The sequence below is a fragment of the Myodes glareolus genome, chromosome 16 (assembly GCF_982192425.1).
Source record: "Myodes glareolus chromosome 16, mMyoGla1.1, whole genome shotgun sequence".
Lineage (NCBI taxonomy): Eukaryota > Metazoa > Chordata > Mammalia > Rodentia > Cricetidae > Myodes > Myodes glareolus.
In genome coordinates this window covers 32,753,556-32,984,955 of record NC_142041.1, presented here as the reverse complement: position 1 = coordinate 32,984,955, position 231,400 = coordinate 32,753,556, and the positions used below count along the sequence as shown (strand labels likewise).

The window sequence follows — 231,400 nt, the reverse complement described above, 5'->3', positions numbered from 1 at the left end:
GAGTGCAGAAATTGAATGTCACATATTTTGTAGATACATAGGAAATATTTTTGGGCTGCCTGGGACAAAACAGAGAGGTGGGAAACAGGTGGATAATCAGGTTACTAGCACTTGTGCCTTGCTGTTTAACCTGGCCTGTCCCCCACAGTAATGAGCCTTGTCATCATGGTTGAGGTAGAGAAGGAAAGAAGCCAAGTTCATGGGCTCTGCCTCTCACCCACGGTAAGCAAACTTAGTGTTGCCATTTCTTCCTGTTGACTCTCTCCACAATGCCACTGTAGGACCCTGAGGCGCAAAAGTTGGGTCTCAGCCTTCTTTTGCCTTGCTACTAGGGCTCAAGGAATGCTGAGGCAGGTGTTAGATCGCGAGCCTGTCCAGAAGCCGTTAGCAGCTGGGTTCATGTGGATTTTATTAGAGGATTGTTGCCCAGTGAGGCACAGAAGATTGGAGGGGAAGGGGCGTTGGCAAAGGTCAAGGCGGATTACCAGAGTCAAGAACCAAGGAAGGAGAGCAGAGTCACCCGGTCTTAAGCAGCCTTCCAGATGTTTCCAGTCACGGACTCTCTGTGCAGACAGGGCAGAAGCAGAAGCCCTAGTGAACAGATCCTGGAGCACAGCCAAGGACCTAAATGGCTTTGTTCCTCGCCCCTCTGAACAGCACTCTCCAAAGGAGGCCTGCTGCAGGAAGTTTTTGGAGCTTAATGTTCTCTTCCAGGCCAGCAGGGACCACATCCCACTGATTTAATAAATGCCTGCTGGGCAGTGGTGCCAAACCACAGACAGGCTGCCTCCTAACAAGGACTGGCCAGTTCGCCCTGTGCTCTTAGAAGAGACCAGAATCTGAACATTCTAAAACCTCATACATCGAAGTTGGAAGGGACTGAAAATGACCTGATTATGCTGTTTATTTTCATTTCAGGGGAAATTTATGATGCCTGGCGTGGCGTCAAATGCTTGTAACCTCAGCACTTTAGAGGCTGAGGCAGGAGGATTGCTGAAAGTTCGAGGTCAGACTGAGCTACAAGAAACAAAAATGGGCTGGGGAGATGGGGAGTGGTTAAGGGCATTGCCTGCTTTTCCAGGGGATGGGTTTGATTCCTAGCACCCACGTGGTGACCTATTACCATCTGTAACTCCAGTACTAAAGAATCCAATTTCCTCTTCTGGTCATGGCATGCATATGGTACCCAGACATTCATGCAAGCAAAATGCCCATACATATAAGATAATTTTTTTAATCTAAAAAAATAAACCGGGCGGTGGTGGCGCATGCCTTTAATCCCAGCACTCGGGAGGCAGAAGCAGGCGGATCTCTGTGAGTTCGAGGCCAGCCTGGTCTACAGAGCTAGTTCCAGGACAGGCTCCAAAGTCACAGAGAAACCCTGTCTCGAAAAATAAATAAATAAATAAATAAATAAATAAATAAATAAATAAATAAATACAGCAGAAAGAGCAAGGAGAAAGTGGGGGAAAGGAAGAAAGGAAATAGCCCTTGGTCCTGGAAATTGTCCATATGTGGGAAGCTTTGAAAATAAGATGGCACAGTTAGATTCTCTAGAATATCTTACATAGAGGCCAGTGAGGTGGCTCAGTGGGTTAAAGTGTTCACTGTGCAAGCCTGACAACCTGAGTTTGATCTCCAGATCCCACAGGGAAGGAGAGAACCAATTCCTCAGACTTGCCCTCTGAGCCCTTCACACATGTCCACACTCATACACATCACCACCGTCAATTAGAATATCTTCCAGTCTTGGAATCATTCTTCCGGTCCTTACAGAGTGTACCATTAACACTGTAATGTAGCTCTCTGTAGATACGGAGGGTTGGAGAGATGGTTAAGTGTGCTTGTTGCTCTTGCAAAGGACCTGGGTTTCATTCTCAGCACCTCCGTGGTGGCTCATAACCACCTGCAGCTGCAGTTCCAGGGGATCTGATGCCCTCTTCTGACTTCCATGGGCCCCAGGCACACATGTGGTATGCACAGGTACACATGCATACATGCACGCCAAACACTCATATACATAAAAAATAAACTACAAACCAGTCCTGGCAACATGCATTTATAATCTCCAATGGCGTCTCCCGGCTTCTTACAGTGTGCCAAGCTTCAGCTGCTCTTCACGACTCCTTCATAGCCTTAAAACCCGTGTGCTGACCCCAAGGAGACAATTCTCAGATTTGCCTCAACGTTGGTGTTTTCTTAAACACAACAGGTTCTTCAGCACAAACTGACCAGAACCACAGATTCTTAATTCAGAATAGCTCATAGCCTCCATAGAGTCTTTGAGGAACTTTCAAACTTCCCTCTGACACTTCATGAGTCAGACCTCCACCACCTGCCCTGCTCTTAGTATTGTCTTCCACGTTACTGTCGCTGTGATGAAAGACCATGACCAAAAGCAAGCTGGGGAGGAGAGGGTTTATTTGCCTGACTCTTCCTCGTTGTAGTCCATCACTGAAGGAAGCTGGGACAGGCATAGTGCACAGACATACATGCAGACGTGAAAATAAACAAACCTTTAAAAAAGAAAAAAAGAGGGGCTGGAGAGAGGGCTCAGAGGTTAAGAGCATTGCCTGCTCTTCCAAAGGTCCTGAGTTCAATTCCCAGCAACCATATAGTGGCTCACAACCATCTGTAATGAGGTCTGGTGCCCTCTTCTGGCCTGCAGGCATACACACAGACAGAATATTGTATACACAATAAAAAATATTTGAAAAAAAGAAGGGAATGGTTTCTGGGTTTATTAGCAGGCAGGATAACTATATCTGGTAACAGTATTTTTCTCTCTTTTTAATATATCATCATTATTAATTACTCCTACTACCTGAGACAGGGTCTCAGATCCCAGCTGTCCTCAAGCTCATTGTAGCTAAGTGTGATTATTTTTTTTTGAAACAAGATCTCACTATGTAGCTTTTTGAATAGCCTGGAATGTGCAATGTACGCCTGACTGGACTTGAACTCAGAGATCTACCTGGATCTGCCTCCAGTGTTGGGATTAACCGGTTATTTGCCCAGTGTATGTGGTGCCAGCACTCTCAACAGAGCTTTACCCCACCCCCGTGTAGGGTATTTTCCAAAAACATTAAGAGAATGAACATTAAGTGTTGCAAAAAATGGCAACAAGGTGAAATGTATGTTAATTAGCTGGGATAAAGCATTACACAATTTGTGTGTGTGTGTGTGTGTGTGTGTGCATGCATGTATGTGTGCATGTGTGTTTGTGTGTGTGTGTGTGTCACACACACACAGAATATTGTATACATAATAAATAAATATTTTTTTAAAAAAGATTTGTTTATTTATTATGTATACAACATTCTGCCTCTATGTATGCCCACATGCCAGAGGAGGGTGCCAGATTCATTACAGATGGTTGTGAGCCACCATGTGGTTGCTGGGAATTGACCTCAAGACCTCTGGAAGAAGAGTCAGTGCTCTTAACCACTGAGCCATCTCTTCAACCCCAAAGGCTTGTTTTATTTACTTTAGTTTTTATTCTTGACTTTTTAAAAGAATACAAATTAAATTTTTTAAAGATGTATGTGTTTTTATTTCCTGTGTGAAGTGTTTTGCCAGAATGCATGTGTGTACCACCTGTGTGCAGTGCCCAAAAAGGCCAGACGAGGGCAGTGGATGCCTTGGAAGTGGCACTCAGAAGGTTGTGTGCTGAGTGTGGGTGCTAGGAATTGAACCTGGGTCCTCTGGAACAACCACTGCTCTTAACCACTGAGCATCTATCTCTCCAGCTCGTTTTTTAGCATTTTGAGACAAATCTCTTAACTATGTAGCCCAAGTTGTCCTCAAACACACAGTCCTCCTACCTCAGCTTGCTTGGCACTGTGAGTACAGGCATGTAATACCACACAAACTTAAAAGGTGTGTTCTTGAGAAGAGAGGTTGTTCCTGTAAGAAACAGAACTGGTTTGGGTATGAGCAGAAAATGTTCAAAGTATGGCAAATTGTTTATGAGCAGATATAATTTTTCTAAGTATGAAGCTTTGGGGGTTGGAGAGGTGGCTCAGAGGCTAAAAGCACTGGCTGCTCTTCCAGAGGTCCATTCCTGAGTTCAATTTCCAGTAACCACATGGTGACTCACAATCATCTGTAATGAGATCTGATGCTCTCTTCTGGCGTGAGGACATACATGCAGGCAGAAAATTGTATACATAATAAATAAATAAATCTTTTTTAAAAGATGTATGAAGCGGGGGCTGGAGAGATGGCTCAGAGGTTAAGAGCACTGACTGCTCTTCCAGAGGTCCTGAGTTCAATTCCCAGCAACCACATGGTGGCTCACAGCCATCTGTAATGAGATCTGGTGCCCTCTTCTGGCGTGCAGGCATACATGGACAGAATGTTGTATACATAATAAATAAATAAATAACCTTAAAAAAATGTATGAAGCTTCAAAGGGCAGAGAAAGAGGAAAAGAAGGATCAACGACAATGGAAATTTCTTTCAATTAGAAAGGGACATTCAAATTAGTTATTCCTTTCCCAGCATCAGATCAAGCTTCATGCAGAAACAAACGAAGGGTGAAATGTGTTGCTATAAGGCTAAAATAGTAATAGGTGGGAAGGCTAGCACCAGAACTCTAGTTTCTGTTTATTCTAGAATGAACAGTCTCCTCTGTTCCAGGCTGACCTGACACTCACACGTAGTCCAGGTGATCCTCCTGCCTTGGTATCCCTAGTGCTGGGGTTCATGGCATATGCCACCATACCTGGATTGGAGGCTTTAAAAAAAATTGAGACATAATTTACATATATGAGTTTTCAATTTTTTTTGTGAGATATAGAGGGTCTTATTACAAAGCCTTGGGTTGCCTGGAACTCACTTGTAGACTAGGCTGGTCTTGAACTCACAGAGATCCACCTACCTCTACCTTCCAAGTGCTGGGGTTAAAAGCTTGTACCATGACCCTGGGCAGTACATCATTTTGAAAAGTATAACTTAGTGTTTTTCTTTATTCACACGGCTGTGTAATTATCATCACCACTACCTAATTTTAGAAGATTCTCAACACTCAAAAAAAAAGAAACTATCATACCTCTGAGGAAGCATCCTCGTGTTTTCCCTGCCACCACTTACCCTACTTCCTGCCTGTAGATTTCCCTATACTCAGCATTTCATAGAAGTGGAATCCTGCAGCCAAGTATGGTGGTGCACACCTGTAACCCCAGCGCTTGAGGGTACAGGAAGAAGGAGCAGGAGTTCACGGTCATCTCAGCAGCTAGCAAGCCTAAGGCCAGCCTGGGCTACTTGAGACCCCTCCCCAAAAAACAATATGTAAGTACATAAGGTGAATCACATAATTTGTGGTTTTTGTATCTTGCTTTTTTTTTACTTAACATGTTTTCAGGGTTTACTCGTGTTATAATAATGTTACCTCATTCCACTTTTATGATCATAGTTTTGCTGAAATGTAATTCATACACCATCTGAAACACCCATTTTAAAGTGTACACACTGAAGGGTTTTAATGTACTAATTGAGTTGTGGAATTACAATTTTAGGTAGGTTTTTTTTTTTTGACTGTTCTGAAATCACTTTGTAGACCAGAATGACCTTGTACTCACAGAGATCCACATGCCTCTCTCTCCTGAGTGCTGGGATTAAAGATGTTAGTCACCACCACCAGCAACAATTTAGAGCATTTTAATCACCTTTTGAAATACAAAAAAGCAAAAAACCCATAGCCATCAGCAATCAAGTTGTTTCTCCCAAACCTTAGGCAAGCACAAATCTACTTTAAGTCCCTTACAGATTTCCCTATTTTAGATACGCTATGTAGTAGATTTACACAATTTGTAGTCCTTTATGACTAGTATTTTCAGGGGTCATTTTGTAGCATGCATTAATGCTTCATATTCCATAGTTTTTTTGTTCCTTATTTAAGCGACCCAATTTGAGTTGTTCCTTTATTTTTAGCTATCATTTTATTTATTGTTTTTATTTATTTATTTATTATGTATACAATATTCTGTCTGTGTGTATGTCTGTAGGCCAGAAGAGGGCACCAGATCTCATTACAGATGGTTGTGAGCCACCATATGGTTGCTGGGAATTGAACTCAGGACCTTTGGAAGAGCAGGCAATGCTCTTAACCGCTGAGCCATCTCTCCAGCCCCTATTTATTGGTTTTTTGAGATAGGGTTTCTCTGTGTAACAGTTCTGGCTGTCCTGGAACTTGCTTTGTAGATCAGGCTGGCCCCGAACTCCCTGAGATCCGCCTGCCTCTGCCTCCCAAGTGCTGGGATTAAAGGTGTGTGCCACCACCGCCTGGCTTTTTAAGCCATTATTAAAAATGCTACAAGTTCTGTGAATAAAATTTTATTTCTTTGGGTATAGCTAAATGTAGAATTGTAGTATCAGGAGGTAGCTATGTCTAGCCTTTGAGTACTTCCAGACTAGTTTTAAAGTGGCTGTGCTTCTTACAAGCCCACCAGTGATGTCTGAGGACTGGGATATCTACAGAGCCTCTCCAATATCTTTTCTGTTTTATTCAGTGTTCAGTTGCTGTGAGGAGACACCATGACTACAGCAACTCTTGCAAAGGAAAACATTTAATTGGGGCTGGCTTACAGTTCAGAGGTTTAGTCCATTATTGTCATGGTGAGAAGCATAGTGGCACACCAGCAGACATGGTGCTGGAGAGGTAGCCGAGAGTTCTACATCTGAATCAGCAGGCAGCAGGAAGAGACAGGGAGCCACCAGTCCTGGCTTGAGCTTCTGAAACCTCAAAGCCCACCTCCTAGTGACACAATTCCTCCAGCAAGGCCACACCTCTCTAACAAGGCCACATGTCCTAACCATTTCAAATAATGCCACTCCCTATGAGCCTTTTGGAGATTTACATATATGTTTTCTTTCCAGTCCTAGGGATTGAATCCAGGACCTCATGTGTGCTGAGATGCTCTGCCACTGAGATACATGCCCAGCCCTCCTTTTATTTTGTGTTGGAGGAAAGGTCTCACTAAATTGTCCAGGCTGGCTATGAACCCACTTTAACCATGCAGGCCTTCATGTGTGAGTCCACTATTTCCTCCTGAGTGGCTGGGATTGCAGAACTTCATCACCAGTACCAGCTCTTCTAGGAGTTTAAAGCTTTAGTTGTGTTTGGGCCTGTAACGCATTTTGAACTTTTTACGTGATAAGAAGTAGAGGATCCAGCACCAATCATACTTTGTATGTGAGTATTCTGCTATCTTGGCACTATTGCTAAAAAAAAAAAAAAAAAAAAAAAAAAAAAAAGATTCCTGATCTTGCCAGTGCTCTGAAGGCATAAGCAGGTGGATATCTGGGAGTTTGAGGCCAGCATGGTCTACAGAGAAAGTTCCAGGACAGCCAGGGATGTTTAATAAAAAGACTCTTATTTTAAATAGAAAAAAGAGATTCCTGAGCAACGTATGTTCTAGTTACTGGTCCGCTCACTGTTCCCTTTCACAACACTAAACTATTCGCTAAGAAAGGAAAAGAAAAGGATCTACAGGGCATGGTGGTACATATCTTTAATCCCAGTGCTGGGGAGGCATAGGCAGGCAGATGTCTATTTGAGGCCAGCCTGGCCTACAAAATGATTAGGGTCACACAGTGAGACTTTGTCCCAAACCAAAGGAACAGATCTATTTTCATTGTATATATTGTATGTATTTACATGTTTGTCTGTATGTATGAGTGCATGCCATGTGTATGCAGGTGTTAGCAGAGGTCAGAAGAGGACATCAGAGCCCTTGGAGCTGGAATTACAGCAGTTATGAGCCACATGACAAGGGCGCTGGGAACCAAACCCATCTTTGGGAAGAGCAGCAAGTACTCTTAACTGCTGAGCTACCTCTCCAGGCTGCCTTCCCCAAACTATTATTTGAAAAAAAAAAGTTGATTCCTGAACTGGAAGTGGAGTTTAATAGTTCAATGGTTGAATGTTTGCTTAGCATACAAGAGACCTACTAACACACACACACACACACACACACACACACACACACACACACACACACACCACACATTGTTTGACCATAAATATGAGGGTTTATTTCTAGATTCTCAAACCCATTCCACTGAACTCATCCAACTGAACTATATTTTTTCTTAGTTTTAAAGCTATCTTGGGTTTTGCCTACATGTGGACCTGTGCACCAGGTGGGCACTTAGTATCTCTAGAGCCAGAAGAAGCCGTCAGATCCCTGGAGTGACAGACAGTTGTAAGTCATCATGTGGCTGCTGGGAATTGAACCCAGGTCTTATGGAAGAGCAGCTGTTGCTCTTTGTCACCGAATCATCATCCTAGCTCCTCATTTTTCAATTTTTAAATTCTAACGTGGTTGTGTTACGCAGGGTATGCAGGGTGGGCACTGGGGGTTGCACATGGACCACAGTGCACACACAGAGGTCAGAGGACTATTGTGGAATCAGATCTTTCCTTCCACCTTTATGTGGGCTCTAGGGATTGAACTCAGTCTATCAGGCACACACCCACGCAGTGAGAAGATAGCTCACCTTCCCTAGATGATATATCTCTTTTTGTTTTGGTTTGATTGTTTTGTTTTTCTAGACAGGGTCTCAGGGCTCTTGCTGTCCTGGAACTCACTATGTAGATCAGAGATCTGCCTACCTCTGCTGCCTGTGTGCTGGGATTAAAGGCATGCACCGCCATGTCTGATAATATATATGTCTATCTTAATACTAGTGCTAGTATCACATTGTCTTTAATATTATAGGTTTATAATAAGCATTGAAATTGAAAAGTGTGAATCCTTCAGCTTTGTTCTTTTTCAAAATTGCCTTGGTTATTCTGGGCTCCCTACATTTCCCTATGTATTTTATCTATTTATTCATTTGTTTATTTTTGATATAGGATCTCACTTTGTAGCTCTGGTTGGCCTGGAATTTACAAGGTTGGCCTTGACCTCACAGAGATCTACTTACCTCGGCCTCTCAAATACTGGGACTAGATTAAGGAGTAACCACAACATCTGGCTTCCTATGAATTTTAGATCAGCTTGTTGATTTCCACAAATAATTTAGCTGGGATTTTGGTAAGAATTGTACTGAATCTGTAGGTCAGTGGAGTGTTGCGATCTTCACAGTAGTAAATATTACACTATATGCCCATGTCTTCACTTCTATGTTACCTTTAATGTCTTTCAACAATGCATAGTTGCCAATGTATAGCCTTACATTTCTTTTGCTTATTCCTTTAAAAATATTTTAAGTCAGGCATAGAGGCTGATGCTAAGTCAGGCTCATGCCTCCAGTTCTGGTACTTGGGAGGCTGAAGCAGGAGAATGACTTCAATTTCAAGGCTAAGACAGACTATATAGTGAGTTAGAGGTAAGCTTGTGGTACAGTATGAGAACCCGCCTTTAAATAGCCAAATATAGGTTCCAGGACAGGCTCCAAAGCTATACAGAGAAACCCTGTCTCGAAAAGTCAAATTCATCGACAAGCTAGTTCCAGGTCATTCTGCAGTGAATCTGAGACCTGTCTGGACTACAGGAGACTGTCTCAAAAACCTAAGTAAGTGAATTATGATCACTGAATAGCAATTTTAATTGAAAATAAGTTGAGTTTTGCTTCTGATTTTTCTCAGAAACTTATACAAAAAAGTACAATTTGCTAAGACAGTATTTTGAGGTAGGCACTTTAAACCTAACCCTACAGGGACCATAAAGTTATAGTTTAGTTTCCAAGCTATGGCTGGAAAATGTAGGGCCAAGGCAGAGTCGTCAGTGGTCAGTGTAAGTCCCAAGTCCCAGTCTCTGGCCTCCATCTTTGGAGATACTGTCCCTGTGCCTGCCAAGCCTTGACCCCTCCCCGGAGGAGGGTCAAGACAGCCCACCAAAATCTTGACCAAACCTGAGTATTTTTTATTTGGCTTATTGTGATTTGGCTTGATTGGAATTTTTGCATCGGCAGAGAGCTCACATTAGGAAAATTTCTGACATCTTTGTTACATGAGGGCCGGCTTGTTGGGGTATCTGTCCCGCCCAGTACCCCACAGCAGGCAGGCCCCAAAGAAAATCACACATAGGACTCCATAAGGTTATAAACTGATTGGCCCATTAGGTCAGGCTCCTTATTAGTCCTTGTAACTTACATTAATCCATTATCATTATCTATGTTAGCACATGGCTCCATACCTTTCTCAGCTGGGCAAGTTACATGCTGCCTCTTCGGTGGTCTGCGCAGGAGTGCCTGAGGGAGCTTCTGCTTCCAGAATACTCCCAGTCTCTTTGCTCCACCCCTACTTCCTGTTTGGCTTTCCCGCCAATACTGCCTGCCTGGCCAATCAGCGTTTTATTAAAATATGATTGACAGAATACAGACAATTCTCCCGCATCACATCTTGGAGGTCCCACTGGGTAGGGTGACCTTTTCGTGTGGCCAAAGGCCACGTGTCAAAAGCCCCCTAGTCCACAATCTGAGCTCTCCACGCTACGCTAAAACCGGCTCCTGGGCTACAGTGGCTGCGTCTTGGTCAGTCTCTTTTCCTTTTTTTTTTTCTCACTATTTTATAATGTCTTTATTCCTTTTTTTTCTCAGTTTTTTCTTTTTTTTTCTTTTTCTCTGCTCCCCTCTGTGCCTCTCCCCTCCCTGCTTCAATCCTCTCCCAAGGTCCCCATGCTCCCAATTTACTCAGGATATCTTGTCTTTTTCTACTTTCTACTTCCCATGTAGATTAGATCTATGTAAGTCTCTCTTAGTGTCCTCGTTATTGTTTAACTTCTCTGGGATTGTGGTTTGTAGGCTGGCTTTCTTTGCTTTATGTTTAAAAACCACTTATGAGTGAGTTCATGTGATAATCGTCTTTTTGTGTCTGGGTTACCTCACTCAAAATAATGTTTTCTAGCTCCATCTATTTTCCTGCAAAATTCAAGCTGTCGTTATTTTTTTCTGCTGTGTAGTATTCCACTGTGTAAATGTACCACATTTTCCTTATCCATTCTTCAGTTGAGAGGCATTTATGTTGTTTCCAGGTTCTGGCTATGACAAACAAAGCTGCTATGAATATAGTTGAGCACATGTCCTTGTGGCACGATTGAGCATCCTTTGGATATATACCCAAACATGGTATTACTGGGTCTTGAGGACGGTTGTTTCCTAATTTTCTGAGAAATTGCCACATTGACATCCAAAGGGGTTGTACCAGCTTGCATTCCCACCAGCAATGCAGAAGTGTTCCCTTTTCCTTACAACCTCTCCAGCATAAGTTGTCATCAGTGTTTTTGATCTTGGCCATTCTTACAGGTATAAGATGGAATCTCAGAGTTGTTTTGATTTGCATTTCTCTGATGGCTAAGGATATTGAGCATTTCCTTGTGTCTTTCAGCCATTTTAGATTCCTCTGTTGAGAGTTCTCTGTTTAAGTCTGTGCTCCATTTTTTTTTATTGGATTATGTGATCTTTTGGTGTCCAATTTCTTGAGTTCTTTATATATTTTGGAGATCAAACCTCTGTCTGATGTGGGGTTAGTGAAGACTTTTTCCCATTCTGTAGGCTGTCGTTTTGTCTTGTTCACCGTATCCTTTGCTTTACAGAAGCTTTTCAGTTTCAGGAGGTCCCATTTATTGATTGTTTCTCTCAGTGTTTGTGCTGCTGGAGTTATATTTGAGAAGTGGTTCCCTGTGCCAATGTGTTCAAGTGTACTTCCCACTTTCTCTTCTATAAGGTTCAGTGTGGCTGACTTTATGTTAAGGTCTTTGATCCATTTGGACTTGAGTTTTGTGCATGGTGATAGATATGAATCTATTTTCATTCTTCTATATGTTGATATCCAGTTATGCTAGCACCACTTGTTAAATATGCTTTCTTTTTCTATTTGATATTTTTTGCTTCTTTATCAAAGATCAGTTGTTTGAAGATGTGTGGACTGATATCCGGGTCTTCTCCTCGGTTCCATTGGTCCTCCTGTCTGTTCTTATGCCAGTACCAGGCTGTTTTCAGTACTGTAGCTTTGTAGTAGAGTTTGAAGTCAGGGATTGTGATGCCTCCAGAAGTTCTTTTATTGTACAGGATTGTTTTGGCTATCCTGGGTTTTTTGCTTTTCCATATGAAGTCGAATATCGTTCTTTCGAGGTCTTTGAAGAATTTTGTTGGGATTTTGATGGGCATTGTGTTGAATGTGTGAGTCCCTTTTTCTTGTCTATGCTATAGGGTTTTTTGGGGACCCATTTGTACCTACTTTTGTAGATTATAAGACTCTTGTGGATGCCGCGGGTATAATGGATTATTAAAAATTGCTGAGGATCCCTGGCAGCAGCAGGCAGCAGGCAGCAGGCAGCAGGCAGCAGGCAGCAGGCAGCAGGCAGCAGGCAGCAGGCAGCAGGCCCTGAGAGCAGCCGGTCCCAGACAGGGAGGGTGCATGAGACCACGCGGCAGGTCTCTGAAGGTGGCTGGTCCCCAGCAGCGAGCCATGTGGCAGCAGCAGAGGGCAAGAGACAGATGGATAAGAACACCATGAAGAATGAGGTTGGATATTTATTTAGTGGTTATGGAAGGGAAGGGAGCAGGGGAGAAGAACAGAGAGGCAGAAAGAGAGAGAGAGAGAGAGAGAGAGAGAGAGAGAGAGAGAGAGAGAGAGGAGAGACCAAAGCTGCCCCTCTGAGAGCCGGAAAAGAGAGAGAGACTAAGCCTGCAAGCAGGAAGGAAGACCTGCCTGCCTCAGCAGATGGCGGAGGGAGTGGGCGTGGCTTGTCTCTTAAAGAGACAGAACAATCATTACAGTGGACCCGCATCAAGAGTTTGATCTTAGCTCAGTGACTAGACCGGTCTAGCTGAGATGAACTTTGATTGCTTTAGGGACGCCTAGCATTCAATTTCCATGATCCCGTTAGGCCTAAGAGCTATTTTAGCAGATGCGCTGTAATACTTAGGCCATGTGGTTGGGCATAGACTTTAAAATAGGCACTTGCAGTTCAAAGCCAGATTCGCTGTCACCCCTAGGATGCTTCTTACAAAATCTTTATAAATTGGGGCTGTCCAATACAAATGGACAGAGCTTACATATGTCCATGGTTTGGGGCTCTGCACTCTCGCCCTTCCCTTAGTAGCCGGTGTCTTGCAGCACTGGTCTTGGTAGCTAAGGTCGCAACGCCTCCAAATTCCCGGTCATCTGGGAATTGGGACCCTGACAATTCCAGCTGGACCATGCAGTCAGAGGCACTGACCCCTCCCTTGGACTTCCTCTGTGCACTGGGCTAGCCCCTTCCCAACCCTCACCAGTCTCCTCCCATACCAGATCCCACCATAGCGCCGCCCTTCTCTGCCCTCTCCGGGAGGTGGCAGGAGTCAATGGCATTATGAAAGTTCATGTTCCCTTTTCTCTTCCAGATCTCTTTCAGATAGAAAAGTGGCTAGGTTCCTTTCCTACTAATCCTTCTGCTTATATCAAAGAGTTTTGTTATTTGTCCCAGACCTACGATCTAACCTGGCATACTATTACGTCATCGAAGCTTCTACTTTCACTCTTGAGGAGTGCAATACGTAGCAGCGAGGCAGTATGCAGACCAGACTCATCTGGTAGACAATACGGTTCCTGTGGGAGAAGTGGCTGTGCCGGCCACAGAACCACATTGGGACTGCCAACCTGGCCAAAGCAACCAACAGAGGCGGGGCATCATGGTTTGTTGTCTCCTTCAGGGTATGGAAATGGTCTCAGAAAAAGTAGTCAATTTTGACAAATTCCGAGAGGTTACACAGCTAGCAGATGAAAATCCAGCTGTTTTTTTAAAATCAGTTACAAGAGACCATGGCCCAATATACCAGACTGGACCTAGCCTCCCCAGCAGGAGTCACGGTCCTGGCTACCCATTTTATTTCTCAGGCGGCACCAGATATTAGGAAAAAGCTAAGAAAGGTTGAGGATGGTCCCCAAACCCCTATACGGGAATTGGTGAAAATGGCCTTTAAAGTTTTTAAAGCCCAAGAGGAATCAGCTGAGTCTTCCCAACAGACAAGGCTACGACAAGCAGTTAACCTATAGGCCCAGGCCTTAGCAGCTGCCCTAAGGTCACAGGAAGGGGGACGAGGGAAGCCAACCACAAGGCTCTACCCTGGTGGAGCCCAGCCTAAGTCAACCTCACAAGCAAGCTATTTCGAGTGTGGCCTAAATGGTCATGTGGCACAATATTGCACTACGCCTCCTTCGAGATTATGCCCTATCTGCCAGCAATGTGGACACTGGAAAACACAATGCCCCCATGCAGGCTTGTCCTCTATGCCATGCCACAGAGGTCCAGGCTCACCAACATCGGCAAGTGAAACTGTGCCAGCCTTCAAACTTCTCAGCCTTGAGGATTGATGCTGCCCAGACGTGGTATATCCTGTAACCCTATCCAAGCCTAAGGTAAAGCTGCAGGTAGCGGGTAATTCCATTACTTTTACTTTGGACATGGGAGCTACCTATTCTGTTCTAACATCTCACTTGGACCTTATGTTCCCCTCACCAGTTTCAGTTATGGGGGTAGACGGTACCCGTTCCTCTCCACTTAAAACTTTGCCACTGCCCTGTATTCTTGCAGGACAATTTTTCTCTCATTCTTTCTTAGTGATACCTGCTTGCCCAGCACCTTTACTGGGTGGAGATATCCTTAGCCACTTCTCCAAAGCTTTGTTCCGATTCTTGGAGCTCCTTTTTGACCCCACCCATCTCTGAGATTCTATTTTACAGGTTCGCTTCTCTTGTCAGATGTGTGCCCAGGCCAATCCACAAGGGGCTCTCCACAAAGGTCAGTCTTTACACCAGCTTCATGGATACCAACCAGGTGAAAACTGGCAGGTTGACTTCACTCATATGGCTACTCATAAAAAACTCCATTATCTCTTAACACTTGTGGACACTTTTACAGGATGGATAGAAGTGTTTCCAGCCTCTAGGAAAACGGCAGATGTGGTGGTGCAGGGTCATGAAGCTTGTGTCAGAAGCTCTCAACATCTCCAGGAAATTCCACACCCTCTACAATCCACAATCCTCAGGAAAGGTGGAGAGGGCCAATGGACTCATCAAACAACAACTAACCAAGCTCTCTATTGAACTCAGGTTATCTTGGCCCTCCCTTCTCCCCATTGCCCTTACTAACCTCAGGGCCACCCCATAATCCCCTATGGGCCTGAGCCCCTTTGAGCTGCTTTATGGCAGGCCATTTCTCCTTAACCATCACCTCCCAGTACAAACTCCTCCACTGGCGGGGTACTTACCCTGCCTCTCCCTTTTAAGGTCCCTTCTCTGTTCACACGCTGACAGTTGTCTACCTGCCCCCACACCAGTGGACCCTAATGCCCCTGAACCTGCTCCTCTCTCCCCAGGGGACAGAGTACTCCTCAAACAGCTAACTCCTAGGTCTCTCGAACCTTGATGGACAGTGTTAGGAATATTTTCTAACGCGAGCTCTCTGCCGACGCAAAATAATCCCAATCAAGCCAAATCAAAACAAGCCAAATTAAAAAATATCCAGGTTTATTCTGTGCTCTCGGGTGGCCCTGGGGGGAACCAGGAGGCCTCAAACGCAACCACCAGGAGGAAGGAAAAGAGACCACGTGTTCGGTTTTTTTTTTTTGGGAATTCATTTAAATACTCTGTGGGAGTGGTCCTGACCCCCCCCCTTCCAGGGAGGGGTCAGGACCTGGCCTGCTGGAATTTGGAGTCCAGACCAATACAACTCTTAGGCCTGGGGGCTGGGATAGATACGAGGGGCTGGGGTCTATGCTCCCAACTTAAGAGACAGGACCTCACACAGTAATCCTCACCACCCACTTCAGCTGCCAAGCTCTTTGGACACCCATGCTGGTACCATCTCTCCAGGCTCAAGCGGGCACCTACTCAGGACACTTGGTCTGTCCAGCAGACAGAACCTTCCACCCTCCGGTTTTCCAGGATGTCACAATGAAGGGCCTACCTGCTCCTCATCCTGGCACACTCATCTTGGGTGATAACAATATTTTTTCCTAGACACCTGCCTTCTCACCTCCCCCAAGGAACAGATGCCTGTCATCTCCGGGATGACAGTTCACAGGATGCCTTTCCAGCCACACCTCTCGCTGAGCATGGACCCACCAACACCCAGCTCTCCCCTTCCCCACGGCGTCCCATGCCCGCAGGAAGTAGCCAGACTTGAGTCAATGCCCCTTTTTCCTAAGAGAGCCTAAATGTTAGTCAAAATATCACCTCAGCTGTTATCACCTGGTATCACCTGTTACCTCTTATACAAACAGTTTGAAATGTAAGTACCAAGTCCGGGTCTCTGGCCTCCATCTTTGGAGGCCTGTTTCTGTGCCCACCAAGCCTTGACGCCTCCCCGGGGAGTGTCAAGACAGCCTGCCAAAATCTTGACCACTCCCCAGTCTGTTTAAACTGCTTCCCCAGAAATTTCCCACGTGCCCCCCACCACCCCCCGCCTTGTGTTAGCTCCCGGTTCCCCCTCAGGGCCACCTAAGAGCACAGAACTCCCATTAAACCTGGATATTTTTTAATTTGGCTTGTTGTGATTTGGCTTCATTGGGATCTTTTGTGTAGGCAGAGAGCTTGTGTTAGGAAAATACCTAACAGTCAGGGCTGGGGCACAAGTCAGTGAAGTAGTTAAGAGTAGAGTTTGTGGGTACCCAAAGTAGAGCAGACTAAACCCTCAGACCCGGACAAACCGAGCCAGCTAGGGCCTGGCCCATAAAGACAGTGAGGTTTAGAAAGTGACCATTATCTCTTCATATCTCAGGCACAAAGAAGGATGTTCACGGATGGCACGCCTTTTCTCGGGGCCTGCGGGGTAGACACCGGCTAGCTGACTGGAGAAAGGTGGCTCACCACCTTGATTTTAGATGTGGTTTTACCCATCAAAGGACAGGCAGGTGGGAAAGCTTCAATGTCTTCTTCAGTCTGGGGCTTTTCAAAACCCAAATCCACTTCTCCTGGAAGCTTTCCCAATAACCAGTTAAAATAATCCTGTTTCCTGCCAGTACCTAGAGGTGTTCTTTCTGGAACCCCCTTGTTTCCCCACTCCCACCTCCTCCACCTAGGGTGAAGAAGCAATCGTTGGACTTAACCGGACAAGGAAGGTGTAAGTTGTCCTGTCCTAGGGCATGGAGGCTCTAGGAAGTCAGAAAGCCCTCTTGACCATGAGAACAGGACTTCTGTCTTCATAGAAGGCGCTTGTCTGCCGGACTGATGACCTTAAGTGGTGAAGTACAATACAAATCCCGTGGCAGCCATGGTGCAGCCCTCACGTCATCCATGTTGAACTCCTGTCATCTCAGCCTTTGGTCTGACCCAGTTCTTTACTAACTTGAGGACGGGAGGGTGGTGCCAACTTCCTCCGGCTGCCCCCTTGGGGCTGTATGTAGGTAGGCAGTCAGAACTTTCCATAACCCTCATTCCACTCGGTGTTGTGTAATCTAGAGTGGGCAAGGCACCCGGGAGGGAAACGCAGTCCAAAGACACAGAGCATGACGTCACAACTTTTCACATCCTTTGGCCTGAGCACCCCAGGGACAGGGTGGCCTTCCGAGTCCTTCCCACACCTCCTCCAATGCTACCCAGGGCTTGCCACCCAAAGCTGAATAGCTCCCCTCTTATCAAGCTGCTGGAAAGATCCTTGGGCTTGCTGAAGTAAATGATTAGCTCGAAGATTAAAAAAACAGCCTGTGCCTTGGAGCTGGGGTGCACCCTGTGGGGGTTGTGCGCAGAAGCCCTGGGAGCCAAACAATGGAAGGAAAGGAAACCACCCAGTGGCCACTGCATTTTCCTTCAAGGCTAAGTCTGAGCAGACCTCTCCTGGCAAGGGATAGTTGTGCAGTTGTCCCCAGGATAGGAGGCAGTGTTTCTCCAAATGCTTCTCAAACTATACTTACAGATCCCTGAGATTTTGGACAAAACAGAGGTGTGAGAAAGAGCAGATCTTAGAAGGCTTGAACACCAACCAGAGCTTGGACTCCCTCCGCCCCACAAGGGACATGACTGAACTTTGGATAGCTCTCCTTGACTGCTGAGTGGATTGGATGAGATCAGACATGTTGGGGTGGTATGGTTGTAGACTTTGTGTGGGTTTGACTGGAAGGCCTACCAGCAGAATGTCGCGATAAGGCCTGAAGTGGGGAATGTCGCTGAAATCCTAGAGGTCAGACTCTAGGGATCCTGATAAATCTGACTCCAAAACAGAGAAACAGTGAAAAGCAGGAAAGAAATTTCCATCAGCATAACTATACTAGGAAGACAAGGCGGGCAAGGTCTTCAGCCCTGGCATTAGAGGTGCTCCTGGATTACGTAGGAAAGGGACAGAATCCAGAGCAAGAGGCGTGCAGTTAATCAAGCCAGGTCCGGCTTGGTCTGGTTGATCATTATCTCAGGGTTGGTGTGACAGGCCTTGTTCAGTTGCCTGGGGTAGGGGTGGTTTGTTCCTGGTCACAGATGTTTATGGGGGCTGTGTTCCTGGAATCCACCAGACTTGTGAGAGAATGACTGGGTGCAAAGGACACAAGTGCACAATGGGGGCATCGACCAAACTTTTCCTTCTGCCTTTTTAATTAACCCATTGCGCACCTGGAGGGCCAAGGGAAGAGTCAATGCTTTTAGCAAACCATCCTTTAAGCCTTTGTTCAACAGGGGCCAGAGGATGGAGAGGCCAGTCTCACCCTGGATTTGGGGAAGAAGGGTCCTGGGTGCTTGTGGAGGAGAACCGGCAGAACGCTTGCTCTGGATTCAGAGCAGGGATCAGAGACACTTTACTCAGAAGTGGGGAACGATGGCCAAAATTCTCTTAGAAAACCCACTTGGCTAAGGCTTAACCCATTCATAACCTATTCCAAAGCCCCCTTCTGTGGCCATTCAGGTTCTCCCCATTACCTCTAGAGAAGGGGGTTCCAGATTACTGTATGTCACCCCCCACTGACACGCAAACAACAACCTAGGTGCAGGGAGACCAGCAAGTACAAGGCCTTGTGGAGCAACGTTAGGTTTTCAGAACCAATGTACAGGGAGAGAGACTAATTTGGACTGCACAAGAGGTGCTGGCAGGGGTGGGGGGACAGGACAAGGCCAGAAGGGGCTGGAGAGGTGGTTCAGCAGTTAAGAGCATTTGTTGCTCTTACAGAGAACCTGAGTTCGATTCCCGGCACCCACATGATGGTTCACAACCATCCATAGTGCTAGTTCCAGAGGATCTGTTGCTCTTTTCTCACCTCTGCAAGCAGCAGGCGTGCGCATGGCACATGCAGACAAAACACTCATATGCATAAAATAAGTCTTTAAAAATCCCAGCTGGGCGGTGGTGGCGCATGCCTTTAATCCCAGCCCTTGGGAAGCAGAAGCAGGTGGATCTCTGTGAGTTCGAGGCTAGCCTGGTTTACAGAGTGAGTTCCACGACAGGCTCTAAAGCTACACAGAGAAACCCTGTCTCGAAAAACCAAAATAAATAAATAATAAATAAAAACCCAAAGAACTCTTGTTTGTAAACAAGAAAACAACAAGCACCACAAGAGCCATCTTTTATTGAGCACCCGCTTTGTGCCAGGCACTTGCCGTATATCTGTGCTTATTATTAAAGTGGCCTCGGAGGTAGGCATTATCGTCATTGTCACTTTTACAGAGGCTCAGTGGGGTTAAACAGCTTATTCAAGGCCACCCAGCTGACTGGCCAGTAAAGACCAGCTGGGGAAGCAGCTCACGGAAGAGAGCTTGCTTAGTATGCTTGGGGCTCTGGGCTCTGTCTTCAACACCGCCAATGAAAAGAAACAAAAGCATTGGCACTGGAGAAGGACGTCTGTGGGAACCCTGAAGCGCAGGGCTTTCCACACAGGCACAGGCGCTATTGTCAGAGCCACTGAGGGAAGCTGAGAGGTGGTCCTCGTGGCCCACCTTCTCTGGCAAGTCACTCCTCCAGACGTAGCCAGCATCAGGAAAACGCTCCCTGGTTGGAGTTGATCTTAGGACAGGAGAATTTCTGAGATGAAAGACCTTCCTGATACATGTGTTGGCAGGAGTCAGTATGTAATGCCCAATTCATGTGCCAAACACATCTACCGGAGTAAGAACATGGTTCCCTTTTAGGTCACACTTGAGCATGTGTGCAGTGAGACAGCTACGTAATCTTTTTCTTCTTCTTCTTTGAAACAGGGTTTCTCTGTCGTAGCCCTGACTGTCCTGGAACTTGCTCTGTAGGCCAGGCTGCCTCTGCCTCCTGAGTGCTGGGATTAAAGGCGTGCGCTACCACCGCCCGGCTAACAGTTAAGTAATTTTAAAGGACTGTATATTTCCTACCGTTCTCTCCTTTCACAACATGACCTAGGGATTGAACTCAGATTGTCAGGCTCACAGAAAGTGCCTTCACCTACTGAGTCACCTCCTCAGGCCTGCTCTAGTGTTTTGAACCCTTAAACTTGGTTGGCGTCCTCCTAGGGAAACCATCTGGGAAGGGCTAGCTCAACAATCAAAGTCTTGAGTTTGCCCCTGGATCCTCCTCTCTCTAGGCTTGTCCAGCCTCAGGGACATTCCGCTCATTCTGTGGATTAGAGACCCGTGGTGGCTCTCCCCCCCCCTCTCTCTCACGCACGCACGCACGCACGCACGCACACACACACACACACACACACACACAGACTCTCTCTCACACAGATATAAGTATGTGTACACAGATACATAGACACAGGTTCTTGAATTAAGGCATTGAGTTCGCCCGCATGGCCCCGCAAATCTGCCCATTAGGCACTTCCGGCCCAGGGCTGGGTCCAAGGTTGAGTTCTGAATATACACAAATAGGTTAGTGCAGTGTTATGAGTCTGTTCACAGAGACAATTAGTTCAGGCTGAGCCCAGCTCTCCTATTGCCTGGGAAGAGACCTTTTGCTTCCTTGTTAGCTGGCCAAACCAAACATCTGTATCTTTTCTTCCCCAGATGGAGTAGGACCAGGTCAATCACTGTCCAGGTGTATGTTAGCAACTCAGGGCCTAGCTGCTGTCATCAAGAAGATACACTTTGTTTGTTTGTTTGTTTCAAGACAGGGTTTCTCTGTGTAGCCCTGGCTTGTCCTGGAACTCATTCTGTAGAACAGGATGGCCTTTAACTCAGAGATCCGCCTACCTCTGCTTCCCAAGTGCCAGGATTAAAGGCAGGCGCCACCACCGCCCAGCTAAAGGTATACTTTCTAAATATGGTGGGAAACTATTTGGGAACTTTTGAAGAGAATTGGTTCCTCATTTCAGAGGTCAAAGATGGCTACAAAGGCCAGGGGGAGAGGAGGTTTCTCTGTGTGCTTTTAAAACCAGACCCTGTGTAACAGAAGAACAGACCTTTGTCCTGAGTTCTTTGGCCTCTAACCCAGGGAAGAGGTTTCTGAAGACTGGAGTCAATATCTGGGGTGGGGTGGGGATGTTAGGATTGTGCACTGGGGCAGGGGGTTGTTTCAGTACTTCCAGTTGTTGGCTGGAGCACTTTTAAGTCAGTGTCCATTTCCTAGGAGGAACAGAGGTGGGAACTTCCTGAGGGTGCACCATTTAGGTATGGTAAAGGATTAAAACTCTGCATGAAGGCTGGGATTAGGGCTGTGAGATTCCTACTAGATCTCGAAGTGGGTCAGGACGCCCAGGTGAAATAGGCGACCTCGTCCAGGTCGACCGGGTAATCCGTGAGCAGCACCGGCGTCTTGTCAAAAAGCTCACCCTTGTAGCTGCGCCACTTGCCGGCCGGTAGATAGACGTCACGCTCCTGCTTACCAGGCTCCAGCACCGGCGCCACCAGCAGCGTATCCCCGATAAGGAACTGCGAGTCGACGCGGTGAGCGGTTTCATCCCCCGGGGCGATCCACCACAGGGGGCGCACGATGGGGTCGCCAGTGTCGGTGACCTCACCAGCGAGCTCGAGCAGCAGAGGTGCCACGAGCGAGGCGCGCAGAGCGGCGAACTTGTGTGCGATGGCTACCACTTCTGCGTCGTACTGCCAGGGCGGGATTGAAAACTGCATGGCAGGCATGAAGGCCGCCACTTCCAGCCAGCGCACGTAGAGCTCGCGCTCCGGCTCCGGCCCATCTTGGCCGCTGTCTGTGCGCCCTGGCACCGCGTTGCCACCCACCATATCGGGCAGGATGAACGGATAGCCCAGCATACTGACAGTGAGCACGGCAGGGATAAGAGAGCGCAGCCCCAGGTCGTAGCCCCATACCGAGTCGCGGTCCACCAGGCGGAAGAAACAGGAGATGTTTTGTGACTGGTACCCGACGCGGACCTCGGCTAGCGAGAAGAAGGGCAGCGCCATCTCGGTGTATCGCCGGCTCCACACACTGGGGTCGGGCAGAGGCCTGTAGGTGCTGAAGTCCCGGGGCAGGTAGCTGACCTCACCCGCGTCGAACTTAAAGGATTCCACGTTGTAGCGTGAGCGCAGGCGCCGTAGATGTCCCTGGAACCAGTCTCGGGCCTCTGGGCGTGTGAAGTCCAGCACTGCACCAATGCCGTTCCACCAGCGCACCAGCGCTGGCAGCCGGCCCGTGGGCTCGCGCACGAACAGCTCACGCTCCACGCCCTCGCCGAAGCGCGACGAATTGTAGTTGACAAACGGATGCACCCAAAGTGTGACGCGGAAGCCAGCCTCTCGCAGGCGGTGGAACATGTCAGTGGCATTGGGGAACTTGCCCTCGTCGAAATCGAAGTCGCCATAGGCGGGTGTGTACATGTCGTCGATTTCCAGGTGGCTGCTGTTGAAGCGGTGCTGGCGGATCTGCTGGGCGAATTGCAGCACCTTGTTCTGGTCCACGGCGCGCCCATACAGCGCCCACGTGGACCAAATGGGGTCTCGGAAGGCCTCTGATGCTGGTACCCTGGATGGCTTGTTGAAGTAACGCCGAACCATGTACTTATGGATGGAGGTGACATCTGAGCCCACGCACACGCGATAGCTGAGCTCTGGCGCTGCAGTACGGCCAGCTGGTGGCTTGTAAGACGTGTCGTGGTAGCGTGCCTGCAGCCTCATCGAACGCTCTGTGCTGTTCCAACCCAGGTGGAAGGGCACGGAGTCATTAACTTTGATAGCGGCCGCGCGTGAAGATAACCAGTAGCGCTCGAGGATGCCCCCGAAGGCGGCGTCAGAAGAGTAGACGTCGCTCGTGACAAATGGCTGCGGCTCCTGCTGGCCATCCAGGCGGATAGGCCAGTGTTGCGTCCTCATCTCTGCGCCGCCATACCAGTGCGCAGCAGCATCCCCCAGAAACATGGCGTGCTCCACAGCACGCAACGGTGTAGCTTCCTCCCAGCGCACGCGATAGCACATGACCGTGTCCTTGGGTCTTACAGTCTGGATGAAGAAGTGCAACGGACGCCCATCGGCCGTTCGGGAGCAGCCAAGCCGGGCACCCTCCCGGTTACAGGAGTCCAGGTCCAGCTCACCCGAACGGAAGGCCAAGCGGAAGACTTGCTCACCCTTCTGGTTACGGATAGAGAAGCCGCCAGGATTCAGGTCCAGCAGCTCTGCGCGCAGGCGTTCGGCTTTGCGTAGCGAGGCGCTGTAGTAACACCAGGCCACAACCGCCGCCAGCACCAGCAGCAGTCCCAACAACACCGAGCCCAGCAGAGGCCTCAGTTCTTTGGTGGGCTTGGGTTTGGCAGGTGAAAAATTGTCAGGCAGGAAAGTATACATGGCTGCTGCTGGGGTGACTTTGAGGCTTTTAGGGCCTGCGTTGCTACTAGGTCGGTGTCGCGGGTAGGCCTGGTTCTTCTCCCCAAGGTTCTGGGACATTAGTCCCCAGCTAAGGAAGGAACCACCGCGCCAAGCCCATCTGAATCTGGCCTGCTGGAGTCTGCAAAGGGGAGAGAGAGGACACTGAGCTTTCTCTTCCAGTGTATTTCCATTTCTGCAGCCTAGTAGAGGGGCCTAAGAGCTTGACAAATGGCAAAGGCAGGGTCTTGTCCAGGACAGTCGGTGTCTTACCCTCCTTCCTCTCAGGCCCCACTGCTTGCCAAATCGGTGAGAAGTCTGTGAATGGGGAGAACCGTGTGAATTAGAGCATGCTTCTTCTGCCTTTTCCCCGGAGAAGCGAGGCACTGTCCAGGATCACAGCGGAAGCAGGCAGCCCCCGAAGAAGGAGCACTGAAGAAGCCCTGGCTAAGAAGTGGGCCATGGTAAGAGAGGGCAGATGGTCCAGCCAATCCCTCGAGACCTTTAACAGGGCAGTCAGTATGCTGGCTTTGTCTCTAGGGAAGCAATGATAAGAGGAAAAGGGACAGCTCTGTCATGGAATTTGATCTCGAGTCCAGCTAGATGGCTATCTGGGAATTAAAGAGAGCACTCAAAGCCACATTCAGTCACAGAGACTGGTTTGGAGGAGGGTGGGACTGGGGTCCAGTATTAGGACTGGAGCAGCAGCTTGGCGAAGGATCTTGCTTCTCTGATCGGCCCCTCTTTGCCCACAAACTCTGCCTGGCTCTAAGCCATTAACCATCCAGCCCATTTCTCTGCTCGTCTTTCTTCTCTGCTCCCAGGAGGGAAGCTGCAAGCTTTGTAGTCAAAGCTCAAGACCTGATGTGGTTCCAGTTACATTTCTATGCAGCCCAGATGAGTGGCCCTGACTGTGGGATCCTCCTGCCCTAACTTCTGGACAGCTGGAATTACAAGCACACATCACCGCATTTGAGCTCAGTTCCTCTCGGACTCCATGTCCAGCCAGGCCTACCCCAAGCCTACCAAGCTCATTCCCTAGCCTAAACCCTCAAGTCACCTGCTTTGGGAGATTTCAGCCATCTAGCCTGATAACCTCTCCTTAGCCTATCAGCTCTTCAGGGAACAAGTACCCACCATCACACATATAAATGTTCACACGAGGGGCTGGAGAGATGGCTCAGTGGTTAAGAGCACTGACTACTCTTCCAGACGACCCGGGTTCAATTCCCAGCACCCACATGGCAGTTCACAACTATCTGAAGATTCAGTTCCAGGGGATCTGACACCTTCACACCAATGTACATAAAATAAACTTAAATAAACCATAAAAATATTTTAAAAAATAAATGTTCACATGATATGTCTGCAGGAAAACTTAGGCTTGGGGGACGGTTTGTCTCACCCTTCTGCTAAGGCCACTAACTCTTCCTGTCTCAACCCTCAAGGGCAGAGTCCAACAAAGAAACAGCACCTGCCACATGCAAACACAGGCAGACAGACATGCTACCAGCCAGTGGGTTGCCGAACTCCCCAATGGGGGGGGAAGGGGAGAGACTGGCAGATGGTAATTAGCCGCTTCCCAGATGCTAGTGTCTGTCTGTCTGTCTGTCTCCAGTGACTTTCAAGGTGAGAAACTATCCAGCCTTTTCTACTTGTCCAGCTCTCCCATGCAGAATCTGTCAGTGCCAGGGGCAGGGGAGTACTTAACTTCCAGAGGACCCAGGGTTCGAATCCCAACACCCACACAGCTGCTCACGACTGTCTGTAACTCCAGTCCCAGGGGATCCAATGCCCTTTTCTGGCTTCGGCAGACATGGTGCACATACAGCCAGGCAAATACCCATACACATACAATAAAAACAAATGAGTCTTAAAAAAAAAAAAAGCCAGGTGCAGAGCAGAATTGTTGACCCTGGAAGACAATACTCAGCATCCCTCTTCTCTTTTATCATTTTCCTCTATTTCTTTCTTGTTTCTTTCGAGACAGGGTTTCTCTGTGTAACAGCGCTGGCTGTCCTGGAACTCTCTTTGGAGACCAGGCTGGCCTCAGAGGTGCAACTGCCTCAGCCTCCCTCTGCTGGGATTGCCTCCTCAGCCTCCCTCTGCTGGGATTGCTATTTTCATCTCTCCAATCACTGCCCAACCCCAGCCTGGAAGAGCCTCTTATTTCCTTTCTGCCTACACAAGTTAGAGCACCCTAGCCTCCCGGAGGTGGCACTGTCCTTTGCTGATCCTCTCACAGAGTTAAGTGGAACCAAGGCTACATTTTGGGCACTAAGGGATTAAAAGAGAGGGGCTGGTTCTAAACAGGAAAGTCTCCCTCCACTTCAAAACTTCCATATTAAGTTGGCCTTCTCTTATGACGCCTGGAGGCCTGAAAAGCTCACTTTGATGGCCTCAAAGGCCCTTTCAACACTTGGGTTCTGAGAAACAATGCTTAGAATTATTAGGTTCTTTGATAAAGGACAGGAGCCCACAGATTTAAGCACCCGCTTTGACAGGGCCTCACTGTGTTCTTTTAGAGGAACCATCAACACGGTGAGCTGTTGTGTCCCTTTTACAGACGGAGAAAACAGGGCTTGTCAGCAATCACCCAGATAATGAGTTTCCTGGAATCCGAAATCCTGCCACCACCTTCCATAATGACAGATGGGCGTGGACCAGTGAGGCCTGTCTTCTCAAGGGCTGCTGTAGCTTCTGCTTGCCGCAGGCAGATCAGGAAGATTTTAGGGGTGCGAAAGGGGCAATTTAATGGCATCTGGTATTGCAGCTGTCGGGGAGGAACTCTGTGGTTCCAGTCTTAGTGGCGTTCAAGACCCCTGTAATCTGTCGCATCTGCCATCTGGCCAAACACAGGCTAAAGCTAGCAGGTGGGATGGGCCTCTCTATAGGCTCAGCCTAAGAAGCCTCTTCCCGCTTGCTTCACACTCAACCTCAGACTTGACTGCAAGCCCTTAGCTTACAGTTTAAGGGCGAGGACCCAGCTCAGCCCAACTGAGCCACTTAAGGCCGAGTCCTTTGTCGGACATTATTGGGAGAGGAGTGGAAATGTCAAAGGTAATTCGATCCTGCCCATCTCCCTCCCCTGCTCAGGGACAGGATCCACAAGGATCAAGTGACTGCTAACACAGCCTGGAATACTTCACACCCACCCTTGGCGCCACACCCAACACGGCCCAAAGGGGCAGAGGAAGGTCAAAGGACCGGTCGCCCGCTGGGAACCCCTGGCCTAAGGAGGGGCTCAGGTGTCCGGGGTCGCTGTACCATAGAAGAGAAAGTTCAGGAACTGTGCTCTTTAGGCAGCTCAGCACCCCTCGGCCTCAAAGGCCTCCCACTGGGCTCACTCACCGTACTGACCACCACACGAAAGAAGGGGAAAGCGATCCACTGGCAGATTCTCTCTCCACAGAAGTTGAGCAGTCACGGACCCTGCGGGTTGCTGCTGGCTGGGCAACCTTGAGCCCCTCCTGCGTCCCGCCCTCGGGCCCCTCGGCCACGCCCAGTCGTCCAATGTGGCTTCAGGCCTGGGACTCCAGCTCCACCCCAACCGTCCGGCCCCTCCCCCACAGTCTCTTGAAGCTCCGAGTGCCTCGCCGGAACTTTCTTCTCACCGCCCTAGCTCTGCCCTTTGGGCCCGCCTTTAGATTGGTGCCTCGGGTTCCACCTCCCGCCTCAGGCACCGCCCAGCTATGAGCGGGCCACGGCTAGCCTGATTTATCCCCAGGCCTTATGGGAGATGTAGTTCTAAAGGAAGAAGGAGTTGCTGAATGTTGGGGTTCTTGCAACTCCAGACTAGGCTTGCTATGTGTATGAGAGCACCTCAAGGTGAGGGGCAGAGGTAGCTGTGGTGCTTTGAATAAGGATGACTCCCATAGGTCATGTATTTGAATGCTTAGGTACCTGGGCATGGGACTGTTTGAAAGAATTATAAGGCTTAGGGGGCGTGCTTTTGTTGGAGTAAGTATGACCTTATTGGAGGAAGTGTGCCACTCGGGGTGTGATTTAAGGTTTCAAAAGCCCATTCCAAGCCCAGAGTCTTTCTGACTGTAGATCAGAAAGTCTCATCAGAACTCTCAGCTACTTCTCCAGCACCATGTCTGCCTGTTGCCACGTTCCCCACAATGATGATAATGGACTAACCTCTGAAACTGTAAGCCAGCCTCCAATTAAATGCTTTCTTTAATAAGAGTTGCTGTGGTCATGGTGTCTCTTCCCAGCAACAGAACAGTGACTAAGAGGTCTTTGGGAATCCATTCCCTCTAGATTTGGGCAGCTGGATACTTTGACGAACTAGTGCAGGGCCGGAGGGATGGGAAGCAGGTAAAGGCACTTGCCACCGTCAATTGGCCCAAGTTCGATCCCCGGAGCCCACTGAGTGGAAGGAGAGAGTTGACTCCCACAAGTTGAGCTCTCATATCCACACAGCACATATAGTAAGTGTAAAAACAGGTATCACAATTCTGGGAGGACCTGTGCCCACTACTAACACCCCAGTCACAAGCTCCACAATGGGAACTTGTAGACCCAAACAGCATGTGTTCTAAGCCTTCAGTTCTCACGGGACCAGACCAACTATGTCCCTGTTTCTGCTCAGTGTGTGGCAATGCCCACTCTCTGACCCATAATGTGTAGCTCCTGCTCTTAATGACAACCTTAGTTAGAAATGTCTGTGCTGGCTGGGAGATAATGGCACACTCCTTTAATACCAGCACTCAGGAGGTAGAAACAGGTGGATGTCCGTGAGTTCAAGGCCAACCTGGTCTATAGAGAGAATTCTAGGATAGTTACACAGAGAAACCTGTCTTGAAAAACAAAACAAAACAAAACAAAATGCCTGTGCTGTGCCCATACCCCTTTCCCTAAAGCAAGCAGTGGTGCAAGAGAAGATTCTAGAACACCCCACCCACTGCTCCCTTGTAGGACAGGGAAACATCTGTTACACTGGGAAGCTTCTTGATCATGAGTCTTTCCAAAATGATGTTCTGTAGCTCTTAGACTGGGCAGGGGAGAGCGGCAAAGGTGTCTGAGCAGAGAGAGCCTTTGGGAGGTTTTGATGGGGACCTGGGATCTGAGATGTGAGCAGAATCTGTTTATGGGTACAGTGGGGAAAATGTTGGCTAGAGGGTCTTCACGTCGATGGAGCTGCATGCCTAGCCGGGCTCAAGCTCTGATGCAGTGATGGGGAGGAGGGCATCAGCTGGATTACTCCTGTACCAGGAGGGCACTTAGGGGTGTCCTGAGGTGACTGGAGAGGGAGGGTTCACATCCAGATCTTTCTAGGTAAGGACACAGGAAGCAGTCTTTGTGGTGAAGAGTTTATTGCTCCACCCTCTTCCTTGACCTGGCCAAAGCTTTACCAGGAATGGTAGACAGGATAGGTCTCAGACACAAACTCAGGATGGACAACATAGTTGTTTCTCTGGGGACCACCAGTTTTCTTGAAGTGACTTGTGTCCCATCTGCAAGGAGAGATGAACCTGACTCCAATTCTCGATATGAACCTTATCTCAACATTTCACCTCTGACACTGACCGCACGCTGACCACAGTTCTACTGTTGATTTTCTGATATCCAAGACATAACTTCTCAACCTTGACTTTTTCCTTTATATAAAACCCTGAACCCAGTTCCCTTGAGTCTAAGTCCACTGCCAACTCAAGCCCTCGTTGAGGTCTTCTGGTCTCTCGCAACCTTTGACTTCCCCATGGCACTAGCGCCCCCTGGCGTTAATTTCCTGTCTTGAGCACTCAACATGTATTTCCCACCCCAACTAGTCTCCTGGCTCACCCCCCCCCCATCACTAAAGGCACTGTCTCCAGTGTACAAGTGAATGCGCCAGACTTACCTAAGGTTGGGAAATGGGTAGTACGATGGCGGGGGAGTTGTAACAACACATTGCATTCCGGGCCGGTGAACGTAGGGCGAGACACTCCTAGTGAAGGAAGAAACAGCAGGAAGAGGTCGGGCTTTTTGATATCCTCATATCCCAGTATTCCAGACCAAGAACCTGGATACAGTATCAGTCCTGTGGCTCCTTCTTTGGCCCTTCATAAACCCATTACAGCAGGGCCCCTGAGAAGTTTCCAGGAAGTCCCCTCCGCACCAAGGCCTGGTTTTTGCTGCCAGGAGTCTGGAGAGGATCAGATACAGCCTTTGAGGATCCAGCATGCCCCCACCTTCCGTGAGACGGCGAGTTCTTCAACTCAAGTAGGTAGCGTTTCTAGGCCTTCTAGAGGCTGAGACACTCCCCATACCCACACCCTTCTGAGGGAAAAGATCCAATTTTTGACAATGAATCAGGCTTGAGGAGGGGTAGGAAATCATCATAGAATTAGGGACAGCGTTCGGGGCCTTTCTGTACAGCTCTAAACAGTCACAGGATGCAGTGCTCCTCTGTGCGCTTAGCCGTTAGCACTCAAGAAAGCCAGGAACCCTATGGGCAAGCAGTAACCACTTCCTTTCTCCCAATGATGAATCTGCCCACTGCTGATGGTGCTCCTAGACTCAGGCTAGAACCTCTGCCTCCAGTCCCAGGGGACCAATACCGGCCAGGGCCCATGAATGTGAAAAAGGTTGCGGCCGATGTGAAGGCTTTGGAATCCTCTTAAACTGTTTTGCAGGATCTCCAGAGTACAAACACTTATCAGGTTGACCTTGAGCACGCTAGGAAGAGACAGGATTGAGGACTTGGGGTAACCTTCACGCTGGTTTTCCGCCTTAGCTGTTCGCTTGTGCCCTGGGGATGGGGGCCTGGCGTGGAAACAACAGAGCCAGAATGAGGCAGACTGCGGGACTCTAGGGGGCAGGGCTCGTTTGTGGGTGGAGCCCGGCAAAAGCGGGCGGATCCCTGCGAACCTTACAGTCGGCTCCTCGGAACACAAAGGCCGCAGGCGGCGTTCTCTGCTTGGCTCCCCGGTGGTACAGTAGTCCATCCCGCGCAGACAATAGTGGCGGCCGGAGCAAGGACTTTCGTATCCTTGGAATGGCAGGCGGCCCGGCAGAGGGTCCACGCACCCGCAGCGGGGCGCAATTTGCGGCAGAGTCCGGTTCCGGGACAACGAGTTCAGCATGTTCACTACTACCTCGCGCTCTGTCCAGGATACCCAAAAACAGTGTCAGAGGGACAGGGGAAAAGCAGAATCAGCGTCCGAGGGAGAGACAAAAACAGGGACAGACACACAGCTACACCCTCTCTTGGTTCCCCATATCCCCTTCCCGCCATCTGGCTTTTTCCTTCGCACTCAGTAATCCTGCCCTCGCACTGCCCAATCCGCCGTTTACCGTAGGCGTTGAGGCGCTCCGGTTTAGGAGGGTACTCCAACGGCATTCCTCGCACTACCGTCTCCATCCCGGCATCCTGGAAGCAGTACACAGTCTACCTTAAACTCTGTCACAGACAGTTGCTCCTTTTTTTTGGAGGGGGGGGGGATGTCTTCCCTGAACGCCCAGACTGTCTTCAGGCGGCGCAGTCTCCCCTCCTCACCAAGTCCCCTATTCTTAGGGGTTGTTTGGAGTTGTTGCTGGGTAACGCATTTGCTCCGCCTACGCCGGCAAGGTGAAGGTGAAGGTGAGGATGCTAGCTAGAGTCAGGGGTGAGTGGTAGAGTTGCTTTTAGGCCTGGGACTCTGACAACTCTACTTTAACATTTGCCTATATGCCCTCTGTGTCTGTGCGTCTCTAAAATAGGGGGCTCTAGCTAATATTGCTTGTTCATCAGAATCTCTTGGGGAAACTTGCGGGGGTAAAATCCGATTCACGAGAAAGTTCTATTTCAGAAGGGTTCAGTCAGCTTTCAGCCTCCAATTAAGCTGGGCTGCTCTGGATTTCAGTTTGCCTTACATGGCTTGAATTAGGCCTGGAGACTCCATTTCCTTCTAACTCTCCTCTTTCGGTGAAGCAGTCTCGTCTTTCTCCCATCCTGTTCCCATCACAATGGAGGGGGAAAGTGGGGCAGGGAGGACCTAGTTCATTACTGACTCGAGGGGAGCACTGGCGTCACAGTAGCCAGACCAGATGAGGCAGGACTACTTGGCAAACTTCAAAACGGTCAAGGAGTGCACACTAGCCATACCGCCACCAAGCTGTGTCAGAGGCTGGAACCCAGGGGTCTATCCCAGGCCAACTCCTGGCTGCCATTGTCAGCTAAAAAATAAAAACCCTAATTTTACTGATGGAGACGGTGCGTGCGCGCATGTGTGTATGCGCATGCGTGTGTGTCCCAGCTCTTAGGTAGTTGTGGTCGGCACAGTAGGTACCTTAGGCAGTCGGGGAAGACAGGTGGTGTACTTGTTCCAGCAGCTGCTGTAAGGTCCTGTCCTCCATGTGTTGTAGCGGTCATTGTCCAGGTAGCTTGAACAGCATTTGTCCTCTTCGTGATGGGAGTGGAGATGTCAGGGTTACTTCTCAGTCCACCCAGAGCCCGGACTGTCTAGATGTTTCTGATCTCTCTCACAAAGCTGACCCTCGCTGACCCCGGTACCCAAGTCCAGATTCGCTACCGTTTGTTTATTCATTGTGGAGGCGGGATCTTACCAGGTAGCCTGGAATTCTGTGTAGCTCAGGCTAACCTCAGTCTGTCTATCCTTCCTCACCTTCCCTAGTCCTAGCGATGGGATTGCAGGCCTGGGACAGCATGCCGTTTTCTCTCACTTTTGTGTTTGTTTGTTTTTGTTTTGCCATTGAGCTAGAGATAATGTCTCACCTAAGGGACGCTTTGGAGCAAAGTTTGTATCCATTGGGCTACTATCCTTCAGCCAGACTGCACCCTCTTTGAATCAATCAGCCTGGAAACCGGACCTCCCCTCCCTCTAGCATGTCCAGGCCCCAAGGTCTGCCTATTCACCCTTAAAACTACTTGAATTTCTTCCCTCTTCCTCTATGATCTCACTCCTTTATCCTTGTGTTGCCTTCACCAGGAAACAAAACTAATGTCATGGTTAGCAGTACCGAGCGGTACAGCGCCTGGCTTCGAGTTTCAGCACGGCAGGGGAAAAAAAGCGCAGCATCTGTTGTGAAGTCTAGATGAGTTAATCTATACGAAAGTTTTAGAAAAATGCTGAACACGGTGGCTCCTGCCTGTAATTCCAACAGGCTGAGGCAGGAAAATTACTTTGAGTTCAAGGCCAACCTGGACTATTTGATAATATCCTGATTAAAAACACCAAAACAAAGAAACAAAAAGCCCGGACAATCCCAGGCCTGAGGTGGTGGAGGTAGGAAGATAAGAGTTTAAGGTTCTCCTGGGCTGCAGATGGAGTTTGTCAGCTCTGGGCTACCTGAGACCCTGTCTAAAGGGCAGCGGGGAATGAGGAGGAGGAAGAAAGAAGGAAAAGAATGCTCGGCACATAGAAAGCCCTTAGGGTTAGCCTATGTGTCTCCTCGCTCCAGCTTTGAAGTCCTACAACCTAACATCAGTGTAGAAGTTACAACCCTTTCCTCCAAGCGAAATTTAAAACAAGATACTATTTATTCTAGTCCAAGACTGTTTAGTCCTGCTTCATCTTTTAACCATGTCCTACAAGGCTCTCTATGGTCTGCCCCCGGCAAGTCTGAAGGACAGAGACGGATGAGGGGCAGGATGGATGGGAACTCGGGCCTGATGGCGCATTCCTGCAACCCCAGTGTTTGTGGGGCTTAGGTTGGAGGCTCACCAAGGGTTCGAGGCCTGCCTGGATGACACTGTATTTTAGGCTAGCCTGGGCTACAGAAAGAACCAATGAGTAAAGGTATTTGCTACCAAGCAATTGAACAATCTGAGTTCAATCCCTGGGACTCAAGTGGTAGAAGGAGAGAATGTGACGTGGCTTGTCCCCCATACACACATACGAAACTGATACATGTAATAAAAATACTTTTAAAGACTGAGTGTGGCGACACAGCTCTTAACCCTAGCACGCAGGAGGCAGAGGCAGGCAGATCGCTATGGGTTCCAGACAGCCTGGTCGACATATCCAGTTCTGCACCAGCCATGGGTACACAGTGGGACACTGCCTCAAAGCCGAACCAAACCAAAACCAAAACAACCCAAACCCTTCAAAGCCATAAAAGAAATTCAAGAACAGCTGCCTGCGGTGGGGAGGGGGAGTGTTCAATTTGCTATTCTAAACTGGGGGATTTGACATACTGAGTTTGAGGTGTTTGAACATCCAGGTCAAAGTGCAAGAGAGTGGGATACTGGTGGGATTTGTGATAATAGTAAAGCCATACATGGGCCGGCAGCGGGTGTGAGCACTGACTGCTCTTCCAGAGGACCCAGGTTCAATTTCCAGCACCTGCATGGCAGCTCATACCTGTCTGTAACTCCAGTTCCAGGGGATCTAACACCCTCACACAGACATACATGCAGGCAAAACATCAATGCCCAGAAAATAAAAATAAATAAATCATTAAAAAGGTAATTAAAGCATGTATGGATTGCATAAAATGGCCTCAGGGAAGACAATGGTGGGTAAAGATGCTTGTACAGCAAGCCTGGTTTGAACTCCACCCCTGGAACCCACTTAAGGTGAGAACAGATTCTGGTTGCCCTGACCGCCAGATGTGCCGTGGCATATTTCTCCGCTACCCGTGCCTGTAAGTCAAAGATGGCGGCTCTGGACAGCACCCCAAGGAAGCTCCCATTTTTACACTAGTGTGCTAGAGACAGGGAAGTTGAAGGAGGAGGTTATTTCAGGGAGATCGTGGTCAGAAGAGTGGAATGCAGGACCCGTCTCAGAGGCTAAGCACTGAAGGTTCCCACGGGTGTGATAATCTCACACGCAAGACAGTTTCAGTGTTCCAGGCTCCCAGCGTCAACTGGGAATTTTCAATTTATCCAACAAAGCTTGGAAACAAATGTACCGACAAAGTCCCACCATGGAGAGGGTACAGCTGTGAAGAAGACAACATTTTGTCCTTTTGAAATGGACAGGGAGACAGATCCTCAATATGTAGCCAGAGGAGAAAGGTGGTGTTTTAGAAACGATGTGAGTCTAGACTATGTCTCGGTGAAAGAAAAGAACAAGATAAAAAACTGCAGGTAGAAAGAAAATGCCCCGGGCTGTAGAGGGCTGGAAAACAGAGAGTTGGAGAAAGCCGTTGGAGAAGGCTGATTAAGGGGATGGAAGAGACGGGACTTGTAGGGGGCAAACCCTGTTCCCACCTTGCTGGGGGTGAGACCCAGGCCTTGCCAATGATGTTTTTCTTTCCAATGGTATCTGGCCGTGTTCAAGTTGGCCTCAATCTGCTAGGCTCAAGTGATTGTCCTGCCTCAACCTCCTGCGTGCTGAGACCGTAGCTATTTGCCACCATGCCTGGCTAGATTCCTGCTCTATTTTGAGACTGCAAACTCCCCCAAAATATGGGTTTGAGCCTTCTCTAGAGTCAAGGACTGGACTAGGTGACAGGGTATCAGGGGGCTGATTAGGGAACTGGTATAATTCATGAGTAAGAAGGTCAGGACGCAGATCAGGATCCAAACTGGGCTCAAGTTGAGGGTTATTGCTGGGGCAATGACCTAAGGTCAAAATCAGGAAAGAGGTTGAGAGCCTACTTTCGTCTTGAGACAGCCAGTATTTCTCAGGCAAGTAAGGGTGGCCTGAAATGGAGTTCTTATAGGTGTAGTCCTGCGCAGCACACTTGACCATCTTCTGAAGAGCCTCAGGATCCACATGGCGGTGCATAGTCTGAGTCAGACCCTGGCCGGAGGGAGAGAGGAGGAGACGTGCAGAGAGATCCCAAGCCTTGGAACCTCGCTGCAGTTAGAGCTAGCCTTTCCTGAGAAGTTCAGCCTGCCTGGATTCCCACCGCCCCCCAGTACAAGGCGGATGAATTCTTGCGTCTCACTAACCCTTCTGCAGAGACCTATTTTTGTTTTAATTTTATTTTATTTTTTTTAAAAAAAACCTTATTTATGATTTCTTGTGCATTTGGTACCTTGCTTGCATGTATGTCTGCATGAGGGTGTAGGCCCCCCTGGAATTGGAGTTACAGATAGTTGGGAGCTGACATGTAGGTGCTGGAAATTGGACCCAGATCCTCTGGAAGAGCAGCCAATGTTCTTAACTTCTGAGCCATCTCTCCAGCCCTTAATTTTAATTTTCTGTGTATGAGTGTTTTGCCTACATGTGTATACACGCATCACATAATGCAGGGCCTAAAGCGGCCAAAAGAGGGCACCAGAACTCCAAGAACTGGAGTTACAGACATTGGAGAGTCACCATGTGGATGCTGGGAACAGAAGGTTTGCTCCACAAGGGCAGCCAGCGCTCTTAACTGAGGAGCTGTTCCTCCGGCTTCCAGACCTGCTTCGGAATCCATATTTCTTGTTTGCTTTTTTCTCTTATCTAAAGCTGACCCTGGAACCGGGCTCTTGCCCCTAGCTGGGGTAGTCTTCTGACTTCATTTCTGCAGTTTCCTGGCTGGAAGAGAGGTCTGAAAGGATGAATTCGAGGCATGTGCGCCTACTCTCTTCTGGACTGCACCCACACCGGGAACGGGGCCAGTGGACACAACCTAGATGGAAGGCTGGCTTCCTGGGAACTGACCGCCTTATGCAGATTTCTGGGGCAGGGAGGACACCTGGCACCTTGAAGCCAAAGGATGGGTTTGGTGGGACACCTGCTTTAACGTTTAGCACCCTGTCTCTACAAGACGCAAACATTATCTATCCTTGATAGTTTCTTCTTCTTCTTCTTCTTCTTCTTCTTCTTCTTCTTCTTCTTCTTCTTCTTCTTCTTCTTCTTCTTCTTCTTCTTCTTCTTCTTCTTCTTCTTCTTCTTCTCTCTCCTCCTCCTCCTCCTCCTCCTCCTCCTCCTCCTCCTCCTCCTCCTCCTCCTCCTCCTCCTCCTCTTTTTTTTTTTTGGTGGGGGGGGTTTCGAGACAGGATTTCCCTGTAGCTTTGGAGCCTGTCCTGGAACTAGTTCTTGTAGTCGAGGCTGGCCTTGAACTCACAGAGATCCACCTTCCTCTGCCTCCCGAGTGTTGGGATTAAAGACGTGTGCCACCACCACCCGGCTATTTTTTTTTTTCAAGACTGGGTTTCTTTGTGCAATCCCTGACTGTCCTGGAACTGTAGACCTTGATCCACCTTGATCCGCCTGCTTCTGCCTCCCGAGTCCTGGACTTAATGGCCTACGCCACCACTGCTCCGGCTTTTTTCCTTTTCTTATTCTTGTCTCTGGGGTCTTCTACTTACTGAAGCTTACTTCACCTCAGCCCAGCACTCCTTGTTTGGATAGATCTATGAAAATCTAAGTGAAGATTTCCTTTTGGGGTCCTTTGTCTTCAACTGAGGGCAGAATTCCAAATAAGGCATAGGTCCCATGCCCTTAGAAGGACAGCCAGTCTGAAAAGCTAGCTGAGACCCTTGACCCTTTGAATGGGTGATTCCTGGTTGCTCCCAGAAATGTCCTTAGTTCGGGACCTTCTGGGATAACGTGTTCCTAGCTGATGATGTTCTGCCATATCTGTGGGTGGAAGCAGCTTTATGTGCAAGGGAGCTATAGTTCAGCGCTTCCCTGAGCTTTATATACATAGTCTGGCTGCTTTTAAACACACACGCAGATGTACATTCATATATACACATACTAAACACTCTCACTAAACCCTCAGACTCTCTCTCTCTCTCTCTCTCTGTCACACACACACACACACACACACACACACACACACACACACACAGACAGAGACAGAGAGAGAGAGACAGAGAGAGAAGCAGCCATTCTGGGCTGGATCAGTGAAGTGTCAGCTGGGCAAGCGTGGAGACCTGAGTTTGGATTGTAAAAAAACCAGGTGCAGTGAAGTATGCTTATTTTTTTTTTTTAGATTTTATTTATTTATTATGTATACAGTGTTTTGCCTCCATGTACGCCTGCATGCCAGAAGAGGGCACTAGATCTCATTGTAGATAATTGTGAGCCTCCATGAGGTTGCTAGAATTGAACTCAGGACCTCTGGAAGAGCAGCCAATGTTTTTAACCTCTGAACCATCTCTCCAGCCCGTGAAGGATGCTTATAACCTCCATGCTGAGAGCAGGGAGCAGAAATAGGCAGATCCCTGTAGCTCATTGACCAGTGAGACCAGCAGAGTCTTTGAGTTCGGTGTTCTGTGAAAGGCTCTGTCTCATATAAGATAGCTAGATGGAGGGTGCGAGAGAGATGGCTCAGTAGTCAAGATCCCTTGCTGTGTTTGCAGAACCCACATGGTGGTGGCTCAACGGGTGGAACTCCAGTTTCAAGGGATCTGATCCTCTCTTCTGCCCTCCAGGGACACGTGCACAGTGCACAGACATGCGTACAAGCAAAACACGCAGTAAAAAGAAGAAAAGATGGAGAACAGTTGAAGGAGACTCCCAGTGTCCACTTCAGGTCTCCACTGGTGCAACACACACACATGCACGCGCGTGCGCGCACACACCCACGCACATACACATGCACACACGCACACACAGAGCCATTTAGAAGAACTCACAGGCATCAACCATTTTTCTGTTAGAGGTTTTCCTAAGATGTCTGTGGTCTTTGCTCACGTTCATAAATAGAAAACTAAAAGAGCTTGTGTCTGAGGCCTTGAGCGATCTTGCCTGGGTAACTGGTGTGGCGCCTACCCCTAGTCCAGCTGGACTGTTGCCTGCAGAGTCTAACACCAGTGTTCCTCACACCTTTCCCCTTGTGGGAATGGGATTCTTTGGAAAGGCTCCTTTAATCTTTGGCGTAGTGAAAAGACCCAGCTGCCAGTGCAGAAGAGGGCTGCTGGGGGTTTTAACAGTCAATATATGGATGCTCATCTGCTTTCAAGATCCTTGCCAGGAAAAAGAGGACAGAAAAAAAAAAAAAAGCCTGTGACTTTTCTAGAGACAGAGTCAGGCAGTCACCCCGCAGCAAGGAATAAAAACCATTAGTAGGTTTAACTGCTTCTTAAATGACTTTCAAATATTCTTATTTTAGCCTTGGTCCTACTGCATCTTCAGTTCCAGAGAACCCCAATGGCCAGTTCCTGAGCCTTTCGGAATTCCATATCCTTAAGCTGAATGATGTCGGCTGTCCTACTCCTGGCTGTCTGCCCGCTTTCTCAGGCGTGCTACGCTAGGCCAGTTACTGCTCTCTGCCCGCTTTCTCGGGCGTGCTATGCTCGGCCGGTCACTGCTCTCTGTCAAACTTCCCGCTTGCCAGGTTTTCCTGCCATTGGCGTTTTCTCACCATCCTTGTGAACCTGGATCTCGAGGATCTGTTTACTGTAGTTTCAGGCAGGGGTCAGAAGGCATGTGTGTTCAATTTTAGCCCAGAGGATAATACTTCTTTATGTATTCTGTATACTAATCAGTTACATGTTGCAAATCTCTCAGTTTGTGGCTTTTTTTTCTTTAATGTGTTTTTGATGAACAGAAGTTCTTAATTTAAACCAGCTGAATTATTAATCTGTTTGATGGTTAATGCTTTTTATGGCGAAAGAAATCTAGCCATACCCTCAGATAATGGAAATAATGTTCTGTGTTTTCTTCTGAAAGCTATATGGTATTATTTTCCATATTTAATCTGACAGGACTTTCATTTTGGGTATGCTATTAGATATTAATTTTATTTCTATCCATATGAATAACTAGCTTTCTTACCACGCAGTCTATTTTTCTCCCATGAATTTGTCATACCATCCCAAACTCGATGAATCCTTTTCCATAGTTTGTCAACCATTTTTACTTAATATTGTTCCCATATATGTATGAGTCTATTCTTGATATATGCTCTTTTTTACTCATATATTTATGACTTTCTGTAACTTTTTAATTAATATGTGTGATTAATATCTATTTGTAATTTTAAAAAAGATTTTACTTATTCTGCCTGTATATACACATGTAGGCCAGAAGAGGGCACCAGATCTCTTCATAGATGGTTATGAGCAACATGTGGTTGCTGGGAATTGAACTCAGGACCCCTGTAAGAGCAGCCAGTGCTCTTAACCTGAACCATCTCTCCAGCCCTTGGAAAATTCATTATCATTTGTGTGTGTGTGTGCAACTGTGAATACATGGATGTTCGTGTGAAGGCCAAGGCGATGTCCAATGTCTTCCTTTATCAATTTCTGCCTTACTTTTGAGACAGGATCTCTCACTGGGCCCAGAGATCTAGTTGAGTGACTTGTCAAGGGCCCCAGGGGTCCTCCTGCTTCGACTTTTCCAGCCATGGGATTCTAGGCGTGAGTCGCTGCACCTGGCTTTTTACACTGGGTGTTGGGAATTAAATCGACATCCTCATGCCTGCACAGCAACCGCCTTACCAACACAGCCATCTCCCCAGTCCCGCTTATTCTTTATTCTTCCTTCCTTCCTTCCTTCCTTCCTTCCTTCCTTCCTTTTCTTTTTTTTTAATTTTTTTTTTCAAGACAGGGTTTCTCTGTAACTTTGGAACCTATCCTGGAACTCAATCTGTAGACCAGGCTGGCCTTGAACTCACAGAGATCTGCCTGCCTTTGCCACCCGAGTGCTGGGATTAAAGGTGTGTGCCATGATGTCTGGCCTAAAAAATATTTTGTTGTTCTTTATTTTGTGGTGTGTGTGTGTGTGTGTGTGTGTGTGTGTGTGTTTGTGTGTGTGCGCATGCACGTGTGTGGGTCCCAGAGATTAAACTCAGGTCACTCAGGGCCTTTACCTTCTAGAACCATTTGGCAGGCTTTTTTTTTTTTTTTAAGTATACAGAATACAAATAAAAGTTTATTGTACAGATAAGGCTTTATATTTTATAGCTCACTAAAGCTAAAGAAAAAGGTGATTCTAAACTTCACCTTCACTTCCAACCATTAAAAAGACAGTCTCACTATGTTGCCTCCTTCACCTTCAGCCTCCCAAGTGACCGAAACCGCAGGGAACACTTCGCCCGCATCCCACTTGTCTTCAATTTTACTAAAGCTGCTCAAGCCCTGTCTGTCTGTCTGTCTGTCTGTCTTTCTCTTTCTTTCTTTTCTTTCCTTCCTTCCTTCCTTCCTTCCTTCCTTCTTTTTTTCTTTCTTCTTTCTTTCTTTTTGTTTTTTGTTTTTGTTTTGTTTTTCAAGACAGGGTTTCTCTGTGTAACAGCTCTGGCTGTCCTGGAACTCACTTCATAGACCAGACTGACCCCGAACTCACAGTGATTCGCCTGTCTCTGTCTCCCAAGTGCTGGGATTAATGGTGCCCCCATCACCACCTGGCTCAGACCATTCCTTATATCTATTTTCTCTAGATCCTTGGTTAGAAGTGGTTTATACTTGTCTGTGTCTTATCTTTCTAGATTAATCTCTCTAGAGATTTGTCTGAGTCTTATCAAAAAACCAAAAACAACTGTTAACCTACTGTCAAATGTTGAACTCACAGAGATTCTCCTGCCTCTGCCTCCTGAGTGCCACCAGCACACCTTTCTTTATCTTTTTGGCAGTGTTGGGGGTGCAATCTAGGGCTTCAAGCATGCTAGGCAAGTGCTCTACCAACAAGCAGCACCGCCAGCCTTGGTTCGTCCTATATCTTATTATGAACTTACATTGATTTGGTGGAACTTTGGATACCTGAAGACCTGCAGTGAGGGTATTTTCTCCCATAGAAGTTATACAGTGGTGTGTGGTTGTGTGTGTGCATGCAGGTTTGTGTTGTGTGTGTATGCAGGTGTGAGTGTATATGCAGGTGTGAATGTATGTGCAGGTGTATATGCTAGCAACTGTGTGTGTGTGCATGGGTATGTGTGTGTGTGTGTGTGCATGGGTGTGTGTGCATGGGTATGTGTGTGTGTGTGTGTGTGTGTGAGAGAGAGAGAGAGAGAGAGAGAGAAAGAGAGAGAGAGAGAGAGAGAATGTGCAAAGGTTCAGAAACACTGAACCTTGAATTTCAGTCTGGAGCTCCCAGATTTAGTTCCTCTGCTTCCCCTAGTTAAACACACGCGTCTCACATGGTGCTGGTATTGGCATTTGTTATCAGGCAATCCTGTCTTTCTTATCACTATATTTATCACTCATGATTGTTCAAAATAGAATAAAAATTAAAAATTAACTTTATTTGAGACTTAGGGCTTTATACAGGTATCCATATGCAGCCCAATTTGGCTCAGTTTGCCACCTTCCAAGCTCCCCCTCCTCCTCATTTTTTTCAGAGCACATTTGGACAAAAATACTTTTAAAAATTCTATTCATGAATTTCTTTTGTCACCACAAGCTGTATTTCCCACACTCATTGTTCCTCTCCTGTGATGCCCACACCTAAGGACAGCCTCTTGGGCCTTTCAGGCTGTCTTACAGGTAGCCCAGGGCGTTTGCACTTTCTAGTCACTTGGAACTTTCAGCTCTTCTAACACGTCACCTGCTTCTCCCTTTTCTTTCCAGTTCCAGCTGAAGGTCACCTGGAGAGAAAGGCCCTCTGTGACCCGTGGGAGTGGGCTTCCTCCATTTCCATTATGATGTTTATTTGCTGAACAGCATTTTGGACAACTTAGAAATTTTGTGGTTTTATTCACGTTTATCATCACCCCCACCCCACTGTGGTTCCACGAGAACAGGGCCCTATACTATTTTCCACACTGCTGGATATACCTAGGAAAATGAATAAAATACAGAGAAGGAAGCTGGGAGCAGGCCTGTAATCTCAACTGCTGGAGGGCTGGCTGAGGCAGGAAGATTGCTTGGGAAACAGAGCGAGTTCAGGGGCGGCCTGAGTAAGTAAGTTACTGAGCCCTTATATCAAACTTTCAGAAGCTGGGGCAATGACTCAGTGATTAATAACACCTGCTGTGTAGGCATGAGGGCCTGAGTTTGAATTCCCAGTATTCATGTAAACAAAAAGGATGCAAACGAAAAATACTTTAAAAATTAAATTGAAAATTTAAGAGCTAGATTATAGTTCAGGGAGTAGAACCCTTGCTTAGCACACTTGACACCTGGATTTGATTTCCAGCACCACAAAATGAACCATGACAAAAAATAAATAAAGGTAGGTATGGTGATGCACACGCTACAATCCCAGCACTCGAGAGGCTGAGGCAGGAGGATGAGGAAAGTAAGGCAAGCCTATACTACAAGTTTAAGGCTTGACTGTGTTATTAGACTCTGTCTTAATAAATGCAAAGCAATCACAAAATGGCTAGGCATGGGTCATGCCTGAAATCCCAGCCAACTTGGGAGGTTGAAGTAGGAGCATTGTCACAAGTTGAAGGCCAGCATAGGCTATACAGTGAGGCCTTGTCTCAATAAATAAATACATAAATGAAAAAAAAACAAAAAATAACTACAAACACAGGGACAGCGGCATGCCAGTCACCCAGACACATGATAGTATAACCACCCCACCGAAACCTGTACTTACTGGGGTCACAAACTTGTTGGCTTCCCAGGCCCATAGAGGTGGGTCCTTGTAGACCTCCTTGATGGAGGTAGGAGCCCTGTAGGAGTCACTGTAGGTGCTGATGGGGGTCTTGGTCTTCCGGGAGAAGAGGAACATGGTGGAGTCTCAAGGATGCTGTAGTGGGCTCTGCCTATCAAGGACTCCTGATGGACATCAGTGACCACCCCTTCCCCGAGATAGCCCACACCTCCAGCCTGGAAGGTGCCCAGCTGCTGTGACCCCCTCCTTTTGGGGGACCTCTCAGTGTCCCTCCCCCTCAGCCTTCCTGCTTCTACTCCACCCAATTTCCTTTTAAGGATTGGCAGTGCCCATTGTGATATCACTTGCCTTGGCCTCATCCTTGCATAAGAGGCTTACTTTCCTCCCTATGCCAGCCCCTTCCTGTCTTGAACTCTTCAAAATCCTCCTTTCCCAAGAGTTCAGAAGGCCCCTAGAAAACTTGTAGGCCACCTCTGAAGACAGGCAGAGCTTAGGAGGGGCTTGATTGACTAGGGCCACACACCAGGAACAAGCAGAGGTAGAGGGACAACGTGCTTCCAGGGGGTCAGTTTTCTCCCCTCCTCAGCCCACACCCCAGGTAAGAAGCTCAGTCTGGCTTGTTTGATGCTTTTAATATCATTATTTGTGTTACACGATACACAACCAAGGATGATGGTCAATACTGCGATGGAAATGTTAAAAAAAATATTATACACGGCTCATGTCTTCCACACACCTTCTTGGAAATAAATTAGTGAGCTCGGAGAAACCTGGCTGGGTGGCAGCCACAGCCGAGGGTGGGGGAGTGTTAAGGCAGTATCTACAAGGGGTGGGGGGAGCAGGGGCAAGCTAAGGCCCTGGCTCTTCCCCTTCAACTTCCAGACAGGGAGGGAGGGCACCTTGGACTCTCCTTGGACACAGAAGCTGCTGGCTGCCAGCTTCTTATCCCTACCCGCTGTGTATGTACTATCTCAGTCTAAAGCCCTTGCTTGCTAATGAACTAGCCTGTCCCCTGGGGAGGGCGCTTTCCCGGATGGGACAGAATCCCACAGTTGGGCAGCAGCAGAGGCAGCAGTCTAAAAGAGGAGGTACCCATGTTCTAGCAGGTGAGCCAAAGAGCCCAGTGGGGTGGGGGCCGTAGGAGTTCTAGTTCTGGGGCCCAGACGATGGGTGGTGGGGATGCTAACCAGGTTGGGAGAGGGGGCCACTATGGGCCTCATGGCCCCGGCAGATACTTTCTCCGACTTGCCTCCTTTGGCATTTTCTCATTATCTAGTTAGGATCTCTGCTCTAGGGGAGGTAAGCTGGGCTGGAGGTGTGGGGAGTGGAGAGCTACACTCTGAAACTTTGGAGTGGCAGCCCCTGCGTGGCGTAGGAGAGGTGCTCTCCTTCCTAAGCCAACAGCCCCACTCCTCCCTCTCACCACGTCCACTCTAGCTCCCACCTCCCAGGACTGGCACCCAGAGCCTGGTGTGTGCGTAGTAGCCATGACAGCGGAAACACCAGCTGTCTGGGGTGTCAGCAGGAGGCCTGGAGACCACACTTTGGCTGCTTTGGCTAGGTGAGAGGAGGCTGGTAGGGCATAGACTTAGCAGTCTGAGGCTGGCTGTGTTTCCAGTTGTCTCCACACCAGGGCAGGTCTAAGTCTAACCGCCCAGCCAGCGGAGAGCCACCATCTCCTCTTCACTGAGTTCCATCCTCAGCTTTCCTTCCCCAGATCAGCAGGAGCAGCAGAAACAACAGTATGCATGACACCCTGGACAGCTTCTCTCTCTCTCTCTCTCTCTCTCTCTCTCTCTCTCTCTCTCTCTCTCTCTCTCACACACACACACACACACACACACTTTTCTGAACAAATTCACATGTGCTCCCATGTCTACACAGGCACACACTACAGGGCACCTCCTAGGTGCCCTCAAAGACAGATCTCATGGCTCTCTGCAGAAATTCCTTCAGATATGAAAAGACTGTCACTAATGTCAGCTATTTTTATTTTTCAGTTGAGAGAACTGAAGCCCTAGAGAAGCCTGGGAATTGCTTAAGAGTTCAGGGAGAGGGATCAGAATCCAGGCTTCTGACTGCCAGGCTATGCCTTCAGCTCACAGAATTCCCGAGCAGAGCTGCCTTTCACACAGTAAACAGATCAGAGCCATTTCCCCACCACAGACACTCGCCAGGTTGACCTGGACAGACAGGTTCAACCAACACACAGACACACAGACACACAGACACACAGACACACAGACACACAGACACACACACACACACACACACACTACCACATGCACACAGCCACTTGGTGCATTGTATTCTCGTAAGCTTGCTCTTGAAGAGCCTTTCTGGAAGACAGCCTCCTGGACCTTGGGCTAACGTGAAATGGGAACAGGGCACTCACTGGAGGCCAGCCTTATCTCCTGCTTCCAGCCTGGAACCAATAACCAGAAGACTGGGGGAGGGGAGAGAGACGGGCAGAGAGACAGATGCATTGGTTAGCAGCACTTGAGAACAGGTCATATCATCCCCAAACCTGGCCTCTCTCTAAGGCCCATCTTACCCTCCCAGTCCTCAGACAGCAGGAAGCAGGGAAATGTGACGGAGGAAGGGAGAAGGCAGTGATCTAATGCAAGTATTCCTTTGGGCAGCTTTGCCTGGCTTCCCATCTGGAGATGAGGGGGAAACACAAATAGGTACACGGGCTGGCACCGTGTTTGGGGAGAGGCGCTCTGAGGTGTTGAGAATTGTCCCCATTGCGTGGGACCTTTTCTTCTCCAACCCCTTCCCTTCCTTTCCAGGCTGGGGTTGGGAAATTCATGGCTTCGCTGGCATGGGGCCAAACCCCTGGCCTTGTGATCCCTTCACCCGACTGCTTACAGTTGGCCTCCTGGCCTTTAGTGCTGCCCCCTGACTGCAGCTCTGGGGAGAGGTGGCAGGGTGCTTGGGTGTGGTCTCCCCCAAGTAACTGAACAAACAGCATCCCCCCTCCTCAGCCCCGGGGCTGGAGACAGACCCGGTTTTGGTTTCTCCGGCTCCATGAACACACAGAGTACACGTCCTACCATAGGAGGAAGCAATGACTGTTACGAGGTTGGCGGCTGTAAGGAGCTCGGGGCTGTAAGGGGGACTGGTGGGCCAGCTAGGTTTAGGGGTCGGCCCCTGTCGCTTCCCACCTGGTCCGACTCGGCCCCGCCCCGTGCGCCGCGGCGACTCCGCCCGCTACTGAATATGGCAGGCGGTGGAGGAAGTGGCCTGGCAGCACATGCAGGTGGGGTTCACGGACTTGGGGGGGATGAGATCTAGGTCCTCGTCGTCGGGGATCTCGTCTAACCGGTAGCCATCCTTCAGCAGCTGGATGTTCAAATCTTGGTTGATCTGCTGTAGAAAAGTTTCGAGTCAGTTGGAAGGGCAAAACCCTGGGCTGGGGCCGCCGCTGCCACCCGGAGGCCACCATGACAGCCCCTTCTCATCTCAGATTTATTTCAAATTGCGGCGTGATTTGCGTCTCATTTCCTCCAGGCAAGTCTTCCTAAGGTGCGGGCCCTCAACAGCCAGCCGCCCCACCACCAGTCGAAGGTCAACTTCTCCCGTCTACGCTGGCCCTGTTCGGGATTTGCCCGATTTCAGGTCCACTCCTGCAAGGTGGTGCATGCATTTCACACCTGTTCTGCTTTGCAGCTCCGCTTTAATAACTCCAGGCTCACTGCAATTCTGGGTAGTGATTTCTTCCCAAGCTTCCCGAGTCCAGGCCCCGCCTCACACGGAGCCCCACCCCCCACATGGCTCGGCCCCACCCGCCTGCCTTCGGCACCTAAAGAGCCCCAGCCTTGCTGTCTGGCTCCCGTTGTCTGTGGATGTAAGGGGTGGAGCCTCACCTCCGCAGAGGAGTAGCCAGAGGAAGAGTACCTGGACATGTCGAAGTCATCATCGCTGGCCGTGGAGAAAAGAGGAGAGGAAGTGATTCAGAAAAATTAAATAGAAAATTCTCGGCATCTTTGCCATTCCCGCCGCCCCACAACAGTATGATTTAAATAATCCATGCTTATTATGCAAATATATGTTTGCAAAGACAGGTTTCCCAGTATGACCTTTAAATAAAGTGACTTCTTAAATCCTTCTGGATAGAACTGCTACCAATCTCTTTCTTTCCTCCTCGTCCTCTGTTTTTGTTTTGTTTTAACTTTTTTCTTCCTAGATTGAAATCATCCTGTTTGAATTTTCTCTAAGTCTCTGGCTAGCCAGATGCTCCCCTGAAACAGGGTTCTTCTCACTCTGTCCTCTCTACGCCCATTCCAAAAAAAAAAAAAAAAAACAAAAAAAAACCCAACCAAAAACCAAAAACCCCACCCCCTTGGGAAATTTCACCCATGGAGATTCCTGGCTGAAGACCATCCCACTCTGGCAAGATGGCACGTGTGGCTGTACAACCCCATCTGTGCGCACATAGGATCATGGCCTTGCCCAGCTGCCCCCAGACCCCATACACACCTGTCTGTGTCAAGAGCTACCAGTGGCTTCTCATCAGGGCTCTGGTCAAGCGAGGAGTAGCCTTTATTAGGGACAACCAGCCTGGGTAAAGAATTGGGGAGTTGGAGTGCCAGCTGGAGCATACAAACATGGCAGAGGATTTGATGGGGTCCCGTCCCCTTATTTTCCTTCCCCTCCCCCTGGATTCCCTGGAGGAGGGAGAGACTGGAGACCAGGTGTTGGCTGGTAGGGGCTCAGTGGGGCAGAAGGATGCCTACCTCGTCCGGGCCATGACATTGTTCTTCTTGGGTTGCTGGTTGACAGGGCTGCCCATGCTGCCATTCTTCAGGGATCCCTTCCGGGCCAGCTCCCGCTGCTTCTCTGCAGGAGAAAATGGGAAAGAAGCTGTGTCCTGCCCCAGGTCTACCAGGCCTTGCTGCCTGGCTGGTGGCCTGCTCCGGGCCTTTCTCGTACACATTTCCTTCTCCACCTGGCAGAGAGCCCATGGCCCTCCAGGCACCTGATGCTTATGGACATACACTTGACCTTGCATAACTTGAGGCTGAGAGCATTGGATGAAGAGAGGAGGCTGAGTCCTGCTTTGGGACCACAGTTCCTGTGTTAGGCAGTCAGTGTGTGCTTGGTATCTAGGAAAAGCTAGAGAGGAGATGTGCACAGATGGCTAGAGCCACCAGGGAGGCCTTTCTGGAGCGAGAAGGAAAGTATGACCCAGGCAGTGGTGGCGCATGTCTTTAATCCCAGCACCCAGAGGCAGGTGCAGATGGTTCTCTGAGTTCAAGGCCAGCCTGGTCTACAGAATGAGCTCCAGGACAGCCAGGGTGACACAGAGAAACCCTTTTTCAAGTCCCCACCCCCCGAAGAAGGAAAGCATGTACGAAAACAAATCAAGAAGTGAACATAACTGTGGATGGACTAGAGCAGTGAAGTTGGGAAAGTAACCAATTGTTAGGTAATTTTCATCCAACAAGCACCAGACTCGCCAGTTATGTACCAAGTACCCTAGCACAGGGACGGAAGGCTCCCAATGGCTATGAGCTCAGGCCTCACAGAGACACACCCCCATCGCAGAGAACAAAACAGCAAACCTCAGAGCACACAAGCCTTAACTGTGGGACCAAGGCGTTTGGGATTAAAGCAGATGGAAAGGAGTTCGCTGAGGGTCTCAGAGTGGTGGGGGCAGAAAGAGGTCAGCAGTTAGGGAAGGGGCAGGAGGCTGGAGGAGCCCCTTTGGCCTCTGAACAGCCTGGTCTACAGAGTGAGTTCCTGGACAGTCAGGGCTATACAGAAAAACCCTGCCACAATAAGCAAAACAAAACAGACAAAACAACAACAAAATATATAAATAAATTTTAAAAAAAAGCAAGAGCATAAGGATGGGAGGGCCATTACAGCACCCACGACTCACTTGAATTGTTCTCTGATTCCCACACCTCTGAAGCTCTCACGCCCTACTCCCTGACAGACTGTCTTTGCCTCTTCTTCTACACGGGATTTTTTCCAACCTCTCCAGCAGGCAGTACCGCCATTACTATATCCAGCCTCTAGAGGGTGCAATTTGCCATAAAGTTCTTGATTTTCTTTATTGCAAGTGAGACAGGTTGTGAATTTTCATGAGCTTTGGTGGTAATATAATGGTGAAGGAAAAAAGATGCTATTTTAAAAGCATGCTAAGTTTGCTTGAAATCATGAAAAAAGATGAAGACAATAAGCTGGCAAGGCTCAGACTACGGACTACTATGCAACCATTTAAAAGAACGAAGTCATTCTCCATAGGGGCTCCGAGACATTATGTAGAGGGAGGCAACACGGCTCACAAAATGTGTACAATGCAATGCCATTTGTGCTGAAGTACAAAGTGAAGCTCTGAGAACCTGGAATGGTTGCCTCTGCAGAGAATAGAGAACTTATATGCACTTAAAATACTTTCACTGTTGCATTAAACAACAGCAAACAAAACTGGCTGTACTCTGAATAGAACGTCCTAGGAAGACAAGCAATTCCACTGAGAGAACTGCTGTTCTACTTAGAAATCGGCCTGGATGTGGTCTAAAAGCAAAGAAGTAATGTCTGTTTTAGTTGTATTTTTTGAATAGTCTAAAAGAATAGGCCTTGTGGAAAGGAATCCTGGCTGCTGTTAAAGAGATAAGAGGCTCAGTCCTAACTGAGGAAGGTCCCAAGCTTTGGTGGCAGCTGGAGCCTGAGGTCTGAGAAAGACGGCTGGAAGGACAGAGAACTGAGGACAGCCATGCCCTGCATCCAGTCTCTCGTGTGTGACAGGCTATACTTTTTCCTCAGGAAGTCAAATTTTCAGTGGAAGTCTGCCATCTGTAGTAGCCTTGGGTCAGTGAGATTTTGGTCCACAAAGGGGAGGGGCAGTGTTCGGAAGAGAGGGGTAAGAACTGCAGCGAGGGGAGCTATGGGCGCTGTGGGAGCCGGGTGACTCCGAAGGAGGACGTGGAACCTACCCCAAGAGAAAGGTGATGAAATATCTGGGAAAGAGTGGGTTCTGAGGTTCACTAAGAAAAGACAATCTCCCCAGACAGAAGCTACCCAGGCCCCTCAAACATAGCAGCAGCTCTATCTTGGGAGGCAGGTTCCTTCTGGGTGGCCCTTCTGCGTCCTGTCCTGGGGTTCCATGCTTTACACTTGCAGCCACCCCTTGAACACCTGGGGCCTCTAGCCTCAGAGCCCTCTCCGGAGTTTCAGGACCCTGCTGCGAACATCACTGCCTTCTTTGTCTTGAAAGACATAAGGTGCCTGGGAGTGCCAGTGACTTACTTGGAGGTTTAGTCTTGGAACCATCTAGCCTGAGATACTTTAATTGTAGCACCTTGCTGTAAACTCAGCCCGAGAGCATCTTGTTCACTTCCCACATCGCCCTCCTCCCCCAGACACACTCACCCAGCTTCACTTGGAGCGGGGATGGTTTGTAATTCATGGCTACTGACTCACCCTCCCGGGCATCACAGTCTCCGTCTGAGATAGAGGTGGCGGCTGGGTCCTGTGGGAGAGAAGGCAGAGAGACAGGGAACTATTAACATGTGATCTGGGGGCGGGGATTGCCCTGAACCCCGAAGCAAACCTTCTCAGCTGCCCTCTGGGTTTCAGCAGCAGGCCAGTCTCCAGGGAGAGAGAGGTAGACTCATTTTCTACAACCTTAGTAAAAAAGCCAGGATGTACGTCCTTCCCACACACAGCTGCACCAGAAAGCCCTCCCTTCCCCAAACCCCAGGACTTCCTCTACAAGTTCACCTACAAGCTGTCTGGCTCGCAGGCTTTTCAACATATTTCTTAGGAAAAGGGTCAGTCTAGGTCCCTCTGGCTTAAGGGTAGATTAGGTCAGAGCAGGTCTTCTCTGAGAGGGCCCTTCTTTGTCTGTTTCCTCTTTGCAGGATCCAGACAACTGACCAATTCAGGTAAGACCTCAAGACTTGAGCCACTGACTAAGGAATAAGTCCTTCTGAAGTTCCCAGATGAGACCTACGGAGTGTGCCCTGGGGGCTGGCTGGGGATAGTGGATGAGAAAACAAATCAGCAGGTGGCCACATAGTTTTGTGCTGCCCTGAAAGCAGAACACAGGCTGCTGATGGCGAGGTAGGCAAGCACCCACTCTGGGTGTACAGCCGTTGCAATTGCCTTACATGAGATCTTACTAGCCTCCATGTCTGGACACACCCTGTGCTGCCCAAAGTCCTTAGCCATCTCTCCAAAGTGCCCTCCCTCTTACATGGGACTCAAGGCTCTGGCCCATCCTGTCTCATGTCATCTATATACAGAGAAGTTGATGACCAACTTCTGTTTCCATAGGGGAGATTTAAGATTTTATTCAGGTTAAGCAGTACTTGCATCGAGATTTGAGATGTTTCATTTAACAATCATTTCTCTATTATAGGCAATCTGAGTTTTGTTGTAATTTTTTTCTGGAACACACAAAGATGTTATCAATATTTTTTCATAATTGTCTGATTCATAATGGTCAAATTCACAATTTTAGAGGAAGCTAAAGATGAGCTTCTCTTGGGATGGCCAACTCTTATTTTAAAATGCTTTTATTCCCAGGCCTGTAGACGTGGCTCAGTGGGTAAGAGCATTTGCTCTTGCAGAGGATCTGGATTTGATTTCACCCACATGGAGGTTTACAACCTTCTGATCCCTCTGCTGACCTCTATGGCACAAAGCACACATGTAGTGTATACACATACATGTAGGTAAAATACCCACACAAGTAAAATCAAATAAATCTAAAAATGTTTTTATTCTTTGAGAATTTTATACAATGTATTTTGATCATATTCATCCCTACTCCTGCCAGATCTTCCCTTACCTCACCCCTCCCTCAACTTTGTGGTACCTGTCTTTCTTTCTTTCTTTCTTTCTTTCTTTCTTTCTTTCTTTCTTTCTTTCTTTCTTTTTTCCTCCTTCCTTCCTTCCTTCCTTTCTCTTTCTTTTTTAAGATTTATTTATTATGCATACAGTGTTCTGCCTGCATGTATGCCTACAGTGAGTCACCATGTGGGTGCTGGGAATTGAACTCAGGACCACTGGAAGAGCAGCCAGTGCTCTTAACCTCTGAGCTATCTCTTCAGCCCCATTTCCTTTCTTTTTTAATAACCCAGACATTCAATTTGTGCTGACCTTCTACTTTTGGGTGTGGGGCTGTCCACTGGAGCACAGTTGACCCATCAACAGCCACAGTCTTAAAAGAAAAGTGACTCTTTCTCCCCTTCCCAGAAGCCATAAGCAGCTTATGCACCCCACTTTAGGGGTGCAGTATCAAAAGCCCTCTCTACTCCCGCTAGACTATCAATGGGCTTGATCTGTGCAGACTTGTGCAGGTAACCACTGCTGCTGTGACTTCACGAGTCTGGAAGACACTGTTTTGATCTGGTCCTCCCTGATTTTTGGCTCTTATAATCTTTCTGTTCCCTCTTCCTCAATGGCCCTTGAACATTGTGGGGCTGTGATAAAGGGTTCCATTTGTGGCCACTGACACTTATTCTCTGCACTTTGGCTGATTGTGAGTTTCTGAATTACCAGGAGGATCAATGCAATCTGGATGCTGCCATCTTTAGCCAGGAATTAGAGTGGCCAAGTTAAGGTCTGAGAACTGCAGAGGATCCATGCTGCTTGCTCTGTCCCTGAAGGCACAGAAAACAGATAGAAGGTTCCAGGACTGGCCCCAGAATCAGGTCCAGGGACCTGTGTAGCTCCTGGTGACCTGTTTAAAATGAAGTGAGGTCTGGAGGAGTGGTTCAGTGGCTGAAGGGTTTGCTGTGCAAGCATGAGGACCTGGGTTCAAATCCCCAGAACTCGGGAAAAGCTGGGAGCATTGAGTGTCTGCAGTCCCAGGGTTCCTACAGAGTGAGATGGAGGCAGAGACAGGAGACTCTCTAGGAGCTCACAGTCTAGCTGGCCTGCTATGTGCAGCAGTGAAAATGAAAGGCAGTAGAATGCCAGGACTGATGCTCTGACCTTTGCATACATGCCAAGACGTGAGCACATCTGCTCTCACACACACGAGTGCATGCACACAAGCACATCATATATGCATGAAAACAAAATAAAAATGGGCAGTGGGCATGATTACTGATTTGTTACTACTGTGTGAAAGAAGAATCTAGATGTTTGGGAGGGAGATCTTGACCCGTCTGTTCCTGGGTGGGCTAAGTTGCCACGGAGGCTTTCAAGTTCCTAAGGGAAGAGCCTGGACCTCTGCCTCAGTCCCCACCCCTTAGCCATGGGCAAGGTGAGAGGGTGACAGGAGCCCTGGAGCAGGTAGGGTACAGCAGCACCCACATCTCAGAAGTGCTTGCATTTCAGATAACTTCCCAGGTGGCAAACCTTCCCAATCCTCATCCTCCTCGCTCTGCAGAGCTCCTTGGGACACTCCTTTCAAACTGCACTTTGGAAAAGCTGGCCTGCAGTGGCCCTTATCTCGGTTGCTACCCATAGAGGATACAGAGACTTGATGGCTGGACACCGCCATTACTCTAAGGCTGTAGGGTGAGCTCACCCCCCAGACATCCAGAGGGAGGAATTTTCAGGTGAAAAACCCTGTAAACCTGCAGGTGTTACCATGCCAGGGAAGATATGGCCCATTTCTAGGCTCCCTGATCACAGTCCTTCACTTTTCTGTAATCTTTGTCAGGAAGGACACAGCACACACATCCATTGGAACTGGCTTCCTCAGGAAGCTATGCTCCCGTGGTCTGTCTTTTGCCTCTGATCATTTCTGTGTCTATCCACACCTCTTTGTCTTCTCAGCAGGGCCCCACCCTCCTGACTCCATTTTCTCCTTGAAGAAACTTGATGCCTCCTGCAGTCTAGATTGACACTTTATGCTGATGGCTTCTAAATGAGATCTTTTAATCGCGTACCTGTTCCTTGACCCTCTCTCCTCGACCTGACACATGAGTGTTTGGTCTCACTGTGTTTTCCCTGAGGTTGATTTTAGAGAACACAAACCCCTAGGCAACTGAGGCCAAGGCATAGTACCCCAGCGCAGAGAGGTGCATCAATTTCTTCTCTGAGGTTGCAGGTATCAGAGGTAATATGTGAGGCAGAAAACATAGGCTGAGGACTGGGGAGCTGTTGAGCAACTCTGGTTGGTGACCCCATCATGGCTCTCAAGGCCCACGGGCAGTTCCTACTAGTATTTGATCCTGAGTGAAGCCATAGGATCAAAGCCTTGGGCTGAGAGGCTCCATGCCAAACTCCCCTACTCCAGCAGTGCCTCTGTCACTGTCCACGGTAGAAGGCCATTTAAGCGGCAACTACAAAGGTCTCTGGCACGGTGCCATCAAACGCTGGCGACTTTGAGTGTCTTCTCTGAGAAATGCAGGCAGTGCACCATGACCACTGCATAGAGATTAAATGTAAAATATTCATGAACAGTAGTAGAGAAGACTCAGGCAGAAGGAAGCGTCTGGCTCCAAGAATCAGAGAGAATTTAAAATGCCCCCTAAGGACTTCAGACAGGCGTTAGCTAGATCCGGGAACTAGAGTGGGGATTAACAAGATTATTAATAAACACTCAGCAGAGACAGACCTGGAAATGCATCTCTAACAGCAATCCATGTCTCTACAACCATTCAAACAAATCCTCCAAAGGCTGAAGAGAAGATTAATAGCTCGGGCTATAGGCTAATGACCAGCACAACATCAACACAGTCAGAGGAAGCAAAGGAGCCAGAAGCATCCTTAGAGTAAGTGTGGTCCAGCAATTTTCATTAGCCCGTATTCCCCGCACCCTGTGCTTTGGGTGGGGCTGGAATGTAAGTGGGGCTTACATGTGTAGGAATGGAAGGGATCACGGTGATTTACTTCTATATTGACCTTTTGCAAAATTTGAGCTAGCAGAATCATTTTGTTGCTTAAGAAAAACCCACAAACTACAACCCTGGGAGATGGCTCAGTAGGTGAAGATACATACCACTGAGGCTGACAATTCCTGGGATACACATGGTGGAAGGCGAGAACCAACACCTGCAAGCTGTTCTCTGACCTCCACATGTAAATAAATAAAATAAAAATAAAATATTAAAAGTTCATTGATTTAATCCAATCTAGTCTTTTAAAATTCTTCATGTTCAAAAAACAATGCTAGTGAGATCCTGGGTACCTATCTGTGCACATGTGTTTATGAGGGTGCATTCACTTATGCCTGTGTGCATAGAGAGGCTGAAGTGCATAGTCCATGCTGAGTGGCGGTTTCTACCACTTTATCACTGAATCTGGAGTTCTACAATTAGGCTAGATTGGCTGGTCATTGAGCCCAGAGATCTGCCTGTCTTCACCACTTTGTTTCCCCAGCACTGGGGTTACAGGAACACACGGTCACATCCAGCTTTTACATGGATGCTGGGATTTGAACTCAGGTACATACTCTGGCATAGCAAACATTTTGCCCATGAGCCATCTCCCCACCCTCTATCAGTTCTTTGTTTCTTAAAATAAGGAAAACTGAGCTGGACATAGTAGTGTGCTCTTTTAATCCCAGCACTCAGGAGGCAGAGGCAGGCAGATTTCTGAGTTGAGACCAGGCAGCCTGATCTACAGAGCAAGTTTCAGAACAGACAGGGACACACAGAATCTTGTCTCAAAAAACAAACAAACAAACAAACAAAACAAAAAAAATCCAAACCAAAGCCAAAAAAAATGAAACAAACAAACAAACTGGGCTGGGGAGATGGCTCAGCATTAAGAGCACAGCTGTTCTAGAGGACCTGAGTTCAGTTGCTAGCATCCACATTAGGCAGATCCAAGGATTCAATACCTTTTTCTTTCTCCATCCCACAATAAATGAGCAAATAAAGGACACCTGGGCCCTCAGAGCAGCTGAGGGAACCAACGGCCTTGCTCAAAAGGAAGATGCTAAGGAGAGACTGACCGAGACTGGGAACAAAGCCTCCACATGTGTATCACCTCTCTGGGGTTGTACTAACTCTTCAAGGCTCTCAGCTGCCTGACCTGGTCACAGCTGGGGTAGCACAGCAAATAAAAATGTATACTGCGACCCAAGAGACCTATGGTGATCTGAATAGATGTGGACAAGCAAACAGTGGGCACGAAGGAAGAAACTCTGTCTTCAAGGCTGGAGGGAGTGCTGTCCTGGATGATCATCTATAGCCTGCTCCGGAAGAACTCTGGATGGAAAAGAAAAGCATAAGAGACCTGTGCTGTAGTTTCTTGTGCAGGTTCATGAGCCCCTGAAACTCACAAGCACCCAGTAGACAGTGTGGCTGCCTCCTGGATATTCACACTCTATCCCTCTTCCACCGGGAAAAGGCTTGGGTGCTGTGACTATACTCTCAGTGCCAAGGGGATATCTGATGAAGGGAAGACGACCCACCCAATCCCACCCTTTGTCACACGGACTGACACAGAGATTGTGGTGGCAAGAGGTAGAGGCTGTGGGGCTAGTGAGATGGTTTAGCAGGAAAGTGCTAGCCAAGAAATTCTGACAACCTGAGTTCAAATCTTGGAGCCCACAGTGGAAGGAGAAGGAGAGAATCATCTACCAAAACTTGTCCTCTGACTTCCACATGAATACTATAGCATATATGTACTCTCTTTGTGTCTGTCTGTCTGTCTCTCTCTGTCTCTCTGTCTCTCTCTGTCTCTCTCTCTCTCTCTCTCTCTCTCTCTCACACACACACACACACACACACACACAGAACAAGACTCTGGAGGCACTACCCCTGGGCTTAGATCCCAGCTCAGCATTTACTAGTGGTATAATTTGATTTCTTCAAGACGTGTGAGGATTTACCAATCACTGCAGTAAATGCTGAGCACCACACCTGCATTAACTATAATGATGTTATCTGTAAAGCTCAGCGTGCTCTGGGAGTGTCTAGGAGCTCACGGCCAAAGCTCTGGCACCCCTCAGGTTGAGATGTGGCTTATGTGTGGAAGCCTCCATGGGAAGGACTGACTCCACAGGGTTGGGGAAGGCCTGAGTAGGGAGCACTCTGCCTTCTCTATATTTTCCTATTCATAACAACTCTGCAGGCATCATAGAGATAAACAGAAAATAGGCCCATCTTCAAGTGTCCGATAATTACCAATCAAGGTAAAAATGTGCATAAAAAGTAGAAGGTTTGGGTGTGGTGGCCTACGCCTTTAACCCCAGCACTGTGGAGGCAGAGCAGGCGGATATCTATGAGCTCCAGGGCAGTCTTGTCTACACAGGAAATTCCAGGCCAACCAGGACTACATAATGAGACCTTGCCTCAAACAGGCATAAAGAATAGGACAAAGGGCGAAATGGGAGTGACGTCAAAATACCAGCTTGGCAGTTCCTGGGACGAGCATTTAGGAACATTTGCGGAAGTTCAGAGCCTGCAGCTGGCAAGACGCTTTCCAGGAAGTCACTTCTGCGACAGCTGAATCCTAGAGGGCAGAAGTGAGGACAGTGGCTCAGATCACAGTGGAAGGTGGGTCTTGAGTTGGATTTTTTTCTTAGACAACAATGGGGAAAACAAAACTTAAGCACAGGAGCAACATGGACATACTTGACATGAAGAACCCTTTACAGCAGCTGTGTGGGAGACAGTGAGGGAATGAGACTGGAGGTAAGATGATTTGTGCAAAGGAAAGGCATCAGGACTTAAACTAAAAAGTAGAAGACATAACAATACTCTGAAGCCCAGTGTGTATGAGAAAGTGTCTATATGCCTCTAGTTTTCTGTCTGGAGTATATAGAAAAAATACTAATTACTCAGAAATGCAGGAGAGGGAGGGCACTGCCAGGGAAAACCAGGTTAGCTAATTTGGAGATACATTGTGTTTGGGGATATCTTTTGGGAAACATGATATCACTAGTCAGTAGGATTTGGGGTTTGGGAACTGGGGAGAAAGGCTGGTCATGACTGAGGCTTAAGGGAGGATAAATCTTCCTAGAGAGAATGGACAGAATGGAAAAGCTAAGAATCCAAGATGGAGCCTTAAGGAGCAGACAACCTCAGGAACATGTGGAAGAGACTGAGTTGGGGCAGCGAGATGAGGCAGGAATACAGTGGGGAGCTGTAAACTTTCAAGTGTCCCAAAGAGAAGCTTGATCCACAAGATACAGACAAAATTTAGAAACAAGGATGTCCAGGCACCCCTGGACACAGTTTCAGCTGAAGGACAGGAGCAGAGATCATGTTACAAGGGAGGAAACAGGGAAGTTGAGGCAATGGGTAGAATATATTTCAAGGAGCTGCATGGGAGAAGGAAGAGACAAGAATGGATGACAGCCTCAGAAAACGTCAAAGTTGTAGGACTTCTCTAGGGCTGGGGGACACATGGCCACTGTCCCACACTAAAAGGAATGGGGCATAAGAGGCATAAGAGGTTGTAATGGGGCATAGTGAGGAGTCTGGAGTAGACAGAGCCAGACCAGAAGAGAGAAGCTCTTTACAGAAAGGCCAAGGAAGTGCTGATGTAGGGGGATGCAGATAATTGGGTCAGAAAGGTCAGTGGAAAGTTGAGGGAGTTCATTCCAAAGGCCTTGCCTGGCACAGGAAGAGGCGAGCACCAAGAGGATGCTGGTGGCTGGTCAGAAAGGACGGTCTGCGGACACTTCACCTTTGAGTGGTGTAATCCAGCCTCGGGGATGAAAGGCGCTCTCCGAGGTGCTGAACAATGCTGCTTCTGTTTTGTGAACTGAGCCTCGTTGGTTCTGGTAGAGGAAGTATTCAACCTCTGTCTTCATTTCCAAGCAGCAGTTCTCAGGAAGAGGGGAACTGAGATGGACTTCGAATGAGGAGTGAAGTAAGATGTACATAGCAACATCATCTGAACTTTCTTCACAGCACATAATGAATTTTCCTCTAGTTTTAGGGGAAGCTGGAGAAGGAGGTTCTGAGTTGGGAATGCTAAATAGCCACCTCTGGAATAGAGTCATGTATCTCTGGGTGACATCAGAAAGGAAGAAAGACAAACTATCAGGACGTTGGGGTCAGCAAAGATAATGCTGATAAAAAATAGAAAAGCAGGGGAGGCCCTGGCTCAGGTCACTCTCTGATAAGGAGGTATATTGTGGGAAATGACCAGCTCGGTGATTGTCACAATTTTTTCAGAGATCAGTTCAACAGTCACCTGTGGCTTTAGCACTCTTGTTCAGTTCTACACACCTGTCCACTCAGACAACCCTTGGCAGTGGGTAGAATTAGAAATATTAAGATATGTTAGGCGGGAGAGTTAGCAAAAACACATTAGCTTCACTGGGTGTCCATCACTAGGGAGATGCCTTCTCTTGTTCTTGTACCCCATCTCCCCTCCAGAGCTAAGCAACCGGCTGGGACTTCTATCTTTCTGGGACATAGGAAGGACTTTAGGGATCCCATTTATAGGGAAAGACTTTTCATGGGTTAAGGTCTTTGAAGAAGAGCTGGAGGAGAAACCAGGGAAACACAAGGAAGATGATTTCTAATGTTGGGGGCTCTTACAAAGATGAGGGGAACAGAAAGGCTGGAGGCTTATAAAACCTGAGTCTGGGGTGAGGGCAGAATCCCTAGCTCAGGGAGGCTTCTCTTACTAATTTAAGTCCCCACTCTCCTGAGTTTTTCCTCTAATAAAACACTCAGTTCAAACAAAAATTAATACATTGTTCACACTCTTCAGTTGTGGGTTACACACTGGCAGGGGAATGCAGAAGGAAGTCAATACTACACATGTGCAGAGCACCTGGGGGTAAGGACACACATACACTCATGCACACATGCATATATGCATGCTCACAGGCACTCACAAAGGATTCTCATGTTAGATCTGAGGTCTAGGAACTCAGGTTGGTCATGGAAGTAAGAAGTGGGCTTTTTTTGTTTTGTTTTGTTTTTGAGACAGGGTTTCTCTGTGTAGCTTTGGAGCCTAACCTGGAACTAGCTCTGTAGACCATACTGGCCTCAAACTCACAGAGATCCTTCTGAGCATGGGGATTAAAAGCATGCACCACCATGCCTAGCTTTTAATTTAATTTAATTTTTTTTGAGACAGGTTCTCAAAGAAAACCTAGGTAGTTCTAACTTGGTATTGCTTGGTATTTCTGTGTATCCCAACCTGGTTTCAAATACCTAATAATCACCCTGCTTCAGCCTTCCAAGTACTGAGACTACAGGCATGTGCCACCATACAGACTGTCTCTTTCAACTGCCTAGTTCACTACCAAACACAAGCACCAGTAAACCGTGGTATCTTTAAGAAATACTTTAAAATTACACACACACACACACACACACACACACACACACACACACACACGTATGTGTATGCGCCAGCATGCTCAGGTCAGAGGATGACTTGCAGGAGTCAGTTCCTTCCTTATGGGTCCCAGGGATTGAACTCAGGTCATCCAGCTTGGTACCAGCAAGTACCTGTCCCAGCTGAGCAATCTTGTAGGCCCAGGACTTAGTATTTACGGTATCTGTCATTTGGAGCATCAAAATGGAGAGTGCTGCTGATCCCAAGCCTAAGTCTAGTAGCTGTGGCAAGTCCAAAGCAGCTTCCTCTTATAAAGTAATTAATGTGCATTTAAACTTTTCCTTCCTTTCTTCTGTCCTTCCTTCCTTCTTTCCTTATGTGGGCATGGATGTTTGGTCTGTACCTGAGTCTGTGAACCACATTTGTGCCTGATGTCTGCAGAAGCTAGAAGGAAGCATTGGATTCCCTAGGATCAGAGTTATAGACAGTTGCTGAGTCACCATGTGGGTTCTGGGAATCAAACCTGGTCCTCTGGAAGAGTAGCCAGTGCTTTTAAAAATCAGTGAGTCATCTCTCTAGGTCCCAATGCTTAGTTTTTAAAAATTGCATTTATCCCACCACTTTGATACAATATCTATTACCAGTCTAGCATACTGGTCTTTTGTGTACACTACAGCTCATAGCTCTCTGGAGTTTCTTCTTCTCTTCAAGCTGGAAGAGGGCACAGGATAGGCTGCTTCTGTGTAGTCCCACCTCTCTGGATATATTCTTGGATCAGACAGAGCCAGCCAGTTTCCTCGAGAACTGTGAAGTGGGATTAATGGGGAATACCTGTGGACAGGGACATACAGCAAAGCCCGTGTGAAGGGGAGACGGAAAGGGCTCCCAGGCCAGGCTCTGCTTCCACAGCTGCCTTACCCTTGAGCACTTCATGGCAAAACCATAGTGTTGGGGTGAGGGGTATTGCTTTGTGGTAGAGCACTTAGCAGGCACAAAATCCTGGGTTCAACTCCCAATACCACAAATAGAAGGAGGAAAAGGAAAGTCCTAAAGAAATTCTACTGTCTTTATAGACTGGTCTCTGGTTCTGGGTAAACTAGCTTCAGTTGAATTTTGTTTCTATAACCAAAAAGCACAAACTAACACACATGTATAGCACATTTAAAGAAAAGCAAGATGGGCTGGATTGCTCAGTGGTTAAGCATGTTTGCTGTTCTTGCAGAAGACCAGAGTTTGGTTCCCAGCACCCACATTCATTGGTGACTCACGAATGTCTGTAACTCCAGCTCCTGTGGATCCAACACCTCTTCCAGCCTGTACAGGTACATGCATGGCCATGCAGTACACGTTTTTAAAAAAAACTAAAAAGAAAAGCACATGGTATGTTCTATTCTGATTGCCGTTGTTACTATTGTTTTATTGAGACAGGCTGGCACTAAACTCAAACTTCTACCTCAGTTTCCAGCAGCAGCACTGTGCCAGGTCTATTCTGTATTTTATTTTATTTTATTTTGGTTATTCGTTTATTGAGACAGGCTATTTCTATGTAGCTTAGACTAGCCTGAGCTGTAGCCCAGGCTTGCCTCAAACTCATGATCCACCTATGTCTTCCTACAGCATGCTGGGATTACTGGCATGTATTGCTACACCTGGCCTATTTGGTATTTTAAACAATTAGTATCAGAGGGCTGGAGAGATGGTCCTGTGGGTGAAGTTCTTGCTGTGCAGGTATGAGGACCTAAGGTTGGATCCCCAGTACCCATATGAAAAGCAAGGCATGCGGCACATCCTGTAACTGAGTCCTGGGAAGGGAAGAAGGGTTCTGGGGGATTTTCTGGCCAAACAGTGAGCTCCAGGTTCAGTGAGAGTGAACGCTGTCTCAGAAATATGGTAATGAGTGACAGAAGACACCTAACATCAACCTCCAGCATCCACATGTTTGGTCATGCACACATGTATACTTATGTGTACACATACAGCACACACAGAGTAGTACTGCAACACAATTAATTCTCCATACTCTAGAATTGTTTTTGTTGCTATCTGGCTGTATAAGTATCCACAGGGAGAGGGACAATAACTTTGTAATCCTTTGGGTTGACATTCAGGATGTTTGCAATGTTTCACTATTGCAAATGATGCATCTGGAACCATTTCATAAATAAAGTAAAATTACAAAGTCAAAAGCATGAATGTTTTTAAGATTCTTGATATATATATATATTACAAACCACTTTCCCAAAGGATTGTTCCAATTTACAATGCTCCTAGTCATGAGTGAGAATATGGTTGCTTTTTAATATTTGATTTCACACTGTGTGCCAGGGAATTCCAGACCACCAAACCTATCCATCATCTTCTGAGAGCTTCAGCTCTCATTTTCCTGCTTCCCTCTGGGGAACCTTCTTTCAAAGAACAGAATTTCCCCTGGGGATCACCTGCCAGACAAAATATTCCTGAGGCTACTAGTGGGGAACAAATGGAGGGACAGGTCTGTCACACTGCAGTTTGGGGAGGCCTAAGTGGATCACCAGTATTGCCTGGTAGCTAATCATAACACTTATGCCTATTGGGTCCTTGTTTGTGTCAGAACACCAACTATGGGAACCATGGAGATGGCAGAGCCAGGAGGGAAACCTCATAAAGTGTCTCCTTTGCTTTCAGACTAGGGCTAGGAGAACTAAGCAGGCTGACCTAGAAGTTACTGAAGCTTGCGTGGCAGTTCCTATGTTAACATTAAAACAAGTATTGTGTATGTGCGTGTGTGATGTGTGATTGCACATACATGGAGGTCAGAAGACAACTTTGTGGAATTTCTTCTCTCTTCACCTTTATGTGGGTTCTGAGGATGAAAGTCAGGTCACGGGGCTCATGCACAAGTACCTTTACCCACTGAGTCTTCTCGTCTGCCACACTTTCCCTTTTTCTTCTCTTCCTTCTTTTCTTTTTTTAAACTCAAAAAACTATGTGTATGGATATTTTGCCTGTATGAGTGTCTGTGTACCACATATATGCCTGGTGCCCAGAGAGGCCAGAAGAAGGCAATAGACCCCCTGGATCTAGAATAACAGAGGATTGTGAGCAACTGTGTGGGTGCTGGGAACCAGACCTTGGTTCTCTGGAAGAGCAGCCATTGCTCTTAACCACTGAGCCATTTCTCTAGTCCCCTTCTTTCTTTTATTTTCTTCTTTTTTTTTTGAGACAGGTGCCATGTAGCCCATGCTGGTCTCAAATTCACTGTGCAGCTAAGAATGGCCTTGAACTTTGGAGGCTCATGCCTTCCCCTACCAAGTACTTGAATTACAGCCATGCACAACCATGCTCAGGTCTTTTACATATTAATTTTCAGCTCTAGGGTGGATACTTGAAACAAATGCAAAGTCTGGGGCCAGGGGGCTTACTTTTATTTATTTATTTTTGTGTGTATGTTTTCCACGCATGGATGTATGTATGTAGGCACACATACATGTGTAGGTGTGGGTACATATGTGTGCATACACATGTGGAGGCTAGAAGTTGACACTGGGTAACCACTTTTCACCTTATACATTGAGGAAGGGTCTTTGACTAAACCTATGGCTCACCAATTTGGCTTAGTTTAGGTAGTCAGATTTTGCTGGGAGTTGCTCTTTTTCCACCTCCTCAGTAATGGCATTACAGGCCTGCCTGTCATTCATGTGGGTGTTGGAGATGCAAACTCCGGATCTCATGCCTGTGCAGCAAGCACTTTACCTGCTGAGCCACCTCCTCAGCCAGTCGGTGTATTTTAAAGACCTAGCATCCTGTTCTTCATAGTTAGGCTGTGCATCTTCCAGATCGATTTCCAGATACTCATTCTCTCCTACCGGAGTGAAGCTGCCTCCTCCAGCTTGGGCATGAGCACCACGCTCTCAGAGCATCTGTGATGATCTTAACAAGACCCACAGGAGTGGAGGGAGTCTAGTAACGCTCTCATGAAGGGAGAAGGTGCCACCCCACCCCAAGATTCCAATTGCCGGTCTACGAGGAAACAACTGACAGGGATGGGATGCATTAGTGGTGCAGCTACCTGGGACTCATCCTTGGAATCCCAGTAAAGGCTCTGGCTCACCAAGTTAGATGTTGGTATGTCAGTAACTTCTCTAGCTGGGGTGTATAGACATTTGTGTCTCCCCAGGAAAGAAAATCATGCAACTCTCTCCAGAAACCTGGAACCAGGTGTCCTTGTTTGGGAGATGGAACAGCTGCTTGAGTTCAGCAGCTTTGGTCTGGGGAAATCTGGGTATAAAGGCCAGGAGGTAAGCGCCAGGAGCTCAGAGCTCTTGGCTCCTTCAGGGAAGCCTGGTTTGGCTTAGCCCTGCTCTTCAGTCCTGCCCATGTATTATGGAGGCTCCTTCCTTGCCCTGGACCAGGTTATGCTCTGCTGTGGTCTACAAGCTCTTTGAATACCATTTATTTCCCATCCACCCAATTTCAACCTCTTTAGAGAAAGGTCACCTCATTTAATTAAAGAAGTATAGACACAAAGTTCCTTTAAAAAGGATCAACAATGGATTAAAATGGTAAATGCTATGCCATGTACACACACACACACACACACACACACACACACACACACACACACACAAATCACCAGCAGGACCTAGGCAGGAGAATATGGTGTCAGGGTGGGCAGTAAAGCAATAAGTAGTCCCCCCTCTTTTTAAAATTCAGATTCAATCAACACAGATTTTGGGGGAATGAACCTTTTCATAGAAGAGAAATGATTCTAAGTGCAGAAGAGCTAGGGGGGACTTGGGGTTTGGAGATGAGGCCCATTTCCTTCCAGGATGTGGATTCCAGTTCTTCAAGGTAAGGCAAGAGACACACACAAAAGACACTGCCCAGAATTGGCACATGGGCGGGGTCTTGGTCTTGGTCTGGAGGTAATGAAGCTAGAGCAAGAGAAATGTTAGCAGACACTGGGGTGCCTGGGCAGAGTCACTTGAGGATCCTCCCTTGGATCTTGGCCCTAAATTTCACTAAAGGGGATTATTCCTTTCTCTCTCTCTCTCTTTCTTTCCCAGAGCTGAACCCAGGGCCTTACACTTGTTAGGCAAGCACACTAACACTGAGCTAAATCCCAAAACACTAAAGGGGATTTGTTGTTGCTGTTTACTAACTTTCTTTCTTTTCTTCTCTTCCTCCTCCTCGACAGTGTTTTACTGTGTAAGACTTGTCCTTGGACTCCTAGTTATTCTCCTGCCTCAGCTTCATGGGTGCTGAGATTATAGGCATGTGCCATCTTGCTTCAGATGGTCCAGTTACTTAAGAACTAAGCTTAGCCTGTTTTAGTTCATGAATCTTGTTCTGACTTCCAAGGACTAAAAGTAATAGTCTGATCGAATCCATGGAATTCCTGCTCAGAGCAGCCACCCTTGTCCCTTCCTGCAGCATCGGAAGAATAGGAGCTGCTTGTCTGCGATGAACAGTAAAGTTGGAAGGATGGTATCAATGGAGTCTCCCGCGGTACCTCCTAGCTCTGTCCTTGCTTTCCTTTATGCCTGTTCTAACTTTCTAATGCTCATTACACCTGCCACATAGATTCCATCTTTTACTCATAAAGCCAACTTACAGCTCTAAAGCTTAACTCTGGCCAAATGCTCTGTTGTTATTATTATTACCATTACTATTACTATTTCTCCTTTTCCTCTTCCTCCTCCTTCTCCTCTTCCTCCTCCTTCTTTTTCTTCTTCCATCCTTAAGAATGTGATATTTCCTGAACAACAGCAATGGGCAGGGCATGCTCTTTGCTGGGGTGATGAGACTGGGCCCTGGTTTTTGCCATGAAGATGATTTATTGGCTTATTCACTTCTTTCTGTTCACTCTTTCCTCTCCTCCTTCACTCCCTTCTCTGCTATCCTGTTTGGTGGTGCTTGGAATCAAATGCAGGACCTTGGACATGCTACCTCCGAGCACCATATTCCCACCAAGAATACGTTAGATGTGGGGTGAAAGTCAGGCATGGTGGTGCACACCTTTAATCCCAGCACAAGGAAGGCAGAGGCAGGGGGATCTCTGTGAGTTTAAGGCCAGCTTGGTCTACAGGGCTAGTTCTAAGACAGCCAGGGTTACACAATTAGTAGCTAGTTATGCAGCTCTCAAGGAAAATAACCAACTGCCTAAGTAGATTGTCCTGAGGTCTCTCAGACTCAAGGTGGATTGCAGCCTATTCTGGCTCACCCATCACTTCCTGGCTGATGTGACCCTGACTGAATAATTCAGGGGTGCAACCTCATGCCCAAGGCACCCACAGGGAAAGACTCTTGAAAGAAAAACAATGTGTGCAATCCCTAAGCCTCTGGACAGAAAACACACACCTCAGAGGATGTCTCTGCCCTGGCTGCAGTCCTCTACCATAGTCCCACCCACCTGTGCAGAATTTGCCTCTTCTAGATAGGTGTGGTACCCCCGTGCAGTCTACGTCCCTAGGCAGGCAACATGGATATGTGCACAGATCAGCTGGGAATTGGTGAGGAGCAGAGCCTGATTCAGTAACTATGGACTGCAGCCTGGGGTCCACATTTCATCCCAGAACCCAGGGGATGGCAATGTTAGTACAGGGTTATGCTTTTGAATGGTAGTGCTCTAGGTCAGGCCTCCCAATGTCCCCAGACAGTTTCACAGATTCCTGTATCCCAGTCTTAGCCTGGTTACATTTTTTTTTTTTTTTGGTGTGTGTGTGTGTTTTGAGACAGGGTTTCTCTGTATCCTGGAACTAGCTCTTGCAGACCAGGCTAGCTTTGAACTCAACAGAGATTCACCTGCCTCTGCCTCCTGAATGCTGGGATTAAAGGCATGCACCACCATTGCCCGGTCCCCTGGCTACATTCTTAGTGGTAAGAGGGGAAGAATCATTTACAGAACAGGGGGAGGAACTACTTAAGCTTGTATTGGGGAGGCAGCTTTCTGGTCAGGTCACGTACAGAGTTGTTCAGAACAATTTGTTCCAGGTATGACTACCTTAAAGTCAATGCATCCTTTAGTTAATAATACTACATTACTATATGGCTATATGTACAGCCATGGTGCTGTATCTGTACCTGTATTTCATGTAATCCCCCCTGAACTGAGTAAGACCAACCATACCCATTTTAAGAGTGACGATCCAGGTTGTATTAAGTGCTCATAGTCATGCCTAGAAGATGATTTGAACCTAATTTGTCCATTTTTTTCATACCTCAGTCTTTGCCTCCAGAGGAATCAGATAAGATTACACGATTAATGCCATGCCAGAACTTACAGGGCAGTGGGACTTATCTTCCAAAGCAGTTGCTTGGAAGGCTGGCACCTAGTCCAATCAGGTCTTTTACGCTCAACTGGCCTCTGAGGCCCTTCTTAGAAAATGACAGTGGATGCTTTTCATCACTAACTTCCTGCTGAGTGAATTCTCTACAGGAAGAAAATATTGCCACCACCAAAGCAGCCACTACCTCAAGACGAGGGTCAGGTGGGAGACAGTATGCAAGGGTAGGGCATAGGGGATGGGGAAAGATGAGCCCAGAGCAGAAAAGCAGAGGCAGTATAGGACAGGGCAGTGAAAGGGATGAAAAGGAGGCTAAGGGGATCCTTCGGCCCTGTCATATTGACATGGGCAGAACAGGGTGAGGAAATGGTAGAGGTGACTGAGCTGGAGCAGAGACCAGAGGAGCATCACAGGAGGTGCAAGAGCCTGAGCCTGGCATGTCCACAGGCTAAAGAGGGTGGAGGGGAGCTGCTGGGCTGACGGCTGATGGACGTGAGGATGAGGGTGAGGAGCTAGTTTCCTTGCTGACCTGGGTGAGTAAGAGAATTATAACGCCACTGGATAAGAGAAAGACAGAGACGGCTTGGTTTTGATGACTATGCAGGAGGGTGTACTTGTTTAAAGATTTGAAGGGCTAGAGGAAAGAAGCCACCAGAACACCAACATACAAGGGATGGACAAAAGAAGATCTGGAGCCATGGAGAGAGGGCAGAGACCAGGGAGAGGGTGGTGGCAAGGATGTTTGGGTTTTGAGAAGAATAACGGCAGAGAGAGAGGAGCCAGGACCAGAGGCTGTTGCCATAATGACAGGTCGAGTCTGGTAGAGAGGAGGGTCAGTCATCTGAAGACACCCAGAGAGAGAAATCATGACACACCATTCTAGGCTTGCTGTTATTTTCATGAAAACTTTATTTCATTCTCAATAATTATGGATCTGATCCCTGCAAGACTTCAAGGTTCCCACAGAGCGATGCCTTTCAGAAGGCACATTCAACCACGGCAGGTTCTGCTGTTTCTTAGGAAGCGTGATATAAAAGCAAGGGATGCTGGTCAGGATCTGGCCAATCTAGAGGTGAGAGCAAGTGGTGCAGGTGGACATTTGACTCAATTCTGGAAATTCCAGAGTTCCCTGATAGCTTCTGGCCATGCTCTCCAGACTATAGCAAAAAGCAGCCAGCAATGATCTGAACTTCTAGTTTTTGGGACAGGGAGCCGGTACAGACTCCAGGAGTGGCCTGGGCAGCCAGGACAAATAGAAACAGTAACTCAATTTTTCCAGAACATGGAACACCTGCTTCAGCAATTATAAACAGCCACACAGAGGTTCAGCCTGGGAACCTGTGCTCTGGAAAGTGGGTATCATAATTTCTTACTTTTCAAACCCTCAATAACATCCTTCTGTAAGCACAAAACAAACAACAAACAAATGTAAAAAACAATCATGACTTTATTAATTTGTCTTCAGATGTAGTGGATTCAGTAAGCAACATTTCCCCACCATCGCCAGAGAAATTTAGACCATGCAGCTAAAGCTAGGGGTACATCTTCGCCCTTCTGTCTCGTCATCTAGACACTGAATTCAACAGTGAGTGGGAAGGCACTAGGGTGAGGGAAGGCAGACCTGAGCTATGGCACAGGACCGGCAACCTCACTGAGGCTGAATTCTTCTCAAAACCTTGACCTTGAAGAGCAAATGCATTTGGGGAAATAATCATGTTCTAGACATGAAAAGCTTGCATTGCTATTTATGAAAACTGGCCTGAAAAATACTTCCCAAGCTGAATGAATGTATTATGACATTTGATGCATTTGAAATAACTCAATAATCTAAAGACTTTCTGCTATGAGAGGAATGCTTGCTCTGGAGAATTAAATCTTGGTTACAATCAGGAAGGAGACCCCAAGAGTTACTATGTTCCCTGGCAGGGAAACAATGCTTTTTTTTTTTTACTCACTCTACGACCTGGTTTTAGTGAGAACTCTGGTTATGAGACCTTCATATCTGGGCTTCAAGGAAGCATAGAATATTTATTTCTGGGACTACTTTGACTTTTAAACATACAAATATAAGTGTGGTACCCAGTACCTGGAATCCTGGCATCGGAGAGGCTGAGATAGGAGGATAGCAGCCTAGACTACAGAGTGAGACCCTGTCTCAAAAATACCACAAAAACAGGCTAGAGAGATTGCTGAGTGGTTAGAGCACTGGTTGACTCCCCCACCTCCACCCTCCGGAGGATCTGGGTTCAATTTCCAGTATCTATATGGTGCCTCACAATTATTTGTAACTCCAGATCTGGTGTTCTCTTCTGGCCTTGATGGGCACTGCATATACATGGTACACAGACATACACACAGGTAAAACATCCATAGAGATAAAATAAAAATTTAAAAATCTTTAAAAAGACCATAGGAGCTGATCTTTTACATATTACAGTTTCCACTCTTTCCTTGTCCCGTCCATCTTGACCCCAGAGGAAACCTTTTGAGCACACTGTCACGAGTGCCTTTGTGTGATTCAGCGTTTCAGAGAGCAATTTTCAGCTTGTTACATCTAGGTCCATTAAGGTAGCTTCTCTCTTTACAGATAGAAGAAATGATAATTTATGGAGAGAACCCCAAATGCCAGGTGCCTGCCCACAGTAGACTCCAGGGTGCTCTGGATTCTGAGACAGGTTTGCACCCCCACTCTGACTCCCTCTGGCCCTGCTCCAGCCGGCTGCAAATTGTGTGGATCCAGCTGCTTTGACAGGTTGATGCTATCAGTCTCGTGGTGCCTGGAACACACAGATAGGAACAGGCAATGGCGCCGTCTCACCGTACGTAGTAATGTAATTTAGTTTCTGAAATTCAAGTATAGACTCTTGAAAGCTGATGTTTTTTTTTTAAATCCTCCTCAGAAGGGAGTGGGCGTGGCATAGAAGTCCCAGAGGAGCCATCTAAGCAGCAAAATGGCTTCTGTTGTGTATTCATAAACAGTTCAAAGTGATGGAAAAAACATGCAGAGGGGATTTGCAGGGAAGGTAAGTGCCTGGTGTGTCTACCTCTTTCCTTCCTCAGCTGTGCTGCTATGGAGCCCACTCCACTGGAAGGCTTCCCAGGTTAGGACTAGGCCCTCTTCCACAGTCTGCCGTGCTGGCGCTGGAGCAGATGCTCACCTACCCCAGGATCCACACACAGCAGTGTGAGTAAAGGAATGACTCAGATAGGCTGAGAATGGTGGGGGGCTAAGGAGCAGAGCTGGCTTTCCTTTTAGGCTTCCCAGCCTTTGTATCATTCTTCCCTGGCTTGCTGTACTTTGTGTCACTAGTCTTGGTCCCGATGAGCCACCCCAATTGCTCCCACCTCATATTCCTCTTCTTGGATCTTTCGTCCTCAGCCTCCACTTACGTATGTTGTCTCTAGAAGCTTCCCATGGAAGCCAGGCTAGGTTAGACATTTCTGTAATATACTCACAATTCCCTCCCTCCTCATTTTCATGCACTTAACAAATGTTATTAAGTGATTATTCATACAAGTTATTTGTTTAATAAATGTTCCTGAAGGTGGGGACTGTGTCTTTCTCCATGGTGTCTTCCCAGTGCCTAGAATAGAGAAGTGTGCGCTACAATCTGACAGCAGACAATGCAAGGTAAGGCAAGAGTCTGTTTGTAAGACAGGTGACAAAGGCTGGTAGCTAGGCCTTGACGAGTGGTGACCCAGACAAATGTTGCAACAAATGTTGTGTATCCTCTTAGGGCTTTTCTTAGAGCTAAGAGAAAAACTGCTTCCCAGGAAGTTAATTCAGAAAATAATCCCAGCAGGAGTCCCCAAACACACACTCATCTGCAGGCTAGGCCTAGTTAAATCCCTCAGAAGGGGGCTGGGAGATTGCTCAGGGGTTAAGAACACTGACTATTTTTTCAGAGGACCTGAGTTCAATTCCCAGCAACCACAGGGTGGTTCACAACCATCTGTTACTCCAGGACCAGGAGATACCCACTCTGGCCTCCTGGGGCACCAGACACGCATATGGTATACAGAAACACATGCAGATAAAACACTTGTTACACATAAAATTTAAAAATTAAAAGCCCTTAAAAAGTTCAAGGCCAAGGTAGCAATTTAGCTCTAGACACGGACCAACTGAACAAGCCGAGACCTTTTTGCTGACCAAGGTCCAGCTCAGCTATTTATTTACAATTATTTACTCTCAGGAGCTAACAATGAAGGCTCTGTTTGTTTGCTTGAGGCAGGGTTTCATGTCGCCCAATCCTCCTGTCTCTACCTCCCAAGTGCTGGGATCACAGACTGTGCAGCCACAACCAGCTTGTCTCAGTTCTTGTTGGGTGTTAGAGGAATGGACAAGCAGCTTGAAAACAAAACCACTGAAACCCCTTGGAGGGAAACAGAGGTGGGCTGCTTTGATCTGTCCATTCACAGTGCTGTTGGATAACCCAGGGTTACAACCATGCTTATCAGCCAGACCCAGGACCTCTTGGGAGGTCAGGACAGGAAGACTAGCTAAGCAGACACCTGTGAGAAACCTCCAGGACAGTAAGTTCATCCTCCGGCTGTGGGTCCCAGCTTGCTGTGAGTAGCACCACCTGAGGTCTGACAGGGCTCTTCACCCCCCAACAGCCCAGGCCAGCTTGGCTTCTGGCCCAGGCTAGAGTTCCAGAAAGAGCCCCAGGTAGAGTAAATGAGTTGTCCCAGGTCAATGCCAGATGGCAGCCCTGGGATTAGAATTCATGGGCCCTTCTTTCCAGTCAGCTGCTCCCTCCCTTGAGTCCTGCACTGTTTCTTCTGAATGCTCAGGGTTGTATTTAATTTAGTGAGGTTTGTGGTCACATAATCACAGTTCCTAAATAAAACAATAAGTACAGAGCATTCGCCATGAGGAAGGAAAACACAGGGGGCCTTTGCCCCTGAGAACAGACGGAAAGCGAGCTCTGGCTGAGTTAGGATTGTTCTACTTGAACAAAACCCAATACAAACAAATCTCTTGGGACTGGGCAAAGCCCTCATCTGCTCTTATTTCTTCTCTGTGAATACTTGTTGAGAGAGCCTGTGCTCAGCCTCATGGTAAGAGCCTCTTGGAAACAGAAATGAGGTGTTTCCAAAAGCAAAATGGAGTAGGCTGTGGAACAGCTCAGGTCAGGGCATTGAACATTTTCTTTTTACCAATCATCAGTTACTGCCCCGCCAGAGGCTCCATCTGCAGGAGTGCTATCTGAAAGCACTTCAGCTGGGGTGAGAGTCGCCTTCGTCATCCCAGCCTAAACTCCACCAGGCCCACTCACGTTCTCAGTAAACAGCAAATGCTCTTTCCCTACCCTTCCTGTCTCACTGTGGCTGGTTGTGCTAGGAGTGCGAGCCAGCCTGCATGCATTTGGTTGTTGGGTAGGGAAAACCATTTCAATCATTCGGGCAGTTTCTTTGACCAGTACATTCATTGAAGTATAAGTTAGGCAGTGACTGTGGGGTGTAATGGATCCCTCACCAAAGGGACTCTGGAGGAAAGGGTCTGCACAAGGCCAGAGCATGACTGGTTGAGAGGAACGGCCCCAGAGCATCTTTGCTGGGCCTCAGTGCAGGTGCATTCGTGCTTTTACCTCCTTTGCTGGCTCATTCACTTGGCTGTGGGAGAGACAGGCAGGGGAACTTTCTACTAGAAAATCCAAGGCCCGTAAATGGCTGGGACTCTACTGCCCTCTCATGCCTTCACATCCCTCGGTATCACTTGGAGAATGGGAGAGGACCCTTCCCGTGATAATGGTCAATCAAAGTTCCACCTGTGGGCTCTGGGCCACATGCGTGGCTGGAGTCGGGGAGCCCCCAGACCCACTCGTTTCATTTCTGCTTCTATTTGCTAGATATGCTCCTCCCATTCATGCCAGTGTCCGTCCTCTAGAACAATGTCTTTACATCAAATGTGTCCTCACTGCCAGGCTGAAGCTACAGAGGTAGCCATGGAAGACTCTTCTCTGAAGCATGCTCGGTGTCTCTCTTAGTGTCCCTCCCTCATGCTCTGGTTAAAGAGGAGGGTACCAGGGACATTAAGAGACAGAGAACCTTTGTTCCTCTACTCCCACAGAGTCCTACAGCCATGAGGAATTTTGGTGTCAGATTCTGGCCATGGACAGCTCAGGAGATGGCATGATGTCTCTGAAACTTACTTCACTTTGAGAGAGATGGTGACCACAGGAGAGTTCAGTCAGGCTAGACGTGTGTTTGGGGAAGGTAGCAAAGGTGCTGATGTAGAGAGAGCCTTTGCACTCACAGGGAGAGTCTTGGAAAGAGAAGAGGCCAGGCCCTTGAAGTGAAAGGCTATTTGAGAAAGGCTATTCAAATTAGAATAAACACAGGGCCTTAATAATGTCGGTATCCCACTCGGGAGGCAGAGGCAGGTGAATCTCTGAGTTCAAGACCATCGTGGTCTGCAGAGTGAGTTCCAGGACAGCCAGGGTTACACATAGAAGTCCTGTCTCTAAAAAAAAAATCTAAATGAATGAATGAATGAATGAATGAACAAAATGGGTCTCCAGGCTTAGCCAGGAAAGGCAGGGTTTCTTTGGGAGCTATCCAGCGTTCTGAATCACCGCCGAACACGTGGGAGGATCTGGACAAGGCCTGCCTACTGTTAGTGGTGACCTTAAATGCCGCCAGTTCATCTTTGCCCACGGCTGACACCAGCTGCCTGCTTGCGTCCATGGCCTGTACGCCTGAAGTTGCTCCAGAATGACTCCAATCACTCATGGCTCCAGCCTGGGCTTCACGCCAGCAGCTTGACTCTCTAGCCAGATTTAATAAGGGGTGAGATTCAAAATCTTAGTGTGTATGTGAAAAAAATGTCCCCAGTCTCTATGAATGTTCAGGACCAAAAACCCTTGTCCAAGGGCAAGGTGACCATAAGGAAGGGAGAAAATTCTTTGTGTGGTACTCATTAGTTCCTCTCCTCACTCTCCCTTTCATGACTACCACACACACACACACACACACACACACACACACACACATGCACGCACGCACGCACACATGTGTACACACATATACAGACATAGCACACACGGACATGTACATTTCACACATGCATGCACACACGTGCACGCAAACATTTTACACATGTTTGCCCACGGCATTTCACACATGCACAACATGCATGTTTGAACATACATGTGCACACACATGTGCAACACACTGCACACACATGAACACACACATGCAACACATGCACACTCACACACACACGTGTACACACACACACACACACAGAGCATCAATTCTCCTTTCTGCCATTTCAGAGAAGATAGTCTTTCTCTGTGCTTGCTTTGTTCTTGTCTTAGATATTACAGGAAGTTGGTAGAAGTACCCAAGCTTAAATAATATGATATATTTTCCTAAATTCAAAAGGGATATAGTCACTTTAAAAGTCCAGGTAAGAAGAAAATAGAAAAACATTACACTTAATCACACCATCTAGAGTTGTGGTTCTCAACCTGTGGGTCTCAAACTCTTTGGGGTCAAACGACCCTTTTACAATTCATAACAGTAGCAAAATTATATTTATGAAATAGCAACAAAAATAGTCTTATGTTTGGGGGTCGCCACAACATGATGAACTGTATTAAAGGGTTGCAGCATTAGGAAGGTTGAAAACCACTGGTCTAGAGCTACCCACTGTTAGTGTCCTGGCACAGCTTGGGTCTGTGTGTGCGCATCAGGAGCAGGGTTATAGTGTAATGCTCAAAACAAATGGTTTTGAATTAAGTCCTACTCCTGCCATTTACTTATCTATGTGGCTTCCTTCACAGCTGCGGCTGAAGCCAGGGCCTGGTGCAGGCCAGGCAGGTGCTCTGCCATTGAGCTGCAGCTCTCCAAGTCCCACTGACATGAACTTCACCACGTTTCTAACCTCTCTGGCTCTTCATTTCACCTTTAACACGATGAACATCATAGCATCTGTCTCAACGTTGTGGGGAGGAGTGACGCTATTCATAACGTGTTTCCCATAGTCTCTGCCACAGGGTAGGTAGTTGAAAAAGCATGTGCATGGTAGGTGTGTGTTAATCACATAAACACGTGCACAGAGAAATCACACTGTATGCTGTTTAGTGCCCATTTCAAAACCAGATGATTCTCTATCTCAAGCACAAGCAGCACAGAAAATGGGTAAATCCACCCTACTTCACTTTCTGTCCGGTCCACAGGGGATGACCTGGGACTCAGGTAACAGACTAGACTCTCAACTAAGGAGCGAAAGAAATAGTCCTCAATGTATGGCCTCTAGCTTTTAGCCTGAGTTCGGTCAGGGCCAGGAGGCAGGGGCATCACCTCTTTTTGAGCTTTGGGGCCCAGGTCTTGGGCTCACTTGCTCTGGACACCATTTCTTGCCTCTCTATTTAGGAGTATCCATTCCTTCTTTCCCTAGGAGATTTTCTCCCCTTGAGACAGGGTTTCTCTGTGTAGCCCTGGCTGTTCTGGAACTCACTCTGTAGACCAGACTGGCCACAAACTCATAGAGATCCTCCTGCCTCTGCCTTCTGAGTGCTAGGATGTGCTACCATGCCTGGCTCCCAGGAACTTCCATGAGTCTATTTGCTTAGATTGGGCAAGTGCTTCTGCACTCTGCGTCCTGGCACCTTGACTCCTGTATTCACCTCCCCCATACCTCTCCTTGTCTTCTCTCACTTTTTTTTTACCTTTATTATTTTTAGTTATACACATGTGTGTATGTACATGTGAGTTCAGGTGCCTGTGGAGGCCAGAGGCCAGAGGCACTGGAGCTCCTTGGAGCTGGGGTATAGGCAGTTAAGAGGTGTCTGATGTGGGTGCTTGGAAATGAACTCAGGTCCTCCTTAAGTCGAACACTGTAAGCCATCTCTCTCTAGCCCTTCTGATAACTCTTGGGGCCAGTTCCAAGCTCCTGGTTAAAATTCCAGGGGCCCTTTCACTCCCGCCCACTGGATGTGAGAATTTATTACTGAACATGATTTGGGAGGGTATAGGGCAGCACAATGGACTCCTTGGGTGTGCAGGGCCTGCACTTGTCTAGAGGACGACAATTGGGAATATATGTGACTCCACAGTCATTAGGGATGAGCTGCTTTTCCGCTACTATGTCTTCAAGGTCATCTGGGTTAAACCTGAAGCAGGGCCTCAGTCACATGCTCCTTATTCTACAGTTTGGTGAAGATAGACATGGTGACCTGGCCAATGTGAACCCTGGCCACTGTGCCCTGGGCCTTCCCAAAGGCATCTGCACTCCAGTCTAAAGCCTGCACTGGGGAAAGCAAAGGGACTAGATACATGACTAGGCAACAGAAAATTATCTCCAAGGTCCCTTAGGCTGTGTGCACCCCCAAGGAGGCCGTGTCTGCAAACACTGCACACCGTGAGAAACAGCTTAATTTGCTACAAAGCCAACGGTCTTTTCCTAGGAGAATGTCTCCCACTTCAGAATCACTGGAAGTGCTGATTAGATCTTTTTAGAAACTCTATTTTCTCTTCAGTTTTTGTTTGTTTATGGGCTATGTAGCCCAGCTTGGCCTGGAGCCTGCTATATAGTCTTCATTTTCCCTTTAGCTATCCTCATCTTGTTAATGGCAGCCTTCTTTTCTAGCCAAATATACTAAAAAAAGGGTGGTGGTGATATTTTTAGCCTTATATTTTGGTTATGAGCCTAGCCTTTAACAGCTGAGTCATCTCTCCAGTCCATAAGTATGGTTATTTTGAAATAATTAAAAACGTTTTAAAATGATATTCATTTGTTTATGTGGGTGGGCAGTATGCTACAGTGCCCATGTGCAAGTCAGAGAACAACTTTCAGAAGCTGATTCGCGCCTTTCACCGTGTAAATCCTGGGGGTCAAACTCAACTCATCAATCAAGCTTGGCAGCAAGTGCCTTCCCCTGCTGAGCCATCTTCACCAGTCCTGAAATAATTCTATATTTATACATTGGGATAATTCAGAGAGTTCAGCATCTAGTTTCCCCTAATGGGAGTATCTCACGTAACTATGGTACACGATCAGCTCTAAGAGGTTAATACTTGAGCACTGCTATTAACTTAGCTACAGATTTGATGTGAAGTTTTCCAGGTTTTGTACTAGGTCCTTTTTCATTTTCAGCCTTTTCTTGACTTTTGAGGTCAAGAAAATGCTTGGTTAGGCATTTCCCAGAATGTCTTTTCAATTTGCCAAAAGTTTCTTTAAGAACTGTTTTATTTCATTCATTTGTGTCAGAGTGTATGCATGTGCCTAATGAGCATGCCGTGCCTGAGGAGGTCAGAAGAGGGTGCTGGGTCCCCTCGAGCTGGAGTTGTAGATGGCTATAAACCACCATGTTGGTGCTGGGAACTGAATCTGGGTCCTCAGTTAACTCATCCTAACTGCTGAGTCATCTCTCCAGCCCCTGTAACCAGTTCAGGTTATAGAGTCTGGAGGAGAATACATTGGAGGTGACATGTACTTGTGATGGTACACTGGGAAGTACACGTCTCATTACCAGGGAGATTAACCTTAATCACTTAGGGTGGTACTTGACAGATCTCTCTATTGTAAAATTACTATTTCTGTCATATTGTTTTCTCTTCATAAAAAACAAGTCTAGCCCATATATTCAAGGTGGAGAGAATTAAATTTTCTCTCCTAGAGAGAGGTGTGTCAAAGTGTGGATACATGTTTAAAACTGCCATAGTACCTAATAGTAAGAGTATCATATAACTATTCAAATATCTTGGTTCTCCTTAAAGGGTCACCCTCTAGATTTAGTAGTCAGTAAATCTTGACAGCAGCTATCATTACTATGATGTTTCGTGGTAATTTTATTTCCCTCATTATCTACAAACATAAAATTTTAGCTGGGCAGTGGTAGTGCGCACCTTTAATCCCAGCACCAGGGAGGCAGAGGCAGGTGGATCTCTGTGACTTCAAGGCCAGCCTGGTCTACAAGAGCTAGTTCCAGGACAGGCACCAAAGCTACAGAGAAACCTTGTCTCAAAAAAAAAAAAACTTTAATGAAATATATTTCATGAAATTATATATACATATATATGTATATATAACATATATAATTATAATTCTTCTAAAAGGAGTATTTGTACCTTCTCCTTTGTTTATTTAACCACGTACGTGTATCAGTGTGGATTAATATTTATCTTACTTGGGGGTTATAACCCAGTGCCATCACTATTATCTTACAGGTTGCTCCTGTCTCTCTTAGACCCAACTGTGGGTCGTCCTCTTTCTATTTAGACTTCTGGCAAATCAACTGGAAATGTAATGTAGCACTTTCTTCAAAATACTTAACATATATTTAAGGACAGGGACTTCCTGTGTAGCTCAGGCTGGTCTTGAACTTAAACTCTCCCTACTGTAGCCTCAAGTTCACCACCATGCTTGACTATATAAACATTTTTGTCTTTCTTTCTTTCTTCTCCAAGTCATCTTGTGCATTATTCTTTTTCAAAAAAGTAAGTGAAAAATGGATAAAGCTAAAAATAAACAAAAGTGTGTGTGTGTGTGTGTGTGTGTGTGCGTGCGTGCACACACATGTGAGAGCACATGTGCCATGGCATACATGTGGAAGTCAGAGGACAGCACCATGGAGTTGGTTCTTAGTTTCCATCTTTATGAATTCTGGGGGTTGGAAGCAGAACTCCAGGCTTCTCGTCCACATTCATTACTCCTAAACACTGTTCTGAGAATGTAACTACTGCTTTGCTCAAGACCCTCCAATGGCTCCCACCACTTAAAAACTCATTGACCTGACATTCAATAGTTTTAACAATACGGTCCCAATTTGCCAATCAGGCTGTTTCCCCAATTGCTTATCTTTCCAAATCCTCTGTTCTCTTTGCCCCAGCTGCCGACCTGTGTGGATGACTTCCAATGATTATTTCTAGTTTGGTTATATTACCTTAAGCCATTAAAAAGTCTGTATTGGTTTCCTTATCTCCAAAAAGCAAGGCACGTTCACTGGGGAAACAGGCAGAGGACATGAAGACAAGCTTGACTCCTTCCCCCTCCCTTCCCTGGCTTCAACATGTTTATATGTACAGATGTTTTAACTGTGTGCACTCTGTGCACTTCATACATGCCTGCTTGCCCTCAGAGACTAAAGAGGGTGTTGGATTCCCTGGAACTGGAGTTACATACAGTTGTGAGCTGCCATGTGGTTGCTGAGACTTTACCCTGGGTCCCCCGGAAGAGCAGCCAGTGCTCTTCATTGCTGAGCTATCTCTCCAGTCCTCTCAGATTGGTTTTAAGAAGTGATCTTTCAAGATTGTTCAGTATCTCTTGTCTTCCTATTAAACTGTTACTCCATAATAAGCAGATGTAGACGTATGTAGATATAAGAGCATAACACATAGCTGAAAAGATTACATCAAAAAATAGACGTTTATGTTTTTATTGCAACTTAGGTTTTCTCATTTAATCTCTGACAGTCATAAGACATAGAAGTAGTGTCTATTATTTATTATGTTTTGCAGAGAAAAAAAAAAAAGGCTGCACGTAGTCCCTGAGCCAGGAGTAGTTACGTTTTCTGGTCCCTTTCCTACTTTGCCACATAAAAAGGCTGCACTGAAAACACAAGCAGGAAGGAGAACTCCAAACATGTGATCATGGCTGTAGTTTGGGGGGCCTGAGACTAAACTCTCCTCCTCACCCCCTTTGCTGGTGAAGGTAAGGCAGGGAGTTAAGAGGCAAGAACATGTCTGTTCAGTGTTGAGCTTCTCATTTCCAAAGAAAAGCCTTGTCTCCTCACAGCCAGGCTCTGCAGTTTGGGAAGGCAGAGAGATGTAAACGGAGTGTGCTAGGTCAAAGCTGAGGGGCCCAGCAGGGACAAGATGGCTAGATGAGTAGGTGACAGGTAGGAGGTGACATTTCTGCCCTCAATGCATTTAGTCAACTTGTCCACACAATACCTGATTCTACACACACGCGAGTGATGGAGAACAGCTCTAGTGCCTGTGTAGGGAGGGCTAGGCTGGGGAAAGAGTGCACGTTTTAGCATTTGTTACACAGAAGAGAAAAAGGAATTATAAAAAATAAGTTGATTTCTCTTAGCAGATTCCAGTACAAAGGTGAATGAGGAAGGAAGTGAAAGTTCTCATATGATTAGAACTGTTGCTGCTCTATACTTTCAGACTTTAAAATGTATGGTTATACATACAGGCTTAAGCACAGATGGAATCAGACTACCCACATTTCATATGTATCTCATGGAGGCAATTTTATGTTATATCTTTTTTTTTAAATACTACGAAATCTTTGTGTTTTTTAAAATTTATTTAACTTGATTTTATGTGGATTGGTGTGAAGGTATCAGATCCCCAAAAACTGGAGTTAGAGACAGTTGTTAGCTGTCATGTAGGTGCTGGGAATTGAACCCAGGTCCTTTGGAAGAACAGCCAGTGTTCTTTACTGCTGAGTCATCTCTCCAGCCCCTGTTATATGCTTTTATGCCAAGGAAAAATCGCTTATAAATATCTTTTCATCTAAAAATTACTCACTATTAGTGTGTATGGTATGTGTGGACACATGTAGCACAGTACATATGAAGAGGTCAGAGGTTGACTGTAGAATCAGTTCTCTCTTTCCATCTTCACGTGGGCTCTGGGGATCAAACTGGAGCCACCAGGATTATATAGCAAGGGTCTTTACCTGTTGAGTCAGCTCATCTAGTTGGCTGGCCTTTATTTTGAATTTGTTATGTAGCCAAAGCTGGCCCTGAGCTCCTGATCCTCCTTCCTTGGTCTCCCAAGTGCTAGAGTTATAGGCATGAGCTTACCATGCCTGGCTCACCTCTCCCATGAGAAACTCCCTAGGTTTGCTGTGGGAAGGGTGTTCCATGATTTATTTAATCAGGCTCCAAGGCCAAAGGCTTAGGGTCTTTGTTTGTTTTTGGAGGGGGTAAATTGAGACAGAGTTTCAATAGCCCTGGCTGCCCTGGAGCTCACTATGTAGACCAGGCTGCCCTCAGAGTTCACAGAAATCCTCCTGCCTCTGCATCCCAAGTGCTAGGATAAAAGGTGTGCATCACCATGCCTAACCTCTTTGCTTTTTAAAATTTCCTCTTCTCACTGTGATAATGGTGCAGCTACTGTAGCTATTATGTTTATTGTAACTATTTTAATGCTACATCATAAAATTGTATACATACTTGTTTTAAGGCAGTGTCTCAGCACAGGGCTCACTCTGACTTTGAACTTGAGGTCCTCCAGCTTCAGTCTCCAGAGTTCCAGGGTTACAGGAATGGATCATCACAACTAGATATATTTATTTAAAAACAACTATAATGCCTAGTAAAGGGAAGTCTTTATACGTTTGCCTACTTTTCTAGTTTAACCACATCCCTAAAATAGGAATGAGGCTCCACTGTTAGTTGTCTATCCTCACCAACTCAGTTTGGGGATGCTCTGGTTTCAAAGTCAGGAAGACCAGTTGTTGTGCGACTTTTGGCAACTCCCTTTCCTAATGCCTCTTTCATTTTATGGATGCAGTATTAACTAGTTTGCAAGACTGGTGTTAGAATGAAGGCAATACTGAATACAGAATGTTTTACAGCATGCTTGGCATGGTCAACAAATGGGAGCTGGGTTTTATATTTATGTCACCTATTTCTCACTTTCATGTCCCCATCTAGTCTAAAGTATTCACCAGTTCCAATTTCCCTGCCACCAGAGAAGCCCTGGGATGCTGAATAACTTGAGCTTTGCTGTAATCAAGACTAAGAGGTATTGCCCTCTCACTGGGTCTGTATTTCCCAGGAATGTCTTAAAGCTAATTTCCAGAGTGCCGTCTTTAGTGACTAAATCACAAAGAGACAAACATTCCTTTTTCCCTCTCAATTATTTTTATTGGGATCTTAATCAGAACTGTTTACTCCCTGGACACAGCAAATCAGGCCGTTTAAACAGCTGGCTCTTCTTTTCTCTGAAGCAAGATGCTATATTACAGCCAGGAGGTGGCAAAGGGTCTATGGAAAACAAATGGGGCGACAGACCCTGAACTGCATGAGCCTAGAGCAGTAGCAGCCCAGGTTGAATCCCACCACCCATGTCCTTTCACAGCTGGGCTCCACAGCCAGTCTGCCAGCTGAAATTAACCAGGACCCAGTGGCAACTCTGTGACATGCCAAAAGGGGGCAGTGTGGTACTACGGTTAAGAGAATGGGCTATGAGGTTTGAACACCTGGGTTTGAAGTGGTTTGAAGTCAATTAGCTGAGTGACCTTAGGTCTTAGTCTCTTCTCTGTAGATGAAGAGGGGACTCCTTCACAGAGTGGTAAAGGTTAAGTAAAATGTTGCATGCATGGAAAACGCTCACCACTAGCAGGACACATATTAAATATGGTGGAATGACACCGGTTACTAGAAAAGGAGGTTCATCCCACCACTCATTTGTTCAACAGGTATTCAGGGAAAGAATACTATGTGTAGGAGCTGCAGCACTTTGCAGGGGAATGATGTAAAAACAGAAATGGTCTCTGCCCTATGGAACTTAAAGCCCTATAGCAATAGAACAATTATGCACACATTTCTCAAGTTACACCTGTGAAAAGTACAATAAGGAGAGATGGCCCCAAGGCAAGTTTAGGAGATGAGTTGGAGTCAGTCCAGACAACAAAACATTCCAAAAGCAAAATTAAGTGCAAAAGCCCTGAAACAAAAGGAAGCAGACCCCAGAGGAAAACCAGGGCAGGATGCAGTCAGTGGTGAAGGGAACGGAAGAGGTGAGCTGGACAGGAAGGCTGCAGTCAGATGACCTGAGGCCTTGCAGGAGCTGCAGCAGATGACCTGAGGCCTTGCAGGCCACTGAAGGACCCCAGTCTTTTTCTTTTGTTTTCAGACAAGCTTTCCTGCAGCCCAGACTGGCTGTGAATTTACTGTAGCTGAGGGTGACCTTGACTCCTGCCTCCACCTTCTAGGTGTTGAGACTACAGGTGCCCATTACCATTCCCTGCTCAGGGATTGAATCTTTACAGGTGGGAACAGAAGCTGGTGTGTAAGGGGTAACAGACTTCCCTGATACCTAGCAACACACTTTTCTCTTTGTGCTTTTTTAGGAAGTTTGGGAAGTTCAGGTAGATCAGGTTTTACTGTATGTTCCAGGTTCACCTTGGAACACTGTGTAGTCTTGGCTGACTTCAGACTTGAAGTAATTCTCTTGCTTCAGCCTCATCAGTATTGGGGATCACAAATGTGTGCCATCACATCTGGTTTTTGTTGATTGTTTCGTTATTTTGAGACGGAAGGTTTTGCTATGTGGATTAGGCTAGCCTTGAACTCACAATCCCACTTCAGCCTCCCAAATGCTGGGGTGGCAGATGCATGTCATTTCAGATCACTGACAATCTCTCCTCATGGGATGAAAGAGATTGGGTTTCACATAATTCTTGCTGGGACCATCCAGAAGAGGGGAGAAAATAATTAATCCATGGCAGGTCCTCTCGTGGAGCGGAATATGGCCCTTCAGGTTCTCACTGTTCGAGGAGGAGCCAGGCATATGGAAGAATGAGGGCGGGGCATCTAAGCTGCCTCTTATCAGAAATCCTAAAGTGCTGGCCCTGTGAATTTGTAAGTTCTGCATATGTTGATTCAACCAAGCTTCGATTGAAAATAGTAGGCAGAAAATATCTGTACTGAACATGTACACACTTTCCTCACTATTCCTTAAGCAATATAGTATAATAACCATTTATACACAGCACGGTGGCACACACTTTTAATCCCATCACTTAGGCAGAAGCAGTTAAATCTCTGAGTTTCAGGTTAGCAGAGCTACATAGTAAGACATTGTCTCAAAACCAAAACAAATCAAACCAAATCAACAAAATAACTATTTACATAACATGTACACTGTGTTAGTCATTGCAAGGAACCTTGGGAGGATTTCAAGTGTACAGACTGTATGTGCATTGTATGCCATCCTAAGCTTCTTCCAATTTTGGTTTTCTTTGAGACAGGGACTGCCTCTATTGTCCAGGCCAGTACTGAACTCAAGTACTTGAGCAATCCTTGAGACTCCAGGCACATGCCACCATGCTTGACTATCAAATAAGTAAGGGGCTTGCATATTCATGGGTTTTGGTGAAGGGTGGGGGCACTGGTCCTGGAACCACAGATACTGAGAAGTGACTGCACTGGACTCTGATACATTGGACATAGTGGCCAGAGGACTAAGAGCTGGGAGTAGAGTTGCAGGACTTGTGTGGGCAGGGGCAGGGTCTGTAAGCTCCCAGCTCTGAGTTTCCCAGTGAAAGTGGTACATCTGCTTTGTCTGGGGTGCACAAGCACACAAGACACAAGCACTATAGTGTCCATAGTCTCTCCTATGAGCAGAAGAACCCAACAGGAGCAGCAATCATGGGAGACAAAGGGATGCCAAAGTACCGGAGGATGGTAACTATTCAGGCCCTCATAGGCATCTACACTTGGCAGGAGAGAGAAAAGAACATGAGTGTTGGAGTTGCCCTTCCCATGCCTCCCTCAACCTCGCCCAGCCTGTAAACAGGAAGCCAGGCTTGGGTCCTTGCCAGGGCCCAGGCTTGGGCAGGAAGCTGAGGAAACAAGGGTGGAAGACTCTCCTCAGTACAGAAGAGGGCTCCTGAGAAATTCCTGAGAAGGGGAAATGAAGCCAGCTCCCTGCAGAATGCTCCCTCAGGAGGAACAGCCCAAGCTGCTCACACTCCCTTGGGTGGGTCAGTCAGGTCTCTAGCAGGATTCAGAGAGCTGCTGCAGTGAGAACAGACCCAAGTCAGGAGCCTCCCCTCAGGGAAGCACAGGCCCCCAGGGAAGCAGATGGAATCCACAGGCCTGAAGAGCTGTTGGGCATCTTGGGCTGATGAGAAAGGAAATGATGGTGTGGATTAAGGACAGTGTGGAGAGTGCAGATGCAAAGGAGAGGGGCTGGGGATACTAATGGGGATGAGGAAACTCCTAATGAAATAATGGACCAAGGCAATGACCATCAGGGACTGCTGAGAACATTAGGCAAACGGATGTTGAGGAACCTCTGTAATGGGTTGTAATCAGGCTAACTACCCCATCAATCAGTCTGAACACCACAAAAACCAGGACAACTGTGTTGAGGACGATGTGCACGATCACACCTCAGTGGGGAGAGGGGAAACGCACAGTGCATCTACCAAGAATTCTTCATGAAAGGTTGAATCTGAATCTGGTCTACTACTAGTTTACAGACATGTAGGAGAGAGAACAGGATTAAAACCACCACAGGAAGGCAATCAACAAAATCCAGAATGTAGGAAATGGTAACAACAAAAGATCACCAAACAGAGAAATTGTCAGAGAAGAAAAAGTAGAAGGAAGCTCTTTAGAGTAAAGAAAGGTCAGCCAGCACTAGGGAAAAGCCCATGATGCCCAAGCCTGACAAGCTGGGTTTGATCCTGGAGCCCAAACCCAAGTAAAGATGAAAGGACAGAACTGACTCCACAAAGTTATTCTGATCTCCATGTGCATGCAATAAACAATAAAACTTAAAAAAAAAAAAAAGGTCAGCTGGGCAGTGGTGGGCGTCTTTAATTTCAGCACTAGGGAGACAGAAGCAGGTGCACATCTCTGTGAGTTGGAGGCCAGCCTGGTCTACAGATCAAATTCCAGGACACCCAGGACTACACAGAGAAACCCTGTCTTAAAACAAAACAAAACAAAAAACAAAAACAAAACAAAATGAAAACCAAACCAAACAAAATAAGCAAGCAAGAAAGGTCAACTGAATGCAATGCATGGACTAATTTCAAACAAACCAACTAAAACTAAAACTTCATGATTTTAAAAGAACTATTCTCAGATAATGTGATAATATTATGATCTGTTATACCTGACTTTATAAGAGAAACACATGCTGATGCTAAGCAAGAAAGAATTATTTCTAATTATGTGTGGAGGCCTGGGTGAAGCAGTCTTGTGCTGGCAATTGTTGAAGCTGATGCGTACCTGAGGGTTCATCTTACTTTCTTCTCTACTGCATAAATGCTTGAAGGTTACTCTGACAAAATGTTGGGAAGAACTCAAAGTCAGCAGTCTGGGGCTGCCTCCTCCTTCAGCTCACTGACCCGGGGGAGGGGATTTTCCAATGTTTCCTGAGCACTGACCTTCGTAAACTGAGCTAGCAGCAGGATGAGGCCTGCCTTCATCAACAGTGAGCTCTCCAGGCCGGCGCCACTGTGACAGCGGGACTCAGACCTGGCACAGGGGAAGGGCAGGGTCTCGGCTCCCCTTCGCAGCTCCCCTTGCACCTGCCCTCTCACGGGATTCCCCTCTGAGAAGAAGGCTCTTTTGTCTCGAGGCTGGCCTCACCACAGCCCCCATCACCTCTTCACCCCATCCCACAGAAGTTGCCCTGGGAACCACTGATGGGAAAGGAGATCACCAACACCTTCATCACCATCAAACCCGGACCAGAAGCAATAGTGGGATTTGCTGTTCATCTACATGTGTGTGATCTTATCCACTTGATAAGCAGCCTGAAAGAGGCCAGCCAGAAGTCAAATTGCAGATATAGCTAGGATGCACCCAGGTGACTTCCTGGCACTGTTGGGCATACCTCCTGCTCCAAGGCCAGCGCCCCTCACTAGCTCCTTAGGGTCTCTCTATAATTAAAGATATTCAAACCAGTTCCTCCCAAGGATGCTTCCTGAGATTGCCTCATTGTTGTATCTCAGAACCTCCAGTCGACATGAGGTTCTGGCTGAAGCTGATGGAGAGGTTGATAAGTGGCCCACTTGTGTGCCGATGTCTTTGACTTTCTCACTTATCTCCCTTCCTGCTACCACCTAATTCTTCTTCCTCTTCCCTAAAACACTAGCCATACATCATAATCCCTGCTTGGCCTTTCTGAGCCTGTGATCCCTTCTAAGCCAGGGCTGGGATAGTAGACCACCTGAGAGCAAGGAAGGTTCTTCGGAAGCTCACATCTTCAGGGGACTGCTCTGGGATCCACAGGAAGCTCAGTAGAGGCTCCCCTCACCAGCTCTGCAATCTGCATGGAAGTGGCTGGTGGCTTTCCCATTAAGAGTCAGGCCTGCCTTAGACAGGATACCTGCCACATTTAGCTTCTGTGCTAAGACCATGAACCTGGCATGCTAAAGACAAGCTGTCCAGGATGGTATTCTTCCTTCCCTCTTCCCACCAGGACCTTGGGCCCCTTTTCCATCTCTAGTAGGATATAAGCGAGACAAACAATGCTGGACGACTCAGGTAAGGGCTCTTCATCAACAGTGCTCATTAAATATTAAATATCACCACACTATTAATAGCTCTCCCAGTACCACAACAGAGCTGGCAGTGTGGTTAAAGGTTCACTACCAATGGGAGCAGGGCTACACTGGCCGTCCCATGTGCCCATTCCTGAAAACTTATCCAGTGCTGTAAAGGGAGAGGATGGAGAAAGGCCAGTTTGGAAGGGACTCAGAGGGATGTCCCTGGCCTTCCAGGGAGCAAGAAGTCCCTCCCTATCAGAGCACTCATCCTGTAGCCTGAGCTCAGACAGCACTTCCTCACAGGCGACTCACCTGATACCCCATCTCACTGTTCTCATCCAAGTCACCTTTTCTTGTGTTTCTACAACTCACCTGCTTCTCACTGTGATTTTGGTTGCGTGCTTTAGCTGTTTAGGATCTGTTTCTCCCACTGGATAGACAGGTTTGCTTTCTTGATTACTCTATTCCCTACTTCTGGGGCAGTGTCTTGCATATGCTCAAGAGGATGTGCTTTGAATAATGAATGAATTCTTCAATCCATATATCCCACTGGAACTCCCACAATTCTTCAATATGTACATCTCTGCTCCCTGGCTCCCACCTACTCATTCCTCAGAATTCCCCAACTCCTGTCTGCTCTTACTCATCCTTGAAACAAGCCAGCTGTCTTCTGTAATTCCATTTCACAAGAACAGGTTTCTTCATTTCTGGACTGTCAAGCCCTGGGAGCAGAAGTTTTCTACCAGTGAGATAGAGGAGGAGCTGGGGGACAAGACTTGGGGACAGCACAGCTCACTGAAGTGGACACCCTGAGTCAGAATGTCATATATACCAATTTAGGTGCTAGACTAGATAGAGGTTAGAGGCCTTGAGACTAGATGACAGTTCACAAGAATAGCCAGGGAAGGCTTCTTGGAGAAGCAGAGTTGTTCTGATTTTGAAGAATAGATAAGAGTGAGTAGTCAAAGATGAGAGAGAGAGAGTTCTTAAGAGGAGAACATTCTCCAGGTACCAATAAAGAGAGGGAAGGGAGGGGCTGGCATGAATGGAAGAAATGAATAGCTTTGAGGGATGAAGCTGGTTTAGAGGCCTCATGTGGTGCTTGATGTAGAAAACTGAACTAGATCTCGAGTTGTAAAGGGGATACCCTGGGCCTGGGACCAGGTTCTGGCCAGGCTAATGCTAGGCTGTCCCTGGGGAACAGCCAAGCCTATTCTCTATCTTCAGACCCTGCATACAGGAGTACACAACGGATGGCAAGAACCCTCCCAACCCCTTCCCAGTGTGAGTCAAGTGCTCGGGAAATCCATTTCTTCTCTCTTAAAAAAGAATTTAGGGGGGCTGAAGAGATGGCTCAGAGGTTAAGAGCCCTGGCTGCTCTTCCAGAGGTCCTGAGTTCAATTCCCAGCAACCACATGGTGGCTCATAACCATCTGTAATGAGATCTGGTGCCCAATTCTGGCATGCAAGCATACATAGAAGGAATGTTGTATACATAATAAATAAATCAATCTTTTTTTTAAAAAAAAGAATTTAGGGTAGGCCTAACACTTTATACAAAAGTCCCATACCAAGGTGAAAGATGGCATGCTTACATCTTGTTGAAAGAAAGAAAGGGAGGCCAGGAGAAGATGGAGCCTGGAGAACAGGCCTCAAAATACAGAGATTAGCAGAATCTCCTCACAGGAACCAAGTGCTGCTCATAGTGTTGGGAACATGACGGCCTCACTCAGCCAGGTTTCTGCTCCAGCACAATTCCTGCTGCCTATTTTGGAAAGAGCATGGCATTTTCCAAAGAGCAGTGTGTCTCCAGGTGTCTTGGCCTCTGGCCAGCTGAAGAGGAATATGCATCCCTTCATGCTCCCATCCAATGGGGAAGGGGAGGGGTAGGAGCCCCTTCATGCTCCCATCCAGTGGTCCTGCGTCTTCCATGAGAAGTCACAGGTAGCTTGAAATCCAACCTTCCTTTCCCAATCCCGGTCAGTGAGGACTCAAAGCCTTAGTCATGTGCTGTGCTCTCTGAGGCTGTTTCTCCGCGGGCTGGACAGCTGCAGCTCTCTCAGCTGTCCTCACATGACATGATTTTTGTTCTTTTTGTCACTCTGTTGAATGATGAGAGCAAAGAATTCAGAATTTCAGACAATGCTGACCAGAGCAGAACAGAATAGAAGAGAGCCTTCACCTCTTAGGATCTGACTCCATACTTTCATCAATGTAAGCCAAGAGTAATTAGCTTTCCTATTGGCCATCTCATATGGAAGACTTGTATTAACTTCCTGTCCTCTGAGGCACCAGTTCTACCTCACCAATCTAATCACACAGCCTTACCTTGATTCTATCTTGATGACCTCAGATAACTACCTTTCTGAGAATAATGGTTATATTACATGCACTAGGAATGTAGGCACATGCTTGTAATCTAACACTTAGGAGGCTGAGGCAGGAGAATTACATGCCTTTGGGATCAGCCTGGGCTACATAATGAGTTCCACATCATCATTGGCTACAGAGCGAGGACCTGTTTCAAAAAAAACCAAATAACATCAGAAAGATTTATATCACACACATGATGTAGTTCTTGATTAGTATGAAGCTGCCCTTCCACAGCCCCTGTGGCCCCTCACCTGACTGCCTGTCAGCCCATCTTATGATGCAGTTCCAGGTTTGCCTCCTGATTTTACACTGTGAACAAAAAGGCCACCATATTTCAAATATGCTCCAAGTTCGACATGACAAAAGGCAGAGCTATGGAAAGAGATCATGAAACGCAGTGGTAGTCATGGTGATGTGGGCTGCTCAGGTCCTACAGATGGGACTGTGTGGAAAAACTTTGAAGTATCCGGCTAGGACAGCTGGAGTAGGGGGGAGTGGGGGGAGGGTGGAGGTAGGGGATACGTCAGCAAAATCCTAGAAGGAAAACCAGGGTCTCCTTAGCCTGGAGTAAAACCAGGAAGATTTTAGCTGAGGCTCACAGGGCCCTTTCATGCTCCCATTAAGGGATTATTTCATTTTATGTGTGGCCAGCCACTCATATGCTATTCATGAGATCGCTGCCTCATTCTGCTTCGTTTTCCCTCCCATCTGCTTGGCAGAGTGAGGGCTCCACCTTCTCATCTAGCCCACCAATTTCCAAAGGACCATTGACTTTGCATATTCTTCAAGACCTAATGCTGAAGATCTGGGTAGGGAGGCTGGGCTAGGAAAGGTCATTTTCAGTTTGTAAGTACCTATGTCACGAGACTGCAGCCCTCAGTGAGACAGCTTGCTGAGCAGGCTCCCATCCCCCAGAGTCTCCCTTTCCTGTGTTGTCTGCCCAGGATAATGATGATGATTAAGGGAAGCCAAGATGGAAGGGCAGAGCATCAAAAGTGCTATTCCTCCCACTGAAGACCATGGCAGACATGGAAAGTCAATAATGTCACTCTTCTCATAATACCAGGACTCTTTCTCACACTCTACCTACACATTGCCCCAGACAGACACTACAGTTCAATCGGCATTAACTTACTTATCACCCATGCTTTATGTCACGTAGAGACCAAGAGGGTGTGACGTGGTTGTACAGGAACACCCTTTGGGCTGACACAAGAGGCAGGGCACTTAATAAGGCTTTCAGATAGGTCCTGGCACGTCTCTTAAAGCAGGGATCCATTTCTTGTTTTGATCCCAACAGCATTCTTCCCGACAAGACATTTGGACTATCAACTTTATTTTCCATACTGTCTATCTGAACATAAAAGGACAAAGCACAGGCCAAAAGAGCTAAGGCGGGTAGCCAAGCTAGAACTAAAAGTAATGTTTAAAATGGTTAAAGCATCCCCTCAATAGAAGAATGGTTAAAAAAGGTGTGGAACATATACACATTAGAGTTTTACTCAGCGGTAAAAAACAATGACATCTTGAATTTTGCATGCAAATGGATGGAAATAGAAAACGCTTTACTGAGTGAGGTAAGCCAGACCCAAAAAGAGGAATATGGTATGTATTCACTCATAAGTGGATTCTAACTATAATTAAAGGTCTTTGAGCCTATTATTTGTGATCCTAGAGAAGCTAAATAAGAAGGTGAACCTGATGAAAATTATTTAGCTATCCTCCTGGAAATAGGAAATAGACAAGAGTCCCAGGTAACCTCGGGTGCATGGGGGGGGTGGGAGGGTTGTTGGAAGGGGAGAGGGTTAGAGAGAAGGGAGTAGGGGAGGAATGGGGAAAGCTCGGTGGACTGGGATGGGGGGAGGGATCAGGGAAGAATATATTTCAACTAAGGGAGTCATTTTAGGGTTTACAGGAGACTTGATTATAAATGGGATCCCAGGTCCAAGGAGAGATCCCCAGATTGCTCTCTGGACAGAGGAGAGGGTGCCTGAACCAGCCTTGGCCCATAACCATACTGATGAATATTTTGCTTATCACCATAGAACCTTCATCTGGCGATGGATGGAGATAGAGACAGAGACCCACATTGGAACACTGGACTTAACTCCCTAGGCCCAAAAGAGAAGCAGAAGGAAAGAGAATGTGAGCAAAGAAGGCAAGACCAGAGGGAACCTTCATCTGACGATGGATGGCGATACAGACGGAGACCCACATTGGAGCACCGGACTGAGCCCCCCAAGGTCCAAATGAGGAGCAGAAGGAGGAAGAAAATGAAAAAGGAAATCAGGACTGCGAGGGATGAGATCACCCACTGACACAAGGGGACTGATCTAATGAGAGTTCACCAAGGCCAGTTGGACTGGGACTGAACGAGGACGTGATCCAACCAGATTCTCTGAATGTGGCCGGATTCTCTGAATGTGGCTGGCCCGGAGTCTTTCTGAAAAGCCATTGACAATGACACTGGGACTTGTTTCCTCTGCATATACTGGATTTTGGGGATCTAGTCTGTTTGGATACTCACCTTCCTGGACCTGGAGGGAGGGGGGAGGAACTTGAACTTCCCACAGGGCAGGAAACCCTGACTGCTCTTAGGGATGGAGAGGGAGGAGGAGAGGGAGTGGGGGGAGTGGGAGGGTGTTGGGAGGAGGGGCGGAAATGGAAACTTTTATAATTTAATAAAATTACTTTCTCATAAAAAATGGTTAAAGCATACAGAATATGAACTTTATCTCAATAAATTTGTAAAAGCAAACTACTCACAAAACTGAACAAAATGAAAGTATTTTTTTTTCTCAAATCATGAGAAAAACAAGGCCTGTGTACGTGCTTCTCTACCAAAGATCACAAGGAACTTGCTGCTGGCAGCTACAAGTCAGGCCCTGAGTCAAGCCAGCAATATCCACTAGGCCTCCCACTGGGTAAGATGGTGTGGCTTCTGAGAAAGGCTAAAAAGAACAGGAAAGAGACTGGAGAGATGGCCCAGTGGTTAAAGGCACTTGTTATTCTTAGAGAAGACCTGGGTTTGACTCCCAGAGTACACACGGTGGCTCACAACCACCTGAAACTCCAGTCTCAGGGGATTTGATGTCCTCTTCTGATCCCTGAAGGCAGACACATGGTACACAAGCTAAACATTCATAAACATAAAATAAGATAAACAGGTCTTTAAAAGTAATAATTAAAAAAAAAAGAACAGAGAAGAATATACATTTAAAGTAGATCAGAACACAGACTCTTCTAAACCAGAGGCTAAAGACAATTGAATGAAACATGTTTGGCTTGATAAGATGTGAGTAGTATAACATTAAAAAATAATGTTCTAGGCTGGGTGTGGTATACACCTTCAGTCCCAACATCCGAGAACAAAGGTAGGCAAACTGCTATGTTTTTTTTTTTGGGGCGGGGGAGGTCAGCTAAGGCTACATAGTATGGGAAATGTTAAACTTAACACAGTTGAAGATGCTGCTTTACAGCAGGACTTTGCAGGGTTTTTCAATGCTAGTGGATACTCTAGCAGAACAGAGTAGGTAGTGATTTCCAAGGAATTTGGGTATGAAGCCTTTTTTTATCTTAAGTATCCCAAAGGATCAATATTATTAACAAAATACTATAGGAGATGCAGTTCTAAGTCTAAATCATGGCTGACTATCACTAATTTCTTTTTTTAATATTTATTTATTTATTGTGCATACAATATTCTGTCTGTGTGTATGTCTGCAGGCCAGAGAGGGCACCAGACCTCATTACAGATGGTTGTGAGCCACCATGTGGTTGCCGGGAATTGAACTCAGAACCTTTGGAAGAGCGGGCAATGCTCTTAACCACTGAGCCATCTCTCCAGCCCCTCACTAATTTCTTTATATACAATTAATATGGGAACTGTAAATAACTCACAGATTGACTGTAGTTATACTAAAAGTAACTATATATTGAAATATATAGATTCTCACTTCACAGTTTGTGTGTTATTTGGTTTTTTGTTTTTTCCATACAGTGCTGGTATATTGCCCATGCAGGCCTGGATCTTGCTATGTATTCCAAACAGAACTCAAACTCAAGATCCTCCTGCATCAGCCTCCCTAGCATTAGCATTAAGGGTGTACACCCCATGCTCAGCAATTCAGTAAAAATTTTAATGGAATTTTGAAGAGTCATTTTTTAAATTTTATTTATTTTGTGTGTGTGTGTCTGCATGCTATGTGTGTGAAGAAGCCCCCAGTGGCCAGAAGAGGGCATTGGAACCCTTAGAGGAGGAGTTATAAGCAGTTTTGAGTCTACTTGATGAAAATGCTGGGAAATGATCTTGGGTCCTCTGGAAGAGCAACCAGTGCTCTTAACCAGTGAGCCATCTCTGCAGTCCCTTGGGTATGTTTGTGTGGGTCATGCACATGTGCACGTCAGTGTGTATACACATTTGTGTGAGCACGTCTGGAGGCCAGAGATCAATGTTGGTTTTTCCCTTACCACCTCCATTTTATTTTTTGAGACAGGCTCTTTTGCTGAACCTGGAGCTCACAGATTGTCTAGACTTAGTGGGCTCTAGGGATCATCTGTCTCTCTCTCTAGCGCTGGGACTGCAGACCCATTCCACCAGCCTCCTTAGGAAACAATGGCTCCAGACTTCAGCTTCAGTCTGATTCTCCATCACCAGCTCTCTTGGGGCTCCTTGTACCAGTTTTCCCACAGTCAGCTGAAAGGCACAGCACAGCTAAGCCCTTTCCGTGCACAAGGCTTGTCTTAGGTTTCTATTGCTGTGAAAAACACCATGACCAAAGCAACTTGGGAGGAAAAGGTTTATTTCAGCTTACAACTCTCAGGTCACTCTCAGTCTCTGAGAAAAGTCAGGGCAGGAAGCTAGAGGCAGGCACTGAAGCAGAGGTCATGGAGGAGTGCTGCTTACTGGACTGCTCTACATGGCTTGCTCTGCCTACTTTCTTATAGAACCCAGGACCATCTCTCCAGTGGTGGCACCACCCACAATGAACTTGGCCCACCCATATTGATCACAAATTAAGAAAATGCCCCACAGACTTGCTTACATGTCAATCTCAGGGAGACATTTTCTCAGTTGTGGTTTCCTGCTCTCCGATAGCTCTAGCTTGTGTCAAGCTGATAAAAACAAACAACCAAATACAAATTCCCAAAAACAAAAAATCAAAACCAAAACCAAAACCAAACCAAACCAAACCAACCAACCAACCAAACAAACAAACAAAAAAACAGGACAGGTTCCACCTGCTCTGTGTGTGTGTGTGTGTGTGTGTGTGTGTGTGTGTGTGTGTGTGAGGTTATGTGAATGTATGTGGATGCTTGTGGAAGCCAGAAGATGTGGGATGCCCTAGAACTGGAGTTGCAGATCACTGTGAGCCACACACAACATGGGTGCTGGGAACTTAACTTTGGGTCCTCTGAAGAGCCAAACAATCAAACCATGGAGCCATCTCTCCAACCTACCTTTCTTTGTTTTTTGAGATAAAGTCTCATGCAGCCCAGGCTGGCCTCAAACTCATTATGTAGCCAAGGATGACCTCAAACTTTTGATCCTCCTGCTTCCCTTTCCCAAGTGCTGGGATTACAGGTGAGCATTTCCACACCCAGTTTGTGCAGTGGTGAGGATGGAACCCAGGGTTTCCTGTTCAAGCACTCTGCCAACTGAGGTACGTATCTAGCCCTCCATCTGTCCTTTCCTTGAGGGCAGTGGGGCCCAGAAGCTAATGAGGTTCAAGGAAAGAAGTCTCTACCTTCCATTCCTGTTCACACAGGGCTAGCAGAAGTGGGTTCCTGGGCCTGTGAATGAACACTTCGTCACCCCTTGGCTGTAAGGAAGTAGTACCCAGGTTTAAAATCAGTCCAGCTTGCAGGGTATGAAGTCTTTCAGAAGAGGGAGGCATATATATGTCCTTTCCTCCTGTGACTCTTGCAGATAATGCTGTGGCATGCACACATTCATGGTAGAATAAACCAGGGAAACAAAACCATAAATCTGACCAAATAGATGATGAGAAGTCAGGCCAGAAACTTATACCAGGCCAGAGGATTGCAGATTACACTGGAATCCCAGTGCCTAGAAGGTGGAGGGAGGAGGATCCAAAGTTCATAGTCATTGTTGGCCGTACTGTGATTTATATTTTCAGCTACACACAGAGGCAGAGGCAGGAAGATCAGGAGTTCAAGATTGCCTAAAGCGACTTACTGAGTTTGAGGCCACCCTGGGTAACACGGGAGTCTGTCTTGAAAACAATAAATAAAAATCCCCACTATGGTTTCTTGCTGCCACCAACTCTGTACTCAGCAAAGTAGGCTACAGGGGAGAAGTATTCAGAGGAGCCCGTACTTGGGGACCCTGTGAGGCTGGGGAGTCACTGCCAGAAATATTCAGAGAAGCTTGTACTCGAGGACTCTGTGAGGCTGGGGGCACTGTCATCATGTTTGGTTTTCTAGAACTCCTGAGTCCCCCATAATCTCAGAAGTCAACCAAAGAAAAAGAGACTCATTCTCTATTATTACAAGAAGTCCCTAAAGCAAGGGCCAGGCTTTCATATTTCCTGAGATGGTTGTTGGTGGTCCCTTCACCATCCAAGTGTCCACATCAGAAACCTTGGAGCCACCTCTGCTTCCCTAGCTCTAAAGAGGCTCCATACTCTGCCCTGGCATTTTATTCACACCTGTCCCCTCCCCTCACTCTGCATCTGCTTTAGTTCAGCCTCATCCTCTTCACCTACTTCCCTGCTGACATCTCACCCTCCAGCCTCACCTTTTCCAACCTCTCATTCACCACTAGAGTAGTAACCTAAGCTCAGATCTGTTGCCCTTAGTTACAGCCTTTAATTCATCCCAAATGTACTCTTTGTTTTTTCCTCCATGTCTGGTGCCTGGAATTCTTGCCTTTTCTGCACCACATCAGACTTGTGTTCCTAATTCTCTTCTAAGAGCTGGTTAGCAGTGTCGACTCTGTGAAGTCCTCCCTTACCATTGGATAAGAACCCATCTTTGGGCACTGGGCCCTGCTTCTTGGTTCTCTTGTGGTACCCACGGTGCCTCAAACAACCCTGCTCTGGGCATACTTCTACAGTGAGTGTCTATTTGTTGAGCCCAGTCCAGCATCTAGGTTCTTTCTTAGTATTTGTTGTTGTTGTTGTTGTTGAGAACGAGCTGTGTATGTAAAGATTAAGGCTCTGGCAAACCCAACCCCAGTTTTCCATAGAGGAAGATGGAGAGGAATGTCCTCTCTCCAGGAACCACATGGACACACTGGGAGAATCCACCCTTAACTGAAAATCCATCTGACTACAAGGCACATAGACCAGAGCAGACATACAGGTTAGTCTTCCAAAGTGCTGATCTACTATCTTTGTGATGCTCTGTCTTCATGAAGTGGTCCAGTCACTAAGTTAATGCCCTGGTAATCTCCATCCCTTAGACTCTACAGGTAACAGCAGTTTTAACTCCTTTTCCAGCTCCAACAGCCAAAGAGTCAGAATGTCAGCATCCTCTCACTCTCAGGATCACCATGCACTGCTATTCATGCTGACATATACCTATAAACCTTTCTGCTATCATTCGAGCCTATCCTTCTCCTGTTACTAGTTTCTGCATCCTTAAAGTTCCAGGAGCTGAGCAGACTTGTAGCAAACACTCATGAACTAAACAAATGAGTTAATGGATAATCTGGTTTCAGTGAGGCTAGACTAGCATTCTCTCAAGCGTGCAAGGACCACGTCTGCTGCCATATGCCACTCTGTATCTTATGCCTCCAACTGCACAGGAGGCAGAGTGTTGCTTGATGAAATTAAGTACTCAAAAGCTCTATTTGTTTTTCTTGCAACAAATCTCTTCCAAGACGTAGACTGTGTGACTGCACCAACCAGTTGAACAGACAACAGGCCAGAGGGCTGCCACTCATATCAATAACAGCCCAAATGCTACTCAATTGCTCAACAGAGCCCTGGGAAGCAGGGAGTTCCCCTGGATCTGTGAGGTGTATGGCACAGCTGTCACACAAAATAGGTCATCCCAAAGTTTCTGGAAGACAGACACAGCAGGAGCAGAGCCCAGGGAATAGATCATCAAGAAGAGCTCTCGTCTCTTTCCTAAGGAGACAAGAAGAGACCCTGGGGAGCCCAGAGATAGGCTGGGACCTGGTTCAGCTGCTGAGATGCATCCAGGCCAATTAAATAATTGGCATGATAGGGAAAGAAGGGAAGCCACTCCTTTCGGGCAAACTCCCACCCCACACAGGAGGCTACAGGCAGCTGTGGTAACAGCAGCAGCAACAACAAGGCAGGGATTTCTTCCTCTGCCTCCCACTAGCTGAGAGCTAATGCTTAAATTAGCACCTTGGAAACACCCAGATCTACTGGCTGCACCTTCTCTCTCAAGGGCTGCCACTCCCCCAAGCCTCTTTTTCAAGGCGAGTTTCTCTTTCAAGTAAAAATAAAGAAAAAGATGCTTCTCCTGGAGGAGGGTTATGATGGGGCCCAAGACACAGGCCTCTATCCATACATGCAGGTCCTGAAAGGAGCAATGAAGCCAATAATGGAGCTTCCATTTTTTTATTGGGTTCTAAGGAGGCAGACTTCACTCTGCTCTCAGGAAGCTCACTCATGGAGTGAGCTAGAGAAATAAACTTTTTACTGAACTGTGTGTTCCAGCAGGGCATGGCCCCATCTTAACTTATGTGGCTAACCACTGTGTTCCTGATACCTTTTGTAGTATCTGGATATAGTAGATATATGTGTATGTGTATACCAGTGTATATGGTCAGTATTGGTAAATCAATTTTCTTGAGTCAATATATCAGATGCTGTGGTATTCTTTGGAAGGGAGAATGAGGAAGTATTGTTTGCCAGGTGGTGGTGGTGCATGCCTTTTATCCCAGCACTTGGGAGGCAGAGGCAGGCAGATCTCTGTGAGTTCGAGGCCAGCCTGGTCTACAAGAGCTGGTTTTAGGATAGGCTCTAAAAAGGAACTATTGTTTAAACATTAAATGAATAGTTTGTCTTCATTTTTGTAAATGAAAAACCAATTAAAGGAGAATGAGAGACTTCCTAGAGGTCACTATAAATAACAGCAAAAAGTGGAAGACATCCCAAGTGTGGCTGAGCCTGGGACCCTGCTTTGGATGGTCTTTTCCCAAGCACCCCACAGAGCTGTCATGCCCTCTCCTGTGGTGTGACCCAAATGAAGGTTCCTGGGGAAAAGGCTACACAAGGGTCTGCTGTTCTCAACAGAATAATGGGCCCTTAAGGAGTCTGGGGTGTCTCTAGACTTGAATATAGGAGCAGAGTCAAGAAACAGGGTAATGCCTATGACCCACAAGTGTTAGGCTATATTGTTATTTCTTTAATATTCACTCAACCTCAAAACAGTCTTCTCGTGCAGACTACCCTAGCTTTCAAAAAAGGGCGTGAGCAGCTACAGCTATTCTAATGAGCACCCCCTCACCGCAAACTCCTTCTTCTTCAGGGCCACACAACCCAAAACAGCTCAGGAGTCTTCCACCCATGATTAAGAAAGAATACCAGGAAATAACAGTCATCAAGGATATCTGCACAAACCTGATGACCTTACCCCTTCTTCTCTTTCTTGGACAGCTATTATCTCAGGAACCTCAGATGAGAAAAAAGAACCAACTCCTTTATTCGACTTACTAGAATCTCCACCCTCTTCACCCACCCTTCCACACAGGATTAGCTTAGATTAGCTTAGAACTGGAAGGACAGCCTAGTTTGGAAACAAGGTTAGCTGAATAGGGAACTTATTTAACAAAGTTCTAACCCAATCAAGGTCCTTCTTTAGGTTCGTAGTACAGACTACTCCCTGGGGATTTTCTGGTAGAGGAATCAAGGTAGGAAAAAGTCCTCCAGGACCTCTCTCAGTTTAATGCTCTACACTTCTTCAAAGCCCAATCTGTTCCAACATCACAAAATGTAGAAGACATGTATCTCCAGCTAGACGGCAGCTAATTATCCAGCAAACTATGTGGCATGGAGATTGCCATAGCTCCCACCTTCCTACCTTGGTTCATCTTGGTTACTGTAATAGGTAAGTTACTTATCTAGGAAACCACAAAGCATGCTGTCAATTGTGAAGCTGCAGACCCAAGAGAAGAACCTATTCTGGGCCATACTGACTAACACGGAGGGAAGAGACCTAGGGAGCCCTGGAGCTTCAGGGGTGGGAGAGCACAAATCAGTGCCAGGCATCCACACCTTTTGGTTCCTAGCCTCCTCTGTCTCCTTTTAGCTCTTGCAGCACGGGCCCCAAGGTGGATGAAGTGAACGAATACAACCTCGGCATTCTGCCCCTCCCCCTTCTCTAGTCCAGCTCGCTAGGCCTCTGACTTTCCTACCCATTTGCTGGTCCCAGTGACAGCCAGGTAGCCCTAGGGTAATAGCCAGCAGGCATCTTCTTCTTTAGGCCATGCCTCCACAACCCGGCATCACCCTCCCCCTTCCATCCCCTCGGCGCCGGCATCGATGACATCATTCCTGCCTGACTCCAGGACCGCGGACCCGAGGCAGGATCCCCGCCCTGCAAAGACTCCAAGCACGTAGGCCTAAGATGACAAGGGCTCTTCCGAATTCCCAACCGGTCTGCACAGGCTGCTCCAGCGCAGCGCCACCTCCTATTCTGGAGGTATCTTAGTGTTCGCATGGACACCCTTGATCCTTAATGACATCTCGCCACTGCACACTCTTCCCCTTCCCGATTCCAGATGCCCCCAGCTTGAACTGGGGGCGCTCCTCTCTCTCGAGAAGGGAATTCCCAGGGCCTGCACCGAACCTCTGCCCTCATCGGTGCCTGGTTCCCATTCAGCTTTGCTATTTATATAAAGGACTGGAGGGCAGGCCTCTCCTTTTCTAAAAGCCTATTTGCAGTCCTCTTTAGACTGACTGATCTCCTGGCCTCCTCCCTTGTCCTGAGCATCACAGGCCTCGAGGGCTAAACGCCTTTCTTACCCACCCCCATCCCGATCCCCTGGGCCTGCTGCCAAAGCAAAGATGCCCTGTGACAGCCCTCTTGATGGACCCCCACTAGCGGTGTGCACTATCGGGCTTCTCTCGGTCCTATCCGACGGGTGTTCTGCCTCCGCGGACCGCGTCCTCCGCCCTTCCAGGTCCTCCGCTCTCACCGCAGGTAGTCTCCCACGGTTTTCTCACTCTGCAAGACTCCCTCCCCCGACACTGCGTTTTCAGGGCTCCCCCTGCCTTATCAGATGGCGCCCCCCTCGCACAATCCCCACGGCCTAGTTCCTTCCCTCCCCTCCGGCGGCGCCCCTCCCGGCCCTGGCCTGCCCGCCGCCCGCCCCCTCACCAGCGGCTGCATCTCCGAGTGCGCGGTGGGCACCTGGAACCGGTCGATCTCCTCCATCATGGTGCCGGCGGGCGAGCGGGCCAGGGGCCGGGCGCGGCCAGGAACGCCGACGGGACCGCGCGGGGCGGCGGCCCCAGAAGCCCGGCAGATGATGCAGACTAGGCCGCCCCTGACCAGTCGGGCGGATAAGCGGATGGAAGGATGGACAGGCGGCGAGAGGCTCGCGGGCTGACTGCGGCCGGCGTAGCTCCGTGGGGTTGCCTAGAGCTACCGCGGCAGTGGCCCCGCGGAGCCGCAGGTCTTGCCTCGCCTCCTCCTCCGCCGCCGCCTCCTGTCAGCAGCTCAGCCACTGCGGTGACTCTGCAACTCCACTTCCGGGTCCGGGACACCGCCCGGATCTTGCATTATTCATGAGGAGGCGGGGTCTGGACGCCCCAGCCCTGCCCACTTGCGGGAGCTCCCAGTGCGCGCGGCGGGCGGACGTCTTTTTGCTGAGGGGGCGGGGCTTAGCGGAGCCAGAGGAGCCTGGCGGAGCCAGCTCCGCCTCCACCCCGTGCCGGGAGGGGGCGCTGGGCGCGCCTGCGCTTTGGCTGCCTGTCGGTTGCTGGGTAACCGCGTCAGGGAGGAGCCGATGCTGTTCTACAAGGGCGCGGGGACCCACGACGACAGCTGTCCCTGAAGAACCCTGGTAACTGGGAATTGAAGTGGAAAAGAGTCTGTATTTCTTGTGTGTGGTCCAGAAGGAGAGAATTCTCCCCAGGAGAGGGAGCATTTTGTAGGTTTCTTTTTCAGGGTTTGAGGTGATTTCCATTTTTGCAGCAATGCCCCAGAAACAGACACGTAAGCAGGTAATGTCATACTGTGGCCTGCTGTCTTCTGATGACCTCTGACCTTAACCGCCAATTATTCCCTGTTGATCGCCAACCTCTCTCTCTTGTGACTCCTGACTTGTGTTTCCACTGACCTGATTCGCCCGTTCTCTCTCACAAATCTGTCCTTCTCTCCATATTTTCCTGAACCCACTGTCATTTTATTTTTAGCCCCATCTGTCCTTTCCTTATTTTCACCTCTTCACTTGACAGATCCATCCCGTCCAGTCCAGTCCTCTTAGCTCTCCCAACCCTTCAGCCTCTTCCTCATTGTCCTCTCATTGTTGTCCCAAAGGACTTTTTGTCCAGCACTCTGCTGTACAGTGCTCTGAGCTAAGTGTGGGGACAAGGGGCCATTCGCCATGTGGGAGCTCAGAGAGAAGTCAAACAGACAGGAGGAGGAGAAAGATCCTTTCCCTGCCATCAAACACGTCTCCTCCCTATGAGACTCAGCCATGTGAATGCTGTGTCTGTGTCATCTGGCAAGATGTCAGCCTTCCCACAGGAGTTTCCAATCAAATCACCTCCAGGACCACCACGGAGACAAGCTAGTCTTGAGTTCTCAAGGAACATTCTGGGATATAAAAGAATGACTCTATCCTTCAGAAATTGCTTTTCTAACTTCTCTTAAGGCTTCATTTGTTTCTAAGTTTTCTACACTTTAAGCCTAGGTATATTGAGATTGGGAGAGCAAATCTGTATCCATGAAGTTTGTGACTTTGCATATTTTGGTACATATTTTTGCATACTAACCTTGTGCCCTCCGCTTCTTTTATGCTGGTCATCTACAGTTGAAGAGCCTATTAGTCTTAGAGTTCTGTAGTCATTGAGAGGTTATTCTGTTCATGTGTTGGCCATGCCCCAGTTTTATGTTGAGTCTGAGCTGTGTTTTGAAACCATTGTAGGGTGCTTAAGGCAGCTGGCCCTTAGTTTATGGGCAGCTTGCTTTAACTTGAAAGTACCAAGGTCTAGCTAGTGATATATAATAAAATAGATCCTTTTATATGCTCCGGGTTTTTGACAGAGTTGTACACTTATAGATACAATCAAAATATAGAATATGTCCTCTATTACAAGAAAGTCTCTGTGCCTTAATCCACTTGAGCTCTCCCTGCTCCTTTCCCCCTAACAACTGGTCTGCTTTCTCACCACAGATGAATTTTTTTCTAGCAGCTTGGACTTTAAACAGTATGGGTGTCTCCAGTCTCATTAGAGGAAGCTTCAATGACTAGTTACATTGAAAGCAGGAAGAGGTGGCAACAGATAGCGAGGAGAGCAACCTAGGTGAACGGGCCCCGCACACATCAGCCCCGTCGGCTGGAGGGAAGGGTATTTCAGTACACTATAAGCACTAGTCTGCTGTAAGCAAAGGTTAGGCTGTGTTTATCATGATCTTGTCTGGGCGAAACTCAATTTAGATCAGTACTAGGTACTAAGGTATACTTAGTACTGGACATGCTTGGGATGTTGTCTCTGTCTCCCAGTATAAAGAGAGCAGAGAGAAGAGTTCCTGGGACTGAAGGAGAGAAAGGTGTGTAGGTTGGAGCAGTAGGCAGGCTTCAGGGAGGAGGACAGTAGGCCTTGGAAGCCCACAGTGGCGAGGAAAGGTCGGGATCGGGATAGTTAGAGGACAGAGAGAAGCTTACTGTCAGTTCTTGTCATGCCATTGATCAGGTCTTTTAAAGGGGCGTGTGTGTGTGTGTGTGTGTGTGTGTGTGTGTGTGTGTGAAGGTGGCTGCTGAGATCAGAGGCATCAGATACCCCTGGAGTTAGAATTTCAGATGGTTGCTAGCCCACGGAAGTGGATTCTGGGAATCAGACTCACGTTGTCTGCAGGAGCAATGCATACTCCCAATGGTGGAACCATCTCTCCTGTCCTGATTTTTAGTATTTTCGGTTGCTCTTAAAGTCCCAAAAGTCTAACTAGGTTCGTTCATAGGGCCAGGATGACCCCAAATGGGCTGCTCACTGCTACCCAGTCTACTTCAGACTTAACATTAACTACATGAGAATTCTCCCACGAGTACCCTGACCTGCCTCTCCCTGCAGACCGATATCCACACTTTCTCCTTCAGGCCTTTGAAACTGCTCTTGCCCTGTGGCTGGTGCAGTCTTTCCGTCTGCTGCCATCTGCTTCACCTCGCCCTGCCCTAAATTTCCTTTTTCTTGTGTGTCTGTCAAGTTTCAACGCAGTATTAATATTTTCCTACAAAGGACTAAGTCCACTTTCTGGAAACAGCAGGGTGACATGGCTACCCCTGTATAAACTCTACCGTGGCAAAGCTCAAATACATATTCTCGTTCATTGTTGCTCTACGTTTCTTGGATAAAACCTTGCATATATTTAATTCCGAAAAGAAATTGGTCGAATATCAGTCTCGATGCACAAGCTTGTCTTTGGAAGTTTCCATCTGAGTGTGTTTGATGGATGGGAAGGAGGAAGCCCGGATGAAATTACTAATAACAGGAAGCTTAGTGGGACCTGGAAAAGCGTGTATGAACGGGCTCCTCTGGGCTCCTGGGTGTGTGGCTGCCTTGGCAGCAGGGCTATGAACGACTTGGGTTTGAGCTATGCTCATCTGTGGCTTAGAAGCTGGGTGTAAGGGACGAAGAGATTAAAAATCTTCATGAGGTAACTGAAAGACCCCCGGTGTAGGGAGACTCTCACTCAAGTCTCGGGATAACACGACCCCCCCAGGAACTCCCAAGAGACCCCGTCCTTGCTGCAATCACACGAGGTTTATTGACAGGTACCAGTGCTTGGGCTGAGACTCCTAGCCCATGCAGGGGAGGAGTTCGACCTTGAGTAGCTGGGAGAAGGGGTATTTAAGGGAAGAAACCACAACCCAGTAATCCAAAGGGGGTAGGGAGGGCGTCATTGGAAAATTCTGAAAATACCAGTGATCATTGAAAATTCTGAAAATACCAGTGATAATCACAAGGGGGTAACTCCCTGTTTCTCAAGATTATTTTCAAGATTACAATCTAACTTTATCTTCAGCAAGTTCCTGAAACAGAGTCACTGTACCGGCTAATCCTAGATTTTTGGCTCTTCTCTTCCTACTAGAGGGGTCTGATTTATCTGGGTCTTTCAGTAACTACGCCGTCTTATGCAGTAATTACAGACGGGCGATCTTCTCTGTGCCAGGTACTGTCGTAGGTATCAGGGACACAGAAAGAAACAACACACACACAAAAGATAAGCTCGCGTGGAGCTTATCTTCCACGTGCAGAGAAACTGTCAACAAATAAATAAGTAAAGCACGTGGTACATTAGACGGTAGCAGGTGCCGAGAAGAAACACAAATCAGGGTGATATAGTTAGACATTCAGGGTCAGATAATTGTAATTTAAATAAAGTGTTCAGACACAGTCTCACAGAGGCAACAACAGAGGAAAGACCTTCAAGAAAGGCAGGAGGTGTAGTATCACTGGGGGTGGGGGGAGTGGGGAGCTTTCCAGATGGTTGGCACAGCAAGTGTGACGCTCCTGAGGCTGGGCCCTGCTACTCATGTTCTGGCTCAGCAAGGCAGAGAGGCGAATAGTGGGGACAAGGTCAGAGAGGTGTCTCTGCCTCTCCTGCCTTTACCCCCTAGAGTTAATCAAATAACTCACACCATATTAAAGCGGTCACGATGGCACTCCATGAATCATAATTTGTAATTAAAATGCATGAATGCCAGGCACCGTAAACCATGACCAGCTCCAAACATCCCTGGTAATGCCCCATAACAAACTGCCCTTCCTAAAAGTGGTGAGCATGCCAGCTAGCTGTGTGTGTTATGTGCAGGAGCTTTGCAGCGTTGCCAAACATTGCCTGGCAGCCAGACTTCTTAGTAGAAAACCAAATTAGAGTCTTCTGTGAACTCCAGTTAAGAGCTAATTTTAGTTTATGACTAACAAATTTTAGTACCCCTTTATAACTCAGTTGGTTATCATTAAAAAAAAAAGGGCTGGAATTTTGCATTGTTTGCTTATAAAAGTCCTCTCCAAAAAGAACTTACATTTAGACAACTTTGTGGTCTTTCAAGAAACCTCCTTGGAGCAACACTTTCAGAAATAGTGATCTGAATGAAAAGTTACTAGGGGTAAGGGACAGGATTGGCGAGAGACCGGAAGAGAGCATTATATAAGTAATTTCTTCCCAGACTTTCCCACCTCACTCCCTTCTAAATACCTCTCGGTCTAAACCACTCCCATTCTCAAGCCCAATCTATAAACCCCTCCCACCTAGAATGCTACAAAAGGCTCACACATGCTCCTGCCCCTTCGAATCCATTCTCTACACTGCATCAAAAAAAATTTTTTTTTCACCAAGCGTGGTAGCACACAGCAAGGGCTGATGAGATGTCTCGGTGGGAAAAGAGGAGCTTGGCATCAAGCCTGAAGACTCGGAGTCTATCCCAAGAACCCATATGGTAGGAGGAGAAAACCAATTGCGTTAAAACTTAATGTGTACTGTTCTTCCCTCATCAACACTATAGCTCACTTTTATGTGCTGTCCCCTATTTGTGATATTTTGTTTTGTTTGACATGGGGCCCAGCTAAAGCGGGCCTTGAACTCCTGATCCTCCTGTCTGTGCCTCCCAAATGCTGTGACTACAACTTTGCCTGCCTTTCCCTCCATTCCAAACAGTCTTCATATCCTCACTCATACATGTAATCCCAAGATTTTTAAGTCAGATGTCAATCCCCACAACCTGTTCTGATGTCTCCTGCCCTGTTGTTGAAGATAGGGCTAAAGGCCATAGTTGTTCATATTTATGTGTGCATTATTATGCTGTACATTCCTTTCTCCCATAGCATGAATCATCGTTTGTGATTATTCATTTGGTTGTGTAATTGTTTGGTCATTGTGTGTCTCCTGTGAGATTGTATGGCCCTTGGAGCAGAGCTTGTGGATTCTTGTGTTTACAGCTGTATTCTCAGGCTAACAGTGGCCATGGTGTCAGATACTCTCAGAGAATGACTGAGTGTTGAGTGAATGAGGGAATACGGTAGGGGGCGTTCCACACTGTGTCTCCTCACACTGACCCTGGGAGAGACAGGGAAGACGTGTGAGAGGAATGCCAACATCTAAGGTGTGAACAGACACACATGCATCCAAAATGAAGACTAAGAAGTAACCAAAGAAGTAAGACAGTGGAGTGGTGGGTAGTTCTTCAGCGACTGAGGGAAAGAGTGAGCTGCCAGCCATGTGGCCCACTACTCAAGTGTCAGCAGAGTAACCACAAAGATGTGGCCTTCAGATGCAAGGATTAGGAATTCATTAAGGACTTTGCAGAGAACAACTTCAGAGGTAAAAGCGGGACTGTGAACTAGAAGGCAGTGAAGACCATATGGGCAGGGATTTTTTTTTTAAGATGAAAGTAAAACTTGAATATATTAAGCCCTGTGGCAAAAGATCCGGATGGAGAGAAGTTGAAGATAAAGGAGAGAAAAATTGAATTATGACGACCCAAGTTTCTGAGAAGGTGGGAAGGGATCTGCACAGACAGGAGGGGCCTGCTTTGAAACGGGAGAAGAAAGGAGGGTGCTGACGATGATAAGTTTGAGGTTTCATGGCAGGAAGTTGAGAGGGTTTTCTCTTCTCTTCCCCTAATAGTGTTACGGAATTCCTTCTGGAAGTGATAACTAGAAAACAAATTTTGCCCATGGCTGTTCCATTTTGTTATGATTGCAGTCATGCTATTTTCAGAGTTATGGTCTGAGGTTTGTCATGCGCAATTATCAGATTACAAAACAGCTGTGAGCGTTTGAGGCCAGAACCCAGCCCCACCCCCACCCCCACCCCCTTCGCTTTGGAGCCTAACACATTGTTAGGATTTGGGACATGCCAGGTACTCGAATAATAATGACGGAGCACCCTTGTGCTTATCATTGGGCTTAGAGCCTGCCCGCCGAAGAGTAATGTGGGTTCTTTGGTTCCAGCTGTGCGCAAGCCACATGAAATCGTTTCTGTGTTTAGGAATGTGTATGGCGTGCTCAATCTTCCCAGTTGCTGAGCACTGACAGGGTGGTGTGAGAGAAGCAAAGAATGTAGCTGTTGATCAAACTTTAGTTCCACTTCTTCGAGTGTCACCATGCTTTGGAGTCGCTGGGTTTTAATGTCCTCCATTTATCTTGCCTCCCTGCTTTAAGAACCCTCGGGAGTGGGAGCTAGCCCAGCTCTGTGTGTTTAGCTCTTGTCCCAGGACCTGCACCTTGAGTTCTGGGTGAATGGCTAGTGGCTGGGAGAATCAGGAGACAAGTGGCTAATGATGGAATTGGATGATGGAAAGATACGTATGGCAATACTTTGAGCACTAACTTCTTGCTGCCTAGAGAAGTTGCTCGTGCTGCCTTTATCCTAGTGAAAGCAGACCAATCCCGCATACAAGAAGGGACCCTGACTCTGGTGTTTAGCTTAGGTTCCTCCTTCTCCTATTATTTACCTCATATTTATTTTCTTATTTACTTGTTCTTTCCATGCATGTATTCAGATCCAGCCCTGGAGGATAAATAGATCAAATAATCTGTGGACCCTTGAATAGACGACACCTATGTCTATGCTTCTTGCCTTTGTGATGGTTTTAGCCTCTCTCCCTAGAATGCTTAAGCCATTTCCTTTACTCTTATAGGCCTAGTAAATTCTAAGGAATATGTACCGGTGTTTTGTTTTTTCTCTTCCAATAGGTTTCCAGCCATATAAACCCACTGCCAACTGAAAATATTGCAAGTTGAATGCATTTACTACACATCATTACCAAGCATCATAGTTTAGCAACACAGTTCATCGTAGAGTATGAGTTATTTACCCTTAAGATCACTTAGCTGGTTGGGAGTTCTGCCTCACCACTGCTGCCTAACATCTGGAGGAAGTATACCATATAGTGTGGCATAGGGAGGAACCAGAATTTAAAGTGTTATCTGTACAGAATACATATCACTTCCACCCTTCATAGGATGAGAAAAACGTAAATCAAAGCATCATCAGTCAGAGGTTGTCTACATTGTAGGTAAGAGAACAGAGGTCCTCAAGTTAGCTCAAAAGAGGCAGGAGGGAGAATGTGCAGTGTGTCCATATGGAGGGCTCTGTGGGTATCACACAGAGATGCATCATGTATAGATAGATGTATAGATAGCCTGGCACTGGAGTTGGAAAGCCATCTAGCCTGAAACAGGTGTAGAGATCCATGGCTTTGTCCACATTGCTCGCAGCCTCTCTACTTCTCTAAGCAACCACTCTGCTTTCCCAGCTAGCCAGTGTTTTCACATCTACTCCCTTGTAACCTTAGTGTGGTTCTAGTTCATCATACCTGCTCTGGCTGGTCTCTCCCCGTGAGCATTCCCATCAGTATCTCCAGCCAACTACCAGCTCTCTCTGTGGCACTGGTTTAGACTCTTAGGGAAGGGGTCTGGCTGGCCTTAGCTTTATGACTTTAGTTCATGGAGTCTGTTATCAGCATGAGACAAAATTCTAAGGCTCTCTTAGGCAACCAAAGCTGGGAGCAGGGCAGTTTGCCTTAGATATATTCTTTTTAAAATTGGTTCCTTCAATGCAAGGTACAACTTGGTTTACACTAAAGTAACTTTTGTGTTGCTTCTGGTAAATCTCTTCTTTCTCATGAATTGTGCAGGAAGGGGCCTCAGATTTCTTCTAGTCCAATGCCTTCATTCAGAGCTGATATTTACATTACAAAGGGCTCATATGACCTTTGCAAAAGGCTTTACTGTAGAACTTTTAAAAAAGCACATTTCTGTGTGAATTTTAAGATACCGTATATTTTCTATATAACTCTTAAAGATGTTACTGTAGGGGAGTTAGAGTCTTGCCATCCTGAAGCAGTTAATCCCTGACTTGCCTCCTGCGGTGAGTAACTATAAATGTGGACACAATTCTAAAGCAGTCATTTTAAGGCACTGAGCCGTGAGCAGCACAGGACATTGATTCCTGCAGGAAAGGAAACACCCAATAAGAGTCACACATTTTACCCTCGTTCTCTGCCTCATGACAATTTCTTGGTCATGGCTGGGGGTGTGTGGAGCAGAAGATAGATGCATTGAAGAGTCTGGCAGTGCATGAGATGAGCTATAGGCAGTGGTGAGAGCAGGCAAAGGTTCCAAAGCAGTCATCTTACAGAATGAAAGGCATCACTGTCTTAATGGATGGACAGATGGGAAACCTCAGCAGAAATATAGAAACGATAGGAAAACACGCTATCAGAAGCAAAAATTTCCTTGGATGACCTGACTGCTATCACAGCAGACTGTGTTGCTAAGCAATGCGTTTGGTATCTTAGGTGCATTGCATGCATTTGACTTACAGTACTTTCCGTTTACAATAGGGTTTGCCTGATGTAAGTCTGTTGGAAGTGGAGGAACATCTGTGCACATACCTTCCAGTGTGCTAGGCCTGGAAAAGTGCATTCTGGGTACGTGGATGAATGGGAACAATCTAGATCACAGAACAGAAGGAAACACCGTTTTTTAAAAAGGAACTTTAGTCACCTGTGGGAATGCATCACGTGTATATTTGGAATATGTATGTTGTTGGACTGCTAGAATAAAAGAGAAAGAAATAGTGTTCAGAGCTTCCCCAAATGATGGGAAACCTACGGAAAGATGAAAAGCTCACTGAGTCCAAGCAGGATAAATGCAATAAAGTCAGATCCCTTATAATAACACCTTTGAAAAACAAAGATAAAGATGAAACCATTCACTCTGCCCCTGGACTGCACGCAGCAGTTTCCTGAGGCCTGTGCTCAAGAGGCCTGGCAAAGTCTGTGACTTCAGACATCTTGGAGTTGTGTGCTGCTGTGGAGCACCGCACCGCTAGTCACAGGCAGCCAGGCAGTCTCCATGGCCTTGGCTTGTCTTCCTGCTGCCTCACCCAGACCCTCAGCCCCTTTCCAGCTTGTTTCACTGTGAGTTGGAAACACTCCCTAGGGGGCTATTTCCCAAGAATTCCCTGAAGGTGACATGACCCTGGTCTGCCCAGTGCCCAAGGCACAGAGGGACAGAGGGAGCAGAGCAAAGAGCTGGCTCTATGCTTTTGCACCCCATGCCCCTTCCTTTTGCCTCAATCTACATATTTGCCACATCCTGAAGCCACTTCTAATCCATTCAACTTACACAGTCTTCCTAGAGATCTTGTAGTTTCAGAGGAAGGTGGTGGTGGGGGGGGGGAGGGGAATCAAAGTATCTAAGATGTGGGGTTAGGAAGAAAGGAAGACTTATTGCAGACAGGGAACAGCGGTATAAATTATGTATTATTTCTCAATGGAGTCCAGACACAAGGCAATTATATATTTAAAGCACTGAAAGAAATTACTATTAACCCAGAATTCTCTATCCAGCAAAACACCTCTCAAGAAAAAGTAATAGGGCCAGTGAGATAGCCGTGAGGGTAAAGCACTCACTAAGCGAGCATGACAGCCTAGGCTTAGTTCCCATAGCCCACAGTGAAAGCAGAGAGCTGGCTCCCAAGAGTTGTCTCCTGACCTTCATCTGTGTGTGCACATCTACATGCATACACACTAACAGTGGCAAAAAAATAATAATAAAGCAGGTTCCTCAGAAAAAGATGAAAGCATTTTTTCAAGTGAACCAAAGCAGAGAGATTTATTATCGCCATACAACAAGACAAGGGCACATTGGTAATAAGAAACATGCTGGTAAAGGCAAAATACTAGCTGCCCCCACCCTTATATTAATTTTTTAAAGGGCATGGGATTATTTACTGCAAAAGTAATTATTATTAATACCGTCATGTGGGACCCATAATCTATGTGGAAATGAAATAGATGACAATATAGGTTAAAGGTAGTGGTGACAAATGGAATTATAAGGTGAAGTTATTGCAAGTGGGCTCAGTAACACACTCCTGTATTGGAAGTGGAAGTTTAAGGTCTGACTACTTGAGACCCTGCCATAAACAAAGCAAAATCCACTATTATTACGTTGTGAAGGGGTATGATATGTATTCTTAGTAGACAGTAACTGCATTGTGAAATGTAGAGTGTCCTGATGTCTTGAGACAGTCTGAGATAGCCAAGGGTGGCCGGAAATTTGTCATGTACTCAAGGTCAGCCTTGATCTCCAGACCCTCTCTCCTCTACTTGCAGAAGTGTACTGCCACACCTGGTTAGTAAATTACTCTTGGCAGAAAGCACATGTTGCAGACCTTCCAACAAACACAGACACAGATGAAAAACCAACCAAGAAAATGAAATAGGACATTGAAGATCTTTCTCAATCAACACACCCACAAAATTACTAAGGATTAATAAAAATAAAATGATGAAAAAATAGAAAACAAAAAAGCAACATAGCACACACACACACACACACAAACACACACACAACCACGCACACACACACAGGAAAGAACGACATAGCAAAGATAGTCACACCAATCAATACCTTCACCAAAGGGGTAGAGCTGATCAGGCTGGGGGACAAAGCTCAAACTCAAGCTATATGTTACCTGCATGAGGTAGGGTTTAAATGTAAAGACATAAAGAGAGTGCAAAAGATGGAAAAAATGTACTGTATAAATCAGGGTTAGTGTAGAGGCAGGAAGATCCAGAATAGCCCAGTCTTGTGTCTCCATCGTGAGTTCAAGACCAGGCTGAGTTACCTAAGGCCCTGTCAATAGTGATGATGATGACAGCATGCCATGCAACTGGCAAGTATAAGCAGCTTTCTTTGTTAAACAAAGTAGCTTTCAAAATAAGAAGTATTCCCATTTTATAATGATTAAAGGTTAATTAAAGAAAGAAGAAAAACACAAAGTATGTGCATCTATTACTAGAACCTCAAAATATGTGAATTAAGAATTGACAGAACTAAAGAGAGATAAACAGAGAGATAAGTATAGATTTTTAGCACTCTTCCCTCACTAATTGAGAGGTACAGAAATCTGAACAGTACCATCAACCAACTTGACCTAATTAACATTTATAGAACATTACACTCAAGTACTACAGAGTGTTTCCAGAGATCCGCTGTACACTGGGATTAAACATAGCCTTAATATATTTCTAAAGATTAAGCTCCTGCAGTTTTAATTCAATTGAAATTTAATATATCCACTGAGGACAAAACATTTAAGCATAATTTAGACAAAGTAGAGTTAAACAATATGTTCAAAATTTCCAAACATTAAACCATTAAACTTCTAAATGATTCATGGACAACACACACACACACACACACACACACACACACAAACACACCAAAAAAAAAAAAAAACCAAGAGAAATTAGAAAATGCCTTAACTGAAAGCAATAAATATTTTAAAAATTGTGGGGTGCTGCTAGAGTGGGGCCTCTATAGCTTTTTAAATGCTTTATTGGAAAAGAAAAAAGGCTTAGATCCCCCTTTAAAATGATTTGTTTACTTTTATTTTATGTGCATTGTTGTTTTGCAGTATGCATGCCTATGTGAGGGTGTTGGAGCCCCTGGAACTGGAACTACAGGCAGTTGTGAGCTGCCATGTGGGTATGGGGAATTGAACTCAGGTCCTCCGGAGTAGCAGCCAGTGCTCTTAACTGCTGAGTTATTGCTCCAGCCCCATGCCAGGGGAAGGGGGGCAAGGAGAGGTGCTTAGGGGTGCAGTGTCTACCGTCCTTCCAAAGGACCTGAGCTCAGATCCTAGCATGCATGTCAGGCAGTTCACAGCCTCCTATAACTCCACTTCCAAGGTAATTCAATGCATATAACAACACACGTGTACACATAAATAAAAATAAAATTAACCTTTAAGGAATAAAGAGGCCAGTGAGACGGTTCAGTGGATTAGGGTCCTTGTTGAGTCTGATGAGCTTAGTCCCCTCTCCTGGGCCCACACAGTGGAAGAAAGAACTGACTCCTGTGAGCTGCCCTCTGACCTCCACGTGTACTGTGACAATAAGTAAGTAAATAGATAGACAAATGTAAAAATATTAAAGAACATAGAAAAACAAGCAAATCAAATCTAAAATAGTTGAATCAGTATTTATTTGGCATCTGCGTTTCTTTGATGAATTAGCTTATCTTACTGTGTCAGAGAAACTTGGAAAGAAAAATGTTTAGCAGAGTCAGAAGCTGGTTCTTTGGAAGGAGTAATAAAGTTGATTTTTATTATTTATTTTATTTTTGAAATTATAATATAATTACAACATTTCCCCTTTCCCTGTTCTCCCTCCAAACCCTCTCACACAGCCCTCCTTGCTCTCTTTCAAATTCATGGCCTCTTTTTCATTAATTGTTGTTGCATACATAAATGTATATGTGTATACATATGTATTCCTAAACAGTCTGTATGACACTGTTCATATGTATGCAGACAGGACTGACCACTTTATTTGGGTAGCCGATTGGTGTGTTCTTGTCTGGGAAAACTTGCTTCCGCTCTCAGCAGTCCTTTGTATAGAGCTGAGGCTTGGTGGTCTTCCCCATCCTCTTTGGCATGTCTGTTGTTGTCCTGTTCAGCTCACGCTTAGGCAGTCATATTAGCGAGACTTCATACATGTAGCTTCTGATGTTACTAGAGATACAGTCTCCAGCAGACTCCCTGATCCTCTGGCTCCCACAGTCTTTCCACCCCCCTTCCACAATGTTCCCCGAACCTTAGCTGCAGGAACTATCATGTTGCTGGTGTATCCATTGTGGCTGGGCTGTACCACATTGATTTTTTAAAAAGAATTATCAAGCCTTAGTGAGATTTTTTTTAAATATTTATTTATTTATTATGTATACAATATTCTCTCTGTGTGTATGCCTACAGGCCAGAAGAGGGCACCAGACCCCATTACAGATGGTTGTGAGCCACCATGTGGTTGCTGGGAATTGAACTCAGGACCTTTGGAAGAGCAGGCAATGCTCTTAACCTCTGAGCCATCTCTCCAGCCCCCTTAGTGAGATTTTTTAAAATGATACAGTAGCCAATATCAGGTCCTATAGATATTAAATGGATAGTAGGAGAATATTATTAACAACTTTATGCAATAAATTCATCAACATATATGAAATGGACAAACTTCTTGAAAAATACAATTGAGCTCAACTGATGTAAGAAGAAATGGAAAATACCCTTATCTATTAAAGAAACTGAATTCATGATTTAAAACCTCCCCCAAAAGAAACTGTAGGTGTAAATGATTGGGAACAAAGAACTTCAGACTTTCCTGCCTTGGTGGCATGAATTATAACCCCAGTTACCCAGAAAGCTGAGGAAGGAGGAACAAAATTCAAGGCCAGCATGGGCATTGTGAAAGAGACCCTGTCCCAAATCAAGCAGTACTAAACAAAACAGCGAAACCCCAATCTTACACCATATCCTTTTACAAACAGAACAATGATGTAACAGAAGACTGGTAGCAAAACCAAGCTATTATACACAAAGAAAGTTGTGAACTGATCCTTAGAAACATCAATGCAAAAGAAGATTTGACAAAATGTTATTAAATCTGTTTCAGCAACGTGCCAAAATATATATTAGATCGAGTGTGGTTTGCCTTGAGAATGTTGAAGAACTCAAATCAATTTAGTGTGAAAACAAACAAATAAAACCAAAACCAAAATCTTTCTTGACATTAACAGAATAAAGGAGAAAATTCATATGGTGGCATCTCTAGATTCAGGGAAAAAAACTGACAAATACAACCTCTATCCACTAAAGATTGTTATAAGGGTCAGATGGGATTGTGTACTCAAGAATGTGTGACAAATTGAGAGATTCTCTATAATGTAAATCATTGTTCTTACTGTGACACCCTAAGATTTGCAAGTTACTTCCTGACATGCTTCTTGGGCCCAGGACAACACACTCGTCAGTTATCTGCCCTCAGAGAGAGACTGGTTGCCTTGTGTGGCAGACTGTGCTGTAATAGTAATAACAGCTGTAAAACCTATATCGCCACTCATGGTTGTGGAATAGAATAATTTTTAACTATGTAAAGATGTGTTGCTGTTTTGTCTTGCTTGCCTAAGGCACCTGATTGGTCTAATAAAAACCAAACAGCCAATAACTAGGCAGCAGAGGGATAGGCTGGGCTGACGGCCAGAGAGACTAAGTAGGAAGAGGAATCTAGGCTAGAGAGAGGACCAAGGAGAAATAGAGGAAGAGAGCAGGGCCAGTTAGCCAGGCAGTCACCAGGCAGCCAGACACAGCGGAAGCAGGAAAGTAGGACATACAGAATGAAAGAAAGGTAAAAAGCCCCAAAGCAAAACATAGACGAAGAAAAACAGATTAAATTAAGTTATAAGAGCTAGCGGGTCAAGCCTAAACTAAGGCTGAGTGTTCATAACTAATAAGTCTCTGTGTGATTTGGGAGCTGGCTGGTGGGACAGAGAAAGTCTACAGTTGACAGTTAAGGACTTCCTGGTGCTGGGCTCTGGATGAACATTCTTTGTGTGCTATCTGAGAGGGTATGTTCTGTGAGGAGGACACTGATATTCTCCCCTGCTCTATAGACAAGGGTGAGGACCAGAGAGTGCCGTGTTCAGTGACCACACACAGTGTGTAGCAGAGCCAGGGATCCAGCACGGCTTGTTTGGAGCTTTGTTTTCTTCTCACTCCCTTCTTTTCTTCATTCATTCATTTATTCATTCACATTCATTCATTCATTCGTTATTTATTGTGCATGAGGGAATGCCTCCAGGTGAGTGTCCATAAGGAAGTCAGAGGACTACTTGAGGGAATCTCTCCTTCCATCGTAAGTCCCAAGGTCTGAAAGCTTGACCTCAAATGTCTTTGTCTCCTGGGCCATCCATCCCCTCAGCCCCTGAGTTCTTATCTTCTAGACTAGACACTGCTTCATCTCCAGCTCCGTATCTGGGAAGAAATCCATAGAGTTAGTTGACTTTTCCCTTATAGGTTTCCAAGGTGGCCCAGGACTGAGCTTTTGTCTCTCTTTCTTGTTCACTGGGTTCTGGTGACAGACGCCTTTACCCACTGAGCCGTCTTTCTATCTGCCCCCCAGACACATTAAAACAAGAGACCTATTCCTGTAACTTGTGTGTTTTTTCTTTATTACTTCTTTTTCCTTCCCCTTCTTCTTCTTTTTTCCCTTACCTCTTCTCTCTTTCTTTTCCTGTGCTAGCGATCACGCTCAGGGCCTTACGCATGTTCTCCTAAACTCCATACTTAGCCCCTATAACTTGCTTTTTGTTTGTTAAGCATTATGAAGTTTCATTTTATTTTTATATTATTATTATCTTACAAATGATCAAGTCGCATTGTAGCATTTGTCAGTCAGTTTGTCTTTGTCATTTCTCCCCGCTTCTCCTCCCTAGTGCCTTCATCTCCAGCCGCCTTTCTTCTGCCTTCCAGGGCCTGCCTTTCTACTATGTCTCGCTCCCTTTGGCCTCCAATCTAGTTTCATAGTCTACACCCACTCCTTTTTTATTAAAGATCAATCTTTTATATGTATGGTTGCTTAGCCTACATATGTCATGTGTGTGCCTGGTGCCCATGGAGGTCAGAAGAGGGCTTTTGATTCCCCAGGCTGGAGTTACAAACAGGTGTAAGCCACCATGCTGGTGCTGGGAATTGAACCTGGCTCCTCTGCAAGAGCAGCCAGAGCTCCTAACCTCTGAGCCACCTCTCCAGCCCCTATATCCACTTTTTCTTTAGTAATATACTTTGGAGAGTTTTCCACAACATGTGACTTGCACCTCTTTCTTTTAATTTTTCAATAGTTCACTTTTTAATTGATGTTATATATGTGCAACATACTTTTTGTTTGTTTATTTTTGAGACACGGTTTCTCTATATAGCCCTGGCTGTCCTGGAACTCACTCTGTAGACCAGGCTGGTCTTGAACTCACAGAGATCTGCCTGCCTCTGCCTCCCGAGTTTTGGCATTAAAGGTGTGCACCACCATACCTGGCCACATACAACATATTTTGAAGTATGCACGCATTTAGAATAATTATTGTGATAATAATCACATGTTTAACTTTAGTATATGTATTAATAGTTAATATTTATTATTTTAACAATTTTCAAGAATACTAGACAGATGTGAGAAGGCACATCTCCCTGCCCCCCAAAAAAGTAGAAAAAATTTAAATGCATTACATTATTGGAGCTGGAGAGATGGCTTAGCAGTTAAGAACACATGCTGCTCTTGTGTAGGACCTGAGTTCAGTACCCAGCATCCACATGGCAGCTCACAACCATCCATAACTCCAGTTTTGGGGGATCCAACACTATTTTGGGGCCACTGTTAGCAACAGGCACACACATAGTATACATACACACATGTAGCCAGAACACTCATACACATACAACAGAAGTAATAGATAAATATTTTAAATAAATATTTAAATATTTAAAAATATTTAAAATTTAAAAATATGTAAAAATAAATATTTTACAGTGCCCTGTAAACTGTCATCATGATGCTGGGCACCAGTCGTTCCCTCCTAACCTATGCTCGATATTTCATTGAGTTGCTGTACTTTGCTGTATGTATGTTTTGTGTGTGTGTGTGTGTGTGTGTGTGTGTGTGTGTGTGTGTGCAGGTAGAAACTAATGGTCAATCTTGGGTGTTGTTCCTTGGGGTAAGCTTCTACTTTGTTGGTTTGTTTTTGGTTTTTTGAGACAGGGTTTCTCTGTGTAGCCCTGGAACTCTCTGTAGTTTCTGGAACTCACTTTGTAGACCAGGCTGGCCTTGAACTCACAGATATCCACCTGCCGCTGCAGGGATTAAGGGTGTGTACAATCACTTCCCGGCCATACCTGGTGTTTCCTGCGCTTTCTAGAGATTGAATTTAAATCCACAGTCTTGTGCAGCAAGCACTTTATGGGATGATCTACAGCCCCAGCCCCAACTTGCTTCATAATATTTAACCAGATGCTCTTGATGGATATTTAGCAATATTGTAATATTTCTGCAAATATATTCGATTTACAAAGTTTTCAAGGAGCAGAAGGCATAAGAAATATGTATAAAGTTTCTATGAGAAAGACTCAAATAGGGTTACCAAACTGAGAGGTATATGAATTCTAAAAATTTTAAGTTTAACTTTATTATGTGTGTGGATGTTTTGCCTGCATGTATATCTATGCAACATTGCATGGCTGGTGCCTGTGGAGGTCAGATGAGGGCATAGGGTTCCCTGCAACTGGAGTGATGGACTTATATGAGCCAGCATGTGGGTGCTGGGAATTGAGCCCCGGTCCTCTGGAAGAGTAGCCAGTGCTCTTAAGTGTTGAGTCATCTTTCCAGCCCTAGCACGTCTGCATTTTAAATTTTGGTATGCATTACCAAATTATCTGCAGAGCGTTTGCATCAAGTGTTCTCTCAGAACAGTGTGGGACAGTGCTTATCACCCTGCAAACCACTGTTCCGAAACTTAGGGTCTCTCATTAAACACTTACTGTGTGCTTCTGTGTGCCTCGGCTCAGGGATCTAAAATGCATTCACTGTAGCTGGATGAAGATGTGTTGGTGAATTGCCATTCCCTTGGGACCGAGGGCTTCTACTTTTTTAGAAACTGACGCTGCAAGCTGGCGAGGTATTTGGTTTCAATTGAGCTTAATGGAAGCCTGTTAGCGAGTTTTAAAATAAGGACCAAGACAACTGAATGGTAAACGCGGTCTCCTGGGCCCCAGGAAAGAGGAAGCAGCGTCTGTGGGGTTGCAGGCTTTGAAGAACCCACTTTCCAGGAACAATCACGCATCTGCGTGGGTTCTTCAGTGACACGTGAGTTGCTGAAGACTAGTCATTCCTAGAGTGGGTGCTCCCTAATGGGCAGAGGCGCGCACAGATCCTGCAGGCATAGGGCAGAGCAGTTCCCACACACGGAGCGTGATGCTGCCAGTCACCATTTGTCAGCGCCATTCTCCCTGCGCATCGACTCACTGAATCCTCACAAACCTGTGACTGCTTGGGAGGGGATTTCTATGATGCCCGTTTTAAAGACAAAGGCCCTGCGATGGAGAAGACTGGTGTTTCGTCGTGGAATTAGGCCGCGACACAGTGGATGCTCAAAGTAAGGTTGCCGTCAAAGCCCACACTATGTCTCCATAGCTCCGCCTAATTGCACCTCATTTAAAAAATGATAAGGAATGACTTACTTTTCTTTCTTTTTTTTCTTTCTTTCTTTTTTATTTTTCGAGACAGGGTTTCCCTGTGTAACAGTCCTAGCTGTCCTGGAACTAGCTCTTGTAGACCAGGCTGACTTTGAACTCACAGGAATTCACCTGCCTCTGCCTCACAAGTGCTGGGATTAAAGGCATGCACCACCACTGCTGGCTTACTTTTTTTTTTTTTTTTTAAAAAAAGCAGGGTTTTACTGTATTGCCCTGCCTGGCCTGGAACTCACTATTTAGACCAGGCTGGTCTTAAATTCACAGAGATCTGTCTGCCTGTCTCCCAGGCGCTGGAATTAAAGGTGTATACTTTACTCCTTTTTTTTTTTTCACTCCTGAAGACTTAAGAAATTTAAAATTACTGGGTGTTTGCATCGCACGGCCTTTGACCCCAGCACTTGGGAGGCAGAGGCGAGCAGATCTCTGAGTTCAAAGCCAGCCTGGTCTACAAAGCAGGTTCCAGGACATCCAGGACCACACAGAGAAACCCCGTCTGGAAAAACAAAAACAAACAGGCAAAAAGCTAGAGAGAGAGAGAATATTTAAATTAATTTCTCTACGCTAAAGTATGCGAAGGGACGGGTAGGCTACTTGTGCTGTACCAAAATAGTAAGAATCAAATTAATTCTAAGTGCTGGCAAACGCACAGCAGGCGGTAATAGTCACCGCCAGTCACAATGACTGGGACGTTTGCTTTCCATGTACCCTTGCTTTGTGCACATCGTTTATGTGCACTGTTCTCAAGAGCCTTATCTTTAAAATGAGAACCATTTTACCTGCTTTGTAGGAGCCTCTGAGGAGCAGGTGTAATGACTGCTAATACCTGATGCGGAGTGCTTGCCTGGGTGAGTGCTCACCAGACTGCAGCTAAGGATGCTGATGCGGAGTGCTTGCCTGGGTGAGTGCTCACCAGACTGCAGCTAAGGATGCTGATGCGGAGTGCTTGCCTGGGTGAGTGCTCACCAGACTGCAGCTAAGGATGCTGATGCGGAGTGCTTGCCTGGGTGAGTGCTCACCAGACTGCAGCTAAGGATGCTGATGTGGCCAGCTGTTTCCTACCTGCCTCTTCCCCACCCCTCTCCCCTTCTTGCATTGTGCCAAGTGAACAGATCTAGGTTCATTACTGCTATAATGAGAAGGTCTCTTGTTAGCTGTCTTATTCTCGCTCAGTTCCTGTCCACAGCCCTGGAAACTGTTCTCTGCCCTCTGGCTTCCTCGAGTATCCTAGGACACACTGGGCTACACTGAAGGCTGGGTATAAACAGGGACAGCGCTGAAAGTCAGACAAGGCCAAGAGATTTTTAAAAGATTTATTTATTATTATTATTATATTATTAAATTATTAATTATGTGTATATGTGTACGTGTGTGTGAATGCAGGTGCCTACAAAGGTCAGAGGCATGGAATGTCCCAGGATCTAGAGTTACAGGCTATTGTAAACTGCCTAATGTGGATGCTGGGAATAGACTTCTGGTCCTCGGAAGACCCGCCTAGGAGCAATCTTAATATAAAAGATCTTGCAAAAGCATGCTGAGCCGAGAAGGTGATCCAGGGCTCTGCCCGAGGAAAGAGAGAGGGCAGAGAGGCCGCAGCTTTGTTGTTGTTTGTTTGTTTGGAGATGGGGTTCTCTGTGTAGCCCTGGCTGTCCTGAAACTCACTCTGTAGATCAGGCTGGTCTTGAACTCATAGAGATCCGCCTGCCTCTGCCTCCCCAATGCTGGGATTAAAGGCATGTGCCACCAAGCCCCTCCCCTGCCCTGTCCTGCTTCCAAAAGGCAGCATCTTAATGACCGGAAGACCAGCTTGACAGAAGGGTGCTAATTGTGGCCAGACATCAGGGTTGGTGGTAAGGGGGCAAGATGCTTAGGATAGAACAGAAAAGTCAGATGCTTCAGGAAATGGGGCATATAGCATGGATAAAGACATTGTTTGTTTGTTTACAGAAGTTAGGTATTAAATGTGTGGCACACTCCAAAACACCACTTCATTGTGGTTTTGATGACGAAAGATGTTTAGATAGGAATGGGATCAGGAGTCACCATCATCCTGGGACAAGGAACACCTCACTCTCTGCTGGAATTCTTGGCTTCACCTGTGACCAAAGCCTTATCTGCCTCGTGTCTCCTTGGCCAGCCTTTCCGGCTTTGTCAAGTCTTCATTTGGCCTCCTTCACAGCTGGACATGACACCCACAACTCCTACTTCAGGAGAGAAGTCATTTTATGTGGGCAGCTGTCGCCTAGCAGGGACGGTGCCAGGGGACATGTCTGCCATCAGACACAGACTCAGGATCCCTGCTTTCATGGCTCCTGCTTACACTTGGGAGTCCTCTAAGTGACTGAGTGTGGCTGTGAGAAGGAAAGGAACGAGGTCATGAAGAAGGCGTGGGCTCTCTCTCCTACCCAGTGGGGACTTCTTGGAGAGTGTAAGTCAAGGGAGTGTCGTGATCAGATTTACATTTGGGGAAAACTATAGTGACTGATAGTATTATCTCAATTGCATTAATATGGGATCAGTTGCTCCATCTCTCTAAACCTTCATTTCCTCACCTGTAAAGTGGGGATAATGATGCTCTGACCCCAAAGGCTAATGATAAATATTAAATGTGATAATATACATAGACAGTTTAGTGAATGGCAATCCCAAGGCAAGTGTCCACTGACTGAAAATGGTATTAATGATATAGTTAGAGGGGAGAGAAACTGGAGACAGGGAAATCAAATGTAGTTAGGCAATAACAATAGAAGAATGTCCTGCTGTAAAGATGTTCAGGCTGGGACATCTCACATCTCACTAATGACCAGAGTTACACTGCTTGCCATAGTGGGCTGGGTACGCTTTTTCCTGTCCTGCTCCATAGATAGCTGCAGTGGGACATACAGAATAATCTGCCCAAGAGAAAAGCGCCTTCTTTGAGCAATAGCATAAGAATAGCAGGTTGTTTGTGTTGGGAGTTGGAATTTCTCAGCTCCCTCCCATATGTACTGCAGTATTACGATTCTTCTCACAGCACTGTCTCCTCTTGTACACCAAAAGAGACAATGGAATATCTAATTAAAGACTAACTGGGTCCTTAATCTCACAACAGCCAGTGCTTGTGTGGTAATCAAAAGTGGAAGGGAGCCTGCTCAGGAGGAGGGAGGGAAGGGCAGAGGGAGGTAGAGAAGGTGGTAAAAGCAGTTAGATGGCGCAGAGGCCGGGTGAGTGGGTTTTGATTAGGCAGAGGTATCAACAGGCACAAAAGAAGCGCTGATACTCTTGGCAGAAGACACAATAAAAGGTGGAGAGGCAGGAAGGCCCAGGTCACGCTCAGGGACTAGAAGTAGCCTGAATAGATTACCTTAAAGTTCTGATGTCGGAGGGGAAGGAGAGGCTGGAATGGAGACATGGGGCCAGACTGATGACGGGAAGGGGCCTGGGCTTTCTTCTTCTGTGGTTTGATGACTTCTGGAAGTAACCATCAAAAGCTTTTCAGGAATTCAGACTTGTCTGTCTCAGGCGTCTCCTTCTGGAAGACCAAGGGCCCAAAGTGGCAGCCTGACATTCAATCTCCTTTGCTATGGTTGGGAAGTCAGGGCTGTAGCTGATTTCATTGGCCTGTTTTGCATTTATTATAGTGTGGCTTTTATAGTGTGTTAATTGAAATATTTCCAACTGCCAAAAACAATCACACTCAAAGTGCCCTGTCAGTTCTTTCATTGCCAGATAAATGTTTTACAGACATTTGCAGGGTAGGGTAACTGGACACATCCACAGGGCAGTGGTACCTGGACATCCACAGGCAGTGGTACCTGGACATCCACAGGCAGTGGTAACTGGACATCCACAGGGCAGTGGTAGCTGGACGCATCTTCAGGGCAGTGGTAACTGGGTCTTATTTTCTACTTTAGGCTGGTGGTATGGCTGGGGATTGGCCCTTCAGTGCTCTGTTGTGGGCTAGAAAGCTGTTGGATGTTATGATGCTTCCAGCCTTAGAGGTCAGAGCCTCTTCAAAGGGAGGCTCGTAGGGCCTAGTCATAGCTGGAAACCTTGGCATCCTAGATGAAATCTGAGCCCTGCTGCCTGCCTTCCCAGCCTGAATCCCAGCCCTGGCTGAAAAGTGCTTTTTTCCTTCACCTACAATCCCCTCTTTTCACTGTCCAAGCTGTTCCCAAGGACCCCATGACTGTAAGTGCTGTGGTAGATGGTCTAGTCTACCCCTTCATTTCACACATTAGATTTTGTCTGATGAAACATTTTTTCTGTCAGTGTCATTGTTCTTTTTCTCACCTGATGTTTTTTCCTTAAAAAAAAAAGAAAGAAAAAGAAAAATCTCTGACTGGAGAGATGGTTCGGTGATTAAGAGTCCTAGCTACTCTTTCAGAAGATGTTAGTTTGGGTCACATCACCCTTGTGGGGTGGCTCACAACCGCTTACAAACTCAGTCCAGAGGCTCCTGTTCCCTCTTTTGACTTCACGGGTACCCAAACACATGTGACATAATACACAAGACACATGCACATACACATAAATAAAAACAGATTTTAAAAACAACATCCGCACCTTGACAATCTTGTTCTGTTGACACCCAGATAGGTTGTAGCCTCTGGCATCTTTGTGTGTAGCTCAGGCTGAGAAGGTACCACCCATACAGTCCTATAGCACCCTGTCACAGAAGGTACCACCCATACAGTCCCATAGCACCCTGTCACAGAAGGTACCACCCATACAGTCCCATAGCACCCTGTCACAGAAGTTACCACCCATACAGTCCTACAGCACCCTGGCACAAAGCTAGCTTTCAAAAGAACTTAGGCTTATTGAGTTAAGGTCATTGACACCACTCCCCTGTCCTTCATGAACTCTAAGTAAACTTGAACTTGAACAGGAGCCTCACCTTTTTGTCCTGTTTAGGAAACAAATCCCCTACAAATGTTTATCGAGTCGAACTGAGCATGTCACTATTTGCTAAACAGCTTCTGTCAATGGAAAAAAGACTGGGGTTTTGAAGAAAAGAGGGGTGTTGTTCTTGTTGTTTTGGTTATTTTGAGACAGGGTCTCTCTGTGTAGCCCAGGCTGTCCTGGAACTCACTCTGTAGACCAGGCTGGACTCAGAGATCCACCTGCCTCTGCCTCTTGAGTCCTGGGATTACAGGTGTGCCACCAAGCCCAGTTGGAAAAAAGGTTCATTTCGCTCACAGTTCTGCATCAGTCTGCTGAGGTGAGCACCACATGGCAGAGCTAGCACAGGAGGAAGGATCTCATCTTAGGTCAGCCGCAAAGGGAGAAGGAGGTGCCAGGCTTGCTCCTTTTATAGTATTCTCTCTGAGAGCTACAACATTACAGGTTACAGCACTGCCCTAATGCCTTCCGATGGCGTGTTCACAATATCCCGAGGGCTTCCAGCTAGGACCCTTAAAGGTCCTATTGCTTCCCAGTACCCAACCCGGTGACCAGGCCTGCAAACATGTGAACTTTGGGAAGACATTAAAACTATATGCTCTTGGGAACATGTCATTTAAATTTTTCTTTTAATTCATTTACATTGTGTATGGGTATTTTGTCTGTATGCGTGTCTGTGCACCATGTGTGTGCCTGGTCAGAAAAGGTGTCAGGTCTCCTGGAACCAGAGTTACAGATGGCTGTAAATCTCCATTGTGAGTACTGGAAATCAAGCCCATGTCCTCTGGAAGAGCAGCCAGTGCTCTTGATTGCTGAGCCATCTTTCCAGCTTCCCCACTCCAGCCCCTGCACATGAAGTTTTAATGTATAGAACTGGAGGTTATCATGTTCCCTTCTGTACCTTTCACTGATGAGGATGCTAAGCTCAGAGCGGAAAACCTTTCCCAAGGTTGTCATCACCACTGAGGTTTGATGGAATTCTTTAATCTATTCTGTAAGTCATCCGAATACCTTCAATATTTGGGCATTACAGGTACTGGAGATAAAGTAATAGTCCACCCAATTAAGCATCTGCTCATATGGTTCTATATTTACCCCAAACAGGAGTTTATGAACAGGAGTTATGAGTTGAAGTCCCATATTGCCCAGTTCGGGGCTGAACACTTGGTATACACTTTCTTTTCCTGCCGCTGTCCCCCAGTGCTGGAGTACAGGCTTATACCACCATGCCTGTTTGCTTTGCATTTGTTTGATTTTTTTGGACAGGCTCTGGCCTGAAACTAACTATGTATACCAGGCTTGTCTCAAACTCGCAAAGATCCACCTTTCTCTGTTTCCTGAGTGCTGGGATCAAAAGTGCTGCTATGTTCTGTGCAAGCGTGTGTGTGAGCATGCGAGTGTGTGTGCCGCAGCACTTATATGGAGGTCAGAGGCCAATTTGTGGGAGATTCTTCCCTCCTCCTACCATGTGGGTGGGTGCCAGGGATAAAACTCAGGTACCGGTCTTATCAGTAAGTGCCTTTACCCACTGAATCATCTCATTGGCCAACCAATCCTGGTTTTATGTGTTACTAGAGAGTGAATTCAGAGTTTTGTGCATAGAAGTCAGCATTCTACCAACCAAGCTCCATCCTCAACTCTTAGAATATATGTCAAAAATATTTGTTGGGCTGGAGAGATGGCTCAGAGATTAAGAGAACTGGCTGCTTTTCCAGAGGACCCAAGTTTAATTCCCAGCATGGCAGCTCACAACTGTCTACAACTCCAGTTCCAGGGTATCTGACACCCTTACACCAATGCACATAAAATAAAATTAAATAAATTACTTAAAAATATATTTGTTGAACTAGTTACAAGTAAGAAGTTCCCAGTGTTAAGTTTCTCGGGCTACTCCTCATGGGTTAGTTGTGGTGATGCTGAAACAGGGTTGCCTCAGATACAGGAGCTCCTTGACTCACCTAAGAAGCACTTGCTGCCATTGCAGGTGACCCAGGATGGTTTCTGAGAGCTGGGAGAGTTCACAGCCCTTTGCGGCGAAGTCCTTGGGCAGAAGCCTCCTTGAGGCGTAGTTGATGCTGTTCCCCTGCTGTCTCACCTCTGACTCACCTTTTGTTTTTATCCTCCTTTAGAGTATCAGTGTGACCAGAGGAGCCAGGAAGAGGGTAAGTGTTGGGACCACCAGGCACCAAACAAGATGTTGGTGGCATTTTGGCTATTGGAAATTAACCACATAGTTTTAGAAAATTTGAGCAAGCTAGAAGGACCCTAAAATTATGCTTAAGCTACTACCCTAAAATTGCTTTTTATTTAACATGCAATGTTATATATTCCCAGATATTTTTATGTACATAAAAGAAAAATAAATATATATTTTTAAAAGTAATAAAACAGTATTTATTATTTTATAACCATTTTAAATGTAAATATTTGGGTACTTTCTATGCTAATATACTTTATTATAACACTTGAAATTATTGCATAAGTTTCAACCATATATCCCTTAAGGTCATGTCTTAATGTGTTCCGCCATGCCTTGCTTTAGAAGAAGAACATTTCCTCTTTTTCACCATTATGACCATCCTTCTACCACCTGTGTCTCTGGGCGTGGTTGTGGCTTGCTTGCTTGCTTGCTTGCTTGCTTGCTTGCTTCCTTCCTTCCTTCCTTCCTTCCTTCCTTCCTTTCTTTCTTCCTTTCTCCCTCCCTTCCTCCTTCTCTCCCTTCATCCTTCCCTCCCTCTCTCCCTCCCTCCCTCCCTCCCTCCCTCCCTCCCTCCCTTCCTTCCTTCCTTCCTTCCTTCCTGTCTTTCTTTATGAGTCAGGATTTCTCTGTGTAACAGCATTGGCTGTCCTGGAACATGTTTTGTAGACCACACTGGCCTAAAACTTCACAGAGATTCACTTGCCTCTGCTTCCCAATTGCTGTGATTAAAGGCATGCGCCACAGCCTGGCTAGTTATTTTCTTATTGTAAATTCCTAAGTATAAATATTTGAGTCAAAGAATATAAACAGTTATTAGACCTGGGTAAATATTTCCACGTTCCTCTTTAGAAAGGTTGTGCCCTTTCCTGGGAGCCCACCTTTCAGAAGGTTCTGCTTGTTGTTTTCCAGTTTCATTGGGAAACACAATATTATTGCTTTGTTTCAATGTCTTTGACTGTGAGTAAAGATGAACATTTCAGATCCCCACGGCCACTTTGGCAAGGCATTTAACAATGCAGAACTTCTTTTTCTGGACTCCTTTTGGCTTCAAGGAGCAAAGTACAAGACAGTATTTGTTTTAAGAGTCATTTTTTTAAAAAAAAGTAATCTTGATGTAGCAGATTGGAAGGTCAAGTACAAATTTGGATCGCACTGGTTGGAGAACAGTTTGGGCTCTCTGGCTGTCTAAGCACATTGCATAAAGTATTGGGCAACTGGTCATGGACTTCAGCTTCTAGGCTTTGTTGAAGGCAATAGGAAGAGCCGGTTCATCTGATGCCCTGCTGGGGCCAAAAGACCCACAACAGTGTTTCAGGTGAGCCCTGACCCTGACATAGAGGTGGTTATGGTCTCCCAGGCACCGAGAAACCTAGCATCCGCAGTTCCTTTGGAGTCTTCCATGAGGAGTCTTTCTGTGCACAGTAGATAGAACTTGGCTTCAGGGAGGACTTGTGAATAAAGGGGATTCCTGCAGCATCCCTTGCTTGCTCCAGCAGTTTGGGCCCTCCTGACCCTACTGCTGTGGTTTTGTTCAGGATGAAGACTCAGGAACGGATGTGGGAGAAGGAACTGATGAGTGGTCCCAATCCAGAGCCACGGTTCGACCCCCTGACCAGCTGGAGTTGACTGATGCGGTGAGTGAGCAAACTTCATCCCCTGCTCATCTCATCTCCTCCAGCTTCGGATGTGGGGGTCTTCCACAGGGTAGATTAGAGGCTTGCACAGAGCTTACAGGTACCCCGAGGGGGGCAAGTCTCAGAGGCAATGGGAGGGGAAACTTTCTGACCCTCTTGGTGTTTGTCTCCCTCAGGAGTTAAAGGAGGAGTTCACTCGCATCCTGACAGCCAACAACCCACATGCACCCCAGAATATTGTCAGGTACAGCTTCAAAGTAAGTCATCCCCTCTTGGGCAGTGCTGGGCACATTGCACAAGGCTCCAGGCCACTATACAAAGTCACTTGTAAACCGAGGTCCTTGGCTAGAAACTGGGGTTTTGCATGGAATGATCCAGAGATGTTTGAAATTTTTTTTTAATTTTAGTACATTTTATTTGGAAACACACACACACACACACACACACAGAGAGAGAGAGAGAGAGAGAGAGAGAGAGAGAGAGAGAGAGAGAGAATACACATGTGCACAAAAGAAAGAAGAGCAGGAGAGAGTAGATAGGGTTCCAGTGTGCATGCAGAGCTCAGAGGTCAGAGGACAATTTTCCAGAGAAGATCCAGGGCATCAAACTGAGGTTGTCAAGCTTGGCAGCAAGTACCCCCATCTGCTAAGCCACCTTGCAGGCCCCTTTGGAATTTTTCAGTCAGTGAAAAAGTCTTGCTAACTGCAAAGCCTTCAGGACCTGAGGAGTTGTTTTCATTTGTTTGTGGTGCCAGGGACTGAATCCATTAAAGCCAGGGCTTTGCTCATACTGATCAAGTCTCTGCCAATGAGCTACATCCCAGCTTTTGAATATATTTTTATTTTTAAGAATATTGAAAAAAAAGAAATTTCAGCCAAATTGAAAAAAAAAAGAATATTGAATCATTTGGTTAGAAAATGATTTTTTTTTTTCAAGCAGGCAGATTTCAGCAAGTTCGAGCCCAGCCTGGTCCTCTAAGTGAGTTCCAGGACAGTCGGAACTATTACACAGAGAAACCCTATCTCAAAACCCCACCCCCCAAAAAAAGAAAAGAAAATTATTTCTTTCAATATTTCCAAAACACAGAACACATTTTCCACCAGCACAAAGTACTGGCTCTTTAGAAGCTTAGCTTTTCCTCCAGCAAGACACCTGGGCAGAATAGAGTCCTCTCTGCAAGAGATGTTGGTCTCACATTACACAGGGCCTTCCCATCTGAGAGGAATTCTGGCAGGCTCTGGGCACAGAGTCTCTTGATATGTGAGCCAGCCAGGCAGGTGGATGACTCCCAGGGCCATCTTTTAATGACCATGGTGTGAGCAAGTTTTTAACAGACAACCTGCATCAGTTCTTCATAAGAGACAGCACCATGTTTTAGACCACAGCAGGTCAGCTCCGGAAAGGACTGGAGAGAATTTCAGAGTGCTTTTGAGCTAAAGTGGTAGTCATGTCTCTGTTTCTTACTTCACTTTGAGGCCTTTTAGATCCACTCCTACTGTGTGCCAGTCTCAGATCCTAGATGAAGTATTTTTACATAGGATGCCCCAGACCCTCAGGTACAACTCTCAACACAACCCGTTTCTTTACATTTCTGTCTTAGCTTTGTTTCTTAGAAACAGACTCTCATGTAAATTCCTGGTCCTCCGGCCTTCACTCCTGAGGCTAGGGTTACAGGTGTGCACTGCCATGTTAGGCTTAGAACATTTTCCCCCAGAAAGCGTCACACCTCATAGCTGTGATTACTCAACTCTCCATCTCCTCTAGCCTGGGAAGCACTAGGTTAATTTTTGTCTCTAGACTTGTGTATTCTGGACATGTGAAGAGATGGCTCCTATAGTTTCTCATCTTTTGTGACTGGCTTCTTTCATTCAGCGTGATGTTTCCAATTCATATGTTATAGCATATGTCAATACCCCGTGTCTTCTTATTGCCAAATAATATTTTATATTCTATGAATATGCTTCATTTTCTTTATTGTTCAGTTGATGGACATTTGGATTGTTTCTTCTTTGGGCAATTCTAAATAATGCTGCTAAATAATGAACATCTGTGTATGTCTTGTGAAAATTTCATGAATATACTGCTTCTTATTCAGATTGTGTAGTCGGCTCCTCCACAAAGACGTTGAAGCAAATCCAGATATGTTTCCCAAAAGATGCTATTCAAGAGTTTTGCTAATGACCCCCACATGGCAGTTTACAGAGGTTGGAGGAGAGCTGTCTGTCACTCCCTAAAGTCATGTTAGACAAGGTTATACCTTCCTGTACCCTGTCTTGACATTAGAAATAGGGGCCTGCCGGGACTCAGTGGCCAGCTGTGGCAGGTGCATCTCGGGGTTGTTTTTCCTGCTTCAGTGTCCTCTTCCTGCTCTTCCTTTGAGTGACCTGCCAGCTGGCTCCAAGGGACACTCACCTTAGCTGTGCTTGCAGTATCTCTTGGCTTGTCGAACATTCTCCCACACAGCTGTCTCTACACGGTTGGTTCTGAGAGGTCTGGTTTTAGGTTCCAAAGCTGCTACTCTTTCTTCATGTGCTAAAGAATCCAAATTCCATCCCTAAGTTGAAGAGGAAGTTTCCGGTCAGCTGTTGAGGACAGGATGGAGGTGACGTCTTAGAGGGAAACTGGATGGATCGTTCGTTCTCATGGGAACCTCCACCAGACTATCAGTTACTGCCTCATTGAGCATTAATGAGCTACTATGTGTTAGGCATTGTGTTAATGGATTGCTTTCATTATTGTGAATACTCATAGGGCACCTACTATGTGTTAGGCATTGTGTTAATGGATTGCTTTCATTATTGCGAATACTTACACTTCCTTGAAATTGGATGCCATTATTATTTTATTTGATAGAAGAAAGAATCCAGGGCCTGCGGGTTTAAGATAAGGTCGTGAGGATAAGGAGGAGCGGACCAAGGACTTGACTCCAGCTCTGCCAACAAGGACACTTCCTGTCCCCCGTCCTTTACAGAGAGAAAGGCCTTCATAGGGACTTTGATTTTGTGGTTTTGTTGTAGTTGTTGTTGTTGTTGTTGTTGTTGTTGTTTGAGACAGGGTTTCTATGTGTAACAGTCCTGACTGTCCTGGAACTCTCTCTGTAGACCAGGCTGGCCTCAAACTCAGAGATCCTCCTGCCTCTGTCTGCCAAGTGTTGAGATTAAAGGCCTGTGCCACCACTGCCCAGCAAGATTTTTTAATCTCAGAGTGCCATATAAATATAATTATTTTCCACATGATGTAAAATGGTTGAAAGAACTGTTTTAAAGAAGGGAAGAGACTTCTGGTCTCCAAATCCATTTTTGAGTTGCTAGGAGGCCAATCAACACGATATCCACAGGAACTCCTGACCATGGGCTCTGCAAAAGCAGGAACCGTGTCTGTTGTTGCTCAACTTTATGTCCTGGGCACCTAGAAAATACTTGGCTCATGATAGCTGCTCAAAATTATTTGTTGAACGAACAAATACGGTTTCCTGGGCTTGAAGCCCAGTCCTGCTTCTCATCTGCTATGTGACCTGGACAAGTGCCAAACCCAAACTTTCTCTGGACCTCTGTGGTCCTCTTGGACAGAAATAGCAGACAAGAGATCTGGTCACCTCTGATGTTCTGGTCCCTCTGACGTCCATTAAAGTGGCATGGCAAGGCTGTGCTAGGTGTTTGGACAGTTATGTCTGACCTGCCCAAGGTGAGGCAGGTGAGCTGGGAACCCCTTGGCATGAATGTAGGCGACAAAGCCCCTGAACCATGGATAAATATGAGCTGCTTCAGGCTGCATGCAGAGGGTATTTAAGAATACGTCTTTAAGGCTGGGTGTGATGGCACGTACCTTTAATCCCAGCACTTAGGTGGTAGAACTAAGTGGCACTCTGAGTTTGAAGCCTGCCTGGCCCACAGAGAGTCCCAGGCCACTGTGGGCTATGTAGTCAGACTCAATCTCAAAATAAATAAATAAATAAATAAATAAATAAATAAATAAATAAATAAATAAAAAATTAAAAATGAGTCTTTGATGAGAACTTACAAAAAAAGAAAACTCATTTATTTGTCTTTTTTCTCCTCAAGCAGAAATTTAGTGAAAACATTAAGGATTGGGGGTTATAGTCCCTGTAGCAGAGGTGGATTGCTAACTTAGAGCCATGGTTCTCAATATGTGGGTCATGACCCCTTTGGGGGCAAACAACCCTTTCACAGGAATTTCCTAAGACCATAGGAAAACATAAATATTTACATTACAATTCATAGCAGTAGCAAAATTACAGTTATGAGGTAACAAATAATTTTATGGTGGGGGTCACCGCAGCATGAGGAACTGTGTTAAAGGGTCACAGCACTGGGAAGGTTGAGAACCATTGCTCTAGAGGATTCAGGCAGACTGCTTTCTGATGCCAGCCCTTTGTGGGATCCTCTCTTTTCAGGAAGGCACATATAAACTTATTGGCTTTGTCAACCAACTGGCGATTCACTTCAGCCAGGTGGGGAACCTGATCCCCAAAGACTCGGATGAAGGACGGCGACAGCACTACCGAGAGGAGCTGGTGGCAGGTAGGACACGGGCCTAAGGCTGCGGCCCTCTGGACAGGCCTGGGAGCTAACCCAGGTCATGGGGAGCCCAAGGGACAAGCAGGGCCTGGCAGGCAGGACTGAGCTGGCCTGGACCCTGAACTCATCCGCAGTCTCCTGTCAAGGTTCCCAGGAATCGGCCAAGGTGGTGACTTCAGACACAGAGATCCTGGAGGAGGAGGAAGAACCCAAAGAAGCAGAGACCGAAGCTGGGAGCCAGACAGACGTGCCTGCTGCAGCCGAGGTGCAGCCTCCTCTGGCCCGCCCCCATCCTGCCAGGCCAGGGCTTCCTTCCCCTTGCTCCTGATTGTCCACTGTCTCCCTCCCACAACTAAATCCTGGCCTCCTGATCTTTATTTCCAGACCACTGAGAAAGTGACCGAAGAGGAGCTGATGGCTCCTGTGCAACCCAAGGAACGAAAACTCACTAACCAGTTTAACTTCAGTGAGAGAGCGTCCCAGACCTTCAACAACCCCCTCCGGGTAGATCCCCCTACCCCTTCCTTTACAGGCCTTTAACAATCCCCCTCCAGGTAGATCCCCTACCCCTTCCTTTACAGGCCTTCAACAATCCCCCTCCAGGTAGATTCCCCTCCACCCTTTCCTTTACAGACCTTCAACAATCCCCCTCCAGGTAGATTCCCCCTACCACACCCCTATACAGACCTTCAACAATCCCCTCCATGTAGATCCCCCCCCCACCCCTTTACTTTGAAGTTCTGTGCTATACAATGGCAAGACAGACTTAAGCCTAAGACCAGTACTTGCAGGCCTGAGCCTGGAGAGGGGAGATAGGACAGATCACAGCAACTCTCTCCAAGAAAAACTGGAATATATGTTCAAGTCCCTGTAAGCCATCTAGTCATTCCAAGGAAGGCCAGAGCCCTTGGACTCCACTGAGAGGCTGCAGCTTGGGCTAGATTGGGAAGAGGGAGTAGAAATCAGAACCACAGTGTTCCAGGGGGATGGGGAGTCTCGAAACAATATAATGGAGGTTGATGGTCTTTGTGGTAGATCAGCTTGGAAAAGCTAGAACATTCCCTGACCATGAAGGGTCCTGAGACACAGGCTGAGAGAGCCTGACAGGGTTTTAGGTGAGGGATGCTCACCGAGTGTTGTACTATGAACATAGTGCATCTATGATGGAGGCGGGCTCTCCAGGGTCAGCCAGTCTTGGGCAGCACCTCATCACCCTGTGTGGTCCTTAGGTTGATGTTGGATAGTCGGGTTATACATAATGGGAGCGAGCAACTTACATGCTGGATGCAGAGAGCCCAGTTTTGGGAAGAAGCCTTCTCATGTAAAGGACATTAGCCCTGGTGCATGAGGGAGGCCAGCCTCTGTGCATTGTGTCTGGAGACTGGTGATAGGCAAGTCTGTCCATCTCCAACCTGGACCTTGTCTTGATTAAAAACTGGCGTAATTGATCTTCACTGCCCTTGTCCTCCAGCTTAGGCTGCTGAAGAAGGCCAGAATGGAGAAACAAATGTGGGATTTGAATAATTCAGTCTTTCACCAGGCTCTTCTTTGCTTCTCTGGTTCTGTTCCACCCCTTCCTCAGCTCCAACCAAAATGCTTCTAAAGCTGTCTGTTGGGTTAAGTGAGAGGGAGGTGGGACCATCTGTGGATCTCCTGTTGTGACTGTTCTCTAGGATCGAGAATGTCAGATGGAGCCTCCACCAAGAACAAACTTTTCAGCCACAGCCAATCAGGTAAGACCCTGGGTCAGCCTGAAAGCTGTCTCCATCTGCCCTCCCATGCGTCCTGGAACATTCAGCAGCGGAGGAGACTGGCATGTCTTCCAGTCTGCCTTCCTCATCCATCCATCTCCCTGCATGTCGTCCTGAGCTATCAGTCCCGAACACTGGGCACATCACATTAGGTCCCCCATAGTGAGTGTTGAACCTGCTTCGTGCCACCATGCTGGAGGCATGGATGGCTTCTGGAGCCTTCCCCAGGACATGGTAGAATGCTTGTTCCCATGGACGCTGTAGCCTGTGGCACCCTGTGACTGACTTTAAAGTCATCCTGTGACTGACCAACATTCTGACTGCCTTTTGTATTCTTGCGGACCCTCCTCCTTCCCATTAAGCCCTCCTGGCTGCGGTGCTGACTTGGACAAGTACTAGGATCAGGCCCAAGTTCTGCTCTTCCAACGGTGGGATCCTGGACATAGTATACTTCACTTCTTTCTTAATCCTTCTGTTTCTTTCTTTGTCAACAAAGAATGACCAGCCGCCATGCGGAGGTGATGGCGGGCTCTGAATGAGATAGCAAACGCTGAAGTGCAGCACAGAGAGGCATCCTGGACTGTGGGTGAATTGTTAAATGTAAGGTGTGCCTATCTGGCCTCCAGGTGGCAGTGACTGCCCAGTCTGGGAAGCACTCCCTGTGAGCTGTTGCATTTGCCCAGCCCCAGATTCTTGCTGCTGCTTCTGCTACAGCTGCTACAGCCCTTGGGTTTTTCTTTCTCCAACTCTAGTTGGCAGAATGCCTATTTATTATTATTCTTTCTAATCTTGAGATGTGGGCAGTGAAGTAGATGGTCAGCTGGAGCCAATATGTTTTTCCACTACCGCAGAGGCAGACATTTCCCCCATTAACTCTGTGTGTGTATGTGCGTGTGTGTGTGTTGTGTGTGCATGTATGTGTTGTGTGTGCATGTATGTGTTTGTGTGTTCCATGCATGGAGGTCAGAGGGTAGCTTTCAGAAGTCAGTTTTCCTTCCAACGTATGGGTCCCAGGGATTGAACTCGGGTCATCAGGCTTGCTGGAAAGGGCCTTTAGTCTTCGAACTATCTCACCAACTGAGGAAGACCTTTTAAAAATATTTCTTAATTCACTTTTAGATATCTCCAACAAATTATTCATTACCTAATGGTTGCACATTTTCTCTTCCTGATGTGGGTTGAAACCTAGCACTGACCTCCAGCTTAAGATGCAGACCCTGTGCTTCAGGGTGGCTAAGCCCAGTCCAGAGGAACCCTGAAAACTCTTTTCTTCCTGTTCTAGAGCAGATGACTGGTAGGGAAGACAGACTTTGAACATGTACTTCAATGACTGGAGGGTGTCAACTAGACAGGTTAACACAGCCGACTCCTGCAGGCTGAAGAGCTGGCCCACTGAAAGCTGTGCCCTGTGGTGACTCTTCTGTCTTGCTCTTGCCTAGTGGGAAATCTATGATGCCTATGTAGATGAGCTTGAGAAACAGGAAAAGACCAAAGAGAAGGAGAAGACAAAGACTCCAGTGGCTAAGAAGACAGAGAAGACGGCCATGAGGAAACTGACATCTATGGAGTCCCAGGTTTGGTGGGGGTGTCTACAGCTCGGTCACGGAATGTCTGAGTGGGGTCTTGGGCTGTAGGTAAATAAAAGCTTGCTATATAGAAGGGGTTCACAGATGCTCAAGGGGGAAGGCTGATATTGAGGTGTGGGTAATTTCTTACCTCAGGAGAAGACATAAGGACAGCTAGAATTTTCTCTAGCATTCCCCATCTTCCCCCTGATTAATATTCTTGAAAGTCAGAAGGGTTTGAGAGTCACTGGCCTAGGACAGAGTTTCTTGAAAAGTCTGTATTATCTGTATCACAGGAAGTCACCAAGTTGTGGTAGGGGTGGGAATCTGAGGATAAGATGTCTTCGCTGAGTTTAGGGTGAGTTAAGTTCTTCTGCCTTCAGTCTTTGATTTAATTATGTCTGATAGTTAAAGTGAGTGACATGGTCATTTTAGTTGTCAATGTGACAGGATCTAGAATCACCTGGGAAGAGTCTCAAGGGGGCTGTGAAGATCAGATTGGCCTGTGAGCATGTCTGTGGGGGCTGTCTTGGGGATTGGGTAAGGAAAGACCCAACCCACTGCAGGTGGCGCTATTCCCTAGGTTTGAGTGCTGGACTGCATAGCGTGGAGAACGTGAGCTGAATATTAGGCATACATGCATTCATTCTCTTTCCCTGACTGTGATGTGACTAGATGCCTCAAGTTCTTGCTGCCTTGAATTCCCAGCTATGATGTACTGTAACCTGGAATTTTGAACTAAAATAAACCATTTCCTCCTAAGTTGCTTTTGTCAGGATATATATATATATATATATTTTTAATCACAGCTACAGATGTGAAACTAGGTCAGTGAGTCTTCAAAGGTTATCTTAGGTACCATCATCATCAGGTCTAGAGTTGAGTTGACCATAAGGAGCCAAGTGGAGTTTTAGAAAGACCATGGTTGGGGATTTAGAAGGGTGCAGCCTGCAGGAGTTTAAGGATCACCATAGAGTAAAGGGATGCAACCATGGGGCGATGGCATGGGGGAGATCACCACAGGAGATGCTGGGGACCTCATTTATTCCTGAAGAAAGAGAGAAATCTAGGTCCGGAGAAGGAGGCCCAGAGTGAAGATTCTATGGGTGTGACCTGCTTTGGAAGAGGGTCACAAGAAGCTAGGGGCTGGTTTCAGCACTTTGGAGAGCGCCCAGGGCACTCACAGGGAAGTGGCTCTGCTCTCTCCAACCGCACTAAAACTCAGTTCGGTTAAGAAAGTTGTTTTCTTTACCAGAGCTGTTCCATGACCCTGATGACATACTTGAAGGGAGGTTTGAGGGTCCCTGCTATGACTTAATAGAGATGTTCATTTCCTTTGAATCGCTAATCAAACACTGAGTGGTCATGGCCATGCCGAGTACACAGTCTCTGTGGGATAGAGCCCCGGCCTCCAGGGCTGTGTCAGTATCCCTCACACCATTCCTCAAGGCACCAGAGGAGGCTCTGGTCTAGGTTAGGCTCAATGTGAAGATCTGTGAGAGTTTAGGCTATTGGCTCTGCTGGAACCCATAATGGCAGAAACCCCAACTAGAATCATCAAGACCCAGAAACCAGAAGAAGACTCTGTGGCTGAGACTGAAAACTGATGTGAGACCTAAAGTCTGCCAAAGCTGACGTCAACACTCCCTGTCACCCTGGTTCACCCTGTTTGCTGACATGGGAAACAGGGATATGGGCAGATTCTGATCTGTAGTAATTTTGGTTTTTACTCCTTTTATTTTTTGCTCTTTGAGGGGCCCACCATCCAGCTCCCAAATAATCACACAGAGACCTATTCTTTCTTATAAATGCCCAGCCTTTGCTTGGCTTATTCCCAGCCAGCTTTTCTTAACTTAAATTATCCTGTTTACCTTTTGCCTCTGGGCTTTTATCTTTCTCTATTTCTATGTATCTTTTCTTTTCTTCTTATTCCTTGTCTGGCTGGGTGGCTGGGTGGTTGGCTCCTGGCATCTTCCTCTCCTTCTTTTCTCCCTTTCTCACTCCTCTTCTTCTCATTCTTTTTTCTATTCATTCTCTCTGCCTGACCTATCCCTCTCCTGCCTAGCTATTGGCCATTCAGCTCTTTATTAGACCAATCAGGTGTTTTAGACAGGCAAAATAACAGTTTCAGAGCTAAACAAATGCAACATAAAAGAATGCAACACATCTTTGCATCATTAAACAAATGTTCCACAGCATAGATGAATGTAACACACTTAGATGAATAGATGAATATTCTCCCACACTGATCCGCTAGGCCAAGAAGCCATGGTGAGGTAGGACACTGTGGGAATAATGTACGCCATTCCTGGGTGAGTACCTTGGCAAGTACCCTTTCCCCAAAGGAACTGAGTTCTAGCCAGGAATGCCAGGTGCCGAGCCCCGCTGTCTGTAAGAATCAGTGAGGATGGCGGTACCTTCTCTTTTGCCTAGACCTAGAGCTGGGGCAGAGAAACACAGTCTCTTCAAAGACCTCTGTCTATTTAGGTTGATAAAAGACTCAGGTGTGGGCAGGGAGAAAAGAGAGTAAGTTCATGATATCCTACAAGAAGGTCCTGGGTAATGAGCCTGCAGGTCTCAGGCTCATTAGTGACTTGGCTGAATACACAAAAATGAATGCAAGCTTGTCTGGTCTGGGAGATTTGGCAGGCATAGGGAAATGGGATCAGAAGCCACAAAGTCAGTCAGAACCCACAAAGAGCTGTGACTGCTCCAGTAGGGTGATACCCACTGTACTCTCCTCTGGGCACATCTAGGGTCCAGTCTAGGTCTCCCAGGACTAGGATAGTGTAGTCAGACAGAGTAGGGACAAGAGCATGGGCTCCGAAGTCCACAGACTTGCGATTCGAGTCTGACTTTGATAATATGATCTGGAGCTTTAAGAAGCCTCAGTTTCCCAAAGTGTAAAGCCATCTTAAATGACATCACACTTTGCAAGATTGTTGAACGAGCCACAATAATGTGTACACACAGGACTAGCAGCGTGGCCACTGTTGGTAATAGGCCACACCAAGGCTCGTGAATCTTAGAAGAGATCACTGTAGGGAGTGTTGACGTGGGAAGCCGAGGCAATGCCCTGCAGCATCAGAGGGGTTGCCTTCAGGTCTGTAGTTCCTCATGGCCCCAGGAGAGAGTTCAGATTGTAGGCAGCAGAGCCAGGAAAGCTAATGTCAGTTAACTGGCTAGCTGTCCTCAGCAAGCATTGCTGCACACAGGAAGAGTCAGGCTGGCCTGGAAGCTATGAAAGGAGAGTTTGCGCTTTAGGTCAAGAAGTGGAAGAGGGGTATCTGGGAACTCTGAGCCCTAGACTTACAGACTCCAATGCCGGCCCTCCTTGCCCAGTTTTCTGAGATAAATAGAGTCAGTCTGAAGAGTGGTGAAGAGCCCTCCAAGAGCCATTTCCTAGATGCCAATGTGTGAGCCTCCACCACGCAACTGTGTTTCCTCCGCCTGCACTGCCACCAGGATCCAAGTTAAATCAATATGTGCATTGTTGTGTTTACTCCCCACATGGTCTCTGAGGGAGAGCCTGCCTGTCCATCCTCACTTTGTCCCAGGACTCTGCGACCCAGAGAATCAGAGTAACTCGCTCAGGGTTGCGTCCAACTAGGAAAGAAATACACCTGTGTGATCTAGAACTTCATCTCTTCTTAAGGTTTTTAACTAGAGTTTATTTATTTAATTTGTGGAAAGAGTGTCTCACACGAGCCATAGCATGTGTGGAAGACAGAAGTAAATTCGTGGGAGTCATTTCTCTCCTTTCACCATGTGAGTCCCAGGGATGAACACAGATCTTCAGCCTCTGCTCACTGAGCGATCTTGCGGCCCCCACAACCTAGTCTCAGCCAGCATGGCCTCCCCCAGCAGTGCTAGTCTCCAGGATCTGTACATCCAACCCGTGGTTACTGTCTGGATACACACTTAGCTTGTTCCCTTCTGCCACTCAGCCCAAACTCTTTGTTCTTTTCTTTTTTTAACGACTTATTTTTGGTATCTTTAATTTTGTGTATGTAGGGGAAGAGGGTTATATGCACAGGGAGGCATCTAGAGGCACAGATTCCCCTGGAGCTGGAGTTACAGGCTGTTGTGAGCTCCCCAGAATGTGTGCTGGGAATGGAACTCTAGTCTTGTGCAAGAGCAGTAAGTGTTCCTAACTGCTGAACCGTCATCTCTCCCCCTCCTTGTTTGTGCTTTTCTTGCCAGCCCCAAACTTCTTACATCTCTGTTAACTTGCCAAGTAGTTTACTTTCTGTGTTTCTGGAAGCTGCTTCTTGGTTCAGAGGGAGTCATTTTCCAGGGCAGAACTTGCTGCTTTGTCTGTGGTCTGGGAAGAGCCCTGGCTTGGCAGGCACAGTTCTGCCTTGCCTTCCACCTGAAGCTCATTTCTCTGTTTGGGCCTCTGTGACTCCCTCACCCTGAGACTAAAGAAGTAAGGCATTTGGGCTGGACCATCCCTTAGGCCTTTCACAGGAATCTGTCTTCCCTGATCTGAGAAAGCCTCTCTGCCCCACCGAAGCCTCTAGCAGGTCCTTGAGTGCTCTGCCCTCCAGTGCCTTTCTGGGCTCTGTTCCATGCCTTTTCCAAAACAAACTGGATGGGAGAGTGAGAGGCAGCTTTTTCCAGGGACTAGATGTGTCCATTCAGACCCTGTGCACCTGTGAGGAAAGGGCTCCCAGGATGTGGTGGTTGTGGGAAACTGGACCGTGAGCCATCTCTGAGCCCTTTAGGATAGGCAGCCACAGGGGTCTATTGCCGAACCAATTGCAAACCTGGGCTTTTGCATGTGGCCCTGCCAGGCACTAGCTGATGAGGACTTGTGGCTTCTGTACCCCACAGAGTGATGATATCACCAAAGTGTCCCAGGCTGCTAAGATTGTGGAGCGAATGGTCAACCAAAACACATATGATGATGTTGCTCAAGGTAAGACTTAAAGGAATGTTAGTTTTTATTATCTTTATTTAGTTTCAGTTGTGTGTGCGCCTGTGTCTGTGTGCATGTGCTCATGCCTGTCTGTCTGAATGTGCACTCAGAAGAGGGCATGGATCTCCCAGAATTAATGCTCCTGACGCTTGCGAGCTGCCTTATGGGTACTGGGAATCAAAACCCAGGTCCTCTGTAGGTGCTCTTAGCTGCTGAGCCAACTTGCCAGTCTCAGAAATAGTATCTAAAACCCTTCACAAAAGACTAGCGTTTGAGTGTTCCATGCTAAGTCCTACAATGAAGGGGAACATAAAACAACCAAACGCAAGCCACCACCTCCCTTCCTCCTCTGGATGTAGCTGAAGGGACAAGACTTATGCAAGTCCGCCATGAACAATGGCATAAAAAACAGCAGGTGCAGTGATGAGACCTGACATACTGCAAACTGGGCTGCAGAATAGTGATCGAATGCCGTCCTCCCGACAGTCCTGGGGAGCAGGCAGAGCAGAAAGGCACTCTGACTTCACACATGAGCAGCAAAGGACAAAGCTGCCTGACTAGTGAGTGCCAAAGAGAACCCAGATTCAGGTCTTGACCTTGTGTTCCATTCTCCACTCAGTGGGCTTGGAGATGCTAAACTAGAACTCAGGGGAGAGGAATTTCTCTGGGTGCCCCTGAAGAAGAGAAAAATGGACAGGTAGTGGTGGCACACACCTTTAATCCCAGCACTCAGGAGGCAGAAGCAGGTGGATTTCTGAGTTTGAGACCAGCCCTGTCTACAAAGCAAGTTCTAAGATAGCCAGGGCTACACAGAGAAACCCGTTTTGGGGGGGGGGGAAGAAAAAACAAGAAGAAGAGAAAAATAAATATGGGATGCATGGAAAAGGTCAAGGAGGCCTCCAGGTGCAGTGGACTAAGTGCCAGAAGCTAAGCAGGGTCTGTGTGAGCGGTTGTGGAAGGGAGGGTGTTTGCATCAGAGGATGGCAAGAGCAGAGACTTGGCAGTGAGAATGGGTAGGAGCTGACCCTGGGGACAAGGGACAGCAGGCTCAAGGACCCAAACAGTAGCTGTTGGGAAATGGGAATTCAGGCTGAAGAGGCAGTTGGGGCCTTCTCTATAGACAGTTGAGAGACACCGACACCTGGACAGAGTAATGCCCAATGAGAGTGGAGCTAGAGAAGGAAGCTACTGGGCAGAATTCAGGGACCAAAGTGAAGGTGTGGGGGGTGAAACAGGCTTCGCCATGCCTGGTCAAATGGTAGAACAGGGGACGGGACAAAGGGAAAGGTGAAAATGTGGAAAACAAGCACCAAAGCTCACTGCGAAGGGCCCGTGTGCCAGGAATTGTGCTGTACAATGCGGACACAGCATTTTACGTTTTCCAAACAGCTATCCTGGGATGTAAATAGCATTATTAGCCCCATTTTATGGATGAGAAATCCAAGCTAATCTGTTACTTCTTGACCAAAATCACAACCAGTGGGAGCCATGAGTAGCTGAACCAGAACTCAAACACAAGCCCCTTGGTAGATCTGTTGACTAACCACTTCACCACCGGCTATGGAGCCACCAAGCCGGAGGAGGCATTTCACAGGAGCACATGCAATAGATCTACCCTAGCAATTAATTAGCGACGAGGTGAAGATAGAAATTGATTCAGAAATGCTCCAATCCTGGGGGCCTGGGAAATTCTGGTGTCTCTGACTATGCCAAGGAAAGGAAATCCTTCCCATGGTATGAACAGCACATTCCCAAGTGGCTTGTATTTCCCTAAGAGGTTGTGCATTTATGTGGAGCAGCTGCCTCCCCAGAGTTGGCAACGCCATGTTGCTGGCTGGTCTCCTCTGCTGACAGCCTCAGGCCCTTCTTGGTGACTTGATGCTCATTGCTCACCCGTGGGACACAGAACTAAGGCTGCCAAGACCGGCAGCCTAAACAAGCCCCCTTGTTATCGTTCAGGCTGGAGAACGACCTTGAGTGCTTTTCAAAGCTGTCAGTGTTCACAGCAGCTGTGAATGAACCTGTCACTCACACAGCGTGGCTTCCTGAGACCCAGCCTCAGCAAGTGGCCCACCACAGGGCTGCAAGTCTGATTAACATCCATGGAGAAATTGGCCTTGTGAACCGCTTTCATTTGTAAGAGCGCAGTCACATAAAAATGCATTGAACTTTGATTTTTTTTAATTGCGCGGTGTTTTCCCTTTGGGAAAGTGTAATCATGAAGGAGAAATAAAAATAAAGAAGTGTTACCAATTAATCCCGTTCTGAAATGAAGAATTTTCAAAGCTCCCCCAAGCTCAGGAATCTTGATGTGATCAAGGCTCACACCTTTCTGACTGGCCACTTAAATCTTTTTGTTGTTGTTGTTGTTGTTCCAAGACAGTTTTGAGGTTTAACTGTAATCCTACAACAGCCTCAAGGTATGCGGCTTTGTGGGAGGGTCTAGGCAATGCCTGGGCGTGTCTCTGACTGTGCAGAATCAGGGCGCTCCTTCTAATTGGCCGTCCCACTTGAGAGAAGGCAGAACCATTCCCCACCTGACTTTGGGGCCCGGCTCTGTGGCTGTCCCTGCACCATGCGCTGGGGACACACGGATGGATGTAACAACGTAGGTCCTGCTCTCCAGGAGCTGCGCAGAACGGCGGACAGGTCAAAAGACTGACGGATGTCTCAGGAGAGGCGAGGCAGGACTGGGATAGACAGATTAACTCTACTAGAAAGAGCCAGGTATGCAGGTATGGTGGCTCATGTCTGAACTTGCAGCATTCAGGTGGTTGAGGCAGGAGGATGGTCATGTAGTTCCAGGCCAGCCTGAGCTACATAGTGGGAAAAAAGTGTAGTGGCACACTAGCTACATAGAAGGCTGGGGCTGGAGGATCGCTTGAGCACAGACGTTGCAATCAGCTTAGGTAATACAGTGATAATAGGTTACAGACCCCCTAGCTGCCACGCACAGATTCTCTCTCTCTCCCCAACTCCCCCAAATTAGGTCACACTCCTCTGCCACCCTCATGACAGAGTTGATAGGCAACACATGCTGTGGCCTTGCAACTGAGATACCACAAAAAAAAAAAAAGAAAAAAGAAAAAAGAAAGGAAAACGAAGACCCTGTAGAAAAGGAGGATAAAGAGTCAGAGAAAGAGCAAGTAGGAGTCATCCAGGTGGGGCAAGGCAGTCTAGACCCGGAAACGCAGGAGGAAACGCGGGAAACACAAGAATAAGTGGTTGGAAAGGATGTGGAGGTGGTGTCCAGGAGCCTTGATCTGACCGGAGAACCTTGCTCGAGGAGAGCCATGAGACGCGTCAGTGACGTGTGGAGAGTGGAGCGTGGAGGGAGATTTTGCTCTGGCTGTGCTGGCCCTGAGGAGCATGGGCTGAATGAGAGAGGAGGAAGGAGACCAACTTGAAGAATACAATAGCCAGGTGATGGGTTTAGCAGTCTCAACCTAGGTGGTAGCTATGGGTTAAAAAATTGATTTAAAAAGACAGGAGGACAAAAAAGAAAGAGTAGAAAGAGATCAGCTAAGGAATCCCCACCTTCCTAGCTTAGGTAAACGGAAAGGTGAGACTTCTGGCTAACTTATGAAAATGGAAGCCGACTTTGAGGATAAAGCTTGAGTTTGGGGAACCCATGGAGGAGCTTCACTACAGTGAGGCTTGGCAGTGAGCATAAAGTCGGGCTGTATTTTAGGAATCCAGGAGGCAGGATGAATAGAACTATTAATCAGCCGCTGGCAGCTGAACCCTTGAAATCTGGCCGCTCTGGCCTGAGCTTCTGAAGCACTGAGAAAACTCACGAGGAGGAGGGATACAACCTGGGATTCTGTCCACGCACATATGGATGCATTACTAGTATACAGGGAGAAGTTCTTTGTCAGGCATTTTTCTAGGCACTTTGCATATATTAAACTTAACCTATATTCTCACAATAGCCCTTTGAGATGGCCCTACTATTATTTCCAGCCCCAAACACAAAGAGGTTCATTGTATTGCCCAAGGAGGTATCGATTTGCTACAAAGTGGCAGCTCCTGGCTGACTGTGTCTGTTTGTGTTTAAGATTTTAAGTACTATGAGGATGCTGCTGATGAATACAGGGACCAGGAGGGTACGCTGCTGCCTCTCTGGAAGTTTCAAAATGACAAAGCCAAGCGCCTGGCCGTCACCGCCCTCTGCTGGTGAGTACAGATATTGCAGCAAATCTAGGGTCCCGAGCACCTACTTCGTGCCAAGTCCTGAGCCCTATGTCCTTTATTGCACTTTATATCTTGACTGTGACACGTGACAGAGTTGGGGAAAAATAGGACCTGGATTCTTATTGGATTTCAGGATGATCTACAGTCTACTGTTGGTGAGAATCTAAGCTGAACTGTGTATGTCTGCAGTGTAGGTAGTCACCCATGCCCATGGGAATGTTCTTGACCATGGGAGGGCCATGTCTGTTTCCTGCGCCAATGAGTTCACATTTCTTTGGCAGGAATCCGAAGTACAAGGATCTCTTTGCAGTGGGACACGGCTCCTGTAAGTGATCTAGCTATTCATTCGTCTGCTCATGCATATACAGGCCCTAGGTTCCTAGTGTGCTCAGAGCTTTCTCTGGCAGGTGTGTGAAATAGAGCTGACCAGGACATTGTCACTGGCCCTCTGAGAGAGCTCACGGTCCAGTGCAATGGTTCTCAACCTTCCTAATGCTGTGACCTTTTAATACATACAGCTCCTCGTGTTGTGGTGACCCTCACCCATAATATTATTTTCATTGCTACTTCATAACTGTATTTTTTGCTGTTGTTATGAGTCAGAATATAATCTGTTTTCTGGTGGTCTTAGGTGACCCCTGTGAAAGGGTCGTTCAACCCTCAAGGGGTCATGACCCACATGGGTTGAGCATCACTATTCTAATGAGAAGACCCACACTCATATGAGCAATTAGTGTTGGTAAAGAGAATACAGCTGAATATGCCAGCTGAACCTCAGAGAATGAAGGAGAAGGCTTTGTAGCAGAAGGAGCAGTATAGACCAAGCCTGCGGGCAGGAGAGAGATGGTGGGGCCAGCCCTCAAAGAACCTGGTAAGCCATTCAAGAAGGAAACTGCTGAGGAATTCTACAAGGGGCAGAGACATGTCGAGTACAGGAAGGAATTGCAGGCCTGAGACGAGGAACTGGGAGACTTGGTGCTGGTGTGTCAAGGAGAAATGGCAAGACCCTAGCCACTCCAGAGAGGGGGATGGAGGCCCTTCCTGACCAGGCCTGAGGCAGGGTAGGAGTTAGGAAAAGCGAGTACTTGAAGTTCATTCTTCTGTTCCTGAGACACAGGAGACCACAGTTACCTGTGCTCCTGGCCCTGCTTGGTGGTACCCAAGGTGGGGGCAGTATGGTGGCACCTGTGTCCATGGTACTTGGGCCAAGCAGGAGCCCCCGCCTCTGAACAGGATAGTCCCTGCTCCTAACGGGAAGGGCCCTACACGGCAAGCCAGGCACAGCTCCCTGATGCTAACAGCTTGTTCTCTGGCTGGGAGGATTCGCTTCTGCGAACAGAAAAGCCCTTCCGTTCTCCAAGCTGCTGCTGGCTGGCAGGCATACAAGCTCCTGGTCACTGCCCCTTAGATTGCCCATCCGTTCTTTGACCAGGGTAGGGATCCAGGGGGAGGGGGAGGAGTCGGTATTTGTCATTCCTCTCAGGGAGGAGACATTGGAGCTGCTCCCAGCCCTGTGGTCTGGGCTGCCTTTGAGGGTGCCCTAAATGCCTGCTTTGTGTCCTTACTCCTGAGGGTGGCTGCTGCCACATGGGAAGCACCCTCCCCCTCTGGCAGGGAACGAGCACATTCTTCCCTCTCTGGGCCTGGGACAGAGCCTGGGGGTTGGGTAGGCCCTCCCGGGAGTGGGTGTGGACCCCCATGTAAGTCCCAGGCTCCCTGCTTGAGACTGAGGTGAGAGTGTGGGAGCCTCTCTAGAAGGTGGAGGAGAAACCCCATAAATTCCAGCCCATCTTCTATCCAGGGTTAGAAGCAAGGTCAGGTGGAGCCATCCACGGGAGGTAGCCTTAGTCAGAAAAAGTAATACCTTCCACGAGGGTTCGCCGAGCTCCCTTGGGCAAGCCCTCACCTAGGAAATGCTTCTTTGTCTTTCCTTAGTCTTTGGAGGCACAAGCCAGTGGTACCCACAGGCAGCTAAGGACCTCCCTCTGCGGAGCCCTTCTCAGTGCCTCTGTCTCCTTAGTGACATGGCAAGACTGATAACCAGCCAGGCCTCCATCTGGAGCCATCGGGAGGCCTACATGCAGGAGAGCCACACGAGCTCCAGGAGCATTTAGACATACAGGCCAAGAGTACGTTCCTGTTCTCTCCCTGGCAAAACCCCTCAGAGGGCCTGAGCAGAGCAGGAGAGATGGGACCTCTTCAGAAGCCAGTGGCAGAGGCAATGCTGTTGGCCGCTGCCACTGGCCAATTTTCAGATGATCATCTATTACAGCACCAGCCTCAGGCCTGAGCAGGGCCAGCCGAGGTGGGGCCTCGGAAATTCTGCATTGGCTCCTGAGATCACCTGGAGCATCTTATGTTCTCAGATATGTGTTCCATGGAAGGAAAAGCAGAAGTTGAGGCAGCACCCGGTTGTGCAGCACCCCAGTTGCAGACAGGGTCATCATGAGGAGCAGCTAGTCCCATCAGCCTCCATCACAGTCTTTGAAAGTTCCCAAATACCAACCCCCCCAAGGGGAGAAAAAAAAAAAGACACTGAATGAGAATTGCGGTTTATTTCTGAGTTTGAGCCCAACAAGCGCAGCTCAGGCCTTTGAAGCTCCCTTTCCTCCTAAAATTTAGATGTTTTTTTAATAACCCAATTACAGAAAAATTATGTAGTGTCTTAGTTAGGGTTACTATTGCTGCTAGAAAACACATGGCCAAAGTGTCTTGGGGAGGAGGGGGTCATTCGGCTTACGCTTCCACATCACACACAGTTCATCCTCAAAGGGAGTCGGGGCAGGACCTGGAGGCAGGAGCTGATGCAGGGGCCACGGAGGGGTGCTGCTTACAGGTTTGCTCCTCATGGCTTGCTCAGCTTGTTTTTTTATAGAGTCCAGGACCATCAACCCAGGGGAAGCACCCTCACCAATCACTAATTAAGGAAATGCCTTACAGACTTGTCTACAGCCTGATCTTATGAATACATTTTCTTAATTGAGGCTCCCTCCTCTCAGCTGACTCTAGCTTGTGTCAAGACGACATAAAAACTAGCCAGTACAAGAAGGATAGGCATACATTCTAGGAAGGACTGGGGCCTGTCACATCCTTAGGATACAATTTCCTGGGGTTAGATATGGAGCAAGAAGAAAAAAGGAAGCCAGACCTTGGTGGCACAAACCTTTAATCCCATTTAATCCCAGCACTCGGGAGGCAGAGGCAGGTGGATCTCTGTGAATTGGAAGTCAACCTGGTCTATAAAATGAGTTCCAGGACAGCCAGGACTATACAGAAAAACCATGTCTCAAAAACCACCCTGAGAGAGACAGAGGGAGGGAGGGAAGGGGAGAGAGAGAGAGAGACAGAGACAGAGAGAGAGAGAGAGAGAGAGGGAAAGAGAGAGAGAGAGAGGGAGAGAGAGAAACAGAGAGACAGAGAGACAGAAAGACAGAGAGACAGAGAAATATAAACAGTAAATCCACATCTGCCTTCCCACTATGGCTTCTGGTACCAGCATGCTAGGCTACTCAAAGTGCAGAGTCAGGGATGGTCCATAGTTCAGGCTCCATGTTACAAGCTCAAGGGAGAAAGAGGCTGTCAGCAGGTGAATGGGGGTGGAGGAGTACTAGAAGATAAAAAAGTCAGTTCAGGAAAAGATGGCCTTGGAACAGCTGGGATGTGACTGTGCCAGCCTGTGCTACCGAAGGGGTCCATTCCAGCTCATTAGTCAGTGCATAGCAGGGAAACAGAGACTCCTCAGGGTCTGTCAGGCAGGGATGGCCTAGCAGATTCTCTATGTGGTCCTGAGGCCATCCCACAGGAGATGGGGCAGGAAACTTCCCGGCAGGTCCCATACTGGAAGGGCAAAGGAGCCAGCTGTCCTCCTGCCCAGGCTTCCTCTGGGGCAGTGCCTCGGAGGAGGCCAACAGTGGCCCTCGGTTCTGAACACTGAACTCACTCCTGCTCTGTCCCTTGAACTTGCCCAGGGCAGAGATTTGCTCGTAAGGATTTAAATCTTTCCCGGTCATTTATTTGTCAGCTTCACTAATTAAGCAGTGTTAATTTCATTTACTGAAAATGGAAATTCATCCACCTCATTTCTCTCTGTTCATCCTCCACACACAGAATCCATCACTCCTTAGCTGCAGGCTGCGTAAAATTTACAGGACTAATTATGTTGTCAGGTCTCTTTGTAAATACAGTCCATAAAGGCCACTATGCTTGCCGGGTTGCAGTGCAAGGGCATTTCGTTGTTAGTTTAATTACTGGTTAGTTATTTAGGTTCTCAAATGTTTGCCTCATTTTCCCTAAATCAAATTAAATGTCCCAATTGATGTATTCTGTCTCCAAGACCTTGCTCTTATTTCCCACACTGTTTAAATACAACTCCCAGTCTGACAAGGATGCCTAGGAAGCCCCATTGCCTGAGAGCCTGAGCCCCGCTTGACGCCAGTGCCTCTGGCCATGCTGGGGTTTGGGTCTCTCCTGGATTCAAGACTCTTTTCCATGGCAACCTTGGGCTGGTCCTCTGCCTATGGAAATTGTAGAAATCCCAACACAAGGGGGCATTTCTGTTCCCAGAGTCCAAGGAGGTGGGGGTAGGGGGTAGGGATGGAGAGCATTTCACTGTTGGTATCAGAAGGGCGGAGGACAACTGCACCCATTCGTCTGATGTCCGTGTCACCCAGGAAGAAGTGTCGTTGCTCTAACTTTTAAAATTAGAGTTTGGGCCACCCTTCCCCGAACGCCTCTGATGTTTGGTTCCTGTTGCTGCAGCAGCAAGTGACTACAAATACAATGGCTTAAGTAACACATTTCTTCTGAGTCCTGGAGGCCAGGCCCTCAAGGTGGATTCCACTGAGTTAAAAATCAGGTGTCAGCAGGGTTGTGTTCCCTCTGGAGGCCCCCCAGGGAGACCTGTTCCTTCTTCTGTTTCCAGCTTCTAGTGGCTGCCTGCATTCCATGGCTTGTGGCCCTCTTCCAGCCGCAACCGCATCACCCTGACATCGGCTTCTGCCGTCATGTCGGCTTCTCTGACTCGCTTGCCTCCTTCTTTCCCTTATAAGAACTCTTACGATTACATCAAATCCACCCGGATAATCCAAGATAATCTCCCCATCTCAAAGTCTTTAACTTAATCACATCTGTGAAGTCCCTTTTGCCATACAAAGTGACATATTTATAGGCTCTAGGGATTAGGATGTGGACATTTGGGGGGGGCATTATTCTGCCTACTCCACGCCCCCTCCAAGTGCCTCTTGCATGACTTAATAAGGGAGTCATCAAACACCTGCTGCCTTGGAACCGGTCCTAGGCTGGCCTCGTTTAGGATGCCACAGAACGAGAAGGGGCCTGCCAGCCAAGACTGGCATGGTATCCTTGTCTCTGCAGTTGGCATCGACTTCCTACTGACCGCTGACCTGGTGTTAGCCTTGTGCCCCAACATGCCCTCCACCTGCCTTGCTCTCCTGGAGTCATGATAGTTCTGCAACCAGAATGTTCTACAGTGCCCACCCCTCGTAACCCGGCACTGCAGCAGATAGGGGTGGCACTTGTGGGTCCGAGGCCCCCAGTGATAGACTGCGGTTTAAGAAGATGTTGTCCTGCTCATCGGATATTGTTCTGCCAGGGCTCCAAGTGCAGAAGCTGATGACAGCCAGAGCTTTGGTCTATGGTAGAATTAAGACATATACATGAGGCAAGGCCTAGTGACCTAGACATATAATCCCAGCTACTCAGGAGGCTGAAGCAGGATGGCAAGTTCATGGCCTGCCTGGACTACAGAGTAAGTTCAAGGCCAGCCAGGGCAACTTAGCGAGATCCCTGTTTCAAAAGAAAAAAATAAGAGAGCTAGGCTCAGTGGTCTAGAACTTGCCTAGATTTTGTTCCCAGTAAGAGTAACTGTCTGTCTATATGTCTGTCTTTCTCTCCCTTCCTCCCTCCTGTTCCTGAGTTTTAGAACTGCCGCATAAGGCTCTGTCAATAGGGTTGAGTCTCTACCCCCAAACCTTGTGGATCAACGGGAGAGTCAGGGAGACCATGGAGACAATACAGCAGAGTGGGGTTAACAGGAGACAGTCCCAGTCACCAGAAAGAGCCAGATGTGTGCTCAGATGTGTTCCATTATTGACCTTAACCTTTTTCCATTCTTTTTTGCTTTTCTCTGTGGCTTTGGAACTAGCTGTCCTGGAACTAGCTCTTGTAGACCAGGCTGGCCTCGAACTCACAGAGATCTGCCTGCCTCTGCCTTCCGAGAGCTGGAATTAAAGGCGTGCACCACCACCGCCCAGCTACCTTTTCCATTCTTTATACCGATGGTGGGAACAGCACTTTCTCAGAAGCCAGAGCCCTAGCAGCTGAATGTTCTGGAAGGATTCCCAGAGAATATCAAGACTAGTAGACTCACTCCTAGACCTTTTCCTTCCCTCTGATCCACTTCTTGTTATACCCAGCCACATGTAATTCCTGAAACCCTGTAGTCCGGAGGACTCTAGAAGTTCATTGGCTCCAAACTAGAGTCTTTGCCTTGTTATACAAAGCTGAGTGGCTCCCTCCTGGGGTCTCTGGAACTAGGAAGTATGTGGCGTTAAGAACAAAGTACCCCAGGGACAGAGATTCAAGCTTCCAATCTCATTGGTAACTGATCCACTATATGATCCTAATGTCACCCTGGGACTGCTGGTGACTTGGCTACTGGTGTACTGGGAATATTGGGGGTTGGGCAGTGACATCATCAGGCTTCTGGTGTCCTGGCTGGTGATATCATACTAAGATTTTTGAATGATTTGGCAATGATGATGCTATATGAGGACCACTGGTGATTTGAGTAATAATGTTGACTTAATGGTTTCTAGATAAGATGATGATATATATCATGGGGTTTCTGGGGGTTGGAGCTGTGATGTCACACTGAGTATACATGTAAAGAGGAATCATGAGATCTCAGAGAGCCATTGAGGTCAGGAATGAGAAGTTCACAGTACAAGAGTCATGAGGAAATCCCAGTCAGATAGGTTTTTCTCAGCTTTCTTGATGTATTTTGACAAAAGGAGCCTTGAGCTAAAATTCACAAAGCAAGCACACGCTCTAACCAGGACTAGGACTGTGCTCTGTATCAAGGAGGACTCCTTTTTTTGAGGCGGGGGAGGGGAGGTTGGAGACAGGGTTTCTCTGCGTAGCTCTTGCTGTAGACCAGGCTGGCCTCGAACTTACGGAGATCTTCCTGCCTTCCTTCCACGTGCTAGGATTAAAAACATGTGCCACCACCACCCTGCAAGGAGGACTCCTTTACTTACAAGTAACAGAGATGTCTAAAGCCAGGCGGAGAAAGCACAACTGAATCCCAGCATGCCTGTGCCCACCACACTGGCGTGACTGCTTGTTCCTTGTGTACCTTATTCATGAAACCTGCTTCCCTCTGGGCAGCCATTCCCTTTACTGTGCTTGTCTTACACGGTGTCTAATCTAGAACTTGGATATTTGCTTTCGCTTTGCCAAGAACCACCACTGTTGTGGCTGTCTCTGCCCTTCCTCTGATCAAATTACCAGGCCTGGAGGGATGGCCCAGCAGGTGAAGGTGTTTGCCACCGAGCCTGACAAACTAAGCTTGATCCCTGGGACCCAGAGTAGAAGGGGAGAAGCGACAGGCTGTCCTCTGCCTTCCACACACTTGCCATGCATATAAGTGCCACACTCATGCAAATAAATAATTAAAAATCACTTCAGAGACCAGATTAACAGAGAAAGGTAAGTCCAGCTATTAAAAGGATACCATGTGACATGCGACATGTATTGTGAACGCAAATAGACCATTTTTCCCCTCGGAGACTCAGTTTTTCCATGTATAAAGTTGGGAGGGCACGATTCCTACGTGTTGCACCAGTCGTTCAGAACAGGGCAGAATTGCCTTCCATTCAGGGTTACTGAGCAGCCCAGGGCTCCCTACCCCCTTTTCCTGGCTTCACAGGTCATGAGCACTGTGCATGCCGACAGGAGCCGGGGCACCTGGAGTCTGTCCAGAGAAAGTAGCTCATCACCACGACCTGTCAAGGGGCCAGGCTGTGTGCTGCGCTTGGCCTCACCAACCGTTTGTCCAGTCTCGCGTTCTCCCTCTTACTGTCTGTGGCATACTCTTTGCCAGTCTTGGCTAACACGGAGGACAGATTGGAATCAGAAGCCACAGTGGCTCACCTCTAGCTGGTGGCCAGATGGAGGGCCCGCGATGAGCTGTCTCAGACCTTGCAGGGTGAACCAGGAGTGACCGAGTGGGAGGTAGGGAGAGGAAGGCCAGGCACTCAGGTTCTGCTTGATGGACATAAGGGGCAAGAGTGACCAGTCCTAGCTCTTCAAGAATATTAATGGCCTTGACCAGATCTAGATCTTTTCCCTTGGAGAATTAACCCTTGGGACCCACCTAGGAGCTCACCAAGGGAGGCATTGCCCGCTTCTACCCACCACCGACTTCAAGGCAACTCCCTACTGTGACTGTGGCTTCAGGGTGTTATGGGGTATCTACCAGAGAAGACTGCTCAGACATGGGTTTAGGCCAATAGAAACTCTTTCTTATCATGACTCCACTGGGTGCTCAGGGCCCAGTGTAACACCAAGCCTTCTAAGCACAAAGTGGGAGCAGCTTTTAAACACAAAAACCATGTCCTGGGTTGACACTCTTCAGTTAACAGGAACAGTTAGTCAGAAGTGAGACTACAGAAGCCAAAAAGCAAGTTAGTACATTTAGAGCCTTTCCCAGAACTATGGACTTTGATGGATTAGGTCTTTGCTTTCATTTTGGCAGGTGGTGCTGTCTATGTGCTAAGTTTTATGGCCTGAATGGCTCTTCCATCATGGCGTTGGTTGTTCTAAGATCTGGGTCTGTTATAAGGAGACCATGAGGACCCAAGCTTGCTTCCCCTAAGACAGAGACATTTTCCTTCTTGCACCACCTCCTCCACGGCTCAGGCTGAACCCTAGAAGCATTCACTGTCAATGTGGCTCCTCCTCGCGTGCACAGAGGGTGTTCCTGAGCAGAGCCTCAGAACTTGTGAGGATTCATCACAGCAAAGGGAGGTGGGCTTTTCCTTAGTTCTGGCCTTAGCAGAATCTCTGCGGTAGCAATACCTGGAATATAGATGTTAATAGCCGAGGTCATGTCGTGAGCCCAGGGACTATGCGAGATGCCTTCGCAATAAGACAGAAAGAAATGACTAACCCAAACTTGTCAAGTTGGCCACAAGACAGCAATCTCCTACCTCCCCCTCACTGCACACCTCAGGACTGGCTACTTAGCAGTTCATGGCTGGGCCCTTCAGTCATCAGGCTAGAGAGAAAGCCCGGGAACAGGGAGAGTGCAAAGGTCAAAGGTTGCCTGGGGTAGGATGTGCAAGATGGAGAGCCACACTGGACTGTCTTCTACCTTCCCAGCTCTGGCTCCCTCAGCTTGGGAAGGCTGGGAGGTCTGGACGCGAGGGCTGGGTCTGTGTGCTGCTCCATAGTTGCCTATCAAGAGAGCTACCACGAGGGCAGGAGATGATGTGGGGCAGGTAGGAAAGAGGACCTCTGCTGAGTGCTCCTTCGCTGATTACCAAGATCTGCATCTGAGCCGAGTGGGCCTTTGGACCTTGACCTGTTTCGCTGGAGACTTCCAGATATTGGAGGTCTCTTAGAACCAGGGCACAGCTGCTCTTGGGAGCTGTGGGGTAAGGTTATGAGGAGATGCTTCCAGGTGACTGCCATGCGCTGACACAGTCAGCAGCAGGCCTTTGCTGCTGTGTCCTGCATGCTGAGCTGCAGATGAAGCCTGGGCTTTGTGTGCTCCTCTTCCTGTTCCTTTCTCCTTTCTCCTCTCCCCTTCTTCCTCCCTCTTCTTACTCTTCCTCCCACTTCCTCTTTTTCTTCTATATCCCTCTCATCTTTCTCCTCCTTTGTTCTTTCTCCTTTAATTTTTGAGGCAGGGTCTAAACTAAGTTTCCCAGGCTGGCCTTGAATCTGCAATCTTCCTGCCTCAGCCCCTAAGTGATGGGATCACAGGCCTACATCACCAGGCCTGGTTAGACAATAGTACAGTAGTTCAAGCTTAATTCCTATCCTCGACTGGAGATTTGTGAGGGACACATGTATCTGGGTATGTATTGTACAGCAGCCTGCCCCTAACCAGGGTATCCAAACCCCTGCTGAGGGTACTCCCCCTCCCCAAATTCACTCACTTTCTTGAAACAGCGAGAGTCTGAGCTTGCACCCCTGTTCTGCACCCTAGAGAGACTAGAGAGTGACTGTTGGTGATTGGTCCGGTCACCTTTACCAGGGCCAAATTCACACTTCCATGTCATAGTCATAGAATGGAGGCCGGAGAGGTGTCCCATGCTCTCTAATAGGCACAGCCAGGTCGGCCCTACTCATCTGGTGGGGCACCAGCATGGGGGCTCCCCTGGCAGAATGGACAGACCTTCATCTGCAGTGTCGTGTCCCGTCTTCCTTGGGCAGATGACTTCATGAAACAGAGCCGGGGCATGCTGCTGCTCTACAGCATGAAGAACCCCAGCTTTCCGGAGTACAGCTTCAGCAGTGAGAGCGGCATCATGTGTCTGGACATGCACGCAGACCACCCCTACCTGGTGGTCGTGGGCTACTACGATGGCAATGTGGCCATTTACAACCTCAAGAAACCTCATTCGCAGCCCTGCTTCCGCAGCACCTCCAAGTCGGGCAAGCACACGGACCCCGTATGGCAGGTCAGCCTGGGACCTGGTGGGAAGAGCATGTGGGCTTAGGAGCCATGAACAAGGGGCCTTGGGGAGGAGACAACCACAAGCAAGGGACTGGGGAAGACAGGTATCTGGCCCAGGAGCTGGATGTGAGAAGGGGGCAGAGAAGGGGAAAGGTGAGACTCAGGAGTCCAAAGTTTTCTTTGAGAACTGGAGTCTGTGGGAGGTACCTTTAATCCCAGCCCCTGGGAGACAGAGGCAGGGAGATCTCTGAGTTTGAGGCCAACCTGGTCTATAGAACGAGTTCCAAGGACAGCCAGGACTACACAGAGAAATGCTGTCTCAGGAAAACAACAGCAAAAACAAAACAGGCAAACAAACAAAAACCAAAGAGCTGTGGTCTGCTGTCCCGTAAGTTCCAGTATGAAAACCTTAGCTGTCTGCCAAGACTCACTTACTGGTCCATCAATACCTCAGCAACCACAGCTAGATGCCTCCAGGACTTCTGGCTCAGATCCTTGTCTGTAAGGTTCCTAGACCCATAGGGGCCCTCATCAGCCACCCAAGCAAGATTTGAGGATGCCCCCGATAGAAATGCTATTGCTTGCCCTCTCAGTGAGGCTGAGGAGTCTGATAGGCAGTCTGGTCCTGAGCCTCTTTGTAGCATCTCTCTTCACTAGCCAGGTTTAGCAAGGTAAGCGTGGCCTCTATCTCAGAGAGCAGGTCATCCCCACTGTGCCCCAAAGGTGCCCCCGTCTTTAAACTGCGCACCACTTTCATGGGCAGGTCTGAGAGCCTGAGGTTAGATTTCTGCCTCAAGCTGCCCCAAGTCTCCGGGCTCTTCAGGCAATACTTAAGGCTCTGTCTTCCTCTGTTCTCCAGTCTATCTTTAGGCAGGTGTTGGGCCCACCTCTTTTGACCCTGAGTCCCTTGCCCCAGGCACTGGGTACACACTCCAGACAAGCTTGAGAGGAGAGTAGGCTTCTCAGGCCCCGGGGATACAGCAACCTCCCAGCTTCAACTTTTCCCCAGAGCCTGGGGCAAATGGTGTCAGAGAGGCCGCCCCCAGGCTACATACTCATCTCGCTCTCTACAAAGTGGGGCCCAGTGGGGCCCTATACACCCAAAAGTCCACATCCCAACTCACTATCTCCACGTACATGGATGTCACCAAAGGCTTTAGAGCCCTAACTCTGCTCCCCCAGCCTAGACAGCCTAGGCCAAACATGAAGTGTCCATAGTTGACTTGACCACCCTTCCCCTCCTCAAACCCAGGATTGTAGAACTGATCCAGACCAAGCAGTCTGTTCCTACCCTGCCATGCTCTCTAAATCAGATAGCAGGGTGAGAGTAGTCCTAGAATACCCAGTTTATCTGGACAGGATGGTCTGCTCTCCTCTGTCCTGCCAGGAAAACAGGGCAGCTAGCTACCTTTGCAAAATCCGGGGTCAGGCTACAGTCACGGCAGGTAACGTGGACCCATCTGTCACTCATCTGTTCACTTCCTGTTTCCTTCTTTTTCGCTCATGGCCTCCATCATTCATCCATTCATTAACTCCTCCCTGTTTACTCCTTGGTTGCTGAGGATGCTTAAGGGTCTCTGGAGTTCTTGGTGAGAGATAACCGCAGTCTGACCAGGGCAGGGCAGACTTCTCAGTGCTTGGTAAGCGTGCATAGAGGGAACGTTGTCCTCAGTGGGGACCAAAGGCAGGAGGCCAAGTAGATCTTTCTAGGGGACCTAACCTCTGATCTGGATTTTTATTTTATTTTTTGAGACAGGGTTTCTCTGTGTGGTTCTGGCTATCTTGGAACTCACTGTGTAGACCAACTTGTCCCTGAACTCATAGAGATTCTCCTGCCTCTGCCTCTGCCTCTGGAATGCTGGGATCAAAGGTGTCCACCACCACACCTGACTCCTGATCTGGATTGAAAGGACATCACTGTGACAAAAGGAGCCACTGTGCAATAATAAAGGGCTTTGAGAACAGTGGTCCACTGGGAACCAGTACGCCATTCAGAGCATGCGCAGGATCAGAGCATGCGCAGGAAGAGAGGGATGGTCTGCAGAAAGGGCAGGCACCCAGCTGGGAGTGTGCTTAGCTTGGGCATCACAGATCAGTAGTTTCAAATGTAAGGTTAATACAAAAGTACAGCGTATCAAAAAAAGATGAGAGCAGACCTGCTCTGATAAAACCAGGGCCTTGCTTACTTAAGGATCCCCTGTTGTCATTTCTGCTGCCTCCTGCAGTACTTCCCAGGGGTCCTAAGACATCCTAAGAGCACAGTTTGACAATCACAGCCCGATCATCAGAGGACCGGGTGGAGATGTAACAATCACTGCAGTGCTTTGGAAGGGCTCTCTGGCTACAGTACGAGTTCTGAAGGCTGCGAAAGCGCAGAGTTTGTGGAGATGGAGATGCAGACATAGGATGGGAAGCTGCTGGGGCAGGGGCGTCAATAGAAGGAGTTGTTTAAATATGGGGAAAGGGAAAAATTGTATTGCCTGGGTTTGGGGTGCCCAGTAGATGTGGGAAACGACAGAGAGGAACATGTGTGACCAGAGGTTAATGGAGAAGGCAGAGGGAAATCTCCAGGAAGTGTGCTATTAAGAGCCAGGTTGGTTTGCATGAGATACCCAATAGCTAAGAACCAGGTCCTTAAAGGGGCTGTGCCATGTGTCTGGACATGAGAGACTTTGCTAAGGACTTCAGTAAACAGTCTGGGGCATTCGGATCTGTTGGCCTTGGAAGTCCACAGGAGTCTGCAGAGCCCGGGTTTTAAGACTGTGCTCATGTCTGTCCTGTATAGCACAGGCTCCTTCCCTAGGCAGGCCCTGGGTGTCTGAGTCCTGATCAGACCCTACTGTGAAGCCTTAACTAGCAACACTCCATACTGTACAGTTCTAGAAAGGGACCAGGAAGAAGGTATGAGCAGAGGCTGGTCCCTTGCTCTGTCGTGATCAGGTAAGGGGAAAAAGAAGAATTCAGTGCAGTGTTCCCACGCTGGTCCCTGGGGTCTCACTAATCCTCTGGACCCTGTTAGTAACCCTTTCCTCTCAGCTTTATTCCTTCCCTCTCACCTCCACTCTAGGAGAATGTGTGTGATCTGCACACACACACTTAACACGCACTCACACACATGTGCACACAGGCACACAATGCACACACACTCATGCACACACACACAGGCACAAGGCACATGCATACACATGCACACACACTCACGCACGTGCACACATGCACACGCACACACACACTCACACACATGCACATGCACGCGCGCAGGCACACACGCGCGCACACACACACACACACACACACACACACACACACACACACACTGGGTATGAGGCTGCTAAGTGGGGTGTGAAATACAATTTCCATGAGTGCTAGCGTCTGCTCATTAAACACTTCCCTTTGCAGCTCCCCTGCGCCTCTTACAGCCTGGCCTTTGACACTTTTGTCCCCTCCCCCCTTTAAAGGGACCTTGTTTGCACAGAACGGGGAAGTGGTCTCAAGATCCATCCATATTGTGCCTTACAGCCTCCCAGTGAAAGCACAAAAGAACCCGCTACCCAGACAGGCCCAGGCAGGACTCAGCCTTGCCTCCTGCAGCAGCTCCAATCTAATTCACCAGGCCTTGGGGCTGGATGGAGAAAGACAACACCCCCCCTCCCCAAACAGCCATGGTGACAGCTGCGGTTGCAGGCAACAGCAGTTACAGGCAACAGGCCTAGGTTCTTGGCCTCCCTCTCTGGACCTCAGCTTGTGACAGAGGGAGGGGACTGGACAGGGGTCCCAGCATGGGGGGTCTGGAGGGAGTCAGAGGCTGGAAAGCTCTGGGCACCCAGCCCCACCCCGGCTTTCTGGGACTTGGCTTGGCCAAGCCTCCACATCTGGCAACAGAAACTTGAGCCTCAAGCGTGTCATCTTCATAAGACAACAGCTCTGTCTCCAAAACACTTTCCCATATGTTTGCTTCCAGCCCTGAGAAGACGGGTGGGGCAGGGTAATTAACCCGGATTTGCAGATGGAGAAATGCAGCTCAAATCTGGGATTTGGGAGCAAGATTCTGGGAGCAGGAGCTGGTGTCGGATTGAAGGTGGGAACAAAGGGGACTCTTTCAAGAAAAAGGTCAAGTCTATAAGAGGGGACGGACTCCTTCCCTCAGTCCTGGAGCAGGGAACAGGCCCTGGTTTGCAGCCCTCCTTCCTAGGATGATGGCAGTAATGAGGATACTAACTAGCTAGAGACTCTGTTTGTTTTTGAGACAGGATCTTGCTCTTTATTCCAGGCTGGTCTAGAACTCATGATCCTCCTGTCTCAGTCTTCTGAAAGCTGGGAGCCAATTCACACAGATGCCATGAAACTGAAGGTTTGGCCCCATTAGCTAGTGTTTTTTGAACATTTCCTATATCCAGTGTTCTGAAGATTTTACATACAAAAGGTATTTTCTTTCTCACATGTTGTCATGACTTCCATTTTGTAAGTGAAGCACTAGTTGTGGGCTCTGACCTTTCCAGGCCGTGGCTGTGTGGGGAGAATTTCCCACAACCAGACTGCTAAAACCACTACTGCCTAGAGCGCATCTTAGGGCAATGCTCTGGCTGATACTGTGACCTCAGGTTGAAAGAAGAGCTGGGTGAAATGAGATGGAGAGGTCTCATCATACAGTTCTGGAAAATGGGCTCCCAGAACTTCTCTCTGAGCCCTAACTCAACACTCTTAACAGAATTCCAAAACTTGTGACTTGTGATGCTTCAGGTCAAATGGCAGAAGGACGACATGGACCACAACCTTAACTTCTTCTCTGTGTCATCTGATGGCAGGATTGTGTCATGGACCCTCGTAAAGGTGCCTGTTTCCCAGAAAGGGTCATGGAGGGATGAGGTGGGAGGAGCTAATGGCAGAGCTCCTGACCCAATCCACCCCTCACCTCTTCCCATCCCTCTCTGACTATAGAGCGAGCTGGTTCATATAGACGTCATCAAGCTGAAGGCGGAGGGCAGCACCACAGAAATCCCCGAGGGGCTGCAGCTGCACACTGTAGGTAGGAGCCCCAGCCCTCACCCCTCCATCAGGACAAGACCATTGACCCCCAGCACCTCAGGATCGGTGACAGTGGCCATTTACTTTCCCAACTCTCTCTCCTCATTTGTACTGGAGCCTAGACTGGTGGAGACCAAAAAAACCCAATCTCATGGGCGGAGCCCTTGAGCACCGGCGGTCGGCACACACCCCTATTCAGGCAGGTCCTTTCCCGCGTGCAGACCCCGCCCCCGTTTATGCAGATCAGGTGCTGCTCTGCAGAACCGTCCCTGCTTAAGCAGATCTAAGCCCTGTTTACCCAGATCCTGGCCCTGTTTACTCAATTCCTACCCTGTTTATGCAGACTCCATCCCTGTTTGCACAGACCATGTCCCTGTTTGCAGACCCCCATCCCTGTTTACCATGACCCTGACCCTGTTTAACTCAATTCCTGCCTTGTTTACCCAGGCCCCCATTCTTGTCTGTAGAGTCCTAACGGCCTAGGGCAAGCAAGCCCGCGGTCCAGTTTCTGCCTTCCTGGCCTGAGCCCAGCCCTCCCAGCGGCCCAGTTCTATCTGTCCAACACTGAGCTGGGTGAGAGGTTCTCTCTGTGAACCAGGCTAAGTCTGTCCCCTATTCTTCTAAGGCTGTGGCACCGCCTTTGACTTCCACAAAGAGATCGACTACATGTTCCTGGTGGGCACAGAGGAAGGGAAAATCTACAAGGTGAGGCAGCATGCCCCATCAGCTCCTCACAGGGGCACCTGGACCTATGCACCTAGGGAGGGTATAGTACACAACAAATCCCGTGCTGACACCATCTAGTGTTCACTGTTCTGGAAGTCTTTGGAGGGGAGAAAAGGCATATCTTTTTTAAAAAAAAATTTAAATTGTTACTTGTGTGTGTTATGTGTATGTGCACATTCATGCCACACTGAGCATATGGCGGTCACAGGATAGTTCTGTGGCGTTGGTGGGGCTCTGACTCCAGTCTTCAGGCTCAGTGCAAGCACTTTTAGCCGCTGAGCTGTCCTGCAAGCTCTTTTTTGTTTGTTTGTTTTAACATTTATTTATCTGGTGGTGGTGCACATGCATGTCACAGTACACATATGGAGGTCAGCAGACGGCTTGTAGATTTCCTGGGGTTGAACACAGGTCATCAGGCTTAGCAGCAAGCACTTTACCTGCCGAGCTATCTCAGCAGTTGAAGAATGCATGCCTTGGTCCTCTTGGGTGGCAGGAAGAGGGGCTACAATCGGGAAAGGTGATGGAGAATCTAGAGAGCAACTTGAGCCTGTCTCTTTCCTTCTCTAAGAGGCAGACATGAGAGTAGGGACTTGGGGGAGCTAGGACATTCTGGGCAGACTTCCTGGAGAAGATCTGAACTCAAGCTGGGCTTTGAAGGCCAGGTATCAAACAGATTCATCTCTGAGTACGAGGGGCAGAGCTGCCCGCAGGACACGACCTCACAGCCGGCTTTCTGCCGTGTCTCAGTGTTAGTAGGTGAACATCCCTCTGAACCTCCATCGTCCAGAAATAGCTTTGCTGTGAGCTTTTCTTAGGCTCAGAGACTCAGAATGTTAATTACAGACAGCCTCCCGGGAGCCCCAGAGGCCCAGCCCGAGTTGGTCTGAATGCAAAAGAGGTCCCCACCCCCTCTCCACCCCTCCCAGTGGCTGCGTGAGAGAGGCAGGGGAAGGAAAGACTAGTCACTTTGTCTCCTGGAGGGAGGGAGAGAGGCTTGCTGGCCAGGACAAACACTGAACGGGAAATCAGGGGATCTGAGTCCGCTCCTGGCTCCACACCTGCTCTTGCCTGTACAAGGTGGGGTGATGCTCACTGTGGCATGGATCATGTCTGAGCTGCGGTGAATCCAAAGCTGTGTCTACCAAGGCGCTCGCCTGGACAAAAGATTAGGCTGTGCCGCATCCTTGCCCAGGGTGTGAGACCCACTTTGCCTTGCAACAGAGAGAGAAGTCACTTTCTTACTCAGTCACCTGCCTTCACCCTCCAGGAGGGCTCCACGCCCAGCCTGAACCCCAGTCCTTAAGTGCTTCCTCTCCTTTGGGAATTTGGGAGGTGATGCCGATGGATGGACAGCTGGGTTCAGGTGCTGATCCTCTCCGGCTCCTAGGGAAAAAGGTTGCAGCTGGCTTTGCTCTCACCGTTGAGCCCAGCTTTCCTGAATCATCCATCCCCTACCCTTCATAGTGCTCTAAATCCTACTCCAGCCAATTCCTGGACACCTATGATGCTCACAACATGGCAGTGGACGCTGTGATATGGAACCCATACCACACCAAGGTCTTTATGTCCTGCAGCTCTGATTGGACAGTGAAGATCTGGGACCACACCATCAAGTGAGAGGCCTGCTTTGGCCCTACCCAACCCCATGGCCTCCCCTCAGCTCTGGCACTATGAACCCTCGGAGTTATGGGCTTGACCTTTTTGCCACTGCAGGACCCCCATGTTCATTTATGATCTGAACTCAGCTGTGGGTGACGTGGCCTGGGCACCATATTCTTCCACTGTGTTTGCTGCGGTCACCACAGATGGGAAGGTGAGTAGTTCTTCCTCACCTTCAGAGCCACCATGGAGACCGGGAGGTGTCTCAGGGTCTCTAGAGAGCCCACCACATGCTACCCCAGGTCAGTAGGGGATGATGGGACATAAGACTATGTATTTTAAAGCACAGGCTATGCAGGGAAGTGTGGAGGAATCCTTCATCACAGGGGGCCTTAAGGAAGGAAAGGAATGTGCACCTTGGGGAGCAAGCCCTCTGGAAAGCTGAGATGCCATCCAGAAGTTGTCTTCCGTGAGGTCCCCTAGACGATGCCTAGCCTCTGGGCCAGTCGCTGGTCTGTAAGGTAGGGACCCCACCCTCATCTCCAGAAGTGCCCAAACTGGTGGGAGGAGCTTGAGTATAGTGTGACAGACACTCAGAAGCCACCTTGGGTGAGGACGTTCTTAGGTGCAGCCTTGTTTTCTTTATGGAATTTGACAGAACCTGACAAGCACCTGCACCCAAAGGAAAGAATCTAGCAATTAAGGATCACCCACATGTCAATCAGCCCCATGAGCATGTTACTAAGGGCCGGCACAGTGCTCGGTTCCAGGCTAGGATTTGGCAATGCAGGCGCCCGCTTTTATGGAGCTCATGTTATAGTAAAGAGGAAGACAGAAAACAGGCACCAACATTCTCACCATGTTAGAGCCAAGGACCAGAAGAGGGTGGAGCTTGGATGCAAATGTTTATAGCCATGTTATTCATATGGCCAAACAATAAAGAAGCCATTGTCCATCAAATCATAGATAGCAAGCAATGCAATGCACATGCAAAAGGATTGTATTCAGCAGACAAGGAACATATGATAACATAGATGGGCATGAAAAGCTTATGCTAAGTCGCATAGGCCAGACACAAAAGAACAAATATATGGTATGTCCAAAATAGATTTGCCCTGTATGCCTCATCTCAAGAGATGGATCTATAGAGATGCAGAGTGGATTTGTGTTTGCCTCAGAGGGGTTGAGGAAAAATGGGGAGTGACTGTTAATGGGTACAAAGTTTGCCTTGTGGGTGAAGAACATGCTCTAAAATTGCTTATGATAATGGCTTGATAAGTGGGTATGCCTAAAACCAAGAAGCGCATACTTTAGGTAGGTTAAATGGATGAGACTTATAGAATGTGAATTATTATCTCAATAAAGCTGTTATATCGAACAGAGAAAGCCAGGCTTGGTAATTCATGCCTATGCCTATAATTCCAACATGCAGAAGGTGGAAGCCAGAGATCGAAAGTTTGAAGCCAGTCTCATGACATAGCAAGTGCCAGCAGGCCAGACTGAGCTATACAGTAGGACCCTGGGGAGGCAGTGGGAGCCAGGTAATTTCTTAGGAAAGGCTTCTTTGGTGAGGTGAAACTCACACTGGAAGCTGAACGGCAAGTACTAGTCTTGAACCTTTATTTATTTATTTATTTGGAGGCGGCGTCTCTCTATTATGTAGTTCTGCCTGTCCTCTTACATAGACCAGACTGACCTCCAACTCACAGAGATCCACCCGTCTCTGCCTCCTGAGTGCTGGGATTAGGGCCGTGTGTCCCCACGCCCTCCCCATAGGAGCAGCATTCTGAAGATGAGGCGGGGAAGCTGTGCACACAGAGGCTCCAGGGAGACTGGGAGAAATTGCTTTAAAGGGAAGTCAGGGTACTGCATGGAGCGCAGACTCTAGCTGGGCAAGAGCAGAAGCAGGGACACTGCGAGCTGTCACAGCAGGGGCTGATAGCGATTCGGACTCCCGGTGAGGCAAAGATAATATCAAACATTACTGGGCACTTAGGCATCAAAGTCTGAGCACTCGGTATTTATTAGCTGGGATAAACCCCGGGCTCTGTCACTTACAAGCAAGTTAGCCTCCAATAGCTTCCAAATCCTCATTTATAAAATCGGGATAGTAACAGAACCACCATATGGAGTGGTTGTGAGGGGTATAATTAGATGATCCAACCTTGTAACACTACTGCCCAGAGCCTGGAACATGGTAAGTTTATTAGACTGGATAAATGGTAGCTGCCATTACTGGCTCTTTTTACAAAGCTTCGGGTTTCTCTGTGGTATTTTTATACATACCTGGCATTATAGTTTGTCCCATCTTCTTCCCTCGCTGTCCTCTCGTCCCTCTGTCTCCCCCTTACCTGCTCCCTTTGTCCCCTCTAACAGTCTCCCCTCTGCTTTCATGTCACACCCTCCCCATAGCTGCTATTATTTAGTCTGCATAGACTTAAGGTTTCTAATCTTTTTCATCCTGCTGTCTCCAGCTTGGCTGTGCTGACGGCCTGCTGTGGGGTTCCCAGGAAGCCCAAGGTGGGAGACCAGGACCTCCTTTACATGACTGGTGACACTAATCTCTCTGCAGGCCCATGTGTTTGACTTAGCTGTCAACAAGTACGAGGCTATCTGCAACCAGCCCGTGGTGGCCAAGAAGAAGAACAAGATCACTCATGTGCAGTTCAATCCCATCCATCCCATCATAATCGTGGGTGATGACCGTGGGCACATCACCTGTCTCAAGCTCTCTCCTAACTTGCGAAAGATGCCGAAGGTATGGGCTCTGGGAGTCCTGGCTGCCATCAAGAGATAGGGGGTGATAGGGAGAGAGGATCAGAGGCCACCCTAAGTTTCTGGAATGAAGGCTTCAAGGTAAGGATAGTGGCACTGCCTAAATGGAGAGGCTGGGAAAAGGGTTTGTGAAGTAAGAGATCAGTTTGACCTGCTGCGTATGAGTTCCCTGGAGGGCCCAGGAGGTGATTTCCAAGGGGCAAGTGGGCTTGGAACATGGGGGAGGCAAGCATCATTGGCTTACTGGAAGTGCAGGATGTTGTAGGTATGACAGGTCACCAGGAGAGGGACTCAAGGCTTAGCTGAAGCATCATTGCTGGGCTTAGAGTTTCAGCTCCAGCGATCCCTGAACTGGGAGCCAGGAGTCCACCCAGGGCAGGAAGCAATGAGCCGTGAGCAGGGTAACTAGGTCAGCAGCGATGCAGGCCTCCTTCTGAGTTCCGGACTCTGTTTCTTGGGTCTTTAATGATGAGAAGACCCAGCCCAGAGCCCAGGGACCCCAAATATATGACACAAAGCCCAGAGCAATGACTTCAAATCTATACCTAAGCCCAAATTCAGATTAAGGCTCAGGCCTCACAGTACAGGCCTTAGAATCCAGAGCCTCAGGACCCAACCATAAATAAATAAATAAATAAATAAATAAATAAATAAATAAATAAATAAAACAGAACCATTTGTATATGAAGGCAGAAATGACTCTTTGCTGCCCAGCTTTGGGCCAGGGTCAGGGTTGGCCAAGTAGACCTGACCATTGACCTTCCAGGGTACGATTTGAGGCATATACTGCAATCTGGGGCAGGGTCTGGGGCTGTCCTGTTCAACTACCGTCTTCTTCCCCAAGAGTTCCGACCCAGCCAGGGACTGTGCACCATCCTGTGGATACTGGCATAGACTCTTCCCCACCATGGCCAGGGAGGCATGGGCTGGAAGTATGGACGCCCGTAATTGTAGCCAGCTGGGGGAGGGGGTGGACTTGGCTATAAATACACAGAAGGCTGCTAAGCGCCTGCAGCTGTGGCCCGCAGGCTGCGGTGGGCTCTGGGGGTTGGGGGAAGTCAGGCATGGTCTAAATCTCTTTGCTGAGCCCAGCTCCTTGGCCTCCAGAGGGAGAAAGGAGGCAGCAATGTTTGTGGAACAGATAAAATCTGTTCTTAATTTAATGAGGGGCAGGCTTAAGATGGCAGAGCTGGACAGCCCCCTGGGAGGATGATGGCCACTCTTTAGGAGAGGGGCACAGCCCTGACACCGTGAGCAGGGTAGATATGAAGGAATGCTACCCAGTGTGATCCTGGGGAGCAAGATTTATCAGAGTTCCATCTCCTCACAAAGCAGGGGTCAGTTGTGACTGAGGGAGCGAAACTCTGACTCAGGAAACCTAAATCACCCAGGATCTGAGCAAGGACAGTGGGGGCTAGCACTTGGGAGGATTAGAAGTTCCTGTGAGGTGACCCTGTCAGCACTCAAGTGATTCATACAGAAGGAAGTCCCCCGGGCATCCCTCCCGCCCCTGCCATCACAGGTCAAGAACTGCCTTTCCTTTTCTCCTGGATGGTTGGGAAAGCAAGGCTCAGGAAGGGACCTGCCCAGTCTTGTGGGGGACAAATGACAGCAATGGAACTGAAAATCAGGTCCCTTAAATACCAAAGGATGGAGTAAGACTGAGAAACAGTTTAATTATGGAGAGAGAATGGGAAGATAGAAAAAAACAACCGTCCTGTGCCTCCCCTGAGCGGAGCAGTGAGCCGCACCAGACTGCGCGCCAGGGGCTGCCGGAACAGACCTGGGAGCAGGTGTAGCGGTCAAGGCCAGAGGAAACTGGAGCTCTGCAGAGTAGCTGCAGCTAGATGGGGCCAGGAAGGAGCCCACTGGCTCTCACGCTGCTCCCTTGACCTTACAGCCCCAGCAGGTGTGGCTGGGCAGGTGCCAGGAAACAGTGGGCACAGGTGGCAGAGGAGAAAGGGAAGGCAGGAGGTGACAGGAGGGAAGACAGTTGCCCAGACTATCTCGGTACAATCCACATCCCACTGTCTGGACGGCAGGGAGAATGTGACTGGTGTGGCCTGCTACAGAATTTTCAAGCCTGTGGGTCAAACATACCTGTGCCCAAACTCCATTTTCTCAGGGTCCAATTTGGTAGTGGAAGCACTGGAATGCTTTCAGGTGGGACAAGGGTCAGGTACTCGGGACCTGGGAGACAGTCCCCACCGCATTGAGTCTCATGGAAAACTGTCTGCTCCCATGTGTGTCTCCTGGTGCTTTCCCCAACCCTGGGTACACGACACATCAGGTCTGGTTTCGAGTGGCACCCCTCCTTGAGCCGATGAGGACACCTGTGGCCTAGTCCTCGCCTCTCTCCTGCAGCAACATCTAGCTCCTCTTTGCAGGGCTGAGCCTGGGTGGTCCTAACGAAAAGCTCTCCCCGGAGCCTATAGCTCTCCCTGGCTGACTTCTGAGAAACTGGGGATAAAAATGCCTTTTTCCACTCCTGCCAGCACGGAGCCCCGGCTGAGCTTCGGAGCTAGAGTTGGAGTACTCCTCCCAGGCCCTCCGATGAGGCTCTGAGTCACCCAACCTGAGCAGAGGAAGGACTGAGTGCCAGGAACAGGGGAGGGTCCGGGAATAGCTAGGGCAGGCTAGGCAGAGGAGCCAGGGTGGCACCTTAGAAGAGGCAGCCGGTCCTTTGCCATCCCCACGGTCATTTCCCTCTCCCCAGGAAAAGAAGGGCCAGGAGGTGCAGAAGGGACCAGCTGTGGAGATCGCAAAACTGGACAAACTGCTAAACCTCGTGAGGGAAGTAAAAACCCAAATCTGAGAGTCCGGTCCCAAGCCCTGCCCCCCTCTTTGGATCCAATATGTACAGCCCTTTGCCTGGGTACCAGGGTGCCTAAGCACCAAGGATGCTTAAGTACCCCACTTTGATCAAGTCCCAGTATTTGCTTTCCTCGTTCTAGTTCTTAAGATCACAGCACCTTTTTCCATGACCTGACCCTCAACCTCCATTGCACTCCCTTTACACAAATAAACCTGTCTGAAAACTCACCTCGTCCTTTTGATTTTTTTCTATCACATAGCCCCCAAGAAGAGAAGTCTCAGAGTAAGCCATAGTTCCATTTATTATCCAACAAACAGTGGGAGGACCAGAGAAGGGGCCCAGCCCGGACACCCTCCCATTATTGCCATGGGTTCCAGTTTGCTTCCCCAACCTAGAGAGCCCAGAGGCGCTGAGCTTAGGGAGGTAAACAGCCCTTGGCCCTTGGGATGGAGCAGAGTCCAGATGGCCCTGGCCCTAGCACCGACTCCTAACCCCCCACTCCAGGTCTGTCTCTGAAGGGCTACTCAGGGCTCTCTTTGAGTCAGGCCGGCTACAGTCTAGGCTGCTGGGTCCAGCTTCAAATAGACTGGACTCTAAATTCTGGACCCCAGAATGTCTGAACTGAATCAGATGCCACACTCTGACTCTGGCACACTCAGGTCCAGGACTCCAGGGTAGGTCAGGTGCCTTCAGGGCTGCAGCAGGTAGCTGCCTTCATGGCTGGGCTTCTGGGGGGGTGGTGCTTTCTCAGGACAGGGGCCAGGGCTGGAGTTGGGACTGGATTCTGAGAAAGAATCAACGTCAGTAGAACGAGAGTGGCAGGCCCAGCAGAGAATGACCCAAAGCAGTAGCAGCAAGAAGCCTACAAGGCCGTTGCAGACGATGGCGATGAGGGCCCCCTGGGAGATGGCTGCCCCCATGACAGGCAGCACCCTCAGGCCAGCGCAGATTGCAGAGCTGCCTCAACGGCAAGGCCCATGCCGAGGCACAACTCTGGTATGGCCGACTTCCCAAGGAGGCTGTCCTGTCCACACACAATGATTCCTGGGCAGTGGAGATGCCCACATGCAGTCCAGAGCCTGGGGAAGCACAGAGGAAAGTAGAGGGAGGTGAGGAGGAAGAAGTGGGCAGGAGCCTAAGGGGACAGCTCCCCTCTCCCACCTCTGGCCTCTCAGGCAGAGGGCACTGAGTCCCAGTAGGCTCAAGTACCTCCCAAAGCCAGCACCTCCATCCTCGGGCCTGGCTCTGAGCCCCTGGTACTGTGGCACGGCCAGAGTGGGCAGGCAGTAGTAGGCAGGCAGCCTCTCTCATTCTCCTCGTATCTGGTGGGTATAGCCTAGCCCTGCCCACCAAGCCTCTAGCTTTCAGACCTGCTGTTGGTGGGCGGGACTGAGGTGGCCCAAGGCCCAGGAGGAAGAGGATTATGACCATTATTGTAGAGGCTAGGGCATCCTCTCTTCCCCAAGGCTGCAGTAAGCCAGTCCAGGAAACCTGCAGAGGTGCCAGCTCGCACAGAATGGAACTTTGTGGAGGCCCTGTCAGGAATGTGTGGGTCTTGCATATTCAGGGCTGTGTGACGAGGTGTGCCTTTCCTTGGAACTTTGCCTCCCTGGGTCAGGTGTGTGTGTCTGAACGGTACACCTTCCTGCCTCTCTGTCCCTTGCTTGATCTGCATCCTTGTCCCTCCATACCTACCTCTGTGAAGGTGTGTGGCTGTCTGTCTCTGTGTCCCTATCTCAGAGTGTTTTGAGTGTTTCATGTGTGTCTCATTTCTCCACCAGTCTGTCTCTGTGAATCTCTCTTTTCACGACTCTATGTCCCTCTGCCCTCGAGGACATGTCTCTCCCTCTCTCCATGGGGTCGGCATCTGTGGTTCTGTGCGTCTCGCATGTGTCTCTGTCTTTGTCTATCTCTCCTCCAAGCTGTGTCTCTTGTCTCTGTGTGGGTCACTGTCTCTTCATCTCCGTTCACGATCTCTGTATCTCGACCCCCTGCCCGTAAGGGAGCACCCCCCCTTACCTGAGTTAAGCCCAGTGCGCGCCCGCGGGAGGGTCCGGGGCAGCGGGATGCTCAGCGCCGACTGAGGCTCGAAAGCCTGCGGGCGGGGGGCGGTGGGAGGCGGGCAGGGGCGACGTCCACTCCCCGGGCCCTCCCCCTGGGCCGCGCAGCCTCCGCCGGCCGCTCCCGCCGGGGCGCGACCGGGCCGGCCTCTGCCGCGGGCGGTCTGCGGAGAGCGGGCACCTCCTCCCCCTGGGGCGGCGCCTCCTCCGCGGCCGGGGCCGCTAGCTCGCTCGCTCGGCGGCGCTCGGGCGGCGGCGGCTGGAGCGTCGAGGAGTTCGGCTGGGCTCGGCTGAGTTCGGCTGGGTTCGACTGGGCTCGGCCACGGCGGGAGGGAGTCGGCTGAGCTCGGCAGAGCTCGGCGGGCAGCAAAAACAGCGAAGAGCCCCGCCTCGTGAGTGGCCAGCGGCCTGCGGCCCTTCGGGGGCGGGGCCAGCTCGGTGCCGCTGCCGCCGTTCAATTGGCTGGTCGGGCCAAGTTCCCGCACCATTGGTTGTGCTCTGGGGTGGGACACGACTGTCCTGGTGCAGGAGAGAAGGAGGGAGGGGCGGAGGGGGAGGTGGCGAGAGTGGTGGTGGTGGTGGTTGGGGGGGGGGCGATGAAGGGACCACTTTGTTTTGATTCATCCCTTGAGGATGGAGGGCCAGGCTCATCTTTTTGCATCCATTTCTTGCACTTTCCACACCTGGAATGCACCCCAAGCGTCCACCCCTCCATATCTGGGAGAAGACTGTCCCTGTTATCTGGAAAAAGTCCACGCGTCTCCACACCTGACCTTCCTCACACCTTATCTTCCCACACCGCCCGTCCCCACTCCGCATCAGCGCCTATAGATTGCCCTTTGTCCTAAGAACAGTGTGATCTCTGGCAGCACCAAGACCTTTGTTACGTTTTACTGATTTCTCAGCCAGTATTGGTCATGGGCTTGTGCTTTGCATGCTGGAGGGAGCCTGAGACACCTGAAGAATGGCTCAGCTCTAGTTGAACTAGATCCAGGCTTGGTGGATGCCTGCCTCTTCATCCTGATAGCTCTACTGAGACCAAAGCAGTTCAGACAGGAGCAGTCAAGCAGGCCTTCCTCTCCCTGACCCTCACAAGGCAGTGATGTTTTAACCTAGGGTTTTGGGCTCATGCATGCCAGGCAACCATATTTTCTGCCACTGAGCTACATTCCTAGCCCTCCAGTGATTCCTAAGTGTTCTTATCTGAGCCCTCTTGTCTCACTTACATATTGTCCAGTTTTATCATGGTGACTCCCACTGCCCATACTCAGCCTTAACTTCTCTCTGGAATACTACGCTCAGCAAAATGTCTACTGGCGTCGCGATGGTGTTGGTTCATAGCTCCACTTTCTAACTTTGTGACATTGGGCAAATTTGTTGACTCTCCTAACAAGGGCTTTCTTCTCTACAAGATAATTATAGTAATAGCTATTTCTCAGATTTCTCATTAATACCACACCAACTGCAACAGCAAATGCCGGCTGACATAACCCCCAGGACCAGGTGGCTAAGGGGCAGGGCCCCTCCTTCCAGGAAGCCTGCTGGAAACCTGGATGCGATTTGAAGAGGAGAAGGGGAAGTAATCCGAAGGGCTGAATCATCTAAAGCTACTGTGTTAGAGGCTGTCTAAAATAAACTACGGACCCCGTGGAGTTTGTCAGAATGGATTAATTTTAGTTTCCCCCTGTTACCCAGCAGGGTGGGGGTATTGTGAGGAAGATCAGATCAGTTATAGGAAAGAGAGGAGACATATGGCCTCACATCTGAGTGTAATGTGAACGAATTTGTGACCCCCGCCACAGGGGTCCTGATTTTATCCTGAAAACAGTGGGGAGTCACTGAAGAATTCTGAGCATCGGAGTGATGTGATCATATCCAGAAATTAGAGGGATGATTTGGGCTGTTGGGTGGAAGGGAGTTTTGAAGGCATTTGAGGGTGAAAGAAAGACAGGGGTATTGATGAGGCGCTAAAAATGTCGCTGGCAAACAGAGTGGGAGGGCATTTGGGGTATTCAAGAACATCAGTAGGCAGAACTCAGAAAACGGGGAAGTTCGAAGAGGACATTTCGGGGTAACTGGCTAGTAGCTGCAACACTCTGATGTAACATCTAGTGATAAGGGACACAGAGGAGGGGCTGATGAGATGACTCAGCTGGTAGACGCACTTACCACCAAGCTAGCGTGACCCACATGATAACCTTATGGAAGTGGGGTGGGTGGCGTCCAGAAGACGGGTCAAACAGAAAGGCAAATGCTTGCTATTTCTACACGTTAGTGCCAGACATGGACACATCATTTTCTCTGTATACAGTTCCAAAATATCCTCAAAAACTAGAATCTGGATCTAGACTGTCCCTCAAAGCCATATGTTACAGGCTTGGGCCCCAGGGTGGCGCTATTGGGAGGCAGGAAGTGTTGAGTCACTGCAGGGGTGCTCTTGCAGGGGACTGTGGAACTTGAATCTTTTCTTCTGTTTTTCTTGTCTGGGCCAAGAAGCAGGTAGCTTTGACCTCTTTCTGCCCTGATGTGCACAAGCCCCAAAGCAACTAAGCCAGGAAGTCATGGATTCCTACAGAACTGAAAGACAAACCTTTTTACTTTTACAGTTTTTTATTATATTTATGAATGTATGATTTGTTTGTTGTGTGTGTGTGTTATGAATGTATGATTTGTTTGGTGTGTGTGTGTGTGTGTGTGTGTGTGCGCGCGCGTGCGCACAGGAGTCACACAGTGTGGAGGTCAGAGGATAACTTTCAGTAGTTGGTTTTCTCATTTCATCAGTGAGTTCCAGGAATCAACTCAGATCATTTAGGCCTGGTGGTAAAACATTTACCCACTAGGCCATCTTGACCCCTTTTTATTTTTTAAAAGTTGACTATCAGCCAGACATAGTGGCTCATGCCTTTAATCCCAACACTCGGGAGGCAGAAGCAGGAGGATCTCTGTGAGTTCGAGGCCAGCCTGGTCTACATAGTGAATTCCAGGACAGCCAGGGCTACATAGTGAGACCAAGTCCTATGAGACAAATAAATAATGTTGAGTATCTCAAGTATTTGTTACAACAATGGAAAACTCACTGTCTTAGTTACTTTTCCTGTTGGGGTTGTTAAATACCCTAACAAAAGCAACTTAAAGAAGAGTTAAGAGACTGGAGAGTGACTGCTCTTCCAAAGGGCCTGAGTTCAAATTCCCAGCAACCACATATTGACTCACAACCATCTGTAATGAGATCTGGTGCCCTCTTCTGGCGTGTAGGAATACATGCAGGCGGAATATTATATACATAATAAATAAATCTTTAAAAAAGGAAGAGAGAGAGAAAGAAAGAAAGAAAGAAAGAAAGAAAGAAAGAAAGAAAGAAAGAAGCAAACCCTGTCTCAGAAAGACAAACAAAACAATGACACCAAACCAAACACACGAGAATTTATTTTGGCTTTCAATATGAAGTTGCAGTTACCATGACGGGGAAGCCACATCAAATCCACAGTCAAGAAGCAGGGAGTACTGAATAATTGTGTTCGGCTTACTTTTTCCTTCTTATAAAGTCCAGAATCATCTCAGCTCAGGGAATGGTGCCACCCACAGTGGGCAAGTCTGACCTCAACTAACCTAATGGAAATAATTGCCACAGCCACGCCAGGTGATTCTAGGTCTCACCAAACTGACAATGGGAGATTACGTGTGTGTGTGTGTGTGTGTGTGTGTGTGACTAAATTCACCCCCTTGCCAATGAAGGACAACTCAGCCAATACCTCTTATGGTTATTTTACAGGACCACTGTTTAAATACAGGTTCTCTGGATAATGTCCCTTCATGATCCGCTTAGGTCTCCATGAGATAGGAATATGGCTTCTAATAAGCCCAGTACCTTTTGATTACCTTTAAACTAATGCCCTGTCCCCCCAATGAGATGGAAAAATAGAGAATAAAATGAAATAAAAATGAAACATTACATGTTTTTCACTAATCCACAGCATCATCTATATTTTGGGGGCTACAAATAATAAAATTCTGGGACTAGACAACTTCACGATGCCTGTATGCTGGCTCACGTCTCTGTTCCTAGGTCAGCCTGTCCAGCTTTTATTCACAATGATGAGATCTCTTCTTCAGTGTTAGAAAGGACTGTTACGGAGCAGTTCCCTGTTCCGAGGAACACTGCCCTTCTAGTGTTGTTTTAGGGATTGTCCTAAGATTGAGTGAGCATAGATTTCTGCATTGATGAGGATTAGGTGTGGAGGTCCCTCTCCAGATGATACAATACACAGGTATAGTGTGCTGGCTCTGTCTCTCTGTCTCTTGTGTGTGCGCCAATAAATGCATCTGAAAAGTCTGATGACCTGCACTGGATCCCTGTGTCCCACATAATGGAAGGAAAAAGCCAACTCCTTCAAGTTGTCCTCTTATCTCCACTGCTCTGAAATGCCACCGCCACCGGCGCCACCGCCACCAACTAAATGTAAAAACTCAATAAATAAAACAACAATAAACAGCCTAGCAATTTCATGGTTTTATGGGTGGAGGTCCCATTTGCTAAAATGTGTTTCATTGATCCTAAGGGTTTTTATTTCTTCTGTAGCTTAAACAACTTTGGAATCAGAAGGGGTTTTTCAAGTAACGGCACGTAATAGATTTCTAGTCCCTTTTCCCCTTAGGAATTCATAAAGTAACTTGCCTCTTGTAATCAATGGGATATGAACTTTTTAAAATATAGTAATTTTGCCGGCCAGGGTTCTTTTTCACAAACAATAGAATCTACACTGGATGATTAGAACAGAGAAGGGACTTGCTAAAGGCGATTATTTAGCCCAGAATTGTTAGGGGAACTGGGAAATGGTCTTGAGGCTAAGCTACTAGGACCAACACCCAAGCCAGATCACAAAGCCTGATGAGGAAGCCACAGCCATTGCCGCTCTGAGCTCCATCGCCTGCCAATGTTAAAGCCCCACAGCACCATTGTGGTAGGAACTCATTATTGCAACCACTGGGAAACCACGGCTGTTGTAACTACCAGCCCCAAAGCTGGACACTTGTGTTCCTACCAACAGCAGAAACCAAAGTCCTATGTCAGCATGCTTCCTATCTATGTCAATCAAGACTAGCTAGGAGGCAGAATAATTATAAACAGCTCTCATATTGCATTGACTTCAAACAGCACAGACACATTTCTTGCTTGGACTATAGTTCCAGTGTGGGCCAGGCTTGGGTGGGAAGTTCCACTCACTGTGATCTAGCAGCAGCCAGGCTGCAGGGAGTTCCACCCTTTATATAGTCAGGGTCTTACTCTGTTGCCCAGGCAGGCCTGGAACTTGCAGAAATTCTCCAGTCCCAGCTTCCTAAGTGGCAGCATTACAGGCGTGAGCCACCGTGCCCATGGATGCCACCTTCCTAACGGGAGTGTCAGGCTTGCTGTTGCTTGGCAGACAAGAAAAAGAGTCTCCTGAGCCTTTAAGGATAGGACTTTGGGTGGTGAAGGCGAAGGATTAGGAGTCCAAGGCCAGCTTCAGCTACATACCAAGTTTGAGGCCAGCCTGGGCACTTGAGACACTGTCTCAAAGGAGCAAATAAACAAACAAAAGCAATCAGACAGTGGCTTCTGCCGTCATTGCATTGATCAAATCTCACAGCCACACCGAACACCAAAGGACACAGGAAGTCGATCTTTCTGTGCTCTGAAGGAAAGGGAACCAGAAATACTAGTCTACTTTAGTCATTTTCAGATTATTTTTGTTGTTCCCCTCAACACAGAAGTCTCACACGGGCGAAGAGCCATGCTCGTGGACCAGCGGCCCGAGCTGTAGAGAGTACACGCCTTTTCCGATTCCCACCCCCTACGGAGGTAGGATTTGTTTTCCTTTTCTGGAGACAGGTTATCACTATGCAGCCGTGACAGGCCTGGAACTTGGGAAGTGGACCAGACTGACCTTGAACTCACAGAGCTACACTGATGCTCCTGATAAGATGCCAGGGAGATGGGGTAAAGCACAAGAAATTTTTATTTCTAAGATCTTAAAATTGGACATTTCCACATGGAAAACTGTCTGGAGGATGAAAGACACTCATGAACATCAAATATGTCTACTAGTGTACGATAGAGCAACACAAGGAATTAGTGGCGCCACGGTCCCCAAACCACCAAGAAGACCCACAGTCTGGGCAAGGTTCTGAGTGATTTTTCCCAATTTCTCTCATCATGCCTTTGGGTTTACTGGGAAATGCAGGCTAACGGATCTTTTTTATACTGTCCAAGAATAATGTGCTCATTTTATCCCATCCTAGCCGATGACGTCATAACGAAAGTGTTACATCACTTGCCCACCAGGCAAGGAACACCAAGTGGAGGTTCCCAGTCCTCGGGTGGCTCAGTGCATCCCGGCCCTGATTGCTGGTAACTCACAGTTTCTTAATTAGAGAGGAACAAATAACAGCGTCTGAAACTCTGCAAGGCAGCATAATTGTCTTGCTCCTAGCAATCTGGGGTCAAGGCGAAATCAAATTCTCTTCTTTAGATCCAAAGCACTCTGTTTCTCCTAACTGCTTGCGACCACCCACTCTGGATAGCTTGGCTTTTTAATCACTGTATCTTCAAGCGAGTCAGCTTTAGCTGGCGCAAGTTCTCCGAAGAGACAACAGACTGTAGTAAAGTAATTGCATTGCTGTCCTGTAAAAAGGACTCCCAGAGCCTTACACTGGGGTTATTGCATTTTTATGTATGTAAGTATGTATGTGTGCATGCATATATGTATGCATGTATATGTGTGTATGTATTTGCCGAGTGTGTGTATGCACTGGTTCTTTCTTTCAACCATGCGGGTTCTGGGTATCAAATTCCAATCATCAGATTTGGGAGCAAGACTCTACCCACTGAGCCATCTCAGTGGCCCCCCTCTCACACTGGGATTAGGTGATGCCTACTGCCTTCTGTCTACCAGCTCAGTCAGTCCCTCGTTTTCAGGTCTATTTTTGAGAATATTTTAGTCCTAATACCTGTTATGCTCCACCCCCTATCAATCAATCAATCGATAAGTATAAATTTTTAAATGAAATCTTAAATTTCTTATGTGTACAGATACTGGTGGGAAGGAACCAGAAGGGAGGACAAACTGACGGCTATTGAAACCATTACCCACTTCCCTTGTGTTGTGCAGGATCAAGGACAGAAGCCAAAGCTGGGTCACAAGATAGGAGCCATTTTACCAAGCCACAATAGAAAGTAGGACAGGGAGAGGAGGTGCCTGGCCTCAGCTTTGGGTGACCCAAGCCGTAGCTATGGGAGCACCAGGTACCCAGATAGAGAAGCATTGTGTGAAGAAAAGAGTTCCAGAGCTGGAGCCAGTTCTCCCTGGTAGGGTTGGGTAGGGCAGAGCCACTTCATTCTGGGACAGGCAAACTTTCCCTTCCCCAAACCCTGCCGATCACTGTCTCTCACTCACGGCTCAGGCTCCCCAGCCCTGGCTCCCCAGCCCTTACCTCCTTTCCTAGCTCCGCACCCCCACAGCAAACCTCAGCACCCCACCCCATCTCAGCCTTCCGCTCTCACCATCCCCGAGGCTGGCTCACCAAGGTCCCTTTCATACCCATGTCGTTCCCACTGAACACTTTTAGCCCTTATCTTTGTTGCCTGTCCGGCAGCGCTGCAGCTGAGGATACCTTGTGAAACTGTCCGTTCTTGTCTTCCAGGCAGGTGCTTTCTCCGACTAAAGCAACTCTTGCTTATGAAGCACCTGTACTCTGTTGGCGCTTTACATCCCTTGTAGATACGCCTCTCCTCCACGCGAAGACAGGTGGAGGAGACAGGTGAGGAAACCAAGGCTCCAGCTGACCAAGGAGTTTTCCCAAGGCCCCATAGCAACAAGTGATGGAGTCTGTATTTGAACCTAAACCACTCCTTTGCCCTCGACTCTAGCTCACTGGCTCCCAGACTCTCTGACCCTCCTTAGCTCCTTCGTGGACACTGCTCCCTGTGCCCACCCTCTCTCCCTTCCCTGTCCCCTCCCCCACCCCCTCCTCCCATCTGCAACAAGCTTCTCTGCATCGTTCAGTGCCCATTTTTGTTTAGACAATGCTTTACCACTAACCCAGATCTCACTCCCCAAGTCCCAGATGCTATTTACTGTTGCTTCTGTCGTTATTAAGACCTGAGGTTTGTAGTGTTACCACAGGTAGGTGCGGGGCCAAGCTCATCATGTGTGCTATTTTATTAAATCCCCAGAACACTGAGAGGCAGATATTAATACGCTATTTTCCTAAAACAGAGTAGTAAAGAGGATATCAACTTGTCTCGAGGTCAGCAGAAGCCGAGATTTATTTGACCTTAAAGTCAGTGTTTGAAACATGGTCTTGCTATGTAACGCAGGCTGGCCTTGAACCTACCATGCTCCTGCCTCAGACTCCCTGGTTCTGGATTTACAAGCACCTGGAACCACCCCAGGATTAGTCACCACCTTCCCTGCTGACTTTTTCTCAGGAGGTAGCTTTAGTACCTCATATCTGAAATGGCTAAGTCTCAACCTGTCTGTCCCTCACCAGTCGTGTGACCCTAGCAAGTGATAGGACGTTCAAGCTATAGCCCAAATCTTGTCTTCTCATGTCGGCTATTTTAGTAGACGGTCTTATTATCCTCTCCTTCCATTCTCCTTCCCAAATCCTTGTTCACCAAGATTTAGGACCATGTACTCCAGTAAGCACACTTCTCAATGCCCAACCCTAGTCTTTCTGCCTGAACATAGCAAGAAGCCGAACTTTGGGTTGCCGTAGTTGGCTGGTTGCTAATTTGAATGGAGGGGAGATGACTGTGTTGGCCCTTGCTTCCACCTTGAGACAGGGTCTTGCATGTTTCTGTGTTGGCGATGCAGGCTAGCCGGCCCACATCTCGACTTCCATCTTCCTGTGTGAGTGCTGGTATTACACTGTGCTGGGCTTTTATGCAGGTCCTGGAGGTTGGAACTTTGGTCCTGACTGCATGGCGAGAGCTTTTGGGTTGTTTTGAGACAGGATATCTTCAAGTCCAGGCTGGCCTCAATCTCACTATATAGCCGAGGCTATCCTTGAATTTATCCTCATAAATTCAATAATAATCAAATACTGGGATTACAGGCATATGCTGTGACAACCAGGGTTCTGTGCATGCTTAGGCAAGCATCCCACCAACTGACTACATTCCCAGGCAGAAGCTGCACGTGACTTTACACACCATCTAACCAAAGCTTCTCCCGGGACTTCTCAGAGCCCACCCTCCCTCCCCCCGCCCCCCCCCCCCCCGTCACCAAGGGATCAACATTCTTTCTCTTCCCTGTATTCCTACGCACAGTGCCCATGAAGCTGACCCACTGTCTCAGCCTCGAGTTCTCAACTGTCAGCGAAAACTTCAGAACCTCAGCTCGATTCCAAAATCTTGGGCATGTGGCCCCCATCTTCTGCAATCCCAGCTCCTACCCAGCTCCCATGAAGGACGGAAGAGTCCGGCTTTTTCCGCTCCTCTTTCTTCATGCGGTGCCCTTCGCAGACAGGGGGTGTTTTCTGCCTCATCACAGCCCCAATCTTTATCCCATTGACAAGTGTTTCCCACTGACATTAAATCTAACGCTGTGTGTGCTCAGGTGCACAAAATCAGTAGCTTCTGTTTCGTAAGCACTAAGTGTACGGGGCTGCTGAGATGGCTCAGCAGGTGAAGACACCTGCTGCCAAGCCCAGCAACCTGAGTTCAATCCCTGGGACTCACATATAGAGAGGAATCCCTCAATTTTTCCTCCGACTACTACATGTGCACTGTGGAATTGTGTATTCTCTCAAATCAATAAATAATTGTTCAAAAAACACGAAGAGGGAGGCTGGAGGTATGGCTTAGCTGTTATGAGCACTTGTTGCTCTTGAGGAGGACCTGGTGGTCTCCAGTTCCGGGGAATTCAACACCCTACTCTGACCTCCAAGGGCACAAGACACACCTGTGGCACATATGCACACATTCAGGAAAAATATACAAACACAAAATAAACTAAAATAAACCTTTGAAAACCCACTAAGTGTATGCAAACAAAATACATGTTCACATAGAGAATGTGCCTGTCTAACATTTGTTGCCTAGATAGCACACGAACAGGAAATCTGACTCAGAAAAGTTTACCGGCATCTGGGAGTGGGCTACATGCTTGCTATGACGGTTAGCCTTTTGTCAACTTCACATAAACTGGAGTTATTTGGGAAGGAACCTGGGTTGGGAACGCGTTTCTTATCAGACCAGCCAGTAGGCAATTCCAGAAGGGGCATTTTATATATATATATATATATATTATGTATACAATATTCTGTCTGCGTGTATGCCTGAAGGCCAGAAGAGGGCACCAGACCTCATTACAGATAGTTGTGAGCCACCATGTGGTTGCTGGGAATTGAACTCAGGACCTTTGGAAGAGCAGGCAATGCTCTTAACTGTTGAGCCATCTCTCCAGCCCCAGGAGCATTTTCTTGATCAGTGATTGATGTGGGAGGGCCTGGTGCATTGTGGGTGGTGCCACCTCTGGCCAGGTGGTCCTAGGCTATCTAAGCAAGCCGTGGGGAGCAAGCCAGTAAGCAGCATTCCTCCATGGCTTCTGCTTCCATCCGGGCCTCCAATTCCTACCCTGGCTTCCTTCAGTGTTAAGCTATAAGGTGAAATAAACCCTCTCCTTCCAAATAGCTTTAGGTCAGGGTGCTTAACCCAGCAGCTGGAAGCTTACTAGGATACCTGGAAACCCAGCACTTAGGAAGCCGAGGCAAGAGGATAACAAATCCAAGGCCAGGCTAGACTTCAAAATGAGACTGTGTCTAAAAACCTAATAAAATAAAAAAATAATAATAAAGTTGTCTTGCATTGTTTTTTTTTCCATAATAGGCTGGGCATGGTGATACAACTTTAAATCTCAGCATTCAGGATCCGGTGCCGGTGAATCTCTGTGAGGCTAGTTCAAGACTAGCCTGTCCTACATAACAAGTTCCAGGTCAGTGGTCATAATACACCCATGTTAAAACAAACTAATCCAAGAGTCACTCGACAAGTACCAGATCGTGCTTTGAATCAATGACAGTGACCAGCTTTCTAGAAATAATGCCCAGAAGAACATTATGTGCAAGACAAGAGAAAAAGCAGGTAGGTGAAGAAAAGGGAGAAAGAGGGAGAGAGACCGAGACCCATGAGCATCCACAGCGGGCAGTGACGAGCGCAGTTGAAGGTGGGAGTGTCGTAACTGGCTGGATGAAAGACGAAGATGAAAGGTCGACTTGGGCCCCGGGAGACTGAGCTCATCTGGGCTTTGACAGAACAATCTCTGTCCTTGACTTTCCAGCCTCTGGTGGATGCTCCTGCTCCCTGACTGTGAACTACGGCCTCGTCCTCAGAGCACAACATCCAGCTTTTGCTTCCATCATTCTGGCACCTTCTCTAAGTCCCTCCCTCTCTTCATTAAGAACCGCCGTGATTCCCAGGCACGTCTGGACAATCCAGAATAATCTTTGCATCTCAAGATCCTGATCTTAATCATGTCTTCAAGCTTTTCTCACATGAGGTAATAGTCACAGGTCTGGGAACTCAGACTTGGACATGTTGGGTACCATTATTCAACCCAGTTCAGGAGGGTGGCCGATTACCTCACAATTTTCAAAATGCCCGCTAATGTGCGCTTAGTTATCCTGAAATGTAAGCCTAGCACTCTGATGTTCATATAAGTTAAGTCATCATTCTCTCTCTCTCTCTCTCTCTCTCCCTCCCTCCCTCCCTCCCTCCCTCCCTCCCTCTCTCTCTCTGCGCACGCGTGTGTGTGTGCATGTGTGTGTGTGGAGGGGGGCATTTCACTATGTAGCACTGTTTGGCCTGGATCTGGCTGTGTAGACCAGGCTGGCCTCACAGAGATCCATCTGTCTCTGCTTCCTGATTGCTGGACTTAAAGGCATGTGGTACCATGACCGGTCTTAGGCAGACACTTTTTAAAAATACAACAAAAAAATGTTATTATTAAAGTTGTAGATAATTTTTAAAAATTGCAAGTCAGTGTCACCATCCCAAAACGGTCGGTATTAGATTTAGCTAGCATATGCCTGTAAAGAAAAAGAAGCATTGAGTAAGAGAGAACAGTGTGGAGTTAGCTAAAAATGGAACTGTTCATATAGTCCTAATTGCATATGATACAGCAGAATTTTCTTAACCGAAAGCAAAACATTAACTTGAATTTAACCAGGAAAAGAGATAAGTAAAAAATGAAGTAAATGAACTCAGGTTGAATTATTTCTCAAAAAGCAGTCATTCCTAAAAGACCTCTCTTGAGTTTAGAAAAATACTTTCAATTAAGAAGCTGGGGGTAGCTGGGCAGTGGTGGCACACGTCTTTAATCCCAACACTTGGGAGACAGAGATAGGTGGATCTCTGTGAGTTCAAGGCCAGCCTGGTCTACAGAGGGATTTCCAGGACTCCAAAGCTACAGAGAAATCCTGTCTCGAAAAACAAAAAAAAAAAACAAACAACAAACAAACAAAAAAGAGGCTGTGATACCTAAGATTCCTAGCAACAGTAGAGAGGGTGCCTAAACTGGCCTTCTCCTGTAATCAAATTGGTGAACACCTCAGCTATCATAGAGCCTTCATCTAGTAACTGATGGAAACAGATGCAGAGATCCACAGCCAAGCAGCAGGCTGAGCTTCAGGAATCCAATCAAAGAGAGAGAGGAGGGAACATATGAGCAAGGGAGGTCATGATCATGATGGAGAAATTACAGAGACAGCTGAACCAAACTCGAGGAAACTCACGAACTCTAGACTGTCAGCTGTGGGGTCTCCATGGGACAGAACTGGGCCTCCACAAGTGGGGGACAGTGGTGAAGCTTGGACTATCTGAGGGGCCCCTGGCAGTAGGACCAGGATCTATCCCTGGTGCATGAGCTAGCTTGTTGGAGCCCATTCCCTATGGTGGGATGCCATGCTCAGCCTTAATGCAGGGGGAGGGGCTTGGTCCTGCCCCAACTTAATGTGCCAGGCTTTGTTGACTCCCCATGGGAAGAGTGGATGGGGGGTGTGCTGGGGGGTATGTGAGAGGGGATGGGAGGAAGGGGAGGGGATAACTGTGGTTGGAATGTAAAATGAAACTTAAAAAATAAATAAATAAAAATTTTTTAAAAGCTGGGGCAGGATTTTACCATCATGTTTCAGTTTTATACACTGTTAATTTACGCTGCACTGGGGGAGAAAATGTGATCGGCACTGACCTCCTCCCACCCTCCTCTCCAGATTGTGTTGCCAATGTTGTTTTCATGTTATCAAGATTTATAATATTTACATTTTGTCCTACAACTGAAATTCCCACAGTTTAGTCTTAACCTAAATGGAATTAATGTCACCACCAGCCCTTTTCCTACAACCATCTTTCCTCCAGTTGTGGTTTTCATTAATTTCTTGGCTGACTGGATTTTGTCTTTCAAAAACAAAAACAAAACCCACAAGGTTTTCTGTATCCCAGGATGGCCTCAGACTCACTACGTAGCTGAGGATGACCTTGAACCCCTGGTCCTCGGGAGTGCTGGGATCACAGGCCTGTATCTCCAGGCCTTGCTTGAAGCGATGCTGGGGCCTTCAAACACGTCACATACTGAGCCACATTCCCAGCCCTGAGTTCTCAGCCCCACCCTCAGGTTCATGATGAACCCTGTCGTTTATGCCTCCGTAGACGCCATTACCTTTGTAATGCACAAGTCGGGAGCAGCACCAGACCGGTGAGACCAGCATGCTCCAAGGTCAACCACTCTGGTGTGGAGGTCATCTTCTTCAAGACGAGTATCGGTTCTTCACTGGGGGATTTTCCCCTTGTTTTAATCCCATAGCACCTTCTTGTGTTCCGTTTTCAGAGCCTTCGCTTGTTTTAAGGCTGCTCATGGAGTCTATGCTAATGGTTTGGTCCTCTTGTCTGCTTGGTGCTTTCCTGGCCCCATCTTTTCCTCCGGGCTGACTCCTCCGCATCACTTCCAAGCACTGCACGCTACTGTTTCTGGCTTGCTGGCTGCACCGACAGCATTACTGCTTGGTTCTCTATTATTCCTGTCCTCCACTGCCCCTCTCACCCCATTCTCTTTTACCATCTTGTCCTTGGGTTCTTTGTCCTGTTGATTTTATATATTAGAAAAACCTACATAGGAAGAATTTGTGGGAAATCTGCTTTTATTCCTTGTTTATATTTCCTCCTAGACTGGTGTGTGTGTGTGCACTCAAGTGTGCAAGTGTATGTGTGTTATGTTCCACATTCCTTCCCCTCCTCCTTCCCACTCTCGTACTTTCCTTCCTGCCTGTGTTTTGCTTACGTCTTTGCACCCAAAGGCTATCCTCTTCTTTTTCTCCTACTGCTACCTGCCGTGGTGCATGCTTAACAAACTTCCCCTTTGCATTGTAGACCCCTCCATCCCTACTAATTTATCCTCCCCTAGAAAACAGATGCTGCTTTTGGCCGGCCACACCTAATTCTATGGCTAGATGGTGGCCTGGCTGGGACTACCAGTCAACCTTGCTGGTGCTTAAGTATTCATCCACCTAGGACCCTATCAGACATTGGCTCCAAGTGAAGGGGGAGCATATTCCAATCTTACAGCTTTAGCTCAAGCCCCTGGAACAGCAGTCCATACCATGGGAGATGCCATGTTCTTTTTGTCTCTGTGGAGGTGTCACAGAATGGCACAGGGCTTCTGTTTAAAAAGTTGCTTTATCAGGATATACTATAGCCAGGGCCATGGTGTCCTTTGGGCCCAGCCTGCTGTCGAGGGCCATGTCTGAGTCTGTGGCCTTATAGTGGCCAGGGTTTGGATGGGCATATGTGGCTCCTGTTGCCACTGGAGGCTATGTGGATGCCCAAGGTCAGGTCAGCCACCTGAGTCCTTGTTGGGGTCCGAGGACCAACTTCCATGATGAAGGCCAGGGCCATGCAGATCTGAGTGGCCTGTGTGACTACCCAATGTCATGGTGACATCTGGGCCAGAGCTGTAGCTGAGGGCTATGTCTGGGTCCATGGCCTTACTGCAGCCAGGGTCTGTGTTGACATCCAAAGCTCCTGGTACCATTGAAGGCCATGAGGTCTGGGGCCATGTGGGTGTCTGAGGGCCACACTGCCTCTGGAGCCATGGCCTGCACTGCCACTCGGGGCAATGGTGACATCCAGACCTGGTTGTTGCCAAGGGCTATGTCTGAGGCTGTGGTCCAGAGCAGCCGGGGTCTGTGCTGGGGTCCAAGTCCCATATTGCCACCAAAGGTTGCAGAGAAGCCCGAGGCTGGGGCTGCAACCTGAGGCCTTGGTGGTGTCTGGGGCCATGCTGCCTCTAGCATAACAATTTCAGTGATCAGTGCTTGCACCCAGAGCCAGGATGCTGTCCTGGCCCAGGCTGCTGCTGAGGGCCGTGTCTGGGTCCATAGTCCAGCAGTAGTTGGGGTCTGTGGCCCCCACTGTCAGTCTGTGGCCCATGTCTCCTCAGAGAGACATAGGAACCATGCATGATAAAATCAGAAGGCCACGCTGAGTTGGCTCCGCCCATCACTGGCCCAAGGAAAGCTGGCCCTGCCTCTCGCTGGACAGTGCAGCAAAAGATTTGGCCCTGATCCCCATGGGAGAGCTGACCCCTGCTCTTGGGAGAGAAGGCTCCACTCCTCACCACAGGCAAAGGAGACTCAATCCTGATGGCAAGGGTGTTGGGGAGCTGGCTCTGCCCCCTCACCTAAGGTGGGTAGCCCCGGTAGCCTGGAATGGCCACCTGGGACCACAGCCTGGCTTGAGTTGGCCCACCCTAACATCTATCCCATTTAGGACTTGCTGGAGCTTGTGGAGGGACTGGTCCAGTGGAACAAGACCAGCAGGATCTCCATGACTTGGGAGCAACTGTGGGATATCCCAGAGGAGCTCCAGTGAGGGTCCAGTGATGATGGTGTACCAGAAACCAGACCAGTGACTCACTGCAGTGAAAGCTGACTGGGCAAAGGGTGCACTGTGTGACACACCGCTCCCAGTGCCACCAGAACAAATGAAGAGGTGTTGGAGATGCAGGAAAGATGGAGAAACGAAGAGGTGGGTTTTTTTTTTTAGGGGGGGGGTTGTTCTTGTTTTTCTCATTTGCTTTGTTTTTGTTTGTTTGATTGGTTGGTTTTTTTGCAGGGGTGAGGGGAGGGTATGGAGGGACCAGGAGGTGAGCAGAATTAGGGTGCATGATGTGAAATTCCCAAAGAATCAATAAAGAAACTATTACTTTTTAAAAGTTCCTTCATTACGATGCCCGACTTTCCCTGTGCTTATGTGCTTACCTGTAGGGTCACTGTTAGTATAAATTCTCGGGCCAGTTCACCTTTTCTGAGTGCCGCTTTTGTGAAGGGGGAGGGTCACTGCACTAGACTCTCGTGTTACTCTGGTGGGGGTTTTCATATTTAAGGGTTTCCTCTAAAATTCTTTGGTCGGGTATAGGCAGTGTTCTGTGTTCGTTTTTTGTTCATTTTCTTCGCTGGGCTGGGGCGGATTCTGTGTTGGCTTCCCTCCTGTCTCACCCTAGCCTTCCTTCGTCCTCTTCCCAAACCCCTTTCCTCTGCAGTTACGTTCACCTATATCCCTGTGCTAATAAGGCCCGAGGTGTTCCTATTCTCTTCCCATAGCCACAGGCAAGGCCTCAACTATGGCCACACCAGACGAGCCACAAGCCAGCATACCATAACATAGATACACCCTGTCCACCAAGTCACCCAATACGTAACACTGCGTGTGTGCACATCACCACCACAGTTGGCATGCCAGGTCACAGGTCAACAGTGGCATCTGCTGTTGTACCCATATCCTTTGCGCACAGCCCCAGATCTCTGGCTTCTCTGGGGCCATTGCCTGAATCTCCTGAGAACCTGCCCTGCCCCCTGGTGGCCACTCCCCGAGCCACTGCCCTGGAAGTACTCCATCCACCTCCTTGGCCTGCTATCTAGTCATACAAGTCTGGCCCAGAACAGCCTCCCTCTCAAAGTAAACTGTCAGATTAGGACCCCTAAACTATTCCCCACACCATGCATTCACTCATATCGGTATGGGCAGCAAAGCCGTCGCAGACAGAAAGGCTGACTGTCCCACTTTACCTGGGATGGGTTTCCTAAGATTTGAGATATTCGGTACTGAAACTGGGCAAGTCCCAGGCAAACCAGGACCAGCTGGAGAGCTTATTCCTTTGACGCACTGTGTCTTCAGATCACTGTGTCTTCAGATCCGTCTCCTCAGCCATGACCCGTCAGGCCTACTCCTTCTGACTACACCATCTCCCAGGATGCACCGGCCAGATGACTAGCCCCCTTTCAAGCTGACCCTGTTACCCAGGCCTCTCACGCGGTTCACCCTCAGGTTAACCCCCTAATCCAGAGTGGCATTACCAGATAAGGTCCCCCATGCTGCTCTCCTCACACCTCCCTTTTCACCTGGGGGAAGAGGTGGAAGTAGAGGGAATTGCACTCCATCCTTCCTGCCCACAAAGCACTAGCACTTAACTGTCAGAGATGTGACGTTCCTGAAGGTTAGGAGCGCTTGACTGTGGGTACGGAGGGCACGTGGGATGAAGGGTACAAAGACACACAGGTGCAGGACACACCGCTGGAGTCTGGAGTCAAGCACTCCATTCTCTCCTTGTGACAATGAACTTCCTGAATCACATCATACAGAGGCAGTGAGCACCCTACTCTCGACAACCCCGGGGTCGGGGGAGAAGTCTGGAAGGAGTCATGCATAATAGTTACCTCTACCCTGGCTAGGGCAGGAGACATGGGGTTTCTATGCTGATAGCCACTAGCCTCGGAACAGGAATGAAGGGCAGGCAGGTGGCCGAGAGGGGGCAGCAGAATCTAGGGCAGACCCTGGCTCAGGTCAGAGGAGCAAAGGCCACAGACTAGGGTCTGGATGTGGGGCAGGAACTCGGAGGAAAAGGAAGAGGGGTTGAGTCTGAGAATAGGGGCCAAGACTGAGAAGGACACAGGGATGGAGATGATGGTAGAGAAAGACACAGAAACACAGAGACGGGGATGGAGATGCGAGGAGACAGGCCAGGTAGGGCTGGAGGCAGAGCGAGATGGAGAGAAAGGCAAAGAGAGGGACCAGGCAGAGAGACACTGGGAAAAGGAAGGAATCTGAGGGCAAGGGATGAATAAAGAGGGAAAAGAATAGAAAAGACAGAGGAGGAAAGAGAGAGAGATGTACAAAGATACAAAAACTGGGACCGGGAGATAGAGAGAAGGCTCAGCAGTTAAGAATGTATACTGATCTTCCAGAGGACCTGAGTTCACTTCCCAGCATCCATGCCAGGCAGCACACACTGCCTATCACTCCAGATCCAGGGATCTGACTCCACGGACAGTCCTCCACATATATGCACTTAATTAAAATAATCTAAAAAAAAAAAGAGAGAGAGAGAGAGAGAGACTGGGACTAGTACAAACACTGATCCAGAGACAGGCATAGGATGGAGAGAGACAAATACAGAGAAAGGAGTCAGGTCAGGTCAGAGAGGAGTGGAATGAAGGGGCTTAATGTTCTAAGCATACAACAGCCACACTGAGAGGAGGGATCCTGTGGCCAGGTTGCTGATAGATCAAGACACAGAGGGTACCCCATGCCCAAGGCACTTTGCAGGGTACAAACAGAACTAATGGACTGGAAGTCTGGGTTGCTGCTGCCCAGGCTGCAGACCTGACCCCCTGCTTCCCTGCTCCCCTGCAAAATATTCTGACTCTCTGAGTTCTGTTCCAGCTCCAAGAACTGATGCCTATCCTCCTCCCAGGCTCTCCAGAACTGCCCTTGCAAAAGGCTGTGGAGAGATGGTGCTCAGCCAGGCAGCAAAGACCCTCCAAAGTGAATGCTCTCCGGGGCTAAGGGGTGAGGACCTGAGAGGAGGGATACCCATCGCCAGAGTCAATGACACTAACCAGAAGGGCTTGGGACAAGGCTGATACCCCAGTTCTCCCCGCCACCAGCCTCTAAGGCTTTAGCAGGCCCCCTCTCCTCGTTCTGCCCCCTCCTTCTCAGGCCCAACATAATTGCTTTCCCATGTTGCTAATGGAGGCCAGATTGCTGATGCCCAAGCCCTGGGTGGGCGGTGGGTGGGTCAGGGCTGACCAAGGCTCTCAAGGCAGAAAGGCAGCACAAGCCAGAGACCCCCTAACTTCAGCCCACCCACCTTAAAGATAGGCAAGGTTCTAACACACTGCAGGAATATGATATTCTTGGCAAGGGAGCTGGTAACCCCTGATCTCTCTAACCCTGCTGTTCTTGGCAAGGGAGCTGGTAACCTCTGACCTCTCTAAGCCTGCTGGACCTAGGATGCAGGCTCTAGCCTGAGACACACCTCACCGAGCCCAAACCAACAGACAGAGCTGGGAGTTCAGGGTGCAGATGCAGGTCCACAGTTACTTCCCAGAATACCCATTCTGGGAGTCTCTTTCTGTGCCCAAGGAGGCACAGTTCCCATGGTTTGAAAAGTCACAGGTTAGCCAGGCATAGTGGTGCATGCTTTTACTCCCAGGACTTGGGAGGCGGAGACAGGTGAATCTCTGTGAGTTTGAGGCCAGCCTGGTCTACATAAGTGAGTTCTAGGGCACCCAGAGCTGCACAGTGAGATTCTGTAACAGAAAAGCCACAGTTTGCCCTGAATTAGGTCTTTTCTAGCCACAAGTCTCCGCCTGAAACATTCTCCCTCTGCCAGCTTCTCTCCCTCACTTGCAGTCCCGACTCCGGGACTAACTCGGTCTGGACCTTGTCTAGTCTGGGCCTGATGCACCAAATGCTCCAGGTTCTGGGATCTCCCTCCCAAGGCCTGGCCTCACATGAGCCTGGTCTGAGAAGGGCAGGGTTGTGTCGTCATTAGGAGGATTCTTGGTGGCATCTAGCACCTACCTGCTCTGGCGAGTGCGGGCTACAGTAGCGCATTGGTGTTTGCGGCTTTGACGACACCTCCCTTTACTCGAAGTACACAGAACAGCCTGGCTTTCAGGCTAGGACTCTGGCCTCTTCCCACCCTACCTCCAAAGTCTGTCAACCTGACTCTAGCCCTGGGTATTTCCAGGAAAGGCGCTCTGGTAAGGTGGCTTCTGTAAGAGAAATTGGGTCTCTCTTTACATAACCCTGGTTGTCCTAGAACTCACTATGACTAGCCTCATACTCAGAGATCTTCCTGCCTCCGCCTCCTGAGTGCTAGGATTAAAAGAATGTGCTACCACATCTGGCTGGAATTTAATCTAAACCTGAGGCTTAACCCTGTATAATGCCAGTTCTGAAGCGGGTAGAGTTCCTATCCGTGCTCCGGGAAGCCTCTGCCTTCAGGCTGCCTTCTTGCTTGGCCAGGTCCAGGAGACTGTGTTCTGAACCTCTGTAGCCTGGCTGAATCCCTGCTGATCCATCTGGACTATGCCCCTTATCTGGGCACTTCGAGAAGGTATCACTGGGGATGATCCATAAGCAGCCAGCCAGAACTTCAGCAGCCTCTACAAGTGACTGGTACCCAACGTGGATCCAGCTTGCACAAGTTTGTCCTTGGATGCATGCTCCAAGGAAGCCCAAGCCCTTAAGAAGCAGGGCACCTGACTGTGGCCTGAAGGCTGAACCGTTTTCCACCTTCCCCAACCTGGCTTCTCTCTCCTTCTATGCCTGCAGGACAGAGGTCCTCAGAAGAGTGGTTCCCTTCCAAAGCGGTTCTGTTCCAAGGTCTCATGAAATGGTGACGTTTAATGAGAACCCCTACCCCCCACCCCTGTATATACATCTATAAAAAATTCAAATACAGCAAGTTACCATTGAGTCAGACTAGAAGGGACTGACAGGACATTAAATACTGGGGGGAGGAAAGGGTCAATGGAGGATCGTACAAAACAGGGGCAGAGGTGGAGGGGGTTGAAAAGTGTGGGCACTGGGGGGAGGGGGATGGCTGGGCCCCCCCAGTGTCAGGAGCTTATAATCTGATGGTGGCAACAGAGACCCTGGGACAGACAGGAGGCTGGGGCAGGAGGAGAAAACCGTGGATATGGGGGGCTCCCCTTAGGTTCCCCCAAGGGCTCCTGGGAGTCGCTGGCGTTGGAGGGTCCAGCCCGAGGGGGGCAAGATGAGAGGGGTCTTTGGTGGGTGGGTTAGCTGCATGGTCCTCCTCCATGGATAGAAAGGAGGGCCGGCTCGGTGTGGTGGGGCTAGGTGACGGCAGGCCCGGGCCTGCCGGGGTCTCTACAAATTGTGTCTGAAGAGAATGCAAAAGATCCTCCTGCCCGTGTGCAAAATAGAAGCCGGGGTCTGAAGGCTCAGCTCCGGCCTCCTGCTCCTCTGCAGGCGCTCTGGCATGTCCTCATGGGATGCCCGGCTCTGGGGAGACACGCGGGAGGCAGGGGAGGGGGGCGGTGAGGGCTGAGGCTGGGAAGGAGGTCCCTAAGGCCCCTCCCTTCCACGGCAGCCCAGCCTCACTCAACCTACCAGATCAGGAGATTGTTGACTGTGACAGCAGCGGCAGCCAGGGCCAGAGTGACAGGGACACCGGTCAAGAAGGGTATGGAGGGTCCTCCGCCGCTGCCTAGCTCTCCAGGGTCACAGATCTTCGTGGTGGGTGGGGGTGCCAAGGAGCTGGTGGTGCTGGTCGTGGTCTCTGGGGAGCATGGGGGAAACTCAGGGCAGGGCCAGGACTGGGTCCCACCCAGAGCTGGGGTTTCCTGAGGTACATTGTCCCTGCTTTTCCACCCATCCTGCTTCCCAAGGCGCATAGGTGACCACTGCATCCAGTAACTCCCACCAAGGACATCTAGAGAACAAGACCCAGGAACACAGGTGTTGGGCAGATGGGTGGGTCTGTGGCAGACAGGGAGGATGCATCTCAGGCTGTGCTTCAGGAGGAGCTCGAGGGTGGGAGTGTGCACAGGACAGGGCAGGGGGCAGGCAGGCTCACCGGGGGCCTGGGCTTCAGTGGTGAGATGCCGTGGCTCCTCTGTCCAGGGTGTGGCATGGGCAGCCACGCTCCAGTCACTCCACGTCCCAATCTCGTTGTCCTTAGCGGCCACCTGGATGATGTACTCCTTCCCAGCATAGGCATCCGTGATGGTGTGCGCTGTGCCGTCTGACAGCTCCACCTGCAAGCCCGGTCATGGGACGGGGTAAGAAGAGACACCTGCGGGGCCGCAAGTGAGCCCCATACACATGCACGCACGCACGCACGCACGCACTCACGCACGCACGCACCAAAAGAAGCAAAGATACACCCGGGGAGGGGAACGTGAATGGATCCCTGGAGGGAGTGAGGGCTTCCTGTGGAAAGAGGGGCCATAATGAGCAACCTTTACTGTCTATGGGAGAGGAAAGACATCTGGAAGAAGACCTAGCTTAGAGGAGGGGACCTCAGGCTCCCAGAGTGACTTTGCTCAGTGGCCGTGATGCTGCTGTCCAAGATGCTGTGGTGCCAAGAGGAAGGGTAACAGCGAGCAGCATGCTGGTAGGCTACCTCCCTCGGGGAGCCATGGGGGAAAGGCCACAAGCACTGATACTAGAGAGATGCCTAAGATAAAATTTTGGTTCCATCTCTTGCTAACTTGGAAATCAAGCTACTTAGCCTCCATTGGCTTTGTGTCCCTATCCATAAACTGGTATTCATGACAGGTCTACCTTAGCGTTATAATTAGGACTAAGCTATGAAGAGACTGCCAATCAGGCTTCAGCTGACACTGTCACTGTGGGTTTTAGCCCGGAACCAGTGTACCCACCACCCAGCTCCAGCAGGGCCTCTCCCAGGAAGGCTCCATGTGTTATCACTCTGCCCCTAGGGTGACAGGATTGCTGCTCCATTCCTTCCTGAAGGCATGGCATCACCACCCCACCCCCGTTTGCTGGCCTCATCCTCCTGGTCTCCCCTCGACTCTCCAGGGCGGCCTGCCTGTCCGGCGCTCCTCCCAGGCCCAGGCTGGGCTCTGGTTCATCTCAGCAGCACCCGCTGCCTCATTAAGCCGCCTCGTAAACAGGGGCAGGCGGTGGGGGTGAAGGAGGGGGCTGCTCTGGGCCATGTCTGGCTTTAGGGCCTTTGGTTCCCATTCCAATATTCTCCACAGAAAAATAAGATCTAGGCCACCTGACGTGTTGGTCTGTGATATGCCTGCGTGCGTGCGTGCGTGTGCATGTACGTGTACGTGCACCTATCCACAGGCTAGCAGGCCCATGTAGAGCAGGAAGCCCCTGTGATCCTGATGCTGGAGACCCTGGGAAAGGTCAGGGTCATGCTGAAAAACACTCAAGCCCAGACCCTGGTGCAGTCAATCCCACTCCCAGCCCTGGAATATGGGTGGGCACAAAAGTCCTCCTCGCATGGAGGTGGGGCCACAGTCTCCTCTGTCTATAAAGATCCCCTCGGGCTGATTAGCTCACCTCTCCCTCCTTCTTGGCCTATAGACCTCCCCAAAAACAAAGGAGAGAGCCAAGGTGGGTAGGTCACTGGTGGACTCATGACATTATGCTTTTTGCCCATGATCTCCAGGCAGTGACAATCCTAGGCCTGGACCCTCCTTGAGAGGCTGTCACTAACCCTTAAGAGAAGAGCTCTTCAATTAACAGTCGCTGTCACTGCCACTCACTGCCTTGAGACCTTCTCCCCAGCCAGCTGTAAATGTCAGATACTGATTAGGTGGAGTTAGGGCCACAGAAGGTGGCAAAGGGACCCACACTGGGTTCCAGTTCTTGCCTTCCCCTCATCCGTGCTGAGACAGCCTCTGCCTTACCTCCTGATCCCTATTCTTATTTATATATTCCTAAGCTACATCGTCCCCGAAAATCCAAATGGTGTTTTCCTCTGCTCTCCTCTTGCAGACACACACCTGCTACTCCCCAAAACCAAGGACAGGGAAGATGTTCTATACAAAACTCAAGCTGAAAAGAGCCACAGATCTAACCTGTTCCAATGACTGTGAGACACGGACTAGGGTACATGTGCCATAGGATATGCATGCTCTCAGTGTAGAGGTGTGTTCTGCCCACAGTACAAGCCAATGTACGGTCCCTGGCATGTTGGTCCCACACATGTACACAGCATGGTTCCTGCTGGGAGCCACGTGTGTGTGTGTGCATGTTCCCGTGTGTGTGGTGGGCAGTGTGCCAGGTCCACTGCAAGGCGTGTGCACTGCGACGCGCAGAGCTGCTGCCTGTAGCTCGTTAGCGGGGGAGGGGGCTTGTGAAACCAGACCCTGGTTATTAGCAATGCATTAGGCGCGGGCAGCTGGCCAGGCAGGAGGGACTCCGGACTCTGTCAGGGAGCACGTGAGTAGCCTTTGTGGGGGCCAGGCCTACAACCAGGACAGGCACCTAGGAATCAAATTACACACTTTAAAGGCCAGACAGGAGAAAGGCATAAGGAGATGGCACTGGATTCTGGTGGGGGTTCAAGCTGACCCCAGCAGACAGGCTGGCTTGCCTCATGCAACACTCCCAAATGGTCCTAGCCCAGAGCTCAAGGGCCACCCAGAGTGCCCACAGTCGAATAGGCCCTGGGCTCTCAATATGAGAACACCCAGAAGTCTTCACATCCCTGGCTGTTTCCTAGAGTTCTTGGCTTGATCAATATCCAGACCATAGCCTTATCCCATATTGCCCCTTGTCCACTGTCTGGTTTCCAGTCCAAGCTACTACCTGACCTATAACCTTAAACTGACCTTTAAACTAGGCCTAACTCTGGAGCCTGAATAACATCATGATCTAAACTCACCCCCTAGACCAAATGTGACCACAGTGTCTGGTCCTAACCCCTTGGGCCCATCTGTCGATCTCTGAGGGGTGGGGCCATCCTGGTCTTTGGGTCCATCATAGACCCGCTGTGGGATGGGAGGCACCTGGACAGGACTGACAGTCAGAAATTAGGAATAGGGGACATCAGGAACAGGCTAGGAGACCCTGTCACCTCCCTCCAAGCATGCCTTCCCTCCACTGGGAGTCCTGAAAGACAGGTTCTGATGAGGACGCCTCCCTCAGCTCCATTCACTTTCCCAAGCCTACCTGGACCCTTTCTCCCCGTGGCAAGCCTCTTAGACCACCATCGGGTCACTCCCTGGGGCAGTCTCCTCTCTCACCCTACTGCACACTCGGGCACCAGGATCTGGGCAAGGCCAGACACTCACATGCTGCCACTGGTCCAGGATGAAAGGCCGGTAACGCAGGAAGAACTTGAGAGGAAAGGATTCGGGGTCAGGCCAGGTTGAGGGCGTCTGCCATGTCACCTCCAGCCGACGAGGGTTGCTGGGCACTGGCCGAGCTACCACGTTTTCTGGAGGATCGGGCTTCACTATTAGGGAGACATTGCTTCATTAGTGTGCTAATCCTTGGGAACAACACTGTCAACTCCAGCCACTGATCCTCCATCTCTGTTGCCAACCGTTGACGCTGCCACAGCCACCATCCCTCGTTCCCGTTGTCAGCTCTGGCAATGGCAATGAACAGCCCTCTAATTACCAGCTCCGACCTCCCCATCATCATCCCTGGCTGTCGCTACAGTCAGAGCCACCAGCTCTTGGTACCAGCGTCCTACGTTCCAACCTCTGTCACAGCTCCATCCTCATGCTGTCCAGGATGCCAAGGACAGAGACAACCCGTCCCCTCTGTCGCCACCCAGATCTTCCCTCTTACACCAGAGCCCGGCAAATGTCCCTCAGTTTTTTCCTTTTCAGTTCTAAACTGAGATTGGACACCCTCATTAGGGTCTAGATTTGGGGATGCTCTGTGGGTTAGAGGTAAGCTGGGGTGTGATGGTGGTGGTGTCTGAGGACCCACCGTGAGGAAGATGGAGTAGAGGAAGGCAAGAGACAGTCTCAGAGACCAATAAAGGGTTTGACTGGGATGGGGTGGAGCAGGCAAAACCTGTCTAGCACAGGGCAAGGGCAAGCAGAGGGTCTGGATGGGATAGGGGGTGGGTGAGGGCAGTGTCTGTCCCACTCCTGTCTCCTGTACTGACGCCTCATTTATCACAGACCGTAAGGAAGCCATTAGCATGGGGGGGGGCTGCAGCTGCACAGGAGTCTGGCCCAGTTCTCCCCCCTCCCCCCGTTGCACGTTCTGTTGAGCCAGAGAGACAACGAAAAGAGCCGCTGGAGAGAGAAGTCTCCGCCCTGCGGGTAAGGCTAGATCATGGGTGCTTACGAAGGCATGTTTATGCCATTGTGCACACGCGAACATCCCCTCCACGCTCATGTACACCTCTGACACACCTTCGCATCCCAGAGTATGCAGCAGCTCCCCCTCCACCCCCCATCACCATCATACGAACCGATGGTGAACTCATCGAAGGTGATAGCCGTGGCGTTATGGCCCAAGGCGTTGCTGACGCTTACGGAGACCTTGTACTTGATGGTCGAGAACAGGTGCATGTAGCGAATGTGGCAGCGGTTCTTGAGGGCTGGGTCCTTCTCACAGACCATAATTTTGGAGCCATGCCTGGAAAGGAAGGAGGCCCAGGTACTGTTACCAACATCAAGGGTCAGGTTGGGGCAGGCTGGGGGAAGGTGAAGCCCCAAGGCTGGGCTGGGGTCTTGGACGTGATGAGGAGAGGGAGAGGTCAAAGGTCAGGGCTGAACCGGGTCAAGAGCGCAGTTACTCACAGCACAGTCACATTGAAGGTATTGGGGATGTAGGTGGGGGTGGGCAGATGCCAGCTGCAGTAGAAGCCCTTGGGGTAAGTGTTGGAGCGGCAGCTGAGCACAGGCTCCCGAGGCGGCACTAGGGGTGAGGAGACGGAGGTCAGGGCTTCCCTGAAGCCTCTAGTCCCCTGTACTAGTTTGGGGACAGGTGGGCCCCAGAGCCCCAGCGCTCCCCCCTTACCTATCATCGATGCCAAAGGTGGGGGGGGGCGCTGTCAGCAAGGGTCTGAGGCTTCCCAGGCCACAGAGAGCCAGATGTTTAATTAAAGAAAAACAAGGCTGTGTGGAGGATTCCCCCCCACACCTGCTCCATGGAGGCAGGAACTGGGGAGGGGGCGGCAGGGTGGGGGTGGGGAGGGGGAGGGGGTTGCGAGTCCCAGCTCATCAATCACAGCACGGAGGCGATGTCTCAGGGACTTGTCCCCGCCCATGTCTCCTGTCACAAATGTGCTCACTTCCAAAGAAGCACCCTGGACACTGAAGGGGTCCCAGCGGTCCTCCAGGGTGACCTGCGCACCTTCTGGAGAAGAGACCCCTCTCCTGGGCTTCCCGTCTGTGGACTGCTGTAAGGACAGACTTGGTAGCTGCACAGGAGTACAAGCTGGCTAGACACGAGCAATGTCCACGCGTGCACATATCTGCGTGTACCAGCACACGTGAGCACATTTCTCGGACACAAAGGAGTGACTGGTAACATAAAGCGTCCACGTCGCTCTTGGTCACGCACGGCCATATGTGAATATTTATGTGTACAAAGTGTCTGCTGGAAGACAGCCGCTGCTCCACCGGTGGGCTTCCCCACACACACCCCGGCTCCCGGCTCCCAATGTTCTGCCACCTTGAGAAAGTCTGTGACAGGATCGGTGGCCGCCCTCAATTGGGAATAAGGACATTTGGAGAGGACACTGTTTTGCTTGAGCTCACACAGAAAACCAGAACTGAAATGCGTCTCACAAAGGTATCACTCACCCATAGACTACATTGGGGGAAGTTCTTTCTGTTGTCTGTGGGTTTTTTGTTTTTTTTTTTTTTTTTTTTTTTTTTTTTGCTGCTGTGAGCATTTAGCCCAGGCATTGGGCAAGGCGTGAGGACAGGCGGCTCAAGTTCCTGGAAGGAGGCAGCCTCTGTGATCTGACCCAGGCAAGGAATGTCTGTCTGTGGCCCCAGGGACACTGACACCTCCCTTCTGTGCCTCTCCCCTCCCCGCCTCCTGCCTGACAGGTGGACAGGAAATGGGAGGGGGTAACTCAACAGGCCAGGGACAGTGAAGCGGAGTGTCTACGTCTGTAGGCTGGCTGCGGTGACCCTCAGGGAGCTGAGGTTTCCACAGTGTCCATGATTTGGGGTGACTTCCTGCACACATGTAGTATGCGAAGTCTGTGTGAAGATGTGGATGAGTCTGAGACACAAGCCCGGGAGTATAAACCCGCCTGGGCGGGAGGAGATGAGGAGCAGGAAGGGCACCAGGTGGAGACACAGCGGGCAGAGCAGGCGAGAGCACACAGAGGCCTTGCATCTGCCCACCACCTTTCCCGGTTCACCCTTCCCGGGGAACCTGCCCGTGGTGTGTTGCTCTCACATCATCCGTGTGCCTGTGGTGTTCCTGCCCTCTCTGCCCCAGGGGTATAGAGTGCTGCACGGGGGTGGCCAAGGACACAGGAAGTGCCTTCTGGGGGCCTGTGGGCCAGGCCAGAGTTGGCAGCAGGCTCGAGGAGGAAAGGACATTCTGAGGTCGCTGAGAAACCTCCACTCCCCGCTCCTGCTGCCGCCCCCCCTTACCCCCAGCTTCAAAGGAGAAGAGCGCTGGGGAGGGGGGGTGAAGCTGCAGAGTCAGCGCCCCGCTGCCTGCCCGGGGTGTGGAGGGCAGAGCAGGCCATGGCACTGGACAGGGGGACCTATCTCCACCCTGCTGTCCTCCCCTCAAACCAGCTCCCCTCCCTGAATGGGCAGGTCACAGGGGGTAGGGGCCGAGCAGGGGTTTGGTCTGTCATCTGGCTACTCCTGCCTGGCCCAGGGCCGTGAGAAGAGGAGGGTTTGGGTTCCCTGACAGGGACCAGGTTTCTCAGAGGGAAAAGGAGGAAAGAAAAACAAAGAAAAGGAAGAAAAGGAGTTGACTTGCTGCAGCTGGAGCCCAGCTGAGGGGCCGGGTAGGCGGGGATGGGGGTGCAGAGACAGACCAAGTGTGAGGCTGTGGGACAGTGTGGGACTGGGAGGCCCTGCTGTTGAGTGTAAGCTCGGGAAACCTGTTTTTAAGTCACTGTGGCTGCGAGGGGGCTTCACGTGCAGCTCTTGGCAGTGGAAGGTGGAGGCTGTGTGGGACAAGCTAACCTGGGGTAAGACTGTTGGTCAGAGGTTGTCTATGAGGGCAAGGATTGGCATCTTAACGTCCCCGGTGTGTCATTGTGCCTGAAACACAGCCAGCCAGCTACACCGTAGATGTGACGAAGCTTAAGACTGAGTGCTTTATTCTCCCTTGAGACGGGTCTCACATAACCCTGAGTGGCCTAGAACTGACTCTGAAGACCAGGCTGGCCTCCAACTCAAGGGATCTACTGGCCTCTGCCTCCGAGTGCTGGGCTTAAAGGTGTGCGCTACTACACCTGGTTCTGTGTGTACTTTTCAAACCAAGGGTATGAGAAGATACCCCGAGTTCCCAGGAAGTCTACAAAAGGGCTGAACCTGATGTGAGAGTATGTCAGGGAGGTTGAGCAAACTCCTCTACACACAGGACAGCGCCCCACCTGGGTATGCAGCTTGCTCTTCGACGCGCAGGCAGCCTACGTCTCCCCTTGCGGGGGTGCCTGAGATGCCGAAGTGACTGTGTCAGCTGGGACTGTGTCTGAGTCCCATACAGGGCCGGGTGCGTGTGCATGTGTGCGTGTGCCTCTGCTGGCCTGGGGTTTGTTTGTTTTCCTCCTAATTGGCTTGTTTTTCCATGTCCAGCCCACCAAACCGCATGTTTTTCCTCTCATCTAGCCAGCCCGCCTGGGCTGGAGCCCCCAGCACGCATGAGGTCTGCCCGCTGGCCTAGAGAGGAGAGGCAGGCTGCCCACACCCTGAGCCAGGCCAGATCAGGCCAGGGTGGGGCGCACTGACCCTTCCACTGCAGCCCTGCCCACACCACACCCACACTCCTCCTGCCTGGCATTCAAGGCTCATGGCCTGTCTTAACCTTTGCTTGTGGGATCTCTTGAGGGACCCCAAGTTCTGGACTCCCAAACACCCCCTCTTTCCTCCCACGCACTTCTCCCTGACATCTCTAACCACAGTCCCGTGAGCTACTCTTTCCTTCCCGGCCAAACAGAGCTGGGGGCAGCGGTGCTGAACCAGGAGCTTCTCTCTGGTGACTCTTGATGGGAGGGGCCGAACAAGAAACTGTCCATTTAAAAATTATTTTAATCTCTGGTTTGTTTTAGCTTAAGATCGGAATGATAGGCAGTGTCCAGTAAACAAAAAAAGGATGCTCCTAAAAGGAACATTGTGATCCCATTTCCTAACACATCCGCAGGCTCTGCCTTGCTGCTGTGTAAGGGGTTCACCTGCGGGAAGTCCTCCACCAGAGTATTGCTATGACCAAGTCCTTTTGGAGGCTTGGAAATAAAGATCACATATGTTTAGGATAAACATTAAATAATAATTCTCGGTCTGAAGGACCCACAAACCACCGGAAGTGTGGCCATGCCCTTGGGGCAGTGGCGAGAAGAACGCCTGGATACTGAGCGTTGTCAAATTCTGTCTCTTGTTATTACACAGTGACCAAGATGATCCTAATTAATAGCCCGTTCCTCTAGACGGAAATAAGGCAATGAGAGATAACTACCTGTTACAAATGTTACAACCGGTTCATGCCCAGCCCTCCCCGAGGGGCAAGGGCAAGGGAGATCTAAATGGTCTGGACCCTGGTCACAATAGAGATGCTGTGGCCATGTCCTATTGGTGAAGACTATGGATGTTACTTCAAAACTCAGGTTTCCTCCAAAGGCCTCTCAAAGATCACAGCACCAGAAATCAAGTTAAGGGCTACCAGACACCAGTCATTACCACCAGTTTTCTGCATCATTTGGGGAGCCAAACTGAGAAATAAGGAGAGTGGGCAACTGAGGAGGACAAGAGCCTCTCTCCAGTGTAAGGGTTGGAGCTAATCTGATTTCCACTGTTACTTTGTGCTAAACCAAGGATGCTCTGGTTGAGCTGGCCCTGCATTTCTCCATAAGGACAACAGGGGTCACTCCAGCTTTGGCTCACACTTAAAATATCAGGTCTGACCGTCATTTCTTCAGATTAAAAAGTTTGAAAAGATTTCTTTCCAGCCGCCAGGCAGTAGTTGCACACACCTTTAATCCTGAAGGGACTCTAGACCAACTGAGTATGTGGCTCTGGCAGACCCTGCCCTTCTCCTCAATTCCCTCTGCCTTGCTAAAAACTGTTAGATTACATTCTGAAGCTAGCCCCCGAGATCCATTCCCTTATTTGGCCAAGATTCATCTATCTAAGTACTAGAGTCTAGCAATCAGAGCCCCCTTTGGCTCACTTAATTAACATGCCCAATTAGACACCTCATCCTAACATGCAGTTTCCTCTTGTACCTTTATTTATTTGTTTTTCGAGACAGGGTTTCTCTGTGTTGCTTTGGAGCCTCTCCTGGAACTAGCTCTTGTAGACCAAGCTGGCCTCGAACTCACAGAGATCCACCTACTTGTGCCTCCCGAGTGCTGGGATTAAAGGCGTGCGCCATCAACACCTGGCTCCCCTGTACCTTTATAGACCACCATTTTCCTATATGCCACACCTGTCCCCTCTATCCAGAGGCAATTCCCCCCTCCCCAGGACAAATACCCCTGCCCCCCTCCCTTGTTCCTTTCCCCTTGCCCTGTCTTCTCTCTCCTGCCTTCATCTCTAATCCCCTCTGTTCCTCTGGAGTAAATAAATCTTCTTTGCCCTGAGAACTTGGCCATGGGATGTCCTGACTGATACTTTTCCTTTCAAATCCCAGAACTTAGGAGGCAGAGGCAGATGGATCTCTGAGTTTGAGGCCAGTATGGTCTACACAGCAAGTTCCAGGACACAGAAGAAACCATCTTGGGAAAAAAAAAGGGCTTTTTCCACGGGAAAGGACATATTCACTAATGTACTTTCACACCTCACTCAACCCCAGTGAAGGTATTTTTTGTGGTCATTCCTGAACAACTTTTCAGACTAACATTTCGCATGGCTGTCCACACTGGTCCCCGGACAGTGAACAAGGGCCTGTTCCCAGGTAGCTTCCAGGGAATAAAAAGAACTATCTGTTGGCTGTGGGGTAAATTAAATCCAAATGCGACAAGGCCAAAGAAGCTTGACTCTTTAGCTCAGATACAGACTCTGCCAGGAGAATCCTCTATCACTGATGGCAGGGGAGGGTTAAACACTCCAGTTCCCAGGGCTGAAGAGTTGGCTGCTCTACCAGACGACCCGAGTTCAATTCCCAGCACCCACATGGCAGCTCACAACTGTCTGTAACTCTATTCTAGGGGATCTGGCTCTCTCATATGGACATACCTGCAGACCAAACACCAATGCACATAAAATAAGAATAAATAAGTTATTTTTAAGAATTCTAAGTTTCCTTACTTCTCAAGAGGACAACTCGGAGGATGCCTCTTCTGTCACACACCCAGAGTTCCTTCACTGGTGACTCTTGTCACCAGTCATTAAGAGACAACACCACCCTACTGAACCTCCCCCGCTTTCTACAAGAGGTATGACCAGATGGATAGGCTGGCCTTAAACCTGCAATTCTCCTGCTTTTGCCTCCTGAGTGCTGGGAATGCACATATGTGCCATTATGCCTACTAATAACTTATCCTCTTCATTTCTAATTATTACATTTAGTGTATGTGGGGGGGAGTGTCCATTCTTGCCATAGGATGTATGTTTGGAGACCAGAAGACAGTTTGCAGGAATTGGAAGACACGGCGCTTATTTGCTGAGCCATTTCATCTTCCTGATAACTCATTTCTTATTAAATAACCACTTCCCTTTTCTATGTCTCTTTCCCACTCTTTAAGAGGTTTCTATCCCTTGCAAAATAAAATACTTGTCTTTAGGGTCTCATTTTCAATCTGAATCTAGGGAGACCCAAATCCAAACACTGCCCGAACAGAACATACTTTTTCTCTCGTTCCTTCCTGTCACGGGCGTGTCAGTGACCATGCCACCAGCCCTCTCCACCTTTCCGCCCCCAATTCTCCAGCCTTCCCCACCTCCACCAGTTCCTGAAGGTCCCACATCTCTAGTCTTCTACTCCATCCTCTGGTCCCAGGTCCTCACTGTGTCTCCTGCATCTTCTACGGCCTCCTTTCTGCCCTTGCCTGATCCCCTCCAGTATACTTCCCTTCACTGTCTGAACCTGATTGCGACCGTATCATGTGCCAGTTCCCAGGACCAGGACCGTGATCTGGACTCTGTCACTTCCTTTAGTGCCCTGCCTCCACAGCCATCAACCCAAGTGACTCTGAGGCCTGGTCACTTCTCGGTCAGAAACGATGTTTCCAGCTGGGGTGGTGGTGGTGCACACCTTTAATCTCAGCATTCAAAGGGCAAAGGCAAAGGAAGGCAGATATCTGTGAGTTTGAGGCCAGCCAAGGCGGCATAGTAAGACCCTGTCTCAAACAAACAAACAACAACAAAACTATAAATAAAAAGAAAAGAAAAACAAATAAATCTGATCCCATGTATCTTCTAAATCTGGAGTCTCCATGTGTTGCCTACCATAGGAAGCCTTCTTCCCTCCCTGGGGCCTTCCAGCTGCTCCTACGTGGAATAACCTTATGTCCTATCTCCTTCCCTCTAGCATGTTGACTGTCTCCTGTGGGTACAGACATGGGGAGTCCACTCCAGCTCAGAGCTGTGACCCTAGGATCCCTTTCCACCCACTAAGCCTTGCCAGCCCTCTTCTGCCCACTATGTCATAGGAAACAAAAGGACTTTGGGACTTAAAGACCTTCATGAATATCTGTAGACTATATAAAGTGGCCAGGGTTTGGACTCATTGAGCACAATGAGATTCAGGTAAGAAGGACAGGTTAGGTAGGGTCAGAAAGCAAAGGTTAGGCTGCAGCCTCTCTCCTTCCCTCCCAACAGGAAGGTAAAGCATCCGAGAAGAGGTCACAGCCCAGGGCAATACTTACAGCCCACATGTAGAAAGACTTGATGGCGCAGGTGCCAGGAGTCACGGTGGAAACAGGTGTACGTGCCACTGTGGCCCAGTTCTAGGCTCCGTAATACCAGCTGAGAGCCATTGAGCAGGTCAGGCGCCAGATCTGTCCCGTTCAGCTTCCATGTGACAGCTGTGTCCCAGCTTGCAGTCCCGCACGGCAGCATCACATCTGAGCCCAGGCGCTCATACTGCACGTGGGGTGCCTCTGTGGGGCCAGGGAGGGCAGAAAGGAAAGGCGCAGGTTAGAGTCCTGCCTGACAACCCCCTGAGAACATGGGTAGGTGAGGCCAAAGGGGCTGGAGTGAGAAGGCCAGGGACAGCCTGTGCGGAACTCTGCTGTGGCTGTGCAAGTGTGTGAGTGTGTTCACTTTGGGATGCACAGGAGACAGTCTCTTTGTGGGGTGAGGGAAGGCAGGCGTTGTGCGGCTTTGGAAGGATCTGTTCTTAGTGAGAATTCGGTTCCTCTTCAGATTCTGCATCTTTTACAAGGGTTTTCTGGCCCTTATGACGCTAACTAACAACGATAGCTACTTCTTTTTTCTTTCTTTTTCTTTTTCTTTTGGGAGTGGGGGGAGCCCTGAAATTTGCTCTGGAGACCAGGTTAGACTCAAATTCAAAGATAGCTCTGGCTCCTGAGTCCTGGGATTAAAGGCACGCGCCACCTCTGCCTGGCTGACTCTAACGTCTTGTCACCAAGGAGCCCGGGCCATCGCTCCCCAGGACCACTATTCTTTGCACTGAAACATCTGTCCTGCTGGCTGCCTCTGTCACTCTCCCTTTGCCAAAGTCTATGTCTCCAGGTCTGTCTCCTTCACTGACATTACAACAGTGTAGGGGGTGGCCCTCCTGAACTCTTTTCTCTGCCTTATTCCTCTCCCTCATTCTTGTCTTTCTGTCCTGTTGTCTTTCCCTTATCTTTCTTCTAGTCTCCCCGCTCCTCTGACCCTCAACTCGGTCCACTCCACACAAGCTCCCCGCCCCCACCTTAACCACCCAGGACTTGGGCAGCGGCAGCAGGGAAGAGCAGGCAGGCCTTGAAGAAGGAAAGCCCTGGGGACTCCTGGCAACTGTCAACTTTGTGAAGCAGAGACCGCTTGCGGTGGGGTGAGGGCTGGAAGTGAAGGAGTGCTCTGTCCATTCCTCCATTGCCCCCAGGAGGAGCCTGTCAGAACTAAAACCAAACTCCTGCCCTGGTCCTGGCAGCCCAGGCCAACCAAGGCGTGATGGACTGAACCCAGGAGACTGGAGCTCGGAAGGGAGAAGGGAGCACCTGTCAGGAGGCAGCGCCAGGTGAGGAGGCAGTGAGCAGGACGAAGTCAGAGAGGCAGCTCTCCAGACAGCAGCGGAGGGGCAGGCATGCAGAATCGGAATCTTCAGACACCCCCACCTCCTGCCCCCTGAGCCTGGAAGGACAGATGCTTCCCTCATCCCAGCCAGATCTGTGTAGTGAGGGTGGGAGGGAAGAAGGGAGGAGGAAGGGGCAGCAGGGGGGGGGGGGGCTGCGGGATCCCTCATTAACACTCGCTCACGTCTCCCCTCCAGAGAGCCACCCCGCTGAGTTGGGGGATTTTCAGAGGCAATTCCTGTTAACGAGCCAATTAAGTTGGGTCAGTGGCCTCTTAATTAGACTTGTTAACACCACCAGGACTTCGAGGGGGAGGGGGAGGGACCCCTCAAGGGCCCCTCAGTCACCCTCCTCAACGCAGCCCCCTTCCCCAGGACTGCTTTCCTCTGGGCGGGAACATCTGTCCAGTTTGTTGCTGCTGCCCTTCCCTGGCCAGGGTCTCTGTGTCTCCAGGTCTGTGTCCCTTGCTGTCTGTCTCTGCCTTGCCCCTCTTTGAGCCTCTCTGTCCCTGTCCAGAGGAGGGGGAAGCAGGGAACAGAGCCAGCCCTGACCACTTGTCTGTGGGGCTTGGGACAGAGGATGAACAGGCGGAAGGGCGGTGGCTGGGGGCCTTGGAGGCCACAGCTGTGAGGCTGGACCAGAGGCTGAATGGAGGCCTCCCCCTGATCAGAGGCCCAGTGTCCAAGGCTCAGGCCATTGAGCCCCCCCTCAATCAAATAGCTCCGGCCACTGAGCCCCCTTCCAACCTCCTTTCCAAAAACCTGGAGCTTCCAGGAAACATGCCAAGCCCCTCTCTCCACACAGCCCCCCCAACAGAGACTCTGTATCCAGCTGCCTGAGGAGGAGGTTGAAAACTGACCGTTGGGGAGGGGGCGTGGCCATCAGGGTCCCAGCGGCAACACATCAACACTGACCAAAAGCCGCTCGGAACAAACATGGACGCAGTATGGCCCTTTAGTGCTGGGGCGGGGTGGCACAGCCACAGAGGAGGAAACATCTGACAAGAAATGCCACAGCAGTGGACGAACACTCTCCCCCCATCACACACTGTCTGCCTCGAAACCAAACCATGGAGCCACAAGCTGGGAGCAATGACAAAGGAAGGGCAGAAGAGCCATGCAGCCGCAGAAGGCAACTGCAGGCCACGGTGCAGAGACAGGAGCGACACAACATGATGACCATTTCACTACCAACAACAATACGCACGGCCGTGCATGGCCATGCAACAGCTTCAGAAATGGCACTGGTTTAATAGCCTGTCTCTGGACAGCCCTGCAGGTGCCCCTCCTGATGTGCTGTCCATTTCAGAAATTAAATCAAGCAGCAGGGGGAGGATGGGGTTCTTGGCCCTGACGCAGTGACAAACGCTCCAAAGGAATCAGCTGTGAAAAGGTTGTTAGAAGCCAGGATGAGAGACAGAGACAGGATGAGGTCATGGACACGGAGAACACAGAGGGACAGAGCTGACGGCTCCCTCACACCTGCACACACAGATTCACATAGGGACTACATGCCGGAAATAGTCCCCCCGGGTGTCCTAAGCAACTTCATATCACCACACATGCAGGAGGAGGACAGTCACCCACAAAGAAAGCAACAGCGGCCGCTCATCACAAGATTACAGTCACACGCAGGTTCAGTCGCACAAGGACACTACGCCCTTTCAGGGATGGGAACACCTTATGCAAGATCACAGGCATGTATGGAAAGGGAGTCATCACCTAGAGGCTCGGTTACCCACAGGGACAGGGTCTCATCGACAGGGTGAATCTCAGCAAGGGCAAAAATATATGAAGAAATACGTGCTCTCGCAAACAAGGTATAGTCTCAACTACAATGATACAGCGCCTGAAAGGGCAGTCACCCAGGTGATGCACAGCCGATTAAGACACAACCGCACGGAGACACCCAACAGAGCCATGCTCTCCCCTACACAAAAGAAGTCTCACACACTCTGAATTGTGATGTGCTGCCAGGGCCCTGGCCATACGCAGCCCTGCCTTGACGTGTAAGCAGAGATCTTTACACACAACAGCAGAGGCACCTGGCAGGCCCTGTGCTGACCCAGCCAGGAGCTCTGGGACTGATTGGGCTCTCTCTGGGCCTCAATTGCTAGTCTCAGAAGGAAGAGGCCACGGAATCCTTGACCCCCACTATCCTTTCAACCTACAGTCTTGAGGACAGAGGTGCACAGTCCTTAAGGTCTGTTCAATGCCTGGAGTTACTCCCTTCTCATGCTCTGCGTCTGCCTCCCCCACCCAAGGAGAAACATGAGAAACCTTACTGAAGACTTCAAGTTCAGACTTCAGGGTGGCTGGTTAAAGAACTGATAGTCATGTTAAAAGAGCACATGGCTCCCCAGCAGAAGCTATGGGAACTCAGACCTCACTAGACAAACAGGTGGGAGATGGGTAGAGAAGCTATCGACCAATCACCCAGCTGCAACAGTCCCCCCCCCCCCGCCTCAGCCAGGGCCCACCCTTAGTGCACCAGCCCCCTCTCACCTGTCTTAATCTCTGTCACTATCCTTCTGTGATAAAGATGACATCAGGAAGTAACCTGCAGCAGTTTTGTCTAGTCTCTTAAATGCCCCCTACATCCCTGCAAAATTTACCTAAATACCGTCCAGAGGCCCTGCCCCTACCTCCATTCCCAAGCCCTATCCCACCTGCCTGCATCCTCTACCTTCCCTACAAAACAAACTATTCCAAGCCAGAGACACAATCAGCATATGACAATCCACGGTGTGACTGTGGGTGTGAGGGCTGGCCCACGAGTCATCAGTGGGTCACCCTGCTTATCACGATCACATGACTACATGTCCTTTGGGCGATGCGTGTGTGACCGTGCAGCCGTGCAGCAGTGTGATTCTTGGGGGCATCCGTGTGCGACTGTGCCAACAAAGACTCATGCACCGTTCTTGAGGAACTGGCAAGCAGCTCTCCCAAACACTCACCCTGTGGACTGTGTTTCTGGGTGTAGACAGCGGCGGCGGCAGCAGCAAGCACAGCACAGCAGGCCCATGGGACAGAAGCAGCCATCTGTTGGGAGAAATGGATGTGGAGGGGCAGCATCAGCCCAGGCGGGAACCCCCTGGTGGGGCCGGGGGTGCTGCTCGGGAGGCTGGTAAATCTCAGTCCTGGGGCTGGGGCACCTTGACACCAAGCACCCTTCTTAGTGGGGCTCGGGGTCCCCTTTCCAGCAATGGAAGCCAATATACTGGCACCCGTGGGAAGGGGTTGCTAAAACGGTAGAAGACAGCTACGGTGGTTTGTCATTCAATAAGAGTGCTGACTGCAGAATGTAGTCAACCACGGATGAGTTATAGAGCATCGGTAATGCCAGGGCCATTCTTCAAAATTAAAAAACATATCTCTACCAGTGAGCTTAGCTAATTAGGTATCCATACCACAAACTGCAAGGGCGATGCTTTAGCTTAATTGAAGGTCTGTACTTCTCCAAATTGCCTTGAATATAAGCCCCCCCCGAAACCTGGATGTTCAAGAGCCCCTTGGATCTATCACTGGCCTCCACCCAGACTTCTACTGGGCTCTGGGAAACTCGGGGTACAAACAGTGTCACACTAGCCAAGCCAGAGGTAGCTTTGGCTTTATTGTATTATCAATGATCAAAAGAAAATGAAGTCTGTTCTTATCTCAGTAGCCAGGGACCCCCCTGCCCAGGAGAATCAGTGTCTACATGTACTTATGTAGGTACACAAAGTACATCCAGGACATGTCCCCAGAAACCAGGCAGACTCTAATGGTCCCCCCCACTTAACGTCCTGCCCCTGGAATCAGTCCAATTTCCCCACCACAGCACATGCTCAAATCTGAGGCAGGGAAATAACCATTTCCTGTAGGACAGGCTCTCAGTGTGATAACCTCCCTTTTGCAAAGCAAGGAGAGAAACCAAGGGGCTGTCAACCATGCAGAAGCAGAGACCCAAAGACAGACTCCAGCAGATACTATGAGATATTAAACCATGGCTGTTGTCAGGTCCAGGCAGCCTCACGGTAGACCTTGGCAAGAAACACTGCCCAAACAGCCAGACATAGCCCCAAACAATCAGCTCCACACTAGAACTGAAAGCGAGAGCATCGAACGGTGCATACAGCCAGATAACCAGACAGAGAAGTGATCGGAGAATAGCCAGCACCACCAGGGAAGCAGCCAAAAACAGCCAACAACACAGCAAGCTGCTCAGCCAGACCCCAGCCGAGGAAGAGCAAGCGCTCAGGCAAAGACACCAGCAGCAGCGACAGTCAGTGCCAGAGACACCGTCAGAAACACAGCCAGGGAAACTCTGACACACAAGCAGAGAAATTGCTAGACACAAACAGGCATACACTCAGACAAAAAGCTAGAGAAAGAACCAGAGCCACAGCCGGATGCTCAGTCAGGAAGTATCCACACCACTGAAAACACTGCCAGAGACACTGTCAGGGACACAGCCAGAGATAGCATCAGAAATGCTGCCAGAGACACCCAGAGGAAGAGCGAGAGAGACCACAGCTATAACCAGGGAGGGAACGGTGGGCATTAGCTGATGGAACTAGGGTGGAAGTAAACCTGACTTCCTGGGAGCTCCTTTACGGGAAAAGCTCCCACTTGCCTTCTGCTATGCTAACCCATCCCCAGATTGTTCAACTCCTCTGAGCCTGCTTGTCCTTATGGTCATAGCGACAGGCATACTTTGACGGTGTGATCTTGACCCCTTTTCCACAATGGTGACTCCTAGAGTCTTGGTTACCTTTTGGCCAGGTTCCTTATGACCCTCAACCTGCCTCATTTTCAGCCACTCCTTAGGCCTAGGAGGTTAAGACAACGACCAAAGATACATAACTAGCAGATGACAAAATGAACTCAGTCAGCTAGAATTCAGAGCTGGTTCTAGAGAAAGAGACAGGCTGGAATCCTACCTGGTCCCCCCTGCGACAACCCTCATGCAGCCTTGGAAAGTAACCTTTAGACCCTCCCCCTCCATCTCTGCCATCTGTCCATGATTTTCTCCTACATCCTCTGCCTTGGTGCCAGTTCACTGACCACCACCTGGGAACGAGAACCAGGACACAGGCGGGCAGGCAGGTAGGCAGGCAAGCAGAGTGGACAGAGAGGGTAGATCCAGAGGGAGGGTTAGAGCATGGAGGGGGAAACCTCTGCTCCCTACTCCTTCAGGCTAGAGGGGGAAGATATTCAGGACAGGCGCACATGCATCCTCCCCAGCATGTACATACACACACACACACACACACACACACACACACACACACACACACACACACACTTTCAGGCCCCCACAGGGGGAGGGGAGACTTCTTCATCAAAGTCGCCTCCATCAGCCCGATGAGTTACTGTAAGGGCCGGGCCCTGGGCCAACGGGGCTGCAGCCACAGGAGACGGGTGCTGCTGAGAGCTAGTGAGCAAGCTAGTGCTGCAGAGTGGGGGTGGGGTACCAAGACAGACACTGCAGGGTCTGGGCACAGAGAAATGGGAAAGCCTTGGGTAGGGGAATAGGTATGGTGAGACAGAGTGCTGAGCAGATACTTCAAGAGACAAGGAACAGAGGCTGGCGGGGAAGAAGAGATAGAAGGAGGAAGACAGGGCACACTGGGAACTGCAGATACTCCAGAGCAAAGGCTCTCTATGCCCACTCTAGATCATCTGGAGGAGCCTGCGCCACTCCTAAAGCTGGAAGGGGGCAGGTGGTCAATGCAGCAGCCAGGACAGGTTCTTTCTTGGGTTGGAAGAATTCCCACTGGGGATTTAGAAGCCTCGCCTCTAGGAAACAGAGGTGAAATAAACCCTCATCCCTATGCTTCTGCTGATACAAAACAACAAAACGACTCAGGAAAGTTCCGCTCCCACCTCTCCTCAAAGTCTCAGGAAGGCCCACTCTCCAAATGGGGAGACTGAAGCCAGAGGCATCCAGAGCGTAACACCACCTGCTCTTTCCCAGGAATTTTCCAAGGCCATACTCCCTGAGTCTGGGATCGATGTAGATGATAAATGTCATACAACCCCAGGGAAGGTAGGACACTGACCTAGGCTCCCTCATGGATCACTTGAAGAGGTCAACCCCAGATAAAGATGGGCAGAGTGTTCTAACAGAATGAACAGGTTCCCAGCACTTCTTCTCACATGGAATCCCAGTGTCATCATTATTTATACATACAAGTGACATATAAGACAAATCCCAGGGCCCAATTTAGTGTCACTGCCCCACTGGGACACAAGATACTATCACACAGTGAAAATAAATCAGTGAAAAGGATACAATTGCACTGTTCACAATGACACACAAGGATGCTGACAGTCATCACAGTAACAATGTTGCAGTAAGTGACAATCACAAGGATACCAACAATGCACTGACACCTGCTAAGATGGATACAGTCACACAGAGTAGCACATGGTGACACAGAGATGTTGACAGACTCAGTGACATACGGAATGATACCAGTTCACAGAAATGTTAGCGCTCATGGAGGCTGACAGTCACCATTAGTAATACTGCCAGACACAGTGACAAGCTCCACCCTGGGGATCTCAATTACCCAGTTTTGGAGTCAGGCTTAGGATCCAGGACCCTAAGACCACTCTTACCAGCTCCAGCAATGTCCCAGTTGTCTTATGCCCCCACCTCACTTGTTACCTAACTAAAGGTACAACCTAGGGGAGATTCTTTGGAAAGCCCCTATTATGCCTGTAGAGCCACAGCCAGAACTTTGGGGAATCCCTGCCAAAACCAGGTTGGGGTGGGGGGTTAGGAGGACCGCTGACTGGGTCTCAGCCTCAGTGTGAGTGCTGATCTGCAGTAGCGTGTCCTAAGCTTCGGGTGGAGGCTGGCAGGAGGGTCAGGAATGTTCGTTCTGGCCTTGACAGTGAAGAAGGGCGGTCTCCTGCAGTGACCTCAAAGCAAGGTTACCAATCCATCTCCAAGTTGGGTAATTGAGATTCAGTGGTCACTGGCCAGGACTCCTTTCAGTGCCCAGTACAGGGCTGAAGGACTCTTTCACAGCCTCCTGTCCCCTTCGACAACTCCAGACTCCAAACTCCCACAGCATGAGCAGGAGGGATACCCTGGCTCTCCATTTCTGCCTCATCTTCTCGCAACAGCCCTAAAAGTCCTATGTATACGCATGAGTCAAACACACGGGACACTGACTCGAACGCCTGGGCATCAGTAAGCCTCCGACCTGTGGAGAAATTAGGGTGGGGCAAGGAAGAGAGTAGACACAGGGACAGGGATACAGTGAGCATGGAAAACGAGCCCTGGCCTGGACAAAGGGGAGCTTGGGAGAGACAGGGCAGGAAGCTCTGGGAGGGGGAGGAGGAGTTGGGGCTGGGAGGCCCCAGATCCCACCAGGCCTAGACAACCAGGACAGTGTAGGCGGTGGGACTGGTGTGGAGGCCTGAATGGCTCACAGGCTGGGAGGGGGGGCGCGGGGACGGGACTAGGTCAAGGAAGGAGGCCTGGCTCCTGGCAGTTGGTCCACAGGTCCCCTCACAGGGAAAGAGAGAGCACAGGTCAGGGGTCAGCTCCTGGGCTACAGGCTCCCACTCAACAGTACTAGCCTGTCTCCCTCCTGTCTTTCTGACTCTCTTGTCTCTGTCTTTCCCCCTCCTTTTGAATCTAGACCTCTTCCTTCCTCTCATCTCTTAGGGCTTCCACCTCAAAGGACACAGGACCCAGAAGCTGTGACTGAGGTTGGAATTCAAGCCTTGTTCTCCTTCTGGGCTGCCACACCCCCTCCTACTATGGAGCAAGTGTCAGTACTGGGGGGAGATGCTGCACCATTACATGTGCCCCCCCTCCTCCTTAGAAGGGGCAGGATAAGCTGAACACCAGTGCGGGGGGGGGGCGGGTAGGGCAGGAAGGAGGCAGGGGGAGCAATCCCCCAGCCCCAGCCGCTGGCTGAGGTAGCAAAGGAGGCGGCCCAACGTGAGCGAGTTGGGGGGGTGGGTATCCGCACCTGCTGTTGTGACCTCCACAGCCGGAGATGAGGGCCTGTGGGTGGGGGGACGACACACAGATTCCGATGGATTTTGGCAGCAGCCTGGACTCTAAGTGCTCCCCCCACAGCCTTTTGTACCGTGGGGACCCTGAGTTCAGCATGTGCGTGCCCTGCTAGCTGCACGTGTGTGCAGACGTGTTGGGGGAGCCTGGGGCCCTGACATGATGAGCCTAGCTGAGCAGCTGGAGATGTGTCTCGGGAAGATGGGAATCCAACCGCCAGCCTGTGCCCAGATGCAGAGGTCCACTTGGAGCCCTGGGAGCTGCGCTCAAACAGCCCTCTAGGTGCAGAGGAGCTGAGCTTTTTCCTTAAAAGTCAACGGCTCCAGCCCCTGCCTCTCACATGGAGAGCAGCACAAGGCAGGTGAATTCATGTCCTCTCTTTGGGCACATGTTCTGGACGGCTTCATTGAACCTGAGGCGCAGGTGACAAACTCCCTATTCCGCAAGCCCAGTCCAGCCTATGGTTCCCAGAAGAATCAGGGGGACCCCTCCACCTAGGAAAGGACTGTGAGGGGTGGGGTGAGAGACAGTGTCACAGTAGGAGGTTAGACCACCAGAACTCCATGATCCCTGGGGGATGGGCAAAGCAGTAGGGGCGAGGGAGACTCTGTAGCCATGGGAGGTGGGGAGGTGGGAAAGGGTCTACATACAGCAAGTGTGGCAGCAGGAAGGAGACGGCAGGCAGTGCCCTCCATGGAGGCGGGATGAACAAAACAGTGCTTCAGACTTGGGGCTGAGTTCATAGACCTGTTTGCTTCAGCATCTCTACCATCCCCCACCCTCACCCCTGCTAGGTCACTGTTATAGTACAAATACACACACACACACACACACACACACACACGAGCATGGTGGCACACACCTTTAATCCCAGCAGTGGGGAAGCAGAGGCAGGCGGATCTCCACTGAGTTAGAGGTCAGCCTGGTCTGCATAGTAAGTTCCAGGACAGCTAGGACTAGGTAGAGAGACCCTACATCAAAACAAAAAACAAAACCACCACCAACAAAACCCACTCCCCCTCAGAAAAGAAGTCCATGCATGTAAGCATGCACATCGCACACACACACACACACAGACACACGCACATACGAACACATGCACGCATGCACACACACACACACACACACACACACACACACCCCAGCAGGGCATGTGAAGCAGGAATTTTTAACAGGAAGAACTGAAGATGGTGTTTTTGGCAGAGCCAGAGTTGGTGGGGGGGAGAAGTTTCTTTTTCCTTACGGAACAATGTTCTGTTTTCTCTGCCCCCTTTGCATGCACGTGTACCATGCATGCTCCTTCTGAGGAACCTTCTGGTCTGCTGGGTAAGAGCAAGCTACCCTCCCTCCCCCTCCCTACTCCTCACAATCTGTTCCTGATGGTAAACACAGGCATGAATACACACACCCACATGTTCACACACACCAGCAGTGCAGGGTGACACAGGACCCAGTGTTCACCTCATCCCAAGACAAAACACATGCTAGAGGGCCCCTAAAGTCACCCCCAGAGCTCCCCAAGGCCCCATCTCCACATACACACAGCCAGCACCCTGCAGACATTCCCAGGAGCCACACACACACGCACACACACGCACACACACACAGACATTCAGTCTACTGTCACAACCGCATATCATGGCCTCCCTGTGGACACCCACTGCCACAGCCTCATATACTGCTCCCCCCTCTCTCTCTCTCTCGCCTCTCTCTCACATACACACACACATGCACACACTAAAGTCACAGTTGTACACAGAGACTCCCTCACACAGAACAACCCCCCCTTTCACACATGGATGCCATCACACTCAGAGCTGCCAACCTTCCATACAGACACCACCCTTACCTCCAGAAACCCAGAGCTCCCCGGTCACCCCCAGCCTGCTGTACTCACAATGGGAAACACACAGACGCTCACGGGCAGACACACACACTGGACCCTGGAGGTGCTTGGGCGAAGGAGAGAAAGCAAAGCAGCTGAAGTCAGGACGGTGAAAAGGGAGGAGAGGGTTCCCTTCTTTAAAAAGATGAAGGCTGAGAGTTATTTCCCAGCCAGCTCCTCTTCCTCCAGCCCCGCTCTCCACAGCATTATGGGATGGAGGGAGATCCAGGAAGGCTGCCTGTGCCTCAGGCCCTCCTGCCTCCAGGACTTCTCCAGGCTAAGGAGCAACAGGTCTCCCTCTAAGGATCCACCCCCTCCCCCGGCCGCACACGATGCTCCCTACCTGTTGCTAATGCATCCAGAGAGCTGGCCTCCATGAGAGGAGGAGAGGGGAAAGGAAATGAAAATGTCTTTACCTAAACAATCACACCCAAGCCCTCTTCTGACTGTCAGGAAGCCCAAAGCGAGGTGGAGACAGGTGCTCAGCAGCAACCTGGGTGCTCGCCCAACCAACTACTGAGAACAAGAGTCCTAAAGTGTTCTTGGGCACGAAGTTCCACCCTCAACTCCTATCACCGGAGCTGACACCAGGTCTTAAGTCACAGTCCAGGCAGAATGGAACCCAGGCTGAGCTGGCCAGTCCCCAGTCTGGAACAAGCGGGGATGCTGCTGACACTCCTAGCACTTGCCACTCTAGCTGTGGCAGTGGCCCTGAGGCTTGCATCCCGTGGCAAGCCTGCAATGTTCCCTAGCTAGGCATGAGAGCAGACACCAGGACAATACAATACCGAAGGAAACCAGCGAGGCAGGGCAATCCCACAAAGGCCAGGTGATCACGAGTTGAGGAAAGCAAGAAGGAATGAGGCACAAAAGAAATCAGGCAGTGGGGTATAAGGGAACCATGGGACAGGGGGCCCAAGAAGGTAGGCACTGAGGCCAAATGAAGACAGGTACTAGGGACTTCACCGAGCTAGGAGGTGTGGACAAATGAGGCCAGGCACTGGGGACTAACAGTGAGCTGGGAGGTGTGGACGAATGAAGCCAGGCTTCGGGGATCAAATGAAACTAGGCAAGAGGCCCACAGGATGTGAGAGAAGAGAGATATCAGGAACTCATCCCCTGTCTAGATGTCACCCCCACAGCCTAGGCCTCCCTCTCGGTAGCCCCCTCCCCCAGGCCGATGGATGCAGCCAGAGCCCCCTCCCCTCTCAGAGGCCTGGTCCGCCTGCAGCCAATGGGCCCCGGCCCCATCCCTGAGACCTCAGGAAGTCCCAGTCCCTCCCACCGGCTGCTGAGGCAGGGGGGCTGGGGAGAAAGCGCAGAGAAGAGAGACAGCTTGGCAGGGGGAGCGCCGAACAGCCGCGGGGGGCGGGGGCCGAGGAAGGAGCGGGAAGCGCCGCGGCGGGCTGGCGGGCTGGCGCGGGCGGGGGCGTCTTCGCCGCGGCAGGGCGGCGGGGTGACAAGTTCTCGGCCCCGCGGCCGCGCGCACTGACCTGGGTCCCCGCGCAGGCGCCCGGCCGATGCTCGGCGCTCCGTGGGTCCGCCCGACAACCCGCGGGCATCGGTCCCCGGGGCTTCCCCACCCCCGAGGGGCCGGGCAGAAGCGCCACGGCCGCGCTGGAGCCAGCGGGCGAGCGAGAGGGCGAGAGGGCGAGCGGGGCGGCGAGCGGGCCGGGAGGGGGAGGCAGCGCGCCGGGAGCCGAGCGAGCGAGCCGAGGCAGCAAGTGAGGGACGGCATGCAGTGAGGTCATCCTTTGAATCTAATTGTCTGAGTCAGGAGGAGATGTGGCACTTGATGCTGGGGGAGGGGTGGGGAGGGGACCCTCGACACAGCCGGGGGTGGCGGGTCCCGCTCCCCGCAATCGCGGCGTGGATGTGGGGGCTCGGGGCTGACCCCTGCTGCCCGGGTATCAGCTAGCCGGGAGGCGCGCGACTCATTCCAGCTCAGGGCCACCTTCCTAGTCTCTTGGGAGTGATGGGGACCTGTCGAAGCCCGGGTCATCTTTCCGCATTTTTTAGGAAATGGCAGACACCCCCAACTCCCAGCCATAATTCTGCCCTCGAAGAAGGGCAGACTTCAACCTTCAGCCTGCTTTCCACATTGTCTCTGTACTTCAGGAAAATGGGCCTGGGACTTTTCTCCCAAGTTAACTACCTGCACTGGGAATCTGATGGAGTGGAGAAATTGAGCCCTATTGACTGCTTTGCTCTCTGGAACGACAGTGCAAAGGCCACCGGACTTCCACTCCAATGACCCCCCCCCCACACACACACACACACATACACACTTCTTGCTCTACTTGCCCAAGCCTCATTCAGGAGGGCCAAACAGGGCCAACCTCCTGGGGTACCAGAAAGCTACCCAAAGGACTCAGCTACTCACATAGTAGCGGGCCAAGACAGCAACTAGGCCTTGGGCCGGTCAGGTTCGCACACCCACGCATGTACACGGGAGCACATGAACACATCTGCACACACTGGCACGGGACGGACAAGGCAGCCGAGGATGCTCACCGAGGGCCGCATGCCCCTCCCCTCGCCCCCGTGGGGGAGGGGTGATAAATATTTAAGGGGCTTTTAGCTTAGAAGGGGCTGAAGTCGGGGGAGGGAGGGGGATCCACGCTGCCTGATTAATGGGGTTACGGGCTTGGATCAATCTGTCCGCCTGCCGCTCCCTCCTTCCCCCCTCCTCCCTCCCTCCGCCTAATGCGCTTTATCAGGAGACGTTTTTCTGACTTGGCAGCGTCGGGCGTTTTAAATAGACCCATTTAGAGCCCGGGTTGGGGGAGAAGAAGGGGGGTGGAGTGAGACAGAGATTGAGACGGGCAGGGAGACAGAGACAAATAGGGAGAGAGACGCCCGGAAGAGAGAGACAGGGAGGGGGGGAGAAAGAGAGAGAGAGAGAGAAGCAGATGCAAAGAACTGAGAGGGGAGACTGAGGGTAAGACTCCTGTGGAGGCCGAGATGGAGAGAGGTGATGGGAGGCCAAAGCAAAGGTGGGGGCTGTCGAGCAGAAACAAACACAAGAAGACAGAGAGGAAAGCAGGCACCAGCAGCGGAGGAGACCCAGGGAGAGGCTCTCTGCAAGGGCTGAGTGCTAGCCTGGGAGACAGCACATATCTTTTATTTCCAAAAACAGTTTTTCATCCACTTTGTTAAATTAGAAAACTGTTTTTAAAGCGGTGCTGGAGGTGCTGCTGGGGGAGGGTGGACGGAACTGCCAAGCCCTCCCTCCTCAGCCTCCTCAGCCCCACAGAAGCTGCTGCAGCCTGAGCCCCTGGGGTGTCTCCAGCTCCCCTGCTCTCTGCGATCCTGAGATCCCCAGGGACAGGGTCAGGGCATCTGAGCTACTGTTCACTGGCAGGAAGTCCTTCCTGCTGTCTGGCCTCAGTCCCTCTTGCTGCAGGGAGCTCATTCTTTCTCCTGAGCACCACCATCTCCTCCTCAAGGCTCTCCCCTAGCTTCCTACAGTGCTCCCAATTGGGAGGGCTGTGAATTATGTCCTCTGATGGCCTAGCAGCCTGTTGTCCTAACAGGACATCAGATTCCCGGGTACACCCAAAACATCACCTATTATTCTGCAAGTCCATTTTCTAGCCCCTCCTGATTCGAGCTGCTAACACAGACCTCACCCACTTCCTTGGATCCTAACAGTACAGCCATCTTCCTTCCTCTTCTGGGCCCCTGAACCACCTAAGTTCCCTGTAAGGCCGAGTGCCATGCTGAACTGAAGTGTGATCAAATGTCCCGCCACACTGGGCTACCCACTTAAGAGCATCCTTAACATAAACTCCTGGTTTTGAAGGGTCGGTGTCCGCTCTCCCCCCACACCGCAAGCAACCCCCCCCGACACCCCCCCCCCAGCACCCCAAGCCGGGAAAATGGCCAGTCTGTTTGGGAACTGAGATGAAAAGCCAAGCCGGCCTTTGTGGGCTTCTGGCCTTTGTCGGCCTTTGGCGGGTTTTGGACAATAGGCCCTTCCGTTCCGCTCCAGTGCCTCAATTCCTCAGATGCCCCCACCCCGGGGCTGCCAATCCAGGGGCCTTGCCTGGCTTGAATGAGAGGCAAGGGGAGTCAGGTTCAGAAGATTTGGGGCCTTCCCACCTGCTGGTCCACCTCCTCCTGGCTCAGCTGCTCCCTGAGGGCCAGGGAGATGTTTGAGGGGGGAGAAGGCTGTGGAAGACACGGAGACAGCAACAAGCGGTCCTAACTCTGGCATTCTGCTCCCCTGGTGCAGAAGTGTATTCTGACCTGGTGGTGCCCTTTCCTTCTGGGGGGGGGGGTCTAACATGGGGGCGTGAAGGGCCTCCAGCCCAAGGCTGAGCCGCTCTGCCTGGGCGCTCTGCCTGGGCTCTCGGCACACCTACCTCTTTACCACCAGCTGTGCCGCAAGCACATCAATATTATCCTCCTCTCCAGACCAAACTCTTCCCGGGACTTCCAACACCAAGAGGACAAGATGGTGTGGCGGGTCTCTAGAAGGGCAAAGGACACAGGTCAGGTCACAGGGAAGCCACAGGTCTCAGGGAGCTCCTTCCACCCTCACAGGCCCACTGAAGGGGAGACCGGCCATCTCAGGGTTCTTATCTGGGAAAGGGAAGCAGAGTTTGTTTCCTTGGAACACTGTTTTAGTGATTCAGCACAAAAAATGTAACTGAAGGACTCAGGATGTCTGCTGAAACAAGAGCCAGTGGATGAGCTGGGGCTACAGCTCCGTGAGAGTGCGTACCTAGCGTGGGTTCCCCAGCACTGCCCGTCCCCGCAGGCTAGCTGTTATTATCATATATCTGCAAGAAGCAGATATGCCTGGAAGAGAAGAAAACAGCATAGCATTCTTCTACCGTTTCCTCGCTGACTTCAGTTCTAAACCACAGGGACAAACAAAGGGCACAAGACAGGCCTGACACCACTCATAGATACATACCACAAATTCCCACACAAGCAGGGCTCAGACGGAAGGACTTCCATGCCACATGTGCCTATGGAGATACACACACGTACACACGCTAACACACACACGTACACACACACACGAGAGAGAGAGAGAGACAGACAGACAGACAGACAGAAAGCACCATGAGCAGTATTCTGATACCCTCCCCATCCCCACTACAATCTGCTGAGCATCTACCAAGTGCCAGCAAAGATTAGCTCATCTGCACCATCCCCTCTTGGTGATCTCTCCATGAGCTAGGTGCTAATAGTCTTGCCACTTGACAGCTAAAAAGTAACCTGGTGTTAAAGATGTTAAATAACTCGTACGAGACTGTCTGCACTGATCGCTTCTGGAGCCCAGAATGGAGCCAGTACCCCCTTCTGAAGCCTCACTTCTACCACTTTGCCTCTGGAGCTCCCGCCCACTTACACAGTGCCTTTCCAGAGCCACACACAGCTAGGATTAGTTCTTCATGCCTGCAGTGCCAGGGAACCGTGCTAGGATGCACGCTCACCGAGCTATATCCGCAGCCTGTCAGCTAGGAACTGCTCAGGGTCCTGGCACAGAAGACTTTATATTAAGTCCTTCACTGACTTCTGACTTCCTGTTTTTCAGACAGGCTCTTACTATACCAACCAGGCTGGTCTAAACGCTTAAGAGAGCTTCCTGCCTCTGCCTCCCAAGTTCTGGGGATAAGAGTGTGTGCCACTACAGCCAGCCTAACTTACAGATATTCTTCCTTTTTATAATTTTTTGTATTTTGGTTTCTCAAGACAGGGTTTCTCTATGTAGCCTTAGCTGTCCTGGAACTCGCGCTGTAGACCAGGCTGGCCTTGAACTCACAGAGATCCAACCACCTCTGCTGGGATTAACGGCATGCGCCACCACTGGCCTGCATTCTCCCTTTACCTTTTATAGAGCTGTCTGCTTTATTGTTTCATGTGTGAGTGTCCTGCCTGCATCTGTGCACACCTTGTGAGAGTGTGTACTCTTACAGCTCAGAAGATCCCTCGGGACTGGAGTTCCTGGGCCACAGGAGCCGCCACGTGGGTCCTGGGTCTTTTGTGAGAGCACCACTGCTTTGAATAACCACTGAGTCCTGTCTCCAGCCCTCAACTTATGCCATGTGTGTGTATACTAGGTGTGTGTATGTATGTGCATCACATACATACAGGAGGCTACAGACATCAGCAGAGGCATCAAATTCCCTTAACGGAAGTTGAAAGCCATGTGGGTGATGGGACCTGAACCCGGATCCTCTGCAAGAGCAGGAAGGAGCTCTTTACGACCGGGTCATCTCACAAGCCCCTTAACTTATATTTTTGTGCTGAATCATCAAAACAGCATTCTGCGACAACCTTATTTCTATTCTATAGTGAGAACCCTGAGACAGCAAAAGCTGCTTGTCCCCAAATCACACAGCTGGCCACTGGCAAGGGCCCTGGACTTCAGGGTTATCGAAACGCTTCCATGAAATCTAGCCACTCAATAGACCACTCGCCTTCTACTAGTTCCCAGGAGATATCCAGGGTCTGACTGCTTCCTCAACAGGTCCCAGAATAAATCTGCCAAAGGTATGATTAGGGGCCTAAATGCACGCTCATGAGGAAGGAAAGGGACTCTGTCATGGAATCCTGCCCAGAAACCAGAAACATCACTAACCAGAAAAGACCAGTAACTAAAACAGTGTGTTAGAGAGACAGGCTGGCTCGTGGTGACAGACACCAACACACCAAGGCCCAAAGAGAGGGAGACGGAAGGAAGACAGGCAGACATCAAGCCAAAGAACGACAGGTAGCTTCACAAAGAGACAACAGCACAGAGAGGGCACAGGCTAACGAAAACAAAGGCTGATACACACTGATATCCAGACACAGACAAATATAGAGAGAGCCATCTGACCTTCACTAGAAAAAAAAAAAGCAAGCTAGGCTCAAGCTGCCTGTGTGTGGCATGTATGTGCGTGTGTGCGTGTTGGGAGAAGCATGCAGTATCGCAACGCACATTACACCAGCTGCTTCCAGCAATTTCATCTGATTAATAATAAATGCCCTGTAATTACAGCTGCTCCCCCAGCCCTTCTTGTTTTTTGTCAGCTGCCGCCAGGCCAGCCCCCTCCCTCCCTGCTGTGGACCCCCTGACCCTCTCCAGCCTCACCTGCAGCTTTCGAGGAGAAGACTGAGAGAATGTGAGCTGACAGGCCAGATTCGCGCTCTGCAGGGGGCCACCCATCTCTCTAACTTGGCTGAATGCCCTCAGGTGCCAAGGCAGACGTCATATCCCACTTAGTCTCACGCGTACCTCCCCCACCACCTGTGTTATAACCCTGACGCTAATATGGCCAAGGGGCCTGGGCCTGAGATGCAGGCAGGTGAATTCTCACACCGACTGTAGGCACAGGTTTAAAGACAGGCGGCACCACCCACACTGGGTCTTGGAAACTCGGAAAGCTCAAAGGAAAAAGGCACCAGGACAAGGGACCTCCCCACCACACTCCAGCAGCGCTTGGCCCACTTGTATACCCTCCAGCTTTGGATGCTGGGTGGCTCTGGCTCCTCAGTGCCTCCCTATACCCCCCACCCCAGTCTACCTCCTTACAGGCCTTCCACCCTAAAGCTCCAAAGCACGTCTATCAGAATCAGCTGCGGGTCTGTGCTGATCTGTTTCTAATCGCTGGGGCCTGGTTCACGCTTGCCCCCCCCACCCCAATATTGATTCCATTATTTGGAGAGACATTGACGTCAGGGGCCTGGATGGGTGCCAAAACCGCCTTCTCTCCAGGCCTGGGCCAGGGCCCAGCCCCCCCATCCTGCAATTTCACGGAGGGGCCTGGAAAGGTCAGCTCACGGGCCAAGGTCACGTGGCATCTGCCTTCTGATACTGGACTCCTCTTGCCTTTTTTTTGGGACCACCATGCAGTGTGGTTCCTCCTCCTGAGGAGAGGGCCGCACAAAGGCCTGAGGTCAGAAGTGAGGTAGAAGTCTACAAAAGGGGGTCTTAAAACCCTTACTGGAACTCTGCGCGGAGAGGGCCAGGGATGCGCAGCGCCTCAGAAGAGGGTACTTAGGGAAGTCTGTTTACTTACCACACACTTGCTCAGAACTTGAAAAGGTGCCTCCTGACAACTTAATGTTTAGTTCTGGGTGCTCTCAGCCTGCTGAGGAGGGAGTCCTGTGGTGTTTATGACCGCCAAGTGCCCTGAACGCCGCCACAGTCTGACTAATTCACACAACTGATTTTATAAACTTTTGCTCCGTACAAATCAAAGGCTCCGTCTCTCCTGCATTTCCCACCCGAGCACGCTCGGTTTCCCCACGCTCACATCCACCCCTAGCTTTCCCTAGGAGACTCTCACTGTAATGTGGGTGTGTGAGTCTCTCCTTTTCTCTCTCCAACTAAGGTGCAGCCATGCTCACACACACACACACACACACACACACACACACACACACACCGTTAACTCCTAGGATCCAAGAGGACTGAGTACTGCTAAGGTCCAAATGCTGTGTTCTCAGACATTAATAATCAATATGGACAGTCCACCCCGTCTGAAGCAGCTACCAGGCTTCAGAGCCAAGTTTTGGTGACTCGGATCTGGGCTCCACTCTCTGAACCTACAGGGAGTGAGGGGATACATTCGACACTATCCTATCATCAGAAAAATAACCTAGGTGGAGAGGGGGCAGAATGGCCTCCAATCAGTGCCTCAGGACCAGGTTACTGTCCTGTTGCTCTCAACCAAACCTAACGAAAGACGCGTCTAATTTCCGCCCTCATTCTTTGAGCGAAGGGAAGCTTTTCCTATTTCTAACTTGCAAGTCACTCATAGACCCTTTGGGCCAAAGAGGGCTGTAAAGAGGAGCTACTGGGCCTCGAACCCCAAACTCTTCTCCCCATAATCAGGCCTCAACATTTATTGAGAACCTACTTCCTGCAAATACGGTGCTGCTCACAAGAAGCACCTAATTAGACGTAAGAGAAAAGATACTGTTCTCCTACTATATACCCATCTGGTTCACAGCAGGTACAGTGCAGAAGCAGCCAGACCCAGAGCCCACCAAGTTCACAGGCAACACAACCACCTCGCTGAGCTGCGCGAGGCAGGAATACATAGGGGTTTGGTTGGACACTGCTCTGGGGAGATCTGTCCCACAGGTTCATGGGCTCTCCAGCTCATTCTCCCCGCCACACACAGGCCCTGGTAAGTCACCACACTACGATCTAACTTCAGTTGCTTCTGCGGTAGCCCCAGCCCCAACCCCTCCTTTCACCCTTTGGCAGTCAGAACTCCTGCCTCTTGGGACCCCCAACCCATACTTAAGGGGCTCCCCTTGCCTGTTGCAAAGATAAAGGGGGGACAATGACCCCTTTCTCTCCACCCATAGTCCCTTCCCATAGGAAACCAGAGCCTACGTGGGTGTGGTCACCCAGGGCCACAGGAGTCCCCCCACCCGGTAATGGTTCTGGAGGAGGGGTCAGTTCACTTCAGCCTTCTTGCTTTCTGGGACCCCCCCCCCTCCAACCAGGCACACATGGTCCCCCCCACAACCAATCTACATTTCAAAGAAAATCCACTCCATATGTTTCCGATTCATTTACACTTCAACTCGCCATGGGGGGGCAGAGTGCAGGACGCCTCGCCTCCGAGCCCCCTCCCCCCATAGGGGAGCTGGAGAGCATGTGTCCAAAGGGGCACATCCTTCAAGGCTGTGGAGCAGTTAAAACCTGACCACCTCAGCCTGATGTGTCCCCTCCAGGGACCACGTCTCTACTGTCTAAGCTCCCAGGGGTGAGGGCAGTATGCCTCAGGTGGCCCCACCCACTCGCCTTCACAGTGGGCTTGTGAACTCTAGGATCATTTCTCCAAGGCAGGTAAAGTCCCAGGGCTGGCTGCAACCCAGACTCCCTAGGGCTACTGTTCTTTCAGGGAGCGTGCACGGGGTGGCGGGGGTGGGGGAGAGTTCCTGGGTAAACACTGGAGCCATGAGGCATACAACATGGCCCCTACCCTTCTCCCAGCGAGCAGAGGTAGGAAGAGGACAGGCGGCTCTCCTCTCTTAGCATCACAAACGCAGCACCTGGGAACTTTCCTGGCGCACCCCATCCCCCCAGGATGAGTGGGTTGCGGGAGGGCTGTCTGGGGAGGACATGAGCCTCATTTGCCCCCACCTCACCCCGCTCCTTTCTTCCAGGGAAGTGGTGCCCACAACTATTTGAGGAGTATGTACATGGCACATGGAGGAATCTGACGGTTCACTGACCCTCGTACCAACAAACCACTCAGACATCCTGCCGAGGGCTTAGTTGGCTGTGGAAGGCTGCTAGGGAGCCTTGACCACGCAGCGTTCCCCACCACCATACCCAAAAGTATACCCCATCTCCATCCAGTCTTCAGGATGGCTCTGTTTCCGCTGCCTCGATGGCCCTGACGCAGCACCGCAACCCGAAGAAAGACACGAGCACACACGTGACTAAGTCTATGTTCCAAACCGGAACCGTGAACATCACAATCTTAGTGAGGGTCTGAGTACGAGTCACAGGACAGAAGTATGAGTTTTGTGTAAGCACCAGGCTCTAACGTCAGTTCGAGTGAGAACTCTGCAGCCCAAGTGTGGGTTTCTTTTGTTTATTTGTTTGGCTGGTTTCTGGCAGTGCCGGAGACCCAAGAACTAAGGTCCTGAGGTGTGCTGGACTGTAGGCCCCAGGGGGTCAGAAAGTGAACACAGAGAGTTTAACTGAGTCCTGGGAGCCCCAGACAGTTCCGTGTCAAACAGTGTGAGCTCTTGGCCTTCGAGGCGGTCGGTCTGGGTGTGAGTCCAAGCTTCCCTTTTTAAGGATGAATGTTAACCCCATGGTGTCTCTGTAGATCCAAGTGTTCCGGAGTCCCTGTGCTACAGTCTACTTGATCTACAGGAGAGAAACGAGAATCCGTAGTGTGGGCACTTGAGTTCTATTAAGAGTCTGAGTAGGAGCGCTCAGATCCTTCTGTGGGTCTGAGTGTGAGTCAGGATCGGATGAGCCTGAGGGAAGGAGTCCAAGGCTACCCCCTCAAGTTCAACGCTTCGATTCCCCATGTGAATCTGAGTGTGAACCAAAGGTCCTCACATGAGCATTGCTGAATCTGAATGTGAGCCCCATTTGCAAGGATGAGAGTCAGAGTGCAAATGCCACAGAGCATGTGGGCCTGACTGGAACCGCAGAGTCCCAAGAGTCCTCGAGTTCACATATGGGCTGTCCCGTTCCCCCCCCCCCCCCGCACCCCAACAGGGTTTCTCTGTGTAGCCCTCACTGTCCTGGAACTTGCTCTGTAGACCAGGCTGGCCTCGAACTCACAGAGACACGTCTGCCTCTGCTGGGATTAAAGGCGTGCATCACCACACCCGGCTGGGTCCCATGTTCTTTATGTGAGTCCGAATGTGGGCCTCTAGTCTCAGTGTGACAGAACCTCGGAATAAAAGCGTCAGCCTGAGGAAGCTCCATGGTTTTAGTAGGAGTCAAAGTACTAGTCCTTGAGCCCCAGCGAGCTTCTGTGGGCCAGCTCTAAGTCTCCACATAAACCTACAAGCTAAAGGATAGAGATATATATGCAAGTATGAACCCCAAATGAGAGCAGACCCAATAGGAGAGCAAACCCCAGGAAGGAAATGTAAATCTGAACGTGAACCCTGCTATCCTGGTGTGATTCTGAATGCAAATCCATGAGTGTAATCCCCAAGCCTCTGGAAGGAGTTTAAGTGTTCCAGTGTGAATCAGAGTGTGAATTCCAGAACCCCAGGAAGTCTTGAGTGTGAACTTTAAACTCTTACTCTTTGGGTAGACTCAGTCCCAACTGGAGTATCAGTTCTGACAGGGGCTGAACCTTTAGCTCCATCTTAATCCTTCCTGGGGCTGCAGGAACCGACAGAAAGGATTTGTGTGGGCTGTGAGAGTGGAGATAGGGGCAAAACATGAGACTCACCGTTCGGTCGCCTCCCAGATTCAAGCTAGCCCTGCATCTCCATGTAATGACAGACACCCTGGGTTAGATGCACAAAATACACCCTATGTTTCACTGCAGGACCCACAACTGAAGCACAAACACACTCAGCATTCCCAACTCTTATCACATCGGTGAATACGGCACACAAACACATCCTGTGACACAGACAAATATATCACAGGCAAAACAACTTGTGTGAAAGACACAGAATCCAGACCCACACCCAGTGTTACCGACAAGATAAGGTGCCAGACACGCTTGCACATACACACACACACACACACACACATGCGGGGGTGAGGGGGATGAATTCTCAAACAGAGAGACTAGACAGAAAGAAAGAAAATCCTGAATTTTCAACAAGGCGTGAAATAGTCCTGCCCGCCTGAAGCTACTGGAGGGGGAGGGGGCCCAGGGAGCCAGCGAGCTAGACGCCGGAGAAGCTCAGGAGAGGAGAGGAGTCGAGGAGAGCTGTCCGTCTGGTGACCTCCTCGCGGCCCAGCCCCCCACGCACCGGGAGATACACTACTCTGAACAACCTGGGGACACCCAGCCGCACCGGAGAAGGCACACATGGGCAGACTCACAGAAGAGACACTTGGGGGTATGCCACAGGCAAGGAATCACACAAACCAGAGGACTTACAAAGAGACACACTGAAGGGGACCCACTGCGTGGAGACACATCTAGGCGGACTCAAGAGAAAACCACAGCAGGATCACACTGACACACACACACACACAACACACACAAAAAAAACCACACGCGGATTCACACGGATACCCGGGCACTGGAAGAAGCGCAGCCATCCTTTTACACTCCTGGGCACTTTCAAGTGCAGATTTTTTTTTTCTCTCCGAAAAAGAAGCAAGCTTTGGGTGCGTGGGGGGCCACTGAGATCCCCCAGCTCTGGAATTTTCCCAGACCCCGTGCGTGTTGCTGAAGGGTGGGAAGAACAGGGACACTAGAACCAACCGCCCCGGCCACCTCCCTCCAGCCGATTGCCCAGCTTCACCACCACCACCACGCCCAACCCCTGGCGCGCCCGGACGTGGGGGGCTGCTGTTCGTGCGCCCCCGCCCCCGAGTTTACGGGCAAAGTTTCTCATGAACTTTCCTACCTCCCCCGATCGCAGGGTCCACGCGTGTCCCCTCACTCTCTCTACCCGCGCGCACCAGGGCCGCGGGTCCGCGGGTCTGTCCGCCTGAGCGTTCGAGGGTCTAGCCTCGCGCAGACGGCCACGGAACACTCACCGCGCCCTCGAGCCACCCGGGCTCCGCGCCGCGCCCTTCGGCCGCTGCAGGCGGGGAGCGAGGTAGGAGCGCGGAGCGAGCACCGCGGCCGGATCCCACTGCCGAGCCCCGCGCCGCGCCGGCTGGAGCCGCCGCCTCCACTGCCGCCGCCGCCGCCGCCGCCGCCGCCCGCTCTGCACCGGCTCCTCGGCTCTCCGCGGCTTTAACCCCCCCATCCTCCTCCCTCCCTCGCGCGCTCCCTCCCTCCTTCCCTCGCCCATGTGACCGCGGGCGCCCGCTCGGCCGCGCGCGCCCTTGCTCCCCTCCCCCTCTCGCCTTGTCTCCCCGCGCCTCCGCGGCAGCGCGCCACGACCCCCCTCCCCGCCTCGGCCCCCGCGCGCCCCCGTCTTGGCACGTTCCCGCGCCTGGCACGCGCGGCACGCTCGCGGGGGCACGCTCGCCCGCGCAGGCCTGTGAGCCCCCACTCCCACTCGCCCCACGCAAGCAGGCGTCCTACCCCCCGCTGGCACGCTCGCCCGCACTGGCACGCGTGGCCCCCTCGCGTTCGCCCTTTCTCCAGCGCGCCCTCAGGACGCCTATGGACCCCGTGCTTCACGCGCAGCCCGGGCCGCGGGTCTCGCAAACGCGCGCGCACACACCCACACCCACTCCGCCCGCTCTCCTAGGGCGGCGGGGCGCGCACCCACCCCCGGGATCGCTCTGCACACTCTCAGCTTTGGCCAGGTCTCTCCTGCACACACTCTCGTCCGTTCTGCTCTTCGGTGTCTCGCACCGACACTCTGGCACACCCGAGATCAACTCCAGGGTCCTTCTAGCATCCCCAAGAGAAGTATGAGGCAGAGCCCCCCAGTGCCCATGAAACCAGCCCTCTCCTTCCCTGTCCTACCGCCCCCATCAACGACCTCCCTCCTAGTCCCTCGTCCGGGGGTTCGCGGGCTTTACGCTCCCATGACTCGAAATGGACCAGGATAGATGCCCAGGCCCTTATCATCACCACTACTCTCGTCCTGCGTCCCTGGGACACCGGGCCTGGAGAGCAGCCTCCGAGAAAGGGGTAGGGAGACTGTGACTTAACTGTCTGAGCGGACAGTTCCAGAGCAGGGTACACCCCTCTGCTAGCTACGCTTTGCTCTGGCATCTCCCCCCCGCACCCTGGGCCCTGGAGACGGCGTCGGGGGGGGGGGGGGGGCAGGGTGTTCCCTTCCATGGACCTAGGCCTCTGTTCTGGCTACAATATGGGAGATTAAGGTTAGACAACCTGATCAACTTCTGAGGCCACACGAAAGCGCGATAGAAAAGGGAGGCCAGAGGCAGAGAAGCAGAGGTCCACCACCCCCTTGGATTTTTCAAATGGCCTTTGACCCATAATCCCTGGGCCTTGCTCCTCGGGGGAACTGTTCCACGGCTGAGGGCGAAGGGAGGGAAAGATCTCGCTGTTTCTTCACACCCTTCCCCAGCAGGCTGCCTACAGCGCCCGGGCCCTTTCCCAACAAATGCCTCAGAGACTCTGTTGCAGAGGAAAAACCTTCCCGCCACTGCTGGG

General features: G+C 49.0%; 6 protein-coding genes and 1 pseudogene across 26 annotated transcripts; 1 reads left to right on the top strand and 6 right to left on the bottom strand.

Annotated features, from left to right (window-relative positions):
* Positions 1-19,459: 19,459 nt before the first annotated feature.
* Positions 19,460-27,157, bottom strand: Myorg (myogenesis regulating glycosidase). Of its 4 annotated transcripts, none has more exons than XM_085677238.2 (3): positions 26,981-27,157; positions 23,903-24,165; positions 19,460-23,771 (listed from the first exon to the last, which is right to left on the bottom strand). In XM_085677238.2, the coding sequence occupies exon 3, from the start codon at positions 23,708-23,710 to the stop codon at positions 21,560-21,562; it is 2,151 nt and encodes a 716-aa protein (XP_085533364.2). In that variant the 5' UTR covers positions 23,711-23,771; positions 23,903-24,165; positions 26,981-27,157; the 3' UTR covers positions 19,460-21,559. The 4 variants fall into 4 exon arrangements, with proteins under 4 accessions (XP_085533364.2, XP_048276117.2, XP_048276115.2 ...); XM_048420160.3 differs by having other exon boundaries at positions 23,903-23,947; XM_048420158.3 differs by having other exon boundaries at positions 19,460-24,076.
* A 1,776-nt stretch (positions 27,158-28,933) lies between these two features.
* On the bottom strand, positions 28,934-43,253 carry Spmip6 (sperm microtubule inner protein 6). 5 transcript variants are annotated; one of them, XM_048420698.3, is made up of 7 exons: positions 42,928-43,253; positions 35,163-35,307; positions 31,888-32,000; positions 30,914-30,989; positions 30,488-30,722; positions 29,478-29,564; positions 28,934-29,091 (listed from the first exon to the last, which is right to left on the bottom strand). In XM_048420698.3, exons 1-7 carry the CDS (start codon positions 43,060-43,062, stop codon positions 28,986-28,988), a joined length of 897 nt encoding a protein of 298 aa, XP_048276655.1. In that variant the 5' UTR covers positions 43,063-43,253; the 3' UTR covers positions 28,934-28,985. The 5 variants fall into 5 exon arrangements, with proteins under 5 accessions (XP_048276655.1, XP_048276656.1, XP_048276657.1 ...); XM_048420699.3 differs by having other exon boundaries at positions 30,493-30,722; positions 42,928-43,252; XM_048420700.2 differs by lacking the exon at positions 35,163-35,307 and having other exon boundaries at positions 42,928-43,075.
* Positions 43,254-43,558: 305 nt separating this feature from the next.
* On the bottom strand, positions 43,559-101,634 carry Fam219a (family with sequence similarity 219 member A). 8 transcript variants are annotated; one of them, XM_048419776.3, is made up of 6 exons: positions 101,281-101,634; positions 50,329-50,428; positions 47,685-47,787; positions 47,428-47,508; positions 46,815-46,869; positions 43,559-46,314 (listed from the first exon to the last, which is right to left on the bottom strand). In XM_048419776.3, the coding sequence occupies exons 1-6, from the start codon at positions 101,338-101,340 to the stop codon at positions 46,159-46,161; spliced, it is 555 nt and encodes a 184-aa protein (XP_048275733.1). In that variant the 5' UTR covers positions 101,341-101,634; the 3' UTR covers positions 43,559-46,158. The 8 variants fall into 8 exon arrangements, with proteins under 8 accessions (XP_048275733.1, XP_048275737.1, XP_048275732.1 ...); XM_048419780.3 differs by having other exon boundaries at positions 50,380-50,428; positions 101,281-101,632; XM_048419775.3 differs by having other exon boundaries at positions 43,559-46,317; positions 101,281-101,630.
* LOC146891449 (small nucleolar RNA SNORA70) lies at positions 76,685-76,778 on the bottom strand (annotated as a pseudogene).
* Positions 101,635-101,892: 258 nt separating the features above from the next.
* On the top strand, positions 101,893-169,772 carry Dnai1 (dynein axonemal intermediate chain 1). The gene is made up of 20 exons (XM_048420572.3): positions 101,893-102,128; positions 127,227-127,259; positions 128,833-128,931; positions 129,108-129,188; positions 133,346-133,472; positions 133,616-133,734; positions 133,854-133,973; positions 135,143-135,202; positions 136,660-136,794; positions 141,622-141,706; positions 145,765-145,882; positions 146,182-146,225; positions 156,362-156,609; positions 161,346-161,435; positions 161,544-161,631; positions 162,256-162,335; positions 163,821-163,969; positions 164,070-164,169; positions 166,528-166,713; positions 169,447-169,772. Exons 1-20 carry the CDS (start codon positions 102,102-102,104, stop codon positions 169,543-169,545), a joined length of 2,088 nt encoding a protein of 695 aa, XP_048276529.1. The 5' UTR covers positions 101,893-102,101; the 3' UTR covers positions 169,546-169,772.
* Positions 169,773-169,828: 56 nt separating this feature from the next.
* Enho (energy homeostasis associated) lies at positions 169,829-171,728 on the bottom strand. Its single transcript, XM_048420573.3, has 2 exons — positions 171,565-171,728; positions 169,829-170,624 (listed from the first exon to the last, which is right to left on the bottom strand). Exon 2 carries the CDS (start codon positions 170,463-170,465, stop codon positions 170,235-170,237), a length of 231 nt encoding a protein of 76 aa, XP_048276530.2. The 5' UTR covers positions 170,466-170,624; positions 171,565-171,728; the 3' UTR covers positions 169,829-170,234.
* Positions 171,729-192,310: 20,582 nt separating this feature from the next.
* Cntfr (ciliary neurotrophic factor receptor) lies at positions 192,311-229,961 on the bottom strand. Of its 7 annotated transcripts, none has more exons than XM_087897177.1 (11): positions 229,858-229,961; positions 221,419-221,495; positions 221,057-221,164; positions 209,742-209,826; positions 205,412-205,645; positions 198,204-198,321; positions 197,873-198,039; positions 196,731-196,894; positions 193,529-193,709; positions 193,063-193,231; positions 192,311-192,954 (listed from the first exon to the last, which is right to left on the bottom strand). In XM_087897177.1, coding segments are annotated over exons 4-11 (1,119 nt in total). In that variant the 5' UTR covers positions 221,057-221,164; positions 221,419-221,495; positions 229,858-229,961; the 3' UTR covers positions 192,311-192,953. The 7 variants fall into 7 exon arrangements, with proteins under 7 accessions (XP_087753303.1, XP_087753302.1, XP_087753304.1 ...); XM_087897176.1 differs by lacking the exon at positions 229,858-229,961 and adding an exon at positions 229,725-229,841; XM_087897178.1 differs by lacking the exon at positions 221,419-221,495 and having other exon boundaries at positions 229,858-229,879.
* Between the last annotated feature and the right edge of the window lie 1,439 nt (positions 229,962-231,400).

Bases quoted from the DNA above. Each gene is read 5' to 3' on its own strand.
- Myorg (XM_085677238.2), bottom strand. From the start codon at position 23,710: ATGTCCCAGAACCTTGGGGAGAAGAACCAGGCCTACCCGCGACACCGA.
- Spmip6 (XM_048420698.3), bottom strand. From the start codon at position 43,062: ATGTTCCTCTTCTCCCGGAAGACCAAGACCCCCATCAGCACCTACAGT. The intron at 30,723-30,913 runs GTAAACGGCGGA...TATCCTGGACAG, and splicing joins GGAGCGCCTCAACGCCTACG to AGCGCGAGGTAGTAGTGAAC. The intron at 29,092-29,477 runs GTAAGTCTGGCG...CTCTCCTTGCAG, and splicing joins TACCCATTTCCCAACCTTAG to ATGGGACACAAGTCACTTCA.
- Fam219a (XM_048419775.3), bottom strand. From the start codon at position 101,340: ATGATGGAGGAGATCGACCGGTTCCAGGTGCCCACCGCGCACTCGGAG. The intron at 47,788-50,328 runs GTGAGTGTGTCT...TTTCTCCTGCAG, and splicing joins CCCGCTCCAAGTGAAGCTGG to AGAAGCAGCGGGAGCTGGCC. The intron at 46,318-46,814 runs GTGAGGCTCCAC...ACTTTTCTACAG, and splicing joins CTGGCTACTCCTCTGCGGAG to CAGATCAACCAAGATTTGAA.
- Dnai1 (XM_048420572.3), top strand. From the start codon at position 102,102: ATGCCCCAGAAACAGACACGTAAGCAG. The intron at 133,735-133,853 runs GTGCAGCCTCCT...CTTTATTTCCAG, and splicing joins ACGTGCCTGCTGCAGCCGAG to ACCACTGAGAAAGTGACCGA. The intron at 133,974-135,142 runs GTAGATCCCCCT...ACTGTTCTCTAG, and splicing joins CCTTCAACAACCCCCTCCGG to GATCGAGAATGTCAGATGGA.
- Enho (XM_048420573.3), bottom strand. From the start codon at position 170,465: ATGGGGGCAGCCATCTCCCAGGGGGCCCTCATCGCCATCGTCTGCAAC.
- Cntfr (XM_087897177.1), bottom strand. From the start codon at position 209,826: ATGGCTGCTTCTGTCCCATGGGCCTGCTGTGCTGTGCTTGCTGCTGCC. The intron at 205,646-209,741 runs GTGAGTGTTTGG...CTGGCCCCACAG, and splicing joins CCAGAAACACAGTCCACAGG to AGGCACCCCACGTGCAGTAT. The intron at 193,710-196,730 runs GTGAGTGTCTGG...CCGGGCTTGCAG, and splicing joins TCCTGGACCAGTGGCAGCAT to GTGGAGCTGTCAGACGGCAC.